General features: G+C 51.1%; 6 protein-coding genes across 7 annotated transcripts; 5 read left to right on the plus strand and 1 right to left on the minus strand.

Annotated features, from left to right (window-relative positions):
* Positions 1-462: 462 nt before the first annotated feature.
* On the plus strand, positions 463-51,415 carry Wfs1 (wolframin ER transmembrane glycoprotein). Of its 2 annotated transcripts, none has more exons than XM_052736074.1 (8): positions 463-810; positions 32,471-32,710; positions 40,206-40,288; positions 41,960-42,104; positions 43,566-43,736; positions 44,247-44,327; positions 45,831-45,982; positions 48,825-51,415. In XM_052736074.1, the coding sequence occupies exons 2-8, from the start codon at positions 32,476-32,478 to the stop codon at positions 50,628-50,630; spliced, it is 2,673 nt and encodes an 890-aa protein (XP_052592034.1). In that variant the 5' UTR covers positions 463-810; positions 32,471-32,475; the 3' UTR covers positions 50,631-51,415. The 2 variants fall into 2 exon arrangements, with proteins under 2 accessions (XP_052592034.1, XP_052592033.1); XM_052736073.1 differs by lacking the exon at positions 463-810 and adding an exon at positions 25,279-25,410.
* Positions 51,416-62,004: 10,589 nt separating this feature from the next.
* Ppp2r2c (protein phosphatase 2 regulatory subunit Bgamma) lies at positions 62,005-157,052 on the minus strand. The gene is given in 10 exon segments (XM_052736085.1): positions 62,005-64,573; positions 64,575-64,716; positions 67,765-67,856; positions 69,794-69,963; positions 80,194-80,358; positions 89,092-89,269; positions 91,577-91,689; positions 93,763-93,928; positions 95,966-96,063; positions 156,861-157,052. Coding segments are annotated over 10 exon segments (1,344 nt in total). The 5' UTR covers positions 156,931-157,052; the 3' UTR covers positions 62,005-64,423.
* Positions 157,053-194,093: 37,041 nt separating this feature from the next.
* Positions 194,094-224,344, plus strand: Man2b2 (mannosidase alpha class 2B member 2). The gene is made up of 19 exons (XM_052736086.1): positions 194,094-194,278; positions 194,939-195,085; positions 197,647-197,752; positions 201,169-201,341; positions 205,608-205,723; positions 208,023-208,200; positions 209,031-209,229; positions 211,822-212,012; positions 212,898-213,039; positions 214,405-214,538; positions 214,994-215,268; positions 216,260-216,451; positions 216,850-217,102; positions 217,475-217,585; positions 217,677-217,890; positions 221,050-221,166; positions 222,346-222,458; positions 223,413-223,530; positions 224,076-224,344. Exons 1-19 carry the CDS (start codon positions 194,141-194,143, stop codon positions 224,168-224,170), a joined length of 3,012 nt encoding a protein of 1,003 aa, XP_052592046.1. The 5' UTR covers positions 194,094-194,140; the 3' UTR covers positions 224,171-224,344.
* A 4,926-nt stretch (positions 224,345-229,270) lies between these two features.
* LOC128108825 (cytochrome c oxidase subunit 7C, mitochondrial) lies at positions 229,271-229,649 on the plus strand. Its single transcript, XM_052735855.1, has one exon. It carries the CDS (start codon positions 229,348-229,350, stop codon positions 229,537-229,539), a length of 192 nt encoding a protein of 63 aa, XP_052591815.1. The 5' UTR covers positions 229,271-229,347; the 3' UTR covers positions 229,540-229,649.
* A 4,016-nt stretch (positions 229,650-233,665) lies between these two features.
* Positions 233,666-235,527, plus strand: LOC128108826 (MORF4 family-associated protein 1). Its single transcript, XM_052735856.1, has 2 exons — positions 233,666-234,229; positions 234,488-235,527. The coding sequence occupies exon 1, from the start codon at positions 233,839-233,841 to the stop codon at positions 234,214-234,216; it is 378 nt and encodes a 125-aa protein (XP_052591816.1). The 5' UTR covers positions 233,666-233,838; the 3' UTR covers positions 234,217-234,229; positions 234,488-235,527.
* A 34,400-nt stretch (positions 235,528-269,927) lies between these two features.
* Positions 269,928-271,217, plus strand: Bloc1s4 (biogenesis of lysosomal organelles complex 1 subunit 4). Its single transcript, XM_052735859.1, has one exon. It carries the CDS (start codon positions 269,956-269,958, stop codon positions 270,601-270,603), a length of 648 nt encoding a protein of 215 aa, XP_052591819.1. The 5' UTR covers positions 269,928-269,955; the 3' UTR covers positions 270,604-271,217.
* Positions 271,218-285,944: the final 14,727 nt, after the last annotated feature.

The following is a 285,944-nucleotide window of genomic DNA, read 5'->3' on the forward strand; positions in this document are numbered from 1 at the left end:
ATTAACAAGATAAGCACAAGGACTCTGCTCTGAGCTTTAATTCCACCACCAGCGATCATGTAGCACGTATTCTTATGAGATCAGGAAATATAAAAAGACGTATAAATAATTTAGAAAAGAGACTTCTCGAGACAGCTCCCTGTTGGCAGCAGGGGAGATCTGCGAGCATCCAGGCCCACGCCGGATGGGGCGGGGCTCCCAGGCCCTCAGCCCCGCCCACTTCAGCTTCCTCCAAAATTCGGGAGCTCGAACCCCGAGTGACCACGCCCCAGGACCACAGCAGGAGACTGCCGACTTCCCTCTGCAGGGCAATGCCCACCGGAACCGTGCAGCTGGACAGCAGCCAAATTCAGCCGCAGGTCTTGGTCCTGTGCCGCCTCTATCGCGAGAGCCAGGCTTCCCGGGGCCGGGAATGAGGTATCCTCCAGAAGGGACAAGGCACCCCAAGTGATTCCCCAGGTCCTGGCACGTGACTAGCCTCACGCCCTTATCCGGGTCCTTGGCTCCAGGAACTCCAGGCAGGAGTTACCTAGCTCAGGAGCTTCTAGGACGCTGGAGCTGTCCGCCGCCTGGTGCTGAAAGGGACAAGGCGGGTTCGAGATGGTCTGCTGCCAGGCCGGCCACAGGACGGGTAACGCCACTGCTTGGGGAGGGCAGTGACGCGCGATGCTTGGCTGTTTCGTGGCACGCCCACGGCGTCCTGCCACAGGGATTGGCCCAAACGCGTTTTTAAAAAGGCGTCCAGCACCTTGAACTTGGATTGGAACCCACATTGATACCGTTCTGCCTTCCAAGCCCACCGTGCAGATGGTGAGACTGACGTTGGAAAGATGTGATTTCTTTCTGGAATTTACCTTTATGCAGCTGCTCTGCCCACATTGAATGGTTCTATGTTTGGGGTGTACCTTAGAGTGACATCCCTTGTACTGCCCGCTTCCTGGGCGCAGGCATGGCAAGAACCAAGTTGTCCTTAGTGGCTCCCTCTTGGCAGCCCCTCCTCCCAGGTGAAAAACAAGATGTGACTGGTAGGTGGCAGCACTGACTTAAGCTATACTGTCCTGTTCTAAGGTGTGGCCACTACACTGTCCAGCTGCTCTGCAGGCCTGGGCTCCAGGCAGGTGGCACCACTGGCAATCTTGGGCATTTGAGGGTCTCTGTTTACCCAAAATTAAAACAAGAGTATTTGGTCGATTGACCATTTACTGTATTCTACCTTCTTCAGGCCACATTGCTTTGCCTGCTGCTGTTTCTCTTATCTGTGTACGGCTTGGCACACCCTCATACTAATGTCTGTCCACAGAATGAATGGACAGGCCAGGGACCTGTGTTCTTTCCTGGTGCTCACCAAGCTTGAGCCCTTGGGAAGGGATCAAACTGGGGGAGATACAGGCAGGTCCTGTTGGAGTAAAAGTCCGGGGTGTGGTAAGTAAGGAGAGGATCTTTATTTGTCAGTGAGGTGCCTGGGGAGACATGGAGAGCAGGTCAGGGGGCAGTATTTGTCTTCCCTGACCACATCTATGAACTTGTGTCTCCTTCTGTCCAAGGGATATGCTGTGTGTTGCTATAGTTAAGGAGTAGATGTGAAGACGATTCGGTGGGAGAGGCTATCTGAAGGGCCTGGCCATGCTGGGGAGATTGTTGTTTTGTTTTGGTTTGGGTTTGATTGTTTTGTTTTGTTCTTTAATCCTTGACTTTCAGAGGTAATTTTGCAGTTTGGATGATGGGGTTTTAGGCTGCAGATGTGGGGCTGGGCATTCTAGAGCCTCGGATGCCAGGCTGGGATGCCTGGGCTTCATGCCAAAAGTGATGGGACCTGCAGAGGGCACATGCATGCCTACTGGCCCAGTGCTTATGGGAGAGGGTCCTCCACTGCTGGGAGCAGCCATGGAGAGAGGAACATTCCACCAATCCATCTGTCAAAGTTGCTTTTCTTATGGGTGTGACAAAATACACAGCAAAAGCCACTCACAAGAGAAAGAGTCTGTTTTGCCCAGTTCCAGGACACAGGTCATTATGGTGGAGAACTCTTGGTAACAGGGGTGTGGAGCAAATGGTCACACTGTGTCCTTAGTCAAGAAGCAGAGAGAGTTGAATATTGCTGCTTAGCTCAACTTATCCTTATTCAGTCTTGGACCGCAGCTCAGGAGATGGTACTGCCAACATTAGGGTAGGTCTTCCTACCTCAGTTTACACAATCTGGAACTACTCTCACTGAAACACCCATAGGCACATATATGTTTCTATGGTGATTCTAAATCAAGTCAAACTGAGGAGGGCTATGGATCTTCATACCATCTATATCACAGGCACACCCTTTGACTCAGCAGCCTGATTCCTAGGAAGCTCACCACACACATGCAATATCATGGAGACCATGATTGATCTCTGTATCTATCACTGGGCTGTTAATGCTCTGTGACTCATGGGCACAGCCATCATGGTACGGACACTTCCAGAAGACATGCATGGGGCACAGAGGCCACTGAGACACACTTGCACTAAAAAAAAAAAAAAAAAGCAAAAAACCAGCTCAGAGCAGCATGCCAAGGGTGCCAGTGTCCAGCAAAGTGTTCGTAGGGGCAGACTCACTCTGTATCTTTGGGAGGGGCAAAGGAGAAGCCCAGCCTCCAGGGAAATCACTACATGCTGCTGGACCAGGGTGAGCCTAGCTATCCTTTCCCACCATCCCCTCAACCTTAACTTCTGAGCCATACTCATGAGTTATAACCCAAACCCAGAATTCCATAAAAACATAAAGCATAGTTTCAGCAATGGACTCCTGGGCCGTGCCTAAGCTCAGGTGTGTGGGGACAGAAAGGTGAGAGAAGACCAGGCCAGGCCTTCTCTATTTGTGCCTTTGCTCTTCCCAGAAGTTCCTGAGGAAAGTCTCTTCTTTCAGACTCTCAGAATGATGGGCATGGAACTGGCTTCTGTGTTGTGGCTTCATAACGGCATGGGCATTATGGGGTCACCTTTGAGAATGCTGCCTTGAGAACTGCTCAGTATGAAGGGCCTAGCTGTGGCATAGGGTATGATGGGCAGGTCCTGGGCTAGCTGCCAAGAGACTTCAGTTCAAAACCTCGCATGTGCACTTCATGCCTATGTGGTTCTGGGCCACCTATGTCTCCCCACATCTTAGTATTCCCATCTACATATTAGATCATGTATGTGGCTGGGGAGACAAGCCATGGTTATGTGTGAACCAGTTGACCTGAGCTATTCAAGTGCCACCTACTACCTCCTGCCCTCTTGTGAGCAAAAAGTGAGGCACTAGCTCAAGGCTGACTCCCTCATGTGGTATCACTGTCAGCTTCAGCTGTCAACTTGACACCAACCTAGAGTCACTAGGGAAGAGCGAATCTCAGCTGAGGAATTACCTTCCCAGGACTGACCTATGGGCATGTCTGTGAGGCATTTTCTTAATTGCTAACTGATGTAGAAGGGCCCACTGCGGGCAGTGCCATCCTTGGGAAGTTTGGCCTGGCTTGTATGAGGAAGGTAGCTGAATATGAGCCTGAGAGCAAATCAGTGGTTTTCTGTTTCAAGCTCCTGCCTTGAGTTCCTGTCTTGGCTTCTCTCCATGATGTATTATTTAGCCTGTAAGATGAAATAAAGTCTCACCTCTACATATTGTTTTTGGTAGTGTTTTATTACAGCAACATAAACAATTGGGAACATATACAAAGATCACAATCGGTATAAATACCCCTTCTAGCTCACTACTCTGATAGCCTTACCATACTGCCTCATGGTCCAAGGTGGCTGCTAAATCTTCTTTCCATCCCAGGAAAGAGATAAGGATTATAAAAGATCCCATGTCCTTATAAATCCATTCAGAAGTTGAACACTATACTTCAGTTTAGTCTCATTGGTCAGAACTTGCCTACAATGGATGCTGAGAAGCATAATTATCCCAGGTGACCACAGGAGTACCTAAAATTCAGGGCTCAGTTGCTCCTGGAACAGGGCAGACACTAGCTGGATTGGGCTTCTTGGTCCACAGACATGAAGGACCAAGATCATAGCAGCAGCTCAGCCTGCTTCTGACAAAGGGCCTTATTCTTAGATTGCAGAGGCTCCTGTCTCTGTGTGTCTACACATGACAGGGGAGGAGTGTTCTTACAAGGACACAGTCCTACACATGGAATTAGGACCCCATCCTTAACCTTAACTGTCTCCTGGACACCCCATTTCCAGATGATGGAGGTTAAGGCTTCAACGTGAGATATGGAAAACGTAATTCACTCTAAAGCATGGTGGCAGTTCATTTCCAAACAAATAAACTTGGAGCCTGACTAGAGGCAGGGCTGTGATATGTGATGTGGCCCAGGCTTAGCAGTCCTCTGTGAGGTGGCTGCAGTTCTGTAGAAAGCATCCTCATAGCTCAAATAGGCAGAGCACCGCATGCCCTTGAAAAAGCCATCATCCACATAGCAGGGGCCGGGGCCCAACCTTCGGAAGAATTTGTAAAACTTCAGAGGCCACAGCTGTTCCCTAGCCATAACTGCACTCATTGTGTGAGCTGGAGCCCAGCTCTCCATTGAGTGGCATGGGAAGCTGCATAGATTAAAACATCTGTCCATCTAAGCCTGGCCCAGGTTCCTCGTAGAAGCCTGTCTGTTGGTTCCAACCTTGGTTTTTTTCAACCCTGAGGATGGCAGGGAAGGAGGACATCCCTGGCACTTCTGCTCTGGGCCAAGCCCTTCATGCACATAAGCACACGTGGCCCCATCTCCTTTTTGCCTTTTTCAGTGGCAGCTGTAGGAGTAAAATACTGACAGGTCATGTGTGGCAGGGCTGGAGCTGAGCCGACCACCATTCAAGCCCAGCTTACTTGGCCTTTGTGAAACAAAAGCCAGTTTGTCGAACCAAATGTCCAAAATGCTCTGCTGCAGTCTGAGCCTGGTGCCTGTGCTGGGGAGAGGTCAATCAGGTGGACTCTTTGGCCCCTTGAATTTTGCTCCCCTCTTGCTTTTCTGCAGCACGCCGGCTGCACTCTTTAACCGGCTCTACCCTTTGAGCTACACTCCCTCCTTTTCCTTTTCTGCTGGTGCACTCTAGCTGGTGGCTGTGCTGTCCACATGGAGACGCCCTTTGCCTAGCGATGAGCTAACAAGCTCACGGTCTGCCTGGCTCTATGTAGGCCAGAGGCTGTTTGGTATACACCCTGCATGAGAAAGTCAACAGGAACAACCAAAAAAAAAAAAAAAAAAAAGAAAATTATTCTGCATCCTGCTCGAGTCTCTTTGTCCTAGTAACCATGGTGTCTGAGCAAGCGAAGGGAACACTCAGGAAGGATTTTTATCTTAATGGGAAGCTGACACAAAGGGCTGAGAAAGGCTCTAGGGAAAGACTCCACCAATTTGATTTTTTAATTTAGACTATTGGAATAAGGAGAGTGGGAGTAAAATGCATAGAATATTCTCTCCAATGACGCAAAACTCCGTCTTGTGGAGTAGCTGAGGAGGAAAGAGGTGGCTATGTGCTCCAGGGAAGAGAAGACCTGACCCAGGTTCCAAGTGGGGTCTCCATCAGAAATGCTGGCTCCTGCAAGCTATGAGTGCATTCTGGGCACTGGGATCTCAGCAGTGCCACTCAGTGACCCAGTAATGACATTTTTCAGTGGTGTGGAATGATAATAATATTCACTGCTGGTGGGAAATGACACTCAGATTCAGGAATGGGGTGGGGGTGGGGATCCTGGCTGGGTCTAGTCAATGGCCTAGAGCTGAGCTCTCCGAGGTGCTGAACGACCCTCTCTTCCACAACTACACAGATCAGCATAGGAGTAACAAGCGTCTATCACGTCTGTGAATCAGATTGTATTTGCTGAGCGTCTACTGTGTGCCTGGTGCCTGGCTCCCTACGCAGCATTATCTCATTAACACACATTGTCCCTAACCTGGGTCTTTGCCTTTGGTTGACCTGAGCTCTGCCTGCTCCTGAATCCTCTGTTGCCATCCTGACCCTTGTGTGGCCTGAACAGATACCCTGTTCCTAGGACAGATAACCTGCCCATGACAGCACCTTGTGGCTTGCCTGCTGGGCCCCTCACTCGCTCCGTATCTCTTGCCCTGGGAAGGCAGCATCTGGCTCCTGGACAGAGCCTCACTCTGTAGCCCAGGCTTGTCTTGAACTCAGTAGGCAGCCCATCCTGGCTTCAAACTCACAATTGTCTTCTTGCCTCAGTTCCCCAAACATTGGAACCACAGACATTTGTAACCCTCCCCAGCCAGGGTTTTGTCTTGCTCAGCCCTGTGTCCTCCACATATAGCACAGAGACCCAACAACAGGGGGACTCAGTCACATGACTGATGGACCTAGAAATGAGACTGATGGCGGAGGGGCCTGAACCTAGGGCTTCTATCCCTGGCTGGCTTATGTCGGGAGAGCCTTGTACCACAGCAGCCTCTGCTCTCAGGAATTCCTAAGTATTAACACCCTGGATCTTCCCTGCAACCCACAAGGTTGTACTTACCCTTCGTCTTCATTCTATAAGCAGGGAAACTGAGGCATGAGGCCAGTGATAGTTATCTGGAAAACAGACCATCCACTTTCTCACTGTGTCCTGTGCTGAGATGGGCCCTGTCCACTGTGAACCTATCAAGTTAAGCCTGGGTACTGCTTCCTGACCGTGCCCAGTGGCTCCCACACCCACTGGATGATGCCGAATGGCCAGAGCATCTCTCTGGGCTTTCAGGACACAATAATTTCTGCTCTGCAGAGTGGCTGGCAGGTCAGAGGCCATCTACGTGGCACATGGAAAGAATCCTGTTGGTACACTGTCACTGGTGCATGCTGTGGCTCACACATGCTCTGGTATTACTGACAATCTTGGAGTCTTTCCTCTACAGATTTCTGTTTTAGAAAAAAGATAGAAGCCTGGACCAAAGACCAAATAAACCTCAGAAGGGTCTATCTGTGCCCTGTGTGCCTACAACAGGCCGCATCAGGGACGTTAGACCAACCCAAAGGGAACATCACAGTCAGAGCCTGTACTATAGCCTGGCTACAACCTAATCTCAGCTTTCACCTGCTCATTTCAGCCTGTGATCCTGAGGTGGCTACAGGGAGTAGGGGGCAGGCTAGCTGGTTCTGAAAACTACAGTTAACTAGGAGGCTGGGATAACTGACTTGGAGCACAGCTGGTGTGGGGGCGGGGGTTGGAGATCCAGGTTTGCAGTCAGGTCATGTAGGTTGACCTTCCTCAAAGCTCAGCTTCTTTCCTTGTTATGCTGACTAATCTTATATCAATGTGACACAAACTAAAGTCATTTGAGAGGAGAGAACCTCAACTGAGAAAATGCCTCCCTAAGATGGGGCTGTGGGCAAACCTGCAGGGCATTTTCTTAATTAGTGATTTATGGGGGAGGGTCCAGCCCACTGTGGGTGGTTCCATCCCTGGGCTGGTGGTCCTGGGTTCTATAAGAAAGTGGGCTGAGCCGGGCGGTGGTGGCGCACGCCTTTAATCCCAGCACTCGGGAGGCAGAGCCAGGCGGATCTCTGTGAGTTCGAGGCCAGCCTGGACTACCAAGTGAGTTCCAGGAAAGGCGCAAAGCTACACAGAGAAACCCTGTCTCGAAAAACCAAAAAAAAAAAAAAAAAAAAAAAAGAAAGTGGGCTGAACAAGCCATGGGAAGCAAGCCAATAAGCAGCACCCCTCCATGGCCTCTGCATCAGCTCCTGCTTCTAGGTCCCTGCCTTGTTTGAGTTCCTGTCTTGACTTCCTTCAATGATGAACAGTGATATGGAAGTGTAAGTTGAACAAACCCTTTCCTTCACAACTCAATTTTTGGTCATAATATTTTCAACACAGCAATAGAAACCCTAAAACATCTGTGTCCTGTGACTTTGCTCCTTGTCCTCTGTATCTTGGGCCACAGAAGGGAGGCTCATGCAGATCTCCACCCTGAGATTCCCTTTGCACCCCTTTAAAGCCTGCATGGTTTTCTCTTTATCCTCAGGGCTAATACAAGTCTGTAATGAAAGTATATTTCCTGGAGTCCTATAGACCAGGGATGGCCACATAACCAGCCACATCTTAGCTTTGTCCGCTCAGCCTTCTGACAGGAGAGGAGAGGGGCTACACCTGGGGCCTTAGGCCTGAGAGCAGGTGGCTTCATGCATATTATGTGGAGGGGAAACAGATCTGGTAGGTTGAATGAGCCTGGAACATTTCTGTGCACTGGGGAAACCTTTCTGAGTACTGGCCTTTCCTCCCAGGTTGCAGGAACAAGTCAGGCAAGTATTTCCTTCCCTTAAGTGAACCTCATGGGGGACCACCTGGCAAATGATAGCTGTTCCTCTATCTAGTGAAATCCTTGTACCAGCAGCCTGCCTCCAACCCTGTTCCTCATGTATATTTCGGGACAAAATCTCCCCAGACACCTTCGGTGTTGTGAGCATGATCGGGAGGTTTATTTCAGGGAGCATGTGTCCATTGACTTCTTTTTTTATTGACATGGAACAATTGCCCATGTTTCTGGGGCAAAGTGTGTGCCCTGTATGTGACAGCCCCAGGTGTGATAAAGCCAGAGCAGTTAGCATGTTAGCATCATCAATATCCAGCATCCAGTGCCAACTATCTCCTGGGATCCTAATGCTAATCCTCCTGGCAATGCCATTCCATGTACCTTGTGGTTTGGATTTGAGTGTCTAGTCTGGATCATAAGCCCTTTGACCCGAGGCATCAATCCACACATTCCACCTAGGAAGCCGGCCTACCCAGGACCCCCAACCTTGTCCTCTGTTTTGGGTTGAATTGAGGCTAGGTCAAGTCAGGACCACTAGATAAAATTGGGGAGACCAGAGACACAGAGGGGGTGACAGGAATGCGGGCTGCAGTCCACACCTCTGCACTGACATACAGTCCTGACGGTTCAGCCACCAGACAACCTCCTGGCCAGATTCCCGAGGGTCAGACCCTGGTGGGACATGCTTCTCTGCATGCACTTAAAGTTCTCCCAGGACACCAAATGACAGGGTGACAGGCACAGAATAGGACCAGGGGTGCTCTGTGTGGGTGGGAAACTCCCAGGCAATGCAGACCCCACTTCAGTGGTGATCAGTGTGTTTACAAGTGAGCTGAGCTGGGACATGGTGTGACTCAGACTTCTCGTACCGTGGCCCGGGAAGAAACACACATCTCAGGTGATCCTGGACACAGACCAACCATTGAACTCTGTGAGACAGGGTTAGCCCTCCTCAAGAGTGACTCAGACAATTTGTCCACTTTTTCATCCCATGTTCTAAACAGCCAGGCCCCACTCAGTAAACTGATTGCAGACCTTCTCCATCAGCCCTGAGCTACACTCTCACAGCTTCAGACAGAGGTTCAGGGATGGGCAGTTTAGCTGGGAGAGTGCCCACCTAACATGCGTAAAGTCCTAGTTTGATAGGCACTACTGCATAAACCAGATGTGGTGGTGCACACCTGGAATCTCAGCATCTGAGCAGTGGCAGGAGGGTCAGAAGTTCAAGGGCATCCTTCAATACATCGTAAGTTGAAGGGCCAGAGACCCTGTCAAAATAATATGTGAAAATTAAAAATTAAAATTATTTTCAAATTTTAATTCAGGCATCTTTCCCTGAAGCCCTTGGCCTGATTACCTCATTTGGAACCAAGCTGTTAGGAATCCCCAGCCTTAGTACTGACCTCTTTCTATTCTAGCAGATCAGCAGGAACCTGAGAGGGTCATGGCGCTCTGCCTGCTGCAGTCTGTGTGAGACTTGATGCCAGGAGAGCCGGGGATGAAGGTGGTATACCACAGCCAGGTGGGGCAGCCTCTCAGGACACAGGGGCCATTCCTACAGGGACCTGGGTCAGATGCTCCACCATCTGGAACTTTTCTTCCTTTGTTTATTAATTTGTGTTCTGTGACAATGGGGTGTCAGAGTGTACACACACACACACACACACACACACACACACACACACACGGAAAACATGGCAGCTGGGGCAGGTGGTCGGGGCTAGAAACCAGGTCAGGGTTGTTGCTGGTGATAGCGATGGCAGCTGTGGGTATCCCCAGAGGTGAGAAGGTTCCTGTGGGGTTAACTAACGCTCAGACCATCCTGAGAACGTGGTAGACCACTCGCTTGCCATCTGGGAAGCCTGGCTCAGAGGTGACTATGTGTGAACTCCGGCCAAAGCCAAGACCAGAACTGAGGGTGCAGACAGTGAACTTGACAGAGGTCTGGAAGTATGCACAGAGTCAGAGCAAAGCGATCAAGGGAATCAACATAAAGCTTCTCCAAAAGCTGAACACAGAGGTACCACATGACCCAGCTAGACCCCTCACAGGAATCTACATGTAGGATGCTGGATCTCACCGCAGAGATCCTCAGACACCCGTGGCTATTGCTGCACTTCTCATGATAGCCAGGAAATGGAAGTCATCTAGATGGCCAACAGAGGGAGAGATGGATAAAGAACACAAGGTGCCCGGTGGGATTTTATGCAAATGAAACCATTTCCACGAAAATGAATGGGACGGGGAAATTATGTTAAGTGGAAAAAGCCAGATTCAGAAAGACAAACACCACGTGATTTCCCTCCTGTGGAACCCAGACTTAAAATTATATGAGCTGTGTGTGTGTGTGTGTGTGTGTGTGTGTGTGTGTGTGTGTGTGTACGTGTTTCGAATGTCTATAGGTGTATGTGCATACGTGTGCACATGTATGTGGCGGTCTGAGGTTGATGTCAGGAAGCAGAGAAAGATGAATGCTGGTGCTCAGCTCACTTGCTCCTTTCAGTTCATGATGGCAGCACACGGGATGATGCCACCCATATCTGGGGCCAGTCCCACCTTTGTAATTAGCCCAACCTAGGAACGTCTTCAGAGAGTGCCCAGATGTTTGTCTCTGAGGTGACTGACTATTCCATCAAGTTGACAATATTAACAAACCTCTGTACTGGTCAGGGTTCTCTAGAAGAGCAGGATGGATCGAATGTGTGGATATAAAAGGAGATGCATTGGATCGGCTTACATGACGCAGTCTGAGGCGTCCACCCACAGCTGTCTACAGGCTGGAGAGGCTGAGAACCCGGTATCTGCTGCATCCCTCAGTAGTCTCAAACTGGCACTGAGGCCTGGAAGATTCCAGGAGAGCTGCTGGTACTCAGTCCATGGGTGGAGGTACAGGTCTGACATCTGCAGAGCATGGAGGCTGCAGTGGCAGTGGGAGGGTAGACACAATAGCAAGAAGGGAAGTCAGGCAGGGGGGCTCACCTTGCCTTTTCCTTGGATCTCTTTATATCCTAAAAGCCATGTCCCTCACTTAGTTATCTTCTCTCAGAATGGCCACATAGACATGCACAGAAGTGTGTCTCTCCGGCGGATCCAGACCCTACCAGGTTGACAAGACCAACTATCACAGCTTGTAAGTGAACTTGCTGAATGGTGACCTGCAAAAACTCAACATTCGTGTGTCACACGCATAAAATGTTGGGGCTGGGTGATGGCTCAGAGGTCACATGCTTGTCACACAGGCATGAGGATCAGAGTTGGGATCCTCAGAACCCACAAAAATGCTGGTGGGTGTAGCAGCCAGTCTGTAATTCCATTCTCGGAAAGTAGACATGGGCTATCTCCAGAGCAAGCTGGCTAGCAAGATTAGCCATATCAGAGAGCTCTGGGTTTGATTGAGAGTCCCTTCCTCAGTGAACAAGGCTTGGATGAGCAATAGGGAACGACTCCCAACATCAAGCTTGGTCCTTAACATGCATGTACACACATGTGCACCCAAACACAAATGAAAATGGAAAAGGAAAAAAGACGCTTGGTACACAAACTACAATTTCTCAAAATGTTAGTCTTTCAGTTTGTGCTGGCTAGTTTTTTGTCAAGTTGACACAAGCTAGGGTCATTTGGGAAGAGGGAATCTCAATTGAGAACACACCTCCATAGGACATTTTCATGATTAATGATTGATGCGGAGAGCCTAGCCCACTGTGGATGAAGTCACCCTGGACAGATGGTCCTGGACTGTGTTAAAAAGTCAAGGGGAGCAAGCCAGTAAGCAGCATTTCTTCGTGTTCTTTGCTTTAGGTCCTGCCTCCAGGTTCCTGGTTGAGATCCTGCCCCGACTTCCCTCAATGATGGGCTGTGATCCGCAAGTGTTAAGATGAACTAAACCCTTTCCTTCCGGGGTTGCTTTTGGTCATGGTATTTTTCCCAGCAACCAGCAGCAAATTAGGACACCATTTACATGTTTATGTTGTGTGTTGGTTTGAATGAAAATGGCCCACATAGGCCTATAGGGAGTGGCACTATTAGAAGGTGTAACCTTGTTGGAGTATTTGTGGCTTTGTTGGAAGAAGTGTGTCACTAGGGGGCTGGCTTTGAGGTCTCAGATGCTCAAGCCAAGCCCACTGTGGCACTCTCTTCCTGCTGCCTGCAGGTCTGGATGTAGAACTCTCAGCTCCCTCTCCAGCGCCACATCTGCCTGCATGCCACCATGCTTCTGGCTATGATGATAATGGACTAAACCTCTGAACTGTTAGCCAGACCCAATTAAATATTTTCCTTTATAAGAGTTGCTGTGGTTGAAGGGACACTAGCCCACTCGAATGTTGTTTTGGCAGGCCTTGCCCTTTGCCCCAATTCCCTCTGCCTTGCTAAAAAACCATTAGATTACATTCCTAAAGGTAGCCACAAAGGTTTATTCCCTTATTTGGCCATTTCCTCCTCCTGAAATTGACTACCAAGGTCCAGCCATCAAAGTATTGAAGTCCATCAATCAAAAGCCCCCTTTGGCTCACTTCATCCTAACATGGGGTTTCCCCCTTTACCTTTACAACCCACCATTTCTCTGTGTGCCACATCTGATCCTCCCTAGCCAGAGGCAGTCCTTTGATCCTCCAGGACAAATACCCCGCCCCCTCTTTCTTGTTCTTTTCCCTTCTCCTTCATCTTCTATCTCCTCCACCACTGCATTCTGGCCCATTCTAGGACAGACCTCCCTTTCTTCTCTTCTTAAAAATCACACCTGCAAGGTCACTTGCTGCTGTTTCTCTGCCTGAAAGAAAGCAGTCACTTTTTTTTCTTCCCTGCTTAATAAAGGATCTCTGTGAAAACAGGTGATTGGGTGTGGTTTGGGTGTAATTCAGGGTCTGGGAAGGAGCCCCCACTGTTCGGAAGTCCCCTTCAGTGGTCGTGGTGTCTCTTCACAGCAATAGAAATCCTAACTAAGACATGTGTCACTCATCGTTAATATTGCCCCATCACGATCTATAAATAATCAAATATAAAGGGAAGAGTGCCCTGTTCCACATCCTTGCCAGTATGATCTCTTGCCCTCAGAACAAGCGACCTGTGCTATTTTAAACCGGGTCCCTTAAACTAATCAAGCTCTGTGCACTGTAACTCAGGGCTGTGGGATCCTCAGTACACTTTTTTCCCTCAAGAGTCTGCTATGTGTTGCTTGGGTGACAGAGCTCCAGCTTGGAGTTAGCCCTCCCCAGCATATAACCCAGGGGAGCCCCAGCTCTACCCTTCTTCTGACAAGAGCTGGAGAGATGGAGGTGTCTCCTGCCTGCACCTGAGGGCAGGGTGTAAACCCCTAGCCACCTTCCTCCCACTGCTGATGGGCTCGGTGCTCCAGCACCTACGGAACCTCGACTGGTTGCGTGTTATAAATGCAGAATCCCAACCATGCCCATGTCTGCTGAGATGGCATCCGGGTCCTAATAACATTCCCAGTGGACACCAAACCCTAAGCAAGAAATGAACAATGAGCTTAACCTTAGTCCTCTGCTCAGAAAATTTAATTGCACTTATTGCTGTTTGCAACATGGCCACTGGGGGGCACCAGAGCTAGGCACTAGATAAATAGTTTGCCAGACAGTCTGAAAGGAAAAACAAATTCAAAACATGATTCTCCACCTAGATCCCAGTATAGGAGCCTATGCCCAACTGCAACAACAACAACAACAACAAAATGTGTTTCATTGGAAAAGTCTTTGCAACGGGCGTATCAATCAAAATTAAGAGGCTGCTTCCCACCATGGAAACCCCAGGGCACAGGCCAACATGCTGGGCCCAGGGGCCCAGGCCTTAGACACCTGGTGCTTGCGCGGCTCCCACTATGACCAAGACCTGTCTCCTGTCTGGGATGAGTGTCTCCATGCACAATGTACAGATATTTGGGCTGCAAGGTTCCCAGAGTCCCTTCTGGTTCCAAGGCTGAGGGTCAGACTGTGGGGGTCATTCTTTTCTTCAACCTTCTGTGCTAGGCCCCAGAACTTTCCAGGGAAATGGAATATAGCTCTACATCCCTATGTCCATAAGTAGAACATACTCCTTGCCTGTGATCTACGCTGGAAGACCTGGGGCTTGCTGAAATTGGGATTCTGCATTCCTGGGTGTGAAATTTTCCAGTCCTCTAGAGGCAACAGCACTGTGGTCTCTTGGCTGCAAAGACTCTGAACCTCAGTAGGGAAGCATAGAATGAAACAGGAAATCCACCTAGCCATTCAAAGATGGAGGAACTGAGGCTCAGAGAAGGAAACAGCCATAGCCTAAGTCCCTATGGGTCAGTTATGGTAGAGCAAGGAACAGAGCCCAACTGTCTAAACACCAGGAGCTGCACCCCAATGCTGTTGCTTCATCCAAGGGCCCTGGACTGGAGTAGTCAGAACTCATCAACCCTTCCAGGAGCAGCTGCCAGGGCAGTGTGCTGGCCTTGCCAGCAGAGAAAGATCAGGTCTAGGGGCTGCCCATGGTCCTAACATGTCTGCCCAGTAATGGGTTCCTGTTCTTGTGAAAGGCAGGCAGACAACATCCCAGGAGTGAGCCTGTGGCACCCAGAAGGGCAGGTTGGAGGACAGGAAGGGCCCCATGTGGTGGTCAGGGAAAGCCTCAGGAGGTGACTCATGTGTCAGAAACATGGAATTTGGGGGTGGTTGTGTGGACTTAGGGAACAGCATCCAGGCAGAGGGAACCGTGGGCACAAAGGGCATGCAATGGGTTCAGTGTAAGAAACAGGAATCTCCATTCATAACAAGAGTACTGGAGACTCAGAGTAGCGAAAGTGAAGCAGTTTAGATGATGATTTTGCAAAGCCAGGTGTCTCGAAAAATTAATGTGGGGGAAGGGGGCAACAAGATGGCTCCTCAGGCAAAGACACTGGCCAACAATCCTGACTGTGGGGGTTCCTGCAAGCTCTACTGACTTGGCAGAGAAACAAACCGCGGGAAGCAAGAAGAAAACCTGTTCAGCATGACTTAGTTAGCCGGGCCTGGAGTCTGACCCCAAGCGGTTTGTTTTTGACATTTTTAAACACAGCACAACTTTGGAAAAGGGTTTCCTCATGACAATTATCACAATAAAGCTTCAGGCATGACCACGTGAAAACTCCTTTGCAAAGCGCATGTCTTTTGCAAGTCACTTGTGACCTCTCCCATAAGAATGGGTTCTACTGACTGAGAAACAGTGCTAAGGATAAGGGTCTAGGGAGGAAGGGTTTGTAATAGCAAACTCTTTGGCAAAGTACATGGGACCTCTTTCATAAGAATGGGTTACTCAGGTAAGACCTGGACCTACAGATAGTAAAAGATCACCAGACTGTTAAACAGCATCCCTCCTAGGCTTCTGGATGGAAAACAGGTATGCTCATCCCTTCTGTTGAAGAAAAAAGCCTATGTGTTTAACAATTCTGGTTTCTCCATTGCTATCTATGAGCATGGAGGCCTTGTGTCCTTCTATACACACACACACACACACACACACACACACACACACACACACAGACACTTTTTTAATTAAAATAAAATCTAGTAGCCTAGAGACCATATCAGAAAACCCTTAGACCTGATAAATTGATTTGGTAAAGTAGATACAAAATCAACATGAAAAACCAACAATCATTAGGAACAGCAACACTGGACATGTTGAAAAAATAACAGGAAAACTCTGCCATTCACAACACTCTCAAAAACTACACACCCAGGTTAGGAATAACCTAACCGAGGGGCCATGTGATCTTTACAATTAAGTTTTTAAACACTGAAGGAGGAAAACTGCAAAAGCGCCTACAAGATGGAAGACTTCCCATGTTCACAGATGGACCAGGCAAATTAATATTGTGAAAACAGCTATATTACAGAGCAACACTCAGATTCAATATTCCCCATCAAAATTCCAACGTCAGTCTGTACCCACACGGAACAAAAAAAAAGACCATGAAATTCAAATGGAAACACCTAAGATTCTGAATAGACAAAGCAATCCTGAGCAAAAAGAGCAGTGTTGAGGGTACCACAATATCTGCATTCAAGTTATACTACAGAGCCACAGTAACAGAAACAGCATGGCACCATCAGACACAAACAAGCAGGCCAACAGACATGGGACCTAAACAAACCCACGAAGCTCCAGCCACCTGATTTTTGAGGAAGGGGCCAAACACATAGGCTGAAGAAAAGACAGACCCTTCGATCCAAGTGCAGGGAACCTGGATACCCACACGGAAAGGGTGAAACTAGATCCCTGTCTCTCGCCCTATGCAGAAATCAATCTCAAATGGACCAGCGACCTTAACGGAAGACCTCAAACTTTGAAGCTGTTATAGGAAAACAAAGGGAAAATATTTTAAGATCTTGGCACCGGCAAAGACTTTCTGAAAAGGACTCCAAATGCCTAGGGAATAATCACAGGAACTTTAAAAGCTTGTGCGCAGCAAAGAGACAATTAACAGAGTGGAGACAGAATGCACAGTGGGAGAAAATCTCTGCTGTATCTACACACATCTGACAGCATATATGAAAGCTATATGAAGGACTCAGAGAGTATCCAAGGTCACAAAAATCTCAACTGTCCACAAGGCTCCTGCCAGCATCCGAAACCCCTCCCCTCCCCCTCTCCCCGATGTCTCCACAGGTCTAAGCGGTCTGCTGCTGAGCCTCGAGGGTGTTGAAAGTTTGGAAGGCTTCTGAATTGGGCAATTTTCAGTTCCTCCTCAAATCTGAAGCGCTGCATTGCTAAAGATTTTCCTCTATTGTTTCCTGCTCCATAGAACAAGGCGTTCCCCTCCCACTAGCCCTGGGCTTTGTAAGGATGACAGTGGGGACATGGGGCTGAAAGCACTTCACAGCAGAAGTAGGGGTGGGTGCCATGCACCGCCTCCAACCCGCAGCCTGGGTGTGTGAGATGTTCTTAGCGTCTCTTCTTTGGAGCCACAGGAAATGTTCCGGGCACACCTGTTGGGTTTTGAACACTGAGGGTGGGGCATGTTGCAACAGGGTTTGGGAACGCTTGGACCCAGAAGGTGTCCATAGTGGCTCTGGGCATACCTTTCAACCTCTCACAGCTGTGGCTTCCTGCTCTGTGATGGGAACAACATCCTCTTCCCGAGGCTGTCCCATGGATTAAATGAGCTATTGGGTATGGCTCAGGGAGAGGAGTCACTGACCCCTGGAGTGACTACAGAACACCAGCTCTGGCAGATCACATGTCTGATGTCGTACTGGGTCAGCTCCACAGCCCAGAGTCTACTGAGGGGTGCTCAGAGAGGATCATGGGATTTCTGCAGGTCTAAGGGCACCTCATGGGCCAGACTTACTGATGTCCCTGTCCAGGCTCAGCCACCTGACTTAAAGGCAATTGCTCTTGAAAACCAAGATGCCTTGAGCTGTGACTGGGTGAAGGGTCCTGACAAGGAAATGTCACTCATCACTAGGGGAGAAAGAACCATGGAGCCATGAGGGGAGCATCTAGTGACAGACGCTAAGAGAGAGCTGGCCACTGGGCTGCTGCCCAACACCAGCTTCCTGACATCCAGGCCAAGAGAACAGTGGGGACAAAGGAACAGTGGACAGACTAGACGTCGAGGCCAGTGATGCGTTCTTCCTTAGCCTTCATGGTCCCTTTGTCTAAACCCAGAGAGCATCCAGGACCGAGATCCCAGAGGTAAGGTCCAGCTCCAGGGAGATAATGACCTGCTGGTACTGCCAGGAGCTGGAAGTCCACAGTGGGGGAGACTGGGCAGAGAGAGGGAGGGGTAATGTGATATCCAGGATTTTCCGCTTCATTTTGCTGTGAAGCTTAAACCTCTCCAAACAATGAAGTTTATTAAAAGGCAGAGGAGGAAGAGGTCAAATGGGGGAGGAATAGAGTCAGCACCTCCTCCTGGGAGCCTTCCCTGACTGATGCTCACCCCTGAAGGCAAACCATCTCCCATCAGGGATCTCCACCACCAACTTTTTTCTCAATTGGCTCTGCCCAGACTCCCCAGGCTAACCAGTTCTTCTATTTCTAGCTGGCCAATTGACCCCTTGGGGGGTGGAGGGGGAGGGGGAGGGTGCCTCAGACCCTCACACTCCTGCCTTAGTAGCAGAAAGGCCTATGGAGCACAGCAGTGGTTGTCTAAGTAGCTGTAGCCTTCCTGCTTCTTCTGATGACAAGGCAGACACAGGGACACACCATGCTGGGTACTCTGGCGTGCTCAGTTTGTAGTGCCACTGCTGCTGCGTCTACCTCTGTGACAGCCTGGGACGTGAACCACCACCCCTGAAGCACGAGGCCCGTGTGCACGTCCATGGCCACTCTTCCCGTTACACACGATGTCGGTAAGGGCCTGGGCACAGGAAGTCACCTGTTTTCGACGTGGTGACTCAGTGGGCTGCCTGGGAGCAGACATCCTCAGACAATGGTCCTCTTCCGAGGGGCCTCGCCCTTCTCGCGGTTCCCCCACACTCTCCCCGCGTGAAACTTCCCAATGCATCGGGTGACTCACTGGCAGGCGGCGGTACGCGGTTGGCTGTCCCTCTTTGCCTTCAGAGGTGGGTAAATCACGACTCAGACTCACACAGGGGTTCAGAGCTCGGAGAGACAATGGGGTGTGTGCACGCTGGGGAGTGTGGAGGTGTTGGCAGTCGTGGGCCTGATGTAGCTCACAGCCCTGTGACACGAGCCGTGTGACCGTCACCAGCTCAAACTCCCACTGCTTGTACTGCAATTCCCAGAAGACAGTGGAGTGGGTGCCGCTTGGGTGAATGAAGGAGAGAGGGAAAGGGGTGTGGGGGATGCTGCCCACGGCCGTGCTAGAAGGTGGGGGAGAGGAGGATGGGGAAACAGGGGCTCTGCCATTCAGCAGCTGCACAGTGTGACCCTTAGGAACCTCCATCTTTGACAGGGGAACAGATAGGTTACAGGGTGTCAGGAAGATCCTTGGAGCCCAAACAGCAAAACAGCCTAATGTAGCCAAAGCCTGGGAAGCCTACACAATACAACAGGGGAGGGGGTGAGCTTAGCATGGCCAGGAAAACCTCAGAACTGGCTACATGTTCAAGGTGATCATGTGCACCTGTTCCCGGGACTCCCATGGAATTCAGCCCAGTCGCTGGGGTTGGGGTACATGCTCCCCAAGTATGATGTGGAATGACAGCCTCCTGCCTATAATGATGTCTCCAGGTCTCACAGGCATCCCGTTAAAGTGAAGCCCTGAGCTGGGTGGTCTAGGGTTGGGCTCTGCGTTTCTACTTTGACAGCATGGTGACCGATCACGTGACCAGCTGGCTTGGCAGTCGTGGGTAAAATGTTTGTATTAGTGAGGTTTCTATTGCTGTGATAAAACACTATGAACAAAAGCAACGTGTGGAGGAAAGGGTTTGTTTAGGTGTTAGTTCCACATCACAGTTCAATCACTGAAGGAAGTCAGGACAGGAACTCAAGCAGGGCAGGAAGCTGGAGGCAGGAGCTGATGCAGAGGCCATGAGGGAGTGCTGCTTACTGGCTTGCTCTCATGGCTTGCTGAGCCTAATTTCTTATAGAACCCAGGACCACTTCCCTAGGGGTGGCACCACTCACAATAAGTTGGTCCCTCCCAAATCAATCACTAATTAAGAAAATGCACGACACACAGACCAATCTGGTAGGACATTTTATCATTTGAAGGTCCCTTTTCCCAGGTGACTCTACCCTGTATGAAGTTGATACAAAACTAGCCAGTACAGTAGCCCTATATATCAGAGATTCCTGGGCCTAGATCATTGGGTGCTGATGTAACTAATCAACCCTGTCCTGCTCCATGTGTTACCTCTATCAACCATAGGGCTAAAAGCCCCAAATTCAGGCTATGGGGATGGATATGGTGTCTTAGGTTTTCTATTGCTGTAGAGAGACACCATGACCATGGCAACTCTTATAAAGGAAAACATTTAATTGGGGTTGGCTTAAAATTTCAGAGGTTTATTCCATTATCACCAAGGTGGGACATGGTGGCATGCAGGCAAGCATGTTGCTAGAGAAGGAGCTGAGAGTTCTACATCTTGATCTAAAGGCAACAGGAAGTGAACTGTGTACTGGGCATAGCTTGAGCATAGAAGGCCTCAAAGCCCTCCCCAACAGTGACACATTTCCTCCAACAAGGCCATACTGACTCCAACAAAGCCACACCTCCTAATAGTGCCACTCTCTATGGCACTATTTTCTTTCAAACCCCCACAAATGATAAGTCTCTGAAACATTTGACCTGGTCACTCAGGGGCCAGCCACAGTGCTCAGCACTGCTTGCGTATCCTGTGGGCACTGAGTCTTTCATTTCATGAATGTCTGTTTAAATGCCAAGGGGTTGACCACACTCTCTCCAAGGCCATCCTTGTGAAAGACCAGAATTTTCACACCCAAGCTTATCTATGGGAACTTGGCTGGGTACCAGGTACCACAGGGCCATAATCCTGGCCATGCTATCACTGACTGTTCATTTCCTGTGGTGGCCTTGTGATAACTTGGTGGCTTCCAACCACTGAGATGTACCTGCCACCATTCTGGAGCTGGCCCTCTGAAGTCACTATCACTGGGCCGTCACTAAGGAGAAGCCATTTTGCCCCTTCCAGCTTCCAGTGGTGGCCAGTTGCCACCATATCCTTCCAAGTATAGCATCTCTGACCTCTCTTTGTCCCAGATTCATCTTCTTCTCTATGTGGTCCAAACCTCCTGCTTCTCTCTCCAGAAGAAGACCCATGATTACATCTAAGGCCCACCCCCACCCCCAGGCTACTCCTGCACCCTTAATCAAATCTGCATGGTTCCATTTACAGGATTCAGCAATCAGGACCTGATATTGTTGATTCATTTCCTAGCATACCAGAAGACTGGAAAAGTTCCAGTTCAGCTCTCCTGAAAACAATTCACCAGCCTCTGCCCTCAGTGTCTGTGAGTTTGGGTGTAGCCCAGTGCCTGAATGTGGACCTGGGAAGAAGTCACTGAATCCTGTCAGCAAAAGGGAGTTGCAGGGGAGCAAGGTGGTGGGGGGCACTTGAGTGGATGATCTGAACATCATGACATCATAGGAAGAAATTAGGACTAGGATGTGGGAGGAAAACAAGGCAGGTGGTCCTGGGTGCTATAAGAAAGCAAGCTGAGCAAGCCATAAGGAGCAAGCCAGTAAGCAGCACTCCTCCATGGCTTCTGTTTCTGTTTCTGCCTCCAGGTTCCTGTTTCGAGTTCCTGCCCTGACTTTCTTCATGATAGACTGTGTTCTGGACCCACAAGCTGAAATAAACCCTTTCCTCCCCAAGGTGTTGGGTGGTGGTGTTTATCACTGCGACAGAAACCCTCAATCCTGCTTCCTTATTGGTCCTCTGGCTCTGACTAACTTCCACATTAATTCGGAAATTCTCTGCCACTTTCCCACTAACGACAGCTTTCTGATTCCTGAGCCACAAATGTTTTTTTTTCCTTTGAAGCATTAAAAATAAATGGCAGTGGTACCCCACAAAGAGCCTTTCATGCCCTGCTTTCTCTCCAAACTAGACTTCCTTCCCTCTCCCCAGTCATGTGTGATGCTAGACTGCCCTGACTTCTCTAAGAGAAGCTAGATTGTATTTTTTAGTTGTGGGTTAACATGGACTTTCCTGGGAACCGGTGGTGTATTATTTGAGAGCCCCACTTGACAGCCCCAGCAGGAAGTTCTGGCTCAGATCAAATCAGAGCTAAGAGCCACTGCTGGCCACCACTTCCTGTTTCTGGCTGTACTCTGTCTAGTGGTCTCCACTATGTTTGGGATGTCACCGTCAGAGCGGAACTTCCTGAGTATTTCCCTCTGCAAGGCGGCTCAGCCCGGCTGTTTGCCACGTTGCATGTTTTCTTTCTGGTACCTGACAGATGAGTCCTGTCACTACAGGGGAAGGAGACTTGATTTGGCTCCACAGGCCCCCAGAGGCTTGGTGCCACCGGGACTCTCCCCTCCTTTGGTTGTGACCCTTCCTTGCGGACATCCCACACGTATTCCTCCATTTCCTTGGGTCACAGGGTACCTGTGCAGCCCAGGGTCACTGCCCATCTCTTCTTCCACCTTCTCTTCCCCTCCAGTTCCTTCTGTTTACTGCACAGCGCTCCTCTCGGGATGTCTTTTAGATGGTTAACTCCTCTTCCTCCATCCCTTCCTCCTCCTGCTCATCTTCTTTTCGGTGTGTGTGAATGTATGTCCTGGTGTGTGATGTATGTGTGTGACATGTGTAGTCTATGTGGGTGGGTGCATGCTTCTGTTTATGAATGCAGAGGCCAGGGGAGGAGGTGGGATGCTCTGCTCTAGCATTCTCTCCCCCTTACGCCCTTGAGACAGGGTCTCCCACGGAACCTGGAGCTAGGTTGGGGGCCAACAATCTCTAGGGATCTGCCTGTCTCCAACCACCGACAGAGCTGTGGTTTGAGGCAAACATGTGGCTGTACCCAACTTTTTACGTGAGTGTTCAGGAGTCGAGCTCAGGTCCTCAGGCTTATGCAGTAAGTGCCCTCACCCGCTGGGCCAGCCTCTCAGTCTCAACTCTTTTTGTCTGGTGTGGTTTGTGTTTTCCCTCCTCATTATTTGGTGCTCGCTCCTCAAGTTACCTTCCAGTTTGCTAATTGGCCCTCACTCCCACTGTTCCTTTCGGATTTGCCTGTGACTTTGTCCATTTTTTAATCTGCCATGGAGAAGGCAGCGTGGTACTGCATCCCAAGACCCTGCGCAGTCAGAGGCAGTTTTCCTCAATTCTCTCCCCTCAGCCACAGGATGATTTGTTCCATGTGTACTCTCCGTGCCCTTGCCCCATTCTGGTCTCTGTGCGGCAGCTTATGCAGCATGCTGAGTCAGGCTGTGTGATCTCCCAGACAGTGGCCAGCAGTGGTGGATGACCAGGCTAGGCATGCTCTCAAAGGCCATAAAGAATGAGTAGGCAAAGCCTAGCTAGAGCAAGCCTAGCTATGCTGAGCCTTGCAAGCGTGAGCAAGATGCTAATCCTCAGGGTGGGCCAAGCCCCAGCCCTCCCAGATGGAGGGGAGGTGGCCCAAGTGTGAAAAAAAAAAAAAAAAACCCTCACCAAATTGGTTTTTAAAGAACTTTTAAATGCTCAAGAGATAATTGGGAGGGAAGTGCTTCCCAGGAGGAGGAAACAGGTGTGTGGTTGAGCTGTGGTTTGTAGGAGGTGGTGGGATGGGGAGAGGTGGGAGGTGGACACTGAGTCAGAGGAGGGAGAAGTTCTGGTGGATGTCACACAGTAAAGTGGCCCTATGCTTATGGTGATGTGCTGTGAATCTCAAAAATAGAAGAAAATCATCACCGAGATGACAAACGTTTGAGCTATGTTTACCCTGACTTAAATCTCAGTCTGTGTGTGTGTGTGTGTGTGTGTGTGTGTGTGTGTGTGTGTGTGTGCTCCTCAAACAGTACCCATACACCTGCATAAGTTTTATGTATCAGTTAAAGTGCATTTATATTAGCAGTGTGTTTCCCACTGTGAAGAGTTTAGAGGAGATGGGCCTTTGAGGTAGTTAGGTCACTAAAGGGGTTGGAGTCTTTTTAGAGGTGCATTAATTACTGTCATTTAATTAGTTTCTACCGAGCAGGACACAGAATGTGGTGCCTTGTGCTTTCTACTCTTCACATCCTACCTACCCTTCTGTTTTTCTGCACACGTTGATGCAGGACAAGGTCCTTGCCACATGCTTCTGCCTGATCCTGCCTTCTCCCACCCCCAGAACAATGAGCCAAATAAACTTCTTTCCTTTGCAAATTACCCAATCCCGGATATTCTGTCATAGCAACAGAAAATGCATTAAGACAATTAGTTACCATGGAAATGTGAATTGCTACTGCAGGGGCCACTTTTCTTTTTCCATATTGGGAAAGGTTTATAAAAAAAAAAAAGTCATTCCTCCAAACAACTCCCAGAAACTTGTTTTGATAAGATATGGCTATAGGTCTGAAAAAGCCACTGGTATCTGGTGCTTCTGCATCCTGAACTTCCCACCTCCACCCCACGGGAAACAGTCACCCACACACAGGGGTGAACCAGAAAACCTTCGTTTCTGAAAGGGCCCCAGATGGAGCCAGGGCAGAGCCATGCTGCTGGGATGAGCTTCCTTCCTCCTCCGTGAGCCTCTCCGGGGTACGTGAGGAGATTAGGCCCCCAGAGCAGCTGCAGAATCAAAGTATCTGGTGAACCATGTGCCTTTGACAGAGCACGATTGGAGTGGTTCAGGGGACCGAGACCATCTCCAAAGCCACCTGAACTACCTCCTGACACGCTGGAGGTCCTGTCTCTGTAAGTCTGAAGGACGGTTGCTGCACGTAAGCAGGACAGGTTTTCCGTGCAGTGGGTTGTGAGGTCTAAAGAAAGGAACACAAAAACTAAACCATAGCTCTGATCTCCAAACCACACCTCTCAGACACCAAAAAGAGGAAGAAGGGGCCTTCCAACTGCCTGAGCCAGGCAGGCATTATTGCCTGGCTAATCGTAAAAAGCGTGCTAGTCTGAGTTTGGTTTTGTTCATTTAAAGCGGTATTTGGTGGCACGTGCACACTTACTCGGGCCACACTTATTTTGTACTTGCTGCTGCTTTGGGGAGTCCTCTGTGTATCTCGATGGTCGGAATTAGGGCTCCTGGCACGAAACGCGCGCCGTCAGTAAGCACTACAATACCCGGTCTGAAGTGTGAAGATGGAGCTCCACCGTGCCGAGGCGAGCGGAAGGTGGCGCGACTCTTGCTCCTGGGTCCAACCACCTGTTACTCAGCAGGCTCACAAGCTTGGGTCAAGAAAGAAACGTCCTGGAGGCGGGGCGGCTAGGGGGCAGGACTCGGGCCGAGTTCACTCCGAGACTTTCACTGTGGGCCGGCCGCACCCGCCCTCCGGGCGCCATCTGTCCACTGGTGGACCTAAGAGAGCGCATCGATGCAAGGCGAGGCGCACCGTGATTGGCGAGGGCACTCGATGATTGGCAGGCGCACCAGCCGCTCAGCGAGCCGAGTCCCGGGAGTCGCTTCAGGAATGGAGGGCGGCAGAGGCCCCGCCCAGGCCCCGCCCCTTGGCCGTGGCCGCGCTGGATGCAGGGCCGCGCGCTCCGCCTCGCTTGCTTTGCTGGCCGCTGCAATCTCCGCGGTTCCTGAGCAACTTCGCGGCGGGCTGGGAGGCCCAGCACTGCGGCCGGTGAGTACTTCAGGATCGTTGTGCTGTGGCCTTGGCCCTGGGCACGCAGCGGCAGGGAGGGTTCCGGAGCGCTGGGAGGCGCTGCTCTGCCGGCCTCAGTTTCCCCTGATGGGTGGCCGGGCCCCAAGTCAACTCCAAGTTGCTAGAAGTTGGAGGCCAGGACTCTCGCTGCTCCGAAGAGCCCGAGGCGCCTACTGCCCCATCCGAATGGGGTGTGCCCCAGCCGCGCGCCCCTCGTCCAGCCTCGGAGTCCCGGGCATGCCTGCAAATCTCCCCGTGAGACTGTGCTGCGGATGGGACAGCTGATCTGAAAGACTGTCCGCGCCCCAGAGCTGCCCCATCATGCCCTACCTCCCCTGCCTCCCCTTCGCAGGGCGGCACAAGACCTGATCCCTGCGGCGTATAGGGGCTCAGCCCACCCCGGAACCGTCTGGCTGTTTCTATCCTCCTTCGGGTCCTCAGTGAAGGAGGCAGGACAGCGGGAACCCTTGGGACCTGCCTGGAGTGACCCACCCTAGTATGAACCACTGGCCGTGGTGTGCCCACCACTGGCCGTGGTGTGCCCACACCTCTGGTATGCCCTGCACCTTGGGAAACTTAGGTTCTGGTCAGATGACTGGAAGCCTTCTGGAAAATCTGACCCTGCCCTTTTGGGTGTGATTGGAGCTGCGTCCTTTCACCGCATTTGGTTAGTTGGTGTTATATGAGATTCCAATAAACCAGCGTTTGGGTTCCTTAGAACTCCCTCCCTGCCACCGCCACCTGCCACCGCCAGCGAGCCTCTAGTCACAGGGGTAGAACTTTACAGTTTCCATTTGACACCAGAGTCTCAGTGAATTTAGGGCCTGGCCAGGGCCACACAGCTAATGGACAGAGCTAATGAACCTCTGGCCCCAGCAAGCAAGTGCAGCCCTACCTCCCTCACCTTGGACAATGACCCCTGGTGGTTGGCTGGGACTTTCCCATCTCTGGGATCCATCACTCACTCAGAGCTGTGCCCTAGACTCTTGATGCCCATGAGAAGCGCAGGGGCTTCCTTCCCGCTTTCCCCAACTGCTGACCTCTGTCTGTACGGTGCTGATGACACTCACAGGTGTTTTCATCTGACTAGGGATCTAGAGAGAGGTTCTTTTATGCACTTCCTTTCTGCATGCTCCTTGCACCTCCTCAGACACAGGCAACATCGGATGGAGAGGCTCTTCGCCTTTTTTCCCAGGTGGAAAAATGTGGGGAACACCCCAGTGCTGGCCTCCCCTATGGCTTCAAAAGGTTTAGGGCTGGTCACAGAGGAGACCTAGCTCAATCTTGGTCCCAGAAATACCTACACTGTATGACAGATGCCAGACACATCCTTGTCCCTGCCGGGGACACAGTGACAATGGGTAGGGAGCACTATGCTCTGTAAGGCACCCCTCCTCCCACCTTTCCAACTTTAGGAGGGGCTGAAGCCCCCAGCCACATGCCAAGCCACTTCTGAGTCCCCACTTTTTAGTTCTCCGTACATCTTCGTCCAGTTACAACCTCCTTCCTGTCTTTCCTGGCTTCCCATCTACCCCGATGCTTGCCCTGTCCAGGCCCATCACTCTGCCTGGATGGCCCCGACTCCTCCCTGGCCTTCCATGGCTCCAGACATTCTCAGCCGTTCTTACATTCTTGGGCCTATGGGATCATGCTCACTCCTAGCCTGGCATTCCTTCTGGCCCCAGGGGACTGATGTTTGTCTATCTATCCACCCCTCCCCCAGGGCACGGGTACATCTAATGCTGAAAATCTCCTCTTCTCTCTGCTTGTCCCGAAGGCTCAGCCAGGCCTTTGCAAAGTCCCTAATGTGTCCCTTCCCACGGTTAAATGAGGGCTTCTCTGTCCATTCAGTCACTGTGGCTTCTCCATCTCAGGCTGTCTAACTAGATATCACCTTCCCACCGAGACAGGTGCTCAAAGATTAGCCCTGGAGCATCTTCTCCCGGGCAGGGAAGCTCAGTGCCCAACATAAGATAGGCCCCCAGTCCAGCCTGCTGACCCACACAGCCAGCCCAGAGCAGGTGCCAGACATGACAAGCATGGTTGCCCACCATTGCAGCCAGGCCCCTCCCAGTTCACTCCCCCTCTGTTCCTGTGAACTTGTCACATTGGGAGAGCTGGACTGTTCCTTGGTTTGGACTTAATACTCTGGGCAAAAATAGGTACCTGGGAGCCGTCAAGGGCTTTGTGACCTTGTCTTGAGGGTCAGCCCTGTGCCAGAGGGCTGGGACAGGCCAGGCCAGAGTGGTCATCCTAAGCCAGGGGCTTGGTCACTGGTGGATTTTAAAATAATGCTTCATTTTAACTCCCCAAATGCTCCACATTCATTATAGAAAATTAAGGAAATGTATTTTTTTATGCTAAAGTATAACCACCCATGTTCCTTATCAAGAGATAGTAAGTATTGCTGTGGGGGAGGGGCATTTCTTCCATCTTTTCCTACAGATGAGTTTTATTTTCATCCTAAACAGACCCAGAGTGATGACCAAATCTGTTTCAAACATTGCTTGACAGCATTATATTTTGTTTTCTGTCTTTGACTCTTTGTACACAAGATCATGGTTCATAGCTGTGCAGCGGGTACCATGTGGGGGCTGAGGGCTTTATCACTGGGCTCTCAGGACACCAAAGCATTGCTGTGGGGGATGTTTCTGTGTGTGAGCCCTGCAGGTGTCTCTCACGAGTGCCATGTGGAAGCAGACATGCTGGCCATCTTGACTTCCCAGGGGACTTGTTACCAAGGACCGAGAGAGTGGCACTACCCGCTGCAGAGCAGAATGAAGTTTTCCTAGGAGGGTTAGAACCTTCTGGATAGAAGGCTCCATGGGGTCCTATAGCCCTAGCCTCTGTAGACCACAGTCAGGCAGCCCTCTCCAGAGTGGCCTCTCTGGGAATGGCCACTCCTCAGCACAGCTCCTTGACGCTGACATTTGTGTTTAGATGGGATAAAAATATGCCTTGGCGTTCACAGGGAAAGAATGCTAGCCACTCTGTGTTTTGGGATCTTACTCAATGATGGGTTCTAAGCCGCTGCTCTGGCCACCGTGGAGCTGGGACCAGAGCTGGGTGACAAGGTTCTTGTTCCTCAGCCAGGGATTTCCAGCCCTAGGGAGGGACTTGCCTAAGGTCATTCAGCCCCATCGGTCCCAGGGTCCTGAAACCTGGCTGCCTCCTGTTTCAACTTGCACCCACCAAGCCGTGGTGTGTACCCTGAGGTGCAGCCCTAACTTCTGGGCTCACAGCAGCACCCAGCACGTCCTTCCCCCGCCCTCCCCACCCTCACCCCTACCCCAGTGTCAGATCTGATGGTCTGATTCTTGTGTCTCTGTGGCCAATAATTCCAGGGAACTGTTTTGAGTTAACAAGCTCTTTGACCTAAACTAGGCTTGGCCAGTGCCCCCAAAACCTGAAATGAATTCCCCTGCATCTACCCTGTCTTACCAGATTTCTTTCATTCTTTCTTCTTCCTTTTTTTTTCAAGATAAGGTTTCTCTGTGTAAGAGTCCTGGCTGTCCTTGAATTCACTCTGTAAACAAGTAGACCAGGCTGGCCCCGAACTCACAGAAATCTGCTTGCTTCTTGCCTTTCAAGTGCTGGGATTAAAGGCATGCGCCACCACTGCCCAGCCTTACCAGATTTCTTAGACTAGTTTTGCCTTGACTGCAGTGTGCGCATGGTAAGTTACCTAGGCGCCTAGCAGCCAGCCATAGCCTGATTCCCTGACATTTCCTTTTATAAGGTGTTTTTCACCTGAAGGAGAGGTTTTCACGCTTGGGTTTCTCTGTGTGTGTGTGTGTGTGTGTGTGTTTATATGTACGCCTGTGGGAGCCAGAGGTCAACCTTAGCTCTTGTTCTGCAACCACTGTCCACCTCGGTTGTTCGAAACAGGGTCTCTCACTGGCCTGGAGCTCGCCAACTAGGCTAGGCTGGCCAGCCCGCAAGCCTCCTGGATCAGCCTGTCACTGGGATTAAGTGACATAAGACTTTTGTTTTTACTTTGGGATTGGAGACTGAACTCAGAGCTTTATGCCTGGCAAGCATTTTTCCAATTTGAGCTATTCCTGCAGTCCCCCGTTTAGGGATTTTTTGTTTTGTCTTGTTTTTTAAATGCCTCACCATTTACAGGTGGCCTTCTCCTGTACCTTTGCACCTGATGTGGAAGGTGTAGGGAAACCGAGGCAGGGAAGCTAAGCAGCTACTCCCCATGGTACCTGTGGTTATGAAGCAGTGTCCTGTTGTCAGGAAGGTGGCTTCTTTTCCATCACAGAGAGAAAGCTGGACAGAAGCCCGGAGAGCTAGTGTTTCGGGCCTCAGTGGAGGCATTTGGGAAACCCTGGCCAAAGTGTAGATGGAGCTGCAGCTGAAGGTTGTGGGACTTTGTGCTGAGGAGGGGCGGAAGGACTCCCGAGGAGGGCGCTGCAGGCACAAGCGTGGAGGGAGCAGTTGCTAGGTATTGTGGAATGACAGCCAGTGTGTCAGTGAAGGGACCAGGAGAAGGGTAGGGAGCATGCAAGGCCTCTTTCAGCAACGTGTTTGCTGAGGTTGGAGGAATCGGAAGAGTGGGTTTGAACCCAGCCCCAGAACCTCAGCCTGTTTGGACAGTTCCTCCTCCTTCCAGACCTCAGAGTCTGGGTCTGGGCGATGGATGAGATTAAAGGCTGAACAGTTTCTTCACCAGTGACCTGGGATGGTCTGTTCCTACTTGCTAGGCTTGGAGGAGCCCACAGAAGGTGCATGTGAGGACTGAGCAGAGCTTTTTCCTAATGACAGTGCCATGCCTTGTGTCTGTGGGGTAGGGGAGCCCCTTCTCCCTTTAGTGAAAGTGGTACCTTTGCTCTGTGGCGGGGGAGCCAGTGGAGGAGGCAGCTTGCAGGTGACCTTTCTTGAGTCTGAGGTGGTCTGGTGACCTGAGTAACGTCTCTCTGGGTGGAGAGCCCAGCCCCGTGCTCCCTGTACTGCTGACTGTGGAACCCTTGGGTCTGTGGGCTCGTGTGGGTGTGAAGCCCCTGTCGATGTGCACATCCTCGTGGGTCTGTATGTCCCTGTGGATGTGCAGCCCTCTATTGGTCTACACGTTCCCTTGGATCTGCATGCCCCCATGTGGCTAGCTGACAAGATTTGCAAGGCTTTGCCATTCCCGGAAGCCTGCATTTGGGAGACAGCTCAGAACCCTGCGCTGATTTCCAAGCAGATTCGTGAGGCTTGGCCATGCTTTTGGTTTTAAATATCCCTAGGGGATGTTTTAAAATATGGGCTTAAAAAACATAAATAAGAAAGTAAATTGAATTAAGGACTCTGCTCCGTGCAGGAGAATGTTAGATTGAAATCTGCTTTGCCCCGTGGACACAGCTCCCATTTCTGGGACCCATTTGTAGTTGGGGGTGGAACTGAAGTTTAAGAGTCTGTGACTAGCATGTAGGCCTGGGTCCATTCTTGTGCACAGTGTGCAGACCCACCCATCAGGGAGCTACTTGGCCAGGATCAGGGCTAGATGCTGAGACCTGGTCCTTTTCAGCTTGGGCTTGAGTCCCCTGTCCCCACAGTCACCCTGAGCATGCAGGGTGATAAGGACACTGATGCTTGGAAAGGCACATGTCCGTTCAGGATCGCACAGCTGGTAGTCCAGGCCAAGAGGTCAGGGGCCCTTTGAATCAAAATTCTATTTCCTCATTGCCGGACTCCTGAGCTTGTTTCCTTAAAGATGATGGAGAGGACAGATATGGCCTTAGCTTTGGGGAGTGTCCTTTGGGAATCTGAGGAATGATCTCACCACACTCCAGTGTGCAGAGATCCAGCAGTTTCAGGGGTCTCTGTCCCCTCAAAGTCCTTCTAGGCTCGGGAGCCTCAGCGCTTGCTGTTCCATGATCTCTGCTCATGGCTGCCTTAATTACAATGACCTGTTATTTTCCAAGTTGCTAAGCAGCATGCAAGGCCCTTTCGCTGACCGGCCAAGCCCCTTCACCAGTGCTGTGTACTGACCGCTCTCCAGGCTCTTCTAGATGTCACTTCTCACACCACTACTGGCTTTTCATAATGTGTATTAAAAGCTGGGGTGTGTGGTCCTGAGTGAGACTAGGACCTGGTCCCCAGGATTCGCCAGCTGTGCCCTCGACCTCAGCCTCATCATGTATGTTTACTCTACCAGGGTATTTGTTCCTTCTTAAAAAGAGATTGGTTTTTATTTTATGTATATAAGAGTTTTGTCTGTGTGTTTATGTATGCATGTATACCATGTGTGTGCATTGCGGTGCCAGGAGACGGCATCATACCCACTGGAACTAGAGTTCTAGACAGTTATGAGCTGCTATGTGGGTGCTGGCACTCAAACCCAGGTCCTCTGGAAGAGCAGCCAGTACTCTTAACCGCTGTCTCTCCAGCGCCAGGGTCCATTTCTTCAAGCTTCCATTAGAAATCAGTGTGTTTACTGAATTTACTCGTGTGTTTACAGTGGGTCTGCTGTTGTGGAATCCAAAGGCTGAAGCCAAGATGTGTCCAGGCCTGGTCCTTCTGGAGACTCCGGGCTGTTCTCACCTCTCCAGCTCCTGGGGTGGCTGTCAGTCCTTGGTGTTTGGCCTCTTGTAGTGGTGTTACTGCAGCCTCTGGTCCATCTCCACGTGGCCCCTGTGCTGTGTCTGTTTCTAAGGACCCCACCAATTGAACTTAGGACCAGCCTAAGCCCATGTGATCACATTCAAACAGCTTCTGCTATTACGTCTGCAAAGACTCATTTTTCCGGATAAAGTTACTTCCACAGATGTAGGTCCCCATGCATCCTCCATGGTCAGGTCCTATCTACGTTCAGTATACCACATGCTCCATCTTTCTGAGTGTCATCAATGTCATCCTCATTTCTCAAATGAAGGCACGAAAGCCCCAGGTCACCTGGCCTGACCTGATGAGATGGGAACTGGAAGCCACCCCGTGGGGCTGTCAAATGTAATGAGATTGCCGAGCTTGGCAGCTCGCACCCGGTTCCTTGTTTTACCATCCAGCTGGTTCAGGGGCCTTTTGTATGTCTGACCCTCCTCTTTGTTTGCAGGCAAGATGGACTCCGGCACTCCGCCTCCAAGCCCCTCTGGCCCACCTCCTCCATCCGCACCACAGCCCCAGGCCCGGGCCCGGCTCAATGCCACTGCCTCACTGGAGCAGGAAAAGGTTGAAGCACCGCATGCTCCCAGACCTCAGGCTGATCCCAGCGCTGGACCGGGTGCTGGGGAAGCCGCCACTCCAGAGCCACGGGCCACTCACGCCAGCAGCCGGGAAGGAGTAAATAAGGCTGGTAAGGGGTTAGGGCCAGGAGGTCCTGCAGTCCTCAGCCCAGAGCAACTTGGGGAAGCATGGTGGGCACGCGGCCCGGGTTCCTCAAGTTGGGGCTGCTCTGCAGTACCGAGGCTGCAGCATGCAAAGTGTGTGTGGATGTCAACTGTGTGACCAGCCCTCCAGTCACTACCTTTCTCCTGTGCAACAGCCTCATTTACAGGTGGACCACATGACTCAGAGATGTCCACAGTCACGCCTGCCGTCTCTGTGGTCCTACTTGGACCCCCAGCTCTCAGAGTGGCTTGAGGACTTAGTGGTTCAGTCGTGTGTCTTACCTCTGGGGTGTCACCTGTTCCTCTCTGCACCTTGGGGTCATTCTGCGTCCTTCAGATTGGCCCTCGTGGTCCTCCCACCTCCTTTTTGTCCACTGAGAACCTCTGTCCCCAAAGTACTCTGCTCACCTCACCTTTTGGGATGCCACTTGCTCATGAGGCCTTCGACCTCTGGCTCTTTCCAGCCTCAACCTATGGGAAGACCACATATTCTGTTGGTGCCTTTGGAGTACAAGCATACATGTACACACACATTCATATTCTCTCTCTCTCTCTCTCTCTCTCTCTCTCTCTCTCTCTCTCTCTCTCTCTCTCTCTCTCTCTCTCTCTCTCTCTTTTCTCGGAACAGAAGTTTCCCGAGAAATATCCTCCTTATTCTATGTCACAGTCTGATGGTCTCTTCCCAGTTTCTTAATTAAAATTAAAAAGTACTTCTTTGGGGGAGCATTTAAATTGACCTCATGGACCTCTGCTGGGTGAACACTAAGCCTTGGGAATAGTTACCATTCACCTCTGACTTAAAAGTGTCCTGAGATGCAGTGGGACAGTTATGGGCTTAGTGTGGGACTCTGTGCCTTGCAGGGACTGGCCTGTGTGATCACACTGAGGCTTCTTGTCAGCCTCTGGCCTCTCCAGATTCTGTTGCCTCCAGACAGCATGTGTCCCTCTCCTTCTGTGTCAGATGCCAAACGGGGATGGGGGGGCCGGAGTGGGGAATGCGGAGGTGGAAAGTAAGCATCATATAAAATGCATGAGAACACCGCACACTACCAGCAGAGGTTGGAGTCCAGCAGTGCAGGACAGGGTCAATCCTGCAAGGGATCTGCGGGGCAGAGGATGGGAACCTGTCAGGAAGGCGCACCAGGGACCATGTGTAGAGAGTGGATTTGACCTATCATGATGCAGAAGGACAATGCTGCCTCTTGGTGGCAACTGACTGGCATTGACTCCGGCTCTGGGTCCTGTGTACTAGGCTCATCCCCTCCAGTTAGTCCTGCCACCCTGGCATTTGTGTGGCTTTACAGTTTCACTTGACACCGTGTTCCAGTGTGTGGCATCATTCACTGGACCTTTGCCAGTGGTGGCCAGTCACAGAGTGGGGCTGTATCTTTGGGTGAAGGTTTGTGTCAAATTACTTCTCTCCAACAGACTATAAAGAGGGGATGCCTAATGTGGCCTCTGCTGCTGCCATGCAGATGCTGAGACTATCCCTTGCTGTATCTGGCTGGGTTGGTGCGAGGCCCCTTTTGGTCCCTGGGTGGTAGGTATGAGTGATGGGGTACAACCTGCAGTCCTGGTCAGTTAGTCTGTAGCAGGCTTTCTCAGACCACAGCCCCCAAATCATGACACAGAGACTTCTTTTTAATTATGAAAGCACAGCCTTTAGCTTATGTTGTCTCACTAGCTCTTATAACTTAATTTAACCTCTTTCTCTTAATCTACATTTTGCCTCGGGGCTTTTTACCTTTCTTTCATTCCGTATGTCTTACTTTCTTGCTTCTTCCATGTCTGTCTGTCTGGCCCCGGGTGTCTCCCTCTCTTTTCCCCTCACTCTTTTCTCTTCTGAGCCTAGATTCCTTCTCCTACTTATTCTCTCTGCCTGCCAGCCCCACCTATCCCTCTACTGCCTAGCTATTGGCCATTTGGCTTTTTATTAGACCAGTCAGGTGTGTCGGGCAGTCAGGGTGAGACAGCAACACATCTTTACATCATTAAACAAATGCCGCGTAAACAAATGTAACACATCCTTCATAGTTAAAGCAATAGTCCCCAACACAAATGTAAACCATCTCTTACCTAGTTGAAGTTATAATATTTAATAGTCAATATTCCACAACATTGTTCCGTCACCTTGTTCCAGCTGTTGGCATCTTCTGTTTCCTCCTAGCAGCCCTCAATGACCACTCCAACTCAGCAGCACCCCCACCCAGCACCTACCTGTCAAGCCCCCAGATTAGTGGTGAACACCACTGTATCTACCACTGTTTGCCAGCCTGTCCACAGATCAAGGCCTGGAGTTTCAGTTCCTGGATCAAGGGACCACGTCTTCTGGCTGCCTCCCTGGCAGAGCTGAAGGGTTTCGGCCTGGTTGGCTGGGGCTGAGGCTCCTGGGCAGCTAACATTGCCTGGACAATGCCACCCTCAGCGCTGCCCTGCCCTCAGGCCCTTGGCTTTATGAATCTTCTTAAAAGATCACCATGTCCCTCAGCTTTGCCTCCAAGGCAGGCAAGGCCTGCCCCCAGATCCAAGCCCGGAACCAAATGCCACCCACTCCTTCTCTCTGATATCGTGTGACTATGGGGGCAGAGGCCGTGGCCGGAAAGCTGGGTTTCAATCTGGGTTACTGAGTAAAAGGCCCAGACCGCTGTTTCAGATACCACCCAGGAAGCAGGCATTAGCTGTGTGTGCTCTGAGACCCACAGTGGCACTGGGAAGAGCCAGCCAGGTGGGTCAGCAGTCTGGAGTTTCTAGTCCTTAAAGTCCAAGCTTCAACTTCCCTGTCCCTGGTCACTGATGTGGGACTGTGGCAGGGGCAGTGGGGCCTAGAGGTCCTGCCAGTCAGCTAACGTGTCTGCAGGTTTACTGAGCACCTGCTAAGATATGGACGTGTAACTCCAGCAGGAGGCTTTACCTAGTACCTCTTTAGGCCTCCTGCTGCATCAGCCCCTCCCCCACTACGAGCCTAGGGTTGGGCACTGTCGCCTGTCACCATCTTTCTCAGATGAGAAAGCAGATGGAAAAAGAAGCTGTGCACCCAGGGTCCCCAGCTGGAGTGGGAGACATGGGAGTTAGGAGTAGTTTGACTCTGTGTTTACCAGTGGGCCACCAGGGACTTGTTGGCCAAAGACAGAGGATACACTGCATGCCTGGTGAATTGAGTCCATTGTGCCCAGGGAACCTTCACCATCCCCAGAGTGGAGCCTGCCAGGCTTTGGTGACAGGGTCCAAGGCTCATGCCTCATGACTGCCCTATAGGACCCTTCCCAAGCCTGTGCTGTATGATGGTAAACTGTTGTATCCTTGGGGTTGATCTCAGTGCTGGGGACTTTGGTTGTAGCCCCTAAGGGAACCCAGAGTGGTCTATTTCCTCTTCAGAGCATCAGAAGTATGCCTGGGGGGCTGCCTAGAGAAGGTATCATCTGAATTGCCTTTCAAAACCTGGGACATGGACCAGAGCTGCTTAGGGGGAGGGGGTCCCCCTTCTCCAGCTCTCCTCCAGATTCCCTTCTGGTTCACAGAACTTACTGGAGCACTCACACTATTGACCCTGCCATTAGTCCGGAAAGCCATCTGCCATATGAGAAGACGCTACTGATGGTGCTCATGGCCGGACTGGGATGCTCTGAGACCGGACAGCCAAGGGGACCGGTGACATGGGCTAGCAGAACACCACAGGAAGTTGTGAGACTCTGGGGGAGCAGTGGTGCCGACTGCACATCCAGATGGGGCCCTTCTGAGTTTTGCCCCCGCAGTGCTGCCCAGGTCACAGGCGAGTCGCCTCCAGCTGTGTCCAGCCTGTCGGCAGGAGTTCATAGCAGCATAGCCCAGAGGTCAGCAGAGGAGCCCAGCACCTCTTCATAGGTGTCCTGGGCTTTGGCCTGAAGGGTCCTGTCAATCTCCTCAGCAGAAGCCCAGAGCCTGGTCCTAATAAGCTAGGCGGCCTAAGTGACACAGTGGACACAGAGGGCCGGGAGACGCCTCCTGGTCCACTGATGAGCCCTGCTCATGTGCCCCTCTGGTGGAAGGACTTGAGTAGACTTCGCTGCTGGGTTGGGTTAAGCGACACTACTCTGGGCCTGTCGGAGACTTATGGGCCATCATGCTGCACAGGGCCCCTGGCCTGGCGTGTGTGGTTCTGCAGCCCTGGCCTGGGTGCACCTTGGACCACACATGGGCCTCTGAGACAGAGGCCGTCTCGGTCCCAGCCTGGTTACAGCCCTTTCTCCTCACCCCTCCGGCCCTCTCAGGAGCCCCTGGGCCTCACAGGTCTTTTGGTAGAACCATGGCTGTTTAGGTCAGGAGCCAATGTAGATGTGAGTGTGGGACCCTGCTGGCCTGAGGTCACACAACGGAGCACGGCTCTCAGAGTCACACTGTTGGTAGTTTAGGAGGCAGCAGAGCTTCTCTTCCCCAGCCCCCGACCTTGTACCCTCCTGTGTGCCCGTCCTTGAGTGCACACTGTGACCTAGTGCTTAAGCTGCCTGCCGTGAAGCCACCCGTGGTGGCCTCTGAGTCTTCTGGAAAGCGGGCAGCACGCCTCTGTTTGTGACTTCCGCCTCTGGCTGCATTCCAAGCCCCTAACTAATGTCAGCCTCTCCAGGAAGTCTCTCCAGGCAGGGCTGTTGTCTCCAGTCATCATGTTACCTGAGCTGACAACATGGATGTCGTCACTGGCTCTCGGAGTTTGCTGTGACAATGACGGGTTCATCAGCTTGGTGCCTATGGCTCCTTGGCCCAGCAACTGCCTGCTGGGTGGATGATAGGGGCCGAATGCCTTAGCCTGTTCAGGCCACTAAACTACGGTTGTCTACCTGTGCCTTCCCCAAGGCTCTGCTAGCCAGAGGGTGGAGTCCCTACTGTCCCACAAGTGTTGAAGAACCCCTCTTCCCAGAGTGATCCTGATTGTCCCAAGTGGGGGGATTCTATCAGTTCCGACTGTCCTGTGTGGAGGAATATTCCCAGCTCCCTGTGGGAGACCCCTTCAACCTGGCTATCCTACCTGGGAGACCCCATGGGCCCAGGGTGGCCCCAGCTGCCCTGTTCATTGTGGAGCCCCTCAGCCAGGTAGCCTTGACTATCCAGTGTGGGAAAACCCTGGTCCACATGATCCTCTGCTCTGGCCACAAGGGTCGTGTGGCCCCGGGGCCTTTGCCGTTCTTCCCGCCCATCAACATAACCCCTCATGGTGGATGGACAGAGACATCTGGCGGCCGAGGACCCCGGACCAATGATGAGGAAGTGTGGCATGTTAGAGACAGGATGCTCTGTCAGATTTATTGGTTGTGTGTTTTTTAACGGTCAAGTGTTTGGCATGCTGTCGGAAGTTTAAGGAACCATTAGGTGTAAGATGGCTTGGTGGTGTGGAGACAGAAGGTAGCATGCGGCATGGAGGTTGCCTCTGGGAGTGCTTGGTGTACCATCAGGGCCGGGAGGGAAAGATGCCAGAGGCTGCGTGGTGTGGCTGAGCATGACCCGCAGGCAGCACCACGGTTGCCCATCAGAGTGAGTGCTGGACTGGTGTGCTGGGATGCATGGGGCAGAGGAGCACTGCAGGCCTACTCACAGCTACTCCCTTGTCGGCCCACTGTTTGTTCTGAGTTTGCTGAGCTGTACTGCTGGGAGCTGGGGCTTGGAGACCAGTCGGACCAGTGCAGTGGACCACACCCGTGCACTGCTGGGGGCCAGGATGGGGGAAGGAGCTGGGGCCAGCAGAAAAGAGTGTACCACTGGGGCTGTCCTCCCCAAGACGGCCAGCAGAACTGCCAAGTGCATGGGGCCTGTGCGAGAACACCAGCTGAAGAGATGGGCAGGGCCCTGTTCATGGGCTCACAGAGGCCAGGAGCTCCTCAGAATTCTATGGCCTACTTAGGACTGTAACTCATCACATATGACTGTAACTGACTGGAGTTAGTTCAGGGACCTCTCAGTTGCAAGTGACAGAAACCCAGTATGCACTGGCAGAAACAGGAGTGGGGGGCAATGGCAAGCACCTCTCTCTCTCTCTCTCTCCCTCCCTCCATCCATCCATCCCCCTCTCTCTTTCTTCCTTCCTTCCTTTCTGTCTTCCTTTCTTCCTGTGTATGTAAAGTGTGGCGTGACGTGTGTGTCTGAGTGTGTTCCTGTGATTGTGCAGATGTGTGCACAAGACGCCAGAGGAAGATGTTGGGTGCCCTCCTCTATTGCTCTAATTCCCACGAGACAGGGTCTCTCATTGAATGAGAAGCTTCTTGTGTGGGCTTATTGGCCGACTGGCCAGAGGGCTCCCAGAGGGATCCATCTTCTTCTGGTCTCCAGTGCTGGGCTTGCTGGCATTCACAGCCATGATTAGCTTTTCGAGCAGGCACTATGGACTTAAATTCAAGTCCTCTGGATTTCCCTCTGCACTATCTCCCCAGCCCTCTAGAGACTCTAGAGTAACTTTTGGCTTCAGGTGAGGCTGGACCCAGGAGTTCATATGCTGTCACTAGGAGGTACCCCCTTTCCACTCTTCCCCTCCCCTCCCCTCCCCTCTCCAGTCTGCTCAGCCTTCCTGTGTTGTCCCTCTGTCAGGTAGGCTCGCCTCATAGGGTACCCCTCCACAGAGCGAATCTGGCATGAGAGGAAGGCTGTTCTTCCAGATCCAACACAGACTCTCTTGGCTTGACTATGTCCATCCCTGAACCATACCCTTGTTCAGGGATGGGAGGTGCCAGGTGGGCTTGCGTGCATTTCCCTACAGCCCTGGGCGAGGTTATTGCTTATTTCTGATTGGAGTGAGATGAGATCATGAGGATAGAGCCTCATAAATGGGATTAGTGCCCTTATGAAATAGGTCCCAGAACTGTCTCGCTTCTTCTAGGCAGGGCACCATAAACTATAAACCAGGCCCTCCTGAGATCTGTCTGCTGGCGCCATGAACTCGGACTTCTCAATCCCCAGAACCCTAAACAATAAACTCCAGTTTGTAAGTTCCTAGGTTATAGCATTTGTCGCAGCAGCCCTGACAGTGAAGAAAAAAGGTACCTTAAGAAAAAAGGAATGAATGCCCGTCCACTGTGCCCTCCAAAGCTGCAGTGTCTGATGAGTATGGATGTGCATTCTCACTCGTTAGGGCCTCTCAAACTACAGCCCTGCAAGTGAATTGGAGTTGAAGGGTGACAGGGGGACTTGGGTCTGCACCCCACTCCCAGTCTTCACATCCACAGAGCTCCTAGTGACAAACACCCCTGGTATAGAATGTTCTGGCTCGCTAGCAGCATCGGTGGGCAACCCGCTGCCTCCCAGTCTCCCTTTCTGTCCCAGCCTCTTCCTCCTCCTCCTCCTCCTCCTCCTCCTCCTCCTCCTCCTCCTCCTCCCTCTTGCTTCAATGTTAAAGTGAGAGTCAGTGACAGAACTCCTGAAGCCTGGTCCCGGCAACCCTCCATTCCACTGTCGGGTGTAAGGTCTGGCTGTGTGACATTCTGATTTCTCTTCATGTTCAAGGTCCCGTGAAAGCAGATGTGGAGATCCCCTTTGAAGAGATCCTGGAGAAAGCCAAGGCTGGAGACCCCAAAGCACAGACAGAGGTGAGGACCAGCATGGGGCGGGTCTTAGAATGTGACCCCAGCACAATGAACCTGACTTGGTGTACTGTGGCTCATGGAGTAGGGGTCTGGCCTTTTCTTCAGGGGTGAGGAACTAGTATGGTTATGTAAACAAACCTCCATATTGGTTAGTTTGGGGTGGTTTTTGTTTGATTGATTGTTTTTTCCTTCAGTACCTTCTTGGTGCATCCATGTTCATCACTCTGGTCCTGTACACACATCCTGTCTTGGGCATGCATTCCTCCAGAGCACCCTCCCTCCTTCCTGCCCACTCACCCTCTTCCAGGTGTCTGCAACAGGCTTGCTCCTGAGGAGGGGCAGTCTCAGCTGAATGCCCAGGGCATTGTGGGTCAGGAGAGTCAGGAATGGAGGAGCTGAGGCAGGACAAACTTGCTGGGTGTCAGAGACCCAGGTGCACAGGGAAGAAGGAGGGAGAGGCGGACAGAGATCTGACAGGCCATCGTTTCTGTCCTCAAGGTGCCGTGGCAGGTGGGAATCAGCTGTCCCACGTTTTGGCAGCAATGGAGGCCAAGAAAGTTTCATCCCCTCCTACCTGCCCTTCAGTACTATGTAGGCAGCGACACCAGTCCATGTTCCTGCTATTTTCCTTCCTGGGGTCTAGAATGACCCCCGACCTCACCTCAGCCTGCCTTAAGGGGAAGCTACTGTGTGACAGAGGGATTTAGAGTGACCTCTGACTGCCTAACTTCCATGTTTGTGGCTCAAGCAAGTGACTCCTGGGGTTTCCCACCCTACAGCCCTCGAAGAAGGGAGAAAGTCTCTATGCAGGGACACAAGGAAAGTTTTCTGTTCACATCTGAGGGGCCAGTTGAACTGTGAAATTGTCCCCAGCCTGTGCCCCATGCCTCCGGAGGCTAGTGAACACCCACAGAGCTGGTTGGATTGTGAAGTCCTCCCCAGCCTCCTGAACTTGGGGAGCATGCCCAGTTCTTTCCTGGCCTGTCTGTGTTTTTGGCTCCACTTTGCCCATCTGTAGAGTGGGAAGCTTGGACTGGGTTAACGAGCATTTTTTGCATAGGGCCAGATAGAAAATATTTTGGGCTCCACAATCTGTCTAAACTAATCATTCCCATGGAAAGCAGAAAACTTGTCATGCTAACATGTAAGCAAGCGGCCATGGTTGCCTTCCAGTAGGTCTGTCAGGGCTGGCGAGATGGCTCAGCAGGTAAAGGTGCTTGCAGCCAAGGCTGGTGACCTGAGTTCGAGTCCCAGAACCCACATGGTGGAAGGAGAGAACTGAATCCCACAAGTTGTCCTCTGACCTCTACATGTGTGCCGTGGCATACATGCACATACACTTTTACATATCCAAGAAATGAATAAATCAATGTAATACTTTTTATTTTAAAATTCTATTATAAAAATAAGTAGTAATCTGGCCTAGGACCAGGCTGGCTTCTCCGGGCTACCTTCTCCAGCTTGAGCTGTTTGAGAGGCGGCAAGTGGACTCAGCCATTCTAGTTTTCTGGCCGGAATGGGGTTCTGGCACCCAGTAGGCAAGAGCAAGGGAAGGAGCTGAGCACAGTGTAGCGCCCACATTCTGTCATTATGGAAGGCTCCACACCTGCCCCACAGTGAGGAGAACAGGATCCCGGAAGCTGGAGGGTGATGGATGTCTCTCTCTGCTCTCAGGTGGGCAAACACTACCTACGGCTTGCCAATGACGCAGATGAAGAACTCAACAGCTGCTCGGCCGTGGCCTGGCTAATCCTGGCAGCCAAGCAGGGCAGGCGGGAAGCTGTGAAGCTGCTGAGGCGGTGCCTGGCTGACAGGAAAGGTGAGGCTGTGTGGGGCCTTCAGCTGCTGCCCTTGGGGTGTGTGGTTTGCAGTGCTGGCCGCGCTGTTGGGAAGGGAGAAGTCTTTTGGGTCGCCTCCTTGCCCTGCGAGGTTTTTGAAATCTGCCATGGACTTCATATGCCAGACTAATTCCTTGTCCTTTGTCCTGCGCTTGGTGTCCGCAGGTAATTGATTAGTCTCACTTCCCTTCTGGGTTCTAGTCCAAATCAGGAAGTAAATCTTAGAGTCAGAGGAGGCAGCTGTCCCAAGTGCCTCGGAGTGTAAGTGTCCTGTAGGCTCCAAGGTAACATGGGTGTGTGTCACTGAGTTTTTGTTGTGGCTGTGTATTTTGATATTTATTTTTGATTGTAAGTTTTTATGCTTGCTGTATAAAACTTGTAATACATAGAAGCCACAAGTATACAAATCACTCATAACCAAAGCCAGGGAGACACTCTGTATCTCTCTTTCTGAGATATATCAGTGTTTTCAAAGTTACAGTTAGTGTACGGAATCGTTTCTCTTTGACAACTAGACTGGTCACTTAGGAGAGAAACAAAACAACACAAGAAAAGATTTTCCCCTTAAATTCTGTCAGCCAGGATGTCTCAGCCAGACTGCCCAGGCCACAGCAGGTAGAGTAACCTAGAGCCCCCCAGGTTAGGGGAGCCAGTGCAACCCACATGGCGGTGGTCTGGAGCCAGTGGTTCCCAGGGCTACCTAGGAGCAGGGGCAGGCACACGGCTCTGGAGGGTGGGAAGGGAGGCAGCACAGGCTTACCCGCTCTGCCCTGCCCTACCCTGCATTCCTGCCTGAGATTGCTGGGCAGATAAGAAGTCCAGTCCGAGAGAAGAGAGAGAGAGAGAGAGAGAGAGAGAGAGAGAGAGAGAGAGAGAGAGAGAGAGAGAGAGAGAGAGGTGCATTTTGCCACTGCTAGCCATGTCTCTGCTCACCTCACTCCCCTGGGCCATCTGGCATTCTTTCTTTGTTCTCTGTGTGTGTGGAAGGCTCCATGTTCCTAGCTGCCCTGGGTAGAGTCCCAGCCCAGAAAACACTGGGCACAGGGGCGCCCCCTCTTGCTATAGTTCCACTGGCAATTGCAGTGAGTTTATTTCTCTTCCGACTCGTGGCTTGGACCCGAAGCACCTTGCTTTGTACCTTGTCCCTATTGTCGTACCTGCTGATGAGGGTGCCCTGAGGACGAGGTGTGAGAGGGAACAGGAAGGGCTGGCAGCCCTGTGCTCCAGTGGACACTCAGGCATGGCCAGACCCGCCTGGCCTCCAACTTGGAGCATGGGTGCTGTCTTGGATAGGCTCAGATGCACTTTGGGGTCAGGTATCCACTCTACCCTGAGTCAAAGAAGCCAGTCAGTCCTTCCTCATGGCCCTGTGCCCAGCCTTCTGGGAGTGTCCCTGGGGGCTGCGGTGGGGCCTGGGTTTGCCTGATGCTTTTGTCTGTCAGGCATCACTTCTGAGAATGAGGCTGAGGTGAAGCAGCTGTCCTCTGAGACTGACCTGGAGAGGGCCGTGCGCAAGGCTGCCCTGGTCATGTACTGGAAACTCAACCCCAAGAAGAAGAAGCAGGTGGCCGTGTCCGAGCTGCTGGAAAATGTCGGGCAGGTCAATGAGCAGGGTAGGCCAGCCACATCACCAACAACCGACTTCCCCTTGGCTTCCCTGTGGGGGGTTGGAGCCCCATGGTTAGGAGGTCACTGGCATATTGGCAAATACTGTAAATACCATTTATTGATCATTTATTGATCGGAGTGTATCCTGGGCTGCTTCTGGTTCAAGGGCCAGAGATACAGGGAGTGACAGAAGCCTGGTTCTCACCCCCAGGGAGCTGACTACTATATAATATTGACTGAAGATGGTCAAGGGCAGGCAGTGCCAGCCAAAGAGGGGAAGGGTGGAGTGTGTTCATCACTGAGTAGAAACAGCCCTGAGCATGCTGGTCCTCCTTGTGGGATGGTTCAGAGATGGCTACCCAGGGATATGGCCCTTGCGTATGATGGGACCCCAAGCCCTGTGATCCCTGAGCACAGTGGTAGCCCAGGATCCTGAGGACATGTGCTTGATGAGCTATGGGTCATGAAGGGACAATTGGGCAGCCTCAGCTTCCAATCCTCTCTGATCCTTACAGATGGAGGGGCGCAGCCAGGCCCAGTCCCCAAGTCCCTGCAGAAGCAGAGGCGCATGCTGGAGCGCCTAGTTAGCAGTGAATGTGAGTATGACTGCCCATCCTGCTGTCTGCTGTCTGCTTCCCAATCACCACCCAGCACGGCATCCTCTCTCTCCCCTGCATCCTAGCCTGGGTCACCTACCAGGGTCTCTGGCTTAAATGGACCTGCATTCAGTCCCTTTGAGTGACAATGTTTTTGTCCCTGGGACCTGAGCCTTGTACACTGGGAGCTCAGACTACAGTGGGAAACAGATCCATAGTGTGACAGTCCTCATCGGGTGAAGGCCAGAGTCGGGGCTGGTGCCTGAGTGAGCAGGAAGTTCAATGAGGGAGATAGGTCTATAAACAGGAAGGAGAGGGGGACCAGGGTGTTGGGGGGGGATGTGTCCCGGTGTGGGCACTTGCACTGAGGCACAGGTAGAGTGTTACAGCATCCATGTGGAATGAGAGAGAGGCTGGGGGCACACAGAGCTGGAGATGCTCTTGGAATGTCTGGGATCAAAGAATTAGAAGACACCAGACCATCACACCGTGTGTGGTGTGTGTGTGGGGGGGGAAGATCTGTAGTTCAAGGGCCCCAGGCTCCCATCCTGGAGAAGATGGACATGTGGGGGAGGGGGCTTAGGGCTTCTCATCACTGATAGGAGAGTTGAGTCAAGAGCATCTTTGTGAGGCTCCGTGGGTGGGACAGGGGCTCACAGTTATGATTCATTAACTCATGAATGCAGCCTCCCCAAGCTAGCCCAGCAAAGGCTTCCAACATGGCCGTGGCTCTTGGGGACTCTCGGCCAGCGTCTAGCATTTGACTTCCCTGGAGGCTGGTAGTCCAGCCTTTGACACACGCTGAGTTTCTTGTCCCCAGTGTTTCCCAGAGCTTAGAAAAGCATCCGGTACATAGTAGGCTCTTGGCAAACACGGGTGGCATAGAGAGGTTTACAGACACACAGTGGGCTCTCAGGGGATCCTGGTAAGGATGGGGGCAAAAGGCAGACTTACGCTGGCTCTCTATAAACCCTGTGAGGTGAGAGCTTGCCGGGCACACAGTAGGCCTTGTGGGACGGAGGAGTTATTGGGTGTGTAGTAGGTCTTTTGGGGGGTCATGATGGATGGGGGTCAGAGGGTCGCAGGTCCACAGATCCTGTTGTGTGGAGGGCTGGGTGGTGGCTGGCCTCAGGGCAGCTAGTCCTCAGCACCTTGAGGCCCTGCTAGGTGGAAAGGAGAGAAGGACATCAGAGGGTAGCAGGTAGCAGGGATGCAGGCTGATTGACGGTCTAGCAATAGAGCTTGGCTTAAGGGGTTGGGTGGACTTCAGATATTAAGGACTAGGAGGACAAGTCACTTCATGTAGGTAGCATGTCACCTAGGTCAGAGGAAGAGGTCAGGGATAACAGGTGGTAGACCCATGACTTCCCCCCCACCACTTTCTTTTCCATGTCCTTGCCCAAAGAATGGGCCTGTGCCTGAACCCAGATTGCCATCCTACGTCATCTATGTATCCGGGCTTAGTGGTTTGGAGAACCTGGTATTTTTTTTTCCTTGCTTCAGCCAAGAACTATATTGCTCTGGACGACTTCGTGGAGCTCACCAAGAAGTACGCCAAGGGCATCATCCCCACCAACCTGTTCCTGCAGGACGAGGATGAAGATGAGGATGAGCTGGCAGGGAAGAGCCCCGAGGACCTGCCGCTACGCCAGAAGGTAAGTGCGGTTCCCGCCTGGCGAACGGGTCCTCTCCCAGAAGCTGCGGGTCAGAAAGGTCCTTGACTTCCTAGACACAGCCGGATCTGGGTCACTGTCCCTTGGGTCATCTGAGGTTCCTGTGTGAGGAGGTGTCCTCAGGAAAGCAAAGGCAGGGTCATGCAGGTGTGCTGGAGTGATCTTCACAGGGCGCTCGGGACTCTTCCCATGTCTGTGCAGATGTGCGTGGGCAGCAGGCCAAGGCAGAGAGTTGCACTTTCATTTAGGTTTACTATGTAGCAATGTTGTCTGTGGCCCGGGAAGGAGGCCACTTTCTAAATATGCCTTCCCAAAACCCAGAGCTAGGGTCTGTGGGCCAGCTGAGTTGTGGATCTGGTCACTGAACCTCCTATACAGGGACACTAAGAATGAGCCAGGAGGGCAGACTCACTGGAGGGAGACAGCAGGAAGAGGAGGGACATAGAAATGCACTTGGCAGGTCTCCACACTGTTGGTGTTACTCTGTGCAGACACAGGGTGTGGCCATAGGCCCTTCGCAGAGTTGCCCCAGGTCAGCTTGTGAAGCTGGGTCAGATGTATCCATAGCTCAGTCTGCAGGAACACGAGCATCACTGGGTATTGGGCAGTCTGACCCAGGGAAGTGCTTCACTGCCGTGCGGCCACAAAGCCGAGGCCCTCACAGGGACCTATCCCGAGGAATTGTTAGGTAGCAAATAGCTGTGTATGCCACAGTTCCAGTGTTTATGACTAGGAAGAGATGAACCACGCATGAGTAAGATTGGGGCAAACAGGTCAAAATGGGAGCAGCAACTTGAGAAGGCTTAGCTGGGTGAGCTGGCATGGAATGGCTGGAAAGTCTCCACAGGGGGCTGGAATGTGGAGCAGGTCACCGCAGGGGACGGGGAGGCAGGACAGACATAAGAAAGGGGGGAGCAGTTACCACACTCCAGAGAGATGAGACCCATGGGTGAGCCATGCCCCCAGGTTGTTGACAGGTAAAGCCTCAGCCTTGCCACTGAGGACAGGTAGGGGTCCAGAGCAGAAAGGACTGGTACTCGTAAAGTTCTGAGCATCAGGGTGGCACAGAGGCTCATGGCTGAGGAAGGTCCATCCAGAACTGGACTGCACTGAGCATGCTCACAGACAGGATACCCAGATGGTGTTCCTACCATGAGAGGAGGAAGCCAGGATCCATAGTTCTTGGCAAAGAGGAGCCCCCATAACACACTTTTGCTAGTGAGGTCAAGATGGAAGGATGGATTGAAGAAGACTCTCGGGCCAGAGCTTTCCAGCTGGCACTGCGATGCCTCCTTCTGCAGAGCCCTGGTCTGAGTGCGCGCCATGGCCCTTCACAGTGACATGACCGTCTGAACTCTGTGAGGTCAGGAAGTCCTTTTAAAGAGAGAGATTTAAAGTCCATGGGGAGATAAACAAGGCCCGGTGCTGCAGTGTTTGGACCCGTCACGGCCCCTTTGTCTCTTCCTACTGGGTGTCATTGTGCAGACAAACCAGCAGCGAGCCCTCACAGGAGTCTCCACCCTCAGGCTGCCTTAGCCCTCAGTGCCTTGCCTTGCAGGGGACCAAGAGGCTCCCGAGAGAATGGCAGGAGCCTCTGTACACTGACAACTCCCACAAAGAAGGTTCTAGATGCCAAGCAGCTTTCCTCAAGACTGGGGAAGCAGGGTGGCCCCTTAAAAGCAAATGTAATGTTTTAAAATCCTCGTATGTTTTACATTAACTTACGGAAACTCTGCCGTGGACATTTGCTCTCAGGTTTCAGCAGAAGCTGGCTTCCTTCCACTTGCCTCGGGCATGCTGGTTGACGGCGGCCATAGTCCGTGGCAGCTTGGGTTGCAGTGTCAGTGGGAGGACTGGGTACTGAGCTTCCAAACCTCACCATCCTTCCTCAGGGCTCATACTGCCATCACTATGTAGTGTGTAGTGTAGCCTGGTGAAGTAATGGTTACTGTCCCTTTGGCAATTGAGGAGACTGAGGCTCAGGGAGTTGACATCTGTACCCTGGAGAGGGACACAGTCTCTGATGGGCAGCTCAGTACTGTTGTATCTTGAAGCAGGAGGCCTGAGGGAAGGGCGGGGGCTGGGGACCCATGTGCCTTCCCCTAGATATGGTAGGCATGTGCAAATCCTTAATCACCCTAGCAGAAGGTGGGTGTCTTAGTTACTGTTCTATTGCTGTGAAGAGACACCATAACCCAGGCAGCTTAGAACAGAAAGCATTTAATTGCTTGCCATTTCAGAGGATTAGCCCGTTCCCACTATAGCGGGAAGCATGGCATCAGGTAGGCAGACATGGCACCGGAGCAGAGCAGTAGTTGAGAACTTACATCCCGATCTGCAAGTTGCAGGCAGAGAAAGAGAGCAAGACTGGGTGGGCCTGGTGTGGGCTTTTGAAACCTTAAAGCCTACCTCCAGTGGGCTTTATCTCCTCCATACCTCCTCCAACAAGGCCACACCTTCTCCAAAAGTGCCACACTTCCTAATCCTTCCTAAATAAACAGTTCACCAGTTGGGAACCAAATGTTCAGATATGTGAGCCTATGGGGGCCATTCTCATTCAAAACAACAAGTGGGAATCTCAGCATGGAGGTATAGAGTATGGGGCTTAGAAGAAGGCAGGCCTCTAGGGACTGTGGAGTGTGGCGAGCACTTCCGTGGGGGAGGTGCTCCCGGTGGATGGACCAGTTAGGACAAGGCCCGGAGGTGGGAAAACATGGGGTGAGGCATTGCCTTGTGCAGAATCACAGAACTAGAATTGGGGAGTCTGTGCCGGATAGCAAGTGGCTCTTGTCCTGGTTCGTTCCAACTGCCTGTCTCCCCCTAGGTGGTGAAGTACCCTTTACACGCCATCATGGAGATCAAAGAGTACCTGATTGACTTGGCCTCCAAGGCAGGCATGCATTGGCTGTCCACCATTGTGCCCACGCATCACATCAATGCCCTCATCTTCTTCTTCATCATCAGCAACCTAACCATCGACTTCTTCGCCTTCTTCATCCCCCTGGTGGTCTTCTACTTGTCCTTTGTGTCCATGGTCATCTGCACCCTCAAGGTGTTCCAGGACAGCAAGGCCTGGGAGAACTTCCGCACGCTCACTGACCTGCTGCTGCGCTTTGAGCCCAACCTCGACGTGGAGCAGGCTGAAGTCAACTTCGGCTGGAACCACCTGGAGCCCTATGTCCACTTCCTGCTCTCAGTCGTCTTCGTCATCTTCTCCTTCCCGCTGGCCAGCAAGGACTGCATCCCCTGCTCGGAGCTGGCCGTCATCTCTGCCTTCTTCACAGTGACCAGCTACATGAGCCTGAGCAGCTCCGCCGAGCCCTATACCAGGCGGGCCCTGGTCACCGAGGTGGCTGCTGGGCTGCTGTCCCTTCTGCCCACCATGCCTGTGGACTGGCGCTTCCTGAAAGTGCTTGGCCAGACGTACTTCACCGTGCCCATTGGCCACTTTGTCATCCTCAATGTCAGCCTCCCCTGCCTGCTCTACGTCTACCTCTTCTACCTCTTCTTCCGAATGGCCCAGCTGAGGAACTTCAAGGGCACGTATTGCTACCTGGTGCCCTACCTGGTGTGCTTCATGTGGTGTGAGCTGTCGGTGGTCATCCTGCTCCAGTCAACCGGCCTGGGCCTGGTCCGCGCCTCTATTGGCTACTTCCTCTTCCTCTTCGCCCTCCCCATCCTGGTGGCTGGCCTCGCCCTGATGGGCATGGTGCAGTTCGCCCGATGGTTCCTGTCACTGGACCTCACCAAGATCATGGTCACCACGGTGATCTGTGGCGTGCCCCTGCTTTTCCGTTGGTGGACCAAGGCCAACTTCTCGGTGGTGGGGATGGTCAAGTCCCTGACTCGGAGTTCCATGGTCAAGCTCATTCTGGTGTGGCTCACGGCCATCCTGCTCTTTTGCTGGTTCTACGTGTACCGGTCAGAAGGCATGAAGGTCTACAACTCCACGCTTACCTGGCAGCAGTACGGCTTCCTGTGCGGGCCGCGGGCCTGGAAGGAAACCAACATGGCACGGACCCAGATTCTGTGCAGCCACCTGGAGGGCCACAGGGTCACGTGGACAGGCCGCTTCAAGTACGTCCGCGTGACCGAGATCGACAACAGCGCTGAGTCGGCCATCAACATGCTCCCGTTCTTCTTGGGTGACTGGATGCGCTGTCTGTATGGTGAGGCCTACCCATCCTGCAGTCCCGGCAACACATCCACGGCCGAGGAGGAACTCTGTCGACTCAAGCAGCTGGCTAAGCACCCCTGCCACATCAAGAAGTTTGACCGCTACAAGTTTGAGATCACCGTGGGCATGCCATTTGGGACCAACGGCAACCGTGGCCACGAAGAAGATGACATCACCAAGGACATCGTTCTCCGGGCCAGCAGCGAGTTCAAGGATGTGCTGCTGAACCTGCGCCAGGGCAGCCTCATTGAGTTCAGCACCATCCTCGAGGGCCGCCTGGGTAGCAAGTGGCCCGTCTTTGAGCTCAAGGCCATCAGCTGCCTCAACTGCATGGCACAGCTGTCCCCAGCCCGGCGGCACGTAAAGATTGAACAGGACTGGCGTAGCACGGTGCACGGCGCCCTCAAGTTTGCCTTCGACTTCTTCTTCTTCCCATTCCTGTCCGCCGCCTGAGGAGTGCCCGCCACTGGAGGAGGCTGCAGTGCATGTTGCCGTGAGCCCCACCCCACCCCCCGTGTGGCCACCCAGCCAGCTGGAGCAGCGCCGTGCAGAGCATGTGTGTGTGTGTGTGATGTGTGTCTACTCTGTTCTCACATGGGTAGATCCCATGTGCAGGGGCCTTGTGCTCACCTGTAGACTGCAGACCCCACTGGAGGGTGGTTCTCTATAGCACTGTCCACTTTGAATGCCAAGTGTCAAGAAATTGCATGCTGTCCTCACTCACAATCCTGCCCTTTACCTATAAAGCTGGAGATCTGGGCCTGGCCCCAAAGACCCCCATCCCGAAAAGCACTTTACAGATAGGAGTCTCCCTCTCAGCCCTTCACGCCTTCCTGCCCTTCCTTATTTTGTGTTGGATTTGTTTTTCAGAAAACCAAATACGTGTCTATGTAGATTTCATGGTAGTTTTCTTATTTATTTGGTTGCTGCTAATCCTTGATAGTGGTCAAGTGTCCTTCCTGGGTCATCCCCAATGGTCACATCCTGCCTGGCTTCCTGCCTGGGGATAGCATGTCCAAACTGGGCTCTGAACACTACAGCCTGCCTTGGAGCTCTCCCATCTCTGGGGGGGAGGGGGGGAGGGAGTTTGTGGGGATGCCTCTTCTGCATCTCCCAGGACCTGGGAAACAGTTCAAGAGTGTCCCTTTTCAGAACCCAGGTAAGCTCGGCCATGTTCAGCATGGCAGAGCCAAAAGCAAGGTCCTAAGGCAGCCGAAATAAAAAAGCTTTGAAACCCACACCCCTTCCTCTTGGTTTGTTTACAGGGAGTTTTGTCTGGTGTGTGGGTGAGCGTCAGAAGATACCTGAACCCAGACTGAGTGAAAAAGTGCCCCTTGGGTTGCTGAGGGCAGAACTGATGTCCACACAGTTGACCCCATCTGCTCAGTAGCAGACTGGCACTACACGGGTGTGAGAGTCTCCGAGGTCTGAGCCACAACCCAGCACCCGGTTCCAGCACATGGGTGTCAGCTCAGCTGTTGACCCTGGCCTTTGGGTGAAAAGTGCTTTGTGGCAATGGTCACTGGAACCCAGGTCACTTTATCATCTGCATGACTCAGGATTTGGTATTTGCACCACTGTATTCAGTCATGTGGAGTCATTCCACAGGGGCATAGTCAGAATTCCTCATAGGGGACTGGGCAAGTTAGGACGCTGCGCCTGGCCTGTTTCATTGATGTGGCAAGCACCATGACCAAAAGCAACTTAGGGGAGGAAAGGGGTTATTTGCCTTGTTATTTGCAAGTCATAGTCCGCCATTGAGGAAGGGCGGGGCAGGAGCTTAGGTAGGCTTGCTTAGTATTCTTCACTCACAGCCAAGGAAGCAGGAACCATAAAGGAATTGTGCTTGGTGGTACGCTCTCAGGCTCACTCACAGACCCATGCTTAGCTAACTTTCTTATACAGCCCAGCACCACCTGTCTAGGGAATGGGGCTGCCCACCATGGCCTGGGCCCTCCTCCATCTTTTAACAGTCAGGACAAACCCCATAGGCAATCAACTGAGCCTCCCTCTCGGGTGATTCAACCCTGTGTTAAGTTGATAGTTAAAGCTAACTAGGATGGGCTCCAGGTAGGCATGTGCCCCTCTTTGGTGTTATGTTTTGTTTTGCAGGGTCTCACTGTGTACATAGCTCAGGATGGCCTGAAACTCACTATGTAGCCCAGGCTGGCCTCAAAGTCAGTGATCCTGCTACCCCAAACCTCCCAAGTCCTGAGATCACACGGGTGAGCCACCAAGCTGCCACTTGATTTCTAGGCAGTCATCATGATTGTCTGGGACTCTTGTTACAAAGCACAGATGACCTCAGTTCGTCTCCACATGGATGGGGGTGTCTGTGACAACCTCATCTACAAGAAAGACTGGGTTCAGAGAGCCAGGACGGAACTCACATAGGCCTGCCCCTGGGCCACCACACTGCTACCATCACCTCATGACTGGTATCCCCTGGGAGTGGAGTGGACTCACGGGGAGAACCCGAGCTAGTCGTGGGTTCTGGGTGCCACCTCTCACTCTACTTCAAACCCTCGTGTGGCCAAGAGCCCTGCAAGGGCGGCTGTCCACAGCCTCCATGTCCCTGTCTGGGACAGCACTTCTCAGAGCTTCTTTGCAATGACCCCTGTGCAGAAATGGGGTATCATACAGCACCCTGGCGTGTAGCTAGAAGCATTGCTCTCCAGTCCGGAGGTGTGGGCTGGGCGAGGACCTGAGAAAACGTATGGCTACATGGAGGCAGCATCCCCGGTTGATGGGCAGCTGCTGAGCCCCACGCAGCATCAGACTCACGCTGTTTTGAGGGGGAGAAAAGCTGATTGTCCGGGAAGGTGATCACAAGACATCAATAAACCCTCCATAAACATGGGACCTTTTAAAAGGAGAGCATTCCTCAAAGGCAGAGCCTTGGGCCAGAGGCACTGTGACGTCCTTGCCGGCTTCCTATTTAAAACTGAAAACAGCAATGTTTAGATTGGAGCTGAGCTAAATGACCAGATCCAAACAGCGGACGTGGCTCCTGGCTGTCTGCACAGCACGCCAGCACGCAAGCAGCCCTCCTTCCTCCCGGCCGTCTAACCCAAACCCCCAGTATCTGTGACTTATGTCGGAAATATTTATTCTTGTCTACATTAGCTAGCTGCCTGAATGCATCCCATGCAACCATTAGGGAGACCTGAGAGTAGATAGGGCTAGTGGCAGGCTCCCCATCCCCAGATCTCCCGCTCCAGACTCTAAAACTTCTCTGGAGGCATCCTTGGGTCTTTTCTTTGCCTACCAGTCTTGAAAGTTGGTTTTCATCAGGGAGAGACCTGCCGCCTAAGGGTTCTGACCCCAACATGTGGTCTGAGACCTTCCAGCCAAAGCAAAGTCTCTGTCCCAGGCCCCATTCCTTCCAGGCAGGTCTTGATTGGGGGTGCAGCCTCCTTCATTCAGACCTGCACAGCCCTGGTCCTGCTGCCTTGCGATCCAACTGCCACCCTATAGGCCAGATCCACGGTAGAGCTGTCTCAGGAGGGCTGTCAACAGGATGCTCACTCTTGGTCCAGAAGCTGACTCATGCTCCGTGCCAAGGATCAACTGTTAACAGAGTTGTTAGGGGCAGAACCTGGGTCCTGGAAGCCCTTACTACACAGGCCTGGGCACCACCCTCCATAGGCCAACTAAACACACGAGGAATAGAAAGCAGAGAAAGGGGGTTATTTGGAAATAACACATTGGAAAAAGAAAGGTATCTAGTAACAGTCCTCTCCAAGTAACTCTAGGACAATGGTTCTCAACCTATGGGTCGCGACCCCTTTGTGGATTGAATGACCCTTTCCCAGGAGTTGCCTAAAACCATTGGAAAACACAGATATTTATATTATCATTAATAACAGCAAAATTACAGTTATGAGGTAGCAATGAAAATAATTTTATGGTTGGGGTCACCACATAAGGAACTGTATTAAAGGGTTGCAGCATTAGGAAGGTGGAAACCCATTGCTTTAGGGGACTTGAGATTTAGATAGAGGGACAGAGCTATGTATAAGCCCTGGTCAGGGTATCCCACTCATTGTCCCAGCTCCAGTTTCTCTTGCAAGGTGGCCTGACAAGTTGTCAGAATTGTATAAAATCTTTCTGGACAGAAAAGCTCTCCCTCGGGCTGGCATCATGGCCCCAGCCTTTTCCTTCTTCCAGAGTAACTAGGGAGAAATCCCAGTTTCTCGGGGTCCATTGTCTCTGTAGTCTGTGTCTCTCACAAACATACATCACAGCTGTCTGTCTGTCCGTCCTGTAGCACTTGATGGCAAACCTCAGGAATGGAATCTGGCTTCCCCCAAAGTCCTGCTGGAGGTGCTGAGACCCAGCTTGAAATCTAAGGTTTGTGGGAGCCCCGGGGTGCAGCACCCTAGTGAACAGAGGCAGGAACAGTGGGGTAGGTGTCCCCGAGGGCCGCTTCCTCCATGATAGTGAGGACCTGGTTTTAAGCTGGCCTTTGGATGCCCAAGAGTAATCTCATAACCCAGCTGCCCCGTGTGTTGATGCAAAACCCAGCTCTTGCTTCAAAAGGAATAAGAGGGTTTATTATGAGCCCAATATGAGTGATTGTGGCTGGGGCCATGACCATTTCAGGGTGTCCTTTTAGGACCTGTCCCACCACGGAAGTGGTCTCATGAGATTGTGTGAGCTGCAGAACAAAGTCAGAAACGAAGGCACTGTGGGGGAAGAGAGGTGGGCAAGGGGGGAAATCCCTGCTATAGGCTTCAGATGCAACCTGATGAAATGCTTAGCTTTTTGGTTGATGGAAGCTAGTAGTCTGCTACACATGTGTTCCAGGAGTTCATCTGATGGTCATAAGGATGGCAGGTAGGGCACAGGGTTGGGCAATAAACAGCCAGTAAGGGAACTTCAAACATTCCGTGATAATTTGGTTTGGATCTGCAACATTCTAACTCTCCACAATCACAGAGTTCTAATCAGTCAACTAACCTACTAGAATCTTCAACTCAGGCATGCCCCTATTCCCCCACCGCCCCCCACCTCAGGGAACTTTACACCTGCAGCTCCCTATGGCCAGGGAACAGATAGAGTCAATGTCCAGGTCACACCACGGACAGACAGAGGACCTGTTGCCCTTACGCTCACATGTCATCATGGTCCAACTGTTGGGACAAAGACAAACCTCGGTGACAAAGAGCTGAGAAAGAGTCCAAAGTCACCAGGCAAAAGTCTATCCCAGCTCAGACTTCCATGCAGAGATGGGAACCCATTTTGTGTGCTATTATTCAAAGTCTTCATGCCACAGGGCTGATGTGGTATCTCACAACCAACAGCACTCATCTTCCAGCCCCTGGGAGACGCCTCATACCAACCCAGAGACCAGCAGAGTGAGGTGGTACTGGCCAGGAGTAACAAATACCCATGGCCCTCCTGCTGGTCTGTCCAGGGGATCCAGATCCTGGCCAGACCCCACATTGGCAATGCCAGGGGTCCTGAGATGAATATGGATGCCTTAGGCCACTTCCGGTTGGCACTGGCTCCAGGCTCCAACTCAAATGCCCTCCCTGCCCTGTAGCCTCTTCCTGAGTCCCCACCACTCTCTGCAGCTGCTGCTGTTCTTGGCCTGGCCTCCAAGTCCCAGCATGCACTGCAGACTGTCTCACTTTTCTCTGGGACAGCCAGGACCCAATGGCACTGTGCAGCAGGATTGCAGGGGTCAGGCACAAGGTATGGGGGAGCAGTAGCCCCTCAAGGCAGGGCTTGTGTCCTCCAGGTCTGCAGACGGGAACAAATGGTAGAACTCATCAGGTTAGGGTGACATCCCTCAGGTCCACAGCCAGTGTCGAAGCTGAGTTCAGAATCCAAGTTCCCTCACCCTGTTGCACTCAGTGGGCCCTGAGGACAGGTGTTGGATGAACAGTTGGGTGATGGCAGAGAGACACTGACTTCCTAAGGACATTGCCGTCTGTCCCTTCACAGTGTTTCAGACAATACCGTGAATACTCACTGCTCTTACTTCTCTATTTCCCATGTTTGGACTTTGGGGATATTTTTTTATACAGACTCCCAGCTTTCTCTCTGAGACCCGTCGAGTCAGCTGGCCATGTGACTGACTAATCCTGACAGTGACAGGTAAAGATAGCTGAGCTTTGTTCCGAGGACCACACTGAAACAGTCACTCTGCACGCCAATGATGATTTCCAGCTCCGAAAGCTTTGGTTGCTAGGCAACAGTGCTGGAGGCCCAGAAACTTTGTTTCATCTGTGTATCAAGTGGTTGAACTTGAGCGTGTTACTTTGAAAGGTAGACTGGGTGAAACCGAACCAAACTAGGGAAGGACTCAGTGAGCAAGAAAATCAAGAACCCAGACTCAATGGGCTTGGGCTTCATTCTGACTAGAGGGTGGTTTTTTTTTGTTTGTTTGTTTTTTCAGATAGTAACAAAGGTTCATTTCTTTCTATTTTAACACACACACACACACACACACACACACACACACACACATATATATATACATATATATATAATTTTATGTGTTTTGCCTCCATATGTATATATGCACTGTATGTGAGCCTGGTGTCTGCAGAGGCCAGAAGAGGGCGCTGGATCCCCTAGACCTGCAGTTACAGATGCTTGTGAGCCACTGTGTGGGTGCTGGGAACTGAACCTGGGTCCTTTACAAGAGCAAACTAGTACTCTTAACTGCTGAGCCGTCTTCCCGCCCTGTCTTCCTATTCAATCATCAGGATGGACTACTGCATGGGACACTGTCGCCCAGGCGTTTTCTCCCAGGTCCCTGGGCTGATCTCATCCTGGCATGCCAAGTAGCTTGGCTCTGGGTCTAGAAGGCTCCCAAGAGAGTCAAATGTGTCCTGGTGTCATACATTACCAACCTTGCAGAAATGAAGGTATTCTAGAGAGAACCCTCGGCACACACACACCGCCCACCGCCCCCCCCCCCCCGTACCCCCTCCACCAGCTTCTTGAAACAATGGTTTCCAAGTGATGGGAATTGCCCAGGAGTCTCATCCTAGGAGAAGGAAAAGGCTGAAGCCTGGTGCCAGGCAGAGGGGGAGCTTATCTCCCAGGAAGAGATGGTACCCAATTCTGACAGCTCGTCAGACCACCGTGCAAAAGATACTGGAGCTGAGCCAGTGATGGTGCAGTGATGGGCAGGATGTCACACCTTGACCAGGACTGTTGAGTTATGCACACCTCTTTCTCTTTACTTAAAACTGACTTCATGACAGAACCCTGAAAATGGACTTGCGTGTGTGTGTGTGTGTGGGGGGGGGTCACTGGACATCTTTGTTCCATTTTCCAGTGTGGCCACAGTGAATAAATCCCTTTCTCTGCTTTTTGCTGTGCTTGTGTATAATTGCCCCATTAAGGGTGGGTGGCTGCCAGGGCCCAGGCTGAGCCTAATAACTCGAGGCCGTATTCCTTGTCTCTTCTTGCTGAGGTCCTGGGGTGGCCTCCACAATGGTCCATGGTCTCCACACACCTGCAGGAACTGCTCTAGTGCGGTGGACTGGTCTCTAAGCAGTAGCATGTGACAAAGAGAGCAGACCCTTTATAAGGGGTGGTGGCTCTGAGCAAGGCTCCTCCTAGAACAGGGGCTCCGGATGACTCTACAGAGAGGCCTGCATGCTAATGGATCGAGCCCTCAACCCCACAGTCAGTCAAGCAAACAGAGCAGCCTCCATCCATGTGATAACTCTCCCCCACTCCCTGGAAATGCAGCTTGACTGTGAATTCCTCTGACCAGGGCCTGTCTCCTCCTGGAGACTGACTTCTGAAACTGGGAGGTGATGACTGGCATAGCTTTATGCTGCTTATTGGGGACAGTTTGTTACGCAGCAGCAGCTGCTAAGGATAAACCCTCCAGCACTGGCTCCCACTGGCTGTAACTCCAGTTCCTGGGAGCGCTGATGGCCCTCTTCTGGCCTCCACGGGTACTGCCCACAAATGGTACACAGATAAATGCCAAAAAGCCCAAGGAGCCTTGAATGCTTTGACCCCACGGCTGTCAACAAAGGTGAGCACATCAGCTTTTTTTCTGAATAAATTTGTTTTTCTAGATGTTTCCATCACTCTTGTATCCATTTGTTTAATGAAGTTTGAAGAGGCAATACTCCTGACTGCCAGGACTTAGTAATTTTCAGACATCCTGAAGCTAAGCCATGGTATAGAGATGTGGAACCCATCACCTGTGTGGCCCTCACTTATCCTCCTGCTCTGACACCCCCTCGATGGGGACAAAGGTCTGGGCTTTGTCTGTTGGGGCCAGATGTGACCTTCCCATAAGCATTCTTGTGCCCTGTGAACTGAAGCTCCCAGAAAAAAAAAAAAAAAAAAAAAAAAAAAAAAAAAAAAAAGTCTGTGTTGAAGATTCTGCAAGGTTGGTCAGTTAGAACTTGGTGGTTGTGGGGGCCCAGGAGGAGGCTCAGTCAGTAAAGGGGCTTGCTGCATATGCGTGAGGACCCGAGTTCAATCCTTAGCACCACTGTGAAACAAACCAACAACCACCTGGATGTGGTGGTATGGACCTGTAATCCCAGAGCTGGCGAGGCAAAGACAGAAGCATCCTGGGGCACTCAGGGTTGACCTCTGACCTACACACACACACACACACACACACACACACACATACCCCTTAATAATTCTGCCTAGGTGCTCTATTAAGCTTAGGCCTGGAAAGCTATTTAGGTTTTCATCAGAGTGGCCACAGCCACTTTGCAGCAACCTTTTGGGGTGTACAGGAGTCCCTATTCTTACCAATGACACAGAGTGAAGGGGCTGACAGGTGCAGGGATCACCCAGGGCTCACAGGTTTTGGCAATGGTGGTTTTCATCAGAATGGCCACAGCCACTGTGCAGCAACCTTTCGGGGCATACAGTTAAGGGAAGCCGGCAGATGCCCATAGAAATGGAAACACTCCCTTTGGTTCGGGCTGCTGGCTGTGCATCATCCTGTGGCTGGCGAGTGTCAACTCAGAAAGAGCTATTCTGAAACAGGAAGAATGTTCCTCCCGTGCTCCTCTAGACCGTGTGCCTGCATAGGTGTCAGAGACCCAGGTTCCTGTCCGGCCTCTGCCTTTACGGTGCAGCCACGTGCAGTCCCTAGGCCTCTCTGGGCCTCAAGTCCCTCATCGCTGCGGTGTGAGGACTAACATAACAAGGGTGGATTCACGATAAGAAGAACTAAGCAGTGTGGAGTGGCTGGGCCCTTAGGGTCTCCATCAGTGGGCACTACTACATAGCTCCAGGCATGGCAAAAGTTTGGATGATGGCTAGAAACATCCACCAGCACACCTGTGGGCCCCATGCTGTTGGGGCAGCTGGCGAGTCCAGAGCACAGTATGAGCATTCTGACCAGGGGCTCTGGGGACTGACCCTGGTACAAGCATGGCAATGAGTAGCCTCTAACACCTTACCATCTCCTATATGGATGACACATTGATGGTTGAGACAGGCACACAACTCTTAGTACTGCACATGGCTCAGAGGCATCCCTACTCGTGTGTGTGTGTGTGTGTGTGTGTGTGTGTGTGTGTGTGTGTGTGCCTGTGCATGTGAAAGCCAGAGGCCAACCTTGGATATTGTACCTCAGGAGCTGCCACCCTATGTTTTGAGTGTCTCTTATTGGCTTGGGGCTTGCTGATTCCAGGAGCTGGCCCAGGGTGGGAACTAGTCCCAGGGATCCCCCTGTCTCCTCTTCCCTGGTGCCAGGTTTACAAGTGTGTGTTTCCCCATGGGTCCTAGCTCCTCATGTTTGCACAGCATCCATCAGATGACAGACACATCTCTGCAGACCCAGAGGAGTCCCTATTCTTACCAATGACACGGAGTGAAGGGGCCAACAGGTGCAGGGATCACCCAGGGCTCATAGGGCTGTGGAGAGGTTAACAATGCAAGCTTGTTTTCAAAGGGCACATGGCAGCTGGAAGGCTCTGGAAGCCTGAGCACTGTTACATGAAGTCCTGGAAAGCTCCTCCCCAGGGCATCAGGGAGCCCTGTCTCCTGTCCAGGGTGCAGTGTTAGGGCAGGCCAGCTGCCCCTCCACTCTTCAAGTTTTGGCCCTGGGATCCATTCCTCCCCACCTCTGGCCACTCAGCTCTTCAGGAGAGTGCCACCCTCTTTCCCTTTAGGAAGGCCTAGGTGTGGTCAGGGTGGATCTAGTTCTGACCCTTGCTGCCTGCTCTGTGCTGGGCAGCTTGGGTAAGTCCTGGGGCCTCCCTGAGCATCCTGTCTATGAAGGGAGGTGGGAATGTTCCTAGGTAACCTGAGGAAGGTACTAGTGTACTGGCCTGGAGCTTCAATGACCAACGGCTATAAACCCGGTGTTTTAGAAGAACACACAATCATCACTGCACAGTCTGGAGGTCTCAGGTCCAATGTGGCTCTCGGTGGGAGAAGTTGAGGTTGGCAGGGCTAACCTGGAGTTAGCCAGTCCTCTGGAGGCTCCAGCAGTGACATAGCTCAGTCAGTAATGGTTGCCAGGCAACCATGAAGACCTGAGTTAGATCCCTGGAATCCCTGGGGAAAAAATCACGGTGGCACCCTGGAAGAGACAGGAGGATCCCTGGGAATCATTGGCAAGCCCCAGGCCAATGAGAGACTAGAGGCTTCCTGGTGTGGCTGTGGCCCCTCCTCCATCTCTCCAGCCAGCCATGGCTGTCCTGTCTTTATGCTGTGCCTCTCTGAACTTTTCCTGATGTCACAGTGGGATAGCCCCCGACCATGGAGAGCTCAGGAGACCTGATGGGACCGCCTGCGTCATCCAGGATGGTCCCTCTACCTCAAAGACCGTGGGAACAGCCACCAACACCAGTGATGGTGCTCCATCGCTGTAGCTGAAGTTAGACTGGGTGGGCTGAGGTCACGTTATCAGATGCCAACCTGAGCATCCACACGGTGCTGGCACTTCGGCAGTGATGGTTTGAATCCTGACCCACCACCTACTAGTTCTACCAATTCAGACATGGTACTTAGTCACCTCGGAGCCTCAGTGTTTCCTTATATGAAATGGGTATAGTGACAATACTCTGTCCACACTCTGTGAGAAGCATCCTATGGTGCCTAGGCTACCCGGGACTACCGCAGCCTGCTCAGGGACCCTGAGGTTCCATGATGGAGTATTTATCTCATTAGTCACCCAGAGGTCCCGAGGAGCCATGCTCTGTTTACACATATGGGTCAGAGGTTACCCAAATGACACACAGCCAGGAAGTGGCCATCTCATCTTGAAGCTGACCTGGAGGCTGTGGACAGACGGCAGCCGCAGCCCCACCTCTGCCTCCTTCCTGAGTGTGAGGGGTTAGGGCTTCAGGGGATACAGGGCGGGGGAAGCCCTGACTCCCTGACAATCCAGAGGCCCAGGTATGGCCTTCCTCTCCACAGCTGTCCATTCCCAGAAGCCAAGGCCTCTGCAGGGTGAGGGCCACCGAGGAACACTAGAGCTGAGGCCAGCCTCAGATAGCACATGCAGCTGGGATACTAGGGTAATGCTCTTCTTTGAGCTCAGTGTCCTTACCTGTGTTTGTGGTGAGTTATACCCACCTGCTCCAGAGGGAGACAGGCCACCTATTATAAAACACGTGCCAAGCTCTGCGGGCACCACCTGGGGACCCCTCCCCCAGGCACCTGTAGGCCTGGTGTCCCTACTGACTCCATTTCCTCCACCTGGGTTAGGATCCGGGCCAAAAAGACAGATGCGGCCCAGTCTTGATGGGAGCCGCTCCCTACCCCACCCCACCCCGCCAGCTCCCCCTCCCAGGTCAGCTTTCTAACAGCAGCCTTCTGAGCCTTGTCTTAGATGTAACATTTGTTATTTTATTGGAAAAAGCTGGTATTAACATATTTATAATTTTATTCAACAGTTGGATAATTTGTGAGACACCGAAGAAAACAAGAATGCACCTATGAGCCACAGAACCCCAGATGACTGGGCCTGACTATGTCACCAGCACGGACAAACCCAACACCCTCCGGGGGCTCCGCCCTCAGAGAGGAACCAAAGCAGAAGAGACGAACTCAAAACCCAACAATGTCGCGATGATGACGGGAATGCCACATATTCAAGACCAGAGAACTTAAGCAGAGTAAGGTGGCGAAGTCTGTGGCTTGGCTCTGGTCCTTCTGCTATTCCTCACGCTGCCCCTCCCCCTCCGCACCTGCTTCCCCAGTTAATACACACATTACTATTTGCAGTCCGCTCTGGACCTGGGTGATTTCCTGGGGTCCCAAAGACATGCTTTTCTTCTGAGATCTTTTTCTGTCTCTCTCTTTCCTTCCTACTTTGGTACCCAATGTTTAAAACAGAAGTCTAGAATCTAGGGGTGTGTGCAAGACCCCTCCTTTTGCAGACCACGTGAGATTTGACTTTGAAGATGGTACGTGTCACACCTGTGGCCTCACAGCAGCAGCTAGCCCCCAAGGCAAGTGTCCCCTCTGATGCCAAACTGCAAAGGCAAGCGGGTGTGCCGGAGATCCAGGCCAGTGCGTAAGGCCCTCTCACCTGGATTTTGGCTGCAATGGGATTTATGTACAACTGGCCACATTCTTCCACTTCTTTACAAGAGGGGAAAGTCGCCCGATCTTTTGATTCCTCACTTTAACCAGGGTCAATATGTACATATAATACTGTCCAGAGCGCCTGAATTTTACAGTGATGGATAAACATTCTTCATTCACGTTGATTAAAAATAAAAATAAAAAAACCCAAAAATGTAATGGACCCAGTTTCTGTGTAAATACATGGCCGGAAGTGAGTGTGCATGCGGTTTGTGCTTTGACACACACAAGGATACCTTGATCCACTGAGAAAAAAAGCTCCGTTGCGTCTCCATTTCCTGGGTGGCAGTTCACGTTGTAAAAACTAAAGCCCCTCTGCTGTCTGCTTCCAGAGTCAAAATGCCAAGCCCTGCAGTTCTGGGATTCCAGGAGTGAGCATGGAGCAGGGATCACTGTGAACGGCCAATGACCTGTGCCTCTGGGGAGGTCTGAGTGAATGTCCTCTGGGGCTGCCTGGCTGCATGCAACCTCCTTGGGGAGCGGCTGGGAGGGTGAAGAGAAAGCTGCAGGTAGAATGTAGGTGAAGTGCATCTGGGAGCATGTCCGGATGCCACCAAGCAGAGCGGGGAGCCACTGCAGCTCTTCTCCATCTTCTCTCTCATGTCATCTTGTCGCCAGTGCACCTGCTCTGACGTCACAAGATGGAGATACTTCCCTTCCAGAAACTTCCATGGGGATGCTGCTTGGAAACCAGTCATCAATGGGGGTGGGGCTGGAAAGAGCCCGTGGAAAGACCTGCATGGAACCCCAACTCAGCCCTCGGGCTGTGACTCCTTAGACACCCCCGTTTCTCCACTTTAGTTTCCGTCCTATGTACAAAGGGGATGGTAACCACACCCCAGCTCCAGCAGAGCCTGGGACTTATGGAAATGAGTGGGCACCTGCCTCACGGGCTAGAGGATTCTGCAGTCAGGGACAGGACCCACTGTCAGCTGTGGGAAGATGACTGGATAGCGTGGGGGAGTGACAGCAACACCACCACAGAGTGGGCTGTGGGGATCCATCCACAGCCACTATGGACTGAGCACCATGCCCAGCGTGCAGTGGGCACTCACAAATGGACGGCAGTGAGGTGAGGGCTACAGCCCACACAGGTCCCCAGTCCTGCCTCTCAGGACTTGCCCCAGCCTGGAAAAGCCACCCAAGGAACCTAGCCCTGCCTCACGATTAACCCGAGGACTTCAGCTCTGCCTCTCAGGACCTGCCCTGGCCTGGCCCCTAGGATACGGAAAAGACCTCCCCAACACCCCAGTGAGGAGTTGGCATTGCCATCACTCAATGAAAATGCACTGTCCAAAATCCAACAGGAGCCAGCAGCTCTGAGCCAGAGCACGTGGCTGGCACAGATCTTGACTGGCTGCGAGCTTCACTCTTTCTCTGGAGCCCTGTCAGGGACCAGCTTAACTTTCCCTGATAGCAACTGATCCACTGCAGTAAAAATCACCCCTGGACAGGAATAAAGTCCTGATAATAAACAAAGGCCCAGCCTGAGGCAGAAGGACCGTAAACAAAGGAACCCTGGACCGAGGCCCACCAGGCACATCCATTTTATCACCTGTGACTGACGCTCTTCTCCCTTTCCTTTGTTTAAACTGGCAATTACCATCCAAGGCAACTCCAGCCTAGGGACTCCTGTCCCCTGAGGGCCACCACGCTCATCCTCCTACAGAGGTGGCCTGGAGGGCCACTGAGACCAGCTAGTGCATGTCAGAATTGACCTTATCCTGGAAGATGTACAGGTTGTTGGTGGCCGCAATGGCGATGATATTCTCGGCCGGGTGCCAGGCTGTGTGCAGAATCTTCTTGGTGAAGTCCAAGCTGTCCACACTGATGTCATCACGCCGCCGGCTTGCCACCCACACACACGCGCCGGGGCTTGAGCACTGCCCTGGGTTTGCTGCTCTCCCTAGAGGCCTCCAGCGTCACATCCCGCTTGGTGTTGCGGTCGAACATGCGGAAGAAGTTGTTGTAGGCCCCTGTCATGATGACGCTGGTGAGAGAAGAGGAGGGGGTCAGTGGGGGGAAGACAGAGGGGACAGGGACACTCTGGAGCTATGGGTTGTCACTCCTGCGACAGGGGAGCGGTGTCCGCCTCTCTGCCACTTTTCTGCTGGCGTCCCTGGCCCCCTCTTACATCTCAGCTGCCATCTCTACTTTAGGACCTTTCCATGTTGCCCCAGCAGGCAGGAAAGGTACTTCCCATCATTTGTACATAGCCTAAGGGAAGCAGTCCTTGCTTGCAGCCGCCATAGCAGTAGAGACAGGGATGACACTAAGATATAACTGTGGCTGTCCCAGAGCCTCTCAGCCTGCCGGGCCTCCCTCCCTCCCCTCCACAACCTGAGGGGCCGAGCCGATGAATAAATGAATGCTCACTGCACGGGTCACACAGGGTGAGGCAAATGCCATAGCAGACCAGGGGACCTGGAAACAGACTTCTGCCCTGTGCCTTCTGCTAGCCAGGGACTTCATCTAGTGAGGCATGGAGTAGGATAGCTCCCTGATGCATTTACAAAGCAGGCCTGGGCCTAGAGGAAGGATTTGGGGTTTCCAGCCTTGGGGAGGCTGGAAAAGCTGTGGGGAGAGGAGGAGGAGGAGGAGGAGGAGGAGGAGGAGGAGGAGGAGGAGGAGAAAAGCTCTAGAGGGAGAAGCTGATAACCAGAGGGCTCCACAGAAGAGAGAAAATTCGAATCATCTCAGTGGTTGACGAAGAAACATAGACCTACACCAGTCTTGTGTGTGCAGAGCACAGAACACCACTGCCAAGAGGGACGCAGCTCCTTGTGTGTGTGTGTGTGCATGTGTGTGTGCATGTGTGTGTGCATGTGTGTATGTATGTGTGTATGTATGTGTGTGTGCATGTGTGTGTGTGTGCATGTGTGTGTATGCATGTGTATGTGTGTGTGTGTGTGCATGTGTGTGTGTATGCATGTGTGTGTATGTGGTGGGGGGGGGATTCAGCCTAAGACGTTGGCACAAGGCTGCATGAAGCCACTTTCCAGAGGGCTGACTCAGGAGAATTCATCTGTTCCCAGCTGGAGTAAAAGACCAGGAACAGAAACAAAGCCGGGTCCTGTGGCCCCCACTCAAGGGTGCTGGAGGGGGATGAAGGTGCCACCGAGGGCTGTTATGTCAGAGAGTGACACAGCAGCCCTCTGCGGGCCCATTGACTAAGAGGTGTATGTCCCCCATGAGTCCCGCAGAGCAGACTGTGGGCCTCAGGCTTGCCTTAAAGGGATGGGGAATTTGTTTCTCCTCTTACCCTTGGGCCTCTGGGATGAGGTCCCGGTCCATAGACAGGCCAAGCTCAGAGGAAGCCAGAGGCAAAGGGAAGGGACGGATTGCTCTTTACCGCCCAGAAATACAGACATCCATTGACTGGACACTCTCCTGAGGTCCCTCCTACCAGACATCTCTTCCAGGGGTGGTGGAGGAGACAAGGACAGAGGCGATGAGAATCTGTCATTTTATAAATAGCAAGATACAGGCAGAAAGCCCAGGAGGCTGTGGGACAAGGCAGAGAGGACCAGGGCTGCTTCCTGGAGGAGACAACAGCGGAGCAAGCTAAAGGTGCTTCGGCAGAATCCCAGGGTCATAAAGGATGGGTGTGCAGGAAGGAAAGGAGGGGTGGAGCACATCTATGGGACGTGTCAGGCAGAAATAGATTGCTAAGCCCCTGCGCTGGGCCTCCCATCAGTCAGAGGCTTGCTGGAGGTTGTGCTGGGCTCAGGCACGCTCTGGTTACATGCGCCCCCTGGTGGTAACATACAGTGCAGGCAGTGGGTGGTAACCTTGAGCCATCTACCCTAATATCCTGCCTTATCTTTGTCCTTCAGTGGACACTCTGGACCACCACACATGCCCTCTGTCCAGTACGGTTCTGTTAAGAGCCCCTGCAAAACAGGTGGACCTTTGGAATGATAGCAGCCCCTATGTGGGTCCAGGCCTGCTCAGAGTGACTTTCTCTGCTCAGTGGTCCTTTCTCTGTCACCACCGCCCCTAATTACAGCTTCAGCCTCGAACACAGCTGCTCTTACGGGCCACCTCAGATGTTCTGGAGCATCCTGGCCACCCAGGCAAATGGCAAAGCAGATGCCGCCTGTGTGGATACACACCCTGGATGGAGGGGAGTTGGGGCTGAGGCTCTGGGGCCACCACTTCTCACCTGCTGATGGAGGGACAGGGAAAGTGGGGAGGGAGGTGATGCCTCAGAGACTCTGGTACAAAAACATGCCTGGTGCTATGCTCCCCTGGTCATCTGGAGCCTCTCTCCCTCATCTGGGCAGGATAAGTGGCTGTCCATCCACAGGAGACCCTGAGAGGCTCACCTACCAGGCTCCACACAGGTAACTAACTGAGCCTGAGGCCTGTGAGGCCTCATAAAGCATGAGTGGGGACAGGGAAGCAATGCCCCCCCAACCGGAAAGCTTCTGAACTGTGAGGCGGGGGCAGGCTCTTGGGTACAACAGGGGAATGATGTAAGATGAAGGATGCAATGGCCCCATCCGCACTCACTGTGCTGGGTCCAGGCTGTGGCAACACAGGAGCCTGTACCATGTTACTAAGGGGCTGTGTTCTAGACTGTGGGACGGGAGAGGTGGATCACTACTAGGTCACCAGTTCAAGTTGTGAGCCCCAGAGGACCTGCATGAGGCTGCCAGAGTGATGGCAGGAGACGTGTGGGTGGCCCGATGCCTTTCTGTCTCCTAGGGATGGAGATACTGGGGTACAGGGCCTGTAGTGTGGGAGGCGCTTGGCTGATCCTGACCTAAAACCCCACAGCACCCTAGGACAGGGCGTTAATGTGGGTGTCAGCATCAGTCACAAGGGTAAAGAAAAAAAAGCTCACTTCCCCAACCTGGACTTGCGTCTGAGAGCTCTGCCTGCTAGGGAGGAGGCCTCCCACACCTCGTCCACACCTCGACCTGGCCAAGGGCAGCTTTGTGGCCACCGACTACAGGAAAGATCCCTCCTGGGGTGACTGGTGAGGGGCAAGGCAGGGCGCCGGAGGCTGGGTGCCCGCCGCTGGCTCACTCACCTGTCACTCCCGTTCCAGGCACACTCAAACTTGTCAAAGATGCAGTCACTCTCATACAGGGAACAGAGCTTACTCCGCAGGTAGTCGTGGACCTGGTGAGGAGAGGGCACAGGCTGAGCAATGGACACCAAACAGCCCAGACACCTCTGCCATGAGCAGATCCAAGCACAGGTGTGGCATCTTCTCCTCCTGTGTGCCAAGCCTTGCCTGCTGCCTGGGGGCAGGAGGAAACGCTTCAGCTATGGGGAAGAGTGAGCACCAGGCTTCCCGGACCTGTCATGAGGGGTGCTCCATGCCTATGGACCCAATGTCTTCAAGAATCATGGGTGAGCAGGGTGGTGGTGGCACACACCTTTAATCCCAGCACTCGGGAGGCAGAGGCAGGTGGATCTCTGTGAGATCAAGGCCAGTGTGGTTCCAGAGTGAGTTCCAGGACAGACAGAGTGAGTTCCAGGACAGACAGAGCTACACAGAGAGATTCTGTCTCAAAAACAAAACAAAACAAAAACAAAAAAAACAAAACAAAACACAACCCCATGGGCTGAGGATGATGATGAAGTCTTGGGACAATCCCTCTCCTGGCAGCCCATTCCAAGACTCCTTTTGATGGAGTGAAACAGCTCTGATTTGTCAAGCACTGCAAGTCGGCCAAGCACTGTCCCACTGCATACAATTTCCAGGACACAAAAGGCACCTCCAAAGACTCAAATGGGAGTAGTCATTAATCATTGCTATTTTAGAATCTGTAGGTCAGCTATACAGAAAGCCAGGCATCCAGCGTTAACCCTTGGTCCCCAAAACAGTAATGCTGCCTCTTCACCGGGACCCCACAGGCTTTCAGAGGCCCAGAGGCTCCGCACTCACCCTTTCCTAAGAAAACCTGTGCTGATCACAGTGTTATGATGGCCCCAGGAGGCTGGGAAGGCACTGGTTCAGTCACTCACAGCTTGAAGGTGGTTTCCTGCCTCAATCTTGGGCTGCTGACACTTTCAGAGGGGCACAAGAGGGTCTGTCCCTATCTAGAATACACAGGGTAGGACCTAGAGAAGTGGGGAGCCACAGGCCCTGCCCACTGCTAACAAAGGGGCAGCTGGGTCACTAGGAGATGTCCTGGGAGCATGTGGCTTCTAGGAGCCCCTTCCAGAAGCTTTTCCTCTTGGACACACCTCCTCAGCTGTGGTAGGACAGGAAGCAGGGCTGAGCTTTGGGCCTGCCACCACTGGGCTGAGATTCCTCGGTCACTGTCCAACTGCCCAGTGTCCCTGTCTGTAGACCGGGACATACCATCTTTCTTTGCTAGAGCAGAATAAAACAAGTGATGGGCACATGTGTGGACATACACACAGCCCCGTGGGTGGGGCTGGGGTTTCTGGTGGCATGCTTCAGTCCGTATCTGCCAATCCAAATTCTAGGTGACCTTCAAGGCCCAGCACAAATGCAGCTGCCTCCAGAAAGCCCTATCCCTCCCTCCCTGCCCCTGGGCGCCCCTGCCAGATACCAAGCTCCACTGCACATGTGTTATTTTAACAGCAGGTCAGCTTTATCCTGTGCCCCACCAAGAGACTTGGCTGGCTGATGAATAGAGAGCTTCCTCAGAAGTGCCCAGCAGTCTACCCTGCACACTAGCTCAAAAGGCTACCCTGAGGGTCTTAGAAACATCTTTCACACTGCCACTGAACACAATTCACACCCAGATGTTTGTGGCGGGGTCACACCTACCTACTTACTGATAAGGATGTGGGTGCCAGGGGTGGCATCTGACTTCATGCCTTTCTTTGTCCCTTCATCCCCTCCTTCCCCGGAAACTGGGGTTCTAGATGCAGATGGCAGCCCCATGCAGGAGCCTCCTCAGCCACCCCAGTGGCTGGGCTGGACGCCTCTCTGCAGCTTCATCTACAATGTAGCATAGAAAGCCCCAGGGGTGGGCAGCTTCCTGTGGGTTTTTTAGCACAAGGAAGTGGCGGGGGTCTGCTCCTGGGAGATCTCACACCACACAGAACAGCCCTGAGGCTGTGACCTCTACACACACCTGGTAGGTCTCTATGGGCCTCGCCTCCATGTTCAGGTCCCAGACCTTGACCGTGAGGTAATCCCTCGTGAGCATGTAGCGCCCACTGTGGCTGAACTTCACGTCGGACACCGAGGAGATGATCTCTGAGAAGAAGGAGCGGTTGCTGGGGTCCTCGGGCTCTTCAAAGACTGCGGAGAGAGAACCAGCCCCTGTCATCAGCTGCCCTGCTCACAGTCAGAACCACAGCCCACTGTATCCACCCGGGCTTCGCTCTCTGTATATACCATCATTTATTCATTCATCAAACCTTTCCCTAAACACCTACCAAAGCCCTGGCCTCTAAGGACCCCTCCAAAGAGGAAAAGCCCTGGAAGGGCGTCCTGGTGGGAACTGTGTTAATCAAGTATTTACTGTGCTGTGAACGACTTCATCTAATCCCCTAATAAAAACTTCAGGGCAGTAGCCTAATTATCCCCATTTTATATCCAAGAAAACAGGCTGAGAGCCAATCCACGTGCAAATCTCAGAGGCACATGAAAGTGGGATATTTGAACTCAGAGCTACACTTGCTGCAACCCTCTGCTGCCCCCTACTGGTAGTGCAGAATACCAGACTGAAAGTGTCTTGGCAGTCTCTTACGCACTGGGCATTTTCAGCCTCTAGGCCGGACCCTGATGTGGTTCTGGTACTAACTGGTCCCAGGTCTTCAGGCCAGGAGCTCCCTCTGTACATGTGGAGTAGACACCTGTGGTCAGTCACACCCCAAAGTGGCCCTGGTGGCAGAACAGGTGGGGACCAGGACTGCTATGGGGCTGGCATTAACCCTCCTAATCACCATGGCTTGCTGGCCCTTCCCAGTACACAAGCTTCTCAAGGGCTGGGGGAATAGCTGAGCGGGAAGAAGCAGGCACCCTGGGAAGGGAAGGCCATGTCAGGAGAGAGAGGCTACACACCCTCCTCTCCAAGCCCAGCCCAGGCAGTAAACCCCCAGCAGTGGTCCAGCCCAGCAGGGATGGAAGCGCCGATAAGCTGAATGTAACAAAGCTTACTGATTAACGTCTGACAACTGTTTGTCCCCTGCTCAGCCTCATACACCAGATCCCCATGAGACAACGTGGAATCTGCCCCTAGTTGTGGCCCCTCAAGAATTGACGTGTTCCGGCCCCCATTTCTGAGTCCCACTGTTCCCATCTACTCCTGTCACACTGTCCCTTATACTGAAGCCTGCAAAGGGCACCCCTGGGGAAGCTCTGGGGCTCACTCCCCAGGCTTGCTCCTACCACACTATATTGGGAATCTTGAGATGGGATGGGGATTTGCACTGGCTGTCTAGGGGCTGGAGTGACAGCCCTGAGCCGAGAGGTGTGGTGGCTTCAGCAGCTAGAAAGGACAAAGGAACAGCTGCTCCTGAAGCACCCTGACAAGACTTCCAACCTCCACACCTGTACAAAACACGCATGTGTTGTCTTAAGCCACAGAGAAGAGAGCTCTCCCATGGCTCCAGGGTGACAACGTGTGGAAGAGTGCATGCTGGGTAAGGGGCACCCATGGTTCCACCCTGGGAGGCTCTGAGCATTGGGTGGTATGCCATCCTTGAACAGCTCAGCCACTATTAGCTGTGGGTATCCCCAGCATTTGGCCATTCACGTTGCTGGAGTCCCATGATGGTGAACCATCATCCCCCCCACCCCATTCTGAGTCAACCGCATGCTCAGTGCTCAGCCCTTCCTTCTTGCAGACTCTGCTGTCAAAGCAGAAATAACTGTCTATTTCGAGGACTCGTGGATGGCTGTTTCTATGGTTACCCTGTCACAATGCCTAGCAGGCAACAATCTGGGTTTCTTCTGGTGTTTCTAGGAGAGCTGAAGCCATGGATGGGAGGACAGGATAGCCAGTTTACCCCAGCCTGGCCTGATTCAGACAGGTCTGGAGAGCTACTGTAATCCTCTACCTTCGGCCTCCTCACCTGCCCGGTGGCAGGCATGAACACACAGTGGTCCACAATGCTTCTCACTAAGTGAGAAGAAAGTCACAGTGTCATCCTGTTAGGAAAGGATGCTGTGGGCAGGACCCTGGGGGTGTCTCTTGACAGCCACACCCTGGCTTTTCAACATAGGAGTGGGAGGCAGAGAACCAGCCAAAGCCCCAGACTTCTTACACAAATACAGCGGGAGCAAAGATCATGGCTGATTAGGAACATGTGCCTGGCAACTGGGAACCAGCTGCTCGACTTCTCATGAACACTAAGAACAAACACTATGGATGAGGCGCACAGGGCAGGGACAGTGGCCCCTGTAGCAGCATCAGAGTGTAAGATGTTGTGGCAGGGGGCATCGTTTGGTGTCAGAGTGTTATCTTATCTAGCATGCTCCTGGCTTTGGTTCCATCCACTCTGGGGTCTGGAGGCAAGCAGGTAAGGATTGATTCTGGATTCTGGATTCTACACAGGCAATTCAGAGGGTGAGAGAAAAATTCCAGAAGAATTTTAAACATAGAATTAACTCCAATAGAAAACCTGTATGAAGCAGGCAGTGAGGTGCACACCTTTAATCCCAGCACTGGGGAGGCAGAGGCAAGGGAATCTCTGTGAGTTCGAGGCCAGCCTGGGCTACAGAGTGAGTTCCAGGACATCCAGGGCTGTTATACAGAGAAACTTTGTCTCAAAAAAAACAAAACAAAAAACAAAACCAAAAAAAAACCTGCATGAACAACTATTGGTTAATACTCACAACATGACAAGATCTAGGATCACCTAGGGGATAAGCATTCAGGCACACTGGGCTGGCTTCTGGGCGGTCGGGATTGTGTTCTCTGAGGTGGGAAGGACTCACTCTAAAAGTGGGTGGCACCATCCCCTGAGCTTGAGTCCTGAGCTGCATAAGAAGGACAAAGCCAGCCGAGCAGCAGCAGTTGCTTCTCCCTGCTTCCTGGCTGCAGATGTGATGCGGTCAGCTCCCTCAGGCTGCTGCTGCCATGCTTCCCCCGCCATGATAGGCTGCAACCTTGACCTGTGAGCCAACGTGAACCCTTCCTTCCTTAAGCTTGCTTTTGCTTGGGTGTTTTATCACAGCAACAGGAAACATAGCTAATCCAGAAAACTGGTGCCAGGGAGTGGGGCTGTTGCTGTGATAAACCTGACCTCTCGGCTCTTAGGCCTTTAGAACTGATTTAAGGGAGGAATGTGGAAGAGCTTGCAGGCTTGGGCTGGAGAAGCCCTGGAATGCTGTAAGCAGAGCTTACGCTCGCTATTCTAGTGGGAGCTTGAAAGACAAGAATGCTGAGAGAAATTTGGACAGTGGAGGCCCCTGCTCATGAAGCTTCAGAGGGAACAAGGGCTCCATCAGAGCCCGTGGGCTGGGGAACATCCACGTAGATTCTGGCAAAGAATCTGGCTTTACGTGTAAATGTGAGTATAAGTTTAGAGGTCATGGACTAATTTGTTTGGCGCAGGACATTCCAAGACATAAAAGCATTTAGGCTCGGCATGATTGTTTACTGCACTCATACAGGTCCACAGTGAAAAACAAAAGTAATAATTTGGGCATAATGATATTTTTAAATGTACAGTTTGTCAAGGAGAAAAAGAATCCAAGGAAGCTAAAAGGTGCAGCCAAGGCAGGAGCAGAAAGGAGGCTGAGATTGTTGGAGAAAGTCCCTGCTTGCACTGGGAAAATAGAAAAATCTGTCCAGAGGGCAAGACCCGTCCATCAAAGGCTCAAACTCATGAAAATGCAAAGCCTCTGAAAGGAGACAGCCTGGACTGAGAGTACACCTGGAGGGGTTCCCTGCTCACCACCAAGGGACCTTTTCCCCAGGGTCAGCCCACAGAATCTGATACAGCTGTGGTCCAAGGGGGCCAGGCTACACCTCACACTGGCAGCAGAACTCCGTGGCATCATCCACAGGGCACTGGTTTTGTAGGCATGAGATATTTGAGAGTGAGGAGGACATGGAAGCTGGCACCAAGATTCCAGAAAGTCGCTGCAGCCAGATTATGTGGTAACATACCGTTCCCTGTAAGGGTCCCTGAAGGCCACTGAGTAAGCTCAGAAGGTAAAGACAATGATGCAATGGAGATCCAAGGATTCTGGAGATGCCAGGACCATGGAGCATCCACCAAGGAAAGCTACAGGCATGGGGGAGACCTGGCCTGAGGGAGGCGCCGTGTGTCCTGAGAGCAACAGAGATGGTCTGTGGGTAGGTGGGGCTACTCAAGCTCTTTGCTGCCCTGTTGAGTCCATCACATGTCCTGGATACTGGGCACGGAGCTGACAGATTTAGTGTTTACCCTGAGAGTTTGGTCTTGCCTTAGCTGTTCCTTGCTATGACTGCTCTCTTCCCCTTACTACACTATGTCATTATATGGTGGGGGCATGTGACTTATTTTTCATTTTATAGGTTCATGATTAAGAGACTGCCTTGCATCTTAGATAAGACTTGGGCTTTAGACTTTTAAATGATGGTGGAATGTTAAAAAGACTATGGGGACTTTTGAAGTTGAACAGAACACAGTTTGTTTTATGAGATGGCTATGAACCTATGGAGATGAGAGGTTTAAAAAAAGTGTGGCTTAAAAATAATGTGTTGGGGTGTCAAGTTATCTGGAGGTACCGCTGTGATGGCAAATGTTGACGGTCTACATGACAGGACCTAGAATTACTTAGGGGACAGACCTCCAGGCTGGCCTGTGATGGATGATGTGATAATATAATAGTGATGTGAAGCCTCATCCTAAAAGTGGGTGGCACCATTCCCCAGGTTGCAGTCCTGGCCTGCATAAGAAAGAGAAAGCTAACTGAAGACCAGCATGTCTCTCTCTGCTTCCTGACTGTGGATGAAATTTGACTAGCTACTTTCTGCTGCCATCATTTCTCCAGTGTCAGGTCCCAAAGAAACCCAGGCCAAATGGCTGAGGTGCCTATTAGCATACTAAAGAGCATGCTGGCTGCCAGGCTCACTCAGTACCTTCTGCTCCCTCTGCTCTCCTCACTCCTGCCCTCTGCCCTAAACCTCTCCAGTCCAGGGGCTTCCCTTCCCTTCCCCTAGCGTCTCTTTGCTATATAACCCTGCCATTTTGGCCTCTCTCTCTCTCTCTCTCTCTCTCTCTCTCTCTCTCTCTCTCTCTCTCTCTTCTCTCCTCTCTCCTCTCTCTCTCTCTCTCTCTCTCTCTCTCTCTCTCTCTCTCTCTCTCTCTCTCTCTCTCTTTCACTCTCACTCTCACACACACATATCCCCTTCTCCTCTCATGGCCCAGTTCAGGCTGGACTCTTCCAGATGCCTCTGGCTGTATCATATTTATCATTAAAAAAAACCCCTTCTCCTCAACCATCCCCAGGAGCAGTCATATCCTCCTTTTCATTCACCCACCATAATGAGCAGTAACATCAAATTGTGAGCCAAGATAAACCTTTTCTGCCTTATGGCTTTTGCCGGGGTATTTTATCACAGCAACAGAGAAAAGAAGCAAAGACTACTCCAAAAGAGAAACTGAACTCAGTGGCAATAACGGACAAACAAAACGATGAGGCCAGAGAGATGGCTCAGTGGTTGTGTGTGTACTGCGCTTCCAGAAGATCCCAGGTTGGTTTCTAGCACTCACATCAAATGACTCCCAACTGCCTGCAACTCCAGATCCAAGAGATGATGCCCTCTTCTGGCCTCTGTGGGCATTGCACTGACATGCACATACCTAACCCACAGATGCAGCCATATAATTAAAAGAAATATAATAAATCCTTGTGTTAGAAAAAAAATAAGGTCTCCCGCTCAAAAGGACATCTGACAGATGTACACACAACCTGTACAAGGCCCTGGGGGACAGGTGTACTATGCCAACCTCAGGAAAGGGAAGAGAGCTGCCAAGCTCTTAGGAGAAGGGCAGAATGATGATAATCAGTGTAAAAAGAGCACGGGAAGAGAAAGAGACAAGCAGAGTCACTTAGACACCCATATGCAAATGCTCTTAAACCTACAGACTGCCATGTGCTGTGGAGCTCTGTCTCCACACAGGACCATCGGCCTGCCGAGAGCCTCAGATATGCCGATGTGGCCAAAGCTCCCAGGTGAGCTACTGGGCAGCCAGGCACCAGGTTCTGAGAACCCCTCAGAAGAGACCTGGCCCCCAGGATAGCCAGCTCCATTCAAAGTCCTCAGTGGTGGCTCCTTCCACACCTCAGCCTTGCAGCCCTGAAGTACCACAGTGCACCACAGAGGCAAGCCTGTGAACACTCAGTGCATCCCTGAGAGGCAGGCATGGTATGAGCGGAGACTGACGCTGTGAAGTGAGCTCCACCTCTCCCACGCCTGACTCCTGTGGGGCTCCACGTCACCAGGCCTATGACAGTCACATGGCAGGGCAAGTTCTTAAGTCTGGGCTCAGGAAATGTACAAGGGACTCTCAGTGGCTGCCCCATGGGGTGCTGCTTCCTCACTCCACCCACCCCACCCCAGGAATCTGGGTGTCACAGACTACAGAGGCCAAGTGGCTCTGGCTGCCACCTCTACCAAAGCACATAATCTGAACCGGCACAGAGCACAGACAGCACCAAAAGCCTCTCCCTGTCTGAAACACACACACACACACACACACACACACACACACACACACACACACACACCTACCTTCTCATTTTTAACATGAAGATACAGACAAAAGTCAATAAAACACCAATCATGGTCTCATGACCATGGTCATATCTTTTTTTTTTTTTTTTTTTTTTTTTTTTTTGGTTTTTCGAGACAGGGTTTCTCTGTGTAGCTTTGCGCCTCTCCTGGAACTCACTTGGTAGCCCAGGCTGGCCTCAAACTCACAGAGATCCGCCTGGCTCTGCCTCCCGAGTGCTGGGATTAAAGGCATGCGCCACCACTGCCCGGCCATGGTCATATCTTGATGTCTTCCTTCCTGGTACTTTCTCTGCTTCCATTCTAGCAAAGCAGTATTGCTCTTTCTCTCATTCCCCGCTGAATTTGTCTATGCAATAGCTTTCCTGTGTCACTAAAAGTCTTCTACACGTTTGAAATGACTGAAGGGTGTCTCTTAAATGGGAGGCACCATAGCTAATGCATCATCTACTCTGCTGGACCAGTGGGGTGGCTAGCTTCCCCACCACTGAAGGACGTATCACAGAGCCTCTGCTCCCTCCAAGGGACTCAGACAGAACTCAACCCAGAGGAGGCCCAGGCTCCCCGGTTCCCCATCTTTTCTTGCAGTCTGACAAAGGACTGAACATGGACCCAGTTCAGGAATCTATGCAGTAGGAAGTGGGCATAGGAGTCTGGGGCAATGCCCCATGGTGGTAGGATGGTCGCAACTATGTCTGTCTTAATCCATGGAACCTATAAATGTCACACACAGCAAGGGGAATTAAGGTCAAAGAAAGCACGAAGACCACTTGTTCAGCAGCTGATCTTGAGAAGCGTTATCACCCTGGATCACCCGGTGGGTGGTCCCAGTGTGACAGCAAGGATCATTATGTGACAGTAAGGGAGTAAGTGCAGGGCAATTCTCAACATAACTTTGAGGATGAAGGAGGGGCTGAGAGTCAAGGAGGCACAGGAGTGGGCCCTGAGGGTGGGATAGCAAGGGCCACCACTGCCCAAGAGTTACAGAGAAGCTGTGTGCCCTCGGCTGGTTCTGGCCAGCGAGAATCACACCGTACTTCTGACAGAATACTGTAAGACAATGAACTTGTGTTCCGGTGGCTCCGGTGGCTGATGGGGCCCAACTGCAGGAAGTTCAGGGTTATGTTTGTGAGGCTGGCTCTGACCACAGTCAACTGAACCTCTCAGGCCTCCCTTCCCAAGTCCATCGAACACAGTCCAGGAACGGAGTCATGTGAGGAGAATTCTGAGTGCTTGTGAGAACACTCCAAGAAAGCATGACAAGAGTCTTGTGACCTCAGCTTCTTAAAAATATGGAATTGTGGGAAATGGATGAGATCTACATGAGTAAACTGGGGGTGAGGGGGGGTAATGGAGGGCAAGGGTCAGAGAAAAGAGAGCTTAGGAGAGCGGGAGGTTCTAGCTGGATCAGGAACAGAGTGGGAGAACAAGGAAAAAGATACCATGATAAATGAAGACACCATGGGAATGGCAAGAAGCAGAGTGCTACAGAGGTCCCCAGGAATCTGCAATGATGACTCCTCCATAGACTACTGGCAATGGTCCAGAGGGTGCCTGAGCTGGCCTACTCTGGTGATCGGATGGCTGAATACCCTAACTGTCATCATAGAACCCTCATCCAGTGACTGATGGAACCAGATGCAGAGATCCACAGCCGGGGCTCAGGCAGAGCTCCAGGAGTCCAATCGATGAGAGAGAGGAGGGATTCTATGAGCAAGAGATATTGAGACCATGATTGAAAAAAGTACAGAGACAACTAGCCAAAGTAGTGGAAACACATGAACTGTGAACCAATAGCTGAGGAGCCCCATGGTACTGGACTAGTCCCTCTGGATAAGTGAGATAGTTGTTTAGCCTGAACTGTTTAGGAGACCCCCAGGCAGTGGGACCGGAATCTGTCCCTAGAACATGAGCTGGCTTTTTGGAACCTAGTGCCTATGGTGAGACACTTTGCACAGCCCTAGTGCAAGGAGGAGGGGCTTAGGCCTGCCTCAACTGAATGTACCAGGCTCTGCTGACTCCCCATGGGAGATCTTGCCTTAGAGGAGGTGGGAATGGGGAGTGGGATGGGGGGGGGAAGGCTGGGAGGAGGGAGAACAGGGGAATCTGTGGGGTTGATATTTAAAATGAATAGAAAATTTCTTAATAAAAAAAAGAAAAAAACATATGGAATTGTTCTTGGAATGTCTTTGTCCACTCTTCCCAAGTGTAACGGATAGGAGTGAGTTCACTTCGGATTACTCATTATTGCTTGCTGTTGTTATTCAATTAAATAGTTATGCCTCTATGGAAAAACATGTTCTTGCCACATGTGGCTTGTCCTTGTGATTGTATAGCTTGAACTCATGAGAACTTTACCCATGTGACTTTTCTTAACCCTCAGAGTATAAACTGTCTGGGGCTCTGAATGCACAAAACTTGAGTCGGCCTCACTTCTCAGCTCCATTCTCCCGGGTCCCACCATCTCTAGAGTGGGACACCATCCCATGATGATAACCCCATAGTTTCAACCCCAGTTAAGACCTTTATTACCAACATCTGTCCATCTACTGCTCCATGCCCCTGGAATCCAGTGAAGATCCCATCACTGAGCCCCAGGTCTGTATGCACCACTCCTATCCATCTGGACTATGACCCAACCCCTCCCAACATTCATACCCAGCAGCCATTCTGACCACCCCCACCGTCCCAGGCAGAGCCCAGCAGCTCTGCCTCCAGAATGTGCTTTGTGGGGCTACATGGTCCTTCCCCACAGCTGTCCCTTCTCTCTGCAATGCTTGCTCCGCATTCTGATCAACACCATCACTTCCCAGCCATCCTCCAAAAGGCTGCCCACCACACTTAGAATAAAACTCAGCTTCCCCTTGACCATGATGACTCCCTAGTTGCCTTGACCTGCTCACTGATCCCCTTCCACCCTTTCCATATGCCCGCATCATCTTTGGTAACACTTCCATCTTGAAGCATTTGCTCCTGTGGTTCCCTCCTTCCAAGGCCTCCATGACTCACCCTTCAGAGTGTCTGTTCCTGGGTAACCCATGATTGAGGCCATCCCTGCCCCTCTACTACCCCATCCCTGGGTGGGGGTGTTCTACCTGTCCTGTGACAGGAACCCATGCCTACTGAATGCTCCTGGCATATGGTGTATAGACAAGCCTAGAGGAGAGCCGCAAGGTGGGCGTGGGTAGAGACCTGGGAAGCCTTGGTCAAGGAACGGGAAAGCAACTGGAGGCTCAGCCTGACTCCACTACCCAGCAGGCCCTGGGGGAGAAGCATGACTCCATCACTCAACAGCCTGGACTGTCTGCACCTCCACTTTTCGAAAACCTGCCCAGGACCTGCTGGAATTACCCATTTGTTCATTCATATTTGTTTCCAGATTTCATCACAGGCACTAGGGACAGTTGGGTGGTGGACCAAAGGGACACAGCCCTATCCTCCTGGTTAGGGCTTCCCTGGGTATCATGGGCAAGGCAGTCTTCAAAGCTATCACCATTGGTGGGGGACACAATTTGAAGCCTTGAGTCATTCTTGGGGCCTTAATTTTCTCTGGTTACAGTAGATCCCTCGGAGCAATGTATAGAATGTAGCAGACTTTGCCAGAGGTTTCCGAAATAACTGTTGCCCCCCTAGTGAGAATGAGCATTACATACCTTGCCTCCAAGGAGCTCTCAGGGTGCTTAGGGGAAGGGAGGTAGCCAGTGGCTAGAACAGCCCCCCGAGCCCATGCTGGTGCATCCTCTTGCCAGTCCCCATATACCTAGTCCCCACCCATCCTTTCCAGTGCAGAGACTTACGCTTAGAGTGCTTGTCGCACAGGGCAGCTGCCCGCATGTCACAGAGCCGCAGGGACCCCTTGCTGCTGCTGTAGACAAAGAGGTTGCAGTGGTGAGGGTGGAACTCGGATGCTGTGATCACTTCTGTGAGGTCTTCCATGTTGGCTGGCTTGATGTCTACGATATCTGGGTTGGTGAGGTCAAGGGCAACAGTGGAGTTGCTTTTGCTCTCTCCCTTCCATAAGGCCCAGGCCAAACCCAACCAGCTCTGAGTGGCTTCTCTGGCTTTTAAGACACGTTCCCCCACCCAAGAAACACGCCAGTCCTTAGTCCCCCAAGCCACAGATTCACATGGAAGACTGCTGGCCCCAGTGCCCCTTCCCAGTACCTGTCTTCTGCAAAGCTGAACCCACACCCTCTTACTAAAGAGTGCCTGCCAGCTGCCCAGCTCTGCAGTCACCATGGACCTCTCCTGACAGCCCACCTTCCACTCTCAGTAGCCAAACAGAAAGGGTTCTCAGTGTGCACTGTGACAGCGAGCTGTCCCCCACAGGCTCGTGTGTTCCCTGCCCTCTAGTCACTGCTGTTTGGGGAGGCCAGGGAACTTTTAGAAGTGGGTCACTAGGGGTAGGCCTTTGAAGGTAACACCTGCCCGATTCCTGCCTTACTCTCCATCTCCTGGGCCACCCTAATGTAAGAAGGCTCTGGCACACACTCCCATGGCCAAGAACTACGCTAAGGCTCCACCATGCCTTCCCTGCCCAGGTCAAACCATGAACTGAAATAAACCTTTCTTTCCATCAGGGACTGTGGTCACAGAGACTCAGAAGATGAACAGATACACCCACTACATGCTGGGCCATGGACACTTTTAGTGAGTAATTGCACATCACTGCCCCCTCTGAACTGTCTGGAGCATGTACATAGGTTTGTTGCCCCAGCAGCTACTCTGCTTCCACCCGCAGTATCAAGCTTCTCTATGGAAAAATGTTCTCTGATTTGAGTCAGTCACACACTTAGCTCTGACCAGTGCCGTGGAGACTCCAGAACCTGGAATACAGGGATGCTGTGATATGTTTCCCTGGGCTGGATGGGAACAGAGGAGAGGATTCTGGGGCCTGCAGCCACACCCCAGTCTCTGCCGTCAGGGCAAAAAAAAGAGCATTCCACAGCATTCAGGCTGTGGGCATCCAGCTGGGTACTTGGTCATGGAGCCTAAGGACTGGTCAGTACCTGCTTGGCAGCAAAGTAGCCTACAGGCTGTGGGTGTCCAGCTAAGTGCACAGTTATAGGGCTCAAGGACTGGCCAACACCACCGCCTGGCTGTCATCAGGTGCCACTGGGATGGACGTTATTAAGTACTGAGGGTCTGTGTATTACTTACCTCTCATATTGCTCCAATAAAATACCTGACAAGAGCAATTTAAGAGAGGAACATGATCGAACACCAATAACATAGGCACTACAGTCAACAATTAACAAATGGGACCTCATGAAACTGAAAGGTCTGTGCAAGGCAAAGGACACCATCAATAGACAAAACAGCAGTCTACAGAATGGGAAAAAATCTTCACCAATCTCACATCTGATAGAAGGCTGATATCCAAAATATATACAGAACTCAAGAACTAGACATCAACAAACCAAACAATCCAGTTTAAAAAGTGGTGTGCGGAGCTAAACAGAGAATTCTCAACAGAGGAACCTTAAATAACTGAGAAACACTTAAAGAAATGTTCAACGTCCTTAGCCACCAGGGAAACGCAAATTAAAAGTACTTTGAGTTCCATCTTACACCTGTCAGAATGGCAGAGATCAATAACACAAGTAACAGCTCATATTGGTGAGGATTCAGATCAAGGGGAACACTCCTTCACTGGTGGTGGGAGTGCAAACTTGTACAGCCACCATGGAAATCAGTATAGTGGTTCCTCAGAAAATTGGGAATTGACCCACCTCAAGACCCAGCTATACCACTCTTGGGCATATACCCAAAGGATGCTTCATACTACCACAAGGGCACCTGCTCAACTAAGTTTATAGTGGCTTTATTCATCATAACCGGAAACTTGAAACAACCTAGATGTCCCTCAACTGAAGAATGGATGAAGAAAATGTGGTACATTTACACAATGGAGTATTCTCGTCAGTTTAAAAAAATGACACCATGGATGGAACTAGAAAAAAATCATCCTGAAGGAGGTAATCCAGACCTAGAAAGACAAACATGGTATGTACTCACTTTTAGGTGGATATTAGCTGTTAAGTAATTGATAATCATTCTACAATCCATAGACCCAGAGAGGCTAAGTAACAAGGAAGGCCCAAGGGGAGAATGCATGAATCTTTCTGGGAAGTGGAAATAGAATAGATTTCATGGGTGGACTGGGGGCAGTTGGGGATGGGAACAGGGGGGATCAGGTTGGGGGGAGGGAAGGAGGGAGAGAGTACTGGGAGAGATGACTGGAATTGGGGGGCATTTAGGGCTCAACGTGGAAACCTAGTGCAGTGGAAATTCCCTGGAATCTACAAGGGTGACCCTAGTGAGAGCTCCTAATAATGGAGGATATGGAGCCTAAACTGTCCATCTTCTGCAACCACGCAAAGCTTCCGGTAGTAGGACTGGGACACCAACCCAGCCACAAAACCTTCGACCTACAATCTGCCTTGCCTGCAAGATCTGCTGGGGCAATGGGGGCACAGAACTTGTGGGAGTGGCCAACCAATGACTGATCTAATTTGAGGCCCACACCACGAGTGGGAGCCTATGCCTGACACTGCCTGGATGACCAGGAACCGAAGGCTGGATAGCCCAGAGATCTACGGTAGAACCAAACACAATTGGCAGAAAAAAAAATGAATGAAAAGATTCCTAATGATGTTCTGCTATACTTATAGATCTGTGCCTAGTCCAGCTGTCATCAGAAACTGCCTCCAGCAGATAATGGGAGTAGAGGCAAAGACCTACAGCCAAACATTAGGCAGAGAGAGAGCCCAGGTTAGAGGTCTCCATCAAGGCCCTTAGCCAGAGCTCAGGGAACCCTGTAGAAGAAGGGGAGAAGGAACTGTGGGAGCCAGAAATGTCAAGGACACTGGGAGAGCATGGCCCTCAGAATCAACTAAGCAGGGCTCACAGGGGCTCACAGATACTGAAGCAGTAATAGCAGAGCCTGCATGGGTCTTCGCTAGGTCCTCTGCATACAGGTTATGGTTGTTGGCTTGGTGTTTGGGGGGGGGGACTCCTGACAGTTGGAGAAGGGGTGTCTTTGACTCTTTTGCCAGCTTTTAGGACCCCTTCCCTCCTACTGGGTTGCCTCGCCCAGCCTGATGTAAGGAATTGTGTTTGGTCTTGTTGTATCTTATTGTGCCATGTTCGGTTGATGTCCCTGGGAGGCCTGATCTTTTCTAGGGAGAGATGTGGGGAGAGTGGGTCTCAGGGAGAGGGGAGTTGGGAGGAAACTGGGAAGAGTGGAGGAACAGAAGCTGCAGTCAGGATGTATTACACAAGAGAAGAATGAGTATTTTTAAGAGAGGAAGAGATCAAGCTTGGTGACACATGTCTTTAATCCCAGCACTCAGGAGGCAGTGGTAGGCTCTGTTAATTTGGGGTCAGCCTGGTCTACATAGCAAGCCAAGACTTGGGTTAGCCAGGTCTATATAGTGAGACCTTGTGGATTCTGACTTTGTCCTTTCCATTCTTTCCAGGACCTGAGCCCAGGGAATGAATGGCGCCACCTACATTTGAGATGGGTCTTCCCTTCCACCTCAATTAATCAAATCTAGATAATCCCTCACACACATACTCAGGGATTGGTTTCCATGGTGATTCTAAATTCAATCAAGTAGAAAATCAAGATTAATGATCACAACTTATCCCACTAAGTTTTATTGAATCTATCCTAAAACAGGGACCTGAAGGAGACGCCTGACAAGGGGGTAGCTGTGGGAGGGACACACAGCACTAATGTGCTGGACACACCTCTCCTTGCATGCCATGTCAGCGGGGGCTTCCAGATACTCTCAACTATGGCCCCTCCAGGTGGCTTTAATTTTGGAGATCACGTCAGAGTTTAGGGCTAGATGTCGGAATATAGCTCTCTAGAATATGCTATGCCACACAGGAACCCACAAACCTCAGTTTCCCCCTATGCAAAATGGGGGCTTGAGTGTGATTGGAAAATAATGGTTCCTTTCCAGGACTGACCTGGGTGGCCATGAGCCGAGATGGGCCCCCAAAGGAAGTGGCCCTCAGAGACTGGGAAATGGGGACAGCAACACAATTCTGTAATAGAGAGGGTGTTGGCAGTGACAGTACTCCTGGCTTCCCCAGGTGGCCTGGAGTTCAACACAAGTATCCACATTAGACACACAAAGAAAGAGTAGGAGAGGTGCAGGGGCTGGGGGATGGGAGACACATCCTCAGTGACTCAGTGATGGGGACAGCCACAGCCACCAGGGACTAGAAGAGATGGTAGAGGCTAGACCGCCAGGAACAGCCCTGAAAGGCAGGTGGAGCTCTACACCTGCTACACCCCAGTGTGAGCTACAGGTCGGGTGAGAGACCGCCAGGCTACTGCAGAGCCAGGCTGTGTTTGGATCCAGAATGACATCTGTGGTCCTTCCTGTCAAGGACACAGGAAACATGAGCCACACGGGCCTCTGCAGCACTGTCAGGCTGTAGGGACTTCAATAGGCTGTCTGTCCTTCATCTCCTGTCGCCAAAGGCATTGCCTGATCTCCTGAAGCTCAGCCTGGGTCCTGCTATCACTGTGGGCTGATGAGTTGTGGAGAGGAGGGTCTGTGTGTCCCATGGCTTCCATTCACTGGGTCTCAGCATCCATCCTATGCAGTGGTGGGGACTGAGGGCCACTCCTTCTTCACAGGGGATTCTCTGCTAACCACTCACTGAGTCCAGACTGTGAGCTGAAGAATCATTGGCTTGTTCTAGCAGAATATCAAGGGAGAAGTGGGCACAGAGAGCAGAGAACCAATAGCAGCCCCCATCACGTGGGCATTCACAGAGACACCATGGGAAAAGCTACGCTGTAAAGATGTAACAGCAAACTGGGCCTCCAGACACAGTATTAGCCCGGGTAGAAGGCAGCAAGGAGCCCATCCCTGAAGAAAGCAGGGAGGCTGGGGTGAGCAGGGACATACCCAGAGCCACATGTGGAGCTGTGGAGTGGGGAGCTGGGAGGAGCTTCCAAATGTCAGGGCAGGGCAGGCCTCCCAGCAGCCTCAGCACACCAAGGACCCCGATGCTGTGGCTACGGCTGTCGCTCAACACGGTGGATGCCAAGTGCAAATGGAAGTTTCAGGAGAGAGACTATGGAAGCCCTGGGCTGCACCGACTGCACCGGGCAAAGCATGAGGCTCATCCACATGTCTTCCCAAGGACCCTGCTCTCAAGACTAGAAGATGTTGTCATGGCAACCAAGTAGTAGCTGGAGTGAGAAAAGAGACAGCTCGGCCAGAACCCTGCAGAAGGGCCTCCTGTGTGGAGAGCCCCCAAGGCTCTTCTGCACATACAGATGGTCTAAAAAAAGAACTGGTTTTCTCTCCAAATTTCTTCCAGCAGATGACCTGGCTGCAAGCAAGACCTGAGGGCGCTCAAGGCACAGCATACCAAATCCTAGACCCAGAGCCTGGCTGCCACAGCACAATGCCAAAGGTGAATGGGTGAAGCCTCAGACACCCAGTTCTCGGAGTTTGGGAACCTAGAAGTCCACCGCTGAGGTCAGGAGAGGGCGGGAGTCTCCCAAAGCCTGTTGCTGGCATTTCCATGGGGTCACCTGCCCTGCCCCCTGTGTTCTTACCTAGTCTCTGCTGTCCCACCCCTGTGCCGGTGACCCCGTCACCTCTTCAGCTAAGGACACCAGTCACCCAGGACCCCTGTGCTTGATTTTAAGCTGACAAGCCCTGAACACGCTGTTAGCACATCAGCATCATCTTGAGATTCCGGTCATGGTTCCAGCACAGGAATGAGGGTCACCGCACAGCGTCAGTAGCATCCTGGGTCCCTGTGCAGAATATCTTTCTGGCTGGGAAGGTGCCTTTGTGCAACTTATGAAAAGACCTCTTCTGTGAAGCATTTAAAACAAACAAAACAAACAACAACAACAACAACAAAAAAAACCAACCTGTCCTCTGGAAACAACACCTCAAGTGCTGCTGTGGCAGGACATGAGCGGTTTCAACAGGCTGAGTGGGGCTGAGGGAAAACTTCCAGGAAGGAGCAGAGGCTATGGGTACACAGGCCTGGCCTGCTTCAAGGCTCTGAGGAGAACCTGGCTTTGCTCGTTCCGCCTTCCTGGACGCTAACGGCCCTGAGAGGAACTAAAGGTGAGTCCAGGCTGGGGCCCAGGCTGACCTCTAGCTCCTCAGGGTCTGCCGTTTGAGTCATCTTGGCCTCAAACAGGCAGGAAAGTGGCTGTCCTAGACCCACGTGCAAGCAGTGGCTTCCACACTTTAAAGTCACTTGCCTGCTTTGTATGGAAATGCCCACAGTACCTCTGCACTGGGCTACAGAGTGCCGGGGACACAGGGAGGTCTCATCCTGGGTTCCAAACCCAAAACTGTGTGTGTTGTCATAGAAATCCCTGTGTAGCCAGAAATCAAGAGAGATGGGGCCCAGGAGGGGTCCTGCCAGCCCATGGCAAGGACAGATGGGACTGGGCCATGGGACTGTGGGCTGGTCATGGGGCCAAGAGTAAGAGGGGACTCAGCAGAGGGTGGAACATGGTTCCATGGGTCCCTGAAGGACAGACAAGTCTGAGAGTTTGGGGATGGGATGAGGGAAGTGTCACCAAGGATCACCAGCCACCAGTGAGGAGCACAGGACAGTCTCGGAAGCCAAAGGGACCACTGGGAACTTTGAGCAGAGGCTAACAGGAGCAAGATAGAAAGGGATGCAAGACCCTGGTCCAGACCCAGCCCAGCTCCCTGCACTCAGAACGGCCTCCTCAGGATGGATGAGCCAGAGTCCTCCAGGTGACCCCCGCTCAGAGGGTGTCACATAAGCTCAGAGCCATCCCAGCTCAGCATGAGGTCACACATACCTCTCTTCTGGCCTTGTCCACGCCAGAAGTATGACATCTCTAATTACTCAGCTGCCCTCAGACCCGTGGAAACACTTGCAGCCCCGAGTCCAGACCCTTTTCTGCTAAGGGAGGCTCACCTCAGGGACTGAGCCCAGAGCTCTGTTCCAGGTGTCTGAATCTCATCCCTCTGTGGCCTGCCACCAGCAGGCCGCAGACAGGCAACATGGCTCCCTGATTAACCTGCCAGTCAGAGAGGAGACTGCTTCAAGTCCTAGTTTTCCCCAAGCCACCTCTGGGTCTCCAGCAGCACGAGACACACACACCCTCCTCCAGTGAACAGAGCAGGCATCTCTTGTCAGCAGCTTACCAGCCACTTTCACAAAACTGGAGCCACACATAAGTGGGACACAGTTCCACAACAGCCATGTTAGTTTACTCATCCCCACAGGGTCCACCAGTCCACTGACATGCTCCCTTTCCACTCCAGTTCCCACAGGGCCCACCAGTCCACTGACATGCTCCCTTTCCACTCTAGTTCCCACAGGGCCCACCAGTCCACTGACATGCTCCCTTTCCACTCCAGTTCCCACAGGGTCCACCAGTCCACTGACATGCTCGTCTTTCCACTCTCCCTCAGTAGCCCAGGTTTCCTGGCCAGTTATGCCACTCACTTTCACACACACCACCTGCTCCAGGCCCACAGATTCACACGGCAAAGGCCCACCTTGGCTTCTTCTCTGCCTGCCTGCTGCCTGTGGCCCACAGTAGAGGTGGATGAAGAAAGTGTTCAGCATATGCTGGCCTGTCTCCAAGACCCCAGGACTGATCACTGAAGACTCCTGCATATCAGGGCCTTCCATACCTAGTGTCAGCTTCAAGCATGTCAGTGGGTATTGAATAAATACCTATTGGTGAATGCTGTGCTCTTCGACATGGGTGAGCATAATTCCTGAATTCTAGATGAGAAAAGGAGGCCAGTGTCACGGGGCAAGTTTCAGTGTTGGAGTGATCAACTCTCTTTCGTTAGTCACAACTAACTTGTTCTAATGTCCTGTGGCCACGTAGGTCCAAAGACAGTTACAACACACCCCAAATCGATGAAGTCAACATTTTTGTACTGTCTCCATTCCATCACAGCTATGCCCTTCCCTGCCCCTCACTCTCTCCCAGTAGATGCTTGTCATCTATGAGCTCGGACTCTATGATTCAGGTCCCTTACTGGAAAGGGGCTGGTGACAATGTCTATCTCACTGAGCGAAAGCCCAGCACATAAAGCTTCACTTAATACGGCTGTCATCAACAGTCCATATAGTGACATGCTAGCAGCCCGCCCTTCCTGGATGGGCCCTACCCTTCCCCAGCTTGGTGCAGGCTATGCTGACATCTTCTGCAAGTGACTCTCTCCTTAGCAGGCTGGGGGAGGGACAATGCTCAGTCCCTAGCTTGTTCTGGCACCAGGACACCCATTTCTGCCTGACTTCTGACATCCAAGTCTCTGATACCCTAGTTGTCACTCTACATCCAGAGTGACACAATACTGGACCAACATAAGGGGATGCAACCTCTAGGTAGCTGTCCGGGGGGTCAGCCTCCTCTCCTCCAGAGCATGCTGCCTCTAGCTCTCTTGCTTCTCCATCGTTCCTATGGGGACCAAGGTGATGGAGACCACTGACACTCTAAGGAGGCATGAGGTGTGATGGAGCCTTCACAGCAGCTGTGTCTTTAAAGTGTTCATAAATAGACACCTTGTGATCCCACACCTGGCCTCCTTTACACCCTAGATAGGATGATTCTGCAGTCAGGAAGACTGAAGAACCAGAAGTCAGTGTGCTTATAGACCACCCTGAGGCCACTTCCCTGCAGGTCAAGCCAAGGATACTGAAGCTCCGATCAGTGATGGCCAGATGCCAGAGGTTGATGCGTAGGTCATCCGCTGACATGTATGTCTCACAGTCACTGTTGACTGAGATGGAGTTGATGTGGTAGGTGTGGCCATTGGCGAAGATTCTCCTCGGGCTCACCTCCACCATCAGGTCCATAGGCTTCAGCACAGGCACCTGCAGAGCAGAGACAGTCAATCACATGGGCAGGGGAAGGAAAAGTGTCACAGGACACACAATCTTTTTTTTTTTTGTCCGAGACAGGGTTTCTATGTGTAGCCTTGGCTGTTCTGGAACTCTCTGTAGACCAGGCTGGCCTCGAACTCACAGAGATCCTCCTGCTTCTGCCTCTGAAGTGCTGAGATTAAAGGCATGTGCCACCACTGCCTGGCAGAAGACACACAATCTTAATGGGAGGATGCAACGCTCATTCAGGAGCAGGGTGTGAAATAAGTAGTCACAGATGGCAAATGTCCTTCACCTGCCCTGCTCACGCAGCATGCTCTACAAGACTGTTTAACTGTGAGGTTTTCAAAGCTTCCTAATCTGTACAAGGGGCTCAGGAGGTAAACCTGACCCACCTCATGTGAACTGAAGTGCCCAGCATGCGCATGTGCCCACGCACACACACATACACACACAATATTCCTCTCTCTCTCTCTCTCTCTCTCTCTCTCTCTCTCTCTCTCTCATTCTTTTTATATTTTATTTAGTTTATTTTATATGTATGAGCATTCTGACTGCATGTATACATGTGAACTATGTGTGTGCTTGGTACTCCAGGAGGTCAGAAGAGGGTATCAAACCCCTTAGGACTGGAGTTACAGATAGCCGTAGCTATCATGTAGGTGCTGGGAGCCAAACCCAGGTCCTCTGCAAGAACAGCAAGTGCTTTTAACCACCGAGCCATCGCTCCAGCCCCCGGAACTCTTTCCTGCAAGTTCCACACTCTGCTGGAGGATGCAAGTCCTTATGCCTCTTAATTAACTCTACCGAGCCACCTTCCGGCCCTCACTGCACCTAAGAAGATCTAGCCCAGTTCCCTCAACCCAATCATAGGCTCAGGGCACACTGAGCTCAACTCAGTAACTACAGGGGAAGTGTGGCTATACTCTGGGACTCAGTTTCTCCTTTCTGTCATGGACATTTTCTGACTTGCTGTCCCCTCAACTGCAGGCGAAGAGCCCTTCACAGACACAGCCCACCACACCATGCCAGTAAGGAGGCATCCAGGGTGTGTGCTGTGTAGTGGATTAAAATTTTTCATCCTGGAGTGGGGGGAATTCTGAAGACATAGGATGCAAAAGGGAAGTGGAACAACAGGGTATGTTAGGACAGGATGTTTACAAGGTGAAATAACAGAATGGTCTAAGGCAGTGATTCTCAACCTGTGGGTCACGACCCCTCTGGGGGTCGAACAGCCCTTTCACAGGAGTCACATATCAGATATCCTGTATTTCAAATATTTACACTATGATTCATAACAGTAGCAAAGTTACAGTTATGAAGTAGCAACGAAATAATTGTATGGTTGGCTGTCACTACAACATCAGGAAGGTTGAGAACTACTGGTCTAAGGGGAGGTGTAACAGTTCATCCTTCAGGGAAGCTCCTTTTGGACGGTAGATAAACAACTCAAAACAGCTTCAGGAAGTCCCTGAAACCGACCAGGTTTCACTAAGTCCCTCCCTTTCCAGGAGTATATAAGCTGTGAAGACTACAAAGTTACTCTCTAACAAGCTGAGCTGCTTAGAAAAGGCTCAGCCATCAGCCTGGAAGAAGCAGAGACCAGGGAACTGACCAGCCGAGCTGCCTGGTAGAGATTCAGACCAGCTGAACCACCTGAAAGGGCACTCCAAACTGTCCAGCTGCCTGCAGGCTGTGCAGTGTGCTCCAGGTTCCCAGCTTTTGTAAGCTGTCACCACGCTGGGGTGGGCTTTGATGGTGTAACTGTTTATCACTCATTTCTGCTCCTCTAAGTAATCCCAATAAAACTCGTTGGTTCAGCCAAGCATTATGGCACACGCCTTTAGTCCCAGCACTCAGGAGGCAGAGGCAGGCAGATCTATGTAAGTTCAAGGCCAGCCTGGTCTACAAAGCGAGTTCCAGGACACCCAGAGCTATTACACAAAGAAACCCTGTCTTGAAAAAAAAAAAAAAAAACCTCATTGGCTCACCTTGGTGGGCTTGGTAGTATCTATACTTTGGTCTATTATTGGTTCCCTATCTAGGATGAGTAGATTGTTCGTTCATTGCCCCAGGAATAATGTCACAACAGTATGGACCTGACTCTAGCTCCAAGAGTCCTAGACATCTCATGGCCTGGTAGAACATAAACGCTGGACATTCTGTGCAGGACGTCACTGTGGACAGGTCTGTCTTTCATTTGCTCACCTGCAGAGACGTCACTGTGGACAGGTCTGTCTTTCATTTGCTCACCTGCAGTGACGTCACTGTGGACAGGTCTATCTTTCATTTGCTCACCTGCAGTGATGTCACGGTGGACAGGTCTTTCAGCTTCCCCTCCTCATCCTTCAGGTTGTAGCCCTCCGGCCTCTTGTCTCGTTCGGTGATCTTCCATAACTTAATAGTTTTATCTTTAAGAACAGAATGGGGAAGAACAGCCAGGTCAGGAAGAGAACACCTGCTCTAGCCAGAGGGACAATGACATGTACCCCAGGGGTCACCCCACGCCCCTGTTCTCACACAGCCAGGTTCTCCCTCACAATGCCTTACATAGACTACCTCTGCATTTGGGGAATCTATCTTCACCCCAACTTTCCTAGTCGCTGACAGGGGATGTTGCTAGGTCAAAGGGCACGGTCCCTGCAAGGATCACTACTGACCTCTACAATGGGGCTGTACCACTGTTCCTTCCTGAGAAGAGGGTGGCCTATCTGCCCTTCCTAACTCGATGGTACCTGCCACCCAGAAGCCAGTTCCAAGGGCTTCTCTTCTCTGAACTCCTCCCTCGGATGTCACAGGAGGAAGTGTAGATGATTGTAATCTCATGGCTCGCCTTGGCTCTGCCATGGGCACTGTTAAAAAACACATCGGCTCTTGCTATGAAGGGTCTTTTAGAGGCAATTAAAATTTAAATCCATCAAGCCGATAACCTGCCACCAGGAGAGGATGGACATCGTATAATTGGCTGAAGGCCCTGGCAGAACAGAAGCCCACCTCCCAGGGAAGAAGGGACTCTGTCAGCAGACACCCTTCAGGCTTGAGCTGCGTGCTTCTGGCCTCACAATCACAGGGGCAAGTTCCTCTCCATCTCCTCCTTTCCCTCTCTCCTCTGTCTGTCTCTCCCCCACAGGTCTGGGTCCCCAGAGAACCCTGATAACCTCAGCAGTCAGAAACAACACTGTAAGCATGGGAAGGAGCTAGAGGGAAAACCGGTTTCCGATGGGGCCTTCAATAGGGACCTTCAGTCTTCTGTAAAGAATGGGTGGAATTGGGGTATAAAGCTGGTCTAGAAGTTTTGTGGAGCTAAGAAGTAGGTGACTCCCACGGCTGGCCTTCCTTCCACAATGTCAGGAAGTTATTTTTAAAGACAAATGTACATGCATGGGCACGCACGTGAGCACGCACACACACACACACACACACACACACACACACACACACACACACACAAGCTTAGTGTCATCTTTACACGCTCCTAGTCCCATGTGACTATCCATCCACTCCCGCACAGGATAAAGACCCCAGAGCACAGGTGTGCTGAACCGATCCCAGCCAGGCCTCCAGAAGGCCAGCTAGAACCTGTCCTCTGGAAGCCTGGCAGAGACACACAATTAGAGTGACAAGTGTCATGCCAAGGGAGGGGTCAGGCGGAGGTGAGACATCAGGGCAGACTTCCCGAGGCAATATCCAGTGGATGGAGAGGGGATGAGGAGGGAAGCCACCATGTGAGAGATTGTGGGGGCAGGCAGGTGACAAAGGCTGAGTCATTCTCAGGAAGGCCTTGGGGCCCCCTCAGCAGCAGGACTTCCTCAAGGGAGGCACTGGTGACACCATCTTCCCAGCCTCCCTCAGGCTCACACAGCACAGAGCACTGGGTGGATATCATAGCTCCCCACAACCTCAGGAGGGAGCCCAGTCGACCCCTGGGCAGTGTGCATACTGAAGCTAATGAAGCAAGGCCACATGCTCCAGGCCACAAAGCCCGCCAGGACCCAAGTCTGCCCCACCAGACTCCTGGCCCTGACTCTCGGGCTGAGGAGGGGAAGAAGGGGCAGCAGGGCGAGTGTAGGAACTAGTGGGTGCCCAGGCCAGCAGGGGCTGGGAGGCCTGGACCCAGTCTAGGGGTGGCAGGCAGAGCTGGCACGTAACAACAGCTTTCTGAGGTCACACAGCGTGTCTTGGAGGAGAGGGACAATGGCCAGCTACCTGTCTGTTCTCCCCACCACTGGGGGCAGCCCCAGTCTGGGTAATTGTGACTCTGACTAAGAGTTCAGTTGGTATCTTGTGGTCACTGGTTTTGGAATATTCAACCTCATCTCTACCTTGGAAATACCCATGACCATTGTGTCTACAATGCGGGGGGAGGGGGTGAGATTTGTGATTAGCCAGGGAAAGCTGAAGAGAGTGGTCTGATCAACACTAAAGTCACAGAGAAACCCGGAAGCCGGAGGGAGGTCAGGCTAGCCATCCCCGCCGGGCCTCACCGTTGGTGGACAGCAGTGAGTGTGCGGCGTTCTGCTGCGGGAGCCATTTGATCTTGTTGATTTTCTCCTCTATCTCCAGGCTCTTCAGGTAGTCAAACTCCGGCTCATGGCTCTGGAAGGTGCTGTACACGTCGTACTCACCCTGGCTGTGAGGGGCGTTCTTACTCTGCAGGGAAACCCAAAGGCAGACTGAGCCACAGGAGCAGCCAGGGCTGATGGAGGCAGACCCGAGATGAGGCTGAATCCGCTGTGCACTGGGGGGTGCTATCAACACCACCAAAGGAAGCTGCTAATGCAAGTGTACATGTGTGTGTGTGTGTGTGTGTGTGTGTGTGTGTGTGTGTGCATGTGTGTGCGTGTGTGTGTGTGTGCAGGGATGTGTGTTTGTGTACAAGGGGCGTGCAGGTGTGTGTGTGTGTGTGCAGGTATACATGCATGTGTGTGATCACGCATACAGAGACAAGGGACAACCTTAGAGGTCATCCTCAGAACACTGTCCATCCTCTTTGAGGCAGGGTTTCCCATTGTCCTGGACCTCACCTGGGGATCTGCCTGCCTCTGCCTCCCCAAAACTAGGATCACAGGGTATGTATTTTTATGTGGGCTCTGGGGATCAAACTTAGACCCTCATCTTGTGAGGCCAATATATCCATGAAGTGGCCACCATTCACCCAGATGAGGCCAGATGCCAATCAATGCCAAGGCTCTATCTACCCTCATCTGTCAGGCCCTAACCCAGCTTCCCATGGCAGCTCCCATCCCAGTTTGGGCAGCAGAGTTCCTGCTATGAACCCCCTCTTGGTGGAGACCCCCAAATACTGAGTGTTAGACCTGCCATAAATGCCAGGGACCACTTTTCTAGCAGACAAGTCAAGTTTCTATGACAACATGAAATCACAGCCAGGAACAAGTGAAGACGGCAGCCAAGCCCAGGGTCAGTTTTTTCTGTTCATTTTGAAAGTGTCTATTTTTAGGTTACCGGTAGTCTCTGTCTTGCGTGAGGACCTGTTTGAAAATCCTTCCACGTTTTTTGCCTCCTCCTCCCATGAGCACTAGTTGTGAAAAAGGTCAGCAGGACCAGAGGGAAGAGACAGTAAAGGGGAAAAACCAGAACCTCTGAGCACATTTCTCTTTGCAGTGTGCAGAATGATGGCTGACTCTGGTGTGCCCTGGTGGGACAGTCTGTCTAATGACACCTGTGTGCATCAGGATGTCCCTGGCCTGCCCTTGGGGAGCTATTTTAAGCTCTCCATGCTGCAGTTCTTCAGCTGTCAGATGAAGGGTAACAGCAACTCTCTGCCTGGTGGGTGGGGTGGCGATGCAGGGCTGCATGAGCTAATGCAGCATGGGAGACAAGTAGCATGGGCGAGGCTGGCTTCAGCTCCTCTCCCTAGCCCTGCCTCCCTGAGCCTCTCCCTCCTCCCCCTCCCTGGTTTCTCGTCTCCAACACATTCAGTGGTGAGAGGCCCCTTGCTGGAGTGGTGTGTGACGACACAGCCAAGAGCCCGGCAGGTTTCCATGGGGCTTGCTGCTGATTGGCTTGTCTGTAAATGGGTGTGCATCTGTACCCTCAGAGGCCATCAAGAATGAGCAAAGGCAGAAACCGTATGGAATACGGAATAGGGACAGCTCATCCCAATGTCTGCATAAAGTAGTTTCTCAGTGAATGGGCAAGGGGTCTCGGACCACACAGTTCTCTCAAGGTTTCAGAAATGACCTCCTGGGTGGATGGTCTCAGGCTGTTCTTGTTGTATTCAGAATTCTGCTGCACAGCAACAGGGGAGAGCAGAGGAGCAGATGGAGACTGACTTGAAGGGTGGAGGCCTGAGAAAACCTGCCAGGCAGGCCAGCAGAGAGCTGGATGGGGTAGGGGTGGGGTTCTACTGGGGACTTGTTGGTTCGCCTGGGACTACAGTACTGTCAGTGAACCATCAGCAAACTCCTGTTGAGTCGGGGGCTTTAGGAGCTGACCCAGTTCACCTCCTAGGCCCATCCCCTTTCCCTCCAGCCCCAGGGACTTCATGAGAGAGGGGAGTCGGTGAGGGAACTCTAGATGGGACACGTAGGCAAGATGGGTCAGAAGTCCTGCTCAGAGTATAGTCTGCACCCTGCCAGGCCCACATCTGCCTTGACCCTACCCTCACCCCTAGCCATCTGCCCATCCTCTTCCCACCTCCCTCCTGACCCCCCACCCCCACAATACCTCTGGTTCCCGCTGGAAGATAACCACACGGCCACCCTTGTCACCTGTGGCCAGCAGTTCCCCAGTGTGGTTGAACTCGACAGTGGAGATGATGTCAGCTTGAGGAAGCAAGACAGAAGGCATTGTTAGACCACTGCATTATCCCACAATGACATCAGTACAGTGCTATGCTCTGCAGACCCACCACCCCGGGGGGCCCACGGAGCAGGTGGGAGCCCAGGAGTACAGAGCATGCTGAGGGTCCCCTCCCTCCTGCAGGAGTGTGGGATTCTTCCCGACACCTTGTCCCTCACACAGCATCAGGCAGGCATCCCCCTGTGCTCAGCAGGTCGCTAGTACAAATCTGACACTTAGGCTGGGCTCCAGGCCCAGAGGACAGACCTGGGGACAGTGTGGGGCCATGCTGAGGGCCTGGAGCCTATTGGGGCATGTAGGCACCATTCCACAGGGCTTAATGCCATCAGGGCCGTCCGCAGGCCAGGTTCTAGAAAGCTGAACTCAGTTTAACACCCAGAGGCCTTCCTCATGGAGTTGCCCCAGTAACTGGTGTCTGACCCGCCTGTGTGGGCAGGTGTCTGGAGAAAGTCCACAGTGCTCACGCCAAACTCCAGTCTCAGTATCTGGGAACAAGGGCAACACCCAGTCTATTCCCCAACCTTCTCGGGCTCTATGAGTCACAGCAAAAATTGGCCTGAACATCCCAGGCAGCCAGCTACAGGGCTAGGACCATGCACGGGAAAGCTAGGCCCTGACATGGCAGAAGGAAAGTTGCTCCTTCTAGAAAAAGCTCCAGAGTTCACCAGCCCCAAACCTGAGGCTGCCCTACCACCAGGCTTTACTGGAACCCCAAAATGATCTTTACTTTTAATTTGAATGTATTTCTAATATTGAACAGGTGAAAGTATCCCTGTAAAAAATGTGTTGCCAGTACATTTTGAAGCACAGAAAGTTCTAGAACATCGACCCATATGCCCAAGCAGCACCTGGTGGCAGGGCAGGGCAGTGTCTACACCTGTGAATGGGATCCTGGTCATTTTTCACATTCCTGGCCTGGGCTCTGTCAGGGCCAAAATCTCTGGCTCCAATTGTGGTAACAGGATCGTCTGTAACAGTCCTCCAGGGACGCCAGCAGAGCACTGGTCTCCCTGACTATTCCATCTTCAGATAGCTGCCAGGGAGATGCCTACACCCTTGAACCATGGTCTCTCTCCTCACGCTCCGCCCCCCAGCAGTTCCTAAACCTGGGTACTAGCAGTAGCAAATCACTCCTCCCTGTCCCCACAGCCTCAGCTCCGGCTCAGTGACACCCAGATCCCAGTGCTATGACCTGTCTGCTGCAGAATGCGTGTTTAACTGTGCAAAGATGTGCTGCATTTGTTTATGTTGTGGAATATTTGTTTAACTGTGTAGAGATGTGTTGCATTTGTTTAATTATGTAAAGATGTGTTGCTGTTTTACCTTGCCTGACTAAGGCACCTGATGGGTCTAATAAGAAGTTAAATGGCCAATAGTTAGGTAGGAGGTACAGCCGGGACTTCCTGGCAGGGAGAGGGAGGAGGAGGAGGAATTTAGGCTGGCTGGGTGGGGGGGTGGAAAAAGAAAAAAGAAAAAGAGACAGCAGGGGCCAGCTAACCAGACACAGAGGAAGCAGGAAAGCAGGACATACAGAATGAAAGGTAAAAAGCCCTGAGGCAAAACACAGCCGACTAGAAACAGGTTAAAAATAAGGTTAAAGAGCTAGTGAGACAAGCCTACGCTAAGGCCGAGCATTCATAATTAATAATAAGTCTCTGTCTTTATTTGGGAGCTGGTTCACGGCCCAAAGAAAACGCCAACTACACATGTCCTTCAAACGAGGGCCAGGGCCTCTCCTAAATGGTCTCCTACCTCACTGTGCCCCACAGGCTGCAGGGAAACAGTAGGCGGAAGCCAGCAACACCATGACTGACTCTATGATGTGTCATTTCCCTGCCCAGGGCTTCTAGCAGCCCTGCACTCCACAGTCAGAGCAGTCTGTAATTGTGCACACCAGGACCCCAGACCTTCCCTTCCCCTGCACCTACTCCCTTCTCCGGAACTCACATGCCCCGCACCTGGACAGTAAACCTCCACCTGCCCTGGACTCTGGGCTGGGCCCTGGGATTGGCTTGGGCCTATCTATGGGACAAGAGCTAACGAGCTGCAGACAGGGCCAAGAAGGGGCTGCCACACTCAGCTCTACCCTGTCGCCTCTGCTTCTGCCAGCAGAGGGACCTGCCCAGGCTAGCCCACCAGTCCCCACAGTGGGGGGGGGGGGAGGCAGGTGCCACAGGGCTGCTGGCCAACCCCAGCCTGCAGCAGGCCACTGACAAGTCCAAACTCAGCTCTCTGCAGATGTGTGACAAACGGTCTGTAAGTGATAAGACACCCTCTAAGCCGACCCTATCCTCTTCTACGTCACCATCATTCCATGCCTGACCCAGAAGTCTCCTCTTCCCGGTTGACGTCAGCACCAGTCTGGATATTGGGCCTGGGTGCTCTCCCTTGACATCAGTACAGCACAGTCTAGAGACTTTCTTCTCATCTTGCACATGGGCAGCCTGCTCCGCAAACCAGTGTGGCCACCTTGTTGAACCTTTTTTTTTTTTTTTTTTTATTTCTTTTTTTTTTTTATTAATTTATTTTGCAATACAATTCAGTTCTACATATCAACCACGGATTCCCTTGTTCTCCCCCCTCCCGTCCCCCTCACCTTCCCCCCAACACCCCCCCCCCATTCCCATCTCCTCCAGGGCAAAGCCTTCCCCACAGACTGAGGTCAACCTGGTAGACTCAGTCCAGGTAGGTCTAGTCCCCTCCTCCCAGGCCGAGCCAAACAATCCTGCATAGGCCCCAGGTTTCAAACAGCCAACTCATGCAATGAGCACAAGATCTGGTCCCACTGCCTGGATGCCTCCCAAACAGATCAAGCCAATCAACTGTCTCATCCATTCAGAGGGCCTGATCCAGTGGGGACCCCTCAGCCATTGGTTCATAGTTCATGTGTTTCCATTCATTTGGCTATTTGTCCCTGTGCTTTATCCAACCTTGGTCTCAACAATTCTCGCTCATATAAACCCTCCTCATTCTCGCTAATTGGACTCCCAGAGATCCACCCGGGGCCTAGTCATGGATCTCTGCATCCAGATCCCTCAGTAGTTGGATGAGGTTTCTAGCACAACAATTAGGGTGTTTGGCCATCCCATCACCAGAGTAGGTCAGTTCGGGCTTTTATCAACACCTTGACCCCATTCCACAGCAGCCTGTTCCCCCTTCTCCTGGCCTGGGCTGCGTGCTGTGCTCCTTGTCTGTGTCTGGCGCCTGACTCCATGAGGGCAAAGCTCTGAGATGTACTTCAAAGCCTCAGTGGTGCCTGTGTCTGGCATAGTGTGTATCTACTCAATACAAACCTTTTGTTTATCACGAACTTTTCTTAGCCAGGCAGCGGTGGTGCACGCCTTTAATCCCAGCACTTGGGAGGCAGAGCCAGGAAGATCTCGGTGAGTTCAAGGCCAGTCTGGACTACAGAGCGAGATCCAGGACAGGCATCAAAACTACACAGAGAAACTCTGTCTTGAAAAACCAAAAAAAAAAAAAAGAAAAAGAAAAAAAAAAAAAACCTTTCTTTGAGGGTGCTGGGATAGGAACCAGGGTATTATAGCCCATCATTGAGCTGTACCCCCAGCTCTAATATATGCCCTCCAGAGGGAGCCCCTGACACACACTGGGCCTCTGAGCTGTAGTAAATGCCTGCTGTGGTAGCAACAAATTAGGGCAGAGACACAGGATACAGTGGGACATATCCCTTTACATTTAAATAGAGGGGACCGGGCAAGCGCCTGCTACACACACTAAGTTGTCCTGGCCACCGACTCCATCCCTCCATGCAGCACCTGCCCTGGCCCAGGACACTCTGGGCTCCCAGATGAAGCAGTGGCTGTTGCTGCTTCACATTCAAACTCCCTAAGGGGGAAAGAGCAGAATATAAAATTGTATATAAAATGTCTTCATTATCTAGACCAGTGATCACAGCCTTGTTTTAAATACGCAAACAAGCTAGGGTGGGGGCTGGAATTTCCCAGAATGTCAACAAAGCTTTATGCAGGATGGATGAGACAAAATAGATTTCCCTTCCTGCTTCTGCAGATGTTCTGTGGTGCAGCTACATTATTTTAATAACTTTATTAGGATGTAATCAATACATCAAAACCGGCATATATAACGTAGACAATTTGATGAGTTTGGGTGTATACATAACGCTCGTTATTTTTGTGATAGGCAAAATAATGCAATTAAATTAAAATGCTGACATAACCTCGCTATCCAGAGCAATTGAGGTCCACCGAGGCCGGGCGGTTACCACAGTAACAGACACTAATGTCTGTGGGCAATTTACAATTTGTATGTCATTTTCATGTCCACTGCTTCCTTGGAGCCTCAAAAGCCCCCCTGGGGGAGAGATTAGTGTGACTTCCAGTTGGTGATGGGAAGACAGTGCTCCCTCCATAGGCAAAGGCCTGGGAGCTCTCTATGGACCAGTAGACGTCGGGGTTAGCATCTTGGCTCAGGCCACTCAGCTGTGTGGCCTTGAGTGGGTAGCAACAACTTCTCTGATCCCTGGCTCCTCACCTGTGCCTAGTCTGTGATGTATGGTCTTTCTGGGAAAGGAGGATAGTGAGGCAACCGGGGTGGGAAGACCAGGGAAGGAGGACCAAGCAGGTCTCTGAGGAATAATGGGCTAAGAGCCACAGCCTTCTGCCATCCTTGCCTCTGGCTTCTAGAAAGCCCAGTGGTGCTCAGAAGTGTAGGTCTACGGCCCAGCCCCTCCAGTCCTGCTCTGGGTACCAGTGCAGAGCCGTCTTTACCCCCAAGATCCTCTTACCCAGGTCAGGGCCCCGACAAGCTCTCCAAACAAGGGCGGCAAGCTCTCCAAACAAGGTCACACCAACCATCTCATAGCACAGGTCCCAGGCGTTTGCCTGAGGCCAAGCTACCGCAGAGTGCCAAGAGTCACCACCCCCCAAAGCCAAGCTCAGTCACTGGGAAGCTCCTCTGCAGAGAAAGGTCACCTCTCCTTCACGTCAGGTCCTGGTGCTTAGAGCCTTTCTGCCTGAGGTTTGACATCTTTATCTTGTCGGACCACGAAGACTCTGCTTCGGAGCAATCTCCAACTTGCAGGGCCGAAGCTCAAGACCTTGTCATATCTTTGTAGGGGATGCAATCCAACCCGTGCCGCCATCTTGGTTCATCCTTGCCTGTCACTGCATGGCCACCAGAGGTGACACCTCTCGCTTCTCAGGTGTTCACAGGTAGACAGGCACACACTGGGCTGGCTCAGGGCGCTGACCAGTGGCCCCTTGTCCACTGCCCCTGCTCCCTTCTCCTGCATGCCTGCCAACTCTGTAGAAGAGCCTACGGCTACTGGCAGGCATTCCAAGTGGCTGCAGCTGCAGCTGCTCACACTGCATGGACGGCCCCCACCCCGAGGCTAAGCCTTGAGTGAGAAGGCTCATCCAGCCTGAGCTTTCCTACTGCTGCTGACCCACAGGCTTCCTAGTGTTTGGTTCCCCTCCAGTGACCGCAGATAGTTTGGTTTTGTTATCTGGTCATGGGTTTTGACCCTGCAGTTGTCACTGTGGGAGCCCAATAAGGGTTCCTGGGCTAGATCAGCACTACCTGGAGACAGATGGCACCCAGGACAAGTAGATGGGATTGGCTGCAGGCCCTGCTGCTCTTCATGGTCAGGACTAGAGGTAATGTGGACACAGACCACCAGGGAGGCAGAGCTTAGGCTTTATAAGGGACATACATTGGTCCTGAACCCACAGCTAGAGGAGAGACCATTTTGCTGGTATGGAGTATGGTAGGGATGCTAGGAGTGCTTCCTGAAGGAGGTGGTTCTGGGGCAGGAGGTGTCTCAATCTTACTAGGAAGAGTGAAGGAGGTGTAGGACACAGGGGCACACAGACATGGGGAAGGCACCACATGATGAGAAGCAGCAAGCAGACCCTAGTCTATAAGCCAAAGACTACCAACAACACCAGAGCGAGGAAGGGGCCAGGCGGAGTCTATCCTGGGACCTTTAGAGGGAGTACCAGCGCCACCCTGCAGATACCTGGAGCTCAGACTTCTGGCCTCTAGTGCTCAGAGGATATGTGTCGTTTGTTTTAAGCTGGCCCTAGTTTGAGATGCTGGCCCTAGAAACTTAGCACATTCAGGCTGTGGCGAGGCCATGCAGTCATGAGCCCTGGAAATTGTAAGAATCCCCATCTATGTCGAGGCTGGCCTTCCACATCATGCTGTGTGGACCTGAGATGCCCACCGAGCTTCATCAAGGTGTGGCAACCCAGCCTCAGCTCCATTAATTCCTAGCTGTGTTTCACCCATCTCAGCCCAGACTACCCAAGGACAAAAGGAGGAAGTGTCTGTCATTCTCACCTGGCCACTATGTGCCTAAGGTTTATAAATAATTCAAATGTCTGGGGCCGAGTATGGTAGGCACACCCTTAATCCTAGCAGAGACAGGCAGATCTCTGTGAGTTCAAGGCTAGTCTGGTCTACAAAGTGAGTTCCAGGACAGCCAGGGCTTTGTAGAGAGACCCCATCCATCTCAAACAAAAAAGCCAAAACAGATGTCTGTACCAGAGGCTCTGGACAGACCTTCAAAAGCAAGATGATCAGGAGGCCCTCATGGAGATTCCTTCCCTCCCTGACGATTAGGAACAGCATGCTGGGTGTCTGGACCCAGAGCAGAGGCCTGGCAAGTCCAGCCCAGTCCTTCTGACATTTAATCAGCATCCTGAGATCCAGGCTGCTGCTGAATGGAGAAGCATGGGAGGAGGGAGGAGCCGCGCCTCACAGGGAAGGAGAAGGAGAGCAGGGACAGGACATGCAGGAAGTGAGGAGAGGCTGGGAAAGGCAGAGCAGGAGGAAGTGGGTACAGGGGTCAGGCCTGGAGGGACAAGAGGTGGAAGGTTAGGACTCCCACAGCAGAAGGAACATCCGGGATTGGAGACGGTGAGGCTGAAGATCTGCCTCATGGCTTCTGGACCTCAGGCCAGAAGGAGCCATAGCCAGCTGCATACCCTCCCGCTCCAGCACCTGCCCACGCTGAATCTTTTTAGCAACTTTGAGAAGCTGGAGTACCACTGTCACCTCCTTTGTTCAGATGGAGAAACTGAGGCAGAGAGGAAAATTCACTTGCCAAAAGCCACCTGGCTACTGGGTGCAAAGCTGAGACGTAGTACCAGGCAACTGTCTCCAGAGTCCTTGAATTTGACACCACTCCGTCTACCCCAGGCCTAGAGCTTCTTAAGGCTTAAAGGGGCAAGGATGTGGGGGTTAGTGCAGGAAAAAGCAGGAGTAGGGACCCACGGACTGCCCCAAAAGATGTTTCCTAAGCATGAGAGGCCCAGGCCTGATCCCAGGTCTGGGATCCGAGTCAGCTGGGGATGGGGATATGACCCACATGCACTTGGGGGATGGCAGAGGCAGCCCAGGGTCATCGTGTGTGTGTGTGTGTGTGTGTGTGTGTGTGTGTGTGTGTGTGTGTGTGTGTGTGCGCGCGCGCGCGGCGCGCGCGCGCGTGTGCCAGCTGCACAGAGGACAAGGGATACAACAGAGGGAAGCAGAGGAGGAGACCTCAGGCCACGGCTGGCCACTGGACACACAGCTGTGACTCCCAGGCAAGTGCTCTGTTGGACAGCTCTATGGGAAACTGGCAGAACAGCAGGGCAGGGATCTATGACAGAAACGGGCATCTGGGTCCACCTGCCAGAATGACCAGAGCAGGCAAAGTCCCTGCAGGTAGGATATGGCCCTTCCTCCTTCCCACCTTCCCCAGCCTGGACTCTTTCTCACCCCCGCCACCAGGGTGGGATTCTGACATTAGGAGAGGGGTTGGAAGCATGGTAGTCTTGTTCTGAGTTCATCATGTTCTAGGCTAGAGCATGACACATTTAATTCAAAGCTCATCCTTTCAAAGTGTGCCTACCCCTCTGTGGATACCATGTGCTGGGAAGCCAACAGCGCCATCTAACCCACACTCCCATCTCCCAGAAAAGACATTCCAGACCCCAGCAGCATCCTAGTCTGTCCTCCCCAGACCATCAGCCACACATCTCCTTCTGTCCCTGTGGGATCTGGCTACTGTCACTCCACATAAAAAGCATCTCATGATGCGTGCAGTCTGTGAGGTCCGAGCACTCTGCACTCATTAGCACCCAGTTGCCTTTCAGGGCTGTGATGCTCCACTGCCATCATGATGGTTTTAAGACACATTCCTTACTCCTCAAGCAGAAACCCAGGCCCCAGAAACTCAGGGGTGTGAGCCTCTGAAAGCCATCACACCTTGATCAGTGCTGGAGTTACTGAAGACGCCAGCGTGAAGCTGAAAACTACTGCCCCTTCCAGGCCACCCTACAAGGATGGGGTGGAGGTGGCTGGGACCCAGACAGCCAGCTCCTCCTACCCAGGCTAGACAACTTGACCCCCCCCCCACCCGCCATGGCATGTCTGCTGGCCAGACTGGTTCAAAAACAGATGGGCCTGGAAGGCAGACAGGCAGCTGCGGATTTGCCTGTGGTCAGCACCATGTGGTCACACTGCTGTGCCTTGAGGCCAGGCCAGACAGGATGGTGCTCAATACAGGAGGACACCCAGCTCTAGCCTCATGGCCAGGTGGCCTAACGCCAGCCTCTGGCCTCGGAACAGATCAGGGTGAAGGAGATGGAGAGAAAACCCTCTGCTCACCACCTGCTTTCCTGAACTTTCAGCTCGGAAAGGGTTTCCATGGTACCCAGCTTCTCTACTAAAGAAGATTCCAGAGTCCTGCCTGACCTGGAGGGCCTGACAGGGCATGGAATCTGCAAGGGACAACTCTTCCCTGTGTGCTGAGATTGGAGGGGGCCCTGGTAAAGCACTGGTAAGGCAGGTGGGGAGATTCGAGCACACACTTCTCGGCAAGTTCCAGTCTCTGACCCTCAGCTCCTCAAGCTCTGAGATGGGTATAATACCTATAAGGATTAAATGAGGAAGCAGAGCAGGATCGCCTGGCCAGAAACCATCGTTAGGTACAATTAGCAGGCCACTACCATCATCACTATGCTGGCTAGTTTCATGTCAGCTTGATACAAGTTAGTTATCTAAGAGGGAAACTCAACTGAGAAAATGCCCCCATAAGATCCATCTGTAAGGCATTTTCTCAATCAGTGGTTATTGGGGGAGGGACCACTGTGAATGAGGACACCCTTGGACTTGACGTTCTGGGTTCTATAAGGCAGGCTGAGCAAGCCATGTTGAGTAGGCCAGTAAGCAGCACCCCTTCACGGCCTCTGCATCAGCTCCTGTTGGAGTTCCTGTCCTGACTTCCTTCAGTGATAGACTATGATGTGGAAGTGTAAGCCAAATGAACCCCTTGTTCTCCAACTTGCTTTTTGGTCAAGGTGTTTCATCCTAGCAATAGAAACCCTTAGACAGTCACCATCATCACCATCGTTCTGAGTATAAACCAACCACATGGCCACTGTGATAATAACAGACATACAGAAAGAGATGATGGTGTTCTGCAGCAACGGTTGTCCAGGATGAGGACGCTGCCCTGTGCTGTGCAAGAGGAGGGGTAAGCTGCCTGACACTGATTTGGACTGACCAGTCAGCTATCTGATGCTGGTTGGCTGGGACTGGCTTTAGACCTTCCAGCACCTGCGGTCCCAGGGGCCTGCCCTCCCACTCAGGCTGCAGCTGTCAGGCAGGAAGTAAGGACCATGCTGGTCTGGCACCATCAGGTCTCATCCCATCAGTATGTCTGCTCCAGGGTGGGTCAGGCACTGAGTTATGGAGTCCCTGGGCAGAGTCACTGAGCAGAGTGCTGAGGTCACAGTTGGCAGAACCAGTCCACCTCTTCCACCTCTCCTGCTTCAGCTCTGGTTCAGGCATCCTATCCTGACTTGCCCTACAGCCTTCTGTGGACCCCCCATTGCCTACGGAATACAGCCCCCACCCTCTCATTGCCTTTCACACAGTTAGCACTGCCCTATAGCCAAGTGTTTCTTAGTGCTCTAAAAGAAACAAGCCTCTACTGCTCACCCACTAAGCATCCACTGCTCACCTACTGAAGTGCCAGACCTTACGCTAACACAACAAGGATTCAGAAGCGTGCCATGTGAGTCTGACAAGTGAGGAGTTGTCCTTACAGGCTGCGAGCATTCACACGGCACAGAACAATGCTGGCCTCTGCCCAGTTCCTCCTCCTTCCTTGTTGACACCCACCCAGCCCCCTGCTGACACAGCCTGGGCTGCCAGACAGCCATGGAGGCAGTGGCTTTGGAGAGGCCCCTCACCTGGATCCCAGAGGGCCCTACACAGATGCATTACACAATATGAATTAACCACCCACCCCGCCTCCGCCCAACAGCAGAGGGTAGGGAGCTGTCTTCCAGGTGGGGAATCACAGCTCCCAAAGGTCAGATTTGCAGCTGACCCAGGAGCAGGTGGCTAGTCCACACCTGCTGACCTCCAGGGCCAGCACCCTCAACACCACCATGCAGGCAGGCCCCGAGCCTTTCACCACAACATGCCCTTGCAACTTCTTAGAGAATGATCACAGCGCTGGGCTCCTCAAGCCTCATCTGTGGCTTATGGCCTGAAATGCCAAGCAAAACCTTTAGAACCGATTCCAAGCCCCTGTGGTTTAACAATCGCCTTTTACAAATTCCTAAATCAACACAGGTGGCTTCCACAGCCAGACTCAGCAGCAAGGGCCACCCAGAACATCAACCCACACTAGTCCACACTGGTAGGACCCATGGTCAGCTCTGAATGTCAATGTCACTCTGAGTTCAAATTCTCACCATAGCAGCAACCATGCCCATACAGCCAGGCACTGCTCCTGATGCCGTATGTGGCTGTCACATGATTGTTACCAACCACAAAGCCCCCGTTGACCAGCCAACACCACAGACACCAGAACCAGGGAACAGGGCCTGAAAGGTAGTCAGACACCCACTCCATCCACGCTCCTGCTATGATCAATGCCCTGGATAACGGGGACTGTCCACGGCCAGGGTCTGCCTGGCTGTGCAGGGTTCAACTGCTTAGTGAAGAAACCCTGCAGTGCTTCTTCCAGCTGTGTGGATCTACCAGCCTTGGGTGTGGGGTGAGGGGTCTCGGGGATCCCTTGGTAAACTCCTTTGCCATGTCTACTTCGGCTTGGGTCAATGAACAAGAGCCAGACACCTCCTGCCTGCTTGTGCTGACTAATTTTATGCCAACTTGACACAGGCTAGAGTCATCCAAGAGGAGGGAACCAATTGAGAAAAATGCCTTCATGAGTTTGGGCTGTAGGCAGGTCTGTATGCATTTTCTTAATTAGTGACCGATGGCAGAGGGACCAGCCCATGGTGGGTGGTGCCATCCTTGGGCTGTTGGTCCTGGGTTCTATAAAAAAGGAGACTGAGCAAGTCATGGGGAGCAAGCCATTAAGCAGCATTCCTCCATGACTTCTGCATCAACTCCTGCCTCCAGGTTCCTGCCCTGTTTGCGTTCCTGCCTGGCTTCCTTCGGCTGTGGACTACAATGTGAAAATGTAAGCCCTTTCACTCCCAACTTGCTTTTGGTCATGGTGTTTCATCACAGCAATAGAAACCCTAGCTAAGATGCTGCCCCTAACTAGCTGTGTGGATCGGGGCCTCTGAACCTTAGTACACTCATCTGTCAGAGAACAGTGTCCCCTGGGCGTGGCTGCTACCATATGCACCAGAGCAGCTGTGATTGCTCCAGGAAGGAGACCCTCACAAGATCAGGCTTCTCAGCTGTCCAGCCTAGAAGGGGGGTGCAGAGGCTCATCAGGCCCTCACCTGAGATTCTACCTCCTTCCTCCTGACCCTCGCTCCCAGCCCTCTGTAATCCTGCTCCAGCGAAAGGATCGTACACCATTACACAGGATTACTGGGGGTCTCTGAAGGTGCTAGAGTGTACAGAGAGTGAAAGATTAAGTGAAGGGGGACTCTATTTACTCACCTTTTGGAAGTCATCACCCACACTGAGGTGGAACTCTGAGGTGACCCAGCTGTTTTAGGGCCACCCATGATTGAGTTTCTTTGGTACACAGTGTCCTATCTGGGGTCATAAGACATTTGTTCACATCCCCCAGGAGAAGTTAGCTAACACAGCCCCTCACACCGGGGTTCATGACTTGGTGAGTGACAGCTTTTCATGGGGTCCTGTGAGGCTGTGGTAACACACGGAAGGATCTGGAGTTCCAAAGAGTGGTGCTTGCTGCTCTCATTCCTGCCAGCAGCCTGAGGAGGGCGTGAGAAAGCCAGCACTGAAGATCCTGGTCAAGGCTGTAGAGCAGGCAGGCTCTGCACACCCCTGCCGGGTCTCTAACTACCTTCCTGAGGCTCTTCACGCTCTCCGCCCTGTGTCAATGTGTCAGACTCCCTCTTGTTCACACTACAGGGAAAGCTCGGGGTTCTGGCAGCTGCTGCTCTGGAAGCTTGCTGCAGTGCCCCCGTGTCCTCACCTGCAGCATGGATAAGGCACTGCCTGCTCTCTGCATTCCTGACTCCTCCTTCTTCAGCAGCCACACGCCATGATTGTTGCATAGACTGAGTGTGTCCCATCTTCACTGAGGGGTCAAGGATGTGGACAGATGCCATGGAGGAAGACACAAAGCCTGGGAACACCCGGCCATGGATCTGTGGCGGCGGCGGCGGCGGCGGCGGGGGGTCGGGGGTGGGGGTGAGGGGGTGGGGAGGTGTTCTTGGCTTCTTGGAGGAGGAGTCAACACTGAGTTTGAATCCTGTCAAAGCATAGGAGCAGAAATGCTGCAGGTAGAGGACCATAGAAGGCTGTGCATGGGTGCAACCATTCCAGAGGGAACCAGGGCCCCATTAGACCCTGGAGCACCAGCTTCTTGCAAACCCAAATGACCACCAGGGAAGCCCACTCCACCCTCAACTAGGCAGCCTAGCATTCTAGGCCCTCTTTTAAGCAGCTGGCAAAGCCATGAGGCAGGAGGGGGCCTCTCAGCTAATTAGAACAACCAAGCAGCCAAGGACTTCAATTATGGTGCCTGGCAGGATGGTGCCTCCCATGCAGGTGAAGATTAGGCCCACCAGGCTGGCACTCTCTGGGCAATTAAACACAGGCCAGACAAAGAGCAGCTTCCTAGCTAAGGTGGGTGGGGCATTCAGAGCTGCAGATGGGAGCCTGCTCAGAAAGAGTTGAGAAGCAAGAGTCACAGAAGCTGTTCCTGGGGCTCTATCTGCTGCTTCCCAAGAGTCTTGTTTGATTGAGCAAGTGAATTAAAACAAGGTAACTCTCAGGGAGGCAAAGGAGAACCTTGATGGCAGCGAGGCTGCAGTAGGGTCCCCAGGCTAGAGGGATGTCCTGCCAAGGGTGTTATCGTCCTTCCCAGGGAGCATCCTTTCCCCTGGACTAGATGCTGCATCTCAGAGCATGAAAACATGAGCTCTCTGTCTACAGCCATACCACCCTGAATGTGTCCGATCTCATCAGGTCTGCAGAGTGGAGAACACGAGCCCTTCCTGTGGACACAGGGCACCTGCCAGGAGGGCTGAGGCTGCTTCTGACTCTGCCATTCACTGTAACTGAAAAAATGGATTATGGATGTTTGTCTTTGTTTAGGTTGTTGGTTACAAATTGTTATTGGTCACAGTCAATCTCTTTCTAAAAGAAGAAAGGGGGTATGATATAAAAATATAGGATATAGACATGACAGGATAAAAGGGTGGATTGTTGAGCCTACTTTTAAAGAGCAACTTGTTTAAAATGTTTTACATTGGTATAGATTTTAGTTTTTTGATACAAATTTAAAGGTAATTTTGTTATACTGTATGTATATCTCTACTCTTGTTTAAAGTATTTTGTTTGTGCAACTCATTTGAAATTGTAATGTATAGTTGAGAAATACAGATTAATAAATCATATATGATAATCAAACTTGTAGTCATGCTAAGTTTTCTAGGTATACATAGATATAATTCAGTTAGGTAGGTAATATTCAAACACTTCAAAGACCTACAGAATATGACATTTAAAAATGTTTTAAAAACTTAGACTTTCTGGACAATGAGACATGTCTGCTCCTGGTAGCACCAATTACTTCAAAGAGGAGGATGGGCGTCGAAGATGTTCCATATGGAGTTTATCTTCTTCTTGGCAAAAATAGCCATTTGGGCAAGAAACTGTCCTTGCCTGGACTGCAGGACAAAATGTATCAACTGGACATGCAGGACCCATAGGAAGGTGACCACTGAACTTTGCAAGGTGAGATGGCCTTCAGGTTCCTGCTTCGAAGAGGAGACTGCCAGACATTCTACAGGACATAGGAAAAAGTGACTGAGAGACTAGGCCTCTGGCCTAAAAATGGATGCCCCAACATTGCAAAAGAACTTTGGGTGGCTGTCCAGGCAGCCAGCTGTCTCTGTCGTTCTAGATTTTTGAAAGTTGCTTACAATGCTCTTCCTGTTATATTATATCCTTACTTAGGTAATATTATAACCTTCTGAGGTCTTTGATGTAGTTGAAGACTAGATAGTTATAATTGTCCTTGGTTATCATAAAAGATAAAATAGATTTAAAACTTTAGACTCACAAATATAGGACAGATAAATTTTTTTTCTTTAATTTTACAAAATACAAACAGACTAGATATTGTAACTAATTCTTGCTTGATAAGTATTTGTTATATGTAATTTTACTATGTTGATGTTAAAAACTTCCTTTAAAAAAAAGAAAAGGGGAAGTGTTGTGGATATCGCTCTGTATACTGTGAATGTGTTGCTCGGATTGGTTGATAAATAAAATGCTGATTGGCCAGTAGCCAGGCAGGAAGTATAGGTGGGATAAGCAAACAAGGAGAAGTGTGGGAAGGCTAGAAGGGTGAGTCAGTAGCCGTCCAGGGAGCAGCAGGTAACAGCACACAGGTAAAGCCACGGAACACGTGACAACATATAGATTAACAAAAATGGGCTGAGTTTAAGTGTAGGAGCTAGTCAGTGGTAGGCCTGAGCTAATGGCCATACAGTTTTAATTAATATAAGCCTCTGTGTGTTTGCTTGGGTCCTAGCTGCTCTGGGACTGGTGGGTGAGACAGATTTGTCTGGACCGCTGGCAGGCCGGGACACAGAAAAACTTTCAGCTACAATTCACCAATTGTCCACAAGTGTGGTTGCCCTTCCTGTGTCTGGTGCAGTATTCGTGCCATTGGTTGCGAAGCACCCAGGAAGCACACTTCTTCTCCTGAGTACTTGCAGAAGCAGCCATAAGTACCCTAAAGAGAGGGTGTTCTAGCCAGTGGGCAAATCAGAAGCATCCCAGGGCCTGCCAGGAAATGAAGGGCTCTGAGATCTCTAGCTGGGGAGACTGGGGACGGCAGGAATCTGTCATTCACAGTACTAAGAAAGGGTCCTCTTGAGGCAGGTGTATGTGGGGGACCTATACCCTGCAGCAAAGGTGAAAGGTACAGAAAAGCCAGGTAGCCAGGATGAAAATAAAATCACTCCTGTAAAGCCCTAACGAAAAGCCTTACGAAAAGTAAGCGAGTACAGCTGGGAGGTGCTGAGGATGTGGGTACAACCAGAAAAAGATTCCTCCAGAGCCTCAGTCTGTGGCCAAGGATTGCTGTGCCAAAATACCTTACATAAGCCTCGGCCTTTAAACGGGTAAAAGTCTGGGGTGAGGAAGTAACCGCCTAAGTTAAAGCCAACCAACACCGTGCCTTTAAACTGGCCTGCCTCAACCCCCTTGCAGATATCACAGTCCCCACAGGAATGTTCTGCTGTTCTCAGATGCTAACCAGTGAAGGAGCTTTCTCAGTGTGTTATTTAATGTGCCAGGACAATTCTGGTAGCATCTAGTGTGGCGTGGGCAGCCCAGCTGAGCAGGAGTCCCATAAGAGCTGCGAGCAGGCAGAGGAGTGCCAGCCGTAGCCAGGACTCCCACTCTGCTTGTGTCACCTTGAGCAAGCCCCTGTCCTTTCCAGACCCCGGCTGCCTCATCAGCCCACAGTGAAGGATGCTTGCAAGGTCCTACAGAGGCCTGCTAGAAGGGTTACAAGAGCAGACAGGGGAGGTGCTCTGAGGAGCAAGGGCACAAACTAAGTCCAGTGTGAGAGCCCAGGATTCTGTTACTGGGTTGTTGTTGTTGTTGTGTTTTGTTTTGTTTGTTTGCTTGAGTTTTTTTCAAGACAGGGTTTCTCTGTGTAGCTTTGGTGCATGTCCTGGATCTCACTCTGTAGACCAGGCTGGCCTGGAACTGACAGAGATCCGCCTGCCTCTTTCTCCTGAGTGCCGGGATTAAAGGCGTGCCCGGCGGGTTCTGTTACTGTTATTGCTCTGTGTGTTATTGACTGTGTGGGAGGTCACCTCTGTCCACACCCTGAGTTCCTGAAGTCACTTGTAGAGCAGCGGTTGTTACATAAGCAACACCATCATACTGACGAGACAACCAAGTCAGAAGGTTAAAGGGACTCCCCAAATTCACAGAGCCCCTGAGCACAGACTTGGTGACCCTTCTCTCCTCCTGCCCCTGTCCACTCAGAACTGGTTTTCAGCAGGCAGCCAGCTGTGGTTTGGGGAACAAATAAATGGATAAAATAAATGAATGGGGGTTGATGCCTAACAAATGCCGCTGGGAGGCCTGCCGTTCCTTCAACCCCAAAGCAGGAGGATCCCCAATTTAATTATGAGGAAGGAAGCCGCAGGCAGCCCCACGCTGAGCCTCATCTCCAGCGCTTTCATTACAGCTTACAGCTTCCTGGGCCCATTAGCACATCCCCAGGTTCCCCAGGAGTGATTAGCTGGGGGAGGGGCCAAGCCTGCTATTTCCCACCCAGAGCATGGGGTGCAGGAAGCAGCCACCTTCAATCCAGACGCTGACATAACATCCCAAGAACCTCATTTGCAAACACAAATTAGTGCCATCCTGATAATCACAGAGGGAAGGATGGTACATGTATCACTGGAGCCATGAGCAAGCAGGACCGTGGATGACAGGATCCAGAGGAGCGGGCAGAGCTCATGCAGGCTGCCAGCACAGCCACCCAGCTGTTGACTTATGGACTGGGCTGGGCTGTATGGGCACTTGGAGCTTAGTTTATCTATTATGGTCCATTGTTGTTCATCTGTTATCTATTATTGAGATGATGGGTATACAGGCAGTATAGTTAACTGCAGGGTGAAACCCAGATGTCTTCAGCCCTTGGGCGGGAGGGATATGGAGTACCTGAGGAATGGGAGTGTGGTAAACAGGAGTGTGTTTGTTTGGGACAGTTATGGGCTCCCTCAATCTCCTAAATGTTCATCAAATGACCTCCTTCCCCACCGTGCCCCTTGCTGGTCTTGGGAAAAGTAGCCTAGCCCCAGCTAAGGAGGGCAATGGTACCCACTAGACAGGTGACCTGTGGTCATTTACACATTTCCTGTTTTAGAAGAATGAAATGCTAACTCCTTACATCTCTGTCCAAAATGAAAGGCTAAATGACATCTTCCAGTGACAAGTCTACCTGTTGAATCTCCAAACTCGTGTGTGACTTCATTTGAAAGGGGTCTTTGTAGATGTAATTGAGCAGAGGACTATCCAAGGAGTTTGTCCTGGGTCACTCCGGTGGACCTTAAGGCATCCAATGAAGATACAGAGCAGAGAGAAGCAGGAGGTGATGGGAAACCGGAGGAACATGGCCGCAAGTCAAGGAATGCTAGCAGCCCCACAGCCTTCTCCACGGAACCAGAGAGAAGGGATCCTGCAGGGCTTTTGTTTGGTTTGGTTTTTCGAGACAGGGTTTCTCTGTATAGTTTTGGTGCCTGTCTTGGATCTCGCTCTGTGGACCAGGCTGGCCTCACAGAGATCCTCCTGGCTCTGCCTCCCGAGTGCTGGGATAAAAGGCGTGCGCCACCAACCACTGGCTGAGAGAGCCTGTGGTTTTAAGCCACCCAATCAGCACTGATGTCGCCACAGCCAATGTTGAGGAATGGGCTCCCCAGCAGCACATGAACAGTGATGGCCAGAACTGCAAGCCAGAACGGAGACCCTTTGTCCTGCAAGCCCCACAGAGGATGTGGAACTGGCACTTCAGTGTCAAATCAACAAGTGCATTGAAGGCTCCTTCAATTGTTCCGACGTGAGTGACAAAAGACACTTCCTTAAGGATGCAAAGCAAAGCCATCCTTCAGAGCTGTGGTGGACATGGTGGGTAGGGGGCACTAAACCTGGCAATCAAACCTTCCTGCCTCTGCCTCCCAAGTGCTGGGATTTGAGGTATGAGCCACCATGCCCAGCGGACTGCTAGATCTCCAATTCTATATGTGGTCCCAGTGCATTCCCATTGCCTAGCACTCTCATACAGGCTGCTGGAAATTGATAAGCCCAGTACAGGGAATTTAAATGCAACGCCATGCAACCTCAGATTAGTTTACACACACCTACACAATATTGAAATGAAAGGGACTCCAAAAAGAATGCTGACATCCAAAAAGCTATAAGCAATTTCTTCCTGCTGTTTCCCCTGAGGAGGTTAGCCTAGCCTGGACATAGCTTCACACTGGCCACACTCCTACCCTGCCTGCCTTCAGCTGATTGAATCAAGAAGTAGGCATGTCCTTCTACAAATAGCCAGTCACCAGGCTTCCCAGAGATCTGAATGAATCAAATTTCTCTCCTAGGAATCCATGTGAGGAGTGGGGACCAGGTAGAGAAAGCCTCCCTGGAAAATCAAGAAATAACATTGTCAATGAACATCACAGCCCAGACTGACCACTGGCCAGAACTGCCACTGAGTGAGACGCTAGATGAGGAGCCCCAGGATCCACCCACTGGATAGAACAGGGCGGAAACAGTAAGGAGGCCAGATGGCCTCCATGAGCATACTGCTTCCCCACACTGGGCCCCTCGTCTCCCAAGCCCTTGCTGTCCTGGTCCCCTTCCTAGGATCCCATTTGCCCATCTGTCTTGTGTCTGTTTAATGAAAGTTATATATTCACTCCCGCCTGAGACCTTGCCTGGTGTGAGGGTTTACGGAAACTTCTAAGGAAGTGGATACAAGCCAGTAGCCAGGCCAGTGTCAAGTCTACACTGCATGTCCTTAATCTCACAGGGCTAAACTCCACCCAACCAAGCAGGCAGGGCACGCCCACCTTGAAGAAGATTCCAGTGGGTCCATGGAGCCCCCCAGGTCAAGCCCTCCTGAGCATGGAGCTAATGAGGCTGAGACTGAGCTGTAATTACATGAGCTCACGGGTGCTCAGGGCCCAGGCAGGCATGTATGCTTGTTCACTCAGGGCCTAATGAGGCATCCCATGTTCTACAAAGCTTTACCTCATGATTTAATTAGCCCTCTGCTCTGGCTTTGCCCTCATCACCCACCATTCATGGAACAGACTCCCCATGCCTGACGGGGGAGCAGGGCAAGGGGTGATCATTTGGATATGATCTGGATGACTTAGGTATGGCAGGGGTCTCTGTGCCCACAGCTGGCGGGGGATGGGCTTTGAGCTCAGATACACACAGAAAGTGGTCTTGGAAAGAGACTCGGGGATGGAGGATGCAGAGAGGAACACCTGGTGGCAAAGCCCATGTAAGGAAAGGGACAGAGGCTGTCTGTGCCTGGAGTATCATGTTGAACCTTCAAGGCCACTCTGGATGGTCTGCCATGTGGAGCGGGCACAGCGGAGCACATGGCAGTGAGAACCAGACAGAATCAGCGAGCCTCAGCTCTACCCAGTCACATCTGAGCAAAGAAGAGGATGCCTTCCCTTCAGAAGTGTCAGGCCCCCCGAAGTCCTTCATGAACTGAACACATTTCATATTTGAGACTTGCAATGATATCAGAGAGGGTTAGCAGCATGCCTCCAGCCACACAACCAGGAAGGGGTGTGGCCAGAACTCCAGCCCCAGCCTCCTTATTGCTCACCACTGCCATCCTGGCTCCCTAGGCCCATGAGGTCAGCTTTGGAGTGCTGCTGTGTCTATTGGAGCTGGTGACAGGATTCAGAGTGACAGACAACACTTGCTGTCCCTCTCCCTTCAGTGACTTTCTGAAGTGTTCACCGCACGGTGATGTGGCTTGCATGTGTCCCCCGAGAGGTTCTCTGTTAGAAATGTAATTCCTAAATTCATGGTGAACGGCATTTGGAGGTGGGGCCTTGGGGAGGTGTGATGGCTAACCTTCATCGTCAACTGGACAGGATTTAGAATAGCTGAGGACACACACGTCTGAGCATGCCTGTGAGGGTGTTTGCAGGCAGGTTTAACTCCAGGAACACCCACTCTGGAGCTAGAGTGGGAAATGCATCCCATGGGATGGGATCCTGGACTGAATATAAAGGAGAAAGCAAGCTGGGCACCAGCATCCATCTCTCCCTCTGCTTCCTGACTGTGGACACTATGTGACCAGCTACGTCAAGGTCCGGTCACCGTGCCTTCCCAGACACAATGGACTGTACCCTAAGACTGGGAGCCCAAAGAAACCCCTCCTTAAGCTGCCAGGTATACTACTGGTGCCTCATACACACTCATCTCAGCCTGAGATGGCATGTGTCAGGTGAGTGTGCATGGTAAGTGTGAGGGTGTGTTCCTGGAGTGATCATCAGAGTTCTCCCTTCAGCCTCTTAGGCTGCAAGAGTGCTACCATAGTCCACTGACAAACCAAGACCTGTGTCTCAGGCTGGAACACCTATACTTTTATATATGGGTACCCCAGCTGCCCTGCTGTGGGCAGATGGAGATGCTAAGGGCCTAGGAAGTAGGGTTGACCATACTATGGCCAGTATGGAGATTTCCAGCTTGCTCACAGGCTGACAAGCTGAGACAACAACCTTCCTTGCCCACCACGGTCACCTACAGCCCCTGATCTCGCCCTCCCTATTTTCCCATGAATTCTTGGTTATGATCAGGACCAGCATGCCTCTGGAGCTCCACAGGCAGCGCCAAGGCAACGCCATCTACCAGTGGCTAAGTACAGGTGAAAATTGTCCAGATCTGCTGAGTGATATGCTGGGCACTAATATAGATCAGACACTCGTGTGCGTGCGTGCATGCATGCATGTGTGTGTGTGAGCAAGTGTGTGCAAATGTTGGGTATTCCAATGACGCTAACAGAAGCATTCCCCCTTAGCCAGCTCTGGGGTTTGCTGCTGGAGCAAGGGCAGCGGGTCAGAAAGGAGGAAGTCAGTGGGTAGCAACAGGCAAAAAGCTGCCTTGTGTCCATTTAGCATCGAGCACGGCTGCGGGGCAACCTTCCATAGCACTCACTTGTGCCCTAAATCCTGTGTGGAGGTGGGGTAGCCATGAGGAACTTTAAAAAGCCGGGAAGGAGCTCTAAAGGTCATTCTCTCCAACCTGTTGTATGGAATCCTACTATAGCCTCCCAGGTGATCCTCCAGTCAACATTAGCATGCCTCCCATGCTGGGGAGCTCACTACCATTTCCACAGCTCACCCATTTTAAGACATCTCTGAGGGCTTAAAAGATTCTCCATAAGTCTCTCTACTACAAGATCCCCTAACTGGTCCACCTCTGCCAACTAGGCCTAGACGGAGCATTCAACTCCTCTATCCACATGATTGATGGAGACCCCAGGACCAGTTTCTTGTTCGAAATTTTGAGCCATTTCTTCTGACTGCACATCTCTGATTCCCCACTAGCAATCTGAACAACATGCCTAGGATCCAGTTGACCATACTGTTGGGGTTCACCAAGGTTTCCTAGTGAGATCTGAGCTTGCTTTACACAGCAGTGCTGCATTAGGGGATGGCTTGACCACGTGCATGGTCACCAAGTGTCTGGAATAGTCTGCACTTGGCTGTGCTGGTGGGGGAGGTCTTTTCCTCTACCCCTTGGCATTCCTTTAAAAGCCCTTTGGCAGAGACAGTCAGGGCCCAATGGATTAGGATTCAGGCCCTCCCAGGGCTATCCTGTGTTTTCTGTCTGTCTCTCTCTAGCTACATTTCTATTTAATATTCCCTGCTGCTTCTGCTCAAGAGTACCCTGGGGAAAAGTGGGGGTGGGATGACCCCCCAGACCATACTACAAACAAACCCCTCTCCACTACTCCCAACCCTCAGCCAGTTGGAAGGCGGGTAAGGCACGTTCCTCTCCTCAACATGGACAGTATTGACATGAAGGCCCCTGTGTGTTCTCTCTTGGAGTAGATGCATTATATAAACAGCTCTATTTTATCCCCGACAGTGCAGATAAGGAACCCATGGCTCAGAGTGGTCACATAACTGAGTAAAGTCACAGAGAGCAAACGTGGGAGCCGGGTCTTGAACTGAGGTCTGTCCCAAAGACCCTGAAGCCTGTGGACCAATTTGCTGCCTGAAGCTGCCCTGCAGCTATTTCTGAGCCTCCCCGTATCTCCTTCCAGATGCCCACACCTGGCCCTGGGAGGGCACTTGTCCCTCTTTTTGTCCCCCACATTCTCCTAGGCGTGACTTTGGTAAGGAGATCCCATCCCCCTCCTCTAGGAAGTCACTCTGCTTTGGCCCCTCCCACCACCAGCATCCAGTACAGGATAGATGCATCAGACCATTTGGGGACAGTGGGTCTCCGGAGGCCCCCATGGCCGCCATGCTCAGGCCAAGTCCCCAGGGACAGCAACATCATGGTGACACTCGGTTCCTCTAGTTCTGCCTCCTGTGTTCACAGCCTGAGTGGAGAGAGCCATTTCCCAGAATTCTAGCAGACCCTCCTAAGGGAGTGGCAGGGTGGGTAGGAAGCTAGGAGAGCAGCAGACTAGCTGCTTTGGTGTTGTGGACCATAGGCTCCCTGTGGCTGGACAGCACAGCGCCAGAGACCATCGCCTCCAGTTCCATGGCCTTGGGTTTGGAAATCTTCCACTGAGCACACGTGGCTGAGGGACCTATGGCTCTTCCCTGTGGTGAACTTGCTCTGCCTTCCCCAAGGAACCGTCTTCTTCTCACCCAATGCAGAGACTGAGCCAGGCTCCCTGAGTCCCAAGGGGAAACCACTGGTGTGTTTCCAGAGCCAGTCTGCCTGGCCCAGCTCCCTCTGGGTGCTAGTGCTCTAGTTCTCCATAAACATGTTCCCCTGCTGAGGCCCACAGAGGCTCTGGGGACCCACATCTATGGCCACACCCTAGAGCCACTGTTCTAATGTCTCCCAGTGAGCATACAAGCCACCAGCACCCTCTCTGCTCAGGGCTCACCAGGATGAGACCCAGGATGAGCAGGGATACCAAGGATACTCCAGCCACACTTCACTCCATCAGAGTGGTATCTGGCCAGGTCACCTTGCTAACGGGCTGTGCCTATGAGGAAAGGCTGAATCCATGATTCCAATCCAGGGATCGCAAACTGCAGCTCACAGGTGTGGCCCAAGAGCCGAGAGTGATTTTTTAAAGGCTTGTCGAACAGCAAAACAGAAAAGTATGCCCAAGGGACTCCAGCCCTCCAAGTCCCCTGGCCCTTTCCAAACACAGTGGCATGATCACAGCTCAGGACAAGCCTCAGCCTGCATCTGGAAGACCGGGGTCAGCTATAATGGGCAGGCAGGTCTGCACATCTGTGCTGTGGCAGGGGACATCAAGCCCAGTGTTCTCAACACAGCAGTAACCAATTCTCCTCCAGCTCTGGGAGCGGAGAATCAGGGCGGCACAGGGCAGTCCCTCTGGACATGCAGGTGGCTCCAGGCTTTCTCTAAGCTTCTTGGGTGGAGCAATTCTGTCACTGCTTGATTAGAAGATATTTTGTTCCAACTTCTGCCTCTGTGTACCTCTTCTTGTAGCTCTCCTCCCCCGCTTTCTTAAGGACCCCAACCATAGGGTCCATCTAATCCACTGTAGCCTCATTCTAACTAGTGACATCCATAGGAAGCCATTGCAAAGAAAGCCCCATCCTTAGGAATCTGGAGAAGACCGGAACACATTCTAGTCTGAACCTCCATTTCTGTCTCCTCTGCAGGACTGTGTTCTCAGGATGTGGACACCTCTCGCTCTCCCCTCCTCCCATCCACTCCCCTTTTACACACACACACACACACACACACACACACCACTCCAAATGACAGGTGGGTAAGACTTCCCAAGGACAGGCTGTGTGGCGACATGCAGGCTGGCATTCTGCCATGACAAATGACTTGTCTCCTGCCAAATCCCACTGCCAATGTATCCTTGCACCAGGCTGTCCCAGTGGTGATGGAGGTAGGACTAAGATCTCTGCTGTGTGTGGTCCACCAGCATCCCTGCCTGCTGTGGGGCCAGTTGCCAGCAGCTTAGAGAGCTAGCCTAGGGTCGAGAGCCTTGTGTGGCTTCTGGTTCTAAAGAAACAAAGGCATTTTTTTTTCTGCAGAACACAGCCCTGCCCCAGCCTTAGGGTCCAAGCAGGTCCCCTCTCAGCTACTCTGTCTGCCTCTCATCTGATATGGTGAGATCTAGAAAAGGAACTGCCATCTGCAGGGCTCCTACGTGCTAGGGACGCCCCTCTAGGACTTCATATGACCCGCTCGCTAGCCTACTGCAGGAAACACCGAAGAAGGGGTGGAGTTGGGCCCTTCTGATGGGTCAATATATTTTTCAAAAGTGCCCACCAGTACAGTTGGAGGGTGTACCTCAAAACTCACCAGCTGGAAACACCGTTCCCAGAGCAACAACACCGACAGGTGAGAGCCTCCGGATGACTGGGTCGCCAGGCTCTGCCTTCGTGAGCAAATGATTCACTAGTTACCAGGAGAGTGGGCTTGTTATAAAGCAAGACCTGCCCTTCTCAGTCACCCACATGCCACCTTCTGCTGTGTTGTGACACAGTAGGAAGACCCTCACCAAAAAAACCCACCAAATAAATGCATGGTGGAGGCTGGCTTCTGAGTCTCCAGAACTGAGAACTGTATTTCTTTTCTTTATAAGTTATACCATCTACAGGGTTCTGTTAAAGTACAGAAAATGGACTAAGACACTTGTGATGGTTAGCTTTAATTACCAACTTGACACAACTTAGGATCATCTGGAAAGAGAGACTCTATAGGGATTGCCTATGTCGAGTTGGCCTATGGGCACGTCTGTGGGAGATTATCTTAATCACGTTAATTGACGTGGGAAGACCCAGCCCACTGTGGGCAGCACCATTCCTTAAGCAGAAGATCCCAAGCCATAAGAGTGGAGAAACCACGCTGAGCACAAGCAAGCATGTGTGCATTCATCTCTATCTGCTCTTGACTTGCTTGTGATATCATTAGCTGTTTGAAGTTCTTGGGCCAGTCAGATGCTCCCACCTGGCCTTGTGAACAAAAACCTCCAAAGAGGGGGTGATGACTGGAAATCTAGCAGTGGCACAGTGACAGGTCCTGGGAGGGCTAGACATCAAGTCTGTGCTGCTAAAACAGCCACGGGCCTCCTGCTCCTTGGCTTCCAGGCTGCCATTTTCACAGACTGCTTTTCCAGCCCTCCCTGGGTCTACAAGCCACAGATGGAGCCAGGATGTAAGCCTGCTTCTGGCCCTTCAAAGCACCCTAATGGTACCTCGGTGTGGAGTGTCTATGGGTTACATAACAAACAACTCCAGACACTTTGCATCAGGTGTTCTGATGGCGGTTGGACACGGCATTGACTGCCACATCCCCAGATCTGGCTCTAGATGTTCACTGGTAGGTGAGCTACATGCCACCAAGCTAATGGGGTGACTTCAGTGCTGTGGATATCGCTCTGCATAAATGAAATGCTGATTGGCCAGTAGCCAGCCAGGAAGTAGAGGCAGGACAAGCAGAGAAGAGAATTCTGGGAACAGGAAGGCTGAGTCAGGAGACGCTGCCAGCCGCCACCATGAGTACCAACATGTAAGATACTGGTAAGCCACGAGCCATGTGGCAAGGTATAGATTTATAGAAATGGGTTAATTTAAGATAGAAGAACTAGATAGCTAGAAGCCTGAGCCATTAGGCCAAACAGTTTAAATAATATAAGACTCTGTGTGTTTATTTTAAAGTGGGCTGTGGGACTGCCAGAGCTTGGCGGGAGCTGGAGAGAAACTCTCCAGCTACACTCCAGAGGGGGCTGAGGGGAAGGGACAGGGCACACAGCTGAGGACTGACTGTATCTTCACTCCTTTCTTTGAGATAGTCTCCTATAGCCCCAGGTTATCTTGAACTCATTAAGTCACAAAAGCTGGCCTGGAATTGATCCTCCTGCCTCTGTTTCCCAAGTGCAGGGATTCTAGGTCTGTGCCACCACACCCAGCTGCACCCTAGCTTCTTAAAGACAGGAGAAGCCTTCCAGATTGAGGCCCTCCAGGGCCTCACAAAGTACACACTTGTCTTCGGCAGAGGAGGCTGGGAGCTGAGCTCAACGTATCAGCAAGCCAGTTTCTAAGGCTTCTGCGAGGTCACTGTCCTAGGCTTGCAGATGGCGCCTTCTCCGTGTGTCCACACATGGAGTCCCCTCAGTGTCTGGGTCCTGATCTGGTCGAGTAAGAAAAGCAGCTAGATGGAACAGGACTCATCATAGGGACCTCATTTCTCTGTGATTGCTCCTTTAAAGGGCCTGTTTCTAACCAGTCACATTCTACGGTCCCGGGAGACTTCGTGTGTGTGGGGGGTGGGGTGGGGGGTGTGTGTGATTTATATACGGTAAGAATGTATAAAGTTTCACACAACACAGAGGGACCCCAATATATGCCACACTTTCAACAACTGGTGTCAACCAAGCACCTCATTTCTACTTGCCCGGTATTTGACAGGCTTTATTGTTCCTCACTCCTAGAACACCCCAGGAGATGGCTCACCTCCACCCAGGCTGGCACAGAGGAGCTGCACTGTACCTGCACAGCCCCAGGTCCTGCCTGAGTGGTAAGGAAATACAGCATGAAACTACAGTTCAATGGCACAGGCCTCTAGGGAGCAGACCACTGCAGTCATTGTTAGGATGCTAGGGGCCCGGGCTGAAGCTGAGGAGACATTCATGAGGGCTTGAAGCACCAAGGAGTCCCTCTGGGAGGAGACAGTAGAAGGAAGAGTGCAGTGAACTGACCCAGGACAAGGGACAGAAGGGAGGGGACACACAGTTGGAAGGACAGTGAGTGGAGGGTTTCACAAGGCACGGATGAAAGCCTATGTTAAAATTTGATTCTTAGTGTCTTTAAAATAATTCACTGGGAGGGGACAGGGGTACTTGGGAGTGTGTTGATAGCCCCCCTAGAGTATACCAGAGCAGCCCCAGATTCCTTGGGCAGTGCCAATTCAGCAGATACATGGCAGGGCCTGAGCAGAGGACCATCCATAGTGGTCTCCTTTGGGTCAGCAGACTCAGCTGTGGGTCACACCCTAGGACAGATAATGACGTGACCCTGCCTGGAATGGGCTGTCAGAGCCTGGATGGGGGAGATCTTTAAGTATACAAAAGGGCCAGCCAGGTGGGCCAAGCGGCACCAGGAAGTATGGGAGCCACTCACCTGGGGACACCGAGAAAGTTCTACTCCAGTGATAGCCTTAAACCAAGGGAAGGCCAAACAAGAGTCAGAGGCTCGGTGACTCCTTATGTGACGCTCCCATCCCCAAATACTGGGGAAAACTGGTCCCCAGAGTCTTCCCTCCACATGAAGAAAGAAAGACTCAGAGCCAGATGTCCCTCTGGGTTTTGCTGACCCTTAGAAAAGGCAGCCTGGCCCCAAGCAGGCTGGGACAATAGTGGCCCGCTGCCAGCTCACTCCGAGCTTATGGGTTGACATGCCTACTTAGAGAAATCAAGCCAACTCTGGGAGCTGCTAGCTCCTGCTTTCCACAAATAATGATTTTACAGATAAGTGATCTTGCGTGCTCCCGAATAAAGCACAGCGGAGGAGGAGGGGTGGGGAGGCTTCCCATGGCCCCGAGGTGCTCTGATGTTTACTCACTTTAAGAAGCAAGGCCTTGGGGGAATGGACTTGGGGGTCAGATGACAGAGGTGCCTGTTTGTGTGTCTGAAGGACCTGGCTTGGGCATGAAGCCCGGAAGAAGACAGTTGACAAGCGCAGGATACCATGGTCAGGGGCAAAATTCTAAACTTCATCACCCACTGGTCTCCAGAATATCTATATCTCCCTGCCCTGCTGATCACATTACCAACCACAGACCCACTCTCCCACTGGCTCATATGGAAAACAGCAAGCACACAGGAGCTCAAGAGAGCCGAGTGTAAACGCCTGCTAGCCTGAGAGTAAAGTACTAGATGGAGTGTCAGGAGCTAGGGCCAGAAGTCCAGAGAGCCCGGGGCTAGATACTCAACCACCTGGTGAACTGGGATTCGGCCACACTCCCACCCGCACCCCTGAGGGGCTGAGCTAGAGGCTGGGGAGAGATACATGGAGAATCTGGAACCTGTGTCCGAGGCAGGCTGGAGATCTTGAAGAACAGGTATTCTGCTGGAGCCCCAGGGCCCTAAGACAAGGACCAGAGTGCGAGTGATTAATAAGGAAAGTGCCCAGAGAAGCCCAGGGTGAGGATGCTCCATAGGAATAGTGTGTCCTGCTCTGGAAGAGATCTCCATGGACAACTGGTTCTCACCCAGGCCAAGGCAAGACAGGAGCCTCTGCTCTTCTGCACCAGCCGCTGTCCAGGGGCTGGGCAAGGCTGGTATGAAGCCACCAACCCTCCCAGCTCCCTGCAGGCTGAGTAAAGTAGCTCCAGGGCTCTGGTATCATAGAGTCCAGGGTCAGGTGGAGAGCCCCACGGCCCTTGGGCTGGACCCAGCATTTCAGAACAGAGAATGTTCCAGATGGGGAGAAGTAGTAATACAGTATGTGGCTCCCCCTGGATCTGTCAGCCCCAGGAGATCTGGGACAGAGCTCAAGCATTAAACATATGACAATTCACACTCCTGTGAGAAACAAAGACCATAAATAGCCTTGCGTCAATTTAGGTCGGTCTCTCTGCCAAACATGCTCAGCAGAGCCCACGGCTGTCAGAGCCTTTCTGTTTTCCTGTCTCCCTAGAGATGGCATGGAGATGCAGAAGGCTGTAGGCCTGGGCACCTTTGACATTTCCCTATGTGATATTGATGAGTGCTCCAAGTGGTTCTCACACGGTGTGGCTCTTTGCTTCTCCAGCCTCCCTGCTCATGGCAACAGGGGTGACAGAGACCATGCTGGCCAGTGTATGGATGGCCCCACTCCATGACACCCAGACAAGGTGAACTGGGCTGCTCTCAGCATCACCTCACCTTGTGCCTTTGCTCGATGACACAACCTGCTTTGTCTGTAATGACTCCAAGGTTCTGGGGACCCAAACCCAAAAGTGTGTTCCATAGGCTCTGACAGGATTCTATCGGACTTCCCCTCCTGTCCTTATGCCTGCCGGCAACCGCAAAAGCACACCCAGGGCACAGCGGTCTGAAGAGGAGGTCACAGTCCTGCCTTCACCCCATGACCCTGCAAGGCCAACTTCTGCAAAGCATCCTGGTCACGTGACTGGTGGATGGGGGATGCGATCAGCACTAAGTGAAGGTCGGGTTGAATCACCCAGTTTTCTGAAGCTGCCCATGTCTTGCAGCACTCAGGGGAAAAACTCACAACAAAGGGCATCCCTTACAGCTCCCTTTTTTACAGCCCCTTCCATCCAGCAGCTTTTCTTCCCCTCAAGATTAAACTCTCTAATTACTGCCCCATCTCCTTATTGAAAATTAAACAGGTTTTTTTTGTTTGTTTGTTTTGTTTTTGTGGGGGTTTTTTTGGTTTGGTTTTTTTTTTTTTGGTTTTTTTTTTTTTTTTTTTTTTTTTTGGTTTTTTCGAGACAGGGTTTCTCTGTGTAGCTTTGCGCCTGTCCTGGAACTTTACTCTGTAGCCCAGGCTGGCCTCGAACTCACAGAGATCCGCCTGCCTCTGCCTCCCGAGTGCTGGGATTAAAGGCGTGTGCCACCACCGCCCGGCTTTGGTTTTTTTTTTTTTTTTTTTTTTGGTTTTTCGAGACAGGGTTTCTCTGTGTAGCTTTGCGCCTTTCCTGGAACTCGCTTTGGAGATCAGGCTGGCCTCGAACTCACAGAGATCCGCCTGGCTCTGCCTCCCGAGTGCTGGGATTAAAGGCGTGCGCCACCACCGCCCGGCTTTGTTTTTTTTTTTAAAAATAAACTGCGCTTTTGTCCCTGTAGGTGAAATATGGTGCAGGCTTCCAGGGCTCTAAGCCAACCTTAGTGGAGCCTTGGCCCTCAGGCCAATCGCTTGCAAACTCAGGGAAAGCCAGTGGTCTCTGGTTAGAGACAGACCTGCACCTGGTTTATTTTCTGTGGCTTCTATTTGTATGCTTATTTCCCTTCATTGGAAAGGGCCAGGTGTGAAGAAAACAGAAGGTGACTAATATGTACACGATGTACAGCTTGGCTCTTGGCTGACTAGGAGTAAAGAGTGATGGCAAAGGCGCAGACAGAAGCTTGTTATGAGTGCAGGTGGGTCAAAGAACCTCCCGACATGCAGGGCAGATTCCATGTAGACAAAGAACTCTCTCCTTCTGGGACTGCGTGCGCACAGCTCCAGGGATGTGGAAAGAGCCCAAGAAATGCCACATGTTGCTATTTTGCTTTGCCCGTTTCTAGAAAGGCCAGAATGCAGTAACCAGGCCGTTTCTCCCTGCGAGATGCAGGCCCAAGAGGCAGTTTTAAGGAACTGCAAAAGCCGCCCGGAGAAACGGGCTTCGCCTGACCTGCGGGCGCTGCTCTGCTAAGATCAGCAGAAATGACTCATCACTCCACTCCGAGGCCCATGAAGATAAAGAGTTAGCGCTATCATCAACGCAGGGTGCGCGCACAAGTAGAACTGATTGGCTTCGCAGCTGGTGGCAGGCCCTGATTCGTGGTGCTACATTCGGATGGTGGTGATTTTATTTCCTAATGCTCTAAATGAGCCACAGATTAAACAGAAAAATTAGACGTCTAATGTCAGCATGGCTCAAAAGCTCATTTTCATCCCAAGGAGGTGAGACAGAGGACCGTGCCTCTGATGTTCTTCTGATGTAGAGAAGAGGATTTAGGCTGGTGGGGACTTCAGTCACCAGCTTGGGGCTAGGACCCCAGGCATATCCATTCCCATATCTGGGATGGTTCATGTGTTCCATTGTCCTCCAGCCTCTGGGACCCCTCAATTCATCCTTCTCTTCACCCCTATATCTGGAGAGATCTTCCTAACCTGGAAATGTGACATTATATTCTGGTTGGTGTTATTTTGATTTTCCAAAATAGACTCTCTGATATCCCAGCCTGGCCAAGGATGACCTTGAACTTCTTATCCTCCTGCCTCCACCTGCCGAGTGCTGGGATTACAGATGTGCTCCTCTATGCCTAGTATACACAGTGCTGAGGGTCTATTCAGGGATCCATGCATGGCAGGCAAGCACTCGACCACTGGGCTAACTGTCCAGTCCCAAGCAGAGAGTGCACCCTCAAGGATGGAGTCCAAAAGCCTGAGGGGGATTTCCTGGAATCCTGGCTAGCCAGATTCATGCTCACAGCCCCATCTCAGCTTGCACTTAAACCACCTTGTAGTTGGTTTTTTTGTTTTGTTTTGTTTTGTTTTGTTTTCACTCTTTAGGGACCCGACACCCAGCTCCAAAATACACGGAAACTTTTTCTTACTTATGAATGTCCAGCCTTAGCTTGGCTTGTTTCTGGCCAGCTTTTCTAACTTAAATTATCCCAATTCTCTTCAACTACGTTTTGCCTCTGGTCTTTTTACCTTTTTTATTCTATATGTGTTCCTCTCCTTCTTACTCCATGGCTGGCTGGGTGGCTGGTCCCTGGCATCCTCCCCTCCTTCCTGTCTCACTCCTGGTTCTTCTCTAGAGCCTATTCTTATCCTCTCTGCCTGCCAGCCCCGCCTATCCCTCTCCTGCCTAGCTATTGGCCATTCAGCTCTTGATTAGACCAATCAGGTGTTTGAGGCAGGCACAGTAACACAGCTTCACAGAGTTAAACAAATGCAACGTCAAAGAATACAACACATCTTTGCATCACTAAATAAATATTCCTCAGCATAAATGAATGTAACACATCTTAAAATAATATTCCACAACACTACACCTTGCCTTTGGGAACTTCAGCACACCACTCATGCCCTCCCCCCTCCCCCCATCCCATTCCTGTGTGGAAGAATCACCACCCTCTGTTGCCCAGCTCAAGGCCAGTTCCCAGGAAGCATCCCAGTGCTCCCCTCCTCTCCCTGCCTCCCAGCTCTGCCACTGCACCAAGGCATGGCCTACCTTCCCCACCATCGCCTTGTCTACTGGAGCTACCTCCCCACAACAGTTAGATCAAGTTTGCTCAGGAGAAAGTTAATCTCCTGTGCAACAGGGTGGGAGGCAACTGGCCCAAGGTCTCAGTCCTCAGAAATGGATGAATGTCACCATCAGGCTGAGTTTACAAGAACAGGCTTGCTGTTAAAGCTTGGTCCCTCTTGCTAAGTCACTCTCTCAAGCACTTTTGCCTTCAACTATGAGATGGGATAGCACACAAGTCCTGTCCAGACATTGCCTCTCAATCCCAGATTTTCCAGCCTCCCAAACTATGAGAAAATAAATCCTGCCTTCTCGTTATTTTCCAGCCCAAGTTACTGTTAAAACATCCATAAGGATATTCTATAGACTATCCATATGGACCTGTGTATCTCTGGAGCTCACAAAACAAGATACAGAGCAAGACAGGTGATTAGATGTTCCACGGGGCCTCATCCAGGGAGCCGTCCGAAGAGGGCGTTTATCTTTAGGGCATTACAATCTGAGCATCCCAGCAAGTCTGCACCCTGTCCCAGGACATGGAAGACAAAGTAAGTGAAAACCCAAATGTTCCTAATTGCTGACAATTTGCAGGGTGGTGGTGGGCTCAGCAGAGGGTCACTCAGGGAGACAACAGCTTCCCAACCACGACAGTTCAGGATCTCTCAGCAGTGGGGCAGACTGGACAGAGCATGCTGGCTCTGTAACCTTGTGGGGAGACCAAACACCCAGGTGATGCTGTCCTAGGGCTAGATAATGCTGATGCCCAGGCTGGGGCCTCACTCTCCTGAGCCTGTACCCAAGTGTCCCTATTCCTAGACCTGGCCTATCTCTCCCAGTGTCTGGGTTGGACTCGCCTACAGCAGACTGAAAAACCAGAAGAGCTGTGGAGAAGTGGAACCAAAGCAAGAAGACAGCCAAGCAGAGTAAGAGCAACAAGTCCCAGGAAGAATAACCTGGGTTCGCTCTGTGGGAGCATCTCAGAGCAACCTAGCCAGGAGTCTGGGACCTGGGGGGGTGTATTCACACTGTTTCTGGCAGCCAACCAGAGGATATGAACTCCCAGGATTCATAGCTGTCGAGTACACAGGCAGCATGGGCTCCAGCAGCCCAAGGTCAGACTCCTGCAGGGTGACTGGTACAGGCTCTGGAAGAGAAAGCAGCAATGGGACCCAAGGGGATCCACACAGTGGCTAATGACACTAGCTACAGCCGTGACCTATTTCTTCTTCCCTCTGAGCCCTTCCTTACACTGCAACCAGAGACATTCTCCCCTAGCCCCCGGCTCTTGCTCCTCAGCTCAAAGCCCTGGCAGACTGCACCCCTTCCACCCCCTGATCTCCGCTGCAGGGATCTGCACCCCTCTGCCCCCTGATCTCCACTGCAGGGATCTGCACCCCTCTGCCTGCTCTGATCTCCGCTGCAGGGATCTGCACCCCTCTGCCTGCTCTGATCTCCGCTGCAGGGATCTGCACCCCTTTCCACCCCCTGATCTCCGCTGCAGGGATCTGCACCCCTCTGCCTGCTCTGATCTCCGCTGCAGGGATCTGCACCCTTTCCACCCCCTGATCTCCGCTGCAGGGATCTGCACCCCTCTGCCTGCCCTGAGCCCACACCACTCCAGCGGTGCCTGCAGCCTCACCGATTCATGTCCACACTTGCTCCCTTGCCTCCCTTCACCTCTGCTCAAGCCGTTACCCTCCCCGGTGCGTTGCTCATGGGACCCCATCACCTTTTGCTCAGCATACCCAGGACTCTGCAGTTACCTGTGTCTAGCCCTCCACTCTGCACCCCACGCCTCTCTCTTTGCTCCCTCATTACTGTCCCAGTGAGGCTCAAAGGCGATTTTTAGAAATGGGCAGAACTGTGGAAAGGGAGGGGCTGGAGACAGCTGTGCCCAGGCAAGGCCTCACTCCAACTCACTTGAATGACTTGAATGTCGTCTGGGCAGGAACTACCCAGCCTCCATCCGAAACACACTCACAGCTCCTTCTGGCACTGCTGGCATCAGAAATAAATGCCTTGGGGCTGCAGAGATGGTTCTGTGGTTAAGAGCACTGGCGGCTCTTCCAGAGGACCCGGGTTCAATTCCCAGCACCCACACAGCAGCTCACAACTGTCTGTAACTCCGGTTCTAGGGGATTCAATATCCTCATATAGACACACCTGCAGGCAAAACACCAATGTACACACACACAAAAAAAAAAATAAATTTTAAAAAAGAAATAAATGCCTGGTGCCTGGCAGCTCTTGGCCTACCAAAGCTACCTTCCTGCCTGTGCACCTCCCATAGGCTACGAGGGAAGCAGTTATATCGGGGAGACTAGAACACACCCAGTTCGAGCCAGAGTCTGGAGGAGAAGGGAGAACAGGACAGGATAACAGAGGACAGAAAAGACAGGGAAGGAGAAAAGCAGGCAGGGGAGAAGGGGGGCAGGAGGCAGGTGAGCCAAAGTGACCAGCCTGCCGTGGTCACATTGTCCCTCATACCATCGGCCACGCCTGCCACATTCTGACGTGACTCGGAGACTACCAATAGCTTGGGGACCCTGCACTTCAAGGAAGCCACCAAACTATGTCCAACATGCCACCTCCTGCACGTTTCCAGCACATGGCCTATACTCCAGCCATCTGCCCCCAGCAGAAGGCCTCCCACCCACAGGCTGCAGATGGCCCTCCTGCCTGGGGCTGGGAGGCGTCATCATGCCTACCCTAAGCAAAGCACACACCTGGCTTCCAAAGAGCCTATTTGAAAATGGCAGAACCCTGTGAAAAGGGGAAGGTGTCTGCCCTCAGGCAACTGCTCCAGCTCTGGGGCCACCAATCCATGACCACAGAGAGCCATGGGCTAGTCAGCCCAGCTTAGTCCCGATGGTTTCAGGCCTTACTGTGTACCACAAAGCATGGCCTATTAGGCTGGATAGAGGAGACAGTGATGATCATGATTCACGATTGTGGAGGCTACCAAGGCACCGAGAAAATGACTCCCATGTTTTTCATGTGAATTAATCCCATTACTCTCCCAGCACGCCTAGCATGTAAGCACAGTTCTACCACCCTCATCCTACAGGGAAAGAAAGTGGGCACAGAGAAGTTGGGCGACTTTACTGTGGCCACAAGGCTGGAAGAGGTGTGGGGCTTGGAGTGAAAGTGTCCTGACTCCAGAGCCTTTGTGCTTCCTAGCTCAGTATGGAGCAGTTGAAGCTTCCAGAAGGCTATGCTCTGAGCAGGGGTCTAGAGGAGCCACACAGGAGAGATGCCATGCCTGTGGTCTCCCATCACAGCTGAGGAGATCCAGGCTCTGAAAGCTCACAACCTGCTCATGACTCACAGTGGACTTAAACCCTGCTCCCCACCCCTCAGTATCCTAGAAAGCAGGGCCCCATAGAGAACCCAGTTTCTAACTTCCAGAAGCCTCTTCCTTCCTCCCTCCCCCTGCTCTCTTCTTACCCCCCCCCTTTTTCTCTTTCTCTCCCCTCTCCCTGCCCTCTCTTTCTCTTCTCACACTCCTGTACCCTCCATCACAAGGCTCTCACCCCTTCCCGGCAGTCTGCCTCTTCCCTGATGTTGAGTCGACTGCTCCCTTTCCCCAATGTTATCCGGAGAGGTTTTCTAATTTTTTTTTTTAAGAGCCAAAGGGTGCTTTAGGACACACACAGGACTGTGCAGACCCAGCCTTCCTGTCTGTCTGACCCTAATAAAGCAGGGCACAGTCTAGACTTCCAGACAAGGCCCAAAGACACACTGGAACTGGGGTCACAGCCCTCAGCTGGAACCTCGGGAGCCCAGGAAGTCAGAAAGCCCTGGGTTCAAATGCCGCCTCTGCCACCTCCTAGCTATGTGACCTTCACCTGCCCATGAACCACTGTAGGCCTTCCGTTCCTGCCCTGTTTAAGTACGGGCTGTGATGAAGCTCTAGAAGATGCTGGGTGTTTGGCAAATGTCTTCCCTCCCCACCCTGCCCCCAGGAGTCCTAAGAGACCATCTGGTCCAAGGGCTGCAAACAGATGGCTCTTGGTGCAGCTGACTGGGCCGCTTCACTCAGCCCACGCAGCCAGGAGGCAGCAAGCACGGGGACTCACCCTGGTCACGCACTCACTGCTTGCAGCCCTCTGCCAACGCCAGTGTCTGGGACCCCAGGCTGGTCCAAAAACCCCATTAGGAAAGTGAGCAGGTCCCCAAGCCAGAGGCAATCTCCGCAGGACAGTGAGGCCCATGGCAGGGGGGCAGGGTCTGAGGGAAGAGACCCTTCCACCCGTGCAGTCACATCTTACCGAGTCTCCCCACAAACACCCGAGCGTTTGACTCCATCCGTTACAAAAGCCAAAAGACTGACACTTAAGGAGGTCACGTGGCTTCCCCAGCACTCTCAGGAGTCCTGCACAGGCCCAGATGTTAGGTTTCTGAGGTTTGGGGGAATGATCAACACCCCCCTTTCCTGTACCCTGCCATGCCCAGGACAAGACTTTTGCATTTCAAAGCTGCAAAGACAACCTCGGTTTCTTCATTTCTTTACACTGTAGGAAGCTGTGCGTGAGAGGAAGGCAGAGCTCTCCCCTCTCCCAGCACACACACCTTGCACATGTCTTGCCTGCCTTCCATGGTGTACACAGATTCGCTGTAACTACCCTGGTAGGTGGGAAGCATGCCGTAAACAATGAAACAGTCCTCACAGGTCACTTCTGGGGACATCCTCCCATCCACTGCTCAGTACATCCCAAGCCTCTCTCTACACCTCTCTGGGGTGACGCCTGAACATCTCACTGCAATAGCTAAGAATGTTCCAGAGAGTTGTAAGACAGGACCTGCCAGAAGCACTTGTATACGTGTATTAGCAACCATGCACCAAATTCCGTCAACTGGAAACACTACAAGGGAGGTCATTAACTAAGATGGCGTGTCAAAGCCCACTACCTGCGAATCAAACCCTCAGAATGGCGAGACCTATGAGAGCAATGGCCCATCTTCCACACAGGCACCACTTCATAAACAGACTGATGATTGCTGGAAAGTCCAAGGCTTAACACCAGCTCTCAACAACCTCATTCCACGAGACAGGGGCTCTGTGTCTGCCTTTTACCCCCCAGGCCCCAGAACCAGAGGCAGGAGGATTTCTGGACCCTATCGCTGTATGGCCTCAACCTATGGGCATTGTCTCCTAGTTTAGACTCCTGCACTAGCCCCTCTCTAAGGACCCCAAGGACTAGTGTCTCATGTGCTTCTGGGCTCTGGTTCAAGTCCTCGTTCTGCTGGCTGAGCGCCACCAGGCACATCACTGAACCTCTCTGTGCTTTGCCAGTAACAAAGGTATGTATCCTTAGAGCAACATTGAAGTCTAAAGCCAAGCACCCAGAACAGTACCTAGCCCTTGGGAACCATCTAGAACGTATCAGTTAAAATCTCAAGCCACCAGAACTTCTCAGAAGCATTTCCCCAGCTTCCTCACCACCCCCTACACACAGTTCCCTCATGGTTTCCCAACACCAAGTATCACGGGCCTTGGAAGTCCTCCTCTTCTTTCTCAGCTCCCAGCCCCACCCCAATGTGGCCCAGCAGCTAGGCCACAGTCGGGGTGGGGCAGTGAATCCTCGAAGACCTTGGGGTGAAGCCAAGCCCTGGGATCAGCCTTTTTCTAGGCATAAGCCAAGATCACAGCACCTCTCTAGACCTCATTCCCCTCAGTTTTAGAAAGAACAACATCATCCCGCCTACCCACTCCCAACACACCCTGCAGAAGCAGCAAAGACACCCAGAGCCCTGAAGTCTACTGCTCCTGAAGGGATGAAAGGATCCCACTAGGCTCCATCCAGAGGGCACTTCCCTGCATTTCTAATTCCTGGGTGGCTTCCCTGCCTCCTGGACTTCACCTGCCACTGCCCACCCAGGGCTAGGGAAAAACAGACAGCAACAATGCAGCTACCTCTCTGCTGCTGAGCTGATCCATACCAGCCGGGCAGGGCAGACACCGAAGCACCCATTCATCAGAAGGGAGAAGTGAGGCTTGCAGAAGTTCTGCAGCACTTTCCTGGGGCAAAGCATTGTGTGAGCTCGGAACTACCTCTCTGCTGATAGAGGGGGGAAGGGGGATGGTGAAAGAGAGCAAGGGCTTCTGGGAATTATGTAGTCCATGGTGGAGAAAAGATTCTGAGAGGAACCAAGTCTCAAAATACAGACTTCCAGGAAGGACACTGGAAGCCTCCAATAGCCCCAGTCCAAGCCCGGCTGAAGAAAGAGGAGATTGGCAGGTGGAGCCCAACTTGGGGATTCCTGGGGAGCCTTGGGAGCCTTAGAGAGGGTACAAGGCAGAGAGCACCCTCTCTCAGGCCTCTGCAGACCCCACTGTCAAAGTAGGTCCCTGGTCCCTGGTCCCTCGCACACTCTGGTTGGACAGGCTGCCACTGCAACCAACTCCCTATCTGTGGCTGAGAGGAGCCGCCCACTCTCCGTTTCCATGGGGATCCCCTTGAAATAACCCCGAAGCAGCGGCTGCTATTCTTCCCCGCAGAGGAAGAGCTTGGAGAAATGGAATGGAAGGAGGCAGCACTCATTGGCACCCAGGACACCAGAAACTGAGGCCCTGGATCCAGTCTCAGATACTTGAGTCCCATCACTACTGGGCTCCCAAAGAGCCCTATTGGGGGCGTGGCATCAGGCCTCAGGGAGACCTAACGTTATTCCTCCCCATCTATGGAAGACTGTTTCCTTAGCAATTTAATGGAAAAGAAGAACTTGGCAATCACACCGTGGAACCCCATCCTTCTCTGGGAGAGGGCTCCATGAGGCCCAGCAAGGCCTATTTGCAGGGCCACAGCCAAGATCTCCTCCCGAGGAGCAGTAAAACCTTGACAAGTCTCTGAGAGTCTCAGGCTCTACCTAGCATCAGGCCCAGTAACTCAACTGCTAAACACCTGCAGCTCAGAGTCGCAGGCTCCTCCCTGGTGGGAGGGGCAGAGGTGCAGCTGCCTAGATGTCCTGTGTGCACAAGAGCCACAGGCACTCAGCTACACCTTCTGGAAAGGGGCCTGAGAAAGGCCTGGCTTCTCCTCTTTCTCCTTCCTTCCTTTCTTTCTTTCTTTCTTTCCTTCCTTCCTTCCTTCCTTCCTTCCTTCTTTCTTTTTCTTTCTTTCTTTCTTTTTCTTTCTTTCTTTCTTTCTCTCTTTCTTTCCTTCTTTTAAAAAAAAAATTCTCGCCGGGCGGTGGTGGCGCACGCCTTTAATCCCAGCACTCGGGAGGCAGAGCCAGGCGGATCTCTGTGAGTTCGAGGCCAGCCTGGTCTCCAAAGCGAGTTCCAGGAAAGGCGCAAAGCTACACAGAGAAACCCTGTCTCAAAAAACCAAAAAAAAAAAAAAGTTAAAAAAAAAAATTCTCAACTCTATAGCCCAGGGTAACCTGGAACTCATGCCAATACCCCTGCTTCAGCCTCCCTGAGTGCTGGGACTACAGACATGAGCCAGCCTGCCTAGCTTTCTATACATTCTTAAGGCCTTCCCAGGTCTACCAGACTAGTGAGGAAGAAAATCATGGTCATTATAGAAAAACGGAAAATATTTATTGAGGTTTTGTACAAAGCCCTCCCATCCATTTCCTGGGAAGTACCTCCCCACACCCATTATTAGGGTACAAAAGTCACTTACTGAACAACATTAAGGTACTGAGAGGTCACAGGAACTGGGCCCGGCCATAGCCCAAGTGTCCTGACATTAGTCCACTAAACAGGCTGCTCTGGGCCCTGCCCACCCTGCCAAAGGCCAGCCATACCTACTGAGCTCAGGCTGGGCTCTCAGACAGACCCTGGTGAGAAGCCTCTCACATCAGCCTCCTTCCCTTCCCTCCAGGCCCAGAGCCTACTTGTTCTCCCCGACTGGATGGGGTCCAGGCACACAGTTCTCACATCCTGGACACAACATGATACTCTAGGGACTCCAGCAGCAAATTCCCGGGCCAAGGATCAGAACCGCCATCTTCCAAGACTCTTCCATCTCTTCTTGAGTGTCCTATCCCCACAACTGAGCAAAGGAACCACAGCCAGTGGCCTTCACCCCAAGGAACTGGGTGCAGAAGGGCACCGGTGTGGATCAGGGCAAAGTCCTGCATAGTTCTGGTCAGCACTACTCAGGATCTTACCCTGCTGAACTCCATCAGTGGGTAATCGGCAGGGGCCCCAGCCCCACATGAGAACCTAGCTGTCCAGAGACCTGGACCAAGATGCACTTCAGTCCCACCTAATCCTGTGCCAGATGAACACATGACTTTCGCTCAGTGTGCACTGGGCTGCCATGAGACACCAAGAGCACATTTAGCACAGGTATGCTGAAAAAAAAAAAAAAGCAGGCGATTTTCAACAGGTCTCTAGGTCCCATACACAGGTCCCTGGCAATACACAGGCTGCAGCCCAACCCTCTCCCACCCTCTGCCCTGAGAATTCTAGAAAGTAGCTCCCCACAGGGCCAGAATGTTCTCTAGAAGCCAAACCTGGTGAGGGTAAGGTTTCCCAAACCTGGCCAGGTGTGCGTGGGGGTTAGGCTCCCAGAGGAAGCTGTGACTCGTTAGGGCAAGAGAGAATGAAGAGAGCCCTGCCCACAACCTCAAGACTCAGGGAATTCCCTGCAAGGCTTCCCCTCAACTCTCCACGAGCCAGACTCGTGTTCCCAGGATCCCCCTAATTCTCTTTTATTCAGTCGTCTGTCCTAGATAGCTTTGGGGACTGCGGCTTCCAGCAGGAACAAAATTAGCACTGGGAGCTGCTGGGTGTGGTAGGAACCCCATCTGTGGAGCTGTCAATCAGGGTGAGCGGCTCAGAGCCCTACCACTAGGACCATGGGCTGTGCGGCCCTGAGCTCTTATCTTTTGGGTGGAATAGGAACACCAATAGCGGATGTCAATGGGATCAGGACTAGACACATCTCATCTGGCCAGCATCCAAAACCAATTCTCACGGACACACAGACACTGGCTTGCTCCCCTGTTCTCAGCACTTCCATTTGTAACCCAGACACAGGGTCCTGCTCCACTTGGCACTAAATGTCTACCTCGTTCTTCATCTGGGTCACAAAGACACAAAGTTGTGGCTCGGCCTCGCTGTCACAACTAGCCAAGGGCCAGAAGGAAGTGCCAGATGATACGCTCAGCAGGTCAACTTGGGGGATTCTGGCTTTCCATGGCCTGCCAAGCAAATCATAGAGGGGGAGAGACCCTGAAAAAGCCTGTGAGTGACCAGACGCAACCCTCACACAAGGAGGCCACCTACAGCCTCGGGTGCAAAGCCCGTTGTGTCTGAGTTCAAGTTCAGGCCAATGCATTTCTGAGCTGGGGACTCCCTCCCTTCCATTTCTGTCCCTTGGAAATGACAGTTCTGCACTTGGCGGTGGCAGCATCCTCAATCCGGACCCTTGCCAGCCTCCCTCCATGACGCCAGGCTCCTCACTTACCCCAATCCTTTGTCCCTCCGCTCATCCAGAAGGCACTGTGACTGGGACTCTCTTGGAACCTGTCTCCAAGAGCTTTCTTCTTTAACTCCAGAAGGCCTGGATTCATCCCTCTAGGAAACCCTCCCTGACCTGGACTGCCCACCACCCAGGCAAATGAGATGCCTCCTCTGGGCAGCTTGGCCTGTGGGAGCCTCCTTCCACTGAACGTGTGCTGACCACTCGAGTACCCAGCCAGTCTGTTTGGGGACATCTCAGGACACAGACCTTGTCACATCTGTTACCACAGTCCTCCTCCCTTCAAATCTCTTGCACCCCGTACCCTGGGGACCATGGGGACAAACCCGTGTCTGCCCAGGAACCACTGACCCTCAGAGATCTCAGACACTGCTCACCCCTAGACAACCACAGTCCCAGATAATGTCACCTTTTTGGTGGGGACCAACTCCAAGGGACACTCTGCCACTGTGCACAGATTCCCTTCTGTGGCTTGCATTTTGCTCCGCCCCCCTCTGTCACAGTGGGGGCAGGCAGCAGGCAGGGCCTCCTTGGCCTCCCTGAGCCGTCTGGAGGAGGCGGAGGTGATAAATCCAGCCAGGCCTGGCTGATATGGAAGGTGCTGGCCTGCAGATAGGTTTTTATAGCCCCCTGCTTACAAAGACAACACATAATTAATCCTCAGCCTCCCGGGATGAGGTGGCCAGGGGGACAAAGGAAAGTGTGGGTTGGGTCAGCCCCTCCCTTCACCCGCAGTGCTCTGGAGGGCTGTGCTGGATTGTTTGGGACGCTATGGATGCCATCTTGACGACACGGGTTCCTGCCTGAGTTTGACACCTCCCCTGAGGAGGAGGTGAGATGTGTGTATTAGGGCAGATGAACTACTGACTGGAGTCCATGCTTTTGAGGGTAGCTGCCCACACTGGGGACACTCTGCTGCCCCTGACCCTCTGCACAGCTTCACTCCCCACAGCTACACCCTGGCTGGCTGCAGAGGGAGGCAGGTGGGACTTTTTCCTTCACATGCTGCAGAGCATGGACGGACTAAGTGTGATCCCTCTGCCATGGTCCCACTGCCTACTGCAATGACCAGCATGGGCAAAGAATTTTCTCAGTATTGGCATACATGATCTCTGTATGACCTCAGAGTGACCCAAAAAGGACATATTAGTCACTGACTTAGACCCAAAGATGACATGGGAGGGGGCCTCGACAGGTCACATGTGCACTGAGGAAGGGGAGCCCCAGGGTGGCCTGAGCCCCTCCCAGATGCACAGACACAAACATCAGGAACCAGTCTGGGTGGAGGGGCAAGTGGAGGGCCTGGTGTTAGCTATCAGGAACCAGCCCCACCCAAGCCTGTCCTAGCTTCCCCTCGTGGCTTGGAGAGACCGTGGCAGGTCCACAGGGCAGAGAATGGCCCCTGCGGCTCCTTGGAAGGAGCTTCACGCACCATAACAGGGTCAGGACCACAAGGGCTGGAGTGGTTTCCAATAAACCTGCTTCTAAAAACACTAAGGAAACTCGCTGCTGGAAAGGTCAGTGTGTCCTTTCTGGCACCAGATGAGCTGGGCAGAAAGGCCAGCCTGGCTCACCTGTCCCCATTCTGCATTCTCCCCACAAGGGGGCCTGGCAAGAAGGCCTGCCCAGCCTCACCTTGACAACTATTGTCTGAGGGTCACCAAACGCGCAGTGGAAGGAGAGGACAAGGACCGGAGCTTTGTGTCTTCGAAACACCCCCAGGACAAAGGCTGCCGCCTGTCAATTCTGCCCTCTAAAGAAAGCCTCCACTCACCTGCCCTGTTCTGCATTTTTAATGAGTAAGGATGCTGTCGGTATCCTTGAACTGGGATGGGGAGGGAAAGACACGTACTTCTGCCTGGGCACGAAGATGAATGTGCTCTGCTCAGGAACCTGCCCAAGGTCAGACAGGGCTCAGCACCACCCAGGCCATTTGCGGGCAGACTGCACACACCAAGAGGCTTTAGCAGCATCGCTGGCCCTGCCTGTGCGTCCTTGCTCTTGCACACAAGCTGGCCTCTACCCCATGACTCAAGTCTAAGTCGCCTTCAACCAGCGCTAGCCTGCGACTTGCACCAGGTAAATGACAGGGACACACGTGATTTCTGAGAAAGTCAGGGAAGGCCCTGTGGCCTTGACCCTGGAAAGCCAGCTACCACCTAAGGTATCCAACTGCCCTAAAGCTACATGCTAGAGATGGGAACCTGGCCTTCCAGACACCATCATCATCATCCTCACCACCACCACCGTGTGACTACCCGCCCACCATTTACAGAGAGGCACAGCAGGTACCCTTCAGAGAGAAGACTGACAGCCTCACTTTGCCGAACCCCAGACTATCAGAACCAGGAGGCGGAAGGAAGTGGTTGCTGCCTGCCTCACTAAATGACATCACCTGTCACACAGCCCTAATAGCTACAGCTCTCGAAGAGAGACAGGCATGTGCAGCAAAGCCTGGGTGTCATAGGGCCACCCCCATAGCTCCCAGAGGGCTTACAAAGTTCTGCCTGGACCACAGGCATGGCCTTCTGCAGCAGAGATTGAGATACAGGGACATCCTTGGTTACTCTTACTCTTAACTAATTTTCTATGAAGACAAACTAGCTGTGCTATCTATGGACAGGCAAGTTACATCGCAATTCACCAAGGGCTCAGCCCCAGCCCTACCTCAGAAGACCCCACCTAGTGAAAGTGAGCATGGCCATGGCCCCCATATGGCATCGACGGTTGATCCTTTGGATAAAGCAGAGGGGCAGGTAGGCAGCGGGCTCTGCAGATAACTCCTGCAGTAGTGGTTAAAGGGCAGCCTCTGAAACACACCCAGAACAAAAGCTTGTGGCCAGCGAAGTTTAGTGTGGCAGGCAACATGATGTCCAATTTTATTCAAGCCCTTAAGAAGAACACCCAACAGTTTTAACAAGACTCAACACTCCTAGAGTGGCAACATTAAGAGAGCCTGAGATGCAGGCCAACAGACCTTCCCATAATGCTCAGCATATCCCACAAGCTCAGCATATCTTAATCTAAAACAACAAAAGCAGGATAGTGGGCGTCCACAGCAGGGAAGAGAGAGGCTCTCTCCGTCAGCGACAGTTCATCTTGTCAAACTGATGGGACTTAGAATCACCATGGAAACATTCCTGGATGTAGCTGTGTTTCCAGAGAGGTCTAGCAGATCAAGGAAGCCCCACCCTGAATGTGGGTGGCACCATTCCATGAGCTGGGGTCCTGGACCCCAGTAAAGAAGAAAAGGTGAGCTGAGCACCAGCATCCTCCTCTCTCTGCTTCCTGACTTTAAATGCGATGTGACCAGCTGCCTCACTGGACACCTCTAATGGTAAGCCCGGATAAGCCCTTCCTTGGGTTCCTTTATCAGATACTTTGTCACACCCTCCTCTGCAGCATCCACACTCCCCAGCCTGGGGCCTCCTGTTGGGCAAAGACCAGGCTGGGCAGCTCAGCCTTCCTTCTCCCACAGACTGGGACAGCTCTCCGTGCCATGCCCCTTCCACCACAGCTTAGGGCACCTCCCTGGGACTTGCTGGCCTTTTGCAAGAAGCGCCCATCCCCTCCCTCCAGAGTCTACCACAACTGCCCAGAACCTCCAAGGCTGACAAGCAATGGCTCCACAACACAGGACACACCAGCCGACCCTGACCATTGTGCCTCACACACAATGTCCCTCTGGCCTGGAGACCTGACATCCCCACTTCCCTTCCGCGGTGCCAGACAACTGCTTCAAGGCCATCTCAAAGCCTGAGGACCTCTGATTACCTGGTTCCAGGCTACAGCTGGGCCCACTGCACCCCCATCATACTGGACCAGGACCATGTGCTTCATCTCTGTCTTCAAGGGTTCTGTGGAACAGTACTGTGTAATATTCCTTCCTTTGTACACTCCCCCTACATACCTACCACAGGCACCATTCGTGTGATGAGTTCATGTGCAACTACTGAATGTATAATTATCTCTACTTGATGGAATATTATATAGCCAATAAAACAGTTTACTATGAGCACATAATAACAGGGGCATGTTTGCAGTGTGTTTAATATTTTAAAAGAAACAAACTGTATGTTATAATCTGAGGGGGGGGCTTAAAAGGAAATACACAAAAAGCATACAATGTTTTTAGTGGGGGTAAAATCAAGGATATTATGTCTACCCCCCCCCATACACACACCTTTTTCTACTTTCTGCACCTTCAAGCCTTTCTGTAGTAAGGTAGAATACAGAGAAGTTCAATTAAAACCTTCCCGCTGGAGCACCTTCCCAGCCACCACCATGCCCAGCCTGACAGTGTGGGGCCCAGGATGATGGACTGTGCTTTCATGGTTTCCATAAAGTGCCTAACCTCTCCTCGGGGCGATGAAATATTCATGGAGTTTTTACCATCTTCCTGGTGGAGAGCTGGCACAGACAGGAATGGCTGCCGCTCAGTTCACTCCACCGAGGCCATTCCCCACCAGATGGGCCCAAAGCACACAGGCCGGCAGGGGATGTGCCCACAAGAACATCAAGAAGGGACAGCAGAGTCCCTGTCAGAGCCGGGCTGTGGGCCACATCGGCTCACAGCGAGGAGGTCGGATGCCTGACCCTCTTCCACTGCAGCCTTGGGCGAGGACAGAAGTCACTGCCTTCCTGCGTGGTGTAAACCACCACCAAGGCCCCTCCCTGGAAGGGCAGTGGTTGCGGCTCTGACACCAGTGTTCTCCCTGCACACAGCAATGTGAGGAAAGTTCCAGCGGTGGTCCAGGCTAACTCAGCTCAAAGTCATTTCAGCAATCAAGGAGGCAGTTTACAATCGCCCTGTGACCTTTAAACAAGACATTACAAGCTCTCTTCCCTGTTATAAATGCACAGGGACATTAATAAGTAAGCTGCTATTTATTAAGGACACTGTAATTGGGGGCAGACGGAGTGGAGGCCCAGAAAGGTCTGTGTAACCCAGGCTGGCCTTGTGCTCATAGCAATCCTCCTGCCTCAGTCTCTAGAGTACTGAAATAACAGGTGTGGGCCATCAGCTTAGTTTCTTTTCCTGTTCTTAAGATAAAAGGCCCTGACAAAATGCAGCTTGAGGGTTTATTTCAGTTCACAGCTAAAGGGTGCACGTCAAAGCAGTAAGAACTCCAGGTTACATCACAGACACGCCCAAGAATCAGAAGTAATGAATGCTCCCTAGTGCTGGCTCCATCTTATACAGTCCAGGACGCCCTGCTCAGGAACGGCCCCACAGCTAAGAGGATCTTCCGACAACAGTCACACAATCATGATAATCTCCCACAGGCATGCCGAGAGGCCCTCCTCTCAGGTGGTTCTAGACTCTGTCAGGCTAACAACACCAACTACTATCCCAGCCCCTATGCGTGGCTCAGGACACTAGAATTGAAAACACTGGGAATTTTGAGAAGTCAAGCGTTTCCTTCCTTTTGCTAACAGTGGTCCAAGTCACACTGGCTTCTGCTTGCTGGAGTCCAGGCAGTTGAACCTGAGGGAAAGACCTTCCATGCCTGGGGGACCCCCTTTCAAAATCTAGAGCAATGGGAGGTTCCACCCTTGGCTTTCCACTTCATGGGGGCACCTGCAAGAAGTTACTAAAGCTGGTTGGGGTAGGGCCTGGAATGCTCAAAGCCCTGGATTTAAGAGTTCCTTCAACACAGTGTTTCCTCAGCCTCACTTCCTTGGGAGTAGCTCCACCCTTGGGGCATACTATCTTCCTTTTTTACAGCCCTGAGTTCTCTTCATGAAGTCCTAGCTGAAGATGACCCTCTTCAAAGCCTTAGCAGTCCACGCCTCGGACTTGTATAGTTTGCATTCATAAAGTTCCACTGACAGCACTCTCTCTCCAGGGCTCACACAGAAGGGAAGCATTCTACCACAGAGCCTCCCTCCCAGCCCAGTGCCTCTCTCTTTATGTCCCTGCTGAATACAACTTCATCGGCTGATTCCTGTTCTGAATTATCCTTATTTGTAAGGCGCTAAGTGGGGTTGTCACAGGGGAGCGCTTCAGTCCACTCAGGCTGGCTATAACAAAATGCCACCGCCTGGGTGGCATTTATTCCTCACAGGTCTGGGGTCTGGAAGGTCAAGGCCCAGGCCAGTTCTCCATCTGGTGAAGGCTTCTTCTGGATTCCCAGCATCGCTTCACTGTGTTCTCAAGTCAAGGTGCAGAGGAGCTCTCTGGGGGAATGAACCCACTTAATTCCCAGGAGAGACCACCCGAGTGATTGAAACACCTCCCAAAGGCTCTTGCACTGAGGTTTGGACTTAACGTGAACTTGCTGAGGACACAAACATTTCACATGGAGCCAGAGAAGTGCCACAATGGCCCAATAAGTTGTCTGTGCCTGAGGTGACAGATGCATGTGGACCATCAACATAGACTAAAGGAAGGGACTTGGTCATGTATCATAGTGTATGTCTAGGCCCCGGGGAGCCCTCCAAAGCTGGTGTTCTCTGGGATGGTTCAGTTCCTACACTGCTGAGAAAGATCTGAACTGTGTCATCCAGGGCTGTGGTATGTAAGCCATATATATATATATATATATATATATATATATATATATATATACACCCTCACTTACCAAAACTTCAAAGTATAAATGGACAACTGCTTGTCCCGGGGGATTAGGCCAGGGAGGAAGTGTGACTCCTGGTGATTAGCTCACCTGCACTGCTGAGGCCAGGTGTGACGAGGGGCCATCTGTTCACTCACCTCCTCACTCAAACACACTCTTTGGGACCCAATAAATAGCAGGTGTTGAGTGGGGTGCAGAGGTGGCAGACACACCCAGTGGGCATGGTGTCTGATGCCAGGGTGTGAAACAGGCCCCCGGCTATTGCAGAAGGGTTGCTGGGCTCCTGTCTTAAGGTCTCGGGGGCTCACCTCTCCCTAGGGGAGCTGGGCATTTTGCCTGAGTTTTGCAGTCATCAGTGACAGAAACTGACACAATCCGACACAAGTGAAGAAAGAAGTGTGTGTGTGTGGGGGGGTGTATGAGGAGTCAGATGGGTCCCAGAGAGACCACACACATTATTGGGCAAGTGGGAGGAGACAGAGGGACAAGTCTAGAGATTCACTATGAGAACTCATGACTGGTCACCCATCTGTCATTTTGAATTTATCTGTCATCTGCACAGGTCTCAGGGGCCATTCTTTCCTAGCCATACAGTTGATCTGACTCAGCTAGAGTATTTACCTGCAGGGTCTTCACTACTCAAAGTGGTAGTCATTCACCCATAGGTGCAGTGACCCTGGATGCTGGCTTTGCTAGAAGCCCTGGCTCCTGTCTCCAGGAGCCTCCCCAAACTGCTTGGGCTTCCTCACAAAAATGGCTGCTGCCCAAACCAAACAGCCACAATGATCAGGGCCTGGCCTGGCACAGCTTGTTGATGGCCATCCTCCAAAGCCACACCCTCCCTGTTACACCCCCCACATTCTATCGGTTCTTCTCAGAAGACGACAGCCACATGAACGGTCAAGAGCAAGGACTGACAGCTGACCACACATAATGAAACACTATGAGGAGCAAACGAAAAAGCAAGGAGCTGCGCTACTGCAGACGTGACAGGTGACCAGAAAGACAGGCAAGGAGGGTGTACACAGTCGGAAAGGACCTGCAAGGAAGCCTCCCTCACCACACACCACCTCAGAATGCCACCTCTTTATTGTTGTGTTGAGAGATCTGACTGCGGCAGGCTCTGGGGGACTGCTGAGTGATATCCCTGGGGAAAGCCAGGAGTCTATGAAGATATTCCAGAAGACATTGATCTGCTTCCCAGGGAAACAAGCAAAGACACACAAAAGTGTCCAGTGAGAGATACCCTTCACAGAGGCCTGCATGGTCCCTAACAGATGTCACTTGCACAACACCCCAAAGCACACAACTCATTAAAACTCCTAAGAAGAGCCCTTGATGGATACCAGTGGCAATGGAGTCCTCTGAATTCATATGTTGTAGCCTTATGCCCCACCCTAGGCCTTCAGAATGTGCCTGCATTTAGCGACAGATTTCTAGAGAGGTGACTGAGGTAAAATATGCCCTTGTAGGTCGGTCCTAATCCAGTGTGCCTGGTGTCCTTGTCTCCTGTCCACCGGCCAAGGAGAGAGGCTTCTGGAGGAGCCAACCCTCCCAACACCTCAACCTTGGACTTGTTACGTCCAGAACTGTGGATGATACATTTCTATGGTTTAAGCTACCTTGTTCACATCACTTTGCTATGGCCACTTCTGCGGGCTCAGACAGAAGAAGTTGTGCTCCCTCCAACCTGAAAGCTGTCAATGTATATTATTAAGGGGGGTCTTAAAGAGTAAAACCCAGCATGAGCATTTAATAAATGACAGAAAAAGAAAAAAAAAAAGAGCTTGTTTCGGTTAAGATGGACTGGACAGACAAATAGAAATACATTGCTAGCTATAACAGACAGGTGATGGAAGGATGGACAGACAGACAGACAGATATAGATAATAGATGACTGATAGATGATCAATGGGTGATAGGTAGGTAGATTTGTGGGGTAGATGGGGTCCACTGTAGGAGAGAGACTTGTGAATAGCTTTAAATGCCCCAATAAGGAGTTTGGGTTTCAAACTGTCAACCTTGAGGAGTCACATAGAGATGGGCTCCTTTCTTGCTTGAAGGCATTTTAATTTCTCCTACACTGGCCCCCACCCACCCCACAAATCTACACCTCATGGTCCCACAAACTCTTCCTACACCAGCCTCACTCCCATGCTGTCAGTGCCTGCCTGTGCCCACCTTATCCATCTGGGCCCACCTTTCAGCCCTCATCTCAGACATCACCATTCCCAGGAAATGCGTCCCTGACCTCCCAAGGTAATTTCCGCCTCTCCACTCTGGTCCCTCATCACCAAGCAGATGGGCACTAAGGCAGGGGCAGAGATCAGCGGGGTTCAGGTGAGGGTATCTGGTGTGGAATTCTTTGGGAGGGGCAGGGTTAGACAGGGTCTATGTAGCCCTAGCTAACCTGGAACTATGTAGACCAGACTGGCCTCAAATTCACAGAGATCCTCCTGCCTGTGCGACCAGAGTGCACCTCACCGGGTATTATTCCGTGTACCCCCATTTTACAGAGGGGGAAACGGAGGTGTGGTCACTTGCCTAGCATCTCGAGTTTCATGAGGAGCAAAACTGGAGTTTAAATGTAGGCAGGCCATCTGACCACAGGGCTGGCCACCGCATTTAGTACCGGGACCACCAGGGCAGGGACAGCTGGCCTGATCACTTCTGATTACACACCATGCTTTAGGAGGTTGAGTTTGAGCCATCTGTTCAACTTGGCAGTTCTGGGCTCCTTGGAGGAAGGGCCCCTGCAGTGCAGGGGAGGGGGAGGCAGGGTCTGCAGAAGCTGTAAGCTGAGCATCATTACCTAGGTCTGGGCTGGTGGTGCAGCAGGCTATGGGACTTCAGTGTCCTTCAGGCAGGACAGCCGGCGCACGGTCAGTGTTTGTGCCTGGCAGTGTCTGGACTCCTCTCCTGAGCCCAGAAGACAGTTGCCTGCTGCCCAGGGAACAGGACACACCCCAAGAGCCATGGTAGCCCTGACCCTAACACAGCAGGGCCATTGTTTTCCAGGACATTGGCTGAATGGCCCCTTGTGGCAGAACAAAGGCTGCCCACAGGCTCAGGCTGGGCAGTGTGGGCTGTCTCTCACCAAGAATGGGGTCCTCGGCTGCGGGCCTGAGGCTGCTCTATGCGGAGGGCAGAACACGCAGGTGATCCCATAGGGTGAATCTGCAGGGAAAACTAGGGCCATTCTCCCACCTGCCTTCAGAGTGTGATAAGTTTGAAGTTTGGACTCTAAAATCAAAGAAGCCCAGCTACTCTAGAGGCTGAGTCAGGAAGGGTGAGAGTTCAAGGTCCCTCTGGGCAACTTGGTGAAACTGTCTCAAAATAAAAATAAGAAAGCTCGCCGGACTGTGGTGGCACACACCTTTAATCCCAGCACTCGGGAGGCAGAGGCAGGTGGATTTCTGTCAGTTCGAGGCCAGCCTGGGCTACAGAGTGAGTTCCAGGACAGACTCCAAAGCTACACAGAGAAACCCTGTCTCGAAAAAAAAAACAAAACGAAAATGAAAACAAGAGAAGAAGAAGAGGAGGAGGAGGAGGAGGAGGAGGAGGAAGAGGAAGAGGAAGAGGAAGAGGAAGAGGAAGAGGAGGAGGAGGAGGAGAAGGAGAAGAGGGTGTGACTCAGTGGTAGAGCACTTGCCTAGCATGTGTGGAGAAAAGGAATAGGTGGGTGACCCTTCTCCCTATCCCATGTCCTCACTCTTGGTTTCTTAAATGCCATGATCTTGAGGGTTCATGTCTCAGGATGTCATTGTTTGGACAAAAGACCTGAATTCAATGAAGAGCAGAGTTGGCTCCTTCAATACAGACGTACTGCAGGGGATCATGTAGGGCAGTGGTTCTCAACCTTCCTAATGCTGTGACCCTTTAATATAGTTCCTCATGTTGTGGTGACCCCCAGCCATAAATTATTTTGTTGCTACTTCATATCTGTAATTTTGCTACTGTTATAAATCATAATGTAAATATCTGGTATGCGACCTCCAAAGGGTTCATGGTCCACAGGTTAAGAACCACTGATGTAGGGGGAAGCGTGGCCATGTGGGGTTCACAACACTGGACAGTGAAGGGAAGGAGCCTGTTCCAAGCCACGACTCCTTAAACTTCCTTCCTAGAACTCCAGCTCCAAGAGAAATGCTTGGGAATTTCAAGACAGGACAGCATAGCCAGATCGCCCCCCCCCCCCCCCCCCCCGCACACTTAGTGCAGGGTCCTGGAGACTATCCAGGCTATGCACCATGAGACCAGCCCTGCAGCCAAGCCTGGAAAACTACATGACCTCATGCTAAGTCAGAAAAGCAGCTTCAATCTTGTTTCTATAATGAGATGACTGTTGATATTAAAAACAGACCCAGGTATTAAGACAGACAGACTGGAGACTCACAAGCTGCTGGCATGGGCGGCCCCTACACCCACTTCCTACCTTCCACACCTGCTACCCTTTCCATGGAACCTCAGCACGTCACCTGGCAACACTGCTCACTTCCCAAGGTCTGGAACACCTCTCAACAAAATGTCCCTTAGCTCCCGGAGCTTTAAGGACAAAACCCATAAGCCAGAGGGGGCAAGCAAGAGCCAGGAGTCAGTGTGGGAATACACTAGAACTTGCTTTCAGGGAGGAAAGGCATGACTCTACCAGCCGTGACTGATCAGCTCAGCAAAGGAAACTCAGGAGCCAGGTGTGATGGCAGCCCCTGTACCCCGAGAGACATAGGCAGGAGAGTCAAGAATTTGAGGTCAGCCTCCACCACACCATGATTTGGAGGCCAGCCTGAGCTACATGAGGCAGGGTAGGCCTAGACAAGGGTTTCAAAAAACTAGAGTGGTGATGGTCTTCCCCAAATTTAATTGGAGTATCCGCATGGCACTTTACTCATTGGGCATCACGACACCCCGGGATACCAGGAACACTGAGGCCCAGAGAGGCCGAGAGATCTGAAGGACATGACCCTAGCTCTGCCTGCTCTCCCCCCACCTCTTAAAGGGAGGCTGTGGAGCCTGGGGAGGCTCGCTGAGCCTTTCCGACAGAAGCGAGGGGAACACAAATCCAGCAAAGACCAGCCCTTCCTGGACTGCATGTAAGCACCGCTAACCCCTCACCTAAACTCAGTTTCCCCATAGGTGGGAATGTGACTTTGGCTGGCCAGTCTGATGAGAGTTTTGAGGGCAACTCTGGCTTCAGCCATATCTCATTTGTAGCTATATTAGGAGGGGGCCCCTGAGCTCCAGTCCCCGGTGGGCTGAGAACAATTTTCCCAGTGGTAAGCTCCTGTGGGAAGCTCACAGAGACAGAAACATCAACAGCAGCACACTCCTCACAGCTAATGATCCAAGCAGCAGCCAGGACCATGGAGGGAAATCCAGGGCCAGGCAGCCCTGATGGGAGTGGCATAAGAGACAGGGGAGGGCTCCCCAAAGAAGCCGGTGAAAACCCCTCCCAGATTCCCTACCTTCAGTCAACGGAGTGCTAAAGGGTCCCTCCTGGGTTTCCTGACAGAAGGGCTGAGGTAGACATCAGGCCCAGACATCTCCACCCTGCCACCAACAATGCAGGCTTAACACTTGCCCCCACCCAGGGTGCCAAGATGGCCATCAGAAACCGCAGGGCTTCTGTACTCTGCCAAGAGGGGCCCCCTTCCTAGGGACTTTATCTTGCACTCGTTCTCCAGAACTAATTCCTGCTACCATTCTGGAAGCTGCTGGAAGATGACATTACCCTTGGACCAATCGGAGCAGCCAGTGCCTGAGTTCTCTTTCTAGGAAGCACAGGCAGGGGAGGGGAGGTTGGAGGGCTCAGCCTAGACACTGGACACTCGATGGATGTGCTAGACTCCCACAGGCCAGACCCCTGCTCATCAGAGCCTCTCTATTCCTTCAGCTCTAAAGCCAGTACAGTCCTGGAAGGACAGACAACTCTAGCATCACACAGAACACATGGGTGCCAGGAAAGAGACACCTATGTCCAGGAATGACGGCTGAGGAATTCCAGGAACCAGTAAGAGACCGTGCTCCCTCAGCCCCCTACCCTGGGGAACACAGAGCGACTGGTCACTTCTGGGACTGCCCCTAGGCTGAGCTCCTGTCCCAGGACCACTGCTGCATGATGTGGACAGCCCAGAGGCTATGCTGACCAATGCACTAAGAGGAGGATGGATGGGTGGACTAGGTCTGGTCAAGTCTAGACATGTCCATGTTATTCAAGCTAGAGCTGAGTCTTGGACCTGTCTCAAAACAGAGTGAAGCAGAATCCTTTGGGAGATGTATGTAGTACTTTAAAATGTCTGATAGACACTCCCCAGTACCCCATCCTGGAGCACTCCCCCTTTCTTAGGCGCAGGTCCCTCCACTGTCCCAATAGCTTCTACTTCATTACTTACCTCCCCTTTATCCCCATCCTAGAGGCCCCCCTTGCTTGGGTTCAAGTCCTCCCACTGAAAGTTTCTATTTCTCTTCTTACCCCCATTTCCCAAGTTCTCTGTGCCCTGCACCCACAACCAAGGATCACACTAACTCTCAACAGAGCTGAGTTCAGTCAAAAGCACTCACTAAAAAACCACCCAAGCTATTCTAATTCACATCAAGGTGTGTGGGGGTACGGAGCAGCTGGATACTCGGGGTCTTGTGGTCCTCCCCACCCCTCTACTGAGGGTATAAATAGTCAACAGACCCAGCTGGAATGATCTTTGCAAGTGGGCACAGCTGAATGCCACAAGATGGCAGTTGTTTGGCTCAGAGGATAGTCCTATACAACGAAGGATAAGGAGCATGTGCCCAGAGAAAAGAGATAAAACCTTTGGTTCTGACTTTAGAATCAGAGAACACTAAATGAGAAGGGAACTTGCAGGTCAGTGAATTTGCCTTTTCTTCACTAGACGAGAGGATGGAGCTGAGACGTCACAATGATGGCAAATTAGCAAGTGGCCACATGGCTGTCGAAGCCTTTCTTCTCCTCCAAACAGCTGAGGTCTCTGCGTCAACATGAGGCTGTGAGTTTTCATCTTAGTGACTCACCAGTCAGGCTGGCCCAAAGAAAAGGAGTCATGGTACCAGGTCATCTGGAGAGGGGTCTCAGTACAATGTACCCTGGCCGAGGGGTCTGGGACCCAGGTATTCTGTAGAGAGACCTCCAGAATTAGAAAAAAAAAAACTGAATATAGGAGCTAGGAAGATGATCCAGTCAATAAAGTGGCTGCCATGCAAGCATGAGGGTCTGGGTTCAATCTCCAGAAGCTACATAGAAGCCCGGTGCAGCAGCAGACACATGTAACCCCAGCATTGGGGAGGTAATGACGGGTGGGGCTCTGGAGCTCACTGGCAAGTCAGCCAGGCCTAACAATAAGCTCCACGTTCAATGGAAGATCCTATCCTGCCCCTCTCAAAACAAATAAATATGGGGCTGGAGCAATAAATAACTCATCAGTTAAGAGTACTTGTGGTGCTTCCAGAGGATCTGGGTTCAATTTCCAGAACCTATATAGGGCTCAGAACCATGTGTAACTGCAGTTCCAGAGGATCCAGTGCCCTCTTCTTACGTCTTTGAGCAACAGGCACACCCTCGGGTAGCCAAAGAGCTGAGACGTTGCTAGTATTATTGAGTGAAGTGTCTCTATGTGGGCAGATCATCCATTCCAAAAGGGAGGAGAGAGACCATAGTGAGGAAATACTAGACCAAAGCAAGACTGAAAATCAGAAGGACAAACTCCGAATTCTGAATCTCCCGTCCAGTGTCAAAGTGCTCTTCAGATCTCCAACTCCTTCCTGCTGTGGAATATTATTTTAAGATGTGTTATATTTGTTTATGCTGTGGAACATTTGTTTTTGTTTTTTTGTTTTTTGAGACAAAGTTTCTCTATGTAACGGTCCTGGCACTCGCTTTGTAGCCCAGGCTGGCCTCAAACTCACTGAGATCCACCTGCTTCTGCCTCCCAAATGCAGGGATTAAGGGCATGCGCCACCACTGCCCGACGGAACATTTGTTTTAATAAACAAAGATGTGTTGTATTCTTTTTTTTTTAATTTCTTTTTTTAATTTTCCAGAGCTGAGGACCGAACCCAGGGCCTTGTGCTTGCTAGGCAAGCGCTCTACCACTGAGCTAAATCCCCAACCCGTGTTGTATTCTTTTATGTTGCATTTGTTTAACTCTGTAAAGCTGTGTTACTTTGCCTGTCTAAAACACCTGATTGATCTAATAAAGAGCTGAGCGGCCAATAGCGAGGCAGGAGAAAGGACAGGCATGGCTGGCAGGCAGAGAGAATAAAAAGAGAAGGAGCAGTCTGGGAAGAGAGGGATGAAGGAGTAAGAGAACAAGGAGAGGAGGATGCTAGGAGTCAACCACACAGCCGCACAGCCACACAGCCAGCCACCATGAAGTAAGAGTGAAAGTAAGACATACAGAAGTAAGAAAAGAGGCAAAAGGTAGATGGGATCATTTAAGTTAAGAAAAGCTGACTAAAAAGAAGCCAAGCTAAAGCCAGGCATTCATAAGTAATAATAAGCCTCCGTGTGTGATTTATTTGGGAGCAAGGTGGCAGGCCCCCAAAAAGGGTAAAGAGTAAAAAAAAAAAAAAAGCCAACACCACCTTCCAGCTTTGTTGACTGTAACGCTTCTCTCTCTCTTGAGGTGGTTCCACACCCAGCCTGCAGTTTCCCACAGCAGGTATCCCATGACTCTAACATCTCCAACATCTTGAGGTTTCCAAGGCAACCCAGGCTTCACATTCACAGCTTCATGCAATGCCCTATCTGAGCCTCTTACTTAGGGACACCTCTGACACATACCTGGCCTCAGTAACTTTCCTTAGTCACCGAGGGAAATCCCACAACCTTTTGCTTGGATCCTTGACTCTAAAGCCAGGACCAGTGAAAGCTGTCAAGTTCTGCAGTTGATGGGGCTGGAAATTGGTCCCCTCATTCAGTTACATTTGTATCAGCTTTCTGTTACTGTTTCCTTCTGTGATTAAGCCTTTCTTTAATTCCTTTTCACAAGCAGGAACCTTAGCTGTGTGGGGAGTCACCCTGAGGTTATCACTCCCTTTATTCCATTTAGCATCAGGCTTTTCTTTAAACTTGCCATCTCCTTGGACACTTCACTGAGTGCCATTCCACTTCCTGGTGCTCCTTTTCTCCTCAAACTGTCCATTTTGTATTTCTCTTTGTCCAGCTCGCTTCTTTTCATGGTAAGAGCTGCATAAGAGTAATTACTAATAACCACATGACAGAGTCAATACTGGCTGTCTTGAAATCTCCTCTGCCAACACCATTAATCCAAAAACTCTTCAACTTGGCTTCAGGCAGACTTTTAGGACAAGGGTAAAAAACAGCCACATTCTTTGCCAAACTATCCCAAGAATGGTCTTTAGGCCACTTACTAATAATACTCTTCCCCTTTGAAACCTCTTGAGCTGGGCCTCCACAGTTCAAATTGCCCTCAGCAATGTTTTCCATGTTCCTAATAGGATGGACCATTAAGCCCTGCTTAAAGTGTTCAACCACTTTTCTAGTCCCAAGTCCCAAAGTCCTTCCTATTCCTCCAACAAACAGCATGGTGAAGCCTGTCACAGCAATACTCTACTCCCTTGTACCAACCTCTGACTTAGTCACTGTTCTGTTGCTATGAAGAAACACCATGACCACGGCAACTCTTATAAGAAAAGCCATTTAACTGGGGCCTTGCTTACAATCTCAAAAGCTAACTTAGTCTATTATCTTCGAGGTGGAGCATGGCAGGAATGTTGCTGGAGAAGTAAATGAGAGCTACATCCTGATCTGCAGGAAGAGATTGAAAAGGGTCTGGCATGGGCTTTTGAAACCTCTAAGCCCACCCCCAGTGACACACTTCCTCCAACAAGGACATACCTCCTAATCCTTCCAATCCTATCGTACTAATTCTACTTACTAAGAATTCAAATATATGAGCTACTAAGCATTCAAATATATGAGCCTGTGGGGGCCATTCTCATTCAAACCACCACACGATGAATGGCTAACAGAACTCTGACTGTTCTGAGGATATTTAGGATTTGCTAGGAGAGTCTGGAACTTAGGCAGGGCTGGATTCAAGGGTTTAGTAGGGGTTGGTCTTGAGAAGTGGCGCTCGGAGGCGGGGGGGGGGGGGGGGGGGGCATTCCAGAGAGAAGACAGAAACAGTGCAGTGCCCCAGAGTCAGGAAGGAAATGGCAAGCTTAAGGAATAGCAGTAAATCACATAGTTGGTATGTCTAAGTAAGCAAGGACCTACCTCCAGGTAGGATGGGAAGGCATACACCTGGGTTTTTACAAAGTGAATCTCAACATCCACTATGAGGACAGGAAGCTGGAGTGATTTATTAAATGCCTCCAGGAAGCCTAGTCCTTCCTGTGAGCACTTTACACTCTCAGGACCACTGTCATCTCCACAGTCCTGAGACAGAGGTCACTGTCATCTCCACAATCCTGAGACAGAGGTCACTGTGACTTTTCCCTTTACAGAGCAGACAAATGAAGCCCAGGGAGTTTTAGTGACTCATGGGGAAGCTCAGCAGCTGGTGAGCCATAAACAGAACCTGAACACAAGTCAATCTGCCAGCTGACAAATCCGTGCCTGACCTTGAACTCAGAGCATAAATCAGGACTCCATAGTGTGACTGGGGTGTGTATGGGGTCTTTGTGTGTGTATGGGGTCTTGTCTTCATTTAAGGAGGCCACAGTTCTCATCCCCTTTCAGTTAGAGTCTAATGGGACCCACACACACTGCTCAATACCCAGAGCTCATGATGAGATTTCCACCAGGCCCTACAAGAAGCCCTGGGACACAATAGATGCTCAATACATTTCACCATCTCACCCCATTTTCATAGCCTGAAGGCTTGTGGGGAGGGTCTTGTTCTCTCCCACTGTACGGATACGAGAAACTGAGGCACATGAGAAGAGACTCCCCTACAGGTCACAGAGCTCATTGCTAGAACACAGGATGGACAAGGGCAGGAAACCTCCATCCAGTCCCAGGTTGGAATATGAAGGTTCAGGGGATCACAGCAGCAGCAACAATTGCTGAACCATGACGGTTCTTCCTCCTCAAGCAGACCCTGCCCAGGTGGTTTTATTAAGGAAGAGGAAGTAGGATGCGGATGGGAGCAACACTTTGAACTGTCCCCCAGTGAGGTGGGCACCATGCATTTTGTGTTTGTTACACCTAAGCTCTGAGGCCCACTGGCTCATCCCCAGTGTGCAGGTGAAAAAAGGTTGAAGCTTTCCCCCAAGAAAGCCCGACTAACACTGGCCCTGCGCACGACTCCCTGCCAAGAAGCCCCGAAGCCCGCCAGCCACGCAGGCTGCCTTCTGCCGCTAGGCAGACTGTGAGCAGAAGATCATCTTCACGAAGTGCGACCCTCCTCCGCATCACCCAGCGGGCGACAAAGGACTGAGTTCTGCGCCAGGGGCCTCCCAAAGCCGAGTTAGGGCAGTGCCGCCACCCAGCCCGGGCCTGGCAGCCCTGCCCCCTCTCCCCGCACATCCCGCGGCAACGCGTGACTCAGCGGTTCTCCCCGGAGCGCTGAGCGCCGCCCTCAGCATCCACACGCCTGGGTCGCACACCTAGCCTCTGCCTCCCGGGTCCGCGCACCCGCCGGGAGTCGCCGCGCCCGCCTCATTTCCGGCAGAGCTCAGCACCGGGGAGGCCGGGCCCACGCAGGTTCCTTGGAGCAGGCACCCACGCACACCGGCCCCCGGGACTCAGTGCCAGGGCCCCTCCCACCCGGGGCAGCCACCTGCTTAAGTCCTAGACACCTCTGGGCCAGGCCCGCAGCCCCCGAGCGGGATGCGCCTACACTGCCCGGGAAGGTCTCCAGCACCAGGGTCCCCGTGGGGCGCTGTAGCCTGGTCTCGTTCTCCCACTGGAGCGGATTCACTCCTCCGGCCCTTGGCTGCGGGCTGGAGCTGTCCCCACCGTTCCTGCGGCCAGGCCAGGCCTGGGGACCCCGGAAGTTACTGTCACATTAGCAAAGGATCCTCTGCATCCCACCAGCCTTTGGTGGGGACTGACGCACAGGGCCAACTTAGGGGGTTTTAAACGCAGAGCCCATTTGGGGTAGCATGCCCCACTTTTTCGGGAAACCATGAAGGTCTAGCTCAGCTCCTGTCTCAGTAGCACTACCCAGGAATAAAACAGTAGCCGGAACGAGCCTCCTTCCCCCTCCCACGCAGGGGATCCGCCTCTGGAGGCCAGGGAGGTGCCAAGGCAGCTGAACCCTGGAGGGTCGGGCAATGGAATTTTTCCCCCTGGGTCCCTCTCCAGAGAGTGGGCAATCCAGAAATTTCTGCGGGCTCTGATCAGGCTGAAAGGGCAAATGAAGGATTTTTAAGCCTTTCCACGTCCCGGAGATTTCCACAGCAGATTTGCTGCAGGCTTGGGCTTTGTAAATGATAGTCAGGGCCCGATCCAGTGCCACTCGGCGGGGGAAGGACAGCTGCGTTCCCGAGGGCGACACGGAGGAGGGCGCTGGGCAGCGGTCGGAGCCCCCCGGGTCCCTCCCTCCCGGCCCGGGGTCGGGGTGGGGTGGGGGGGACACGACACACAGCGCGCGGTCCAAACCTTCGGAGGGCATTCGGTGCGACGGCATCCCCACGCCGCGGCCGGCCGGAGGGGGTCTCAGACAACACGTACGTTACCTTCTGTCACATAGCTGTGGTCCCGCAGGAAGCTGTGGTTAATTTTCCGCGTGTCCGTGTCCTCGCCCATTGAAGGCCGCGCCCGGTGCCCTGGGCATGCCCCGCCGCCTCACACCGATGCAATCCGCAGAGGTCGCGCTGGGCGCGCGGGCCATGCCGCCGCAGCCTAGCAGGGTCGCGGGCCGCCGGGGCCCGGGAGGGTGGGCATCGCGGCCGGGTGGCCGGGGACAGGCGGGCGCCGCGCTCAGGCGAGCGTGCGGCGGGCAGGCGGTGGCCGCAGCGTGGGGCGGGCCGGGGCCGGGGTGCGCATCCCGGCCGCTCGGTTCGCGCTGCGTCCGGGCGCCTGGCGGTGGCGGCAGCGGCGGCAAGGGGACGCGCGCAGCGCTGAGCTCGGCTGCGCCGTGGCGGGGCCGTGTTGCAGGCCCCTCCCTCCGCCGCGCGCCTCTCCGCCCCCGGCCGCGCAGCTACCGCGCAGGTGGAGCTGCTGCACCGAGCTCCGGCCACAGCGGTCACCTCTGAGCCCGGGACGCCACCCGGGAGGAACACCTATCTTGAGTGGAGGCCACCTAGGTGGCCAGGTGTTCCAATTAGGGACAAGGAGGCTGGAGGAAGACTTGGGGCGGGGGGGGGCGGGAGGTCGAGAGCGCGAGGATGTCTGTCTCGGCCCTTTATTAAGAAGATGTAGGTTGGTCTGACAATTGCGGGGGGCGGGGGAGGCTGCCCAGCGCGCCTTTGGGGAGCGGAAGGTCAGTACCCCACGAGGCAGAGCGGGATAATTCGACGGGGGGGGCGGGGGGGTGAGTTGCCACCGGTCCTGCTCACCTTTCTGCTCACAGGTGAGATGTGTCTACGGACACCTTCGTGGGAGCACTCAGGCAGGTTAGCTCCACTTCATCCCTGGAGCCTCCCTGCCAAGCTAGGGTTTCTGCCCTCTCTCCTTTCCTTCCCTCCTCCCGTTCCGCTCCCATCTTCCTCCCCTCCAGGACTCCTTTCTTCCCTCTCCCTTTTCCTCTTTTTCCTCCCCCCCTTCACCCTTTCAGTACTTCCGTCCTCTCCCTCCCCCTTTCCCTTTCTTTTCAGGACTTACTTCTTTCCCTCCTTTTACGTTCCCTTTCCCTTTCCTGCTTTCCCCCTCCCTTCCTTAGTCATCCGGATATTTCCAGCATCCTGCATGAGCCAGGCATACACAGGGCCCTGGGGGTGTCGGGGGTCTCCTCTTTTACCAAGTTGCCACCTCCTCCAGCTGACTCCCACCCTGAGGAATCTGGAGTCCTCTGTGGGGGATCCACGGGCTTCAGGAGTCTTGATCTTTAGTCTGCCCGAATTCTCGGTGAGCTCTCCTGTGACAGGACAGCAGCTTAGCCTCCCTTGGGAGAGGTGAGGCTCTGGGGTTAGCAGGGGGAGGGGCCTGGAGACCTAGGTGTTAGGCGCAAGCTGGGGCAGGTGGCTCTGAGGCTGCTTTCCCTTCCACAGCGCTGTCAGAGCTGGCCTATGGGACTCTGGGCACCTTCCTCCCCAGTGCAGTCCAGAGGGTGTTGGAAGGGAGAGGGTGGGTTGGAGGGACTCTGGATAGTGAAGGCATCCAGAGCTAGAACTGATTTCCGCAGAAAGGCCTGCTGAGGACCTGTAAGGTTGAACAAGTGCCCCAGAGTCCTGCAGGGTGTTGGGAGAAAGTCTAGACACCCTCAGAGACCTGAGGCTTGGCTAGTACCTGCTTGCTGAGTGACCGGGGGCAAGTCCTCTGATATACCTCAGCCTGGGCTTTCCTTCTGTGGAGCAGACCACCATTGTCTACCTCCTGGCTGGGGTGCAGATTCAGGGCCAAAACATTCAGGCAAAACTCACTCCCTACAGGAAGGTGACTAGCTAACACATGGTCTCTTTCTGGCCTGGCATGCTCTCCATTCTCCAACACCTGCTCTACTTAGATACCCTCTCCACATCCTTACCCAACACCCCACTCTGAAGCCTGGCCTCATCTTACCATCATGATGAGCAGCACTGCCCCCCCCACCATGTGTCCCATCCCTATCCCCTGGTCTTAAAGGGATCCCACACCTACCTTCTTATCTGTCCATCCAGCTTTACCTGCTTGATGCCCTGGACCTCACAGAAAACAGTCAACTATGACCTAATGCCACAATCATAGCTCTGAGCCATGCTGAGGATCCCAGATCCCATGGGCTCCAAGCTGTCATCAGCCCATCTGCATCAGCAGTATCCTGTTTTCTTCAGGGCTCATCTGCACTGCCTTAGTGTTGTGAGAATTTTTACCCTGGGGGGGGGGGTGCTAGGCCGGCCACATCCACATCCCCCCTCCCAAGGTTCGAATGATAAAAAGTTGGAGTCCACCTAAGTTCACCCTGGGAACCATCGGATGTATTAGGCTTAGTTATAGATCAGTGAGTGAGGGGCGTGGGTGACCTTCAAGCAGCCACACTGGAAGTGCTTGCTTTCCCCAGCAGAGATGGTGGAGACCCATCCTTTCCTCCTTCCCTACCTACATACTCTAGCCTCTCCCTGGGAACCACCCCCCTTAAGGTCATATGCAGCTAGAGCAGAAATGCGTACGGCCGATTGGGAGGGGCAGCTGGATATGCCCGCGAGGGTCCTATAACCCTCCCTCCCAGCCCTCCTCCTAGGAGGGAAAGTCAGCAGTCAAGAAGACCAGGTGGGATGATGTTTTGGCAACAGGCCCAGCTGGACCCCTGATGATGGTGAGCTTGGTATGGAGGATAGTCCTGTACAACACTCTCTGATCATCAGTCAGAGCCAGGCCTCCCCTTTGGGCCTCCTGCACCCCTCAAGCACAGAACCCACTGCCCCTCTTCTGTTCTGTGCAGGTCCATCACTGCTCCTGGCAGAATCATGGACCCCCGTGTACTCTCTGCCTTTTCTGCATTCGCGATGGATGTTGCTGGGCCCCTCCTGTGCCGCCATGCCCCCACAGTGGCTCCATGAACAGCACAGATAAACACTCTGCTTCAACGGGTCATGGTGATGAAGAGTCAGCTGGGGCTAAGCTGGAGATGTGCCTGCAAGGTCCATTGGCGCCTCCATCTCCGCCACATCCCCTTGAGCTCCAGCCTCTTCATGGCTGATTCTAGAAGGCTCTACACAGATGCCTCCTCTTCCTCACACCTCACTCACTGCTCCTTCTAAGTAGCTGGCCAATGTGTGTCCCAGTGAGTTTCCTCTGCGTCCCTTCTGACATCCAGACCATGCACAGAGGGCCAGATATGTCCCTAATCCTGAGGCCTGGATTACAGAGGCCTGTTAGTGATATGGATAGTAGCTTTACCAGAAGAGACAGAAGAGCTTACTCAGTTCCCCTGACCTAAAAGGTCACAGGGCACCAGATGAGAGATGTGGACTACCTCTAAACCAGGAAGAAAGCTCTCTCCACAGAATCATGTTGACCCAAATCTCCACCTTGGGCCTGATCTTGGACTGCAACCTCCAGAGCTGTGAGAAAATACATTTCTGTTCCTGAAGGCACTCAGTCGACGGTATTTTGTTAAAGTGACCCAAGCTGACAAATGTGCACACAGGTACATGTCCTCAGTGGACAACCACAAGTGACTAGACAGACTTACTGTGTCCTCCCTTCTGTAACCGGCCCCTCTGCCAGGAGGGGATACACTTCCCCAGGCCTGTCCCATCCCACTCTCACCCTGACTGTGAGTGTCCTTAAGTCACCTGTTGAAATCGAGTCAGTATCAGGAAGAGGGTCTTTAAGAAGTGATGAGATTGGGACTGGAGAGGTGGCTCACCAGTTGAGAGCACTAACTGCTCTTCCAGAGGACCCAGGTTCAATTCCCAGCACCTACATGGCAGCTCACCCCCACCTGTGACTCCACTTCCAGGGGATCTGCTCTCCTCTGACCTCCACAGACACCTGCAAGCACATGGTACACTTATAGGGAAGTAGGCACACACATGTGCACATAGTTTTGTTTTTTTTTTAATGGAAGCGATGGGGTAGGGAAGCAGGAGCCCTTGTGACAGGATTAGTGTCCTCTGAGAGAGAGCGTGTGGCTTCTTTTCTGTTGAGTGAAGACAGCTAACCACAGCCCAGGAAGCAGTCCTCGCTGCCCACCAGGGCTACTGGCACTTTGCTCTCATGACAGCCGATCTCCAGAACTTCAAGAAAGGGTAGTGATGTTTAAGTGATTCAGTCCATGGTGGTTGCGTGTGTGTGTGTGTGCGTGTGTGTGTGTGTGTGTGTGTGTGTGTGTGTGTGTGTGCGCGCGCACGCATGTGCATGCGTGCGTGCGTGCGTGCGTGCGTGCACCAACGCACTGGATCTTAATTCCAGGACCATGCATACACTGGATAAACACTCTGCCACTGAGCTGTCCCCCTGTCCTTTGTGATGGCACAAACTGTTTTCATTTGCTTCTCTGTTGCTGTGAGAAAACATTCTGGCCAAAAGCAATTTAGGGAGGTATTTATTTCCGCTTATAACTCCCAGGTCAAAACAAGGCAGAGGCCACAGAGGAGTGCTCCTTACTGGCCTGCTGTCAGCCTAGTTCCTTACACAACTTAGACCCATCTGACTAGGGATGGCACTGCCCATAGTGGTCGGGGCCCCCCTTCATCAATTCGCAACCAAAGTAATGCCCCATAGATAAGGCCACAGGCCAATCGACCCAGACAATTCTTCATTTGAGGTTCTCTCTTCCCAAGTGACTGGGTTGTGTCAAGTTGACAACTGAAGCTAACTATGGCAGGTGGCTTTGTTATAGCACCCCATAGATGACTATAGGGTAACTTCTGACCACTTTTACTAGTTTGGGGACTTCCTATAAACAGACTTATGGGAGCTGACTGTGGCTGGAATTTTCTTTGGGCCGCCAACCTGCTCCCAAATAAAGACATGGAGACTTTACCGTTAATTATGAATGCTCCGTCTTAGCTTAGGCCTGTCTCACTAGCTCTTATAACTTAATTTAACCTGTTTCTCTTAATCTACATTTTGCCTCAGGGCTTTTTAACCTTTCTTTCATTCTGTATGTCCTACTTTCCTGTTTCCTCTGTGTCTGGCTGGCCTCTGGCGTCTCTTTTTCTTTCCCTTTTTTTTCCTTCTGTCTCCCTCAGTTTCTGTTGAGCCTAGATTCTTCCTTCTTCTTACTCCCTCTGCCTAGAAGTCTCGCCTATACCTCCCGCCTAGCTATTGGCTGTTTAGCTTTTTATTAGACCAATCAGGTGCCTTAGGCAGGCAAGGTAAACAAATGCAACACATCTTTGCATAGTTAAACAAATTTTCCAAAACATCTGACTGTCTCTTTTGCTGGATGTTATGTCTCTAAGACTCACTCAGGCTCTGGGGTCTATAGCTGTGATTTGTTTCTTGTTTACTGCTGTGTGGTTTTCCATTACAGAACCATGCTGCAGTCTGCCCAGTTTTAATGGGTGTGCAGGGTGGCTGTTAGTTTAAAAGCTGTATGGTCAGGTCTCCTGTGTCTCAGCACTTGCATGGCTTGTGGGTGTTTCACTCAGTTGTGGATGCTGAGCATTGAGAATTATGTTCCTGTTGCCCAGCTTCCTTCAGAGAGCTGTTGTCCTGGCTTGTGGGGTCAACTACTCACTGTTCCCACTGCTGAGTCCAGCACCCTCTGGCCTGGCCCTCATACCAGTGAGGATGGCCTGGGGTCATCAACTCTGCATCTCATGCCTCCCCAGCCTCCCCTCACCCTCTTCTAGACAGCCTTATAGCCCTCCAGACTCCAGGACTCTCCTCCCCATTTCCTATACTCCAGGCTCCCAGCTTCCAAGTGCTAGGACTAAATTCTGGAGTCTCATAGTGTACACCTCAACTGCACCTCTCTGTGTGCCTCATTTGCTCCTCCACTAGATACTGGCAACTTCTGTGACAAGGTGGACCCCTCAGACTCTGCGTTTGCACAGTCTGGTCATTGCCTAGCCTGCTAGCTCCAAATCCCTCTCCTCCTCTCCTCCATTCAGAATCCACAGGCTAAATGACCTCTCCAGTAGCAGCCAGTGAGCCTCAGGGAAATCCTTGGCCAGCCCTGAACCTCACATCACACTTCTTGCTTCCTGTAGAAGTACACAGCCTATCACCTCTTGAGTTAGGTGTGACTGTGAGGCAAGCTTTGGGCCAAGGAATGTGAAGCATCCAGAGTGTGGTCTGAGCTGGCACTCTAAAGCCTCCGTGTGCTTTATTAGTCTTTTATATTTATTTTTTTCATGTCCAGGAATCTTAGGGAAAGTACTCATCTAGGTAAAGTCTCCATTAGACCCTGAGTGACTACAGATACCAAGGCCCCTTACACGATGTGTAGGCTTAGCAAGTACAAACCTGTGCTGCGCAGAGTCACTAAGTACTGGGGGATATTTGTTTCTGCAGCACATCTTTACCTGTCCTGACTACTATATCCTTGTGTACCAGGTGGAGGCAAAGCATTCCCACATGCTTTCTCCTCCTGTCCCTAGAATGAACCAAGATACAATGTGCCAGGAAAAGCAGTTTACAAGCACCTCTTCGGCATACCACAGACCTTCAGGAAGAGATGGTTTCAAGGACTAGGGACATAGCTTAGTGGGAGCTTCCCTAGCAATGTGCAAGGCCCTTGGTTTGATCCTCAGCATTGTAAGAAATGAAACAAAAGGGACTGGCTGCCCTTCTGGCCCTTGCCATCTTCATCCAGAGCCTAGGCTGATGGGTCAGTGTCTGTTACAGCTCTTTTCATTCAAGACATAAAACCAGAGCTGTGGAGATGGCTTGGTGGGTAAGAACGCTTGCAGTGCAAGCATGAAGACCTGAATTTAACCCCCACCCCAGCACCGATGTAAAAAAAAAAAAAAAAACTAGGTGTGGCTGTTCCCCAGCCTATAACCCTAGCACTGTAGTGGGCACAGACAGGACGATCACTGGGGGTTGCTGGCTGCCAGGCTAGTTCCAGGTTCAATAATAGATGATGACTCAAGGGAGTAGAGTTCTGATTCAGTGTCTCCTCTGGCCTCTGTGTGTACACAGGCATGCTCACCTGCACACTTGTGTACACATACCATATACATGCACCATACTCTCTCACATCCTTATGCACACTGAAAGGAGAGGGAAGAGAGAGAAAGAAGGAGGGAGAAAGGGAAGAGAGAAAGAGAGAGAGACTAAGACTTTTTCATGCCTTCTGGTCATACCCCCTTTCTTCCCTTCTTCCCAAAGGCAAGCACTGTTCCTGAGCTAGCCCATACACTAGTCATGTCTATCCTTTAACATACGTACACACATTTGAATCATTTTGTGTAGTTTTAAAATTTATACAAACATTATCATACCAACTGCCCCGTGTTGCAAATTGCTTTTCCCTCCTCTTCAGAGCTTCGTTTCTTCCAACCCTACATAGTTTCCCCATTGATCTCGAGTGCAGGAAGGAAGCAATCGATGGTGTGTGTGCGCTGCACTTGCTCTAAGAACCTTCTTGACAGATCTGGTCGTGTGCACCCTGGCTGAGTCGGTGTTCAGTAGCATCATGGGAATGGCAGGAAATCAGCCACAGTGAAGAATTTACATCCCAGGAGCCAGCAAAAGCTACAAGTTTGAGCTTTTCTCTCCAGACGGAAAGTCGTTAAGTGTTTATCTGTGACCACAGTGGGCTGGCATTTCTCCAGCCCTGCTTCCACTCCCCCGATGGACCTCTAGCTTGTCTCCAGACTCTCAAGGCCGCAAACAGCACTGGAGTGCCAACCTCTCACACAGGTCCCCACACCCGAAGTAAAGGCTGCTGGGGATGTGGAGGGAGGCTCTAGGTGACAGTGAAGTTCGTATTTAATGTCTGCTTGTTGCCATACTGAGAAACAGTGCCCTCCTGCTGCAGGGCATGATTCTCTGCCACAAGAACTCATAGAAGATGCTAATCTTCACGCAGTGAAGTTTATCAGTGCTGTCATTTGGATATGTCACCTTAAGTCTCCTGTTGGGTCAATACTCTCCATATCTTTTTTTTTTTTTTTTTGGTTTTTCGAGACAGGGTTTCTCTGTATAGCTTTGCGCCTTTCCTGGGACTCACTTGATAGCCCAGGCTGACCTCGAACTCACAGAGATCCACCTGGCTCTGCCTCCCGAGTGCTGGGATTAAAGGCGTGCGCCACCACCGCCCGGCAATACTCTCCATATCTTGAGCTGTGAGGGAGGTCAACAGAGTGTGTTCTGTCCATGTTCACAGGTGAAGACATGTGTTGGAGGGTTGATCCATCTCAAGCACACTATTCTGCAGTTGAGGAGGGACTATGCTACCTATTTCCCCACGTGAAGAACCTATGTCCAGACCATCCATTGAACAATACAGCCCTTCCCCACTCACCTATGACATCACTTATCTTCTGCACCAGATCCCTGTACAGATGTGGGTCTACCTCTGGACTCTGTTCTGTTCCATTAATCTTTTTGTCTGAGTCATATGACAGTACCACCCTGCTTAGGTAGTATAGCTTTATAGCAGTCGATATCTGATAGTCCACAAGACTATTTTGGCTTTTCTTCAGAATTATCTTAGCTACTCCTGGACTTTTACTCTTCTGCCTCGATTCCTAACCATTCGGATCTCATTATAAGTACTTTTGAGGGGCTGAGAAGATGGCTCAGTAGTTACAAGCACATATTGCTCTTGCAGAGGACCCACATTCATTCAGTTCCAGCATCAACATAAGGTGGCTGGCAACTGCTTGTAACTCCAACTCCAGAGGATCTGATGCCCTCTACTGGCCTCTGAAGGTACTTTACTCATATGCACATAACCCGCACACAGACATACACTTACACATAATTAAAAATTAAATCTTTTTTAAAATAATGAAATAAGAAATTTGCTGCTATTTTCATTGAAATCAGTACGAATTTATAATTCCAAAAGGAAATGACTGTTTGTGAATCACCCACCCCAAGGACTATGGCTTTTGTGGCTTGATTGACATATCCTCACAAGTCTCCAAAAGATGACACTGTTTTTGGAAGGTTATGACACCTTTAAAAGGTGGAGCCTCACTGAAGGAAGTGGGTCACTAGAGGTGGGTCTTGAGGTTTTGTAGCCCAGCCCTTCCTGTTTACTCTCTGCTTCCTGACTGTAGATGCAATGTGGCCAGACACCTTATATTCCCTCTGCTATGCCTTACCTGCCCTGAGGGCTGAACCCTGAAACTCCTGTGAGGTGCTTCTCATCAAGAATTTGGGCACAGCGATGAGAAAGGACCCAATGCAATGGTCTGGCTGTAGATTCATTGGATTTTTCTCTCAGCCCCATCAATTAAATCCTATCGTTTTCTTCATAACAAAGATAGCAATCGTGGGGCTGGAAGAAACATCTCAGAAGTTAAGAGTACTTGTTACTCTTGTAGAGGACCCAGGTTTCATTCTCAGTACCCACACTGAAGATTCAATGCCCTCTTCTGGCTTCTGAGGTCACTGCACACACACAGTATGCAGGCATACATGCAGGTAAACAAACACCCATACATATAAAATAAAAAGAAAGCGTTTTTAATTATAGCAAGCATTTAGTTGGACACATTATGTGTCCGTTACTGTTTTAAACACTTTATATCAAATTTAATCTTCCCAACTCTTCTCTGAGATAGATACTGTTCCTCTCTATATGAGGAAACGGGGATACAGAGTGACTGGACAATTCACAAAAGCCAGAAAGTAGTAGTGACCTGAAGCCAGGTGGTCTGGGATGGGGGACTCAGCTCTGACCTGCTGAACCGCTCCCCACCACCTCCACAGAGAGCTGGGACACAGGGTCTTAGAGTTTTTTGTAAGTCTCTGTGGGGCTGTTGCCGCTATGCGGAGGTTTCCCTTTCACTTGTTCTAACTGGTGCTCTGTCCAACAGGAACACTGTTCATTTCTCTATTGTGCAGTATTGAATTATCCTACTTCTAAGGGCTTGAGAGTGAGTCTCAGGCTGCCCTCCTTTCTCTTTTTTAGTGTTTGGTTTGAGACAGGGTCTCCTGGAGTCCAAGCTGGCCTTGAGCTCCAGATAGATCCCCGTATTCCATCTGCTAAGTGCTGGGGTTCCAGTGTGCACCACTATGCCCAGTCTCTCTTAGGTTTTTTCTATGATCATCTTATCTGAAACAAAAGACAATTTTAACTTTCCCTTCCCATTCTTCAACACTTAGCTGTCTGTTCCAGTCAGTTTCAAGATGACAAAGTACCAAGTGGCGGTGACAGAGACACCTTTGTCGTGTGTTTAGAAATGCTTTTAATGTCTCACGGTGAAAAATGTTGTGAAGCGCTGTGTTTTAGCTTGGGGTTTTGTCTTCACTAGGTTTCTATTGCTGTGATAAATATGACCAAAAGCAACTTGAAGGAAGAAAGGATTTAGTCCATCTTACAGCTTACAGTCTAACACAAAGAGACATCAGGGCAGGGCCTGAAGCGGAGGCCGTGAGTGGACACTGTTTACTGGTTTGTTCCACATGGATTACTCAGCCTGCTTTAAACTACCTAGGACCAGCAGCCCAGGGGTGGCACCGCCTACAGTGAGCTGAGCCTCCCCCATCAATCATCAATCACAAAAACACACCACATGCTTGCCCTTGGGTCAATCTGGTGGGTGTGTTTTCCCAGTTGAGGTTCCCTCTTCCCAAATGACTCTAGCTTGTGTCAAGTTGACAATAACAACAACAACAACAATAACCAGCACTGGGTTTGTTTGTTTGTTTGTCTTTCTGTTTGCTTGGTTTTAAAACCGTGTCTCCTGCAGTCCAGGCTAGACTCGAACTTGGTGAGGATGACTTGGAATGCTGATCCTCCTGCCTTGGTCCCCGAAGTGCTGGGTTACAAGCATGCACCACTACTTCACTTCCTTGTGGTCCCGGGGATCAAATTCAGGGACCCTTGCCTGCAAGCAGACACTTTACCAACTGAGCCACACCCCCAGCCATGGCTTTGATGTTTGATGCTGTCTTTTGTCGGGTTGGGAACTCCCTGGTTTTCTGAGAGGCTGGTTGCTGGATTTGTTTCTGTATCTGGCATCATGTGCCTTTTACCTTTAGTCTGTGATGAGAGTGGGTTAGAGAAAAACTTTGTCTTCCACCAGCCTTACAGTTCTAGAGGACCCTAAGTGGTCAGAACAGAAATAAATAGACCTGTGTCCAGCCTCTTTTTGATATCATTTTTGAGTTTTGCATCTAGGTGTAGAAGTTAGTCTGGTTTGTGAGTTTCCTTGCCTGTGTTTTTCTAGCAGGTCAATCCTCAGATCTCAAAAATCAGTTGAAGAACTTTCTTTGCATGCTTTTAGGTCCTGTGCAACAGAGGCCGTTTTCCAAATTGTCCCCACGACGGTTGTACTATTTACACTGTGGTCTCCAGTGTGAGGGACTCCAGTTCCTCTGCGGCTTTGCCAGTCCTCAGTGTTCCGGACTCCTCACTGCAGGGTCAGGGGAGCAGGGTCAGGGGAGCAGTTCACTGCGACTTTAGTGCCTTGCTCTGGGGCTAACACGCCACCCTTTCTCCTGTCTGTCATCCATGTAAACAGCTTTGGTAAAGTGTCAGCTCTGGCATTTTGCCCACTTGCTAATTAATTCATTGTTTTCTTATTATTAACTTTTGAAAGATTTTCCCCATAGTTTTAATACAACTCACTGTCAGATACAGGCTTTGCAAAGATTTTTCTCCCAGCCCAGCCCTTATCTTTCATTTAATATGGCTTCCAAAGAAGAGGCGTTTTTCATTTTTAGGAAGCCCAGGTTCTTAGGTTTTTTCTTCTTGTCTGGATCCTGCTTCCAATGCCAAACCTAAGAAACATTTAGTTAATTCAAGGCCACAAATCACAAAGGTATGTACCCTGCTTTCTTCTACAGCAGAAAGTGGCGAACCGTTGACAGCTGCTTATTTCGAGCTGTTGGAGTGTCAGAGGAACGCAGCTGTCCCCATCCATTTATGCATTTCTTACAGCCTCTTTCACAGCACTGTGACAGACTTGTAGAGACTCACCAGTGACCATAAAACCTACAATCCTAAAATACTTTAAGAAAAAGGTCCCCATGAGAACATTCATAGACTTATGGTTTGCATTTAAGATTCATTTTGATTTCATCTTTTACATGGTGCACAGTATGTATTGAAGCTCTTCTATATTATCTATGGTCATTTCCGTGTGTGTGTGTGTGTGTGTGTGTGTGTGTGTGTGTGTGTGTGTGTGCAGGTGTGTGTCAGAGGTCAATCCTGAATGTCTTCCTTTACCACTTCCCTCCTTCTTTTCTTTCTTTTCTGAGATAGCCTCTCTTGGTGAACCTGGAGTTCTCTATTTCAGCTTGACTGACTGGCCAGTGAGTCCCCAGGATCCTCTGTCTCTGCCGCCTCAATGCTGGGGTTCAGACACACATTGGACACCAGCTTTTGCATGGGTTCTGGGCATCTGAACTCAGGTCCTCATACTTGCATTTATCCTGTTGTCTTTTCTAAAAATCGGGTATGGGAGGCCCCATAGCATGTGAGTCTCAGATCTCTCCCACTGACCTACTTATCGGTCTGGGCACCAGTAACCCCTGAGTCAGTGACTAAGCTCTTAGAGTGTTTAAGTCAGTCCTCTGGCTTTGTTTCTTTATTTCATAGTTAGAACTCTGCCGGGACCTTTGCATTTGTAGATGACTTCTAGATTCAGTTGTCAATTTCTTATAAAAAAAAAAATGTATCCTGTTGTAATTTCATTTGGATGTTAACTTATGGATTCATTTGGAGACACTTGACATATTAGCAGTACCCAGTCTTCTAATCCACTGGTATAGTGTCTCTTCATTTCCTCAGATCTTCTGCGATTTGATTTTTACCACCAAAGTCTTACAGTCTTGAATACATCACTCCTTCACACTTGTGTCAGAAATAATGTTCCCACTTTCTGTGAATCAGGTTGATGGGAGCAGGCACTGTCCTCAGTCAGGTGAGTCTGCACACCATTCCCTGGGTCCCTCTGGTTCTTCTTCCTGCTTAGTAGGTTCCTCATGCATGTGCTTGTGGGCATCAGAGAACTCAGGCTAGCCTCTGGCATCGGGAAGCTCACTCTGCTCCATCCATCTGCCTGGTGACTCCCCCGCCTCCACCTCCACCCCGCCAACTCAGATCAGAGGCTCCACAGGCCTAGGTGGGTAATGTCTGCCTGGTATTCAGCCGTTGGAGAATGATGGGAGGTTCCATGCTGTGCCCTAAATTCTGCTCCTAATAGTCCTTCTTGGCCAGAAGCCAGAATTCATATTCAGCTTTGAGTATAGGGAAGCCAAGCACCCTTGTTCCTCCCCTTACCAGGTGGGATTCCAGCATTGCCCCCTCTAAATGGAATCCCCTCCAAACCCTCCTCCATTGCCCACTGAAAGCAGAAGGACCTTGCCACCAGCCCCAGCTTAGCCAGTTTTCTTTGGGAATCTGTTCTCTTCCCCTTAGCATATCACAGTTAATTGATTTGACTGTTTGAGAAGGAAAGGAGGTCATGGGTGCTGCTTGGGGGTTTGTGGGGCAGAGGGGGCCTGACTTTGCCATATCAGGAGGTGCAATGCAGCCCCCTCCAGCCTTCCCTTGGGCTTCAAACTTAAAGTGCAAGGTGTCCCTTTGTCCTCCCCCACACACTGAAGTCAAGAAAAATAAATGGGCACATAGCTAATCCTATCCTGAGGCTAGCCCTGGGGAAATTTGGAGAACTGGCCATTAAGCATGATCGAGCAGTTTGGCCTAGAAGAGATGTGACCTCGTCTGTGTGTGCCTCTCTAATGATCAATAATTCACAGCTCTTGGGGCCCAGCAAGCATGGCGCCTCCACATCAGCGCTGGCCTCATGAGCCACGCTGTAGGTCCATGCTCTACTTGCCACCTGGGCCTGCTGATGTCAGGGAGAAGACAGGCCCTCAGGGTGGGCTCCTGAGAACTTCATATAATGGCCCAGGAGCCAGCCTGTCATCTGCAGCCATACTCTGTCCATCAGTGAAGTGGTCACTCTGCCCACCTGCATCCACAGAGAGACGCTTTTGCCTGTAAGCCTTCCTTCATTACCCCAGTGCTTTAAAACGTCACTAAGTCCTGGTTGAATTAATTTGTTCATTTAACTTTTAAATGTTTGGCCAGGGCCGGAAGGATGGCTGGTCCCATGGGTAACAGTGCTTCCAGGGTTGAACTGGTGACCTGGGATCAATTCCCACATCCCACTGCAGAAAGAGAGAACTGATTCATACAAGCTGTCCTCTGACTTACATACACACACACCATGTCACACGCACCCCCCCACACACACACAAGCACATATGAAATACATAATAAACAAATTGAATAAATAGCAACAACCATAACATAGTCCCAAGGGAGATGACTGGGGATCCAGAGGGGGCAGGTGAATGAAGAAACATCACAGAACATACATCCCCAAGAATGAGGTGTGCTCCCATCTCAGCTCAGCATTCCAGAAGAAAAAGGACAGTGTCTGACCAGTGGCCCAGGCCAAAGGACCATGCCCACCCTTGTGAATGTGCAAATACTCCAAGCTTCCAGACCCCACAGGTTGGACTCAGTATCTCCATGTCACTGATGGAAAACTTCTGCCTAAAGACGTTAGGGCACCTCAGTCACCTGTGAGCAGGTACCCACCCTGAGGCCAGCACGTGACAATCGGGCAAGACCTGTCTGTACTTTCAGCCCCACCCCAGCACTGTGCAGTGGCCTGCTCTGCTACAGCTGACCTTCAGCGAGCAGGGTCTGGGAAGAGCCTGGGTCAACCTGGGTCAACATCACCTGCTGGCTTTGTTTCAGTGCTAGGCAACACCAGAGACGACAAGAAAGCTTAATCAGGACTCTGCACAAGACAGAACGGTGGTCTGAACTAGTCTAGTCAGAAAGGAAAGACCTGAGGCTTCACCCTGTCTGGAGGCCAGCCCCTGTCCAGACACCTGGTGTCTTTCCATACCCAGCTCTCGGGCATTTTCTGAGGTCACTGGGTCATGAGCATGTGCAGGGTAGACCGTGGAAAAGCCACAGTCTCCACAGCAACCTGCCATCAACCTGAACTCAGAAGATTCAGAATTGCTCCTGCCCACCTGTCCTTTTTAGCTCACTTCTAGAGCCTTCTATAAACTTTGGCGGGGGCGGGGAGGGAGCAGGTTTCCCCATTCTCTGTATCAAGGACATACAGATATGTCCTGGGTCATACATGAACTACTTACACCCCCAAGCTTCTGGGAAACTCAAACCTTGGCGCACCGTGGAGAGATGGTAGGTGTGGACCATTCAGAGAGCAGCTGCCCTTAAGAGGCAGGGCCTCTGCCGCAGGGCCTGGATCCCAGCTGTGGGACTGGACTTTGGGATTTATTTATTTTTATTTCATGTGTATGGGTGTTTTACCTGCATGAACGTCTGTGCACCACATGCGTACGGTGCCTGTGGAGGTCTGTAGAGGATATTGGGTCCCCTGGAACTGGAGGTACAGATGGTGTGAGCCTCCATGTGGTGCTGGAAATTGTACATTGAGGCCAGTGCTCTTAACCACTGAGCTATCTCTCCAGCCCGAGGGGACTAGATTTAGGAAAATTGCAGTTCTGACCTGTCAAGGTGATCTACAGTGACTTGGGAACCCTATACGACCCTCCCACTCCTACCACACTGCCCCCCCCATCATTCTTCCAACAAAGCATGTGTGCTCTGCCTCAGGCCTTTGTACCCACCGCCTCCACCCTATCCCCCACTCCACCTCACCCCCATCACTATTTCTTAAGTCTCTTCAAGGCTTTGTCTCTCAAAGATATCCTCAGATGTCACCTCAGTGAAGCTAACCATGCTCTCCCACTCAGTGTTAATCTCTTCTTAACAACAGAAGAAGGCAGGGGTATGGCTCCATATAGAACGCTTGCCTAGCATGTGTGAGGCCCCAGCTCCACAAGGAAACAAACATCACAAGATACCATTTGGTCTTTAGTCTTAGCCACACCTTATTGCGATGGTTCCCATGACCCCTCTGGAGTTACATATCGGATATCCTGCCTATCAAATATTTACATTACAATTCATAACGGTAGCAAAAATCACAGTTATGAAGTAGTGATGAAAATAATTTTATGGTGGGGGGGGTCACCACAAGATGAGGAACTGTATTAAAGGGTCACAGCATTAGGAAAGTTGAGGACCACTGCCTTTGTCTGACCCTCCCTCCACCCCCAAATCTGAATGCCAGCTTCATGTTTGGGTATGTGACTTCTGTACGTTTCATCATTGTCCCCAGGCTCGTTCCTTAGTATCAGCACCCCTCTTGCCTGTGAATCGTGCTGTGGGGCAGGAGCTGTGCGTGATGACAAAGCGGTCAGCAATCTGACCATCCAAGTGACATGCTGCAGTCGGTACCCTGGGGAGTGACATCAGAAACGTGACACATGTTGGAAGGATTCACTGCCAAATAGAAGATACATCCAACACTGGGCTAGCTCTGGGTTACCTGGACTTGAACTTGCCCTTGAAGGCTTGGAGGATGGGAGGGGCAGAGACCCCGTCTCCATTCCAACTGCTTCTGACATCTGAAGTGCTCTAGGCTTCACTGAGCCCTCCCCCACCCCCACCCCCACCCCTACTCCCACCCCCATTAATGATTTTCTCTTTGGTCAGGAGCCATAGCTTTAAAATCACACCCACCTCAGTGTACTCTGTTGCTTAGCAACAGCCATAAATCAACAGAACATGCTGGAATGTGCAGGCAACCCTGCCTGGCTGTTAGATGCTTTGGCTTTTTTAAAATCCAAACGTGTCATCTGCCCCACAGCTCGGCTGCCCCCAGCTCTCAGCCTCCTGGGTCCACAGAGCTCCTGGTAGGTGCCTTCCCAAACCATCCCTGGTCGGTTGAACTTTTCACCAAGAGTCTTTTGTGTTTTCCTAGCATTCTGCCCAGCACCCAGGGATGGGACAAGGCAAGCTCTCCGCCATGGAATGGAGAGGACCCTCCTATCCAAACTGGAGGCCTCTAGTTTTGCTCTACTCCTGGCCCAGGTTGCCCTGCAACTGTGTGGGCACACAGGGCATGTTGTTTCCTAACCGCAGGTCCATCAGCATAGTGCCCTGGACCCATCGTACAGGTGTGAGTATCCAGGGATCCCTCACATGGACCCATTCACTCAAGCACTCCTGCGATCATTCTGTTGGTTAACAGTCTAGAGCACTTCTCGTACCCAGGGCCCCTCAGAGTCCTTACCTCGAGCGCTTGGATCCCTCTTGAGGACTAAAACAACACTGGTCCCCTAAGTAGAGACCATGGAGGCCAGGCTCAGTGCCAGAAGCCCCAGCTACAGGGAACAAAACAAGCTCAGCCCTTGCCTGAGCAGTTAGTAGCCCACGCCATGGCTGGTGAGCTTCCAAGGTGCTCAGAAGCACAAGTAGGTACCTAGGGCTGCAGGAGGCAAGGCCATGTACAGGGGCAGGGTGGACAGACAGGCCTTCCTGCTGGAAATGGGTGGATGGGTGGGGATTCAGGTACAGAAAATGGAAATGGGCAATATAGGAAGGAAACGGTCCCCATACTTGGTTCCATCGTGGTGGTGCCTAGGGAGGTGGGCCACAGAGCCATCCATGTCCCTCTCCCTGCCCCTTAGCCACTGCCTGCTTGGCCTGCCCTGCCCAGCATAGCCACAGCACCAGGCAAAGGCACCTCACAGCTCTGAGTACTCATGGCAGAGCCCATGCCCATCCCTTCCCTGCCAATCACACGTCTGCCGCTCCTGAGTCCACCTTGGCGACAGTAAGCTGGCCTCAGCATCTCAAATGCCGCACTGGCTAATGAGGGGCTGGGACATAGGCTGAGCCCCCAAAGTGGCCAGGAAGGGGACAGTATTATCCACTTTTCTCCTTGCAGTGACAAAACACTGGTCAGAAGCAGCTAAAGGAAAGACAGCTTTCCTTTGGCTCAGTTTGAGGGCACAGTCCATCATGGCTGAATCATCCTGGGAACGGGAGCAGAAGGTGGCTGGTCACACTGTGTCACAGTCGGGAAGCAGAGAGAGACGAATACTGGCACTCAACTCTCTGCTTTGTATTCAGTCTGGGACCCCCCAGCCCATGGGAAGGTGGGGCCCGCAGGCTATCTCTTCAGGCAAACCTCTTTGGAAGCATCGTCAAGGTTGAAGGAGGCACTCAGTAGGTGGTGATGGAGTGTTGCTCTCTCTTTGGAAGGAAAGAAATTCTTACCCTGTCTCAAGCTCTACACACACACACACACACACACACACACACACACACACACACACATACACACAAATTATGGGTAAATTAAAGATCTGACTGGAAAGTCAAACAGCTTTTGGAAGACATTGCAGGAAACTACCACCATGACCCTGGGGTAGAAGAGGTCTTTGCAAACAAGCCCAAAGCACAAATGGCCGAAGAAAATCACTTTCAGCTCCAACAAAATCTCCACAAACAGGTGCAAAGACCAGCCCGGAACAGGAAGAACCCTTTCACCACACACAGCATGAGCAGCTGATAGACTGGAGAAAAAATATGTGAGGGATTCTAGTGTCCGGTAAGAAATCCAAGGAATCAACCAAAACATTTGCAGGAACTAGAGCATAGCGCTGCCCATGGAGTCAGAGAGACACCTAGAAACAGAGGGGAAGGCTGCCAAGAAATGGAAATTAGAGTCCCGGGAGAGGTTATCTGCATTCCCAGACCTGTACGGGCTAAAGAGCCAGGGCTGAGCTGAAGCTCACTGGTAGAGTGCTTGACCAGCATGTGCAAGACCCCAGGATCAATCCTCAGCACTAAAAATTAAACAAAATATGAGTTCCTTTTCCCCCAGCCAAGTGGGCTGGTGAGTCTCCAGGGCACATTCACGTGTGGCTGGTGATGGTCCAACGCCTGCGGGATGCTGTAGTTGTCAAGACACAATACAGTTGGCATGCCACCCCGGACCCAGCAGTTTCTCTCTAGCTCCTGTAGAGTCAGCCCCAGGCCCCCCAGTTTGGGAGATGTGATCATAGCCTCAGGGCATCCTCCTAAATACAAAGGGCAGGCCACCACCCAGAAGCCCATCAGCAGAGTGTGATCCCATGCTGGGGCAGTCACTAAAGGGGCAGTGCACAAGCATAAAGTGCCACATAGCCACTACCTGCAGTGACATGTAACTGAGAGGGGAAAAAAGGCTGTCATTAGAGAACACAGACACAGAGTTCTGCTTCACAGAGCTCGGGGAACAGCGAGGGCAGGCATGGCCAAACACTAGCGCTGACTGTGGCAGGGGTTGTGGGGGAGGGCTACAAGTGAGGACACAAAGTCACGCTCTGTGCATAAGAGACAGGTCCTGGAAACTGTGCCCCGTCTGTGACAGGACTGCAGGTACGTGCTGAACCACCCCAAACGGGCCGTGCATTCCTGGGTGCAGCACACACCTGCGGGCCCAGGGGTTGAGGGCCTTCCTAGAACACGGTGACTCCAACGGTCACCAATAGAAAAAGTGCTTCCCTGGACTTTCCGCCATCACCGCTGCTACCTCGCCATCCTGGGAGGGACCTTGCCATGCCATATTAGGAATACAACTGGTGAAACAGGTGTGCCAAACTACCACACCTCTCTCCCCCTCTCCCTTCCCCCCTCCACCATTTAGCTTGGGAAACACAAACCAGTTGGGCATCACAGAACAAAGTGGACCCTGCAAAGCAGCTAACAGGACAGCAGCAGGAAGTAGTGGCGCAGGAGGAGAGGGAAGGGGAGGGAGCTACCAAGAGGCTCCTCTTGTTTCCAGGCTTTCCAACCATCCGGGGGAGCCCCAGCAACCATGCCCTTCTTGTCCTCCCAGGCCAGCACTCAGGTTCCATGACCTGAATGAAAACCAGCCTTGATGCATGGAGAGTGGATGAACTCAGCCATGGGCAGGTCCTCTGAAAGAATGAGATGGGTATGAAGTCCACTTAAGCTTCCCCAAGGTCCTAGTCAGGGTTACTATTGCTGTGATGAAGCACCATGACCAAATGCAAGCTGGGGAGGAAAGGGTTTATTTAGCTTATGATTCCACGTCACTGTTCATCACTGAAGGAGGTCAGGACAGGAACTCAAATGGAGAAGGAACCTGGAGACAGGAGCTACAGAGGCTATGGAGGGGTGCTGCTGGCTTGCTCTCCTTAGATTGCTCTGCCTGCTTTCTTATAGAACCCATTGGCATACTCAGTCTGCTTTGTAGCTTGAGTTTTCTCTCTAGGTTCTGCCAAGCCCCGGCAGTCCGACAGCCCACTTATAAAATAAAGACACAGACACTTGTATTGCTTACAAACTGTATGGCCGTAGCAGGCTTCTTGCTAACTGTTCTTATATCTTAAATTAACCCATTTCTATTAATCTATAAGTTGCCACGTGGCTTGTGGCTTACCGGTATCTTAGCATGTTGCTTCTCCTCACAGCGGCTGGCAGTGTCTCCCCTGCCTCAGCCTCCACTTCCCAGAATTCTCTTCTCTGCTTGTCCCACCTATACTTCCTGCCTGGTTACTGGCCAATCAGCATTTTATTTATACAGTGCAATATCCACAGCACTGCTTTCTTATAGAACCCATTGGCATACTCAGGCTGCTTTCTTATAGAACTCAGGACCATCAGCCCAGGAATGGCACTACCCACAATGGGCCCACCCCCATTAATCACTAATTAAGAAAATGCCCTGCAGGTTTGCCCACAGCCCAATTTTATGGAAGCATTTTCTGAGTTGAGGTTTCCTGTCTCTGATGCCTCTAGCTTGTGTCAAATTGACATGAGACTGGCCAGTACATGTTGTTGACCCCAAATCACTATTTCCTCTCTCTTTTTTATTGTTAGTACTTTTCCCTTTTATTGAAAATACATTCTTTTCTCACATAATATATCCCGATTACAGTTCCCCCTCCCTCTACTCCTCCCAGTTCCTCCCAACCTCCCATCCCAGCCAATCCACTCCCTTTCTGTCTCTTATTAGAACAGAACAGGCTTCTAAGAGATAATAATAAAATACAAGATAAAACAAAAAACTATCCCATTGAAGTTGGACAAGTCAAACCAACTGAAGGAAAAGAGCCCATGAAAAGGCACAAGAATCAGAGACCCACTGGTTCAGGAAACATAAAAACACTAACTGGGAGCTATAATATACACTCAGAGGACCAGGGGCAGACCCGTGTCAGCCCTGGGCACGCTGCTTCGGTCTCTGTGAGTTCATATGAGCTTTGTTTATGTTGATTTAGAGGGTCTTGTTCTCCTGGTGTCCTCCATCCCCTCCGGCTCTTACACTCTTTCTGCCTCCTCTTCTGTGAGCTTCCCTGAGCTCTGAGAGGAGGGATTTGATGCAGACTGAGTCTTCCAAGGTCTCACTCTCTGTGTAGTGTCTGGCTGTGGGTCTCTGTATTTGCTCCCATCTGCTGTAGGGGAAAGCTTCTTTAATGATGGTTGAACAAGGCCCTGATCTGTGAGTATAGCAGAATATCATTAGGAGCCGTTTTATCATGACTTTTGTTTTTTTTAAGACCAGAGTATTTGATTTTACCCTAGGTCCCTTGGCTATCTAGTCTCTGGTTCTTGGTCACCAGGAAGCATTTTCTTAATTGAGGTTCCCTCCTTTCAGATGACTTTAGCTTGTGTCAAGTTGACATAAAAATACACAGCATACCCAGCCTCATGCCCTCCCTTAGCCTTTCTATTGTCCTTCAATCAGTCCTCATGATTCCAACACGACCAGCCCAGCCACAGCCTGAGGCCTTTACACACACTTGTCTTCTGCATGGGAATCTCCTCCCCATTTGCTGTGTGCTGACTTTGTCCCCAGTGGTTCCCTGGGGCATTAGTCTGCACCTGCCCAGACCGACACAGATCTTTCTAGTCAATCCAGCCGACTCATGCATCCTCCGGTCTGCTCTGGAACCACACTTAGACATCCTCAGAATAGTGCCTCACTCAGTTTCTAGGCACTGCTCCTTTGGGTAACCTGAAAACTGTCCCCTGAAGGCACTGCCACACCTGGACACCTGAGTGTTCTCCGTCCTGTAATCCCCACCTCAAGTATGAGCCTTCCCCAGCCTTCTCCTCCTTCACAGTACTCCCAGGCATGACACACAGGAAGCTGCCTCTCCTCCCACGGCATGTGAGCTTCTGAGGAGGAAACTTGTGGATCTCTTCACTGCGTCTCCAACCTAGAACTGTAAATGCTGAAGGAACAGGTGCTGGGGTGATAAGGTAGCTTACAGAGAGTCCTCATGAGGACAGAGGGAAGACAGGGGTCATCCGGGCCTGTCCACCTCATCTGTCCAGGGCTGTGGGCTTAAACAGCATCCTGTGGAAGGGATCCTGCCCCTGTAGGACCCCACCTGGCCCCCAGTACCCCAGAAGGGACACCAATCACCTTCCTAGAGGCTGCTATGTCACAAACATGTGACCAGGAAGGAGGGAGGTGTGTGCGGGCGAGATTTACGTCAGCTTGACACAAGCCCCTGTCAGTTTGGAAGAGGGAAACTCAACAGAGGTAATGCCTCCACCAGATTACCCTGTGTGCAAGCCTGTAGTGCATTTCCTTGATTGATGGTTGATGGGGGAGGGCCCAGCTCACTATGGGTGGTGCCACCTCTGGGCTGGTGGTCCCAGATGCTATAAGAAAGCAGGCTGAGCAAGCCAGTCAACAGCACACCTCCGTTGCCTCTGCATCAGCTCCAGCTGCCAAGTTTCTACCATTTTTGAGTCCTGCCCTGAATTCCTTCGATGATGGACTATGATGTGGAGCTGTGAGCAAATTAAACTCTTTCCCAGCCGACAGTTGCTCTTGGCTGTGGGGTTTTATCACAGCAATAGAAACTCCAACTAAGACAAGGTGTGTTTAAGCCAGTGCTGGAAGCCTCTGCACCCAGCCACCAGTGACAAATAGCCTAGGGGCCCTTCATGGCACACATTCTCCGGACACCCCAGGAGGAAAGCTTGGAAATCCCAGACACAGGATAAATTGCTCTAATTTAGGAGATCATCTCTAATTCTGCAGGGCCCCGGGGGAGCGGGGTTTAATGGTGACAAAAGCTGATGCTGGCAGAATGGTCACATTAACAACAGTCAACCACAGGCACACACGCACATCCTTGCGTGTTGGGGGCAGACGTCAGTAGGGAAGACGGTGGCGCTCTTCCCCGCTGCCTTCCAGATGAGCAGGACGTGTCTATGCAACTCTGGAGGAGGAATAATCACTGCGAAGGAGGCTTTTTTAAGCTGGGATAGTGAGCTATAAATTATTCAGCGATCCGGATGCTATTTTCTGACAAACGCTCAGACTCTGCACCTCCCTTGCACCAGGCCCAGAATGCTAGGCTTGGATGCTGTGCCTTGTCTGCCCAGGGGCTGCCATAAAATGTAATTGGCTGGTCCTAGGAACAGAAGAAATAATTACCATGGGGCCTGGGAGCGACTCTGAAAGTAACAGGGTGACTGGACAGGATGCACTCCCCAAGCTCATGAACCCCATCTATACCAGGGACACCAGCCTGACAGAATAAGGGTGAAGCTAGACTCCTGTCTTTCCCTCTGCAAATACTTACAAATCCCCCCAGAGTGATCCAGTCCTGTTCTCACGTTTGGCTTAGGAACCATGATCTACCCGCCTTGAGCACTTCGGTCACATGTATGCTCCAGCCACTAACTCTGCAACTCTCAGTCATGTGTCCCTTCCCAGATATTGCTGGCACTGGTCTATGTACTACAGATCCACAGTGGAGGAGAAGAGATGGGGCACACATCCCCCAAGAGGAAGCATGCCCATTGGTCTACTTTTGAGTGGGGAAGTCAAGGCCCAGGGGGGGCACAGGACACTGAAGGGTCACCCACTGTCTCACTCCATTGGTCCCCTGATGCACCCTGAACCTTGGGAGATGTTGGGCTCTAGAGTGGAGGTCACATGGGGCCCAGGTCTCCTCATGAGTCATCAAAGCCATGACTGATGTGGCTCCCTGGGGAGAGTGGCTAGAAAGTTGGGTGTTTGGGGCTCCAGAGCTCAGCATAGGGCCGGGCACAAAGAGGACCAGGAATCTCCTGATGAACAGAGAAATTAGTCAAGAATGCCAGGAGGATGGATGGGTCTAGGAAATGGACACAGTGAATTTTTTTCCCCCGTAGAAGAAGGAACACTACTGCAATCACAAGCCGCAGGTCTAAATGGAGCAGCTTCCTTGTTGAGGAGCCCAGGCACCCCGTTGCTGGGGACCGTGGTGGATGGTGGCGAGTAGATACCAGCTGTCATAGTTACTGCTGTGTATTGCTGCCTTGTTAGTTTGTATTGTATGTCTATTGCTGTGAAAAGACACCATGACCAAGGCACGTTATACATGAAAGCATTTCACTGGGGCTGGCCTAGAGTTTCAGAGGGTGAGCCCATGACCATCATGGTGGGGAGCATGGCAGCAGGTGGGTACAGTACTGGAGCAGTAGCTGAGAGCTCACATCTGATCCTCACGCAGGAGGCAGAGAGAAAGTCAGAGAGACAGAGACAGGGACAGACAGACAGACAGACAGACAGACACACACACACACACACACACACACACACACACACACACACACACAGACTAGGCCTGGCATCAGCTTTTGAAACCTCAAAGCCCACCCCTAGTAACACACTTCCTCCAACAAGGCCACACCTCCTAATCCTTCCCGAGAATTCAGCCCACTGAGAGGTATATATGAGCCAATGGAGGCCATTCTCATTCAATCCACCATACCAGCAGTGAGGGACAGTGAGTGGCCAGGAGTCTGTCCCAGGAGCAGCACCAAGGTGTGGTTTTTCCCTGCGAAGAGCCATTGTTATGTCTCAGCAGAGGTAATGTGGGTCTCTACCCCATGGTTAATAGGGCACAGGGGAACTTGTCCTAGTTTTGTGTCTGTTGCTGTGCTAAAACACCGTGACAAAAAGCAAGTGAGGGGAGGAAGGGCTTCCTTAGCTCACAATTACAAGTTACAGTTCATTGTTGGGCAGAAATGCAAGGCAGGAGCTTCTAACAGCTAGTCACATCACACCCACAGTCAAGAGCAGAGAGAAACGAACCCATAGACACTGTCTTGTTTGCTTGTGCTCAGCCAGATTCCTCCTCTCTTACACAGTCTACAACACCAAGCCTAGGGAATGGCGCCGCCCGTGGTGGGCTGGGTCTTCCCATATCAGTCACCATAAAGACAGTCCCTCACAGTCATGCCCAAAAGCCAACCTGATGCAGACAATTCATTTAGACTCTCTTTCCAGGTGATTCTAGGCTGTGGCAAGTTGAACAATGAAAAAACTAGACATCACAAGCCTGCAACCTGAAAAGGGGGGCAGGGGGTGAGCAACAGCCCCTCCTCCTGGGACATGATGAGTCTAGTGTAGCCTCCGGGAGGCTGGTTACTGGCCTCCGCAGAGAAGCTGAGTGGAGCAGCTAGACCTGGTTGGGTACTTCTTTCCTGAGGGCTGGAGGGGATATCCAGGTGGGTGAACATGAAAGAGAAGTCAGACTTGAGGGTGGAGCAGACAGAGCCCACTTATCAGAGAATCCTGCCACACCAGGGTTCCCAGCTCCATCCTGGTTGTGATGCAGCCTCTGACATCAGGTGTACAGAGCAGCCCCGAGGCGGCCAGGCAGGCAGGCACACAGGCCAGGAGGGTATCCCAAACCACCTTCTCCCTACTTTGATTTGGGAGGGGGGCTCCATATAGTAAGTACCCTCCCTGAAATTACCACCCACTAGCCACTGGAATGCATTGTCCTCGTTCAAAACAACGTAGGAAAATATTCCACAAATCCCTGGTGACAGTAAATTAAATCAACACTAGTTCTGAGGCAGGCTAAAAATATTCAAATACAGATGGGGTGTAGAAACCAGGCCTCTTAGACTAGGCAGCTGGGAAATACAAAAGCAGCGACATGAACAAGCCCCAGATTCACTTTATGTAAGGAAAACCTCATTTTCCTCCTTTTCACATTTTTTTTTTTTTTTGTCTTTTCAGGAAATACAAAGCCTGTTATAATTGGATTATTCTTGTCCTATTTATCTAAGTATCAGGTGGAAAATATCCTGCAATTAATCTTTTCAATCCTCTGAACCTATGATTGTAAGAGAGATTTAATTTCATTTGCTGAATGAACCAACTGGAAGACTTAGTATTCTATTCAATTAAAGAAGTATTTATCACAGGCTGGAGAGATGGCTCAGCAGTTAACAGCACTTGCTGTTCTTGCAGAAGACTGGAGTTCAGTTCCCAGCACCCACACTAGGCAGCTCACAACCATGTGCATCTAATCCCAGTTCCAAGGGCTCTGACGCCCTCTTCTGACTTCTGTAGGTACTGCATACATACGGCATATACTCCCATGACACACAGACACATAAATAAAAGATACAAGTAAGTCTTTACAAAAGAAAATAGAAGTGTTTACCAGCCATCCTTGTGACCCAGGCCTGCACTCTTAACTGTTTCAAGAACTGAGGCAGGAGGATTGAAAGTTCAAGTCTGGTCTGGACAATGTAGTGAGACCATGTCTCAAAAAGTTAAATGAAGACTGGGAATAACTATGTCTACAAAGATCCTGTGTCTAAATTATGACTCACTTGTGGGTATTAGGAATGAGGACCCACCGGACCATTTGGGGGCACACTGTTCAACCACAGCAGGGTGCCATGGAGATGGTGCTGCTTGGGGACACCTCTTGAAGGAAGCAACAATTTTAAATGTTAAAGGTAGCGTCCAGTCAGTCCTGTTCGTTTCTGTAAATCTTAATCTGGAAGATGAAATGAGAATGCAAACACCAGGACTCTCATAAGATCCAGAACCTTCTCAGGCCCGCTGGGAGAGCAACAGACAAGGATTGGTGGCCAGCATCTATTGGGTGCCTATCATGTGTGGGACACCAGACTGGAAGAGGGGGGCTGCATTGCTGAGCAGCAAAGGCTCCACATTCTGAGCTGGGGTGGATGTGATCTCAGCTGAACAAGTGGGTGTGACTTGGGGCAGGAAACCTGGCTCCTCCGACTGGTTTTCTCGAGCATTACAAGAGACTCACAGCAGAACGCACCTCTGATCACCAGCTATGAGTTTGAGTCAGTGCTGCTAGGGGGGACTCACAGGGGTGCCCTGCAAGGTGTGGAAAGCAGAGTGGATTCTGCCAGAAAAGCCAGCTGGGACCCCTCCTCAACTAACATGTATCAAGCCTGCCACACGTCCCAGAACATCAGGTGCTTGTGACCATGTCTGTATATTGGAACACAAAGCATGAGCTCAACTGCATCTCTCTAGCACCTGCGGGGACTGTACCACCTTGCCCTGGGCCTTTCTGGCATGTGAGGGCAATCCTTGGCACACTCTGGCTTGTAGCCACAGCACAGTTGTCTCACTCTGTGGTCATGTGGCCCTCTCTAGTGTCGTCTCTCTTTCTGAGGTCCTCAGTCCTGGCTCACTCTCATGACCTTATCTTTACTAATCAAACCTTCAGTGACTCACTTCAAAACTGGTTCAAAACTCTGAGGTCTGGGGATCAAGGACTGTGACAATATACCTCTGGAGGACACAGTCCGTGTTGTATCAGTGCTGGGGACGTTTTTCTAGCAGGTAACCTTAAGACTACCCAGTGTGTTCCCAGTTGCCTCATGGCCCCAACAACTCCCACAGAGTCCTGCCCCAAGGGACCCAAGACCCTGGGAGTATCTCTTGATCGTGTAGTCTGTGAGGAGGATAATTACAAGGACATCTTGTCAGAAAGCTGAGCGCACCACACACCACAAATCCCTACTCTGCCTCTTCCGACCATCAGCACCCTGCCAGGTGGAGATGGCTACCTTACTTGTAGATGAGGTGGCTGCATCTCAAAGCCGGGCCTTTATGCCTGCCATGCATGGGACCCAGCCCAGTCCAGCTCCCAACCCCGCCTACCATCCATCTGTCTGTCACTCCAGGTGTGGGTAGCACCCCAGACTTCAGCATTAGGAAATCACTGCCAGGCACAAGTCCTCGTTCACTTTCTGTTGCTATGATAGAACACTGGGGAGTGGGGGAACAGCTTGGATAGGAAGAAAATGCCTCACCAACCAATCTGAGGAAGGCAATTCCTCAGCTGAGACTCCTTCGCATGGGCCCTCTGGTGGCCAGCCCGCAACATGGCAAACATTATCAATCAAAAAAGATGGATCCTACCGGGCGGTGGTGGCGCACGCCTTTAATCCCAGCACTCGGGAGGCAGAGGCAGGTGGATCTCTGTGAGTTCAAGGCCAGCCTGGGCTACTGAGTGAGTTCTAGGAAACGAGGCAGACAGAGAGAGAGAGAGAGAGAGAGAGAGAGAGAGAGAGAGAGAGAGAGAGAGAGAGAGAATGAGAATGCTCTATCAAGGCACCAAACACCAGAATAACTAATGACTGAAGCCACTTAACAAGTACTCAAACTTGCTGAATCACCTCCTTTTGCAAAGTGCTTTTAAGGTGTGTGCAGACAGGCAAGTGCTCTAGATGCTCAGCTCAGGAGCGGCCAGACAACTGTCCAATTCCTTCTTCTCCCCACCAAGCCCAGTCTGTGTTTTCCAACTTCACTCAGGAGCAGAGCCTGCCCTGGGCACTTGATCAACCTACCTGGAGTCATGTCATTAACGCAAACTGATTCTCCTTCTCCCAGCAACTGTCAAATGCCAATAACTCCTCAGCTAGTGAGGGGATCTTGTGCCCGTCTTCCTACCCACTCTCCATGCAGGGATTTTTGACTGGCTTGAGCTTGTTCAATGTCGGATGGGTAGGGAGGTGAGGGTGGAAAGAACGTCCTGGGAGGAGAAGGGGGAGGTAAATATGATCAAAATTCATCATATGAAATTCTCAAAGAACTAGTAAGAATATTTTTTTTTTTTTTTTGGTTTTTCGAGACAGGGTTTCTCTGCGTAGCCTTGCGCCTTTCCTGGATCTCGCGCTGTAGACCAGGCTGGCCTCGAGTGCTGGGATTAAAGGCGTGCGCCACCACCGCCCGGCAGTAAGAATATTTTTTTTTTTTTTTTTTTTTTTGGTTTTTCAAGACAGGGTTTCTCTGTGTAGCTTTGCGCCTTTCCTGGAACTCGCTTTGGAGACCAGGCTGGCCTCGAACTCACAGAGATCCGCCTGGCTCTGCCTCCCAAGTGCTGGGATTAAAGGCGTGCGCCACCACCGCCCGGCAAGAATATTTTTTAAAGTACTGTCCAGAGCTAGTGAAATGGCTCAGTGAGTAAAGGTGCTTGCTACCAAGCCTGATGGCCTGGATTTAATTCCTGGAACTCACATGGTACAAGAGGACAGACTGCCGCAAGGTGTCTTCTGACATGCACATGCATGCTGTAGTGTGTGCACAGGCACACACAGACACATACACATACACAACCATGTAAATGCAATTAAGAAAAAATCACTGTACAGGGCCAGGAGAGATGGCTCAATGGTTAAGAGCACTGACTGCTCTTCCAGAGGCCCCAGGTTCAATTCCCAGCATCCACATGGCAGCACACAACTATCTGCAACTTCATTTCCAGGGGATCCAACACCCTCACATGGACATACATGCAGGCAAAACACCAATGCACATAAAATAAAAATAAATACATTTTTAAAAGAAAGAAAGAGAAAAATCACTGTGCCAAAGCTTAATAAAGCCAGGCAGGATTCTTTGACGTGATCCCATCTTTTTATGATAGCATGAGACTCAGGCAGAGAGCAGGGGTCCATAGATGAGGCTGTGGGTGGAGAGCAGGGTATGGGTGGGGCGGGGAACCTGGATCTCATCCCCGGTGAGTGCTCACTCATGGATTCCAGATCAGGCTCTGCACCTCATGCTCCTGGCTTCACATGTGGAGACTGAGCTTCCAGTTGCTTACCAGCTGGGGCTGCTGTGACAGTTAGCTCATTCCTTAGAGCCTCAGTTCCTAGAACTGAAAACTGAAGACAATGAGCCCAGATGTGCTTCCATCTGGAAATCACCATACGGATTCCAACAAGGTATAGTCATAAAATCAAAATGACTGGCCATACATCCGCCACTGGCTGCTGCAGAACCCCATAGTAGGAGTTTTCTGAGGAGACCAAAGAGGTGCAGAGGCGTGAACCTCCCCCGGCAGCACAGACTCAACTGGTAGCTAAGCAGTAAGTGCCCCGGGGAAGACAACGGCAGCTGTTGCTGACTTAGCATCAAATAAGTTCATGGCCATGGAACTCAGAAGTGTGCATCCCTACCCATGCAAACCTTGCAAGGTCCATCCATTCAGAAGCAGGGAGCATGGGTCAAGAGCGTGGTCCCACTTCACTCACAGTCAATGGACGGTCACAGGTGAGATTGGGTTGGCAGGCATCACCTCTCCTGACTTCACACATGGCAGGATATCCCTGGAAGACTCTTGATACAAAGAACATGCTCAGAAAGTACCAGGTATGGCCACAGAGACATGAATGACTGCACTGGGAGATTACCCCACCCCACACGACCTCAATGAGGTTCACAAGAATTACTTTAAAGTGGTTATCCTGGGAGCTGGAGAGATGGCTCAGAGACTAAGAGCACATACTGATCTTCCAGAAGATCAGAGTTCAATTCTGCAGCACCCAATCATCTTGCAACCTGGAACTCCATCTCCGGGGAGATCCAACTCCTCTGGTCTCTATGGGCACAGCACTCAAATGCATGTACCTGCACACAGACACACACACATACACCTAACAAAATAAAATTAAAACATAAGGCAGTCATCTCCACCTTGCAGATTATAAGATCAAGGATGGGAGTGGTACTGTAACTAGTCTAGAACCACACAGGTGGTGAGAGCCAGTTCCAGTCAAGATCCCAAGGTGTGTACCCGTCACTAAGCATTTCAGTGTCCCTTCTAACCTCAGTAGTGCAAAAGTCAAGGACCACAGATACTTCATAATCTAAGATGGTGTGTTTTCAAAGGGTGGAGAAAAATAAGGATGAAGGCCCCAAGAGAAGGCTCATGGACCTGTAAGTCTTTCCATGCTTGATCAGGATTTCAGCACCAAGAACAGCGGCTGTCTAAGTCACAGCGCCCTCTGGTGGCAGACATGGGGAAGAACAGGACGTGACTTGAGTCTGTTAAAAAAAACTGAGAACAGGCTAAAAGTAGGAAGGAGAGAAGGAAAGAGAACTGAGGTCGGGAAGGAGGCACGGAAAATGGTGCTAGGCGCAAGCACAGAGGCCCCTAAAAGCACCCAATGGCTCACATTCATCAGAGACATTGGTGGTGAGGCGCCTGCACAAACCAGACTTGGCCTTACACCATTGGTCCTCTATGATGGTCAGCTTTTAATGGTTGACTCCACACAACCTAGAATCACCTGGAAAGAGTCCCAGTGAGGGATTGTCTTCCTTGAGTTGCTCTGCAGAGATCGTCTTAATTAAGTTAATTAAGATGGAAGACTCACTATGGATAGCACCATTCCCTAGTCAGGGGACCCTGAAATGTGTAAGAGTAGAAAAATGGAACAGAGCACAAGCAAGCAAGCATGCATGCATGCATGCATGCATCCTCTCTCTGCCCTTGACTGTGGGTGTCAGGTAACCAGCTGTCTCGTGCTCCTGTTGCAGTGATTGACAAAACCCACTTTCCCTAAGTGGCTTTGTGTCGGGTATTTTTAAAAATTATTTATTTATTTTATGAGCATTGGTGTTTTGTCTGCATGTATGTGTGAGGGTGTTGGGTCCTCTAGAACTGGAGTTACAGACAGGTGCGAGCCGCCATGTGGGTGCTGGGAATTGAACCTGGGTCCTCTGGAAGAGCAGCCAGTGCTCTTAACTGCTGAGCCATCTCTCCAGCCCCTGTGTCTGGTAATTTTTTTACCACAGCAACTGAAGCACAACTATGACATTCTTCAAGCACACAGCCACTCAGATCACTAGGGTGACCCCGCCACAATTGCTTCACCGGTTCCATCCCCCTCCTGCCTATGTCAACCCCCCCCTGCACCCCACCCCACCCCCGCACTTCAGCAAGCATCTCTAAACACACGACTCTTTGTACATAACTACAACACTGTTGATACTCTAATGAACAGCAATAGCTCATTGTTCTCATCCACCAGAGGCACTGATCACTAGTGGATGGGCCATCAGACACTGAGTGTTCACGGGGAACAGTTTGGGACACTCACCCCATCTATACAAAGTATTCCTGCCAGGATAACAGGATGAGCCTCCATGTAATAAAACCCCTTCAGACTCCACATTACAGAAGGTGGAGAAGACTGGGGGACATGCCCATAACACTGAAAGGAAGCTCTCTCCAGTAGGCAGGGTGTCCCTTGGGGCCGAGGACTTAGTGTCTACAGTGGCTTCGCGCCAAGAAGGTTCATCTTTCCAACCAGTGGTGCAGAAACCCTCACAATGCCACTCAGAGAAACACAAAGCCATGCGCACCTCTCACATGTCACAGAGGAAGTTGTACAAAAGGGACCATAGGCCTAAATGTAAACCAATAACTATGATTCAACATTTCTAATATTGGGGAGAGTACCAATTAGAATCGTAATAGAAACTAGTGGGATGGTGGATGTGGTCACATGACATCTAAGGGGACAACAGGAGGCCCTGTGTGCCCTCCAGCTAACTGGAACGAGGATACGTGGCCTTCAGCTTTGAGGCTGATGTGCTTTCCTACCTGGGGTGTGCATGCAACAGACACTCACTGCCTTGGAAGGTTTGTTGCCAGTCTGGCCCTGGCAGCTGTAACTTGAACGTCTCCCAAGACAAGATCCCAGGCAGATGTTGGGAGACATGCACTCAGGTGATGCTGCAAAGCTGAGTATTTTTAAAAAGTGACGAAGCAAACCCTCATCCTGTGCCAACAAAGAATGGGTGTCACTAACTACCCAGGACTTCATTTTCAGCTTGTCACTTTGCTGTTGCAGCGCAGGGCACAGTTGAGATCTTGGGGGTGGAGGCAGTAGCTAATCCCACAGGCCAGGGCTCCAGTGTCTCTTCACACTTTGCCTATGTAAGCTTGGACAAGACATTCTGCCTCTATAAGCCTTGTCTCTATTGGCAAAGTAAGACTGAGTACCTGCCTTTGTCCTCTCTGGTCCCCAGGGTCCCCAGCCGGCCTGTAGGATCCCAGCTATGATTGGCTCTCTTTCCCACTTGCCATCCCACATGTCCAGCCAGCACCCTCAGGTGACCGTCATCCTCTCAGGGGCACATGTGGCCCTCCTCAGATATCCCATTGACCTCTCCACCCACACTGCCCACTGTCTCCTCCACTAACTCTACCCTGGCTACCCCCAACCCATTCCCTTCAGCAAATACCATCACTCCCAGGTCTTAAGCCTAAACTGCTACTGACCCCTCTGCCAGGAGTCTCCTCTTCCAGGATCCCCTTCTCCATCTCCACTGCCCAGCCCCGCAGTTCTCCTCTAGACGGGCCCCCTGCCCTGGGTAGACATGGCGATCCTCACTCCCTGCAGCAGGCTCTGGACTGCAGGGACCAGGATTTCTCCAGACCCTCCCTCCATCAGATACATCTTCTTCCCATTTCCCAACTCTCCTCATCTCTAAGCTGTGCAGCCTAGTGGTTAGGCCGAAAGCTCTACAATTCCAATCCCAGCCATCCCACAGGTGAGCACCTCAAGTAAGCTTTGTCCCTCTTTACCTGTTTACCCCTGACCCAGGCAGGGACAAGAAACATGGAGGGCCAAGTGGTGGTGGTGGTGGCGTCGGCGTCGGCGGCAGCGGCAGTGGCACACGCCTTTAATCCCAGCACTTGAGAGGCAGAGGCAAGTGGATCCCTGTGAGTTCGAGGTCAGCCTGGTCTACAGAGTTCATTCCAGGACAGCCAGGGCTACACAAAGAAACCCTGTCTGGAAAAACAAAAATAGCAAAAGCAAAGAAAGCAGAAAAAAGAAAAAAGAAACACAAAGGGCTCCCAGGGAAGTGGGTACTTGGTTGATGCCTAGAAGCATCTGGGGAGCCCGGTGTGCATGAGCACTTGTACAGGGCCCTGCCTGAGTTTCTTCCCCTGTCACTGTGGTAAGAGAGATACTCTGACAGAAGCAGAGTACCCGAAGGGGGGGAGCAAATAACACTGGCTCACAGGGCAAGGCACAGGGGCTCGGCTGCTTGCGTGTTTCTCTAATTCTCACTGTGTGTGTTTCCTGCAGCCGCTATAACAAATCTGCACACAGTCAATGGCTCTGTGCAGCCGAAACACCTTCCCTGATGGTTCTAGGGGACAGAAATCCAAAATCAGTGGACGAGTCCCAGGTGCTGGTGTGGTACACGCAGGTCGTCCCCATGGGGGTCTTCTGAGCTGGTTCTCCTCCCCTTCCGGCTCCTCGAGGCTGCCCATCCATCCTTGGCTCCTCACCCCCATGAAGCCAGCAATGGCCTGCTGAGACTTTTGGACACTCCTCCTTCCTCTTTCTCATATTGGTTACTTCACTGTCACTGCAATAAAATTCCATGACAAAAGCAATTTAAGGAAGCAAGGGTTTGCCTTGGCGGACAGTTCCAGCGGGAGAGAGTTCATCGCAGCCGGGACGGCGGCAGGGGCATGAGGCTGGCCCGGCAGGAAAATAGTGGTCACATGCCATCCACACTCAGGAAGCAGAGAAAGAGAGAGAGAGAGAGAGAGAGAGAGAGAGGTCAGGCTATATGCCTCAAAGTCCTCCCCCAACAAAACACTCTCTCCAGCAGGCTCCCATCCTAAAGGTTCCACAATCTCCCCAAACAGTGCCACCAATGGGACCAAGAGTTCAAACGCATGAGTCTTTGGGGGCCATTTCTCTTTCAGGCTACAGCGGACACTCATCAGCATCCCGTGAGACTGGACTTTATTGTCCTTACTCCACTCTGGGGCCCTTGGAAGTGAGAACCGCTCCCTGATGTCACATGAGTAGCAGAGAAAAGAGCCAGCCTCAGCTCAGGCATACTCATTCCTCAGGTGCATATACCTCCGGATTTGTTGAGCTAATCCTGAAAGTAGAAGTCACCCCACGCTTTGGTTCATGGATGCTTTCACCCACAGAAAAGACAATGGTTTAGGGGACCAGTGAAGCCTGTTGGGACTCCCAGAGATGAGTCATGAGGACCTGAGTTCAGATCCCCAGCATTCATGTAAATGCTTGGTACAGTGGTGAGAATCTGTAACCCCAACACTGGGAGGCAGAGACAGGACGCTCCCTGGAGCTACTGGCCAGTCATCTTGGCCAATTAGTGAGCCCCAGGTTCAGTGAGAGATGCTATCTCAAAACACAAGGTGGAGAGTGGTACAGGAAGATACTCAGCGTCATCCTCTGGTCTCCACGTGCATGTATACACACATGCACACACACACACACACACACACACACACACACACACACACACACACACCATACACACAAACAAGATACAGTACAATATTCTAACTTACTACAATTCAAACATATGCTAATTTGACACTTATATGCTGAGAAATGATAAAAGGGAAAAATTAAATAATTGTTTTTGAGATGAAACCATTAGGTTCCTGTGAGAACAGAAATGTCTGTTTAGCAAAAACAGTTCAATTCAGAGCATATCTGAACCGAGATGTTTCAGGCGGTGTTTGCGGCATGGCCTAGCAGCCTGCACAGTGCACAGTGTGTGTTAAGATCCAAGGCTGCAGTGACATCACCTGAAACTGAAAGGACCAAGCAGACGCCATGACAGGCTGCTCAGTCTTCTCTCAGGATCAGGCCTCAAGTTCAGTTTCCTGAGACTCGAGCAAGCAGTTTCTGAGAGGGCCATGACATAGTCCTTGCAGTAGCTCCCTTTCTGCACGTACTCTGACTGCTCAAGGTTTAGCCAGTTGTTTACTGTCTGGGACCAACCCCTCGCCAACTTAGAGCTACGTGCATGGGTCAATGTGTGCAAGGCCAGCCAGCCTCCATGGCAGCTCAAGGACAAAGCCTGGGACTTGTCCAAGCCTGCCTAAAAATAACTGTAACCCCCAAACCAGTAAAGTCAAAGGTTACATACTCTCATCCAATCATATGACGCAAAGACTTGTATCACCCTACTTGCAGTTTTTCTCTTTAAGAACCCCTCATTCTGGGAGCTCAAGGCCATCCTCCTCCACCCACTGTGTTGAGTCCCTTGCTTGTTATCAATAAACCCCTGTGTGTTTTGCATCGCATATCTGCTCTGTGATGTTCTTGCTCGGGGGTCTCTCGATGTGGGCACAACAAAGCAACAGGAGTGATCATCGCCAGATATACCTCAAATTCTTCACAGGTTTGAGTCTGGTATTACACATACAGAAACTTTTTACTGCAGCCAAAGTTTTGCAGCCCCACGTGTGTGGTCATGACACACAATTTAAGAAGCTATGGTTGGGCTGAAGAGATGTCACAGCAGTTGACAGCTCTGGCTGCTCTTCCTGAGGACCCAGGTTTCATTCCTAGAGCCCACATGGTGGCCCACATCCCATTGGCCAACACTTGTCATGCAAAGGAGGCTGGGAAATGTAGTCCAGCTGTGAGTCCTGAAGGGGCAGTGGCCACACAAGTTGGTAAATGGCTAGCCACATCTGCCAGGGAGAGTCTGACCTATTGTGGGATCTAGAGGACTCGGGCCTTTGGAGAGGATGGAAAGGGATCAGTTCTTGCTCAGAGAACAACCCGTTTTCAGGTTGCATTTGCTGAAGGGCAAGAGACAGAACAGGCCAGCGTCACAGGTCTGGCCTCCCGCTGCCCAGGAAACCCCAAACCATGGGCCTCCTGCTCACCAGAGAGGGACCACAGAGGTGGCTCAGAGAACTGTTTTCCTATTAGCTGTGAAGCCACCAGTCCTAACGGCCTGGGGGACAGGGACTTCATTCACTTAGATCTCATTTCCCTCACAACTCATGCCTCCCCATCACCACATTCCATTTTATGGAGAGCAAAGCGATTAAATACCTGCCCGAGCTCACCACCCAGGACCCCAGATTTGATTCTCAAATCTACCAACCTTGACCCCTCTATATCTATGTCTGTAAAAACCGGCTTTACTCCCTTAGAATGGACTCAGTTCCAAATCAAGCCACCCTGAGGCTAGAGGTCTGCAAGTGGGCGATTGTTGTCCTGGAAGGCTTCCCGGTGCGGAGACAACAGCACTCTCCAAGGCTTGGGGCACCAGCCTTGGGTTGTAAGGCCACCAGCGGGAGACGAGAGGTGCATCGTGCACTCCAGCCGACAGGGGGCGCCAAAACCGGGACAAGCTCGTGCTCTATCCGTCGGCTCGCTGCCCTGGCGCGCTCCCGCCGACAGGGGGCGCCGCGGTCCACGGACCCGGAAGTGGGCCGCTCCGCCTGGGACCCGCCGCCGGGGCAGCGTCCCGCCAGCCAAGCCATGGGGCCGCTGCGCTGGCTGCCGCTGCTCGGCCAGCTGCTGCTGCTGCGGCCGCCGGCGGCCCAGCCGGCCGGCCCCATCCAGGCCTTCGTGGTGCCCCACAGCCATATGGACGTGGGCTGGATCTACACGGTCCAGGTAAGTGGCGAGCGTTCCTGAGCTCCTTGCACAGTAGCTGCCTCCTGCGGGGTGCGCCCGGCCCAGCCGGGAAGGGGGAGGTGGCCTGGGCTCCAGCCTCCACCCTAGGACCCTGCCTGCTGTCTGAGCCGCAGCCCTGGGCTGGCCACTTCCTGCCTCGGAGTCGTGGTATCACATCTTACTGGATGGTCCCTACAAAAGTCAGGGCAGGAGAGTGTGTCCCCAAAGTGTGGGTTGACAGGTGACCAGTCTTCGGGAGTAAGCCTGGAGTAGCATAAGGTGGGGCTGGCTTCCAAGCATGTGAATGTCAGCTGACTCCTGGGAAGTGGGCTGGCCCTCTGTGGTGCTGACACAAGGGCTAGCCAGTTCTGCTTCCTCTGCACACCACCACCCAGCCAGGATAAGCTTGGTGTTGGGCTTGTAACCTCGTGGTTCCTTCTGTTCAGAACCTTGGACAGGGCGGCTTTTTCCCATTTATTGCCTCAGTTTCCCTGTTTGTAAAGAGAAAGTGGTGATCCCTACCCATACCCCTTAGGCCTGGGTGCACTGTGGGCTATTATATATCGGGACACTTGGTCTCTGGATCTTCTCTTTGGTCCTTTGGGCTTACCACAGCCCTCAGCCTCTTTAGAGCTTGTGTGATGGCGTTTGCCTCCTCAGGAAAGCATGCGGTCCTATGCAGCCAATGTCTACACCACTGTGGTGGCGGAACTGACCCGTGGGCAGCAACGTCGCTTCATCGCTGTGGAGCAAGAATTCTTCCGGCTGTGGTGGAATGGTGTGGCCTCTGAGCAGCAGAAACACCAGGTAAGGCAGGGACAGGGGTGGCAGGATATATATGGGTCCCCAGGTACCCCAAGTGTCTGTGAAAGTCCCAGCAGGAGACTAGATAGCGAGTTCCAGATGTGCTCAGGGACATGCCAGCTGTTTTTTTTTTAAAAAAAGTGTGGTCAGGGCCTCTGCCCAGAGACAGGGTGATGTAATCTTTTCTATCTTTTCTTTTTCTGCCTGTTCTTGTGGGGGAGGGGGAATTCCCCCACAAGCCAGCACTCCTGCCCAAGAGGCATGGGGGTTAGTGCTGAATCAACACCCAGGTGAACCTTGCCCCTCCCCTATTCGCACACACTGACTCTCCCCTGCCCCTGCTGGCTGGGTTTGGAATCCTTACGGCTCAGGGGCAGTTAGTGTCACACAATACAGAGAACCTGGGCAGGTTGGTGCCTGGTCCTACCATGGCTTCCTCTTCTATAAAATGAGATAGCTCGCTCCCGGCTCGGACAGCTCATGTCAAGAATGAATCTGAGGAAACACCTGGAACAATACTTAGGCACTCTTAGTTCTCTTCCCAGCATTCACCTTTCTTTTTCTTTTCTTTCTTGCTTTTTTTTTTTTTTTTTTTGAGACAGGGTTTTTCAGTGTATCCCTGAGTGTCCTAAAACTCTCTCTGTAGACCAGGCTAGCCTGGAACTCACAGAGATCCGCCTGCCTCTATCTCCTGAGTGCTGGGATTAAAGGCGTGTGCCACCACTGCCCAGCTGCATTCACTTTCTGAGCAGCCACTGCACGTGAGCTGTGGAGAGCTTAAGTCACTTGAGGTAGCCGACTAAGCAGTCTTAGCGGGAGTCTGCTAGGTCTTATTGGAGCCAGGTTGAGGGTCTTCTCAAGCCTGTCAAGTCATGGTGCATAACCTCATGTTTGAGGCCACTTACCTGTACCAGCTATGGGGATTGTCGTATAGACTTACAGAGATGGTCTGGCCACTGTCTCAAGGGTTTACAGTTTATGAATAAACAGGGATGTCGGACTTTAGAGCCTGCCTCTTCCAGTGGTGTCTGTCTCCAACCCTCTATGAGGGGCATGGCTTTGGGGTAAAGCTCTAGGTAGGAATCTACCAGTGCAGTTCCCTGGAGGCCAGGATTTTGTCTGCTGTGTTCAGTGCAGAATCTCCGATAGCTGGACAGTTCCTCATATGTAGCAGGTGGTTTGGGGTAAGCCACCTCAGCACACACAAGCCAAAAGCACCATAAGGACTGCCTGGCAGCCCACTGCCCACCCTCACACCCATCAATTTTCTCTACCTATCCCTGCATTCATTTATCTAGCATACATTCGCCAGCAAGACCACACTGAACCCGAGATAACAGGCCTGCCCCCCTCCAAGTTGCCAGGCCCCCAAAGAAGACAGGCTGAGGAGCCGTTCCCTGAATTAAAGGATCTGAATGAAAGGTGACAGTTTACAGTGACGTATGGCCCCAGGTTAAAGGGGTGTGCCAGGAGAGGAAACTGCTGGGCACTCTGAGGTTCATGTGAAGCCTGATGATTGTACAGTAGAGTGTTAGCATTCTGTTTCCGGGTTGGGGTGATAATACTAGGGTTAGCATCATCCTCATTCCTCGGAGGCATGCACAAAAGTGCTCAGAGTAAAGCAGCTAATTCACCCTGAGTGCTTTAGACAGAATGGAACAAGGGTCTAGACATGGAAGTATTTAGGCAAAAGGGTCTAAAAATGTTGCCACTGCCTGAGTTTGCTGAGTAGTCTAGAATAGGTGGTCCTGGAGCCTGTCTCTGCCTCCTCAGTGCTAGAATTCCAAGCACATGCCACCGTGCCTGGCTTTTTACATATGCATTAGGAGGATCACTGGCCTCAGGTCCTTGTTACCTGGGCCATCTTCCCAGCCCCCTGTAGCATATTTCAATGTAGTCTCAGCCATAGAGTTCTTCCTAGTAGCTGTGCCTTCTCCATAGAATCATCTGGAAAAGAGGTCTCCATAAAGGACGGTCTAGTCAGGCTGGCCGGTCAGCCTGTTGGTGTGGAGTTACCTCCAGTCTTCCAGTCTGTGAATTGAGGTGGGAGGGCCCTGCCCACTGTGGGTGGCAACACTCCCTAAGAAGGGGATTCTGAACTGTAAGAAGGTGGAGGAAGTGAGATTAACACTGACATGCACACATTAATTCAATGTTCTCTACTCTTAATGGTGCATGTATCAAGACCAGTTCGGTTTTCTTGACTTCCCTGCCTCGATGGACTGTAACCTGGAACTGTGAGATCAATAAACCCTTTCTGCCTGAAGGGGAAAAAAATGTTGCCACTGAGTGGTTCTGGGGAGGAGTATGAGGAAGTACTTTGTTCTGCTCCTGCAGCTTTTTTTAAAGTTTCAAGTTATTTGAAAATTAAAAACACATTTATGGACACAGACGTGGATCTAGGTCTCAGATAGCTGCCATGGACCATGTGCTTCTGAGCATAGAGGACATGGTATGCACCAGGGCAGTGTCCTGATTTTGTGGAGTGAGCAGGATGGGAGTTTCATGAAGGCCCCTGGGCAGTGCTATGACCTGGCTGTCTTCTTCTGCCTGCCTGTGCCCAGGTTCGCCAGCTCCTGGATGAAGGACGCCTGGAGTTTGTTCTCGGAGGCCAGGTCATGCATGATGAGGCTGTGACCCACCTGGATGACCAGATCCTACAGCTCACAGGTTTGGCCACTGTACTCACTTCTTTGTGTGTGTGTGTGTGTGTGTGTGTGTGTGTGTGTGTGTGTGTGTGTGTGTACTCACTTCTTTATCATTTCTGATAACTAGCTGAAAACCAGTTAAACTGTTTGTTTGGCCTACGGTTCCTGAGAGTTCAGCCCACAGTCCCTGGCTCTGTGGACTGTGGGCCTTTGGTGAAGCAAAATGGCAGAAGGACCATGTGGATGAGGACAATGTTGATTTCATGATGGACAGGAAGAAACCAGAGACAAAATGGACCTGCCCCAGTGACCTACATCCCCCAGTCAGGCCCTATACCCTAAAATTTCCAGTACCTCCCACATGAGGACCAAGCCCCCCCCCCCAGTATATGAATTTATAGGGCAGTGGTTCTCAACCTGTGGGTCTCGACCTCTTTGTGAGTTACATATCAGATATTTACATTACAATTCATAACAGTGGCAAATTTACAGTTATGAAGTAGCAATGAAATAGTTTAATGGTTTAATAGTTTAATGGGGCTCACCACAACATGAGGAACTGTATTAAAGGGTCGCAGCATTAGGAAGGTTGAGAACCACTGCTGTAGGAGATATTTCATATTCCAGCCTTCACACTCAGCGGGCCTGTCACTCAGAGGCCTGGAGTAGGCAGAAGTGTATGCCTGGCCTCCATGTCCTGAGATCTGCCTGCTCCTCTGAGCAGGGTGCTTTGGCGAAGGGAACAGTGATCTTCTAGGTCTATGGGGATTTGAGTAGAGGGGTTAAAAGTCAGGGGTCCAGAGTCAGGTGACCTAGGACCATCATGGCCCCAGGGACCTTGACCTCGGGAAAGGGATGTATCATCAAACCCGAATTCGTCCTTGAGAAATTAGTTTGAGATGATATTAATACCTGCCTCTTGAGAGAATTAAGTTGGGATAAATACATACCAAGTACTTAAGTAGAAAGTACGATTCCCTAGAAAGCCCAGTGAATGTTATCTGCTTCCACCACCACCATTATGACTGCCATCGTTACCACTGCTCTTCTTCCATTACTCCAACATCACCACCACCACCACCATTATCTCCATCACTACTACCCTCACCGTGATCACTAGCACCATCACCATCATCACTACCACCATCACCATCACTACCAACCATCACCATCACTACCAACCACCATCACCATTATCACTACCACAATCACCATTATCTCCATCACTACTACCCTCACTGTGATCACTAGCACCATCACCATCATCACTACCACCATCACCATTATCACCATCACTATCACCATCACCATCACCACTGTCATCTCCACCACTATCACCATTGACATCCCATCACCCCCACTACAGTCACAACTGCGCACTCTGTCCCTTCTCCCTGCCATCACCTCCAGCTGCAGTGACACACTTTGCTCACACAGTCCTCATGGAGGCTGAGGATGCCCTGGGATCCTTAGTCTTGTTTTGCACATGTGAAAACTGAGACCCGGGGGACTGGAGAGATGCTCAGTGGTTAAGAACAGTTGCTGTTCTTGTAGAGGATCTGGGTTCAGTTCCTAGAATCCACATCAGGAAGCTCACGACTTTCTGTAACTTCAGCTCCAGGGTATCCAAGGTCCTCTTCTGTTCTCTGTGGACTTCTGGTCTCTGCACTCACATGCACTTATCCACCTAGATATGCATATTAAAAATAATAAATCTTAAAAATCGAGTTGTAAAAACTGAGACCCAGTGAGTGAAGTGACTTGGCCAAGGACCAATAGCCAGTACTAGACTCAGGGCCCATGACTGAGCAACAAGTCCCATGATCTCGGCACTCTGGCTTGGGCCCAGCTTCCCTGGTAAAGCCCAGAGCAGAAACACAACACACTGTAAAGGGTATTAGCACATTTCTTGACTATCTTTGGAAATAAGGGAGGAGACCTTCACTGAGGCCCACCAACCTTACTAACCCACATGTGTTATCAGCTGTCTCCATAATCCATGCTGTTGAAAGATAAACTTAAGCACATTAGAACGGTGGCCCTGATTTGGACAGGCAACACCAGACTGCAGGCAATCCAGGGAAACACTGACGGGGTTGAAGGGGGATGTGGAATGGACTCCTTGGTGGTTCCTGGCTGAGTGAGCTTACCCTTCTTGCTGTTTGCACTGAAGTGGGCTTTGGTTTGCACATGCGTATTCCCCAGGTTGTGGAGAAGTCACAGCCTCATGACTTATCCAAAACTGATTGAGCTTGCTCTCTGCTCCTGTCAACTAGAAGATCAAATGTCTAGGGGAGGCAGTTAGCATGCCTTTGACTCAGACTCACTGCATTCTTCACCACAGGCTGGCACTGTGCCCTCAACAGTCAGGGCTCTGCCAGTATGGGAGTGGCTAGGGAGATTACCTGTCCTCAACATGCTGCTGTTGACCATGCAGCCTCTTGCTCCATCCTCTCTGTTTCCTGCACATCCCAGTCTGCCCTGCTGGCAGAATGATGCTAGTCCATGTCCTCTGCCTGACCCTTACCCACTCCACACACCTGACCCACCAGACCACCAGCCTCCTCCATCCCTTTTGCTTTCCTGACCATCCTTGTTCTCTGTGCCTCAACCTTGCTTATGGCTTACTACTCCACTTACTACTCCTGGGCACCACCTGGGTCTCAGTCAGAGTCCCAGGCCTAGAGGGTCACTGGGTCCTTGTATCACACTCTTGCCATGCAGACTACAAACCCATTGGGTATTAGGAAGACAGCGCTTGGGGCAAGGTTTGGGGGAGATAGTCAGTGGTTCATTCAACACGTTGAGTTTCTTTCTGCCATAGCTCTGAACCCAGTGACTGCTCCATTGTGGTGGCTTCTGAATGATGTTTGAGTGGACAAATGGCTGGATGAGTCTGACCCAGAGCGCTTTGCTCTGTAACAAACTACCCCCAAACTTAGTAACATCCAGCAGCAAACATCTAGTATACCCACTTTCTGGATGAGGAGCTCAAGGTCCCTTAGAGTTGCCCTCAGGGTGTGAGGCCTGGCTGCATAATCTATGGCAAGAAGCTCATTCACGTAGTCCTGAGGGAAATGAGCCAGACACATAAGGACCAGTGCTTTGGGGTCCTCTTACAGAAGGTCCCTAATGCCACCAGATCAATAGAGACATGTAGAATGCTGTTGCTGGGGGCTGGGAAGCTATGTTTCAGTGTTGCAAGACTGAAAGTTCTGGAACTGAATGGTGGTGTGTATGAACGTACTTAAGCCTAGGTACTGTACGTCTAGAGATTGCTGGTGAATTGAATTCAATGTGTTCAATTAAGAGTTAAGATCGAAACCCTGCTCTGCCATCCTCATGACCTGCTCAGCCTAGGAACTGATACAGGGTACCCAGAGAGCCAGGGTGAGAGGCCACCCGGCCAGCCCAGCTAGGTGACCTCTGTCTTTGCAGAAGGACATGGCTTTCTCTATGAAACATTTGGGATCCGGCCACAGTTCTCCTGGCACGTGGACCCCTTTGGTGCATCGGCGACGACCCCGACCCTGTTTGCCCTGGCAGGCTTCAATGCCCATCTCATCTCCCGGATTGACTATGACCTCAAGGATGCCATGCAGGAAGCTCAGGTGCGTCCCACTCCATACCCGCTGTCACCTCCTCCTGCCTTCCTGCCCCTCACTGGGCTTTGTGGTAACTGCCTGACCCAAGCCTGACTCCTATAGCTGCCTCCAAGAATGGCCTCCTGCCTCCAGACCTTTCCACCCTTTAGCTGGGCCTTGGCCAGAGCTGGCTCCTTCCCAGGGCTGTCTATGAGAAATGTGGATGAAGGACTAGAGGACCAGGCAGAGTGTTCAGCTGGGGACATCGCACACATGCAGCCACAGGGCTGACCGTGTGCTAGGAAGGACGAGGCCTGGTGTCAGCTGCATCCAGCCAGCACCTCCATCAACCCTGGACCAGCTTGGGAGGTGAGGTGTTAGCTGCACTTGGACCTTGGGCAGCAGACATGTGCCCTCATACCTCTAGAGGCTGTAGGTGCTGGGTCAAAGTGCATGTATAGTAGTGGTGAAGGGCAGGTTGCTATTCCTGAAGGCTGGGGTCGGGGTCTGACCTTGCCTCTGTCCTTGGCATGCAGGGGGCCATTTTCTCCTCACATCCCCACTGTGGTGTGCTATGTCTATGCCCCCCCCAACCCAATACTTTTCTTTTTTTTTTTTTTTGATTTTACTTATGTTCTATTCATCCTCTAAGACCATGTGGCAGCTTGGTCTGCCATCACAAAATGCCACAAACCAGGCTGGATTAAGTGTACAATTCAGTGGTGATGAGCACACAACTTGTTCAACCATGGCCATCGTTTTTTTTCCATTTTCCCCACTGAAACTATGTCCATTAAACACTGGCTCCCTGTTTCCCGGCTGTTGGCACCCCCATCCTACCTCCTGACGGTAGTTGGATTTTTCTTTGGACCGCCAGCTCCCAATAACAACACAGAGACTTATTATTAATTATGAAAGCTCAGTCTTAGCTTAGGCTTGTCCCACTACCTCACAACTTAAATTAGCCCATATTTTTATTAATCTATGTTCTACCATGTGGCTTTTGTCTCTTTCCCATTCTGTGTGTCCAGCTCATTCTGTGGTTCAATGGTGTCTTTTGTGTGCCTAGATTCATTTCCTTCTTCTCCCTCTGCCCAGAAGTCCTGCCTATACCTCCTGCCTAGCTATTGGCCATGCAGCTCTTTAGTAAACCAATCACAGCAATATATCTTCACAGTATACAAAATATTGCACAATATTTCCCCTTCTTTTCCCTAAATAAAAAGGAAAGGTTTTAACTCTGACATAGTAAAACCATATACAATAAGAACAATTATCAGGCTATCCTGTGCTACAGAGTGAGTTCCAGGAAAGGCTCCAAAACTACATGAGAAACCCTGTCTCAAAAAAACAAAGAAAAAAGAATAATTATCAGGTAGGAATTACATTTACAATGTCCAGCCCATTAGTATCAGCAAATTCAAAGAAATTACTCCATTATCTATCCTATCTTGGTGAGTCCAAAATTTTGTACCTAATTTACTTTCTATCCTAACTTGTCACCAACCCCAAACTATCTTTTTAGGTCTCAAATCATTTTCTTAGATAAAAATTTAAGCTTTTATTACTCTCAACCCTATATATTTTACACCTCTTTTGTGAATTTCTTTTCTGAATTTGGTAACAAGGAAAACTGTAACTATAACTATCTAGTCTTCTACCCCCATCAAAGATCCGAGAAGGGTATAATATTATCTGAGTAAACAAGAAGTGCAGAACAAGCACCTTCCAAAATTATAGAAATGGCAAAGACATCTGGCTGCCTGGACAGTGACCCAAGGTTCCTCTGCAACGTTGGAGCATCCATCTTCAGCCTATAGTCCTAGAATAGACTTTTTTTGTGAAGCAGGAATTTTGAAGGTCTGTCCTACTTTGTCTTGGCAAAGTTTGGCAGTCACTTTCTCTTGTGTCCTGATTGTCCAGTTTGGACAGCATCCTGTCAGCAGTCCAGGTAAGGGCGGTTACTTGCCCAAATGTCTAGCTTTGCCACGTTGAAAGCAAACTCCCTATGGAGGTTCTTTGATGCCCATCATCCCCTTTTGAAGTAAACTGGTGCTGCCGGGAGCAGACATGTCTCACTGTCTTGAAAAGCCTTACGTTATTAAGACATTTTAAATGCCATATTCTGTAGGTCTTTGAAGTATTTGAAGACCACCTATCTATTTGAAATATATCTCTGTTTGACATTCAAAACATAACTAACATGACTACAAGTTTGATTGTTATAGATGACTACCATTTCTTTATTATCCTAACCTGTATTTCTTTATTATCCTAAATAGCTTTAAGGACTAGAAATTTGCATTACATTTTTAAATGAGCTGCACAAGTACAATACCTTAAACAAGAGTGGGAACATATATATAGTATAACAAAAATAACCTTAAATTGGTATCAATATTCAAAAATCCATACCAATGTAAAATATTTGAGACTAGTAGTTTTTTTTTTTTGGTTTTTTGTTTGGTTGGTTTTTGGGGATTTTTTTTTTTTTTTGTCTAAAAGTAGATTCAATCATCTACCCTTTTATCCTATCATTCCCATATCCACTCTTTTTCTTTTCAGAAAGAGATCCTTGAATCCAACCTTCCCTGTTTAGTTTCCTCCCTTACCACGACCAGAAACAACTCATAACCAACCCTCCTAAACAATGGCAAACATCCATAACCTACCGAACAATCAAAAACCACCTACCCCACCTCTTGGGAATGTGGGCATCATATTCTTAAAATTACTTCCTATTGTCTGGGGGTGACAGCATCTATAGGGGACCCTGAGAAAGTTGAGATAGTGGTCAAGTCCTGGGAAAAGTAGCTGTGTCATTTGTTGTCCAGTCTCTGTGTGGTGGAAAAGTGCAGGACTTATCTGGATAGAGTCGTCTGTGAGGCTGGACCTTCTTAGCTAGCAGCTTTGAAGTTGTTCTGGATGCAGAATTTTGGGGAAACAGCAACAGAGGCATTCTGAGAAGCTGGATCACCTGGGCCATCTGTCTTCATAGGTGTCTGGTTCTTTTGTTCCTTCTCCCATTCTGTGTGTCCGGCTCGTTCCGTGGCTCTATGGTGTATTTTGCGCACCTAGATTCATCTCCCAATACTTTTCTTTAAACAACCTTTCTTCTCCCTTTACCTCCTCTCCTTCCCCTTCCTTCCCCTCCTCCTCACTGCCTCCCCCTCCTCATCTCTCCTCCCTTTTTCTCTCCTCCCTTTCCTTTTTTCTGGTCTGGTCTGTTCTGTTGATGCTAGGAGACTACAGCTGGGACCACCTTGCACTGCTCAGCAAACGTTCTGCCACTGGGCTCCGCCCACCCCCTTTCCATCTGGACACTAGTCCTTCTGTGTTAGGATCCTTCTTCTTAAGATGTATTTTATTTTTAATTACATGTGAGTGTACCTGTGTATGAATTATGTGTAAAAAGGCCAGAAGGTCAGAGGCCCTGGAACTGGAGTTACAGGCCGTTGTGATTGCCTGGCATGGCTGCTGGGAATCAAACTCCAGTCCCCTGAAAGAGCACTATATGCTGGTAACCGCAGAGCCATCTCTCCAGCCGCGGTCAGGATCCCTCTGATGATCTCATGTGGACACAGCCGCTCCACATGGAGTGCCATTGTGCTAACAGAGAGCATGTCTTTGTGCAGGACATGGTTAGAGTTACCCTGCCCTGCAGATGGGGAGAACAAGGCTCCAGAGGGAAAGGTGTCCCATGCACGATTGTCCAGGGGGCAGTGGTAGAATTTGGCCAGCAAGTGTTTCACACAGGTGGCCTTAGGATGCAGGAAAGCATGATGAGGAACATTTTGTTGTCACCTACGAAGCACCGGTTGCCGCTCCTGAACCTGAGCTCACGGGCATTGCTGATTTCACCTGTGGATGGCCCTAGAACACTGAGTGTGGCTTCTCCCTGTTTTTCACTCAGATGGATCAGGGTCCCCAAGCAGTGCTGAGCAGAGCTGACTCTGGCACCCCAAGCCTGCCTTATGCCATCTGAGACTAGACTGCACAGTAGTGAGCTCTCCATGGCTGTGGGTATTCAAGGAGAGCAGAATGATGCCTCTGAGGCCTGGCCTGGGCGAGCCAGCACTGAGGAAGGCTGATCTCACAGCTACAGGTGGCCATGGTAGTGCCTGGCCTGAGGGAGTCTTACAGAGGCGGTGACAGAAAGCCGCCTTGTCCCTGAGCCTCTGAGAGAGGCTGAAGGTGTGGACATGCCATGGCGGTGCAAGGGGGCTGAGGAAGACGAACCAGGGTACCAGCCAACGTTACCCTTGCCCCTCCCCCATCCTCCCCGGTTCACAGGGGCTGCAGTTCGTGTGGCATGGGTCCCCATCCCTGTCGGAGCAGGAGGAAATCTTCACTCACACCATGGACTCTTACAGCTACTGCTCACCCTCACACATCTCCTTCTCTAACAGGTAGGCGCCCCCGTCTGCAGCTGCCCTGCCTGTCTGTCTCACTGTCCACTCCTGGGAACAACTGTGCAGGCCCTGGACCGACCCCGTGGATCAGAAGCAGCTTTTTAGCAGTAGCTCCTCACGAGGTTTCCCATGTCCACGCCTCCCAAGCTTGAGGGTGTGGCTAGAACCCCACTTTACTATTCCAAAAGCCAGGGGGGTTGACATCTCAGAAAACAGAGTTGGCTCCTGAGGTATTGTACCCAACACCATCCTCTGGCTTCCTTATGCACACACACACACACACACACACACACACACACACACACAGGTGCATGCACACGTGCACATACACATACACAGGATGAGGGTTTTTTTATATTTATTCATTTATTTTTAAGAATGAGTTTATGCGCACTGCGTGTGCCGTGCCCACAGAGGCCGGAAGATGGTGTTGCCCCACCACTGCCAGAACTGGACTTAACAGGCAGTTGTGAGCTTCCCAGTGTGGGTGCTGAGAGCCAAACCTGGGTTCTCTGCAAGAGCAGCAGGTGCTCTGGACTACTGAGCCCCCTCTCCTGCCCCAGGGATGAGGTTCTAACATAGCACTCCCAGGGACATTGCACTTTGACTTGGTGGGACCCACCCTGCCTGCTCCAGGCCTCAGCTGTCCCCACCTCCAAGGTGAGAAAATGAGCCGGCTGGTATCCAGGAATCCCAGCACTGTGCCTCCATTTCCACACTTCCCTTCATAGCGCTGCGGAACCTCTTCACCTTCCACTCTCCTTCCTGCTTCATTGTGATTGTCCCTTGCCTCAGTGACCAGCTGGCTCCCTGACTCTGTCTACCTGGCCTGGAGAGTGGGCTGAGTTACAGGGAAAGGCACTGGGCCAGGGATGGTCAGGGATTTCTCAGACGTGGGGACATTTGTCTCCACATACACCTGGCTGGCCTGGCTCTGTGGGGTCTGCTGGAAAGTCATTTGTTAGCTAAACCCGTAGCCCAAGGTCCTCGCCTCTGTCAGGGGTCACCATGTGCAGGCGTCAGGAATGGGAAGGGGCAGGGTCACCGCACGGAAGCACCACACCGTCTCATGGAATCAGCTGCCGTGTGCCTTGTGGCGAGGAGGTCCCTGAAAACAGACAGCCTGTGCTCCGAAGGCTGGCAGACCAGGGTTCAACCCTACCTCTGTCCTGTGTGCCCGAGAGTCCACATGTGAGGTACTCATGGCCCGGGAGTGAGAAGTGAGCAGAGAAGATGCGGGCACTTGCCGTGTGCCGGGGTGCTCTGCCAGGCACGGGGTCTACCTCTTATGCCCCAAATGGTTCCTGTTACTCCTCCCACTCTCTCGTTTACCACCGAGAGACAAGGCTTGGCAAAGGTAGCCTGGCCATGTCGGCAGGTGGCCTGGGATCTCATAACCGCCACCCAGTGCTGCATGGCATGAACAGGGGTGGCACTTCCTGGGCTTCTCCTGACCCTGAGGCCAGGAGAACCTGTTAGAGATAACCCTGTTGCTATAGAAACCTCTGATGTTTACTCACCACAGATTTTGGGGTTGGTCTTGAGAGAGAATTTTTTTTATTGTTTGATTGACTGGGTGGTTCTGCTTTGGTTTAGGCTGTGTGTGTGTGTGTGTGTGTGTGTGTGTGTGTGTGTGTGTCTGTGTGTCTGTGTGTCTGTGTGTGTGTGTGTCTCTGTGTGTGTGTGTGTGTGTGTGTGTGTGTGTGTGTGTATGCACTATTGCCTGCTGAGGCCAGAAGAGGACATTGGATCCCCTGGAATTGGAATTATAGGTGTTTGTGAGTCTCCATGTAGGTGCTGGGAACCAAACTCAGGTCCTCTGTAAGAGACGGCTCGGGACTACTAAGCCATGTCTCCAGCCCCAGGTCTTGGTTTTCCTAATGCAGTTTCCCTCTGTAGCCCAGGCTGGCCTTAAACTTGTGTGAATCTTCCTGTTTGGGCCTGGTGACTGCTAGGGTCACAGATGTGAGCCATCACTCCCAGATTTGATTTTTATTTAATTGCATTACAGTGGTTTTTTTTTTTTTTTTTTTTTAAATCCTAACTCCTGATATTTGGGGCAGTTTTGTACCCAAGATGAATCTTCACCCTGGCCTCAGGCAGGCAAGGTGGTGGCTTACGGGAGCCAGGGCACAGGTGACCCTCATCCGATCCCCATTGGGCCATCGCGGTGGGGAAGACAAGGCCGCTGGCTCCATGTGGCCCTGAAGCGATATTCCCAGGATCCCACCGGCAAACCACACTCAGCACTAAGCCTCTGCATCAGTCTCTTCTGCTGGCCTCTGTCCTCCCTCAGGTCTGGATTTTACTGGAACGGTGTGGCCGTCTTCCCGGAACCACCCCCAGACGGCGTGTATCCCAACATGAGTGAGCCCGTCACCCCAGCCAACATCCACCTCTACGCTGAAACTCTGGTGACCAATATTAAACAGAGGGCCGCGTGGTTCCGGACTCCCCATGTCCTCTGGCCCTGGGTATGGCATGCTCTACTTGGGTATCCTCAACACTGACAGGGCCCTCATTGGGGCCTGGGTGTGGCCCTATGGCAGGAGCAGCCTGCCCATCTCTACCTGGTTCTGAATGTTCCATCCTTCCCTGCAGACCCCTGGGCCTCACCCACTGTTCCACCCTGCCTGCTGCCCCTCCAGGCTGATAGATAGACCAGCATGCCGGCCTCCACTCCCACCACTCAGATTGTTCGGGGCTGAAAGCCAGACTGGCCTCCTCAGTTCTATATGCATCGGGTTCCTTATCTGAGCAATGGGTTTAGTGCTGCCTGCCATGAGGCTCATGAGAGGGGCATTCCTGGGGGACAGCCCCGTGCCCCATCATCATCACTAACCCTTATTAAGGCACCAACTGCTCTGCAGTATTTGTCTCCTCCATCGAACTGGCACCACTAGACCCAAGAGGAAGGCAGTGCTGAAATGCATTTGCAGCAGGAATCTGAGGCTCAGAGAGGTTAGGGAATTGTCTTGAGGCCACACAGCTACTTAGCAGAGCAAATAGAAAGGGGTGGCATTCTGTACAGAATTGGGCAGGTGACCCACAGCCTGCCTTCCTAGTCCATGGCTGCTTGTGGTCAGGATGTGTGAGTCAGGGCTATGTAATAATATCACATTATCGCAATTAGTCCTAGGGGTGGTTTCTAAGGAGAGCCCTGACAGCTACAGGAGTCTTTCTGGTGTCCTTGTGGACCAATGAGGGTGGGTGGGCTGCTGGGGGTGGCAGTGATAAACCTTCTTGCCTGGGCGAGGGCTCCAACGGTTCGTAGAGATTCAGGCCACCGCTCTGTGTCCTGCAGGGATGTGACAAGCAGTTTTTCAACGCCTCAGTGCAGTTTGACAACATGGACCCCCTGCTGGAGTACATCAACAACCACTCTGCCCAGTATGGTATCTCGGTGCAGTACGCCACACTGAGCGAGTACTTCCAAGCCCTGCATGCCTTCAACATGACCTGGGGCATCCGTGACCACCATGACTTCCTTCCCTATTCTTCAGGTACGAGCCTCAGGAGGCTGGGGGCAACTTAGTATCAAGGGTGCAGACCTTCCTCCCTAACCCAGTGTAGGCTCGGGGGGCGGCGGGTACCAGGCTGCTTCCCTCCTGCTCTTCCCACATAGACAGCTGTTTCCCACCTCCACACCTGTGCCGTCTCGGGGCCCCCTCTTGGGAGTACCTTTCTGCCCAGTCTTCCCACATGCTCCTCCCCTGGGCAGCCCCTGCTCACACCGTGGTCGGGCAATGTGCCTCCTCTGTGTTCCAGCAGCCACACTTCCTCTTTGCTCTGCTCTGTCATTGTCATTGTGCGGGACGTCATCTGTTTCCTACCTGTGTCCTCAGGCCTGGGCCTGAGCAGGTTTCAGTGTTCAGCCTCTGCACCCAGGCTGCGTGAAGGCTGGCACCCATCCAGCTGCACAGTAGGGACACTGATAGTGCCATTGTGTCAGGCAGTGACCATGACCCATCCCACCCCTGCTCTCAATGCTCCACGATATAGTGACGGCACCCCCAGCTTCAACACAACCAGGCCACCAGTGTGCACCTCCTGCTGGTGGCTACAGCAGGTAGGCCCATCTCCTCTGCCCAGCTTCCAGCAGAGAGACCATGTAGGGGGAAAGAAAAGCCCCTTCCCCACTCCATGCCCAGGCCCTGCCTCAGAACATCACAGAGAAATGGCTTTTGCGTCTTTGTTGTGGGCTGGGGTACAACTCAGTGGTAGTATACTTGTCTAGCATATAGAAGGCCTGGGCTCAGTCCCTAATGCCAAAAACAAAATGCAAACCTCTTTGTTACATATGTCACAGCCTGTGAGGGGCCCTAGGCCTATGCCTTTGCCCAGATGGAGAAGCCCTGGCAACGTGGCTAAGATGCTAACTGGCACACTTGAGCAGGGCAACTCAGAGACCAGAACACAGCCGTGCCTGCCAGTGAGCTTTGCCCAGCACATGCACTCAAGCACCAGCTGATCAGTCTAAGACCTGGGGAGGAAACAGGCTTGGATAGCATCTGCTGACTGACCATTAGTGCCATGTGATCAGGGTGCCTGGAGCAGGGCCTGCCCGTCCCCTGCCCCTGCCTGCCCAGGCCACAGGGACAACCTGGTTTCATCAGTGAGGGATTAGAAGAGGAGACCCCCTGGGAAGGTTCTTTCCCTGCTCCTCATTTCCCTCCCTTCCAAAGACACTGCACACAGAGGCTCCAGCTGCAGGGTCCAGGGCCTGGGTTGCCCTGCCCGCCTTGACTTAGCTGCTATAGTTCTCAGGCCCCTTATACCACCCTGTGTGTAGACATGGAGAGGACGGGGGCAGGAATGTGGGCGTGGCCACAACAATGGTGGGATGGGATGTGTTTTGTGAGAACAGTTAGAGTCTAAGTGGGAGAGGTCTCATCTGGGCATCCTCAGAGTTGTGGGAGTGGGTTTGTCCTGTGTGCGTGGCTGAATGGAGATGGCCTGATACAATACAGAAGCCCGGGTGTGGGTGGTGCCAGGCTTACAGCTTGGGCAGCAGAGTTGCAGTGAGTGCCTACCTTCTGCCCACTCCGTTTGCTGGTGCTATTTGACCACCTTTCCTTGGGGCCATGTGACCGCTCACTGGAGTCTGGTCCTGGTCCTATGGGGAAAAGACTAGGAAACAGAGGAAGCTAGACCCGGAAGAGGCAAGAAAGCATAAGTCACAAGAGCCTGAGACCCACCTTTTGAGAAAAGGTGGCTGGCTGCCTCCACCCTGATCCCAGGCTCTGCCTCTGTCCTGAGTCCCTAAGCATCCTACCTAGTGTTCCTCAGCTCCTCCCACCTCTACCCCCTCCTGTGGGCCTTGGGAGGAACCCTGCTGACGTTCAAGCTGACCTGGCATTTCCTGAAGTCCACAGAGTCACGAACAAAAGTGCCTGTGGCTGTTCAAGGCTCTTCGTGGCCCACTGAAGCCTCATGTCTCCCTCCCTCCCCCTGCTCTCCCAGTCCTTCGTGTATGTGGAGGTTGCATGTTTCCTAGGTATGCTATGGGCCATCTTCTCTCTAGTGGGGTACTGCAGTGCCTACCTTGTCCCCAGTCTGCCCAGCTTAGTCTGATGTCCCCATCAAGCATTAGATCCTATCTAAAAATCCTAGAGGCAGGCAGATCTCTGTGAGTTCAAGGCCAGCCTGGTCTATGGAGCGAGATCCAGGAAAGGTGAAAAGCTGCACAGAGAAACCCTGTCTCGAAAAAACAAAAAAAAAAAATGGTTTAAAAAGGGCGATGGTGGCGCACGCCTTTAATCCCAGCACTCGGGAGGCAGAGGCAGGCGGATCTTTGTGAGTTCGAGGCCAGCCTGGTCTACAGAGCGAGCTCCAGGAAAGGCGCAAAGCTACACAGAGAAACCCTGTCTCGAAAAACCAAAATAAATAAATAAATAAATAAATAAATAAATAAATAAATAAATAAATATCCTAGGTCCTGATCTCTCTGGGCAAGCCACAAGTCCTGGTGTCACCAGTGGTCCTGTATGCCTCCCTGGGTGGCCAAGCAGATCTAGTACCCTTAGCTGTTCCCAGACCCACACTCAGCACCGCAGGCTAGGCCCTCAGTCTCACTGCATGTACTTATCTCCCAGAACCACTGCAGGCCTGGACCGGCTTCTACACATCTCGCAGCACCCTGAAGGGGCTAGCAAGGCAAGCCAGTGCCATGCTGTATGCTGGGGAGTCCATGTTCACACGCTACATGTGGCCAGAGCCCCGTGGGACTATGGACCCTATGTGGGCCCTGCAGCAGCTCCAACAGCTTCGCTGGGCTGTGTCTGAGGTAAAGTCTCTGGAAGGCCTCAGTAAGACTGAGTCCTCTCATGGTGTGGTATGTGTCTCCCCATGACTAGAGGCTCCACTGTACAGGAGAGAAAATTGTGGTCCCCTCTGGTTTCAAGGCTGGTACAATGTGAAACTGGGCCACAGCTGGACCCAAGGTCTCAAGGCACCCAGTGAGCAGTTTCCTTAAGCTTCACACCTGATTTTTATAAAGAATGGAGGGTAGAGGGACATTAGTGTCATGCATGGATCCAAGTCTCAGCTGATGGCCTCAAGTTCATGACTTTTCCTCCCTGGGCCCCAATTCCTTCCCTGTACATGCACCCCACAGGATGGTGCGGCAATGGAATGGCATGGTGGCCATCTCCACCTGCCTCCCTCCCCTGTATCCATGGGGACATGGAGACACAAGAAGTCTTGTCATTTGTCACCCCTCCAGAAAGTGGCTGGGTCAGGCAGGCCATTTTACAGATGCCTGGAGGTAAATCTCCAGGAGTTGTGCCGGGAAGAAGCAGGTAGACTTGCGGTGTGTGTCATAACAGTGGAACGTGTAACCAGGGACCCTCAGTCTCCTGCTCTGTGAAGGGAGACAGTCCACCTCTCCCTGGTGCAGTGGGAGCATCACACCCTGCACAGTGTACCATGAGGAACCAGTGCGTACATGGGATGATAGTGATGGAAGGGAATCTGGGTCTCTACCAGGAGGGGGACTCAGGCAGGGTCGTTCTATGAGGTCAGAAAAAGCTGGGCCAGTTCTATAGCTTCTTGCCTCAGTTTCCCTTCTATAAGATGGGCGGGATGCTTGCCTTCTCCCCAGTATTCTGGAGAGCAGGTACCTCCCAGGACCAAGTTTGACACCCTTCTTCCTTGACTCTGACGGCGACAGGTCCAGCACCACGATGCCATCACAGGCACTGAGTCCCCCAAGGTGAATGACATGTATGTGGAACATCTAAGGACAGGGATGCTGGGCGTACGCAAGCTGATGGCCTCCATCGCCCTGGACAGGTCCCCAGTGTCGGGCACAGGTAAGGCAGGCCCCTGCAGGGAGGCAGTGGCTGTGCTTTGAAAAGAATCTGGGGCCAGGAGTAGCACATACCTACCTATAATCCCAGCACTAGGGAGGCAAAGGCAGGTGGATCTCTGTAAGTTCGAAGCTAGCCTGGTCTACATAACAAGTTCCAGAATAGCCAGAACTATGTAATAGAGAGGCCCTGACTGAAAAAAAAAGTCTGGGACAGGGGTGGAGACCAGAACCTCACATGAGACTGAGACCCTATAACCCAGTACCATGGTGTGATCTTGCCAGCTGGTTCAATGCTTTGGGCCGGTTTCCTCGTCCTGGAATCCAGGATGGACTGACGGCTCAGTCGGACTGAGCAAGAACCACTAACGAGTTCTGAGTGTTTTCTAAGCCTGGAATGTTCCCCATGGGTATTTAATGCCTTGCATAGTCTGTGAGAGGGAGACTCATTTTTGAACCGAAGAAACAGATTCAGAGGGGCCATGGTTCAGCTCAACCTCGCTAGCTAGGGAGAGGAAGAGCCAGAGTTTGAACCCGCCACCCTGTGCTCCCTACAATGTCCTCTGGCCCAGCCCTGCCTGGTCCCTGCTTACCCTCTCAAGCCCAGCTGGACTGCCGGTCACCTCCAGGTCACCTCCAGGCCACCGTGGCCCAAGCTCTTGGTCCATCAAGTGTCACGTGTAGAGTGACTCATCGTACAGCTGGGATGTTTAGGTGTGGAACTAGGGAAATCGTGAGCAGCCCGGGGCAAGCCCCCAGGTCCCTGTGCCCCGCTTTGCTCAGCTTGTACTTTTTGCTGGCCCCTTCTAGCCCCTCCGGTCTCCTCCCTCCCCTGATAGGATCTGGGCCATGTCTCCCACCTGCCCTGCCCTTCCATCCCTCTGTGTGTAGCCCAATCCAGCCTGTAGGTTCTGCCCAGGGCTGGCACAGGGGACACAAGTCTGACAGGAGGGACAGTTGCAGAAAGAGGCGAGCCTGGGTTGTGACATCAGTGCTGGGTAGGGCAGTATAGTGGGCTGTGCCTTTCCAGGAGCACACAGGTAGGCTTCCCCCAGGAGGGAGAGAAGAACCGAAGAGTGAATAGGTAGAGGGGACAGCAAGGCGCTAGGAGGGAGGCTGGAGACTGAGCAGTGTGTTCAGGAATCAGTACATAACAGATGGAACAGAGCGGGAGAGCCAGACCCACACCACAAGAGCCCCTTCTGCTGGGCGGGCCACTCCAAGCCTTGGATCCAGGCCTTACCCCTTCCCCTCCCCGCTCTGCCCTAGGGCCTCTGGAAGGCCAGGTCTTGCCTCCCTCATTTTCCCTCATATCAGGGAGCCTCCCAAAAACATCAGGGGCCTCAAGTGACACCTGTTCTCTCTGCAGACACAGGCCCCATGGGATACTTTGTCTCTGTGTACAACCCGCTGGCCTGGAAGGTTGCCACCATTATCACCCTGACTGTTGCTTTCCCCCACGTAAGCGTCACCGATGAGCTGGGCCACCCAGTGTCAGCACAGGTATGGGCGAGAAGTCCTGCCGGAGGGTGTTTCCTGTCTGCCTCTTGGTAACCTCCTTCCACTCTTCCTGTGCAAGGGTTCTGGGCATCTTAAAGAGGCACTTTAGCAGAGGTGCCAAGGTTGGGGTGGGATCTAGGCTGCCCCCTCTGTGCTCCTGAGACAGTCAGTATGAGTCACGTGGTCTGCTTTCCACCCCCCCACCCCCTCCCGCTACCAGGACAGGGAAGGGCAAGACATAGGGAAGGGAAGCGAGTGGGAAGGAAGGGCCCCAGAGGTCTGTTCAGGGTTGGCGGGTGTCGCAGCAAAACCAAAGCTTGTAAAGATGTCATGGGAATCTTTAGAGGTGGTGGTAAAATACCCCTTCCTGGGCGGATGGCATGCACCCGTTCCAGGAGTGTGAGGCAGGGGTTATGGGGTGACTGAGGAGACTTCCTTTCCATGCTGCTGGCTTGCAGATCCAGAACTCTACGAAGGACCCTTCTGCCTACGACCTGCTTATCCTGACCACCATCCCAGGCCTCAGCTACCGGCACTACAAAGTCAGGCGCACCCGTGGGGACCAGGCACACACCAGGGAACTGGTCGTCCCCACGGCCAGCACCCTCAAGTTTAGTCTCAAGCTGAGGAAGCAGACCAGCCAGGAAGGCAGGTCCCTGTTGCCTGTGACAAATGACTGCTATACTTTGCTGTTCAACCAGGACACCAACATGTTACATAGTATTCAGGAGAGGTAAGTCGAGGCAGCAGTGCCTCTGAAGTGTGCCTGGGACCTGGACACATGCACAGTGTCCTATGACCCCTGATGTGCTCACCTTCCCCTGGGGAAGGACCAGGTGATAGCAAGACCCCTTCCTGCTCTTGTGTTCCTTAAGAGGGGGAGCCTGGGCCACTGCAAAAAGGCTGCTTCAACCACCTCATTCCAGAGCCCTGACCCATGGACAAAGGGGGACTCCGGGGCCCCATGAGAAAGGTGCTCATGGGGTCCACTTCTCTAACTACAGAAACTGAGTTACTGTTCAGGGCATAGTTGTGTTGTCTAAAACACAAAGGGCCTTTAAACCCTTTATCCCACCCACCACCCCTCACTTGCCCCTCTACCCACCGAGCCAGCCAGCCACTCACCTATGTGTCTGTGTACCCATCTAGCCAGGATTCTGCCCACCCATGTGTCCATCCATCCACCCATTCATCCACACCCCTGGGGACCAAGAGACTTTAAGGGTATAAAATATCCTTGGCATGTGACACTTTTTTGTTTTGTTTGGTTTGGTTTGGTTTGAGACAGGGTTTCTCTACGTAGTTTTGGTGCCTGTCTTGGATCTCGCTCTGTAGCCCAGGCTGGCCTCAAACTCACAGAGATCCGCCTGGCTCTGCCTCCCGAGTGCTGGGATTCTGGGATTAAAGGTGTGCGCCACCACCGCCTGGCGACAAAACTCTACTCTTATGTTAGTGTGACTCCTGGACCACCGATGGGCTGCTGAATAGCAGTCTGGGGATAGTGCTCCCTGATGGTGGCCTGTGTGCAGCCTCCCTCTTGTGACTTCTTCACCTGACAGTCCTTGGCTATGTGTGGGATCAGAGGTTTCCCCTGAGGCTTCTGGTACCTTCCCCAGGCTCTTCCGGGGCATCCTCTTCACTCCTGATCCCCAGCCACAGCCCTGCTGCCGATGGATGATCTTGTTGAGGGTAACACCAACCATTCTCCTCTCTCACCCCTGCAGACAGAGCAACCACACAGTGCACATGACCCAAGAGTTCCTGGAGTACCGGGCCAACGGAGACGTGAAGCAGGGCCCCGTTTCTGACAACTACCAGTTTGCGCCCAACAATACCGCTGAGCCAGCCTGGGAAGCAGTGGGGATGGAGATGGTGGCGGGCCCACTGGCGACCGAAATAAGGCAGTACTTCTACAGGTGCCTCCCCTGGGCGGGCACACAGCCCCTGCAAGGCTCAGGAGCGGGTGGGTCGAGGAGCCTCTGTCCCTGTACTTGGGCATGGCTCTGGCCCGTGACTAATCAATGCTAGCTGGATGAGAGACTTGCTCTCTTCTGCCTGTGGTTTTGGGGTATGCCTGAGCAGTCATGTTGTTGGTAGCTGAGTCAGAGCATGGGAGAGGGGCTTTGGTTGCTCCACAAATGGTCCAGGCCTCGCATGAATCTCCACAGGGTCCATAGTCCTCCCACTAGGTTGCTGTGTCCAGTACTGCCAGTGTCCACCTACAGATAGCTGCTTCCTGGCACCCAGCTTCCTGTATGAAGGAAGGAGCCTTCAGCCAGTCCCCACAGCGCTCTCTTCTGTGGCCCCTTCCTAGGAATATAACAGACCAGGATTACATCTATGCAATCCACTCCCGTCTGGCCCATGTGCATCCAAGCCTCACTGGGGAACTGCTCTGTCAACGGATAGAGCAGCAGTACCGAGTGGGCCCCCTGGAGCTGAACCGGGAGGCCATCCTGAGGACCAGCAGTGACCTAGACACCCAGCAAGTCCTCTACTCTGACAACAACGGCTACCAGATGCAGCAGAGGCCCTACAAGGCTTTCAAGAGCAATCTTATCGCCCGGGTATGCCTGCAGCAGCTCCATGCTGCACCCCAGCATGTTTTTCCTGGCCTTGTTAACCACCTATTCAAAGCAATAGAGGCTTCTTGGGAAAGCTGTTTCAAAGGCCCTGGCCAGCATCCTGCCCCGTGGGCTCTGCGTCTCGACAGTGCCACTCCCGAGACCTGTCTGTTTCTCTCTTCCCTCTCAGCTTTGTCAGGGGTCGTTCTGGACGCCACGTGTGTTGAGCACTTAGCAAGGGGTCTAGAGTCCCATCAGTCAGACCACATGGCTAGGAAGCAGCAGGCTGGAAGCTGTGCCACTGTGCCGAGGGGACAGCTGGTGTCTGCCTGACCCTGTACTGAAGCCGCCACTGGGTGGCACTTGTGTCTGCAGAATTACTACCCCATGGCGCAGTCGGCCTTCATCGAAGATGCCAAGAGCAGGCTGGTGCTGCTGGCGGAGCGAGCACATGGTGTCTCCAGCCAAGGGAACGGGCAGGTGGAGGTAAGAGAGGCCTGGCTGTCCTCCGGTGGGCCCTCATAGCCATCCACAGCATGGCCAGGGGGCACGGAAGGACCCCCGATGATCTCTGCAGGTAATGCTCCATCGGCGGCTGTGGAACAACATGGCCTGGAACCTGCAATACAACCTCACGCTGAATGACACCTCCGTCGTGCACTCGGAGCTCTGGCTTCTGCTGGGGCCTAAACCCATCACGAGTGTCCTGCGCCCGAGGAGTGGGGTAGCACTGCAGCACAAGCCTGTCGTGTTGTTCCGAGAGCTGACTGATGAAGAGGCCCCCGCTCACGGTGAGCATCGCCACTGCCGAGGATGCGCACACACACACCCCCACCCCCCACCCTGGCAGTGGCCTCTGAGAGGCTCCTGCCTCAGGATGCTGGGCAGCTTTGGACTGGACCTCAAAGTCTGAGTGCTGACAGGGGCTCCCTCAAGCTTCCCCTGCTAGTCAGTGCAGAGCTGAGACTCACTTATTCCGCTCTCTCCCTCTTCCCCTCAGTCTTCTCCATCTCCTTCCCAGCTGTCCTTTACTTTCTTAGCATGGCCCTGCATCACCGTGTCATTTCAAGTGTTGGCAGCACGCCATTTACAGGCCTGGCTGTCTGAATCAGGGCGGACTGTCAGTACGTGAGAGTACTTCTAGTCCAGGGGTGTCTAGCCTTTTGGCTTCCTCTGGCAACATTAGACAAAGAATTGCCGTGGGCACACACATTAAGTCCGGGAGTATACAACCCGTGGCCCACGGCTTCTGAGAGTATACATATTTATTTCGTGTGATGTTGGAGAGTGGCCGTCACCTGCAACGCTCACACTTGAGAACTGTAGTCAGTTTCCAAAACGAACAACAACAAAATCACTAAATGAACTCAGTGTCTTGAGTAAGTGTATGATCTCATGATGGCTGCATCCATAGCCGTCCTGGGCCACAGGATGGACACCCCTGCAGAACCCACCTAGCCATGATCCAAATGCAACCTTTGTGCCGCGCCTCCCCTAGGCTTTCTGTTACAGCCCCATGGCTCTGTGTCTTTACTGAGACAGCAGCCCCTGAGATGTTGCAGTTTTAAATGGTTCGGCGGCACAGCCTCTGCAAACTCAAGGGCCTGGAGAGAACGGGGCTCTGTGTGCTTTCTTCCTACTTACTAGCAGAGGTTTACATTAGAATGCTTGGTTTTTTAGCCAGAATCCATCCCAGGCATCGGGAAGAAGACAGGCAGCTGTCACTCATGCAAGGAATGTCTCCTCTGTGCAGTGTGTAAGGCGCAGTTACTGTCCTGCAAGAGTTCTTGGGATGGCTGAGAATGGGTGTGAAACACTCATTCAGAGAACATTTGGTTGGAGCATTCTACCAAGGGCCTGGCACCTTATGTTTGAGAGAACATCACACACACACACACACACACACACACACACACACACACACACACACACACACACACAGGGTTACCAGGGGCCAGATCCAGAAACAGAGTCCCTGGTTGAGCAGAGTCTGGGGAATTCATTAAGGAAGAGCTAAAGCCAGGCATGGCTTAAAACTTGGAAAGCTGAGGCAGGAGAATTGCTGTGTGTTCAAAGCCATCTTGGTCTAAACTGTAAGACCTCCTCTTAAAAAGAAATAGAGCAACGTGGTGGTGGTGCATGCCTTTAATCCCAGCACTTGGGAGGCAGAGGCAGGCAGATCTCTGAGTTTAAGGCTAGTCTGTTTCAGAACAGCCAGGGCTACACAAAACAAACAAACCAACCAACCCTGTCTGGAAAAAAGAAAATAAATAAATATTTAAATATTCAAAAAAACAAAAAGAGAGAAAGAAAAGGGAAGGAAGCGGAGGGAAATCGGGAAAGGAAGAGTTGAGTGAGAGGGCAGGACAGCTGTAGGTGTCCAGAGAGCGGGTATTCCTGGCAGGGCGTCCTTCCCACTCTCACATTGAAGATGGTCATGTGAGGGACGCACTCCCCCTGGTGGCTAGGATCTTTGCTGCAGGTGAAGATTCAGAATGTCTGAGAAGTCTCTCTCTCTCTCTCTCTCTCTCTCTCTCTCTCTCTCTCTATATATATATATATATATATATATATATATATATATATATATATCCCTCTATCCCTCTTAAGCAGCTGAGGGCCACAGGAGAATTTACTTGGAGGCCCAAATACTGCAGGGCTGTACTTGAGCTCAAGACCTGGAAGCCCCATAGGCCATCCCTCATCTCACCTGAGCACTCTTCCTCCTCCTCCTCCTCCTCATCCTCATCCTCATCCTCCTCCCCCCTTTCTCTTCATCTTCCCTCCTCCTCCTCCTTCCCCCGGGACAGGACTATACAACTCCTTGGCTTCTCTCAGAGAACTGTCTCCCACCATGTAAGTCTGATGCCTGTCTCTGTCAAAGAACACCTGAGACAATCAACTTAAAAGCAACCATGTTTGCCAGGCGGTGGTGGCACACACCTTTAATCCCAGCACTTGGGAGGCAGAGTCAGGTGGATCTCTGTGAGTTTGAGGCTAGCCTGGTCTACAGAGCGAGATCCAGGACAGGCACCAAAACTACACGGAGAAACCCTGTCTCGAAAAACCCAAAAAAAAAAAAGCAACTAAGTTTTATTTTAGCTCACGGTTTCATGGGCTTCAGTCTGTGGTCCTTTGTCTCTGTTGCTTTTTGGTGGCACAGTCCATCATGGTGGGGAATGCAGGGCAAAGATCTGTTCATCTCATGACAGCTGAAAAGCAAAGAGGGAGAGGAAGGGCCTGGGGTCCCAGTGACCTTTACAAGGGCATGGCCTAGTGGCCTAACTTCCTCCTCTAGGCCTCACCTCCTAAAATTCTGCCACCCCAGTACCCCACAGTCTGGGGACAAAGCTTTTAGCACATGGGAGGCATAGAAGATCTAAATCTCACAGCACGCAAAAGGAGCTGAGACTGACTTTCTAGACTGGACTGATCCTGTTGGTCCCCACTTGAGTCAGGTGACCCAGGCCTAGGCCAGTCCATGTGACTTGGATATGATGAGAAGGTGGCAGCACCTGTTGAAAGTCAGAGTCGAAAGAGAGGGTCAGAGGGTCTCTGTGGGAGAACTGATAGGTGGTGAAGAGCATTCTGGATCCAGAATAGAAAGCAGGCTTGTGTAGGCTCGCTATGTGTGTGAGCGAATGTGTCCCTCTGTGGGCCTTAGACTCCTTGTCTGGAGTCTGAAGTGGCCAGTTGATGTCCCTCCATATCTTAAGCTGTGTAATCCCAGCAGCTGGATGCAGAGAGAGCAGCATGGGGGCAGGAAAGGCCTGTGGGGGTGGGGCAAGGGTAGATCAGGGGTTGAGATCCGATCTTCAGGCTCATTGTACTGTGGGTTGCACATGGCCTAGTAGGGCGTGGCTGGAAGGAGCAGAGGCCCCCATGTGGAAAGCTGAGTGTCTGAAGGAGTTGGTTCCAAAGCTCTTCCTCACTATCTGTGTGCCTTGCAGGATCCCAGAACCCCCAGGCCGTGACATTGCCTCCCAACCTTCACCTGCAGATCCTCAGCATACCTGGTTGGAATTACAGCAGGAGCCATGCCCAGCACCTGAAGAACCTTCGGAGAGGTGAGGGAGCCTACCAGGGTGACTTCCTCCCGGAGTCCGCCAGGCAGTCCTCACAACTCCACCAGGTCCCCTGTCCCCTCATCTGACACATAAGAGACCAAGGCCTGCAGAGGGGTAGAGAATGAGCAGTTAGTCAACAGTCTGGGGCAGGGTGGCCCCAGCCTCTGGCTCCAGCCCAGGACCGGGCATACCACTCTGCAGATGGATGCCGTGCAGCCCCCAGACAGTGGTCCACATGCTGCCCAGCCCTCGGGGCTGCCCTGTGCTAGTATCAATGTTAGTCAACCTTCTCATCTCGTGACAAAACACCTGAGAAAATCTCAGGCAGACAGGGCTGATCCAGCACACAGCTGTGGAGACGTCAGCTCATTATGGCAGACAGCATGGCAGCTCAGTACATGATGCAGTGATCAGAGAGAGGGTGGACTGCATTCCCCACTTTTCTCCTTTCCTCTTGTATTCCACATGGGCCTCCGTGGGGGAAGATGGCGACATCCAGGGCAGGTCTTCCCACCTAGGTTGATCCTCTTGGAGGACACCGAGAATGTGCTGTGCCAATCTCCTAGGTGTCTCTTAATCCAATCAAGCTGTCAGTCAAGATCAACCATCATGTGCTTCTTCCATACAGTCCTCCTGCAGCCCCCAAGTACCTCAGTTTCCACTTAGCCTCAGAGCTGAGGCAGCCTGGCTATCAGGAGTTTCATTGATTTGAAGATGCCCCGCCAGGATGCCTGCGTCCCAGTTTCTGAGTCCATTAGACAGTGATGGCAATGAGAAGGGTTTAACACCCAACAGGAAGCATCACACCTCTGTGCTCACTTTGTGTTGAGCCACGTGACCACATAGTCATGTGGTCACACCCAACTCCAGATGGGACAGAAAGGAACTGGAGGATTTGAGGACAGGCCCAAGGATGGCCACTGTAGGAATGAGGACACTGGCTTCAGCCCCTTTTAATATGCTAGAGGTACAGGGTTGGCGCAGCCCCATTTGGATACCGCCTCTGCGGCACATAAGCCATGTGACCACGGGCAAATGACTGCCACTCCTGAGGGACAGCTGCTGTCCCGAAGGGAGGCTGAGATACGGAACGGAGTCCAGACTGTAGAGTGCCCGGTCAAGACTGCAGCACTGAGCTTGCTTGATGGGAGGTCCTCACTGCCACGTCCACCCCCACAGGCCACCCCGAGAAGCGCCAGGCCAACCTGCGGCGTGTGCTGCTGCGCCTGCACCACCTGTATGAAGCAGGGGAGGACCCAGTGCTCTCTCAGCCTGTGACAATGGATCTCAGGGTAACACCCCTCCCCAATGCTTACCCCACCCCAGACCACTCAGGCATCCAAGAGTGCTCTACCCCTGGGGAAGCAACTCTGTCTGAAGTCCTGTCCTGAGCGACACCTTTGTCCGAGGACCACTAGCCATGTTCACAGATGAGGCAACTTACGCTCTCCCTTCAGGGTGGATGAGATTTCCCAGTTAGTACCACAGGCCATATCTGGTTCTTTCATGTTTAATTGTGTACCTTTTGGGGGGTGGGACATGTGGTGTGCATACATGTTTGTATGGCTCTGTGCACATTGGATCAGAGCTCAATGTCAGGGCACCCTTCTCTCATATTTCTACCTTACTTTTTGAGACTGGGTGGCTAGACTGACCACGACTTCCAGGGTACCTCCTGTCTCAGCCCTCATCCCCAGCACTGGGGTTACAGACAAAGCAGCCACCTGACCAGTTGAGCTCCCTCCTCAGTCCACTACACAACCTTTCAAACAACGTGGACAATCATTTGTACCATCAGAAAACCAACCCGTTCTCCCTGGACCTTCTGGGAAAGGTGACTTGGTGTCAGAGAATCCAAGGTCTATGTCCAGGTGTGCAAGTCGATTGGGCTCCCCCACTCTCCTGAGGCTCAGTTTCCCTACCTGCCAAGCTAGGGAGGTGCCAGTTCTTGGCTCTGAAGGTGTCTCTGCAGGCTTCCAGGCGCCTCCCCATCTAGGAGCCTGTCCCCGTGGGGGCTTGCTCACCTGGCGGACCATCTAGGGAGGCACACACCACCAGTCTTAGTTTCCTGTGAGCAGGTTGGCGATCTGCCCTTTCAGATAAAACGAGGCAAGTGTACTAGGCATTGAGGCAGGGCCCCACAACCCGAGGCACAGTTGGTGGCCACCCTTCTGTTTTGGTTAAATGAGCTTCATGGATCTGGGCATCAATAGGGTCCACCCCTCCCCTTGCTCCTGCCCCTGCAGGTTGTACTTCGAGGACTAGGGTCCATAGCAGCTGTGGAGGAACGCTCACTCACAGGGACCTGGAACATGCAGATGCTGAAGCGCTGGCACTGGAGGACAAAGACTGGCCACCCCAGAGGTTTGGGACCCCTGTCAGGCTGGGCAGCAACACAGACCTGCCATGTGCTGGGTGGCCTTGTGTGGCTGATTTCCCTCTCTGAATCCACAACCTTTGTTAATTACCCGATTAGGTTAACAATAGCTTGGTGTCAGTCCTTCCTGCCAGGGCTCCACACAGGTTGTGTGTGTGTGTGTGTGTGTGTGTGTGTGTGTGTGTGTGTGTGTGTGTGTGTGTGTGTGAAGGGGGGCCATTTCAGCTATTCAGGGAGGGAAAGGCCCATAAAGAGGCTCGCTGGTAAGGCCAGAGTAGGTTTTTCAGATGGTCCCCCTCAGTCCTTCGGTGTTCTGTGCAGCCCCACGGGGAAAACAGACTGGTGGGCAGTACAGTGGAGCCCCAGGAGAAGCTAAATGGTGAGACCCATTTTAGCAGGAGTCCTAGGAGGAGGGCGCAGCCAAGGGCCATGAGGGAGCCATAGTAGACTGTAGAAAGCTGCTGTGGTGCCGGGGGCGGGTGGGGGGGGTCTAGGGGGAAGAACAAACAGACAGGCTCCTTGTCCTCCCCAGGCCGCCCTGCCTCCCTACCAGCGTCACCGGGAGACTCCATCATCACTGTGTATCCCAAGGAAATCCGGACTTTCTTCCTTCACTTCCAGCAGTGACACCCATGCAGTTGGCCCCAGGGCCATGGAACTGGAGTCCCCTCCCCACCCTCAAAAAAAATGAAGAGAGACTAAGAGGGAGGAGCAAGCTGTTCACCCGTCAGCTGTGTGGCAGAAAGTGGCCATGTGGGGAGAGGGGTCTCATTTTTTTTTAAATAAAAAATTAAGGTCTGGGCTCTTCCTTCCCATGTCTAAGCCAGCCCTTCCCTCTCTTCTCACATGCGTGACCCCTCCCTCCCCTTCTCCCTTCCTTCCCTCCCTCCCTCCCTCCCCCACACTCTCAGTTTTTAAAAGAACACTTTATTTTTCCAAAGTTAACATGAATGAATTGTAGAAACTGAAAGACATCAAGAGGAGAGTCAGCCGCACCACACAGCTCACAGCAGATCTTCAGGACCTGTGTCTGAACACGGCATGTCACAGCGTGTGCCTGAGATGTACCGGTGTGTGCCTGTCACGCTTCCCATACCTTCACTGAGCCCAAACCCCGTTATGTGAATATTATGATGATCAAGAATACACTTCACTAACGCCAACTATTTTACAGAAAAAAATCTGGCTTCAGACCTTGCATACACCAAAAGTTCTAGATACTGTACGGGCGGCGTACAGAGTACACGGTGTGGTGTTATTCAGAGTGTCCAGTATCATGTTCATACTGTTGACAACCCTGCTGTGGGGGTACACACCTGGAATCTTAGCACCGGAGAGGTTGAGAGAGGAAGACTGAGTTCCATGCTGGCCTGAGCTACATAGTGAAACTCTTGTCTCTAAAGAAAAGACGGGGGAGGGGCTGGGATGACAGTTGGCAGAGTATTTTCCTAGTATCCACAGGCCCTGAGTTCAGTCCCCAGTACTGCATAAACTAGGTGTGGCTCTGCACACCTGTAATCCTAGCACTTGGGAGATGGAGGCAGGAGGATCAGGGGTTGAGGTCATCCTGAGCTACATAGCAAGTTCCAGGCCAGCCTGAGATTCATGAGACCCTTCCCTAAAACACACACACATTTTTATTGTTGTTATTATTATTATTATCATCATCATCACTAGTGAGAAGGTGCATTGCACCAAATTGCTTCATGCATCTCTATAGTGCAGCCAAGCGTGGTGCATAGGGCTGGATTCGAGTTGCTCACCAGTGCTTGCCGGGGTGAGTGAGGCCCTACGCTCATCCCTAACACTGTCCACCCCTTCAAAACAGTCCAGTTCCACCTTTCCTGTGTACTCTGCTCTACCTTCTGCCGCCTACTGAACAAATCCTGACACACTGTCTGCCATTGCCGTACCAGGCTCCATGCTCACCTTTTCTCTTAATCAGAAACAGACGCTTGATTATCAGCCAGCCCCCAGCTCCCCCTCACATGTCACCTTGGAACCCCCATAAAGCCCTGGGTGCTTCAAAGTAGAGCCAACTGCTACAGTGAACACAGACGCTGTATCTGAAAGTGGAGACGCATGATTACGCTCTAGAACAGCAGACGTGCAGAATGCTGGCAAGGAACCCTCCCCAGCCCTCCACTGCCTCCCTTCTCCATTCCCAGCACAGTCTCTGTGAGCGCCACCTCCGCAGAAGTCCCTCTAAGGACTAGAAGGATGTCCAGGGATCAGGTACATACCTTGGGTGTTAGGATCTGCTTACCCATCAGTACACAGCCGGGATGGGGCAGCTGGGCACAGTGCTTTTTGTGGCCAGAGCCCTTCCTCATGTCACCCCTGTTACCCAGGGAGCAATCAACATCCCAAGGGGCCAGCATGAACAACTCTGGTCCCAAAGAGCAACTGTCTTGGGATCACAAAGCCTCCAAGCTTGCTGGAGCTTCTGCTGCCCTGTCCTGCTCCCGTGATGCCAATAAAGACGGATTCCCTGTTGTGTGAACAGTAGGGCTCAGCAAACTGCAACAGACAACAAAGGCTACAGATGGAAGGGGACTTCCAGACATGGGATGGTGGCTAGTCATTCCCTCTTCTGCCAACCCAGGGACATGCACACACCTGTGGTATTTATGGCATCTTAACTTAGGTCCACTGGTGATTTTGCAAAGTGACCCTTGTGGTTATTAACAAAGTGCTCCCTAGCTGCATTGGTCACCATGGCAGTCTCTAGAGCATCTAGGAAATGAGATGCTGTGAATTAAGACCTGACTGTCGGCCGGGCGGTGGTGGCGCACGCCTTTAATCCCAGCACTCGGGAGGCAGAGCCAGGCGGATCTCTGTGAGTTCGAGGCCAGCCTGGGCTACCAAGTGAGTTCCAGGAAAAGGCACAAAGCTACACAGAGAAACCCTGTCTTGAAAAACAAACAAACAAACAAAAAAAGACCTGACTGTCCCTTATATCTAGTATGTACAGGAAACAGGTACCACTCAGTGACACACGGACATAGCTCAGCCACTCCTGTTCTTGCCTCAACACAGCACTCTACATATCCACTCCAAAACCTGTGTGCAAATCACAATGTGTGTGCCTCATAAAAGGGGTTTAGCTGTCCTCCCACCAAATAACATTTCACTAGAACTTCAACAAAGTGACATCTACAAAATGTGTTCTGTACCTGCATCTGCTTTAAAAAGACCTGACACTTCATGTCTCAAAAACCTGAGTGCTTCAAAACTCACCCACCACCATCAGTACCGAGTACGGTAGCCAGAAGAGATCACATAATATAAAAATACCTTCCACACACAGTAGTGTACCCATAACTCTTCTTCTCAGGACTTCTGACACTGTATGAGACTCCAGGTATGGTGGTTTGAATAGGTATGGCCCCCATAGACACATGTGTTTAAATTCTTGGCCTAGGGAATGGCACTATTAGGAGGCATGGCCTTGTTGGAGTGGGTATGGCCTTGTTGGAGGAAGTGTGTCACTATGCAGGCAGGCTTTGAGGTTTCATATGCTCAAGCTACGCTGAGTGATACAGGTCACTTCCTGATGCCTGCGGATCAAGATGTAGAACTCTCAGCTCCTTCTCCAGCACGATGTCTGCCAATATGCCACCATATCCCACCATGATGATAATGGCCTAAAACTCTGAAACTATAGCTAGCCCCAATTAAATATTTTTTTATAAGAGTTGCTGTGGTCATGGTGTCTTTCCACAGCAATAGAAACTCTAAGACATCAGGTGTCATTCCATTTCACTTCCCAGTGTGGGGTGTAACCCTGAGGTGGTAGACTTGATTAGTATGTGCCAGCTCTTGGCTTCCCTCCCCAACACCAGAAAGAATAAAGAAGATAGAAAAAAGGAAAGAGATCATTTTCATAAAGTACTTCTGACAAAGAAGTCTTCAAGTCTTTGCAAAGTGACCCATGTGGATAATAACACATTTCCAGGACACTTTGTCACACCTTCACCCCTGTTCTGGCCCAGATGCTCTGGAGGCACAGAGCCGATTTCAATTTGTATAAACTCGCTTCCAGTAAGGCCTTCACATCTCATGTGCAGGTTGACCACACACACCTGCATTTCTGAGGCTCACAGTCTTGCATCCACCTCAATGTTGAGATTACACATGTGCACAATCCTGCCTGGCATCGCCCTCATGAGTTTGAAAGATCTACTATACTATTCTAATTAATTTTTCTAGTAATCATTTTCCGGGTGTTGGAATTGCTGCTTGGGTTCACTTGTTTGGTTCCGGTCCTGATATTTTGGTATGAAGACTGAAGACATAAAAGGGGTGGAACCTGTAAGTTTCCATCATGCTTAGGAGCAGACACCAGCTATCTCAGCCAACAGGAGCGGCTATAACAAACTACCACAGCCTAGGCATTTATTTCTTGCACTTCTAGAGGTTTTGAGTTCAAGAGCAAGGTGTCAACAGATACCTGATTTGCACTGCCCCTGCTTTACAGGTGGCTGCCTTTGCAATATGTCTTCACGTGGCAGACAGTAGAGGGCAGGACCAAGCTCTTGTGGCTCTGGCTGTCCTGGAACTTGCTCTGCATACCAGGCTAGCCTCAAACTCAGAGATTGCCTGCCTCTGTCTCCTGAATGCTGGGACTAAAGGCATGTGCCACTGCCACTCAGCTAAGGACATTAATCTTATCGTAGGGGTCCCACACTCAAGACCAAATCTAGCCCTTAGTGCCTCTGAAGGGACCCATCTCCTACTAATGGTTAGGATGTCAATAGATGAATTTGAAAAGGGTCATGTGGTGGTTTGAAAGAAAATTACCCCCAAAGGGAGTGGCGCTATTAGGAGATGTAGTTTTGTTTGAGTAGGTACGGCCTTGTTGGAGGAAGTGTGTCACTGTGGGGGTGGACTTTGAGGTCTCCTTCTCCTATGCTCAAGCTGTGCTGGGCGATACAGTTCACTTTCTGTTGCCTGCGGATCAAGATACAGAACTCTCAGCTCCTTCTCCAGCACCATGTCTGCCTGCATGCCACCCACCATGATAATGGACTGAACCTCTGAAACTGTAAGCCATCCCCAGTTAAATGCTTTCCTGGATAAGAGTTACCACGGTCATGGTGTCTCTTCACAGCAATAGAAACCCTAACTAAGACAGGTCACATTTGGTACAAGGCACAAAATTCCTTCCAGACTTGACAATGGAACGTATCAGCCTTGGAGCACCCGCTCTCAGGGCCAGCAGCCGCAGGAGGACCACAGTCATGCAAGGAGCCCCCTCCCAGGTGTCCAGGGCCATGCTGTCTCTGGAAGTCATTTAAGACAGCTCTAGGCTCCACGTTTCTAAGCACATGCATTCAGGATCACTCGTGAGAGCATCAAGAGGGACCAGAAAAGTCTCTTCCCTGTAGGTCTGGACTGGACCCACAGGACTTGAGCTGCAGTTCTTCCCCACATGGCCTTCATTGCTGCTTCTAGGACCAACTGTTCTCCAGTCTCCAGCTTGGGGAAATGAGGCTCAGCATCAGTAGGTTGCTTACCGCTGTTGGTCAGCTGAGAATCCGGCACTCTCGTTAGTTTCCAGCAGCTGCTGCCGTGCCCTGAGGTGGCCACGATCAAGCTGATTGCAAAACTGTACCCTCAACTCCTTTATTTTATTTTGAGACAGGGTCTCACTGTTTCACCATGACTGTCCTGGAACTCACTGTGTAGACCAGGCCTCCTCTCAAAAAAGCAAAAAATAGGTGAAGGAAGGGGACTGTGCTGGTGCGGCCGTTTCTTCCGCCTTCCCGCTCTGCGCCCCTCGCAGAGCTCCCAGCGGCGCCATGTTGGGCCAGAGTGTGCGGAGGTTCACCACCTCCGTGGTCCGCCGCAGCCACTATGAGGAGGGCCCGGGGAAGAATTTGCCATTTTCGGTGGAAAACAAGTGGCGGTTACTGGCCATGATGACTGTGTACTTTGGATCTGGATTTGCTGCTCCTTTCTTTATTGTAAGGCACCAGCTACTTAAAAAATAAGGATATTTAATTCATCCCTTTAACAGAATGAAGATTGTTTAAGAGATGTGATCTGAAAATTGGATTAAACTCTTAAACTCTTATTACTAAATAAAATTGTAAATAAACTAGTGACAAATAAAAAAAAAAGCAAAAAATAAAATAAAATAAAAATTAAAAACAATTCATAACCAGGCATAAACATACTCTTACACTAATAAAAAAATAGCCAAAGTTGTGTGAGACATCTCAAGTCACACATCATTGGAATTTGGGGGTCTTAAATGCTATATCAGAAATAAAGAAAAGTGTTAAATTCAATGTTACTTAAGGAACTAAACAGAATAAAGAGAAGGGGTAGAGCACAGGTCTGGGAAAATGACTCAATAGGAAAAGCACTAGTCCTGCAAGCCCGAAGATCTGTGTTTGAATCCCCAAAGCTGGTAAAGCCAAGCACAGTAGCACCTGTGCAATCCTGTGCTCCCTGGCCGGAGGGAAGGTGGAGACAGGAGAATCACTTGAAGCTTATAGGCCAGCTAGCCCATGTAAGCGGTAACAGCAACAAAAGACAGACCGTGTACACACACACACACACACACACACACACACACACACACACACGCACACACGCACGCACGTGCACACAGGGGTTGGGAGTGGGCAGAGGGACTGAAGGATGGCTCGGCAGGTAAGGGTACTCGCTGCCAAGCTTAAAACCTGAGTTTGATCTCTCAGACCCACTTGTGGAAAAAAAAGAATGAACTGACTCCTGCAAGCTGCCCTCCCCCTTCCACAAACCCACAAGAGCCACGGCACCTCCTCCCCACCCTACTCTAAACGTAAAAGACAAATAACCAAAAGAAGAAAGAACAGAGACTTCAAACAGAAAACAAGCTTTGCCAGAGCTCCATGGGATTGGACACTGACCGCACAGGTATGCTTTGTGCCCTGCCTCTGGAGCAGCGAGAGCCATTTATTTGGTCCTGACCCATTTTTAGGGTGTGTGTGTGTGTGTGTGTGTGTGTGTATGTGTGTGTCCACTTGTGGAAGGGTGAAGAGCAAAGGTCTATGTAGGTGTCTTCCTTCATCGCTCTCCACCTCATTCTGAGACAGGGTCTTCTGCTGATCCTGGAGCTCCCCAATTCAGTTCAACTGGCAGGCCAACAAGCTTGGGATCCACCTCTCTACACACACACACACACACACACACACACACACACACACACACAGAGTGCTGGCTGGGGTTACAGACATAAGCCACTGCACCCTCTTCAGCTCACGGGTAATAAGAGTCTGCACTCAGATCTCTGAATTTGTACAGCGAGCACATAAGCTCCCTAGCCTCTCCCACCCCCTTTCACATCATTCCCCCCACACACACACACACACAGGGCTTTCAGGTTCCCAGGAAAAGTGAGCAGAAAGTGCAGAGTTCCCACATGGGCCCTGACTCCTCCCACTAACAACCCTACACCAGAGGAGAATGGTTTCCAGCAACGGGCCTACAGTGCACAGCGCTAGCAGCAAACCTTCTGTTTCCGTTAGGGTTCACACTTGGAAACTGTGTGGATTCAAACTAACATGTGATGGCATGCGTGCACCATTATTGTGTTTCTCAGAGGGCCTTCACTGCCCTAAGAAGCCTCCATGCTCTGTCTGCTTGCCCCACCCTCCTGAACCACCCACCCATCTTTCTGTGTCTCTGGTCTGCCCTTTCTGGAAGCTCAAGTAGTTAGAACCATGTGGTAGGTGTGCAAGTGGACCTCCTCCCTTTAGTAACACGTAAGACTCAGTGTGTCTTTTCATCGTTTGGTTGCTTATTCCTTGTAGTGCTGAATGTTATTCCACTCACCCACTGAAGGCTGTTTGCTTCTGATTTTGCACAGTAACACATACAGGGGCTGTAAACATTATGTGCAGGATTATAGCAATGCAATGTTCTGAAAATACCTCTTATAGTCAAAGAGACTGGAACTTCTGCTGAACAGCCGAAGTTGATACACCTGAGGTCACATAAGACTGCCAGGCTACTGTGAACTCAAACTGTTGGTTTAACTTGACTTTAAGAGAACAATGTAACAACTGACCTTACTGGTTTGAATTTCCTATGTAATCAACTTTCACAGCCTAAACTAATGCATGTCTATAATCTTAAATTACGTACTCTTCCATGCCCTTGACCCAGAAAAAGCAGCAAATACAAAAAATTGAAAATATCTTCCTAAAATCTACCATTAAGGTTGAAAACAACCATTTATGATTATTGGTTGATAAACATTGGTTTGCTGGGTCAGTCGGAGCCAGTGACTTTACTCCTTGTTCAACTCTTTTAAAGATTTCTGTAAAGTGTCCCATTCCTTACCCACATAACGCTTTCAATATCATTCAGTAAAGATAGAAGGAAGCCCTTTGTTAGGGACAAACACACCACTCAGAGAGGGCAGACAATTCACACAACAGACACAGAGACACACACAGACAGAAACAGACAGCCCCAGACACAGGGACAAACGGACTCACAAGACAGCCTTCAGGCAGGCACAAATTGAGACTCATGCAACAGAGAGACAGACGACAGAAAACACAGGAAGCATGAAGTAGACAACTCAAATCTGGACTCACTCTCAGTTAAACAACTCCAAGGGGAAGGGCTTCTAGTTCTTTCCTTAATGTGACACTGATGCATTATTGGTAACTCAGAGTTAATCACTAATGCGAATAATCCATGCACGGGGTTTTGTGTGGATATATGGGTTCAACCTCTTTGCTGGGTTGTACAGTAGAAGCTGTCTTGGCAATAGAGATCACATTCACACACACACACACACACACACACACACACACACACACACACACACACCACACACACGATTTCCCAGGTCCATGCTTACCAGCCTTTCTCCATGTCAGGGTTCTGCAATCTAACTATCCTAGCATCATGTGTTGCAGTATTCATTGTCCTGTGAGCCATTTATCCTTACTCATTTTTTAAAATGGCAGTTTCCTCTGATGTCAAAAAAATCTAAGGGCTGGATTTATTTTTAATAAAAGTCACTTAGTGTAAAGGATCTAAGCAACTAATTAAAAACATGCACTTTAAGCCAGGCAGTGGTGGCGCACACCTTTAATCCCAGCACTCAGGAGGCAGAGGCAGGCAGATCTCTGTGAGTTCAAAGCCAGTCTGGTCTACAGAGCGAGTTCCAGGACAGCCAGAGCTATGCAGAGAAACCTCGGTTTTGAAATAACAGAACCAACCCCCCCCCAAAAAAAATTCACTTTAAATATGTCTATGGTTAGTATTTACAAAGTGGTTTCCATCCAAATACACAGTTCAGATTTTTGAGAGGGTGCTGTCTGATCAGCAGACTAAGAATTCTGCAGCTTAAAGTTCGGTCTTGAGTGACTGTTAAAGCAAACTTAAGTTATGTGAGCCAAGTTCTGTCCTTTCCACACCAACTGACCATCAACTGAACTTTGGTTGACTGGGGCCTCAGGACCCAGCAAACAGAAGTTTCTCCTTAGGGAGACAGGAGTTCTGTTTGGTAAAAACACACCCAGCGCCAGTGCCTGGCGGAAGAGAACGGGCAATGAGCAGGATGACAGTCCTCGGTACAGTTTAGAAAAGCCGGTTTGTTTGTTTTTTGTTTAGTTTTGAGACAGGGTCTCACTATGTAAGTAATATAACTATGTAACTATATTGAAACTCACCATGTAGACCAGGCTGGCCTCGAACTCAAGAGCTCCACCTGCCTCTGCCTTCCAGGTGCTGGGATTAAAGACGAGAGCCACCACATCTGGCTGGCTCTTTCTGTGTCTTTTCCTTCTTACTTTCTTTCACCCGGGAAGTTGAGGCAAGAGGATTGCTAAAAGTTCACAAAGTTTTAGCTACATAATTGAGTTCCAGGACAGCTTTGGCTACAGCGTGAGATCCTGTCTCAAAAAATAAATAAAATCAGAATAAGATACAGTGAAGTGTGCTCTTAACAACATCCAGAACCGCTCCATGGACCTTGGAAGGATGGAGGGCTGATGTTTGCGCGCGGCCGCGAAGGCGCTCGCCCCGCCCCTTCATTGGACGTGCGCGCGCCCGCACCTCGCCGCGCGACCGTAAAGAGGGGCGCGGCGGTGTCGTGAAAGGGGGTCGCAAGGCGCAGAGCTCTGGTTGACGGTTGGGACTCCATTTTGTTCGCCGCTCGTCTGCTCGGCAGTCGCCAGTCTCCGTGGCGTCTCCTGGGCGGAAAGTTGGGCAGCGGCGGAAGTTTTGAGGACTCGGCCGGAGCTCGGTTCCTGAGTGTCCCGCAGACGAGCAGAGCGGCGGAGATGCGGCCCCTGGACGCGGTGGAGCTGGCGGAGCCCGAGGAGGTGGAGGTGCTGGAGCCCGAGGAGGACTTCGAGCAGTTTCTGCTGCCCGTCATCCACGAGATGCGCGAGGACATCGCGTCGCTGACGCGCGAGCGCGGGCGCGCGCCCGTGCGCAACCGGGGCAAGCTGTGGGAGATGGACAATATGCTGATCCAGATCAAGACGCAGGTGGAGGCCTCCGAGGAGAGCGCGCTCAACCACCTGCAGGGCGCGGGAGGCGCCGAGCCCCGCGGCCCCAGGGCCGAGAAGGCCGAGGAGAAGGCGCAGGAGATGGCGAAGATGGCCGAGATGCTGGTGCAGCTGGTGCGGCGGATAGAGAAGAGCGAGTCGTCGTGAGCGGGCCGCGGCGGTAAGGGAGGGAGCCCGGCGGGGCGTGGGCGACTGTGGGGCGGGGGGGAGGAGGCCGGCTTGTCGCCTCGGGAGTGAACTAGGCCCCTCTGGGGAAGGGCTATCACAGATTGTCGGTGGGGAGGCCGTGGAAGATTCCAGATTGTGCGGGAAGGCATGAGGCCCCGAGTGAGGCCGCCTCCAGGAGAGGCCTGGTGTTGGCCGTGCTGTCCAGCGGGATTAACATCCTGGTGATGAATCTCTCCCGCCCGTGCTTTAGGTTTCCAGCCAATGGATTCTGGTCGAGTGATGGCGATTGGCTGACATGACACCCTGGAGAAGCTGAAACCAGAGAGCCTTTTGTTTTCCCTTTTTTCTTTTCTTTTTTCTTTCCCCCCCACCCTCTGTCTTCACTCTGTTCTCACTGACACTACGTTTCTGCTACGGTCTGCGGTTGACGACCTCGATATGAGTTTTTGATTATTCAGTGGTTCTTTTTTTAATGTTTGTTTGGGGGAAATAACTTTAATTTGGAAAATGCGCTCACATACGGGAATTAGGGCCTAGATTGTAAGCCCTTGTGGCAGTCGAATGACGATCGTTCCTGGGCTTTGGTTGTTGTTCATGCATTTTGAGGTGGTTTGCTCTTTCTTGGGTGGCCTGATAGCTCCCTGGAACTTTGGGTCCCTGTGACACTTTGAGACTCGAGTTGGAGCTCACCGGCTCTGGAAGTTCTGAAGGAGCTGCATTAATTCTAGAAGACCACTCCATGCAGCAATGGCAGAAGAAGGGACCAGACTTCATCTGGGACTGCGGATGGGCCTTCCATGGCTAGGACTGATGACCTGGGAGAAGGGTCGGAGGATAGTATTGTTTCTATTGGGGGGCTTTAATTTCTGTGTGAGACCAAAGGAGGAGAGATGTATTTTGTGCAAAATTTAAATTTTATGTGCTCCACTATCTATTGTAACCTGTCTGGTGAGTTTGGACAGCCTAACTCATTTCTAAATGAAATGGAACCCAGAATGGGAGATGAGGTCTTGTTAGTCTGTACAAGTTGGTATTTTGTCCCCATATATTTGAGGAGATCCTGGGAATAAAATGAAGATCCCTGCAAAGCCCTTTGTGGGCTGGGAAGGAAAACTTGGAACTGTCTGCAGTGGACCCTAAACTTGGAGAAGAGGCGTCTTCAAGGTTCATATGTAGTCAAGCTATAAGTGTATTGAGAAGCAGACCTGAGAAGCATTTGAGGTCAAAACCCCTACCATGTTTGAAAAACAAAATCTTACATGTTAATAAAAGTATTCGTTTGCTTGAAAAGATATAAATCCAGAAAATTATTAAGAAACAGTAGTGAAGTCTTTCTTCAGTGTTCTGTGCTTAGTTGGGATGAACATTGGTCCTACAGCTTTGGGAGCTATGGGTAAACGGCAGAAGGGAGTTTCAGCTCTGGCTTCCGTGGGGCCTGAGTGAGACAGGAGATGGTTGGTTCCTGTAGGAAGGAACCTTTCTTAAGTCCACAGCCTCTGCCTTCCGTCCTCCACTGTGGTGGAGACTAGTGTTGACATACTGTATAGCACATCTAGATGACATCAGCTCCCTTCAGAAAAGAAGGTCTAGGTCCCCAGCTGCTGAGATCGACCTTCTATTTCCAAGCAGTGGCCTTGGCCGCCACCCTCTTTTCCTGGGTGACTCAAGTCTATAGGGCCCTGCTTTGTAAGGACAACCCCAATACCTTAGAATTCCTTATGTCTGCTGAGTGAACTGCATCCCAGCCCAACTGTTGACTGCCCAATGTGTTCCTTTCCATGGGGTGTTGATTTCTGAAGAACTCCACCTGCGTAGTTCCTTCTTAGAACTGCTTCCTCAGGTACCAGCTTATAAGCTCTTAACAGATACAGTTGCCTTAGAACGTGGCAGGGTGGTGTAGGAAGGCTTCCAGAGCAATGGGTTCATAAGCTTGGCCTTGGAGGATGAGCTCAACTTGCAAGGTCAGGAAGGATGGGGGGTGGGCCAGGCACTGAAGTGTAAGTTCTAGTAGTGGGGAAAACGGTCCAGTAGGTGTATGACTCCGGAGGGAACCACCAAAAAAAGCTGTGTTTGGCACATTGCTACACACAGATATTACTCAGATTTTGTTTTCCCAGACCCCTTTACTGTCCCAGGATAGCATATTGCATTGGGTTGCTGATAATCAGGGCTGGAGACAGCTGAAAGGGTAAAGGCAAGCCTGCAGCCAATGAGTTTGGTCTCAGGGACTCACATGGTGGGAGGCACAAACTGACTCCTGCAAGTGGTCCTCTGATCACATGCTCACTGTGACATGTATGCCTCTATAGATTTTTTTTTTTTAAGTTTTAAATGGCCAGAGAGATGGCTCAGCAGTTAAGGGCACTTGCTGCTCTTGTAGTGGACCCAAGTTCAGTCCCCAGCACCCACCTGGCAGCTCGAAACTGTCTGTAACCCTGGTTTTAGGGGGTTTGACACCCTTCTGAGCTTCCAAGACATTGGCACAGCTGTGGTGCACATACATGCCTGCATGCAAACATACACAAAAAGAAAAAACGTTTTACTTGTAAGTGACACAATTCAAGGTAGAATGCTATCCCTTCTCGCCTAAACATTTAACAGCCATGTCATCATCTAACCCTGCCAACAGTACATATATTTTAACATAATGGCTCCTTCCAGTTTATTTTTAGATAAGCTAGCCTCACTCTGGATTCTCCTGCCTCAGCCTCCCTGGTGCTAGGATCTTAAGCATGCACCAGCTTTTGGGGGGATAAAAATGGTGGTTCACCGTGAACCTTAACACCTCTCCCCCATATCCATCTAAAACTGACTTGGAAGCCTCTCTATGAACATCTGTGTGTTTTCCTTTCTTGTGATGCCAGAGATGGGCCCCAGGGCCTCTCACTCTTCTGAGCAGCATCCCCAGCTTTCTCCCTTCCTCGATAAAGACTGAACAGTAGTCATTGTACTGGTGGTTTTTACACCTAAGTTTGAGAAGAGTTTCCACATTCTTTCCAGTGACTCCTTAGTTTCTTTTCCATATGATTCTAGTTAATTGCAGCTCACTCCCAAGTCTCGTTTGCTCCAATTCGTGCCTTCCATCCTGGTCTGCTAGCAGCTGGAAAATCAATCAAATGTTGACTTTGTGAACACAGCAACGAGTGAGTGGCTGGCTCCAGGCACTCTTGGTAGCCGTGCAGCACTGACTGATCTGGCTCCGTTTGCCATGATGTATTACAGATCCCTAAGTCTCTGGTGAGCCCCTGGCTCCAGAGGTCATATCATGGAGAGCTGTGCAGAAAGGCTTACTGGGCTTCTTGGGCAGGGTGCAGTGCCATCTCAAGCTGAGACCAGTGTGTTCCATAATAGGGTGTTATGGGTGTGCCAAGTGTTCCAACAAACTGCTTTATAGAAGGAGGTGTCACCTACTCTGAGGTCAGACAAGACACCCAGAGTGATGGAGCGTGTGGCACAAACTGATGGGAACAGAGCTAAGAAAAACAAAACAGAAGCCAGGAGTAGGGGAGGGGACGTTACCGCAACCCAGGACCACGGAAAACAAACAGATGCACGGGAAAATGAGCAGAGAAAAGTAGCTGTTGACATGAATCGAGGGCCAGCAAGGTAGGCAGGATAGCAGCCATCAGGTCACTGGGGATGAGTAGCCCAGGGGATGCAGAAGCTCCTGTCTATACAGAGGCCAGGTGTCCAACAGCTGGCCACGCCAGCATGTGATTCACCCAGAGTGACTTCGGGACTGAGAGTGAGGGGTGGTCATGAATCAGGTGCCAAACTGCAGCAGGCAATGGGGATATTGTGGCAAGTAGCAGGGGTGAAAGGCAGTGAATGGCCAGCATGTGCTCCAAGGTAGCACCATGTGGATGGGAGGGAGGGCGAGGAGTGGGTTTACTTCAACCATACTCCCGGTTGATGTTTGTTCGAAGGATATGGAGATAGAGTGGCTGTTCTTTTCATCAGCCTGGGACCTTGGGAACAAATGGCACTATGCTCTTGGAACCAACCAGCAAAGTGAGGTGAGTTGGAAGGCAGGGCTTCTCCAAGTCAACCTGTGCTAACTAACCATGGCTCACTCAGCCTGAGGGGTTTAGAAAGAGTGAGACGTGTCATTAGCAACTTGACATAAGAATAGCATCATAGACTGAGCTCAACTCAACAGTAGTGATGGCTATGGTAAATTGAGTTCTGAATTTAGCTCATCAAGTAGCGACCACTATGGAAGAGCCAAAGATGGAGCAGCCAAAATTGTCGCTCCACCAAGCTTTCTGCAGTTGCTTCTGCGAAAGGGATCCGAGAAGAGAGCGCACTGTCACTTCAGGGCTCACACTGACAGTGGCCGGAGCTCTTCCTCCCATACTCTTGCAGGTAAGTGATAGGAAAGTGGAAGCTGATGGGCAGATGGCCCTAGGCCCAGACTTCCTCCCCAGGCAAAGTCCAAGGTACATTGTCACCTTCCTTCCAAAGTGTAGCTTCCTCCATGTGGACACCATTGACTTGAGGGGGTAGTGAAGGATAGGGTAGGTGGTCAGCTGGGGTCACACAGGAGCAAACAGGAAGCACCTACAAGTCAGGCCACTACAGCCTGTGGTCGTTCTACCCCTGAAGGCAGCTCTGAGGCCTGGCCCAGGCTCCAGCAGGAAGCAGGCTTCAGAAGCAGCAAAGCACTTTCCAGAGAGGTTTATATGAGAACTAGACAGAGGCAGAGCAGGACCAGAGGTGAGCCCACCCGGAGGACACTGCTTTCTGCTGAGCCTTTGGACTGATGTCTGCGGACTGAGGATGCCATGGGCTTCCTCTTTTGAGCTTTTGGAGTGGAAGAGTGTAATTGACCTACTGCAGCGCTTTATCACAGCACACAGCACTCTGCTTAGAGAGCTCACTAGGCAACAGTTTCCCCAGGGGAGTGATTCATGAGACCCAGAGAAGCTGGAGCTCCAGGTGACACATCCCTTCTCTGTGCTCTGTCTGTTAGAGACAAGACTCCAGCAGAGGCAGGGAAAGGAATGGTGAAGACCCGTGGACACAACTTTAAAACTACCACAGCCGGGCTGGAGAGCTGCTCAGTGATTAGGAGCACTTGCTGCTCTTGCAGAGGACCCAGGTTCACAACCACCTGTAACTCCAGCTCCAGAGGATCCAAGGCCCTCTTCTGATCTTCTCCAGCATGAGACACACATGGTGTGCAGACATACATGCAAGTAAAGTCTCCATGCACATAAAATAAACTAATCTAAAAAAATAAATAAACCATTAAAACCACCACAGTCAGCACCATGACATGCCCTCAACAGGATATCTAAAATATCGTAGATCCAAATAATCTGAGTTACCAATAACAATAGTTTCTGGGTTTCAAGAGGCCAGATTAGCGCATAAAAGTGTGAAGAAGCACTTCTAACCAGAAGCAAAGGGGAGAGAGATCTACAAAGTATGATAGGAACCAACAAATTAATGGCGTATTTGTTTCCTTGAAATACCATAACAAACGTCTGCAAACTTACTTTCTTAAAACAACACACGTTCTCAGTTCTGGAGGCAGGCCTGAGATCAGGTGTGGGTAGGGCTGCCTCCCTCTGAAGGATGCAGAGAAGTCCCCTGGCCCTTTCCCCATCCCAGCACAGGCAGGCCTTGGCTTCCCTTTTGTGACTCATCAGTCCTGTCTGCCTCCCTTATCAGTCTCTGTCTTCACATGGCCTCAAAGGACACCAGTCACTGGGCTTAGGGCCCACCGTAACCCAGTACCTCAACTAATTGAGTTGCAAAGACCCTATTTTCAAAAAGGTCACATCTTGAGCTTTGAGTAAACATGAATTTTGGAGGGGCACTCCAGTACAAATGTAACTAGAGGGTTTTTTTTGAAGATTTGTTTACTTTTATGTACATGAATGTAGGTTTATTTAAGTGTATGGCTATGCACACTTGTGTACCCACAGAGTTCAGAGTAGGTATTGGATCCCCTGGAGCTGGAGTTACAGGAGGTTGTGAACTGCCCAGTGTGGATGTGGGAACCAAGCTCAGGTTAAAGGTGTATGCCACCACGCCCAGCAACAATTTTAATACGTGAAAAGTTTGCATAAAGTCATATCAAAATGCATTTAAAAACAAGAATTACAGAATTGGTATTGTAATTGTCCAAGCTGGCCCCGTGAGTCAGTAGAACCAATAGAAATCTCTTCAGGAATTCCAGGACATTGGCTGGAGGGGTGACTCAGTGGGCAGAGTGCTTATCTAGCATGCATGAAACTCTGGGTTCCACCCCCAGCACCTCAGAAGCTACTCAAGAGGTAAAAGCGGGAGGATCAGAAACTCAAGGTCATTCTTGGCTGCATTGTCAAGTACTAGACCAGCCCAGGACACATGAAAGAAAGGAAGGAAAGGAAGGAAGGAAAGGAAGAAAGAGCTGGGTGATGATTCAGTCCTGCAAGCGTGAGGACTGGAGTCTGGCTCCCCAGAACCCTTGTAAATGTCAGATGGGCATGGTGGCCTGCCTGTAATTCTAGTGCGTGGACAGCAGAGACGGGAATCTCTAGAGCAAGCTGGCTAGCTTGACCAGCCTTCCTGGAGAACTCTGAGTTCAAGACCTTGCTTCAGTGAGTAAAATGGAGAGTGATGGATGAAGACTCTAACATCAGCTCTGGACACATCTAGGAAGACACGCGCAAAGAAAGCAAAAAGAGAGAGAAGATGATCTTCCACGGACCTTAGGACACCTCTTTTCACTCCCGTTTGGGTCTGGTGTTTCCAGTCATGCTGGCTGGTAGGTGTCTTTAGTCTGGAAGGGGAAAGAGAAAGACTGGTCAAGTCTAGGTCAAGTTAACCATGTATTACAGTTTGGACTAAGTGTTTCTCAGTGGTCAGTGTGTCTAGGTGCAGAGCTGACTAGGATCTGATGCAAAGGCTAAGACAGCAAAGGGGACAGATCCCGCATGACAACAGAGATGCAGACCTTCCCCAGCCCAGTCATGACCAATGCCTGTGGCCAAGTGAAGAGCAGAAACAGGAGTGTCTGAGGCCACCGTTACCTCAACCACAGGGCAGAGGGACCATCTGCAGCAGAGCTGGGAGAAGACTCACCGTTCTGTCCAGATGCCTGACCTCCAAAACAGTAGTGACCTTTAAGCCAACTAGGAGCCACTGAAGCATGGAGGCTGACGTGGGGGTTTCCTGGGTAAGGCAGTTGGTAGTAACTGCCAGTGTGGTGTTGGCCCAGTGACGGTGCCGGCAGAGCAGAGTGAGGTCTAAGAGGACAGACATGGGAAGGACTGTGCAGAGGTGACACCACCAAGCACTGTGTGAAAGTCCAGTGAGCAGAGCCAGGAGGGCTGGCCACACACCCAGGGAAGCTGTAGTTAGACCCCTGCCTCCGACACACTGAAGTCTCTTCCAGATGGCTGGGGAGAAGGAAGCAGTAAATACTTTGGAGAATATAAAGGAACGTTTTTTTTGTCGTCTCGGGGCAGGAAATAAGGTCTTCAAACAGAAAGGAAAAAGCATAAAAGGAAAGCTTGTTGTCTCCTTCTTCAAAACTAGAAACGTACACATACATGTTTGTAGCAACAGTTTTCATAACAACCCGAGGGTGGAAACAAGCCAGATGGCAGTCAGCGGGTGAGCGGACGGACACGTCTCAGAACATGACAGCACCCAGCTATAGAAAGGAATGAAGGAGCTCACACTCACACAGCCCGGTGAACCTTAAAAGAATGCCGAGCAGAGTTAAAGCAGAAGGCCACACTGTGTGGAGGGGGGGACGGGGGGAGGGAGGAGGCGGAGGGGGGGGCTGCGACCAAGCCAGGGCCTGCTCCACACTAGCCAAGGCCTCTGCCAGTAAGCTCAATCCCAGGGTCTAAAGTGGTGGCCTGTACCGCGTTTCTCTCCCAAATTCATACATGGAAACACTAAATGTGAAACTATGCTCCCAAGAGGAAATTGAAGTTGAAGGAGAAGGTGGAAGCGGGCCCCTGGTCCCATATGAATGGGGCCTTCTAAGAGGGCGAACGCTGGGGAAAACTCCAAACTCTCCGAGAAGAGAGGGGTCAGGAGAAACCAGCTCTGCTATTGACTTCCGGTGCAGAGACTGTGAGAAATATGCCAGTTGTTTAAACGACCTAGTCTGTGGTGTTCTGTGATGGCGTCTGGTCATCTTAGAGACAGACAGTAGGTCTGTGGTTGCCAGAAGAGAAGAGATGGAATGTGAAGTGGATGGGTGCTGGATACTTTTCCTGGATGGCTCAAAAGTTCTGAAACTAGAGAGAGCTGGTGTCTGTCAGCGCACTCTCAACCACAGAGTTTACACTTCCACAATGTCATGTGCACTGTGAGTTCCACCTCAGGTTTCTCAGAAGCAGGAGCAGTCAGTTCATAGAAGTGGGTGGGCCGGGGAGGGGGTGTTTCAGAGCCAGGAGCGGTGCTGGGTAGTTAGTGTTTAATGGGAACAGTTCCAGTTTGGGGAAGATGAGTGTTCTGGGCATGGATGGACAGACAGTACAGGGTGCATGTGCTTAAGGCCCCTGAACAGCATGCCCCAGCGGTTATAATGGTGAGTGTAGGTTGTGCGCATTTTAACAGAAGAATTTAAAGTCAAATAATGTGCTTATCAATTACACTGTAATCATTTTTTTTATGGACAGGTGTGGTAGCACATGCTTGTAATCCTAGCACTCAGGGGACTGAGACAGGCATTTGAGGCCAGCCCTACACTGTGGCACTGTCTCTACTTCATATTAAGAGCAAGCTCATTTCATAATAAGAGCGCTGGACACTCAGAGTTTATTTCATGACTTGCAAAGTCCCTGTCGGGATAGGATAGCTGGTAGGCTGGTTGAAGCAGAGAACAGTCCTTATAAAACGCCAGCGTGGGCTGGAGAGATGGCTCAGAGGTTAAGGGCACTGGCTGGGTCCCAGGTTCAATTCCCAGCACCCACATAGCAACCCACAGCTCTCTGTAACTTTGGTTCCATCTGATCCCATGCCTTCTCCGCCCTCTGCGGTGTGCAGGCATATATGCAGACAAAACTTCCGTACACATAAAATAATAATAAAGCTCTAATGCATGACCTTTCCTCCCTCTTTTTGAATAATCGGGAGGGAACACTCTTACATGTCACCTGGGTCTTATTTTCCCCCTGTCATTTCCTGGTCCATTTTTCCCACAAAAATCATGTATGGGTTGTTGAAGCAAAAACCACAGCTCTCACTCACCTCAAGGGGAGTAAGAAATAGTTTATTCTGGAGCCATCTTGACTGATCATGGCCAGGAAACATAAATTCAGGTTACCCCAAATTCCATGTTCCAACAGGAAGCAGTTTCCTGGCGTTTTTATAGTTTTACAGAGCAGAGAAAGCCATAAATCAAAGCAAGTTTACAGTACGTTGGTGGCTACATCAGTTCGTGGCTACATCAGAGAGGCAGATGGTCAAGACAGGAAAGCTGTCCTATCAGCTCAAGATGCTATCTGGTGGCATCCTTAGCTTTTGGATTGGTCCATGCTAGTGGCCGATAGATAAGTCAATGGTTTCTAAAAGGGTTTTTATCTGTTGTCACAAGATGTTAGTTTTGATACAAAGGGACGAGGAATGGCTGTTCCAGAGGACTGGAACTCAGTCCAAGACAAGGTCCTTAGCCCCTGGGCCTGCAACGGTCCAGTCTCTCCACAGTGCGGAAATTCTAATCAGCAAGTGGGTCTCTGCAGACAGATTCCTTTCAGTTTTCCTTCACCGCCAGATGCAGCTTCTTCCCAGAAGCTGTCGTCCACAGGATTCTTTTCTACATTTTACATCCTGTTTATTTTAAAGCTTATCAGACACATGACCTTGCAGGCAAGTTTGACCACAATTTTCTACTCTAACTTATAGTTTGGCAGGGTGGGATAACTTAGTAGAGTTGGGGGACAGTTAGACCAGCAGGGAAGAGGGGGGGACAGTTAGACCAGCAGGGAAGGGGGGGACAGTTAGACCAGCAGGCATTAGCAAGGGTCTAGTGTTTTCTCTTCATTTGTAGGTGAACCGAAGCTGATTTCTGACACTTTTTGTTGTTGTTGTTTTTTCAAGACAGGATTTCTCTGTGTAACCTCCCTGGCTGTCCTGGAACTCATAGAGATCCACCAGCCTCAGATCCAGTGCTGGGATTAAAGTGGTGGGATTAAGTGGTGTAGTGAGCCACCTCTCCCGGGCTGACTTCTGGCACTTTTTAAAATGAACCAGCAGATGTTATTCCTGACAGGTGCACGCTTGTAATCCCAGCACTGAGGAGGTAAAGACTGGAGTGAAAGATCTTGTCTTAACAAAAAAAAATGTGAGTCTACTAGAGCAATGGCTCAGTGGTTAAGAGCACGTACTGCTCTTGTGGAGGACTGGGGTTCAGATCCCAGAACCCAAAAGGCTGTTCAAAACCACCTGTAACTCTAGTTCCAGGGAATCCAACATCCTCTCCTGACCTCTGCAGACATACACGTGATGCACATATACACATGCAGGCAAAACATTCATACGCATAAAAATAAATAAATCTTTTTAAGCCGGGCAGTGGTGGCGCACGCCTTTAATCCCAGCACTTGGGAGGCAGAGCCAGGCGGATCTCTGCGAGTTCGAGGCCAGCCTGGGCTACCAAGTGAGTCCCAGGAAAGGCGCAAAGCTACACAGAGAAACCCTGTCTCGAAAAACCAAAAAAAAAAAAAAAAAAAAAAAAAAAAAACTTTTTAAAAGATGGCGTCTGTCACACACACACACACACACACACACACACACACATGAGCATGCACAGGCATGTGTGTGTACAAAAATAAATAGGGGCCCCCCCGATAAGATAGCTCAGCAGGTAAAGGCCCTTGCTCCCACATCTGACAACGGGAGCTCAATTTGCTGGACCCACAGGGAGTGGCCCAGAGGCAGGATGGTGAGGAGATGTGGCTGTGGGGGTGTGGTTGAGTGAGGATACGTACGTGTCCATGGAGCACAAGATTGTGAGGGGCCACAGGTTGAGGGGGATCTTGCTGAGCATCAAGGCAAGGGCCAGGGACACCAAGTTGGGGAGTCTAGGAGGTGAGGTTTTATGAAGGTGGCATCAGGCTGTCCCTCAGTCAGTAGAGCGCTTGGCTAGCATGTCCTCTGGGTTTGAGCTCCAGCACCACCACAGACTATACAGGGACAGTCTGTGCTAAAAAGGGAGAGAAGAAGGAGGGAAGAAGGCCACTTACTGACTTGTACAGGATTCCAAGTGGTCCACAGGTGGCCTCTGGTTGTTTGGAAAGAGGCCTCCATCCGTGGCAGAAGCCGTCCTTTCTGTCTGCAGTTACCCATTTCCCTATCTGCATTAAACACTCGGTTTCCCGAAACCTCCTTGTTGCATGACTTTAATCTGAGACTGTCAGTGCACTAGGTTTGGAAAAGACAGCTCTGATGACATGGCATGTGCCTGTGCCCAAGCACTTACGTACACACGAAGTAAGCACTCTACCGTTAAGCTATCTGCCCAACCTTTCTTACATTTTTAATTCTGAAGACAGGTTATTGCTGAAATTTCCCAGGCTGCCCTTGAACTTGTACTCCACCTGTTTCAGCTTCCCAAACATCTGCGAGTGCAGGCCTGCACCACCAGGCCGTCTGATTAAGTGCTCTTACACAAACAACGTAGTCCTGAATGTAAGCTGCATTGTGGTCATATTTATTACTGTGACTTCATTGTAGGCTTGTTTTGTTTTTCTTTTGGGGAGTGTTTTTTTGGTTTGTTTTTGTTTGTTTGTTTGATGTTTGTGTGTGTATATGTACTTGTGTTGTGGGGTATTCACCAGAGAAGACTGCCTGGACATGGGTTTAAGCTAATAGAAAGTCTTTATTAGCCGGCCTGTAACTACACAGGGTGCTCAGAATCCCAGCGTAGTCCTGAGCCTTTCTCAAGGTTTGTTTGTTTGTTTGTTTAAGCACAAAAACTATGTCCTGGGTTGGCATATTTCAGTTAACAAGGACAGTTAGCCAGAAGCAGAACTACAGAAGCCAAAAAGCAAGGTTAGTCCATTTAGAGCCTTTTCCAGAACTATGGACTGTGATGGATTAGGTCTTAGTTTTCATTTTTGGCAGGTAGTGCTGTCTACATGCTGAGTTTCACAGGCTGAATGGCACTTCCATCATGGAGTCAGTTGTGTTAAGGTCTGGGGGCCTGCTAAGGTTACACTTGTATATGTGAATGTGCATGCATGTGGAGGACAGAGGTCAGCACAGAATGCTCTCCTCAAATGCTCCATTGTCGTCCACCTTACTGAAAGAAAAAAAGAAATAAAAAAGGAAGGACATGACTGCTCCTAGGTATAGTGGAGGAGAAGGTTTATTGTAGAGATGAGGGAGAGCAGAGCCAGAGTCAGGGACATCTGGGAGAGTCCAGAGTGGACATGACCTGTGTGAGGAGAATGGGGAGGGGAGACCAAAAGGTCAAGAGGATAGAGGGTCAAAAGAACTGGCATAACCAAAATGGCTGGATTACACAGGGAAGATTCATAGGAAAAGGGCAGCCCAGTCCCTGGGCTGGAGAGTTCAGGGTAGGGGGTGGGATATACCAGCCAGAAGGACCCTGTAATCCCATGCATTCCCTGCCCCCACCCCCCAACACCTGTGTGCGCACAGGGCAGAAACAAGCAATTCATGGGAGCTTGCTGGCTAACTGGTCTAGTCAAAACACTGAGCTTTTAGGTTCAGGTAGAGACCCTGTCTCAAAGTAAATAAGGTGTCAAGAAACAGAGGAATGAAAAAACAAACAAACAAAAAAAGTGTTTGCTGGGGGGAGGGGACTGAGGGATGCTGCTCAGGTCTGCTTTGATATGTTAAATGGGTACCTCAATTAGCCTATTTAACCCTATTGTCCTGGGTTTGAGACCTAACACTTATTCTGTGTGTATGTTGTGTGTGGTACATGCGCATGAGTGTAGGGGTGCATGTACTCAAATGCACATATGTGGAAGCCAAAGAAGGCCATCGAGTGTCTTTTGTTCTCTCTCTCTCTCTCTCTCTCTCTCTCTCTCTCTCTCTCTCTCTCTCTCTGGTATTTTCGAGACAGGGTTTCTCTGTGTAACATCCCTAGCTGTCCTGGAACTCGCTCTGTAGACCAGGCAGGCCTTGAACTCACAGAGATCCACTTGCCTCTGCCTCCTGAGTGCTGGGATTAAAGGCGTGCGCCACCTCCCCCCAGCAAACACTTTTTTTGTTTGTTTGTTTTTTCATTCCTCTGTTTCTTGACACCTTATTTACTTTGAGACAGGGTCTCTACCTGAACCTAAAAGCTCAGTGTTTTGACTAGACCAGTTAGCCAGCAAGCTCCCATGAATTGCTTGTTTCTGCCCTGTGCGCACACAGGTGTTGGGGGGTGGGGGCAGGGAATGCATGGGATTACAGGCACATGTGACTATGTGCAAAATGAGTCCTAGGGATTTGAACTCATGTCCCCTTGCTTCATAGCAAGTATTCTTGCCCACTAACCTGTCTCCCTAGACTTTCTACCTCATTTTCCAACACAGCGTCTCTCCCTGAACCTGGAATTCATCTACGTGGCTGTGCTAGCCAGCCTGGGTTAGCCAGTGAGCCCAGGGATCCTCTTGTCCCCGTCCTGTAGTGGGATTATAGGTACATGCTGCTGCATCCAGCTTTTGATTTGGGCGCTGGGTGTATAATCTGATGACATGATCGCTCCATGGTATGCTTGAGGGGAAGGTTTTGATTGTAGATACGAGCGAGAGAACAGCTAGAGACATCTGGAAGAGTCCAGAGCAGAGAGAGAAAGAAGTAGACCGATCGTGGCCGGCAGACTGGACATGGCCAGGGCTGTCTGCGAGAGAAGGAGAATAATGGGATAGAGAACAGAGAAAATAGAGTGAGAGAAGCAGGGCCAGAGCACAGAGAGGGAACACAGGAGAATGAGTAGCTGTGGGGAGAGATGCCCCTGAGCTGGGGAGAGGGGGCAGCTAGGGTAGAGGAGGAGGCGAGAAGGGCTGGGTGCTAGCATGGAGTTTGAAATGTCTAGCAGGTACTTGTGATACTGGGGGAGCCTGGAGGCAGCTTGCACTTTGACATATTGATTGGCCTATGTTCCTTCTGCCAGAGGTAAAGGAAGTGACTCCTTTTGGCAGATGGGAACCAGTTTCACAAGTTCCTGAGGAATGTTGGCTTTTAATGGTCTCCCGAAATCCTATAGTCCAGGTGGAGCTCCTCTCCAGGTGTTTGGACTGCCCTTTGGAGCTTCCTTTGGCCCTGACACCGGGGAACTGAACCCAGGGCCTCACGCTGGCACAAGAAGCACTTTGTCGGCCGAGCCACCTTCCCATTCCCCACTCCACTGTATTTCTAAATTCTGAAACTCCAGCGTGCTTTGATCTTCATTATCATTATTTTACGTTTATTTATTCTGTGTGTGTGTGAGGGTGTGAGAGTGCCGTGGCATCCGTAGAGAGGTCAGAGGACAGCCTTCAGTTCTTGCCTTCCACCGGGTGGGTTCCAAGGGTTTCTCCCAGGTCGCAGGCTTGGCTGCCGGCACCTCCACCAGCTAAGGCATCTCACTGGCCCCGATGTGTTTTTTCTAATGCTGCTTGCTGGAGTTTGAGGGCAGATTTCTGCAGGTGAGAAGACAGAACTTGTTACAGATGGAGATGTAGCTACTTCAGAGAAGATTGTGAGGGTCCAGGAGAGGCCTGGGCATGGAGAGAGGTGGGGTAGGAGTTGGGAGACTGTTCATCAGCTCAAAGGCCGAAAACAGGATTTTGTTTTGTTTTGCTCTGTTTTCCACAAATCAAATTTGCTTAGCATGTTAAGTGGAGCACACACATGTGACCTACCTGGTGAGTTACCTGGCATGGGGAAGTGTGGGGTTCAGGTAGAAAGAAAACAGATGGAGGGCTGGGACTGGGAGAAAATGATAGCTCAAGCCCTGGTCCTGTTTGAACAGCCAGTGGAGCTATTTATTGTAAAACCTCAGCTCTGGCTTTCACAATAGACCTCCATTTAAAAAGTAACAGAATGTCTTAACCTTGGGGCAGAAGGTTTTAACTGACAGCCAGGAGCTCAATCCAGGACCTGAGCTGTCTCCAAGGAGTTAGAGATGAGATAAACAAGAAAACTGTGTCAATAGTCACTGTGTCTCCCAGTGGTCAGAATGCCCCTTTGTGGTTAATCATCCTTGAGGCTACAGACTGTTGTTCCCTCTGAATCAGAAGTAAAGGCTCTGGGGCATTTTCCCACACAGGCACTAACCAGGGGCTGCAACCTCAGATGAACTCAGCTTCACTGTGATATCATTTATTGTGTGGTTTTTTTACCTCTCCCCTTTGTGAGTTTTTCTAGAGGATCATGGGAAAAAATACCCTAAAAGGAAAATACACTCCACTATGATTTAGGAGGGACAAAAAGATATGCCACCCACTTAAAATACATTCATAAAACCTTCTTTAAACTTCAAAATGCAGAAGCCACTGGGCTGCTGCCCCACCTGGGAGAGCCCACTCCAGTCTCTTTGGAATGCTTGGCTTGCTTTGCTAAATAAACTGCCTGTGTCTCTCAACTGAATTCTTTCCTTTGAGTGGACAAGAACCACGAGAGGAACACATCATAGGGACATGTATTGCTGACTTTAGGCTAAACTTCCCTCGTAGAACACATGCTGCCTTGGGGTCCTGGCAGACTGGGGAAGGGTGGAACCAGGCTCTGAGGGGATGGTCAGTCAGGAGTCATTTTCCAGGCTAGCACAGGCTTTACGGGCTGGCATTGTGGACAGAGAGCTCTGATGTGTTCCGATGATGTTCTTTTTCTTGAGGAAATAATGGCAAGCAGCTTTTAGAATCTCCACACAAAGGATCAAAGCCATTGCCAGCAAAGTGAGGTACATAATTTCTTTTCCCAAAAAACAAAAGGTCTTGTTGTTTGTGATCTTTGTGGACTGGTTCAGGAGGTGGGGACAGGCCTGGAGCAGGAAGGAGCTGTGATTGCAAGAGTGCTGAGCAGGAAGCACAGATCTCTGAGCGAGACAGCCCTCCTGAAAGCTCTCAGCATCCGAAGATCATTCGGTCACCAGTCATGTGCTGTAACCAGAGAGAAAGCGTTCCCAGAGAGTTCTCCGAGGCGATCCAGTGGGTTGATGGGTCTATATGTCCGTGGTCATGGTACGGAAGGTCTATAAGTCCATGGTCACATTGCAGATCCACAGGTATAGACACTTTGTTAGGGAACAGATGCTTGCACAGCTGGATGGGCACCTGGAAGGAGCATGGGCACAGTCAGCACTGCCTAAGTACATGTTAAATAAATAGACAGGTTGGGGTGGGGGTGGAGCTCAGTGGTGTGGCATGCTTACCTTGCGTGTATGAAGCTCTGGGTTTGATTCCCAGGAACACATAAAATGGGTGTGGAGGTGCACACCTTAACTCCATCACATGGGAGGTGGGAACAAGAGGAGTTCAGGGTCATCCCCCACTTATATAGCAACTTCGGGGCCAGCCTGGGCTACATGAGATGTGAGTCCCAGTCTCAAAACAACTCCGGGGTGAAGGAAGCAGGAGAAGATTGGATCAGCGAGGACAGGAAGTTCTGAGGAAAGAACGTGAGGGGCTCTGAGGGAGAGGCAAGGATCGCCGTTTAAGTAGAATGGTCAGATAACATGTCTAGCGCAGTGACATTTGAGTGAAGGTAGATGTGTGGAGAATATGTCCGGGTAAAAAAGTGTTCCAGGCAGGTGGGCCAGCCTGGTCATGAGACCTGGTCAGCATGGGATATCAAGGTCAGAGGGGGCGGTCTCTGGAAGGTGAGTGACCTAGACAGCAGGTGGGGACACTCTGAGGAGCCTTTGCTAGACAGAGCAAGGAGGGAGCCGGAGCCGGGAGAGCTGTGGTGTACAGCAAAGGTCACAGCCTGTACAGGGAAGGGATTGCTGAGGCCCTAGGGACCTAGGAGACCTGAGCGCATGTTTAGGGTGGCCCTCCCATCCCTCACACGGGGCCACTTTAGAAAATGAAAGGTGACCTTGTTGATAATTACTCTGGGACTCGCTTTCAGAGAGCAAAGCTGTGGAGACCCTGTGGCTTTGGGGGTGGTATTGAGGGGGAGCAGTGGGGGAAAGTTTTCAGACCAGCTGACTCCAGCTCTAGGCTAGAGCATGAACAGAGCTCCTACCCGATTGCCCAGCAGAGGACAGACCAGTCCGGATGGCCTGGAAGCCAGATAATGAGTTAGATAAATAAATGAATTACAATGAGTGGTAAAGAAGATGTGTGGAGGGCTGGAGAGATGGCTCAGAGGTTAAGAGCACTGGTTGCTCTTCCTGAGGTCCTGAGTTCAATTCCCAGCAACTACATGGTGGCTCACAACCATCTATAATGAGATCTGGCGCCCTCTTCTGGTGTGCAGGCAGACATGCAGACAGAACACTATACATAAGAAATAAATATTTAAAATAATAGTTTTTTTAAAAAAGGTGTGTAGAGGGCAAGAATAGGTGGTAATGGCAAAAGTCTTCTCATGGCTTGGCAGAAATCTGAATGTTACCCTGTGGACCTCAACTTCTTGTACTCTGGGGGTACACCTGGAGGTACCGGAGCGCCCCTGGAGCCCAGTGAGGTACTGGTGTGCTCTTGATGGATTTATCTGAACATTTGATAGGAAAATAATTTCTAGTTTTTAAAATGAATACCAGGGGCCAAGGAAGTCTTGCCCGGTGGGAGATGCAGCTGGCTCTGCCCCGCCTTTAGGAAAGTGCCATCAGAAGGCCTGGCCAGGCGTAAGTGCAGTTTCTGGTTCTTGAGTTTCGGGCCTGTCACTCTCCTTTTCTAGCTGGACAAGGTCTCACCCCTCTGAAGTAAAGCGTAGTCTGAGAACCTTCGGGAATCAGAGTGAGGAGCAGACATGGAGGACCAAGAACTCAGCAGCACTTGTGTTGAGGGGGCAGGCAGTGATGCTGAGGGGTCATCGCTGTGAGTGGTTGGAGATGAGCAGGCTCTGACCTGCCTCTGCTGCCCTGTGACCACAGTCTGGACAGGAGCAACCTAAAGGAGAAAGAATGCATCTGGCTGAGAGGTGATGGACTTCAAGCCATCTTGTGGGGAGGGGTAGTGCTTTGAATGAGAATGGTCCCCACAGGCGCTTATATTTGAATGCTTGGTTCGGAATTGGTGGAACTGTTTGGGAAGAGTTAGGAAGTGTGGCCTCTTTGGAGGAGGTGTGTCGCTGGGGGGTGGTCTCTGAGGCTTCAAAAGCCCACACCATCCCCAGTAAGCTTTCTTCTCCCTCTGCTTCATGGTTGTGCTCAGATGTATGCTCTCAGCCACTGCTCCAGGGCCTGCCTGCCTACTGCCATGCCCCCTGCCATGCCGGTCACAGACTCTAGCGCTCTGGAACTGTGAGGCCCAAATTAAATGTTTTCTTTTATAAATTGCTTTGGTTATGGTGTTTTCTCATGGCAACAGAAAAGTAACTAAGACAAGGGTAGTGGCCATGTTTGTGGTGAGGGGAGTGTGTGGTAGAGTTTATGACATCAGGGGTGAGGCTGCCTTTCTGTTGCTCTGGTGCAGATTCCTCCCTTGGCTTCTTTCCAGTGGTGCTGATCTTGGTACAGCTAAGAACCCTTCTTGCCAGACGGCAGTGATGCACACCTTTAATCCCAGCACTCCAGAGACAGAGGCAGGATGATCTCTGTGAGTTCAAGGCCAGCCTGGTCTACAGAGCAAGATCCAGGACAGGCACCAAAACTACACAGAGAAACTCTGTCTCAATAAACCATTAAAAAAAAAAAAAGACCCCTTCTCAGTAGTTTTCCTCTCCTTTGCACACCTCTCTTGGCCACACCGTGTGCTTTTTGTATCTTTCTCTATACTCTTGGCTCTCATTTCCACTATAAACCTGGCTGAAAGCAGCCACCAACAATCACGTCAGGGCCTGGATGCTGAGCTGTTTAGAAACATCCTCTGCCAAATCAAGTACCCTGTTACTTTTGAGTTCAGGCTCACTCAAAATGTTAAGACACAGACCAAACATAGACCAGTTCCATGTTGGAAGGTCACATGAGTGATCTCTAGTCCACTTCTAAACAGAGTCCTTTTTCCCATTGAAAAACCTCATGAACGTGGCCTTCACTCTCTGAATTTCTTTTTTTTTTTTTTGGTTTTTCGAGACAGGGTTTCTCTGTGTAGCTTTGCGCCTTTCCTGGAACTCACTTGGTAGCCCAGGCTGGCCTCGAACTCACAGAGATCCGCCGGCCTCTGCCTCCCGAGTGCTGGGATTAAAGGCGTGCGCCACCACCGCCCGGCTTCTCTCTGAATTTCTATTGGCATTCTGCTTTTCCACACTCCCATCAGAAAGGTCCACTGAGCTCTCCTGGCAGCATCCTAAGGCTTCTATAGCTTCAAACTCTTCCAGATTTCCTAAGAGTCACGTGATCAGGCTTATTCCACGCAACAACGCCACTCTTGGCGCCAATTTTCTACTTTTACTTCTATCTGTGTGGCCATAGAACAGGGCAGAATAACATGAGGAAGAATTTGTTTTGAGAGAGAGAGTTTCTCTGTGTAGCCCTGGCTGTCCTGGAACTCACTCTGTAGACTAGGCTGGCCTTGAACTCAGACCCCTGCCTCTGCCTCCCAAGTACGGGGATTAAAGGCACATGCCACCACTGTATGGTTTAAGACTTTTTTTTTTTTTTTATAAATTTCATTTTGAAAAAAAAAAACCACACCTTACAAATAAGCAAGTATTTTGGCTCACAGTTTCGTAGGGCCTTAGTCCATGGTGGCAGGGTGTGCGATGGCAGTGTGTGCCGGAACCACCTGTGCACAGGAGCAGAGCAGGAAGCAGGGGAGCCAGGCTCCAACCTTCAAGGCCTGCCACCTGTACTCACCTCTGCTGGCTAGGTCTCACCTCCTAAAGGTTCCACAGCCTCCCAAAACAGCACCACCCACCGAGGAGCCAACTGTGCTCAGAGCACAGGCAGCAGTCTTCTCAAGATGGGCAATGCTGACACACTCTGCATACTGAGACGGACGTAGGAGTAACCACTCCTCGTGTCTTCCCTCTTTACCGAGACAGTGGTCCGTGCGCAGGGATTGTGTTCTTTTCTTGGGATGCTGCCAGCTCACCGCCCTAGACATGGCATGCTTAGCCAAAGAGCGAGCAGGGCGCTGGATGTGCGTTGGCTGCCAGCCAAAGGGAGGGCAGCAGCCCCGGGCTTCTCTTTCCACCATCTGCCTCTGGCCCTGGCGTAGGTGGGAGGAGGTAAAGAGCAGATTAAATTACAGCCCTGGCTTCTGCATCTGTGGGCTGTGCCGCTGTAGGAGAGGACCTGACCTTCGGGAATCTCCCTGTGTCTTTGTCAGGATTTCTATTGCTGTGATAAGACACCATGGTCCAAAGCAACTTAAGGAGGAAAGCATGTATTTCACCTTACAAGCCTCCGGTCATAGTCCATCACTGAGGGAAGTCAGGGCAGGAACTGAAGCAGAGGCTATGGAAGAACAATGCTGACTGGCTTGCTCCCTGTGGCTTGATCAGCTTGCTTTCTTATACACCACAGAACCACCTGCCTAAGGGTGGCACCACCCACAGTGGGCTGGACCCTCCCATTATCAATCACTAATTAAGAAGGTGCCACACACACAGTCTTGCCTACAGACCAATCTTGTTGAGACACTTTTTTTTCTAATTGTGGTTCCTTCTTCTTAAATACCTCTAGCTTGTGTCAAGCTGACATAAATGTGGCCAGCACACCCCATCGTATCCATAACATGGCCAGTCAATCCCTGCCTGTGTCTCCACGCTGGCGGGAGAGCCGCTGTCAGCTAAGACTTTCCTGTAAGGAATTGGACAGTAGATGTTTTATGGGCTCTGTCCCAGGTTTACAGCCTTGGGAAGTGCATTCCTGCAGCTCCCCTCCTTTGAAGGAGGGGAGAAGAAAACACACAAGAGGCAATCTAGCCCGGTGGTGGTGGTGGTGGTCGTGGTGGTGGTGGTGTGTGTGTGCAAAGCCACACCTGCGCTATGAAGGTAGAAGTCTCCACCTAGCCACCATTCCCAGCATCTGGAAGATGAGAATCAGGGCATGCATCAAGGCAACCTGGGACTGGACATGGATAATGGACACAACAGAGTTGGGTTTTAACCATTTGCTCCTATGAATCTGAGGGAGTGATCTTAGTTGTGAAGAGCTCATCACACCCAGGCCTGAAAGCTCCTTCCATGGAGAAGCCAGCCTTTGAGAGTTCTGTTAGTTGGAGAGAAAGAAAGGTCCCTTTCAGTGGCCTGGGTGCTCCCAAACCATTGTTCCCAAACCAACGTATTAGTTCCAGAAAGGTTTCGTGTCATAGACACAGGATAGGAATGAGGAGAGAGAGAAATCGGCTGTTGGAGGTGTGAGGTATTTATGCCCTGTCTGGGAGTGAGTGGAGAACTGTGAGGATCTCAGTGTTTCCCATTTTCATTTCTTTCATAGCCTGGATTTTTTGGTAGATGTCTTTCGCCTTGAAGGGGGGAAGAGGTATCTAGGGCAAGTTAACCATGTATTACAGTTCTGGACAAAACATTTCTCAGTGACCAACGTGTCTATGTGCAGAGCTGACCACAATCTGACCCAAAGGCTGAGTCAGCTAAGGTAGAGACGCCCCCCTCTCCCACCCCGGTCACAGCAGATGCCTGTGGCTGAGTGAGAGCAGAAGCAGAAGTAACCTAGGCAACGGTGATCCTTGCACCAGAGGAGTGCCATCTGTTGCCGAGCTTGGGGGGTGGGACCTCACTGTGCTGTCTAGCTGCAAGACTGTCAAATTTAGCGACCTTTACTCCAGTCAAGAGCAAACGAGGCTGGAGGGCTGATTCGGGGCCTTCCTCTGGACAGAGGCCACATTCCTTCTCATCTAACTGCAAGGAGGTTCTTCTAGCCTGTCTAGGCAGCAGAGTGATCGGAACACTGGCCCTTCATCATTACTGATCCCAGTTCTGTCCCAGTTGCCAAAGGCTCCAGGAAAAATGGCCCTTCCAGGGACTAGACCCCCTCCACTGGCAGTGAAAATCTCCACAACCCATACTCCTGTCCTGTGAGCCCTCCAGGCCCTGCTTCCCAGCTTCCCTATGTGGATGTGCTTCTGAGAATCACTGTGATGTTGAGCAGGGCAGGGGTTGCTGGGTGCAAATGGGCTTGAGATATAAACTGCTCATCTGAATCACAAGGGCTGTCCTGTTCTTCAGCCCTCACTGTTCCCTCTCAGACACTTCTCAAGTTTACCTTCTGAATGCTGGCATCTTCTGACATAATAGGGAGGTTCTGTTATGATTCAGTGATGACTTCAAGGGGCCACACAGCACAATGTGGTCCTCTCAGGAGCAGGCTGCCGGAAGGGTCACAACCACGCCTTCCATAGGATCCGGTTGACCAAATAGGGAGGGACAGAGCCGTTGACCATCCCACCCTGTGTCGGTGTGAGGCCGGCCTTATGAAGGTCCAGGGAACCTCCACCTAGAGTATTTGTCTTTGGCTACATCAGCCCTGAGAGCAAGGCAGATCCACACCAGCACCATGATGGAGCTGGAAACACTGATGACAGCAATTGGAGGCTGAGGAAGGGGGAGCTGAGGATGTTGATGGAGAGGGAGCTCCCAGGTCTCCTGAAGGTAAGGCCAGGCAGGCAGTAAGATGAGAGCCTGGGAGTCAGAAATAGCAAGGGTCAAACCCATCAGCTTTGACCCATAGTCCCAGGAGGAGGAGGCAGCAGACCCAGAAAGGTGTAAGCACAGCCAAGGAATGGCCCTATGACCCCCAAAGAGGAAACACTGGAGCACCGGAGTCCAGAGGGCGTGCTCAGAGGGAGCCTAGGAATATTGAGTAGACTCCCAAGGCATTTGTGACCAGGAGTCTTTCCCTGTCAGGACAGGAGAGTGGGACTCAAGCCTAAGACAGAGAATGGGATCCAGGATAATCCTTGAGGTTATCTGATTGACCCTCTGAGTGCTCTGTCTCCAGGACTTCAAGCCTTCTAAAATGTTTCACCTCCCATCCTCGGTCCCCTATGGCCTGGTATTAGTGGAACCAACACCAATAAGAACTAGTGAGGTCTGTTGCTGGCCACTCCACCCACCTCCAGGCAGCAGGTGGGTGACCTCCCTTGAGGTCAATGCTCAGGCAAGACACCAGAGCCAGAAGCCTCCCAAGAGGCCAGGAGCCAGCCCGCTTCCGCTCTGGGTGGCCCATGGTGGATCTAAGCAGTCTCCCTCCCTTTAACCTCCCCTTATTCTCTTTGATCTTCCCTATCCCCCTTCTCTTTTCTTACCCCCTCGTTCCCCACACTCTGCCCTCCTGCCATCTAATGCTGGCATTGAAGATGAAAGTCAGAAGTGTCACTCAGAGGCACCCGATCCCCAGAACGTTGTGTGTCTGTTCTAAACAGGAACACAGCGATGACATACTTTTACAATAAAATCCATCTGGTTTGTTTTTATTAGAAATGTGTTTGCGAATGACAGAAAAATACAGACGTGTGGAGAGAAGAAATGAGCCATCTCGAACACAGACTTTTTTTTCTCCTTTTCTTTCCCCCAAACAAACATTACTATGAGCAAAATTCTGACTAATATGAAAGTTCATATTGTTTGGAGGTTAACATAATAGTGTGAATTCTCTAAATCTGGGGCTTTCTGAGGACAGCCACCACATCGCTGACTTGTGCATGGGGCATGGGATGTTCTGGAGATTATCAAAATTTGAGAAATTGACCTTCCGGGAGTGTGTGTGTGTGTGTGTGTGTGTGTGTGGTGTACAGCACAGGTATGCATGTGTGTATGTACATAGGTGTGCATGCTTGTGAAGGTCAGAGGTCAACCTCAGACACACTTCCTCAGGAGCTCCCACCTTGAGTTTTTTTTTTTATGATTAATATTTTTATTTCTTGATGATTTCATACATGCATGTTGGTCATTTTCACACCCACATTACCCTTCCTTAACTCCTTTCTCCCTCCCACTGAGCCCCTCCTCCAACAGTTCCTGCTCCCATGTCTTTTCTGTTTTGTGTGTGTGACTCCATGAGTTTAATTAAGATCGTTTGCACAATCGTTGGGAGGTTAGTTACTGGAAATGGGCGACTTGCCAGTGGCTACATCGCTGAAGGACCAGGCTCCCTGCCCCCAGCACTGCTGACTGCCAGGAGCTCCTCAGACAGGGCTGGGCCTCATGAGCGCCTCTCCTCTCCACGGTGGACAGCTGATGGGCCCCCATCCTGTGCAGGTATTCTACAGATAACCACAAACCCTGAGAGTTCCTAAGTGAGGTAGCCCTGCCAGCTTTGACAGCGTCCCTTCCCTTCTCCGGCTCTTACACCCCCTCTTCTGTGGTAGCGCCTGAACTTTCAAGGGAGGGAATGGTATAGATGTCCCATTGGGGCTGAGCACCCAACAGTCACTTACCCTCAGCGTTTGGGCCAGTTATGTGTCTCTGCATTGACCCTTGCCACTGCAGGCAGAAGCTTTTCTGCCCAAGGCTAAGGGCAGCTCTCATTAGCCTGATTGTTGGCTCCTCTGGATCCCTTTGTCTTTTTATCCTGTTCTCTCTCTCTCTCTCTCCCCTCTCTCTCCCCCCTTCCTTCCTTCCTTCCTTCCTTCCTTCCTTCCTTCCTTCCTTCCTTCCTCCCTCCCTCCCTCCCTTCCTTCCTTCCTTCCTTCCTTTCTTTTTTGACAAGGTCATTGACCTGGAACTCACCAATTAAGCTAGACTAGCCGAGCCCCAAGGATTCATCAGTCTCCAACTTGTAGATGTAATTCTAAACAGTCTTTTTAAATAATTAAACGCCCCGAGATCAGAGCACTAGCCAAGAGCTAAGGCCACTTTATCTTACCACTCGCCGCTGTCCTTCCCCTGAGAGAGACCTCCTCCTGTGTAACCCGCCTTTTTATTGCCTTTCTGTTCTACCTTCTCGTCACTGCCTGTCTATACAGACCTCCAGGTCTCTATGGTTCATACTGAGATTAAAGGTTCGGGTCACCACTTGGCTGTGTCCTTGAACACACAGAGATTCTGCCTGCCACATGATCGGATTAAGGGTGTGTGCCACCATTGCCAGACTTCTGCTAAATGGCTCGCTTTTAGCTCTGAGCCCCAGGCAACTTTATTAACATACAAATAAAATCACATTTCAACACAAATAAAATATCACCATACCAAGTCCTTGGGTTTACAAGCACATACTATCCTCTTCAGCTATTTTAAGTGGGTTCTGGGGCTCAAACCCAGATCCTGCAGCAAGCACTTTATAAACTGAGCCAGCAGGCGCAGGTATTCTGATGTGTGGGGGGTGTCTAGGTGGGTGGGCATGTCCCACTATCTTTGACTGTTGAATTTGCAGCCTCTCCTTACTTAGCCATTCTGACCTGCTGTAATTAACACCTACTTTCGTGCACACGTGCACACGGTGGCGGCTTAATGGGTGGTCTGGACTCACACTTTCTGAAACAACCACCGGAACATAAAATGTTCCAGTCCTCAGCTGAGTTACTAGCCCCACCTGGTGCTGAAGCTCAGCTCTGCCCTCTGTTCACCTCTCAGTGAGGATGGCCTATTAGCCCTGTCACATGAGCAGGCTTTCAGAGACTGCACCAGTCTTGTCCTCTCCAAAAAGACCTAGGACCTGAGCAGGGTGCTGGAGCAGAAAAGAGCAGGCCCCCATTTCTCTAAGCAGCCCAGAGTTCCTTTAGTGGAAAGTGGTATCCAAAAGCCAAGATCTTAGAGATAGGTATGCTCCTAATCCCTCTTAGTAGACAGAATCAGGGGACATTTGTAGGTATATACATAAGATTCCATGCACACCCAGAATTCTATATCCCTTACATATATTAAATTCCAAAAACAAAATACCATTGAGACCTCCATCCTAAATAATGTCACAGGACTCTTTCCATATGATAGTGCCTACCTTTGCTCTTCACCCAGCTCAGACTCTGGACCCCCTAACGTCTTCCCCTGAAAAGGCATCTTCCTCATCTCCCAGGTGGCCATTTCCAAGGCTTCCCTTTTCAGTTACTGCTGTCGTCTTCCTGGTTCACGCAGCACTATGATGTTGTCCCGTGTGTGGACACTGTCCTTGCTCTACTGGGTTTGACACCTAGAATACCCCTGAGAGCTGGCATCCCCCTCAGCCTGGGCTGATTTCCTGGGAAGGATCTCCATCCTATACCATAAGCTCTCTCCACCAATTACACTCTTTACACTGGGGACACTCTCCCCACCCTGCTCATAGGGGCTCTGAGATGTGTAGGGATTCCTCTCTACTCCACTTGGATCTGGGCCCTGACCTGGATGCCAAGCCCCACAGCATCTCATCAGGATACCTTAGGCATTACCATGTGTGAGAAAGGGGTATAGCTAGTGGTTTTTTTCATGGATTTGAATATTTGAAGATTGTCTTAGTTTTGTTTCCTGTTGCTGTGATAAAATAACATGAAAAAAAAAACGCAACTCAAGACAGAAAGGGTTATTTGGTTCACAGTTACAGGTACAGTCCATCATGATGAAGAAGGCAAGGCTAGTGTGAAGCAGACAGCCATATCAAATCCACAATCAAGAGCAGAGACCAGTGAATAAATGCATGCTTGCCTATATGCAGCTCAGCTTCTCTGTTCTTGTACAGTCCAGGATCCCCTCCCTAGGGAATGGTACTTCCCACAGGTGGCAAATCTTCCCACTTCAGTTAATGTAATCAAGACAGTTCCTCATAGGCCAGTTTGATCTAGACAATTCTAAGACTCTCTTCTCTAGTGATTCAAGTTTATGTCAAGTTGACAATTAAAACTAACCATCACTCAAGTGCACCACTTATTGAAATGTGAGCCTTCAGGAGCTAGAGAGATGGCTCAGCATTTAAGAGCAATGACTGTTCTTCCAGAGGTCCTAAGTTCATTTCCCAGCAACCACATGATGGCTCACAGCCATCTACAGTTGAATCTGATGCCCTCTTCTGGCATAAAGGCATACATGCAGATAGAGCACTCATATAAAAAAAATAAATTAATTAAAAAAAATAACGTGTGAGCCTTCAAATCACAGGAGATGCAGAACAGCAAAAGCTCTGACCTGTCTGGTGCTCCAACTGGGGGGTCATCCTGCCTCCTCCCATCACTCCTAGGCTGAAAACAAGTATCCCTTACAGCACTCAGAAGCAACTGGGGCGTTTTTGTCTTTTTGAATGTTTGTCTATCTGGCTGGTTGTTACTTCACTGTTTAAAGTGGCCCTCTTGATTCTAATGCCACGAGCAAATAAAAGCATCTAACACAAATGATTTTTGAGACAGAGTCTCATTATGTAGCCCTTACTGTCCTGGTACTTTCTGTAGACCAGTTTGCCCCCAACACACAGAGATCCACCTGACTCCTCCCAAGGGCTGGAATTAAAGGTGTGTGCCACCGTGACCAGAAGACAAAGGGAGTTTCTTAAGGGCCAGTGGAGGAATAAAATTCCAGTTCCCTCAAGCTGATCTGCTAACAGGACTAGGGTAATGCTGAAAGCTGAGAGCCCATTAGATAGTAAATGCTAGAAGCCTGAGATAGCTGAAAACAAGTTGATGAATCCAAGGCACAGGCAAACTCCACGTGTCTTGGTGACAGACTGGAGTGGGGAGGTGCTGAGCAGGGCAATTTGTCAAGAACGACCCAGAGTGTCTGGCTCAGAAACCTCAGTTGAAATCTTTGCCAACAACTAAATTTAATTTTCAAAAGCTGGGCATGGTGGCACGTATGCGTGACACTGTTGCTGTGGGGGTGGAGACAAGCAGGTCTCTAGTTTGCTGGCCATGCAGTCTAGCCACAGCAAGCCCTGGGTTCAGGAAGAGACTGCATCTCAAAACGGAAGGTGAGGCTGCTTAGATGGTTTAGAGGGCAGATGCACCTGCTACCGAGCCTGATGACCTGAGTTAGATCCCCGGGACACGCATGGTAGACAGACAGAACTTGGGCGTGTCGTCCTCTGACCTCTACACTTGTACCTTGACACACAAAAGCCCACACACATACAAAGTAAATAAAGATGCAATGGAATATTTCAAAAATAAGATGGAGAGCGATAGAGGAAGACACCTAAATGCTAATATCTGTCCTCCACACATATGTTCATAGGCATACATACTTACATGTAGGTACACACATTTTCTACAGACACACACACACACACACACACACACACACACACACACATTTACTTTTCATGCCTTATTGACCTTTGATTGTCCTGAGTATTTAGCACCAACCACGTGTCAGCCACACACTGGTCTAAGTTCTGGGAATTCAGCAGTGAATAACATCCCTCCCCAGAGGCTGATAATCTACAGAGAGAAGCCAGGTGATTTTTTTAAGACTGCATTTTAAGTATTGGTAAGAAAAATAGAAAGAGTAAGGGAGGCTGGCGGTGCTGCTGGGTCACAGGGGAATGGAAGAGTTTGGGCAGATTGGAAAATTGCCTCGGTGAGTCATGTGGACAAGAGGCTCTGACAGTGTTTCCAGAAGAAACAGAAGTCAGTGGTCGGCCCAGTCATCGCCAGCCAGTGCAGCTGAAGGCAGCGGAATCTGCAGAGTCTTTGGAAGACAGCATGAAATCTCAGATTTCAGAGAAAGAGGAGTCTGGGAATGACAGATAGGAACAGGACAGACTGATAGCTTCCAGAGCTGCTGACAAAGCCAAGGCCAGTGGTAAGGTGATTTGGCAGTTGCTTAGATTCTACGACACGTGACCACTTATGAAATGAAGATGAACCAAGTAAGGAGGACACACAAAACCATGCACGCCTCTAAGTTCCATTTCATTAAGCAAGGGCTATGACAATCTCACTACGATGCTCCACCCAGCAGCCCAAGGTGAAGAATGATTCAGAAGAGGCTGGAGAGATGGCTCAGTGGTTAAGAGTGATTGCTGTTCTTCCAGAGGACCCATGTCAGGTGGCTTGGAGGCTTCTGTGGTTTCAGATCCAGGGGATCCATTACCTTTTTCTGGCCTCCGTGGGGACCTGTACACATGTGGCAAACACACACATAAAAAATTTCAGGCCGGTCAGTGGTGCTGCATGCCTTTGATCCCAGCACTCGGGAGGCAGAAGCAGGCTGATTTCTGTGAGTCTGAGGCCAGGTTGGCCCACAGAGTGATTTCTAAGACAAGCTCCAATGCTACACAGAGAAAGCCTGTCTCTTAAAAAAACAATAAATAACTAATAAAAGAATGATTTAGAAGGCTCAAGCTCTCAAAGCAAACAAAGTAAGGATGAATCCTGGGATACTGAAAAAATTGAAAGTGACTTATGTGTGAATGTTATTCATCTATACCATCTATTACCACTAACCCAGGGAAGTATGCACATCTATCTGTCTACAGCATGCATATATGTACATGTCTATTTATGTGCTCAATTTTCTTTGTTTTAAGATTTATTTGGGGGCTGGAAAGATGGTTTGGTGGTTAAGGGTATTTGTTCTTGCAGAGGACCCAGGTTCAACTCCCAGAACCTACATGGTAGCTCACAACTGTCTGTAACTCCAATTCCAGAGCATCCAATGCCCTCTTCCAACCTCTGCAGTCACCAGGCATGTACATGGTGCACAGACATACACACAGACGAAACAGCCACACACAGAAAAATGTTTTTAAGATTTATTTTTATTGTCTATATATGGGTTTTCTGCCTAAAAGAATGTCTACGAGCAACGTGTGTTCCCGGTGCCATTGGACACCGAAGAGGGCATAAGATTCCTTGTAACCATCGTTACAGACAATTATGAGCCATTTGATGTGGGTATGAGGAACTGAACCCAGATCCTCTTCAAGAGCAACAAGTGCTCTTGGCCACAGAGCCATCTCTACAGCCCCTATGTAGTCAGTTTTTAAAAAATATGTACATCGTACATGCTGGCTAGTCAGTCTCATTTCAACTTGACACACAAACTAGAGTTATCTGAAAGGAGGGAACCTCAATTGAGAAAATGCCTCTATAAGATCCATCTATAAGGCATTTTCTTAATTAGTGATTGATGGGGAGAGGGCCCAGCCCACTGTGGGTGGTGCCATCCCTGGGCAGATGGTTCTGGGTTCTATAAGAAAGCAGACTGAGCAAGCCATAGGGAACAAGCCAGTAAGCAGCATCCCTCACCTCCATGGCCTCTGCATCAGCTCCTACCTCCAGGTTCCTGTCCTGTTTGAGTTCCTGCCCTGACTTCCTTCAATAATGAACAGTGATATGGAAGTGTAAGCCAAATAAACACTTTCTTCCCCAATTTGCTTTTTGGTCATGGTGTTTCATTGCAACAATAGAAACCCTAAGATGATATATATGAATGTTACTATGTGTTTATGGTGTGTGTGTGTGTGTGTGTGTGTGTGTGTGTGTGTGTGTGTGTGTATGTGTGTGTGTGTGTGTATGCAGAGGCTAGAGGTCAAAATCAGATTTTTTTTAAATCAATATTCACCTTTAATTTTTGAGACAGGGTCTCTCCACTGGACCTGGATGTCTTAGTTACTTTTCTATTGCCATTATAACAGGCCTCAGACCTTAGCACAGCTGACGCCATGATGAAAGTACCATTCAGACCCAGCATGTAGGCAACACCACCTTCCAAAACAACAACAAAGACCTAATCCATCATAGTCCATAGCTCATGGAAAGTCCCTACATGTATTAATCTTGCTTTTTGATCTCTGTAGCTCTGCTTCTGGCTAACTGTTCTTGCTGACTGAGGTATGTCAACCCAGGATATGGTCTTTGTGCTTAAAAGATCACCCTGGAAATGTCTGAGGACTGCACTTGGTTCCTGAACACCCAGAATAGTCACTGACTGGCTAATAGTTTCTATTGGCTTGAACCTGTGTCCAAGTGGTTTTCTTTGTTGGATAACTCACCTCACCATGAGAGGACACCGTGATCATGGAACTTACAAAAGAAAGCATTTAACTGGGGACTCACAGTTCTAATGCTCCATGACCATCATGTTGGGGAGCATGGCAGCAGGCAGGCTGGAGCAGTAGCTGAGAGCGTACATCTGACCCACAAGCACGAGGCAAAAAGGGAGAGAGCTAACTGGGAATGGTGTGAGCTTTTCTTCTGCTCTCCATGTGTGTACCATAGCACTCATGTACACATGCACAGAAATAAATAAATATAATAAAAATGAAATCAAAATGATCCACAATAGCCTAGACAGATGCTCTGCCATCCAGGCCCTGAAGTTAAGAGGCACAGAGAGGTTGGCTTGTAATGAACATCAACATAATGGGAAATAAACCACCAAGACTTTAGGGTGAGTGGTTACAGTACTCTTTTGACTGACAGAGGCAGACACCAAATCAGTTTCAGGAAAGCCCAGCTGGACCTTCCCACTCTGCTCAGGTCAGGCGTGTTTCCCACTTCTGTGTGGCTCCTGTACCAGCTGGTGTTGTGTGTTAACTTGACACAAGCCAGAGAGGAAGAAGGAGCCTCAGTTGGGGAAATGCTTCTACGAGATCCAGCTGTAAGGCATTTTCTCAATTAGTGATCAACGGGGGAGGGCCCAGGCCATGGTGGGTGGTGCCATCCATGGGCTAGTGGTCCTGGGTTCTTAAGAAAGTAGGCTGAGCTGGGCGGTGCTGGCGCACGCCTTTAATCCCAGCACTCGGGAGGCAGAGCCAGGCGGATCTCTGTGAGTTTGAGGCCAGCCTGGGCTACCAAGTGAGTTCCAGGTAAGGCGCAAAGCTACACAGAGAAACCCTGTCTCGAAAAACCAAAAAAAAAAAAAGAAAGTAGGCTGAACAAGCCATGGGAACCAACCCAGAAAGCAGCACTCCTCCAGGATCCTGCCCTGTTTGAGAGCCTGTCCTGACTTCCTTCACTAATGAACAGCAATACAGAAGTGTAAGTCAAAATCCCTTTTCTCCCCAACTTGCTCTTTGGTGATGGTGTTTTGTTGCAGCTATAGAAACATAACTGAAACAGTTCCCTGTCTCTTATTCTTCCACTAACCCCTAAACTGAACTTGAATAAGCTTTGTGAACTATAGGCGTGGTTCTCACTCCCCAGGTAACCAGAAAGTGTCAAAAGTGTCAATGGCCCCAGCAGTACCTGTCCGTTGGAGAACACAAAGCCATTATCATGAGGCCAGGGTGCAGTGGAGTGCACCCTATTCTGCCACTCGTCATGACTCCAGGAACCATTGTCCCCCACAGTACTTACTGGGAACCTTGCAAGCTACACAAAGTTCATTCTGCTTGACATCAAGGCCTCAAGGGAGAACATCATTTTTTTTAATGATTCACTTATGACTTGTTTATTAACACCCACAGAGACTTCTGATATCTGAGCAAAAAATTCACTATTCTTTTTCTAAAAAAGATTATTATCATTGTATATGTTATGTTCGAGTGTCAGTAGTGTATTCCGCTTGTGTATAGGAGCCCATAGAGGCCAGAAGAGGGCATCTAATCCCCTAGGGCTGGAGTTATAGGCAGTTGTCAGCTGCCCGATATAGGTGCTGGGAACCAAGCTCAGTTCCTTAGAGAGAGAAAACAGCCTGTGATTTTAACTACTAAACCATCTCTCCATTTCCACCATTCTTTAAGTAAATAAACAAAAGACAAAAAACAAAAACACCATTAAAAAAAACAGAAACAAAACTCAGCTTTCTAGATGAATCTTTTGCGGCAAAGGCAAATGAATGCTCAGTGAGTGTTTGGTTTACCTTGAATGCCTGCCAGAGCTGCTGCCTGGGTCCTGATAATGTTTCCCCCTTTCTCCAGCATCTCTGAAGTGCCTGTGATGGTGAGGACCTTATGACAGTACCGTGCACTTCTTACTCTCTGTTCAAACTTCATTACCATACAGTATCAGATAGACTTTTAAAAATTAACCTGAAGTTACACAACACGCATCAGACAATGTGACACAACACATAGCTCTCCTCCTTCGTCTCCCAGAGGAGCTGAAGTTCCAAAGTACAGACAAAGTCATCCATTTTCTGAATCCTCCAGTTTGTGCAAAGGAATCCTATCCCCATAGTCTTCACGAGCTACAGTACAGTTTAGTGATGCCTTGAACTATACCAACCCTTGTAGATTTTGACCATAATTTTCCACAGGCTGCAAGGTGCCAGAAAACAATCAGGTCACACAGATAGCAGCAAAATACACAGCCATGTTTCACTCTTCAAAACACAGCCAAGTGACAAGAATATCTCCTCTGAAACAAGAAAGTTACCTTTGAAGATCCAAATGCATTTAAGATCCATGTTTATATCAAAGTCACCATGCAGACACCATAAGGAAGATTGCAAAACTACCCAGTGGAACATAATGCCATTTCCAATAGGACAGTCGCCGAAGGTATGCCTGCCTAAGCATAGCATGTTGGAAAACTGAAGAAAACCGAGACCACGCAGCAAAACAGAGGAGAGTGTGAATGTAGGAAAGAGAAATATGCAAGAATAAAGGCAGAGAGAGGCTGTTACTAAGGCTTTCCAGATGTTTCTAGAAGGCAAGTACATCAGAGGACCCTGGATTAAGGAAGTAGCATTCCCAGAAGTGGTTAACATTTCTTTTTAAACCCCTGGATATGAAAGGCTGACTGCTCACGGTGTGCATGGCAAGTTACTCCTGGTTGTTTTAGGTTCACAGTGATGGACTCGGGTCAGCCAGCACAGAGGACTGACATGGTGAAGAATTGAAACAGCTTGTAGTTTTCTCTATTTTGTTGCTCAAAGCTATCTTTGTTTTTCTCTAATTCCTAATTTCCAGTGGGGAAAGATGTTGTTGGTTGTTTTTTATTCTTTTGCTCTTAGCTCTTTTGGGGGCCCACCATCCAGCTTCTAAATAAATCACACATGGAGGCTTATTCTTAATTAAAAATGCCCAGCCTTAGCTTGGCTTGTTTCTTGCCAGCTTTCCTTAAATTATCCTGTCTACCTTTTGCCTCTCTGGGCTTTTACCTTTCTCTATTTCTATGTATCTTTTCTTTCTTACGCCATTGCTGGTTGTGTAGATGGGTGGCTGGCCCTTTGCATCCTCCTCCTTCTCTCTCTCCTAGATCCTCTCCTCCCAGATGTCTCCTTCCATTTATTCTCTCTACTTGACAGCCCCACCTATCCTTTCTCCTACCTCGCTATTGGCCATTCAGCTTTTTATTAGATCATCAGATGTTTTAGACAGGCAAAGTAACACAGCTTCACTGAGTTAAATAAATGCAATACAAAAGAATGCAACACATCTTTGCATCATTAAACAAATGTTCCACGGCATAAACAAATGTAACACATCTTAAAATAATATTCTACAGAAAGAGCTCACGTAAACTTTACCCATGAAGAGTATGTGTTGGACACCTAACAAACCCTGACTCTGTTTCCACCACCTCGTCTTTTGCACTGTGTGGGGGTGCCTGCCTGTGCATGTGCATCGATAGTAAACAGCCCAAGCCTTTCTCAGTTGTTCCCCACTTTCTCAATTGTTGCCTTAGGCCTGTGTTCAGATGACATTGCTGAAGAATAGGACCTACCAGACTGCATGGTACTAGGAGATGCCACCTTCGATGTTTCTAAGAATTTTAAGGATTTTACTCCCATCTTGTGCCCCCCCCACAACACCTTGATGTAATCCATGCTTGGAAACTATTATTTCTTTTGTAAAGAGGCTGAGATGAACACATCATTAGGATGATTTTGTGTTCCGCCTTCCTTGTTTTGCTTACAGTTTATTTTACTATCACTGGTAAAGGAAAAGAAGCAGGCAGGAACCTTGCATGGGTGCTGGTGGGTCCTACACAATGGATGGATGTGGGAGCTGTGTAAGGAAGCTGTGAACTTACTGTGAACTATGGGTGGGGCAGAGTGCAGAATGTTCTTCCCACAAGATGGACTTCTAGAAAGAATCACATAAACTATAATAAGTGAATACACTTGGAAGCAAGGATATGAAGGGAAAGCCCTGGCATATTCAAATTATCTATGTGGTAAGGCAAAGGCCTGGGAGGAATATTCTTGACTCTTTTCACAAGACCAAAGAAGATAATGACACCAGTTGTATTTCCTTGCTGTACTTGTATTTGCTTAATTATAAATGTCACCTCATGTTTTTGATTGAATAATAAAAATGAGAAATGTTTTGTTTGCACAAACACCTTGAGCTAAAACGCCTGGAGTTTGACTCCCCAGGCAGGTCTTTGTAATATCAAACCATCTGCAGAAGCTTAGCCTCACTGGCCATAGGGCAGGTGAACAGACAGAGGTAACCTGGCTATGAGGATATGCAAGAGGGACATGGACATCTTTAGATCTGCTTTATTGTATTCCTCTTACACTATCATCTATCAATTTACCATCTATCTACCTACCAATCATCTATTGGTTTGTTGGTTTGTTTGAGACCAGGTCTCACTATGCAGCCCTGGCTAGCCTGAAACTGGCCAGGCTGGCCTTGAACTCAAGAGATCTGTCTGCCTCTGTCTCCGGAATGCTGAGATTAAAGGCATATAGCCTTTAATCTATTTATCATCTATCTATTATGTATTCCTATCTATCATCTAATCGTCATCCTTTTTGGAATATTAACATGTGGAAACAGGACGGGCACACAAAACTAATGCTCAGGCAAGGACGGTAGCCGATTGGGCACCCTGGGAATCTGTGCAGGAGATTATCCGGCTGTAAAGAGCACGACGCATTCAGGCGGCGCCGGAAGCAGTGAGCGCGGGAACGTGACGTAATCTCGTAGCGCCGGAAGCGGCTGAGTGGGCCATGGAGGACAGACCCGCCGGCGGAACCCTCCCGCGAGAGGCCTCGACTGAGGAGGCTGAGCCGGTGGGTGCTGCGTGGAGCGGGGACAGCGGCCACGTATCGCAGAGCCACAGCAGCGCGTCGGGGCCGTGGGAAGATGACGGCCCCGAGGACGCTCCGGGCCGCGACCTGCCGCTGCTGCGCCGCGCCGCCTTGGGCTACGCCTCCAGCCTGCTGCCCGCCACGGGCCCGCGGCCCGAGGTGGAGGCTCTGGACGCCAGCCTGGAGGAGCTGCTGGCCAGGGTGGACGAGTTCGTGGGCATGCTGGACATGATTCGCGGAGACTCGTCCCACGTGGTGAGCGAGGGCGTGCCGCAGATTCACGCCAAAGCGGCGGAGATGAGGCGTATCTACGGCAGGATCGACAAGCTCGAGGCCTTCGTGAGGATGATCGGCTGCAGCGTGGCCAGGTTGGAGGAGCAGGTCACCAAGGCCGAAGCCGAGCTGGGGACCTTCCCTCGGGCTTTCCGGAGGCTGTTGCACACCATCAGTGTTCCCGCTCTCTTCAAGTCGGCGCCCACCGGGCCCCAGCGCGCTGCCTACGAGCCGCCGGTCCTGTTTCGGACCGAGGACCACTTCCCCAGCTGCGATGACAGACCGCAGCTCTGAGCTTGCACCTCTACCGCAGGAGGACTCCAAGGAGACTCTTGTTCCGAGTGTTAAGAGATCCTGCCTTACGATGTCAGGATGTGAACTGTTAAAAGTTTATTTTCTGTAAACGACTTGATATTGTCAATATTCAATGTCGAGAGTGTAGATCCCCGTGTCTTCCAGTTCTGATCCGGAAGTTGTTTGGTGGGGGGCTGGGGAAGCCAACTGAATTAATTTATCTGTGCAATATGGCAGAGCTGTTATTTTTATGGCCTTTATTACAGTTAATTACAGTGTTACCTTCTTAAGATTTATATATTTATATGATCAAAAGTGACCAAGAAATTAAAGCTGTATTCTTAAATCCTAACAGTGAGTGGTTCAATTTTCTGTAGCCTTCTAGGATAGATGGTGGATTATTTAATAATCATATTCAGCTTTGCAGGTTGTAAGCCAAAGGAAATAAGACTGTTTCTCAAGATAGCAATAACTGGGTGTTTTGTTGCAGCGAGTTCTGAAGTTGTATTTGACAGTATAATTCAAAGGCTTAGTTTATCATAGCAAGCATATTTGTGTATGGTTATCAGTGTTTGGTTTATAGCACATTAATTAAAATGTTAAATTTCATTGAAGGAGATTTTCTTCTAGAAATTATTTAATATATTTCCTGTTTTGTCTGGAAATAAGCCTGTCATTCATGTTTTTAGTAGTGGAGTAAGAAAAGGCAACTTCCTTCTTCAAAACCTGGTGTGGAAAACCAACCTTGCTACTGTTTTCCCTGCTCTGCTTCTCTCTGGGTCCCCTGGGAGTAGTAGGAGGGTTTTTTTTCTTTCACTTAGGGGATACAGTATGCTTGGAGGTCTCTTACCAACAAACTCCTCTTCCCTAAGTTGGTTCTCCCAGGTAGTAGCTCCAAGTAAACACTCAGCTGTGTGTATTGCTGTTAATAAGGGTAAGTAAAATCAGTAATGGAGCCTGGTGTGATGGCATGCATAGGTGTGAAGGCACACGTTTGCAATCCCAGCACTCAGGAGTCAGGCAAGAAATCACAGGTACCAGGACAGCCGGGGCTATAGAGTAAGTTCCAAGTCAGCTTGAATAGCTAAGAAGACCATATATTAGAAAAAAAAAAAAAAAAAAACTTAGCCAGGTGTAGTGAAGCATGCCTTTAATCCCAACACTCAGGAGGCAGGGGCAGGCAGATCTCTATTAGTCTGAGGCCAGCCTGGTCCACATAGTTCAGGACAGCCAGGGCTACATAAAGAGACCCTGTCTCAATAAATAAATAGACTTGATAATGTAATCTCTTCTTTGGCTTTTCATGGGCCTTCTGTGTTGTATGGTGACATTTATTCATTTTGTTTGTGGTTCAAATCAAGGAACACATAAGTTTACGAGCTGTGGGTCAAACAAGTGACCTACATTTACTGTTCAGAATCTAGTAGGTGCTGCTACTACAAGTTATTAATATACTTCTATGACAGTCACTGAATATGAAATAGAGTTCCAGGCCAACCTGTGCTAAAGAGTAGCACCCTGTCTCAAAAACACCAAGAAAGCCGGGCAGTGGTGGTGCACGCCTTTAATCCCAGCACTTGGGAGGCAGAGCCAGGTGGATCTCTGTGAGTTTGAGGCCAGCCTGGGCTACCAAGTGAGTTCCAGGAAAGCTACACAGAGAAACCCTGTCTCAAAAAAAAAAAAACAAGAAAAGATTGCTTACATAAGGAGCTGTGGAGATGGCTCAGCAGTTAAGAGCATGGTCATTTTCCCACACCCACCTGATTTTTGTGAGAGCTCGCAATTGCCTGAAGCTCCACCTCCAGAGGATCTGTCTGATGCCCTTTCCTAGCCTCTGAGGTCACCTGCATTCAAATGCACAAACCCACACACAGAAGTACAGATGATTGCAAATAAATCTTTTTTTTTTTAAAGATTGTTTACCCTGGGCAGTAATGGCACATGCCTTTAATCCTAGTGGGAGGCAATGGCAAGCCGTTCTCTGAGTTCAAGACCAGCCTAATCCACAGAGCAAGCTCCAAGACAGCCGGGCTAGGCAGAGAAACCCTGTCTTGAAAAACAACAGAAGATTGTTTACATATCTCTAGAAAAAAAAATGCTTAAGATAGAGTAGTAAATAGGACAAAGTATGAAAATATTTAAAATAGGTTTAGTATCTATACAGTAAAACCCTTAAATTCCAGAAGGTACAAGTGAAGTGTTCTGTAAAGTAATGCATTGATTATGTTTCTTATATATTTACTTAGAAAGCCATAAACTAGGCTGAGAAAAAAAATAAGCACTAGGGAAAGAGACTCAACATTTTAAAGCTAATCATAAAACCTTCAGACAGTACATGCAGAAGTCCTGGTTCAGGTGATAACATACATACTTACCTGTGAACCTTATTTCTAAGGCATCCAGTTAGTGGGCACTTCTGGGGTTTCTAGTAGAGACCTGTGACCCTCTGACTTGGTGTGAGGAGTTGCTGGCTTGCATAATACAGGCCATTAGCTGAAAGTCGTTTGCCTCAGAAATGGAGGTTGCAGCCAGATGTGGCTAATATCTGTAATTCTAGCATTTAGGAGGTTGTAGCCAGATGTGACTAATATCTGTAATCCTAGCATTCAGGAGGCAGAGGCAGCAGAATCTCCAACTTGAGCTACATAGTTCCAGGCTAGGCTGGGAGTAAGGCCCTGTCTGCAAAAAACAAAAGGAATGTAGGTGCTCCCATACTGCTTGGCAATGCCGCCTTCAGGCCTCTTGGCTGCCTCTTCAAACTGTCTGACACCCCAGGAAACTCTGGATCTTGGAAAACTTCATTCTACTTCTTCCAAAGTTAGAAACATGTAGAAAAAGCTTTCGTAGCCCATTCATTAAATATAGGCCAGGGGCTCGAGAGATGGCTCAGTGATTAAGAGCACTGGCTGCTCTTCCAGAGGACACCAGTTCAATTCCCAGCAAACATGTGGAGGTTCACAACTATCTGTAACTCCAATTCCAACGGCACCAGGCATGCATGTGGTAAACAGACATACCCATGCACATAAAATAAAAAAATAAGTAAGACTTAAAGGCCATCTGTGCAGCTGGGGTCTGGAACACTCCCACTTAGTGTAAATGGATGGGACAGATTGGCAAAGCTTGGGATGGGCACCCCACCAGTCACCCTTGGATCAGTCTACTTTGCTTGCAAAAGCATAACTACTAAGATTACCAGGATATATAGCATGTTTCTCAGCGATGCTGGCCTCTGGCAATCTGGACTGAAGATAGACACACACACACACACACACACACACACACACACACACACACACACACACACACACACACACACACTGCTCACCACTAAGGGGCCAGCAAGCAGCCTGTGACTGTTTCCCAAGCCATAACTTTCAGGAGTCAGTCTTGAAACTGTTCCTATTGCCTGGTGTGAACCTGCTGGCTGATACAGGGAGCAGTCAATACTCCCCAAAAGGCCGGTTGGCCAAGGTTTTAAAATCATAGGCATATGGTCTCATGGCTAACAACCTGCCCTTATAATGGGGAAGCAGCTGGAGACGGTGTGTAGACCATTGTACATGGCTGTGTGTCAATAAAACAATTGTTCTTGAGGCATAAGAGATACAAAAGGACTGGGGAGGTGACAGTGGGGAATGAGCTTGCTGTGTGATGACCTCAGTTTACCTCTCAGCTGGGCATAAAATTGGGCATGGTGGTCTGCATCTGTAACCCCAGCACTGAGAGGCAGAGACAAGTGGATCCCAGGAGATCTTTGGCCAGCCATTCTAGATGAAACAGCTCTAAGCTCAGTGAGAAACACACACACACACACACACATGCACACACACACACACACACACACACACACACACACACACACACACACACACACTAGGGGTGGGGTGCTAAAGCCATACAAAAGGAAAATTCTAATAATGACCTGGGATTTGAAATTTGTAACCATCTTGGCTACATAGCCTTCCGAAGGGGCCTCGTTGGAAGATGCAGGGCCAGTTCCTAACGATGTTTTCCTTGCTGTTCCAAGTGAACAAGATGGAAGAGGAGCTCAGGATGCCTCACAGGGGGTGCAGATCATATGAGACCGAGTCACAAAAAAAAAGCAGAGTCCCACTTTGGGGTCCTACCTGACTAATGACTGACTTTCTGAACTTGATCACAGCACTGTCTTCTGAGTTCTGTGGCTGAGAGTGGCCTGCTGTTAACAGAGAAGGAGGCGGCACCAAGTTGTCACTGGATTGCCCCAGTGTACCCCCACAGGCACCACCAGCAGCTCAGTAGCCCTGGGTGATCTCCTGTTTCTTCTTCCTTGCTCTCTCTCCACCTTGTACACACAGGCGGGAGGTGGGGCCTTTAAAAAGTTCTGAGTCCGGGGAGATGTATCTGTTTATGAAGTGCTTGCTCTGTATGTGCTAGGACCTGAGTTTGAGCCCATGTAAGAAAAGTCAGGCATGATGATGTACTCCCAATACTAGGGAGGCAGAGGCAGGAGGATCTCCGGAGCTTGTTGGCCAGCCAGCCTAGCCTACTTGGGTGAGCTATGAGGAACTAACTCCATTTCAGAAGAAACAAAAACAAGGTGGACAGTGTCTCTTGAGGAATGCCACCCCAAACTGTCTTCTGTCTTGTCCATGCATAGGCACACACATGCACACATATGCACATACACACACATGCACCCCCCCCCCAACCACCCATCCCCACCCCACAAAACTCTGAGACATACACTGGTCTTTACCCAATGTTCTCATTAGTTCATGTGGGCACTAGAATAAAACCAGAAATCTCTTGTGGGCTGCCGGTCCCCACAGGACCCAACCCCAACCCCAACCACGGCAACAACCTTACTTCCTCTTTGGGAGTGGCCCAGGGTGTCCTGTGCAATAGCGGCTGTGGCATCCAACTAGCCTGCCTCACCACCGTCAGTGGATGTCTGTTCTATGGGTCTTGCTTGGCTCGCCTGGATTCTCATCAGTAGCAATGTGCTAGGAACATTCAGATGTTTGTCAAATGACCGACAGCCAGACTGGCCCAGTGAGTGAGCTACACCATAGCTGGTTATCATATCAAAACAGAAAAGCAAATAAAGTCATGTTTGCCAGGAAATCAATACCATGGGAAGGCCAAGAACACAGAGAGAAGATATGTGATTCCTAACCCAAGAACAAGGCAGACTGGCAGCGGAGGTCGGATGCCAGCTTAGTCCAAACCATGGTTCCAAGACTACACTGGTTAAATACAGCACATGGATTCCTAGGGGAAACCACATGGGCTTTGTTCCTAACAGTGCCAGGCAAATGAGCATGTGGAGAATTCACGTTTTCTAAGAAGACCTTACACATGCTATGAGGCTGTTAAGTCAAGAACGTTTTTCAAAGTGGCCTAAACCATTAGTCCATGAATGGAGAGTGAAAGCATTCCTTTTAGGCTCTTCGTCGACCTAAGAGGGAAGGGATCTTTCCTGTGGGGTGAAGCCGGCTGGGGGAAGCAAGATAAAAAGGTGGTTATGTAAATAAAGCCTCTCAGGACCATCTGGCGGCAGGACAGCTCCTTCCCACCAGAGGGCGCGACAGGCGCAGGGAAGGCCTTAAGCAATTCAAACTCAGTAGTAATTTGCAGACGGACTCAGCCACAATACTAGGAACCTCCATGATAGATGTGCACAGAGCACAAATACAGAATGAACCGAAGCCACGGCACAATGTCTGTTCCTCTTCCTGTAGTGGGATATGAGGAGGAGGCTGCACACTAATACTTGGGAATAACCATCCGGTAGGCACCACGATTGCCATGCCCCTCACCCTGCACTGTTTCCGTAGCTCTGACCTTCCGCCAAGAGAAGCACGGTCATTTATTTACTTATCTCTTGTCTCCTGGTTAAGGGAAGGTCTAGAACTTTGTCCCTTTTGTCCATTCTGAACCAGTGGCACCTAGGGCCGAGCCCATTAGAGCAAGTGCTATCAATGTACCAGGAATGAATGGGGGGTGGGGGTGCAGTAGGGATGAAGAGGCATCTGACAGGGAGGTGGAGCGGGTGTCTGGTGCTTCCAAGACTCTTGGTCCCCATTGTGTGCCCTGGCCTCAGCTTTGGAGGCATCTCCTTCTAACTTCCTCTTTTTGTGTCCTAGGGTTATAGCCATGTCTTGCCAGCCTGATGTGTGCATGCCTTAAAGGAACACTCACCCTCTTACCCCTCCTGCCTCAGCCCAATTTCCTTATCCCTCCTCTCTGCCACACTGTATCAGCCAGAGCTCTCCAGAGAGGCTGAGCCAAGAAGATGTGCACATAGCTCTATGGGAAGGGGTCATTGGGGAACTGGCTCTTGTAGTTACAGGAGTTGAGAAGGCTCCAGAAGGCCGTCTGCAGGCTGTGGGTGGCTTTGCCCAAGTCCAATGCACCAGGGCAGCAGAAGGTGGGTGAACACGGAGAGGCTGTCTCTATTCTGAGTGGGACATAGAGGTCTAGGGAAGGGGATTTCTTATCTGGCAGGAGCAGAGTGCCCAGGGTTGTTCTAAGGTACTCCAAGATGGACAGGGCCATTGGCAAGTGGTGTTGCCTATGATGGGCCCAAAACAAGGGCCAGAGGATATCCAGAATGACAGGAAGCAGAGATCAAGAGTGGCACGTTGAAAGGCCCTGAGGTGGCCACAAGAGTAAGGTGCAGCCTCTCTATCAGCTTTTTGTTTACTTATTCTTGTTTCCTCCTCCTCCTCCCCTTCCTCCTCCTCCCTCTCCTCCTCTTCCCTCTCCTCTTTCCTCTCCTCCTTCCTCTCCTTCTCCTCCTTCCCTCCTTCTCCCCCTTCTTCTTTTTGAGACAGGGTCTCATGTAACCCAGGTTGGCCTCAAAAGCTTTCTCTGAAGCCAAGAATGGCTCTACGTCCTTGGTGAGTGCTGAAGTTACAGGCATGTATCACCGTGCCAGCTTCTATCAGGTGTTTTGTTTTTGTTGTTGTTTTGAGACAGGGTTTCTCTGTGTAGCCCTGGCTGTCCTGAAATTCACTCTGTAGACCAGGCTGTTCTTGAACTCACAGAGATGCACCTGCCTCTGCCTCTAGAGTGCTGGGATTAAAGGTGGGTGCCATTACCACCTGACCTTTTTTTTTTTTTTCTCCGTGTAGTTTTGGTGCCTGTCCTGGAACTCACTCTGTAGACAAGGCTATTCTCGAACTCACAGAGATCCGCCTGCCTCTGCCTCTAGAGTGCCGGGATTAAAGGCGTGCGCCACCACCGCCCGGCTCCACCTGCCTTTTTTGTTGGTTTTCTATCAGGTTCTCAGTGAAGACAGCAGGACTTAAGCACTGGGGCTGAAGTGGTGTCTACATGGGGGACTCAGCACCCCAGTCATCTATCCTGACTGGTACTGGGTAGATCTAGAGGAACAGTGAAACTCATGGGTGACCTCCAGGAGAAAGATCAGAGCCAGTGTGATGGTACACAGGTGTAATCCAGTACTCAGGAGGCAGAGGCATGAGGATTGTGAGTTGGAGGCCAGCATGGTCTTCATAGTGAGATATTGTCTCAAAAACCAGAGATTGAAAGAAGGGTCAAGGACAGTGAAGGGGAGGGGAGAGGGATGAAGGGAGAGGGAGAGATCAGAAAGTCTTCCTGTTCCAGGTAATAGACATCTATGTGCCCCCTGTGTAGAGACACATTTCTGAGCATGAACACAGAGAGTTCCATGGGGTCAAGAGGAGGGCACCAGGTTTCCTAGGAAGGAAGAGAGGAAAAGGAGCAGCGTCAGGTGAGGGTGGATGCGAAGTGCCTGTGTTCAGGTCCCTCTGCCTCTCCTGCCTGTAAAGTCTGTTCTGTGGGGATTTTGACTGGGATAACCAGGTGAGGAGTCACTTAGCTTATCTGCTCTGCAGAGCCCCACCCCTCAGCAGCACCAAAGGCAGCCATCACCCAGGACCCGGCAAAGTAGCCCCAGGAGGGCCTGGTCCCTAACTAACACCTCAGAAACCCTGGCCTTGTACTCAGGACATGCTGCTACCTGTGGCCACGAGGGGGCGATGTGGTGTAGCATTGCCCAGCAAAGTGGTCTTAAGCCAATTAGTTCCCTAGGCTTCAGTTTCCTCCTCTGGAAACAGTGATGGAGAATCCATGAGTTTAATGGACCTATGAAAGTCTCCTGAGGACCTGCTGAGTCCCACCCTGTGCTGGGCTCAGAAGTCATTTATGTGGATCTTGTTTTCCTGTATGGCTGAAACTGGGTCAGTGTTCATGACTAGCTACTACAGCCTCCTCACCCTCTTCCTTGGAGATGCTCAGCTAGAGGGCTGTGTGCTGTGAGGAAGCCCCAACCAGCTCCCAGGAAGGGCTGCGGGGAGAGGCTGGAGGAGGAGCTAGGGCCCCTGATGGACAGCCTAGTCATTGCAATGAGGACTGATCAAGGCTCGGCTTCTCCAGCCCCAGCAGTGTAGCCCCACCCAATTCCTGAGCCCCAGAATCTTCATAAACAGCTGTTTGGCCATGCAATGTTGAGTGATGTTCTCCATAGCCAATGTGGTAAGAGTACTGCCATACACACGTTCACAGCAGTGTGAACCAGGCCTGGGCTCAGGCAGGTCTAGGCTCCGTGCCCATCTGTCATTTACCGGCTATGAATGGGTCACGTGACTGTGTTCTCTGCCCACCAGTTTCCATCTCTATAGGCGGGGCTCCCGCAGCCCACCTCCTGGGCTTCGAGAGGAGCTGTCCACTTCCTGTCCAGTGCACAGAGCCTCGGAGGCTGTTTTCATCTGCCACTGGTTTCGTTTGTCTGTGTTCTGGAGTGGGAGGCAGAGGGAAGGAGCCGGGTGCTGCTGCATCCCTTAGCAGACAGTCCACCTGTAAACTTTGCTGCGAGCGTCCATGTCCGTGGGGCCACCCAGAGCCAGAGGCCTGTCAAAAGCTGTAGATAGATGGCAGGTATGCACGCCCTCCGTTCATGCCAAGCCGGGCCTCCCCTTTATAAAGACCTGGTTCTTGCTGGCTGCTCTCCTGGCTCCCAGAGCCAAGCTTGGTGATCTATTCTAAGCAGTCTGCTGTCCCTGGGCACACTCGGGCCTTCTGTCTGCCCACAGCCAGCCTGTGAAGCTCTCATAATGTCGCCTTGTTCTCCTCACCACACAGCAGCCCGCTGCTCAGAGCCTGCCTGGGGAGGAGGCTGTGCCAGCTGCACTGAGCTGGTTTCCAGGAAGACACAAGCTCTGTGTGTGGCCAGAGATGGAGACACCTCTCTGTTGGCAATCCCTTCAAATTAGGGTCAATTTGTTATGGGCAAAAGGCATCTTCAATCAGCAGAGAAAGCAGGCTTTCCACTGAGCTCCAACACACCAAAGCTATAGGGCCTTTGCGCAGACCATCTGGCCGTTTATGGGACAACCTCATCCTTCTTCGAGACTAAGCTAAAGTTGCCCTGTTTCCTGCTTGATGGGCAGCTGAAGGCCTCTCTGCCGTCTTGCCCTGCTGGGTCTCCCTATTTGTATTGTCTGTCTTCCCTCTAGACTTCAAGTGTGCCCAATCTGAGGTCCAAGGGCTGTTTGCCTCCCAGGAGAGCTACCAACACAGCCCAACCTATCAACATCAATCATCACATCACAACATCAAGTCACAGTATCAAAAGGTTGGGCACCCCTGCAAACAGTAGGGCCTCCAAAGAAGGACCTACCTAGATCATACCCACTCCCTAGGGTCCAGCACAGTGCCAGGCTCAGAGAAAGCCCTGGTCAAGACTGGCTAGTTAGAGGAATGAATTAGCCGCCAGATCAGAAGTCAGTTTCTAAGTCCACCAAGCATCAGTTCAATGGCCAGCTGCTTAATTGAGACCAGAGACACAGGCAGGGGAGGAGCTGAGTCACCGACCAGCAGGAATTCTTGCTTGTTGTGGATTTGTAACCATCTAATCAGGTCAGAGGCAGGGCAGATTCCTGGAGCTGACACCGGTCCTGGACCATGGGTGTGGGCTGAGCAACCACGTCAAGGTGGTGTGCAGGACCTCAGAATGTCTGTGCCTGCTGCTCCCTGAACCTGGAATTGGGCCAGCCCGCACTCAAGGAGCCTGCCTCAACAGAAGCCTCCTCCTCTAGGGTGGACAGCCTCACTTACCTTCTCCACTACTCTCTCTCTCTCTCTCTCTCTCTCTCTCTCTCTCTCTCTCTCTCTCCTCTGCCCAGTTCCTGCCCTGACTTTCTCCGTGGATGTGGCAATTCTACCTATTCCCAATACAAAGGAAGGACTTGGGCTAGACCAGACCTGTCCTGGCTTGCCCATTCTCTGTCCCTGGTATTGAGTAAAAGTGGCTCATGGTACCCACTTAGTGACCATTTTTTGCGGAGTAAACAATGAACCTACTCCCCCCATAAGATCATTCTTAGGCTAGGTGAGTCAGAACCCTATGCACCAAATGTTTAGCCAGGAAGATTGGGTTTGCGGCTTTGTTGTTCGGTTTAGTGTTGACGATCAAACTCGGGTCTTCTGCATGTCAGGAAAGTGCTCCTCCACTGAGCTGTACCCCAGAGAACTTCTGGGCACAGAGATGGCTCTGAAGCCTCAATCCTGCCATCAGTTATGGGGGGTGGGATAGAGCAACAAGTAAGTATTGAGTGATCAGCTGGGACAGAGAAGGGAGCGTGGGAGTGCCTGACCCCTGAACAGAGTGGCCAGGCGGGGCTTCCCAGGGAGGAATCCACACTGGATCCCCAGGAACTGACTCTGTAAGTAGGCACATTGAACAGGCAGTATGTGTGACAAACGGGAGGGGCAGGGCATGTGGAGATGGCCACAGCCGTACGGGGGCCTGGTTTGCTCTGCTCAGTCAATAACCAGTGTCAGCAGTAAAGACCAGGGGCACATGCTTTACTTCACTCAAAGGGCACATTTCCCAGAGGCAGGGCCATGAAAGCTGGGAAATTCAGGGCCAGGAAAGAGATTCCCATCCCTAGGGGTATGTAAGCCAAGCTGTGGAGAGAGATGAGGGGCTTGCCGGGAGAAAAAGCCTGCGAATCTGTTCCGACCCAGAGAATCTACAGAGGTCTGTGACTGAAAACTGCCTCACACGGGCCCGGAGGGTGTTTAGCTGGCGAGATTGGCTTGGCTTAATATTACTACAAATATGTGCAGTGGTGATCTTTACAGTGTTTTTACTGCAAAAGGGAAAAGTCTCAGAAATCACTTTCAGGAAGTTATGCTATTGGTTAGCACCCCTTCACCCGGGCGATGTCAATTTCATGTCAGTAATAGAGGAAGATTAGAAACTATGTGAATGTTCATTATACAGGTGTGGTCTCTTCCCCTATAGCCTCTAAAAAATGCACCAAAACAACAACCAAAAAAAAAAAAAAAAAAACCAACTGTTTCCAGCTGAAGGAAATTTTGTCAGGTCCCATCTTGTTTTCTGTTTTCCATTCTGTCTGCAGTAAACACATAGCATTTATTATTATTATTATTATTATTATTATATTATTATTATTATCTATTATCGCTTGATACAGTACAAATTCTTATCCTAATAGTGAAATGTTTCACTGAAGCTTGCCCAGTGATTGAGTAAAACCAAAACTTATTATAAGTCACAGTCATCCTAGGGTCCCCCCTGTTATACAGCCTCCCCGGTTCTGTGGGTTGCAGTCTGATTGTTCTTTGCTTTATATCTAGTGTCCACTTAAACTCATAGCATTTTTAATGTAAGAAGTTTTAAGGACAAATGAACGCTAGACGAGGGTGATCAGGAACAAAACCCCTCATTTGCCGAGCTCCGAGAGTGGATTTAGAAGCAAAGCTGCACCATGGCAGCCCATCGGAGTAGCAGCATCTCCCAGCCTCTGGCTACGGTTGCACCACCCAACTTTGGGAAAGAAATCATTTTCTCCAGCGCCAGCCTGACGCCATCAGCCTTGCTCTCAAAGATGGCTTCCATAGTTGGCTCAGGAGGCAGGCTCCACCCTTATCTGGGCTCCCAAGCTGTCCTCACTGTGCCCTTTGCATGCTCCACTTCTTTCTGCTGCTACTGATAGTGGATTCTGTGCTGGGAAGAATCACCTTCAAATTTGGCTTCCAAAACAAGCAATCCCTTCAAGGTTGGGGGAAGGGACAGAGGAGCAACCTGTTTACAGTTGCTCAAGGCTGTGAAGTGGTGCTTTCCTGTCCTTCTTTTGGACAAGCATGGAGCCTGAGCCTTCAGGCCGGGCTGGTATCAAAGCTACCTGCCATCATGATCATTTATCTCCCATGGCAGTAGAGGGCTTCCTGGTTACTACTGGAGATGTGCAAGGCCAGGTGGGCTGTCCCTTGACATGACTCATAGTGGGAATTAGAGCCCACCTGGGGTGGGTGGACACCATGGTCTTCATCATCCGGGTGGAGAACAGTGTTATGCAGGGGTCTCCAAATGGCTACTGCAAACAGATTATATTAATCTGATCCTGTATCCCCAGCTCTCACTCCCACCCCATTCAGTGAGAAGTGTACAGGCTTTTGCAGAGACCCTAAGATTAGCTGGAGGAGAAAGAGTGCTCTTTAGTATGGGGCAGGCAAGGTATTTGCTGGAGGAAGAAAGGTATCCCAGGTTCTCCAGTGAGCATGATCTACGAATCTCAGTGGGGTGTATCTGTGGATGGATGGGTGGATGGATGGATGGATGGATGGATGGATGGATGGATGGATGGATGGATGGGTGAATGGATAGGTTTGTGGATGGAAAGGTAGAAGCTCAGATGCATTGGGGAAAGCACAGGCTTCAGAGCATCCCAGAAGAACAGCCCACCTGTTTCCAGTCTTGGCAGATGGAGAAAGAGCAGGCAACAGGAGCCCCCAAGTCACTGTCCTGTGTAACAGTTTTGTGTCATTGAGTGTCACTCAGGCATTGCACTGGTGCACACATATCTACTGGGCACACTCACACTCACACCCAGCTGCCATCTGGCTAAGGTGTAGACTCTGAGGCTCTGGTCTTGAGGTGAGTCACAGTGCCCTGAGCATGACAGGCACACGCTGGACTTTTCTTTTTCTTTTCTTTCTTCTTTCTTTTTTTTTTTTTTTTTTTTTGCACAAGACTGTTTCCAATAGCTCATGCCTCTGGAGTCCTGTTTCACAGATACATACAAACACCACCGCTCACATATAGGAGGCTGCAAGTTTCAAGGATCGAGAAGACCAGACTCCAGGGAGAGGGCCGGATTCTAACTAAGGGCCTGGTTCTAACCCAGGGCCTGATCCTAACCCAGGGCCTGATTCTAACCCAGGGACTGGTTCAAGCCCAAGGTCTGATCCTAACCCAAGGCCTGATTCTAACCCAAGGCCAAGTTCTAATCCAAGGCCTCGTTCTAGCCCAGGGCCTGGCTCTAACCCTAGTTCTGCTTTTTTTTCTGTCACATGTTCCTGTCAGTGGCAGCAAAGATGGGGACACAGATCCTCACTGTCACCCTCACTGTCGTCCTCACTGTCACCCTCACTGTCGTCCTCACTGTCACCCTCACTGTCGCCCTCACTGTCGCCCTCACTGTCGCCCTCACTGTCGTCCTCACTGTCAGTCATCCTCACTGTCACCCTCACTGTCGTCCTCACTGTCGTCCTCACTGTCGTCCTCACTGTCACCATCACTGTCGTCCTCACTGTCGTCCTCACTGTCGTCCTCACTGTCGTCCTCACTGTCACCATCACTGTCGTCCTCACTGTCGTCCTCACTGTCGTCCTCACTGTCACCCTCACTGTCGTCCTCACTGTCGTCCTCACTGTCACCCTCACTGTCACCCTCACTGTCACCCTCACTGTCGTCCTCACTGTCGTCCTCACTGTCGCCCTCACTGTCGTCCTCACTGTCGTCCTCACTGTCACCCTCACTGTCGTCCTCACTGTCGCCCTCACTGTCGCCCTCACTGTCGTCCTCACTGTCACCCTCACTGTCACCATCACTGTCGTCCTCACTGTCGTCCTCACTGTCGTCCTCACTGTCAGTCATCCTCACTGTCGCCCTCACTGTCACCCTCACTGTCGCCCTCACTGTCACCCTCACTGTCGTCCTCACTGTCACCATCACTGTCATCCTCACTGTCGCCCTCACTGTCACCCTCACTGTCACCCTCACTGTCGTCCTCACTGTCGTCCTCACTGTCGTCCTCACTGTCACCATCACTGTCATCCTCACTGTCATCCTCACTGTCGTCCTCACTGTCACCCTCACTGTCAGTCATCCTCACTGTCGTCCTCACTGTCACCCTCACTGTCACCATCACTGTCACCCTCCCTGTCACCTTCACTGTCACCATCACTGTCATCCTCACTGTCGTCCTCACTGTCAGTCATCCTCACTGTCACCCTCACTGTCGTCCTCACTGTCGTCCTCACTGTCGTCCTCACTGTCACCATCACTGTCGTCCTCACTGTCGTCCTCACTGTCGTCCTCACTGTCGTCCTCACTGTCACCATCACTGTCGTCCTCACTGTCGTCCTCACTGTCGTCCTCACTGTCACCCTCACTGTCGTCCTCACTGTCGTCCTCACTGTCACCCTCACTGTCACCCTCACTGTCACCCTCACTGTCGTCCTCACTGTCGTCCTCACTGTCGCCCTCACTGTCGTCCTCACTGTCGTCCTCACTGTCACCCTCACTGTCGTCCTCACTGTCGCCCTCACTGTCGCCCTCACTGTCGTCCTCACTGTCACCCTCACTGTCACCATCACTGTCGTCCTCACTGTCGTCCTCACTGTCGTCCTCACTGTCAGTCATCCTCACTGTCGCCCTCACTGTCACCCTCACTGTCGCCCTCACTGTCACCCTCACTGTCGTCCTCACTGTCACCATCACTGTCATCCTCACTGTCGCCCTCACTGTCACCCTCACTGTCACCCTCACTGTCGTCCTCACTGTCGTCCTCACTGTCGTCCTCACTGTCACCATCACTGTCATCCTCACTGTCATCCTCACTGTCGTCCTCACTGTCACCCTCACTGTCAGTCATCCTCACTGTCGTCCTCACTGTCACCCTCACTGTCACCATCACTGTCACCCTCCCTGTCACCTTCACTGTCACCATCACTGTCATCCTCACTGTCACCCTCACTGTCAGTCATCCTCACTGTCGTCCTCACTGTCGTCCTCAGCATCCTGAAGAGCTCTCAGAGTGTTTTAGGGATTTGACTGAGGCAAACCCAGGGTCCTTGTCTTCAACACAGAAAAGAGTTTCAGGACAAGCTGCTCTGAGTGAGAGTTCAAGTTCAGTACAAAGAGAAAGAAAGGAGCACAGGGACAGAGTGAGCATCTGAGCCTACAAGTGTGGCCTGCTCAGAGAAGGGCCTGCACATTTAAAAAAATTAAACAATATCTTTTCTTTTTTCTTTTTAAAACATTTTTATTTACTCTT

Source organism: Peromyscus californicus, unplaced genomic scaffold, assembly GCF_007827085.1.
Source record: "Peromyscus californicus insignis strain IS unplaced genomic scaffold, ASM782708v3 Scaffold_13__1_contigs__length_99412109, whole genome shotgun sequence".
Lineage (NCBI taxonomy): Eukaryota > Metazoa > Chordata > Mammalia > Rodentia > Cricetidae > Peromyscus > Peromyscus californicus.

Bases quoted from the DNA above. Each gene is read 5' to 3' on its own strand.
- LOC128108826 (XM_052735856.1), top strand. From the start codon at position 233,839: ATGCGGCCCCTGGACGCGGTGGAGCTGGCGGAGCCCGAGGAGGTGGAG.
- Bloc1s4 (XM_052735859.1), top strand. From the start codon at position 269,956: ATGGAGGACAGACCCGCCGGCGGAACCCTCCCGCGAGAGGCCTCGACT.
- LOC128108825 (XM_052735855.1), top strand. From the start codon at position 229,348: ATGTTGGGCCAGAGTGTGCGGAGGTTCACCACCTCCGTGGTCCGCCGC.
- Wfs1 (XM_052736074.1), top strand. From the start codon at position 32,476: ATGGACTCCGGCACTCCGCCTCCAAGCCCCTCTGGCCCACCTCCTCCA. The intron at 42,105-43,565 runs GTGAGGCTGTGT...TTTGTCTGTCAG, and splicing joins GTGCCTGGCTGACAGGAAAG to GCATCACTTCTGAGAATGAG. The intron at 44,328-45,830 runs GTGAGTATGACT...TCCTTGCTTCAG, and splicing joins GCGCCTAGTTAGCAGTGAAT to CCAAGAACTATATTGCTCTG.
- Man2b2 (XM_052736086.1), top strand. From the start codon at position 194,141: ATGGGGCCGCTGCGCTGGCTGCCGCTGCTCGGCCAGCTGCTGCTGCTG. The intron at 212,013-212,897 runs GTAAAGTCTCTG...TGACGGCGACAG, and splicing joins TTCGCTGGGCTGTGTCTGAG to GTCCAGCACCACGATGCCAT. The intron at 215,269-216,259 runs GTAAGTCGAGGC...TCACCCCTGCAG, and splicing joins TTACATAGTATTCAGGAGAG to ACAGAGCAACCACACAGTGC.